Genomic DNA, 288358 nt, shown 5'->3' with positions numbered 1-288358 from the left:
ATATCAAATAAGGTTAGTGTGCTCTAAGGGATTTTCTTTTGCATTATTAGTCTGTTGAGGCACTGTCATTTCATTGAGTGCAGCACAGACTCTTAATCTTTTGAAGCTGATGAATTATATGTATGTGTGTGCATGTATAAAGGTATGCATGTATGCATTGTGTATATATGTGTGTATATATATTTCCTTTCTCTGTTCACCTGTGATATTCCCTTTATTATTTATTATAAATGTTTGTGTATATATACTACATATATTAATTGTATGTGTATATGTCTTTATGTCTATATTATAGTGCATATATATAAATTCTTGTGTGTCTATACCCTATATATGTATACTGTATGTGTGTATATATATTCATATAAAGTATATAGACACATTTACATATCTACATTCAATATACATATATGGGGTATAGAGATACAAACATTTATAATACAGGAAATATCACAGGTGAACAGAGAAAGGAAACAGAAATGTGTTTTTATATATAGTATGTTTATATGCAAATATGTAATAAGATGTCAGCTTCACAAGTTTGGGAGTCAGTGCTGCATTCAATGTGCGTATACATACACTCTTATGTGTGTGTTCTCTTCAGTCATTTTGGATATTTCCTTTGTTATAGATTAACATTCTGTAAATGGGTAGATGGATGGATCAAAGGTGATAGACAGATTCTGATTCACTTCTCTGAATCCTTGTGTCAGTTCCAAATAGCTTTGTGATACATTTAAATATCAGTTAAAACTAATAATAGCCAACATTTACTGAGTGCTAAGTTCTAAAAATGTTGCTAAATGCTTTAATCCATACAACAACCTTACAAAGTAGTGGCTATTACAAGCCTCATTACACACATGAGAAAGCTAAGACTTAGGGAAGTCAAGCACCTTGGCCAAGTCCCAGTTATAAATGACAGAGCCGAGGCTCAAACTCAGATTATTCTAATGACAAAGTCATATTATCATCCACTCTGCTATAATGCCACCTTCATGCTCTTAACTTCTGTGCTACTTGTCTCTCTTCTCTTTTCTAGAATTTTGTTATAAACTCCTTGGGGTGTTCTGCCATATTAACTTTGGAATTAAGTCATAATATCTCCAAGTACTCTATTTGGATTTTGATTGAGGTTGCATTTAACCTATTAAAATATTTGAGAATTGATTTTTTCATAAATATTTAACCTTCCTATGCAAGAATATGGCATTGTTTTCTATTTGCTTATCTTCTTTTTTAATCTTAATAAAATATTGCATTTTTCTTCATATACGTCAAAAGTACTTTTTCCATAAGTTACCCATACATACCATATGTTTATTGCTGCTGATAGTAAGATCTCTTTTATTATGATATTAAATGTCTACTGTAGTTATTGTCAAGAACCATGCAGTGTCTGAGGTTTTATACTCATTACAAGCTAATATGCCAACCTGTTACTGTTTCATGAATGCTGGAAGAAGACGCAAGACTTCTGGGTAAGAAAAAGAACTTTATTATACACAGCAAAATCAGTAGCTGGCATGTCTTGGGGCCTCTCCATCTCCCTACGGGGATGAAGTAAAGGACCCATTACTGAGGAAAAACACTGAGACAGTGGTACTCTCCACTCGAAGTACAAGCAGGCGGTTCTTTGCCTGGACAGAGATGTTACCTCATCCCACAAAGAAGCTTGCTGCAAACATAAATCTGAAAGACAGTCAGTAAAGAATGGTCAGGCCAGGGCCTTGTGTTTTTGGTATATCAGCAAGCATGCTACTATGTCCAATTTATGTTTCATCTCTAGAGTCTAGGGCAGGACCTCGCATAGGGTAGGTACATGTAACTATTAGCTTCCCCGCCCTTCACGACAAAAATGTTATTACCAATGAGATATTTATGAGCTTTTGACTTCAGGAGGGTAGAGAAACCTCTACTATCCCCTTTATTCCTTCCTTCTAGAATCTTCATTATCCCAAAGGACCTTTTTCCTGTAAGAATATGTAAATAATTGGCATCTTAAAGTTGATGAATGTGTTCTGTTAATGCTGTTCAGCAACTAGGAAGTCTAAAGAAAAGGCATTATACATTTTATGTGAGAACAGAGTTGCGAGGGGTGTGGGGGAGACAGGTGTCCACATCTATCACAGGAAGTAGAGCATCAGTGACTGCACAAATGCAGAGCCGGGCTTGGGCGAGTGTTGTGTGCGCTTCCAGGTGCTGAAAGCTGATGGCTTCGTTGAGATCCTCTCTGGAAAATGCCACCTTTCTGAAGGGCCATGGCAGATCCTGAGCCCCCTGTGGGATTGGCTGAGGACTTCTGCATCGCCCAAGTAAGCGCTTCCTTCACTCCTTCACAGGGAGGGATTGCTCCCACAACCACTCCCCAGTAAACGTCCTGCTTGAAACTCCCTATCTCAGGAGCTATCTCCTGAAAAGCCCCACCATAAAACAGAGGTCTTACAATGTGATAGAATTTTACATTGGTGGGCCTATGGAAAGTACCCTGTTAAAATATTTCTCCTTCTGCTTTATGTTTTGAAGGCTTTGGAACTCTTTCAATTGTTATCTAAATGCCTCCAAGCTAAAAATGACCAAATGAATGCACAAACAGACCTCATATTTTCAAATATTTCATTTCTCTTTTATTTATCAACAATGTAATTCCCAATCATAACTTTAATTCAATATGAGTGAATCAGTGTTCAAAAATGAGCTGATGCTTGTTACTCAAAAACAAAGAAACTTGTTTATTTGTTAGTTTAGGCACTTTTATTGCAAAGTAAATAAATAATATTTAATCCTGATTTCCTTTTCAGATATTGAAAATAGCATGTAGAATCCAACTGTTACCTTCATGTGCCCCAAGAATCTACTCTTATTTCTTCCTTTTATTTCAGAAATAAGGAAGCGAAGAAAGGAACAGAAGCCAAAATGATGATGTTTCATCAACAGGACTTCCATCTGTGATTATCACACCTACAGGTAAGTTGAAATAACCTGCTGATTTAAACACATGTGTGCATGTTCTTTTTAATTAATTCATTAAGTTCTCTCCTTTGTCATAAACCAGCTCTTTAGTCAAACCAATAAAATATTAAAGCCAGAGAATTAGTATCAACTTGTTGACTGATGTGAATATCTGAAATGCCAACAGGAAAACAAGGACTTATGCAATGGGTTTGTGAAATTATATTAATAAGACAGTTTTTGATGAAGGTACATTCCCCACTGGCACACTCAGAGCAAAACTGTAAGGTAGGCAAACTGTTTATGAAAACCTCCACTACCCACTTTATTTCTTCCTTCTAGAATCTCCTCCCAAAGGACCCAGTACAGTTCTGCTACTCTGTCCTTCCTTTCTTCCTACAAGAACAAATCAGACATAGAAGCATGTCTGGGAATCTGTAAGAAATTCTCAGGCTATTCAAATACTTAAGAAGCTCTTTAGAAATGCAGATGGAGGTTCACTTCATTAGAGATTCTGATTCCTCCCCAGGTCTGAAGTGAAGCTCTGGAATCTGTATGCTTAGCAAGTACCCCAGGGGCTTGGGATGATCAGCTCAATCTGGGCACCACCAATCCTAGAATTTCACTCTTCTCAAGTGCTTAAAACTTTTTGGCTAGACTTCTCAAAGGATTAGCCTTTTAAAGAGTCTTTTAGAGAAAGGCAATGCTTAACTCAAAGGAATAATCATAGATAGAGAGCAGGATGACAGCTATTGGGGCACGGGGGGGGGGGGAGTTGGGGCGTGGAGGGATTTAGCAAAAAGGAAAAAGGACTCATGGACATGGACAGCAGTGTGGTGATTGCAGTGGGGAGTGGGGTGTAAAGGGGTTAAATGGTAATGGAAAACATACAATAAAAAAAGGAAGACACTCGATGTAGTTTACAAAAATAAAAAATAAATTATAGCAAAAATTGGAGAGAATACTTTACACAATTGGATAATAAATGTCCAACTTATTAAATCACACCCCACAGAAATCGTCTATTCCATCTGCCTTATAATGTCCACTGAGGTCATTTGTGCCTGCTCACAATGTCTAACTCACAGTAGCCAAGAAAAAGGAGAAAAGAAGGAAATAGTTACTTCTCTCTCTTTCCTCCCCTCAGCTCTTTCTCCCTCTCTCTATTCTCATCCTCCCTCCCTCTCTCTCATTTATGTATTAGTCATGAGATGCTGCAATTTATAAAAGAATTCAAAGAACAAAATTAAGTTAAAGAGCTCAAAATTAAACTGTATCCATAAGGACAGCTCCCTAAAATGGCCCAGATATGAAGAGCTGCGAAGGAGGCGGCAGCCACTTCCTAGTGACTAACACCAGGCAAACAGCTCCCAGGCTCTGAAACTGCCTGTGTGCGTCCTCGCTGCCCACACTCTCATGCCGGTGGACAACACAAGGTCTTGGTACCTGCTGTTAAAAATAAACTGTGAGCTCTCCTAGGAAAGGCAGTCTCTGCATCGAGGACACACCGTGGGGGCCTTCAACCAAGAAGCTCACTGTCCTTAGCACTGAGAACAAACTCAGTGGGCACCCCTGGTCCAGCCCTCCAACCAGCCCAGAGACTGATCCTTCAGAATCTGGGAAGGGATGAGGAACAAAGAAGCAATCTGTCAGGTTCCTTGCGTGGTAATCATTTTTGCCTTGGGATTTTAAGGAGAGACAGAGCCAGCCTCTGATAGGGTTAGAAATCAAGCACCTGTCATTTTCTTGCATTTGACACATGGGTTCAATAAACATCCCTGCAATATTCTGTGGATATTTTTCTCCGCTTCTTGAGCTCATGGGTACTTTAAAGGAAGATTAATCCAAGGACTTGCTATTTATTTAATACTTACCTCGTTAAAATACTGCATTGGAAGATGTGTTTAATACCCAAGAATCCTGCTGGTCCTCTTTATTAAGCTCTTGAAAGGAACTCTTTAAGCAGTGAACAGAGCTGAATATCATAATATTCATTTAAACTCAAGATTCATTTTACCCCCAGGGTGCTTACAGTCAAGGTTAGATGATCCCTGAATAATTTACACACAGGCTCTGGGATCTACATGTTTTCCTGATCTTCTCCAAAGATAGAGAAACAGGAAGGATCTGAAGGGAGAGAAAAACAGCTGAGTTGCCCTACCCCTCTCCTCAACCACAGTGCGTTCACACAGGATTAAAAACCAAAAGAGAAGCACTTTTTATGTGGTAATCACTGCCCTAACACACAAAAACCAACGGCGCTGTGAGGTGGGTGCTATGGTGAACTCTCTATTACAGGTGAGGAAATTGAGGCAAATAACTCACCCAAGTAACTTGCCAGGACACCACCCAAGTCCAGCCTGTGGTCATTCAGGATATCACCTATTGTCAAATCTCTCCCCCACTGCACTTCCGGTCCCGAAAGCCTCTGCCCAGCCTATCTTTGGTACCCTTCTCTGGTCCTACTGAGTGTCAATATTTCCCCCCTGGGCTCCCTCTTCCACCTTAAAGCCATGCATGATCTAAAGGGGAGTTGGCACGTTAGAGCAGAAACAACTTGCCCTGGCTTCAGAAGAACCTGCTCCTTTCCTGATTTGACCCCTTTTGCCTGAGTCATCTTGGGCACACCTGAGCCTCCATATTCTCATTTTCAGTGGGAGTTGTTATGAAGCTCATAAGAGACAACATATATAAAAAACAAACTGTACACTGTTGACCAACATTAATCATGTTTATTAATAAAATGTGAGATGTATTCCATAGGAAAGAAAGAAAACACTGCCAGCTATGACACAGTCAATATATTTTGTGGAAAACTAGATTATGTTGACAGTTGAATAAGGCAGTAAAACAGACTAGGATATAAATACATTTCTAGATCCCAAAGTCATTAATATTGAAAGCAAGTAATGAATAAATCTCTGTGATAAGTTACATCTGTATAATGTTTTACAGTTTCTAGAGCTCCTTGGTGGTGCTCTAGATTCTAGTTTATTTTATTATATACAGTTACGTGAGCCCTGGCTGGTGTGGCTCCGTGGATTGAGTGCCGGCCTGCAAACCAGAGGGTCAGCAGTTTGATTTCCAGTCAAGGCGCATGCCTGGGTTGCAGGCGGGGTCTCCAGTGAGGATCGCACAAGAGACAGCCACACATTGATGTTTCTCTCCCCCTCTTTCTTCCTCCCTTCTCTTCTCTCTAAAAATAAATTTAAAAATCTTTCATTAAAAATCCATGTGAATTTAAAAATAAAAGTGATGTGATGCGGGCAGGGTACTGTCAAGCAGGGTGTGTGAGCCAGGAAGATGACTGCTGTGGGCAGACGTGTCCAGATAAACAGTCGCTGCGGCGGCCCAATCACAAATGCCAGGGGGGCCCGAGCTCTGAGGGTGCCCGGCTGCGTGAAATACTATCGTGAGAGAATGAGAGTGATGGAGAAGCCTCCGAAATAGTTCCCCGTCCTCACTCCAAACCCTCATTCTCAGATGTTTCTGTGAGAGAGGGGTCTTCCAGGAACTGGCAGTGTACAGACTCTTGTTGTCTATGTAATTGAGGAATCACCAGGCTGGAAATAAAGGCGCAGCAAGTTCGCACTTGGTTTTCCAGGATTCTGTACCTGTGGACCTCAGGATGCTTGCACAGGATAAGCGGTTTCCTTGAAGGGCCCTGGGGGGAAAAGAAAAAAACAAAAGATTCAACCCACGATGGCAAGATCACGAGGAAGCCTCTCAGGGACCCCTAAGGCTTAGGGAGAATCAGAACCAGAATTGTAAGCCTATTAGGGTGTTTCCAGCTACAAGTAACAGAACACTCAACTATAAGATATGGTTTAAACAATACAAATATTTATAATCTCACATAATAATTAACTGTGTCTCATATGTAATAGGCTCTATAGAAGTGTTAAGTGCCATTATGACTGGTAATAATAACTATTGCTATTATTACTGTCATTATAACAAGAAAGTCAAGGCCAGGAGGTTCCAGGTTTGGTGCAGAAGCTCAGGAACCTGGGTGATTTTCTTCTCTGTGCCGTGGCATTCACAATGTGACATGGACGCCTCCCCTCATGACCCCTAAATGGCTGCAGTGGTGCCAAGGTCACATGAAGACAAATTATATTCAGGAAAGAAAAAAGGAATGCTTTCTCTTTCCTAGGAAGAGAAGCCTTTCTTCAAAACTGTTAGCAGACATCTTTTGGGGTTTCACGGGCCAGTACTGAGTTACTTGCCTAGCCTCTGGTTGTAAGAGAGGCCAGGAGAAGAGTAACTGGCATTTGCAGCAGTAGGAAAAGGGCTTGTCGTGCTCCAAGAAAAGAGACAGGGCTGCTCCTGGAAGGGCAAATAACAGGGTCAGCCATGCATAATGCTAAGCTAGTTTTTCCAGCAGATACTACTCAGAAAGCATGGTGAGTCCTGTAACACCAGGCCTTCCTTTGGAGAGAGGAAATTCCTGAGAGAGAAAGATATGCTACTGGACAACTTGCGGTTGGCATAAGGAGCTTTATACTTGGGAGTCAGCCTTTTCCCTTTCGCCTATGTTAGGAAAAGGCATTAAGAGAGAGTAAGAGGTATCGCCCACTCCCCTAGCAAGAGATCAACGTATGAAGAGCAGACTTCCTTGGGAAATGGAAACTTCTGTAACAGAGGCGCCCAGAAACAGAGCAGACCTCTTAGAGCACAGCACCTTCCTGTCACACGGACAGCCATCAGCCAGATGCCAGAGAAGAGGGGTTCAGCAGGAAGTCAGAGCTACTGGAAGACAGGGAATGGTCAACATCCAGCAGCTGTAGGAGTCCCTAGTGAAGAGAGTGACTAATGCCACCATCTTCCCTTTTCCACTGCCTGGTAAGCTCTGACTTTGGAGGGAAGGAGCCGTGCCAGCCACTGAAGAAATAGAAAAAATACATCAATTTCTAGGAGGAAATGTTGTTGTGGAAATGACTGGATATTAAGGCAATCTGGTTCAGACAGGTGATTTTGAGGAAAGAGACATTGGGCTTGGATTCCTGTGGCTTCAGAGTAAAGTGTTAGTTTATTTCTCCAATACACACCTTTTTGGGATTTGTCTGCAGGCAGGCTGAGCACATTAATGGGGGACCTAGACCTCAGGGAGACCCAGGCAAACAGCTGACTGGACGATAGCCAACTATCAGAAGGCAGGAAGGAGGGTCACCAGGCCGGTGGGTATCAAAGAACACGGCTCCTGGTTAAGAGCTAAGACTCTACTGTCAGACAGACTGTACTTCAAATCTCACCTACTGGCTGTATGAGCTCTGCTTTAACCTCTCTAAGTCTCAGTGTCCTTACACACAAAAAGTGAATGATGATGATACCTTCTTAGAGAGTTAATGTAAGCATTAAATGAATCAATATAGGTACATTTCTTAGAACGGTACCTTGCATATATAAATATTAGTGACTTATTATTAGAGAGCAGGTGAAGAGAAAGCTTTATACCATTTTCATATCAAAGAATGAATAACAAACTTGATTGTGGAGAGTCAGGTTAAAAAAAGGATCCAGTGCAGCGGGTAGGTATTAACAAAGGAAATTTGGAGGGGTCAACCTTTTTTGCCCATGATGTAAGTTATTTTTAAATGCATTAATTTGGCTTTTATAAGGCTACATCCCTATGTTGGAAATGAAGGTCAAATCTCAGGAGAGGGTTAGATCATTTGCAGTGTAAATCACAACTCCTGTGAATCTGAATGGAGAAAAGACATGTGTGCTGTTTAAACCCCCTTACAGTACCTTGGACAATACCCATGGAAGGGAAGGTGTTGACCTGCAAATGAGGACAACACTAACAACTATGGAACCTGAGAATACCTGTACGATTAGTCCTCCTGGAGAAGAAATGGAGTTCATGAACTAGGAGACAGCTTGGGATCCAAGGCAATTCTAGATCCCAGTTACTTTGCCTTCCCTTCACTAGTGTAATGAGTCAGCTTTTCAGTCTATCCTGATACCTCTTTTACTTCTACAAATACCTATGTTTTCTGATTTCCTCTTATTCATCACTTTGGTTTACTCGTAACTTCTGCTGGCTCACGATTTCTGTTATTCATGATCTTTCATGGCCCTTCTGCCCTATAGCTTTGCTACCTTTATTCTCTAGATTTTGTTGTTGTTGTTGCTGTTTTTACAGAAATTGTGGTTTGTCTAATTTAATCCCCAGTGCTCTGGTTGAACAACACTCTTGCTCTATGACCTAATGGCCTATAGATCACCCTTGGTCTGTACACATCTTGTCTGATCAGCCATAGCTAAGAAGACAAGGTCCCAATGGTGCCAACAGGAATATATTTGCTTAAAGAACTGCCTGGAACCTTTCTTCAGCAAGGAAGGAAGGCAGCTTCTAGAGGAAGGTATTCTGAAGCTTGGTCTATCCTCTGCAGCAAGTATCTCAAACTGGAAACTAGAACTGAGTAGGAAGAAATCATCTAGAACCTTCAAACTTCAGAAAGGCCTAAGTTTTAATACAGAAAGGACTTTGGCACTGGACTGGGCATAAAGAACATCAGAGGCCCAGGAACACAGACAATGGCCAGACAACACCAAGCTATGTTACCTTGGACACCAGGAGGGGGAAAAACCATACTTTGGTACCAACTCTATATTACAATAAAGACCTTTCGGGGCAGGGGGGTTAATAAAGTATGTTGATATTTCTATTGGGATAGTAGATTCTAAAGCTATAATTTAGAGAATTTACTATGATTGAGTTGTTTTCATCTGATATTTTCTCTTCCCTTACCTTTTAAGGGTCATCTGTGAAAATTATAGCCTATCTTACCAATGTTAACAGACAGGCCAATGTAAGGGCAGAGTGGTGCATGCCCTATGTGAGAGCGATGCAGGGAAGGTGAATCTCAGTGTCTCTTGTCCTAGAATCTGTTCTTTGGGGTTACTATTTGTTTTAGTCTTTGTTTCACACAGCCAAGACTGGCCTAAGGAGGCATGACAACTAAATGTATTATGGTATCCTGAATGGGACCACGGAACAGAAAAAGGGTGTGGGGGGAAAAATGAAATAAACCTAAATAAACTATAGACTTTAGTTATTATTAATAGGGAAAACTTGGTGTGATGTAGTGGGGAGAGGCATAGGTGAACTTTTTCTGTAATTCCAAAACTGTTCCAAAAAATAAAGTCTATAATTAAAAAAAGAAAAGATTCACCCTAGCAATACATAATTCAGACACTTATCCAGTCCCTTGTCTGACACTGCAAATAACCTGTACTTCTTTATAAATATAAAAGATGAATTATGCAGCTAGGAGAAGATTATTAGAAAAAAATGTTACCATCATCATTTGTTGGGCCGGCATTTGAACTTGTCAACCATCAAGGATCCAAACTGTCATCTTTTTCTCTTCAAAATGCAACCTTAAGTTACTAACAGAAGAACTTAACGAGGAGACGCAGCACACTACAATTCTAATGCCATCCATGACTCTGACCTTCAAGTCTTCACATGATGGCTACTTGACTAAAAAATAAAAAAATAAACAACAGCAGAAAGCGCTGAACAAGTGGTACTTGACGGAGTGCTGGAACAGAACAGTGAGTTCCTCATAATAAGAAAACTACTAACAAGAGCCTTTTCAGACATAATCAGCTCAGGAAAGAAACGGCAGAACAGAATGAACATTCTAATTCAATTTATATTAGTATATTGATGGTGCATTTTTATAGTGCTTGTTTTTGCCAACACTGTCAAGCACATTAAGCTAAGTTCTGCACAACAGAATTCAGAATGTTGAGTAGGAGAGCTGCACTGTAAAATTCCTCACCTTCAAAAGTCTTTAAGGGAATCCACAAACACCACCTTCCTGGGTAGCTATGACCTGGGAATGACAGCAAAATCTCCCGAGAAATGTTTGTCAACGTTTCACTTCTCACTTCTTTCCACTGGTTCTTGAAAGAGGATGATTACACCAGTTTCCCAGACTTCGAGGCCAAGAATAGGAAAGTAAAAGCCCAGTTTAGTGTCAGCCGTGGTGGGGAGCCTCTCTCAGAGGCTGAAGGTGATGGGTTAGGGGGCGGTGTTGAGGAGGGCCGCCCCTGCAGAGTCCCAGCTGCTGCCCCACCTGCTGCCTGTTCCAGGGCACACCCTCCTGTCCTGATCAAGGCTATCACAGTGACACAGCTCACTCCAGCCTGCCGGGGGTAAAAGGGACTTTTATTTTAAAAACAATCTCACAGATGTTCAAAAAGCCAGAAATGAAACAGAGTCAGGCCACATGGGAACACGAACTGCGGGCTTTGATAGTGAGGCTACACCTGCCTTTCCTCTGCAGGCCCCTAAGTCTCTCAGCTCTGATTCCCATCGGCATCTCTGCACCCCTGCCCCTCTGGGCAGCCTGGCTCTCAGGGCCTATTCAGGGATCCCCAGCTCCCCCTAGTTCAGTCCTCATGGGGCTTTGGCCTGTCGCAGTGCCAACCCTGGATCCCACTCTGCGTGACCTTTTGGCTTAAGCACTCATCCTCTGGCTCTGCCTTTCAGTGTCTCAATTAAAGAACCCCCAGAGGACCCGGGAGTGATGCCCAGGACAGATGGGGTCCTGTTACATAAAATAGACCTACCGCTTTCAGGGACTGAGGGTAGGGAGGAGGTGCGGGGGAGTGAGGTCTCTAAGAATGGACTGTGAGCCGGGAGGAAGTAATGGACTTAGCAATGCCCCCATCTCCTCTTTAAAATTTAATTTATATTATTATAGTCATAACTTGGACTCCTGATTAAAAAAAACAGAAGAACAAGAATAAACACACATTTTTAAATGCCTGTAGCCCCACCACCCAAACAGAAACTACTCCAAACAATTTGCACAGCCTTTCAGAACTGTAAAAATATACAAGTATTTATAAACACACTAACATTTTTAACAAAAGCAGGATCACTTTATAAACATTACTTTAAAATCTGCATTCTCACTTAAAATTATATGTAAATATACTGGATATATTGATTATATGCATGCCAATGAAAATACTGTAAATCAATATCTTTTTAAATTGCTGTATAGTATTCATTTTAAATAAGTCAACCAGGCAATTCTTTTTGACTTTTAGGTCATCTCGATTTTTTTTGTTATTAATAAAAAAACATTTAATCAACATCCTTCTATACCTATGTCTGTACAATCTCCTGAAACTCTCATTAGTATAAATTCTTTTAATCTTATTTAGAAGGCATGAGACATATGTCCATTCTGATATACATTCCCATGGGTATTATATCTTTATTTGGTCTTAGTTCCATTTCTGGGGCAGAGTTCCTTAAAGCCCTTGGAATTTACTGTGCTGAGGGTGATAAAGGTACCTTTTGTTATGTTAATGAGGTGACTTGTGGCGTGCACCTGAGGATGGGGGCCGGTTCCCAGTGGAGCCAATCCTCTGATTAAGGAGTTGGAACTTTTAGTTCCCTCCCTGCCCCCAGCACCTCCTGAGAGAAGAGAGAGGCCAAAGATTGAGTTTAATCACCAATAGGCAATGATTTAGTCAATCATGCCTATGTAATGAATCCTCCGTAAAAACCCAGAAGGACAGGGTTCAGAGAGCTTGCAGGTTGGTGAACACGTGGAGCTTTGAGATTTAGGGAGTGGCACATTGGGAGAGAGGACATAGAAGCTCCTCACTCTTTCCCACATACGTCACCCTATACATCTCTTCTATCTGGCTGTTCCTTAGTTTATTCTTTTATAATAAACTGGTCACCTACTTAGTAAAATGTTTCTCTGAGTTCTGTGAGCTGCTGTAACAAATTAATCAGACCTAAAGGGGAGGGAGGAGGGGTTGTCAGAGCCTCTGATGTACAGCCAGAAGGTCAGAAACACAGGGAATAGCTTGCATTAGTGACCTGCATTTGAAGTGGTGACGTGTAAGGGCAGTCTTATGGGACGTCTCAGTCCCTTGGGGTCAGACACCATCTCCATGTAAATAGTATCAGAATTAAGTTAAGTTGTAGGGTACCCAGCTGGTGTCGGACAACTTCTTGGTAGTGTGGGACGAACACCATGCACATTGGAATTGGGAGCAGGAGCTTACCTGGGAATTATCATTCCCTTTAAACTTTCTCAGTTTCTTCTTAACTGGCTTATTTTCACCTACCTTGCCATTTGTGTGGCAACTTGATCTAAAATTGAATGGGTTATAGCTTCCTTTAGACCAAAGATACTGTATCTGTGACTCTCCGTGGCCAGATGCTTCATTTGAGACAGCATTATGTTCAGTCTGACCTTTTTCTTCTTCACTGCCTTTGTAACTTGCTAAAATATTTGTATTGAGCATCTGCCTTCCCTTTACCAGCTGGGTTGAATCCAGAAGTATAGCTTTCCTTCTCTGTGTGAAGCTGTCAAATATAGCACCACCAGGTTTAACCCAAAGAGTTTATTGAATATTCATCTTTGATCAAACAGTGCAGGCCTATCTGACGAAAGAAATTGACAGAGCCTGGTAATTTACCTGAGGGCCTTATGCTGGATCAGGCTTTGCCATAATGGTATCTTCTCTGTCTTATTCATTTGACTACCCATTCATGTGTTTGTTCATTTATCCATCCATATTTGCCAAGGAGAATTAAGCTATAATTCTCTGCTATAAAGATTTATAAGCTATAAATCTCTTAGGGGAGATATTTTGATAGAGTCATCCTGAGATACAACTTTTAATATTAAGTAGTTCAGCAAGGACAAAGGAGAAATGAGTAGATATTTATTTGACAAATTTAGGTGACCAAGGACAGAATATTTTAATTTTTTTAATAAAAGCAATGTATGTTTATTGTATGAATTTCCTCAGATGTAAGGAAAATCATCTGTAATTGTATAACCCAGAGATAATCAACAGGAATAACACATTTATTTCTATTTTATGAAATCTAATTTCAGCATGATCTCAAATAATGGCCACCAAAGAATCACTTCCAAAAGGGCCTTTAGGATGCAACTGAAAACACCTTTAAAATAGTTGTTTACATACTTACCTGGCAGGGGAGATCCCATGATCACGAAGGTGGTTTTCCCAGGGCGAGGCTTACACACTACACTCCAGATGCGCTGACCCCTGCACTCTCCCCAAATGTGGGAAACTCAGTTGCATGATTTGTGGTAGTGGGGGACTGTGTTCATGCTCTGCTTGAAAAATTTTTTTAAAAAATTGTTGTTTACATAAAATGAATGATAATTAACCACTAGGAAGAAATACAGTGGACATCTGGGCAGTGTTTTTTGGAAGGAAGGAAGGAAGGAAGAAAGGGAGGGAGGGAGGGAGGGAGGGAGGAAGATGGTTATATGACCAGGGAGAAGTAGAGATGAAATAAATTGAGAAAATTATACACAGGAGAATGGAAATCGCTGGTGTTTATAAAAGCCAAGGGAAGATATAGAAGAAGGAGAGATAAATGGCCAGTTCAGAATAGATCCTTTTATTAATCAGGATCTTATAAAAGTTGCAAGTGATAAAAACTCAGTGTGAAGCAGAACACACAAAAAAGGGGCTATTTTTTGCAACCATAGTGGTGTATTTCCAGTAACTGAAGGAAGATCAAATGAACAAATCGATGCAGAGTTAAGCTGTGCCTCCCAAACGATAAGAACCAGGGACTCAAACACCACTAAGACTCTTAGTGCATCTCTTACCTTGGCTTTTCTCTGGTGTCATGTGTATCATCATACCCCACTGCAGACCGTCTGACACCACATGATAGAAAACATACCTGCCCAAGGCTCACAGGCTTCCTGCTCCAAGCCTCGCACAACCAGAGAGGAACTGACCTCCTTAGTTGCAGTTAGGAAAATCCCCAGGATTACTCTGATTGGCCCACTTTGGATAATTTGTACACCCCTGAACCAATCACGTGTGAGGCTGATTTGACAAATTTAGGCGACCAAGATAGGTTATGTCAAGTAAGAACATGGACGCTCCCTCTAGAATCACATGGTTGGAGTAAAACCAAAAAAGAGTCTGAGATTTTTTTTTCTGGAAGTCTCTGGACACACAAACTAGAAATTTCCATGACTTCTCTCAAAGCAGCATGTTTCAAACCATTTGGAAGAAGTTTGAGAGGTAACAGCAGATCATTGCAGCTTCCTATTTCTTTAGAAAGCATAAAACAGGCAGGCTTCCCCATGGGTCACCCCACCAATGCCTGTCTGGTTAGGGGGGTTTCATTCAATTCCTAGAAGTAACCCCCCCATGCCCCTGACATAGTGTGTCATGAAACACTGAGTGCCCAGAAAAACAAATGCCTTCAAAGCCAATTTAAGCCTTTTTTTGCTCAAGAGTCTTTCACAAATTTCAAACTTTGAAACTGGTCCCCTAATATTATAGTCCATGAGCAAGCCAGACTAGAAGGTGGCGTGTAAGGCATGGAGTTTTGGGAACGGGTGACACCATTGTTGGTGTGAACTCCCTTGTGCTGAGCAGTTTATGTCAAAGCCTAAGGAGTTACTCCTGAGGAAATGGGGAGATGAGTGGGAAGTCGGCATGACATTCAAGAGGAAGAGAACCAGCCTGTGAGTCAGGTCTTACTTGGAACAAGCAGCCGCAGCTTTAGTGGAAAGCTCAGGAATCATTCGCTGACCCTCAGAAAACACTATACACAAACCTGTTATTTTCCTCCCTCCCTCCTTCCCTTCCTTACGTCCTTCCTTCCTTCCTCCCTCAATCTCTGATTAGGCATCTTTGTTTCCTTTCATTTATCTAGGACACTTTGGTAAGTGAAGTAAGATTTTGCTTCAAGGACATACCAACTGTCTCTATGGCCCAACTTTTTAAAAACAGACCATCATTCTAGTGCATCTGTCCTGCTGGATTACAAGCTCCATGACAACAAGGATCTGTTTTCTACCATTATCTCTCTTCCCTTTTTAGGTTCTTAGTGAATTATGGCTAGTAGGGCTCAGTATTTGTTCAATTTAATTAATATGTAATCATAAAATACTTGGACAGAGTAACAATGTCTACAATTAAAGGATGCTCAAAACACATTCTGTAAGTAAGATTTTGCTAATCCACCCTTTCGGTTACTTTTAAATCTTACTGAGGTCATACCAACCAATATTTATTAAGTGGCCTACTCTGTACAACTAATTGTGCTCAGCACTCATACAATGGAAGTTCAATAAAATTATCACTACAGCTCCGAAAAGACGGATGCTCACAAAGCAAGCTGAGACTTTTACAGAAATAAAGAGTAGGCCAGCTAAAATTTAACCACTATTTGCTGTCAAGATGTGGGGGATGAAACTGACAGATTCAGGCTGGCTACACATCTCAGCCCCCTTCAGCACCAAGAAACCCAGCAGGCTAATCCCAGTATTTTGCTGCTGCTCTCGTTACTGTTTTAAGAATAAGCAGAGTGAGTCAGAGGGCCATTATTTTTCTCCAGTGTGTTCTCCAGAGAAGAGCATGGAGAGCTACTCCATTTGAAGAGTCTACATTAATGTAGAGCCATTGCCATATATTAACTAGATTATTCAGGAACCATTTGCAGGCCACTTAAAACTCCAATGTGCGTAACTGCACATTTGGACAGTTAACAGCATCATCTAGTTTTAATTTTTCCTTATGTTACTCCTTTTTTGCATGTTTAAAGGCTCCTTTTTCATTCAACAAAAGCAAGTGTTTTCCCTTAAATTTTTTTAACTCAATATCAGATGCATTGCCAAAGAAGAAATCTTTTCCCTTCTCTCCGGATATGATGCTCCTAATGTTGTAAAAATTTTAGGGAAAATGTAGCAAAGCCAATCTAAGTGAGAAGCCTGAATTTCCCAGGTCATCCAGCTCCAGAAATGCCATGAGATTGAATTTTTGCTTCTTAGTCATCCTGGGAATAAATAGGTATGACCCAGGCTCTGACACTGAGAAGATACAATATTCTATAGAAATATCACAGGTCTTTTGTCATCCATGACAGATGTGGGACATAAAGAACAGTAAACAGAACTGTTAGTCCAACCACATCTCATTCATAAATTCTGCCACTCCCTCCCATGAAGGCCTGGATTCTCTTTGCCTCGATTAAAGGAACCAGTAATTCCTGTAGCCTTTCCTCCTTAGCCATGTTCAATGTGCAAAGAGATGATTATCACCTTCCACCATTCCATCAGGAAAATGTCAAATACCAGCTAGAAGTTGAGATTTATGTGTGTGTGCGTATATATGTAAATGTACTATATATATATGTATTGTGTACATATGTATGTATTATATATGTATATGTTTGTATATACATATGCTTATGAGTATAGGTATATGAATGTTTTCTTTAGGATTAGATTGTGGACTGCTAAAAGCCCCTGAACTTAAGCCTCTAACTATCTGGATGCTTTATTCCTTCGCACTATTCCTTTGCTTTTTTTCCTTTCATTTTCCAACTTTTTCTCTGCTCTCTAAGCTCTGTTCACATGAGCTGACTTCCAGCTCCTGAAGTCCACCAGGGTGTAGCTCTCCTCAGGGCTTTAAATGTGTGCTTTTTCAGACAGGAAGGTCCTTCTTCCCACCCCATGCATCAGCGTTTGCTTAACCGTATACTACTGTTTATCATTGCTTCATACCATTTCTTCAAAGAAGCTTCCTTGGAGTCCCTCAGACTCTGTTCTGGTCTGTGAATTTCTTTTTACCTCCTTTCCTCATATGTCTGTTGAGCCTTAGGAATGAGACACTCAAAAGCTTTAGTAAGCTTGAACACATGGTGGCACTTGTCAACTCCAGGCTTTATAGAAGAGTGATCTTGCTGAACCATTTTATTGGCCAATCCCAGATGTTAGCAACCATCTGGACAGGTCAGGTTCCTCAGAGAAGACTCTCATCCTTCTTCCCAAAGGGTGAAAGTTTGGCTGCCAGTATTCCAGAAACCATGTCAATCAAGACTAATGGGAGTCTCAACATTTAGTATGTAAATATTTACTCAGTCCTCCTGTTCTCAGTAAGTCTCTATATTAGTTTCCTATTGCTGGTCTAACAGATTACCACACCCTGAGTAGCTTAACACAATATACTTCTATTATCTTCTAATTCTATAATTAGAGTCTAAAATGATTTCACTGGAATAAAATCAAGGCATCAGCTGGGGTGGGTTTCTTTTTGCAGCTTCTTAGGAGAATCCATTTCACTGCCCTTTCCAGCTTCTAGAGGCCACCCACTCTCCTTGGTTCGTGCCCTCCCCCCCCCCCCACCATCTTCAAAGACAACAGTAGCAGTCAAGTCCTTCTCATGCCACTATCTCTCTCGCCTCCATTTTCTGCTTCCCTCTTCCATTTATAAGGACACTTGTGATTACATTGGGGCACCCAGATCATCCAGGATAGTCTCCCAAATCAAGGCCTACTAATTAACACCCCTAATTCTACATGCAACCTTAATTCCTTTTTACCATGTAACCTAATATCGTCATAGGTTCTTGGGACTAGGATACAGTCATTTTGGGGTCCATTACTTTGCTGACTGCAGCATCGCAGTCCTCAGTTGTGCCTAGTCTATCAACAAGTCCAGAGACCTTTGGTTTTATCCTCTTCATAAACTGTATCTGTTTCCTCTGTGTCAATATATAAAGGGGGTGGCAATTAATGACTAGAAAGACTGGGGAATAAGTTTTGAGGGTCTAACTACACTTCTTAAAGAGAATTTCAACAAATCCTCTTGTTTTTATCTCTACCTCCCCTGTCTTTTATAAATGTCTAGTATATATACAAAATATACCAATTCCTGAGACTTTGGAAGATTTCTGGATTATATTAGTACACTGAGTTGCTTCTTGGCTTTCTCCACAGCCAGTTTGGGGATTCAGCTTTCTCAGATGCCTTTAACTCAGTTGCCACTCATCTGTTTCCTTTCCAGCTTCCAAAATGTTGTTACTTCTCTTTAGTTCTTTACCCTTGCGGGTTTGTCCCTTTGTGATAGATTGATGCAAAAACATCTCTAATTATTCCCCTTCTCATAGTCATGTAAATTTTCAGTTCCTCTGATTAAGATATGGAGCCAATTTTTTCATCTTTTAAATCTAGATAGGCCTTATAACAGGCTTGAGCCAAGAGAATTAGGCAGAAGATACCATGTGTTAGACCTGTTAGAAGACCTTACACTTTTCCACTCACTTTCTTGAGATCCCCTCCTTTTCCATATGAACAAGCCCAGCCTGGCCTGATGGAGGATGGAGGATAGAGGAGGATGGAGTCAGCCCAGTGGTCCAAGTGGAGGCCCCAGAGATGAGGGAGCCCAGCCAAGATCAGCAAAGCTGAACTTGACCTGCAGCTGCCTGAAGATACATGAAGGAATCCCACTGAGACCAGATAAATCAGCTGTTTGAGCCCAGCTCACACTGCTGATCCATAGAATCACAAGCTAAATAAAAGGTTGCAATTTTAAGGCACAACATTTTTGTGGGTATTTTTGTTATGCAACAAAAGCTAACTTGTATAACCTTTAAAATCTATTAATTACTATTGAATAGAAATTTAGGGACTAACAGTTGATCCATACGTTCAACCCTCCATCTTTTTCTAAAACCCTTGACTGACTTCTCAATATGAGACCTGTTGAATAGAATTATGCATAGATATCGCATTAAAACTTAGTTCTTAAAACTTATCCATTTATTTTTCCTCTATTCACTTGATCTTTACAAAGCAATAACTTTATACAAGACACAGCTGACACAGCTTCTTGCTTAGGATGATCCCTGTGGTCAAAGAAGCAATCACCATGACAATACTTAATATTCCATTTGAAACACATTTTTATTACAGATTCTCGCAAATAGAAAACACTGCCTTTCCTAATCTTACCCTCCATTCATATTCTCTTGTGGTATTCTCAAATAGGAAGTCTTTCAGTATCTTTAGTCACAGGTTAGTATGGAAAATAATTTTGAAATGTGGCTAGTTAACAACAATTAAAATCAGTTCTCCTATATGTTTTTGGGGGGTTTTTTGCTGACTTTGAATAAACAGTCCATTTAAAAGTGGATAGAAATAGCCCATCTAAAATGGACTAGAGCTTTCTAGCAAGCTAGGAGTACACAGTCCACAGTTCAATGTTTCAAGTCAAAATAGTAAGTATTAAGACCTAAAAATCTTAATTTATATTTCCTAATATGTATAGAGTCTTGTTTTGTTTGCATTCATCAATTTATTTTACTTTATCAACTTTTTATCATCTTAATAGTTATTATTTTTCAAGTCTGATCATAAAATAAATTATTTGAAATATCATAGTGAGTCATTCAACAGAACAGGCCTTTCGTATATTTAAAGGAAGATTGCTATGTCTTTGGCTCTGATTGTTAAACCAAAGTGAGGTATAGCTATAATCAATATAATAATTATTGTATCCATCCTAATAATGAGTCCCAGTAATATAATCATCATTATAGAGAAACTTTTAATAATTTTCGTAAGCACTTAGCTTTTGTTAACTCAGTAACAATTAAATGTGCTTATTTTAGCCCTAAATTCAGTAATAATAGCAGATTCACAACCTTTGTAAGCAAAAATAAAGGATTTCTAAGCAATATATGGTGAACAATCAAAGTAAAAGGATACCTTCTTCTTCTGACCTTAATTTCTAATAGATTTGATGTTTCTCTTGCATCTAGCAATGATCATTGTCATTTTCTAGATAAAATAAAATGCCAATATCTTGAATGTAGCAACTTCATGGAACACATAAAAGTGTGTGTGTGTGTGTGTGTGTGTGTGTGTGTGTGTGTGTATCTCCAGTTTATAGGAACATATGAAAAATACAGAATATAGAAAGCATATGGAAGAACCAGCTGGGAGTGAAAATACATGTTTAAAAAATGGTAAAGATGGATATAATAAGAGCCTAAAGAAGAAACTGATGAATAGTAATAAAAGCTAATATTTTTGAGAGCTTACTGTTTTACAGTCTCTCAACAATCCTATGAGACAGTTGTTACATGGGGTCCAGCAGAAGTAATGCCTTCTTGAGTGTGGTTGGTGGGGTGTGTGAATGTCTTGTACGGGATGCACAGCAATTTGAACATTTCACCTAAAATGTCATATGGTGTGCTTGAGTGTGATATTGCTATGTTACAGAATTACATGCTTATGATTTTGTAATAAAAATGGGGTGTTGTTTGTGCCAGGTCCTGTATATAAGGTAGCTGAGAAACAGAAAGTTACATAACTTTTCTAATATTATATAGCTAGAAGCAGGTGGAACTGGGACTCACACCCAGGCAGCCTGCATTCAGACCTAGGCATCAACCACTGTGCTACACTGATGAATATTCCACTCCAATATAAAGCTGTATGCACATGGCTTTTCATGGAACTTGACCTTCATGGAAGCTGGGAATTATAAACCCAGCTTCCTCTGTTAACTCTACAAACTCCCCACAAGACATTTTTATTAGTGTGAGTGGATGTAGAATTATATCATCTACTTAAAAAATTTATTTGTCTTGGTGATTCTTCTCAAATGTCCTTCCTATAGCCTGCTTTTCACCTTTTGCTTTTATCTGACTTTATTTTTATAAAATATGAACATCAGTGGCCTATTTTACTAATTAGTGTAAGGGTGATATGCTTTCATGATTATTGCAGTAGTCATAATCTCTTTTATGCTGTGCAGGTGTGTAGTCAATGCACCTTTTGAATTCGATGGAGTGTGGTCCTCCTTCTAATTGCAGTAAATTGGTTTCACTAATCACCTTGAGCTGTTGGCCAACATAGTTATAGATTTCTACCAGGTGTTCTACAAGAAGATAATTGCTTAACAGTACAGAGTATTTCAACAGTGTTCATTGCAAAACAAACCCAAAGGTAACTCCAAATGCTGGCTTCATAGTTCATTCACTCATTCATTCATATACTCATTAAAAAAAAAAATACATTGTGCATGATGTGTGTGCCAGGCATTGAACTAAACACTTGGAAAATAAAAGGCATAAGATGCATTTCTGCCTTGAAGAATCTCACAGTTTAGTGGATATTATAATGAAATAAAGTATTTTATGAGCCATGAGAGAAAAAGAGATATATAAAAATTTCCAGAAGAGCCCAAAGGAATGAATCATTAACTGCTTTGGAGTTATGAGGTCAGAGTTAAAAAGGAGATAATAGCATGAGCTAAGCCTTGCAGAATGTGTAGGAATTCACCAGTTGTGGGAATGGAGCAGGTCCCAGGAATATCAGCACATTTTATGTGGTTGACATGCAGGGTTCACATGGGGGAGGGATCTAGAAATGAGGCTATGTCAGTAGAGTGGATTCAGATTGTAAAGGATATTTTATTTTAGGAGAAGAACTTAAACTTTTGTTCTTATTAACAAAAGTGAACCACACACACAGAAAAGCTTTAATCAGATGGAACACATATCACATTATCTTGCACTTTTCTGTGTACAAATCTGTCTCCCCGACTTGACTTGTTATTAGGGCCTTCACATCATAGTGCTCTATGAAGTTAAGTGAATCTAGAATGATAGGATTAATGAATCAATGTTTTTTAAGAGATAACATGGTCAGCCATGCAAATAATAGATTTGATTAGGGTCAGTTGGATGGCAAGGGGACCATTTGGAAAACTTGTATTTGTGCAGCTATGATATAATGAGAGACAAGCAAAACATGACAATGAGAACAAAAATGCAAAGCCCACCTAAGGACTATAGCAAATTGGGCCACCAGCTACTCTGCCTATTGACCTTATGAAATCCTGTGAACACGTGTGAAGAAAACCTTCAGGCCTGGAATACTATTGTGCCAGTTACCCAGCTGATAGTGAGGTGGGCACTTCCCTGTTCTGCCACCACCTTCATAAATGCTCATTATCTTGTTTGCGACTGACACTGTCAAATTTCTCATAAGTAATACAAACAGGTCAGTTTTGAACTTAAAACTGTGTCCAAACTTTTTCATCAAATACTTTAGGTATAATCACATTGCTCTGATATGAAGTCTAGCTGAACTGTCAGAAATTCAAACTATGTCTTTTCCTGGTTTAATAGTGGTGACTTCCAAATCACCAAAATCAAACATCGCAAAATTCTGTAGCAGCAATGGCAATAGTAATACTAGGCAAGAAGTCTTATAAATAACAGGCAGGCTAAGAGTTGACAACACATGGAGAATGTAGATGAGAAACTATAGTGAGGCCTCAGTGAACATTTAAGTACCATGCTTTATAGCCAGAGCAGGAAAATTTGACGGCCCAAAGAGCTAAGGAATAAATGAAACCATCACAAGGGAAGTTCTTAGAGAATGTAATAGATCAATATTAAAAACCATTACAAAAGGGAAACTACCCTCTAACTACAATACTATTAGCACTATATATTTATAAAGATGAATAGAAATTGTTTTTTACCTGATTCTTGTAAGCACCTCTTGAAACAAAAGCAGAAGAAACATTTTTTTCAAAGTATACTAGTTCACTCTCTAGAGTTCTTCCAGTAGACTCAAATTGTTCATGATTAAAACTTTTTTCTTCCTAAACTCAAACCAGGAGTATAAGCAACTATTTTTCCTCATTCCTCAACCATTCTTAGAAGCTCAGAGTGCCTTGAAGTTATACTATTACCAGATATCTTACCAGTGACAAATTTTCCCAAGTGTGAAAATTATGAGTGAAAAAAAATCAAACACTAACAAGTTAATGCCTTACCATTTGAAGCACAAACATGATTAATTCCCACGTCACACACTCATAAACAAAAGTACAATCAATATTAGGTCACTATGCTGAGACAGAGGCAAATGACATTTGAAAAATCATCAAGCTTTGAACAAAACAAGAAACCAAAAGAAAAGAGTTGGTCTTGCTTAGAGATGATGAGTCTGGCCTTGAGCAATGCTATTTCTAAAGGAAAGAAAATAACAATATATTGGTAATTGTCCTTCCTCATTCTCTATTCAATTTTAGATAAGAGTTTAACAAAACATAGCATAAAATCAAAATGCTTAAAACCTATAAAAACATGGTTTTAGTTTTCATCTTGAGAAATTAAAAAACAAGACCACTACAAAATAATTCCTTCAAAATTGCTATTTCTATAGAGAACTCTCATGAGTTTTCATTTCAATCTTTGTTCTTAAGCTGTACAGCTTGATAGCTCCCTTATCAGAACCATACTCTTGAAGATTCACAGGAAACGAGACATTTTCATATTTAAAACTCACCAACCTAAATACGTACACTGTGCTAATCATGACAGCTCCTTAAAGGGATCAGTAAAACCAGGAGTATGCATCTGTCTAATTGGCATTTCCACCCCAACTGACTGACTTGTGGGTCCTGATAAGCTGTGGTTTTCCATCAGGTTCAATGCCAGGGTGATACCATGTAACCTTCCTATCAATGGAATAAGCCACATGTTCAGGTTGACCAGAAGTCCAGAAATAGGTTCACAGATTTTCCTATGAAGACTCAGCAGAAAACTGTATTGTTTCTCATTGCTTGTTGGCACCAAACCATGAAGATGCCTTTAACTGTATTTTTGGAGAGTCACATTGATGGGCCCATAGGTTGGCTTGTTAATTTTACCAGTGAATCAGTTGATATGGAAATGCTGCTCCATTTAAGTAGCTATATGTCAACAATTAACTTTTAAAATTACCAACTATTCACACAAATCAGCTCTCTTTTTCACACATGCATGTACACACACACACTTGAATGTCTATGTGTCTGTGTATGTATGTGTGGCAGTGAAAGAGAGATTTATGTCTATAGGAGATGAGGGTGTGGCATTCAACTAAAGATGTCAAATGAATGGTGAGATATTTGGCTCTGGAATCAGGGAGAGAGTATGGAGTAGAGACATGGGAGTCATCTGTATAGAATTAACAAGGGAAGGTATGTCAATGAGTAAACTCATGAACAGAAGAGAAAGGTTACTTTGTGAGTGCCATTATTCTAAATGTTGTATTTATTTCAAATAAAAGAATTGAATTAATAATGTGGGGAGCATTAGTTTTTGTTTTTATGGTGGAGGATATTTGTTTGTTTTTGGTTTTGCCTGCCCAGCATCCATTCCCATTTGAGGATCAGATGAGATAACACCTCCCCTTTTCTGAGTAAGTATACCTGCCAACTCCAATCTGTGCCAATGAAAGTCAATCCAAAGACTTTTGCAATCAGGAAAGCTCGCCCACTTTTAATGGCAACTGCTGAACTGGAAGACTATAAGCCTGAAGCAGTTGTTCAGTCTTATCTTCTCCACCCCTTGGAGAAAGCTTTCTTCGGGATGGTGTTAACAAAGGAAGTACCAGTAGCTTACGGAGGCAGAGAGGGGACTTCCCAGTGGTATCCTCTCATCCACCAAATCAAGTTCTTCCTAAAGCTGCAATACCTCTGAACTTTTCACTTGCAACTGACAAGTTCCTGATTACTACAAATATTAATACTTGTGGAAATGAGTCAGCATCAGAATAGGAGGAAAACAAGTCATAGACTTAGAGCTGTTTAAAGACTGAAACTTTCTTTCCCAAAACACAAAGTTTCTATGATTTTACTTGTCTGTTTGCTTGGGGTATATAATTATTCATCTTTTCAGACCAGAGATATAAAAACATAAGTGTTCAGAATCATGGGAAAGGGACAGAAGATGGACTCTTCCAAGAGAAGCAAAGGAAACAAGGAACTGGTCCATCTATTGCAGTGGCCCCTCCTTGCTCCAAATGGCTGCCTCTTAGCAGCCTCTACCCAGCAAACAGTCATGGTTCGTCAACTTCTACCAAAATCTTTTCTAAGACTTATTTAAAATACACATGAGAGATTTTCCCAGTTGTCAATGTCTCAAGATATTTCTCAATTCTCAATTTATTTATCTATATAACCTCTTGGGCAAAATTCATACACTGTATTAAAAAGAAAAGAACAGTAATTTATAGAAAGTGTGAACTTATGTGGTATCCATATTATGTAGTAAATACTCAGAATAGTAACATCAGCTTAGCTTTCATGTGCCCTGATGACAATTTAGAAGCATTAGAATCCAGAGTTATAATTACTATCATATAATGAGCCCTACTGTGTGCCAGAAACCATGCTAACTGCTTTAATCCCAACAGCACTAAGGGGTTGATATCCTCATCCTATTATACACATATGAAAAATGAAACTCAGGTAAAGTGAGTGACTTGTCTAGGTCATTCTCCTCTGGTGAGAGAAATTATAAGCTACATTACCATCTGCTGAATCCAAAACTGACGTTCTTAACTATTCCATTATACTACCTCTAGCACCGCCCTAGGCTATGAGTTGACCACCTTTGGTACAGGGACTTGATTTGCAAAGTTTCCCCCAAGACTTAGGCAAACAGGGAAACATGGGAAGAGAAACTTAGAACACTTTTCAAGCCCCCAAGTAGTGGAGTTTAAGATCTTACAAAAAGAGGGTGATGAGCTCAGAATTCATTGCCCATAGCACAGCATCGTATCTTTACCTTAGCACCTATAATAGTACAATAATTAGTTACTTCCTAGTTTTCTTCCTCATTAGGCTGTGAAATCCTGGAAGAGAGACAATGCTCTATTAATCTCCGAATCCCTTGAGCCCGGCCAAATGGTTCCCATAAAGAAGGAGTTTAATACATTTTTATTGACTAAGTGAATATACCCTAAAGAGGTCCATTTCTAGACCTTGTGTGTCAGATTCTTTTCAAACAAGGGTAAGTCAGTGGAATTTTTCATCACCATGAGACCCCTAGAAAGGACCACCGGGGCAGTTAAACCTAGGATACCATGTGGTTTTGAGTAAATTTACTTATCTAATACAATACCAAAAGAATCAAATGTTTTTAATTGTAAAACTAAAACTTTTTCATTGTAGAAAAAATAAGAATAATGAAGAATTTTTTAACAACTGCTAATCTTAATGATCAGAAATAGCCACAGCTAACATTTTGGGTTTTTTTTCTTTGCAACCTTTCACAGATATGCGTACATACAGCTGTATATATGTTTATATAACATTTTCTCTTAACATTATATTATGAATATATGTTTATATTCATGTTAATATATGAACATAATTATTCCATATGTTTATAAAATTATTCAAAACCATTTTAATAACTGCAGTAAATTCTATATATGGATGCTTCACAATGCATTTAATCACTTAACAATAGTAATATTCAACAATATTTATTGAATAGCTACTCTGTGTAAGTCTTCAATGCTAGGTTCTGGAAGATATAACAATCAGTGTTGTAGATGTGATATGCATGTGTTTATAATCTCTTGTTGAACACTCTGTTTGCAATGTTTTATCAATGTTTTATTACTTTAAGAAAGAATGTAATAATTTTCTACAAAAATCTTTCTAGAAACTTTTTACTAAGTTTGCTAAGTCTCCTAAGTGACCTAAGTCATTAAGAAATACATTTTTACCACAAATATATATTTTCATATATTTGTGTGTATGTGTAAGTGTATAGGCACACAGAAACATATATAAAATAATAATATTAAAATTTTATAAAACAATGCTAATTTTTAACCACATACAATGTATTCCTTTTTTCTACTCTAGCCTTTTTACTTTTCTCTTTCAAAATGACTGGTCTTGACCCACTACATTGATTTAGGACCCAGTAATGAGCAATGGCCTGCAGTGAAAATGCCACCTTAGGGCACAGTAAAGCACCATGGTTTTCCCTAGAGGACCTCATAAGAACTCTTGCAGCTTCTAATGATCAGACTCAGTTTTCAGCTATAGAGGCAGCATGGAGCTTTCTGGAAAAGTAAAAGACTCCAGCAAATTCTTACCAAAGCTGATGTTAGGAGAATTGTTACCATCAACCAAAGAAGCCACTAGAAGCTATCTCTCAAAGCTGTCACTGATAAACAACAGGATCGACTAATGGGGGGAGTCCTTGCTAAGAAGAATGGGACCAATAAATAGCAAGTTCCAGGAGCCTTCACCATCAGGATCCTCCTCTGATGAGAGAAATCATCATGAGCAGCTGAGTCATCCCTGACAGATGATCTGAGTTTAACAGGAACCATCACTAAAGCATCAGAGTATCTGGATAGAGGGATTTAAATTCCCAGAGATCTTCATAGACTTTGCCATGTTTGAAATTAGGGCCATTGTTGAGTTTCTTAACACAATGGTCACCAAGAATGAAGAATAACTATTTTCTGTCTGGGAATCCAATAAGGTTAGAGACTCAAAAAACCACAGAGACACTGAGCTATGAGGCATTCAATTTCTGGGGGCCCAGAAAAGAGGGCAAATGATCTCACAGCAAATGTGACAGTGTGCACAATCTGCTCACTCAGCTACTAGAAGCAGGGTAGTGTGTGAATGAGGGTTACAGGGGAATATGGCAGGCTAAGTGTTTTAAGGGGAGTTAAATATTTCACAGTCTGAAGCAAAAAGATGGAAAGTATAGAGTTTCTAAAGTCAGACATTAGAGTGACCAACCATTCTGGTTGGCCTGCGACTGCCTCAGTTTTACCCCAGAAAGTCCTGCATCCCAGGAAGCCCCTCCACTCCTCTCTGAGCAAACTGCCACAGTTGGTGACCCTGAGGTTGAGTCCAGTTAGTTTGCAGCTTCCCAGTCTAGTCAACACACATGTGCTTCAGTTTTCTCATCTGTTAAATGGGAATAATAGTACTTACTCACAACCAATGAAAGGAGACCCTTACTCCTTTTTAGCAGTTCTAGTCCTGCACAGTTGCCTCAGAGCCAGCTCTAGCCACTGTATCACCTAAGCTCAGGATGCAGGCCCCTCATTGAGGAATTCAGCTTTAGGTGGAATGGAGTCAGAAGGGCTGAAGTACTGGGTTCTAGTGCCCACGGCAAGCTTTGGCACTCTACATAGTTAGGGGTGATTTGGGCTATACAACAATGGTTTGGAAGCCAATCTTTCAAAAACAAGGGGAAAATACAGTTAAAAGAAGAATAGCTTCTTACAACTTTGCAACTATGTTCTGAAATATCTGTAGCAAATATGCAAGCTATCCAACTTGTTTTGCTTTAAAAATAATAAAAATTGTGGATAATTTCATTAGATGTAGGCTGTCAAGTGTAAAGAAAGTGATCTTCCTCCAAGAGAAATGTTATAGACGATTCACATATTATTGCCTTTACATTGTCTCTCATATTCGAGGTTGCTTCTTGCCTTGTTTGGACTCATGAAGCTAGCTATTTTTATCTGAATAGTTTCACTCTCAGATTCAAATGTTCCAACAAAGTTAATGGTCCTTGTTTTCATTATTGATACAGGCCATGACTAAGTCACTTTATGTTTGTATTTTTACTTCTTACCACAAGTTTTTCTATACGATGACTATAAAAATGATTCAAAAGCAATCCAAACTTCCCAAAGTAATAAGAATATTCTCTCAAACTCTATTCCCCAACTTTTCAAAAGTATGGTTTGAGAGAAACTCTTTTAGGGTAACATCAGATGAAACTATGGCGTAGATTCACGAAAGGTTAACATTGGTGAAATGTAAGCCATTAAGTAAAGACTATGGTCCAAAATGAGGTCTGGGAAGATTCGGCGAAGGACAAATGCAAACCTTAAAAAAAGCGAAGGGCAAAAGCTTTTATGATGGTCAAGAGATTTTTCCAGGGCAATGATCTACAAATCTTAGGAAACAAATTAAGATCATAAACTCAACCTGGGGCAAGAAATAAAAAGAAGAGAAATAAAATTTTAACTTAAATACTAGGAGAACATAAAATTTAGTGAAAGAAAAGCTGCATGACCAAAAAAATTGTCAAGCATAATGCTTAAAGAAAAGGGAATCATCCTTGCCTCCATCCTATATGTGCCAGCCACTGAATTAGCTGCTCTCCTTCCAAAACTTTTGTGAGATAGGTATTAAAATTCACACTAAGCCTTAAAAGGATTTTAAAAAAACCAATGAAAGTGACAAGTATTAAATGACTGCTGGGCTTTGAATCCATGTCTGTCGATCTCCAAAGTACATATATAACTCAAATCAATTAAGATGAACTCTGTTCAAAAATTGATTTGCATAAGACTTCCATTTATCAGGATTTAAATATTATTTAACTTGACTTCTTTCTTAACTTCTAAACCAAGTTCCTGACACTGTCGCTAAGGCCTATCCTCGGACTGTGAGCACTCATTCATAGAAGATAAATGCAATTTCCTAGAGGTTTATAGGCCACATCAGAATGGGTCATCGTTGCCAATTAGATAGTAAGTATCATCTTTGGAAAGAGTTAGCCTGGGCTTGCATCCCTCTTCTTCTAGATGTGGGACCAGGGCAAGTCACTTATTTTTTTCCAAGCTTCAGTTTCCTCATCTGAAAAGTGAGGATAATAATAATATCTCTTTCTAGATGTGTTTGAAAATGACCTGAAATCGTACAAAAACAATTAGCATTAGTGCCTGGTAAATAGTAGGGTTTAATCTGGTTAAGTGTATACAGTCATTTGCAGGGATTTGGAAGTTAGGTCATTTTGAAGCGATCTATGAACCTACATTGAAAAGGAATCCCCAGGATTAGTTCAGGTGAATTTAATGTCCCAGGAATGATGAGTGCCTACCTAGGCAGCTCTGGCTTCGCACAAATGAGCAATGCCTGTAGGGACCTAGATAAAGATTGCTTCATGTTGCATCTTGGGTACTTGTTGAGACAGACCGTGAAAGCTAATTATTCCCACCTTAGTGGGCTGAGCTGGAAGAACAACACAGCAGCTGGCAAAAGGGGGTGCTGCCATGGTCACCCATCTCTCTATGACCCTGTGCCTTGCTCTTGCCAATCCCTCATTATGTAAGGCTGAGTCATGCCATTTACCTTGGTCTGCATCTGGAAGAATATACTTTCATTCATCAGGCACTGTCCTAGGGAGGAGGGGTGCCGACATGAATAAGAAAAGTAAGGACTGTTTTCCTAAGCAGCTCCTATTCTAATCAGGTATACAAACAAATAAAAAATATGATTTTGAAAAGCAATGAAAGTGAAGAAGGAAATGAAATAGGACACTGGAATAGAGAGTAATGGGAGGGTTTAGAGTCATCTTAGAAGGTATCTCTGAAGAATAACATCTGAGCTGAGACCTAAATGTTTTAGAAAGTAAGTGGCGATATAAGAAGAAAAGGGGAGAAGGGCATTAAAAGATCAAATTACCTAAATAGCACTACAGAAGCCCCTAGAGTGCCTCAGCGATATTTATAGGATTGTAAAATAAATGCATTTAAATACATTCATAATAAAACACATCTTATATCATAAATAAAATATCAACCATAAAGATGTGACCAGTTCTATTTTGTCCAGACATGTCACTCTATCTGCTTATATTTCCTCCATCTCTGTTCTTCACTGAAAAAAAAACCTTTATGTCTATAAGCCTCATATTCTCATCTATAAACTGGAAATAATGTCTCCAAGTTTTCCGTGGGCTTGTGGTAAGGACTAAAAAAGAAAATGTACACAAAATACCTGGCCCAGAGACAGTGGGCCAACAACAGCGGCCATCTATAGAGTATATGTTTCCAATCCACCTGAAAAGAAGAACAAATTTGTGTGGCCTTGAATAGGCATGGAACAAACTCATAGTGATGTTTTTAATGTAGCCATGTAAGAATTATTAAAAATAAAAGTTTAAATATCTGAAATTTTTCTAGTAACATAAGTATAAAAACCACAAGACCAAATTTAAAAAAAAAAATAGATGAGCATTAGAAGGTCAGGAATGAATGGGGAAAATAAAAAATAGTGACATCAATACTCCAGAAAAAGAAAAGCAAGTCCCCAGGGGAACTCCATGCTGCCTTGCCATCCAGGAAAAGCCCTATGTTCATAGTCTCATGGGACTTGTCCCTGAAAGATACATCAAAGGGCCTTACTAGAAAAACTAGCAGGCACAGATTCATGTTTTCCCAGGCACAACATTACTTTCCATTTCCCTCAGTTTAAATCAACTTGGATGTATTGTGGGCAGAAATATTGTGGGAGAGAATTATGATGGTTATTTCCATTGATTCCACAAACATCCCTTGAGACCCTCATGTGCCAGGTACCACACAGGCCCGTGGAGCTGGGAGAACTGGGAGCTCCCATTCACTCCCTCATACCAGTCAGGGCAATGCTCCTGGGTGTGAGTTCCTGATGGAATTAAATCAGTTCACACAGGACTTATGCACAAGTTCCTGAGTGAACTGTGAATTAGAAGAAATGGAATGTTAAGCCATTGCTGTTAAGCTAATAGTTAATTAGTATATTCCCTTTGGAGTGTGAAAAAGAGTGAAAGCCCAGTTAATTCTCAGCCTCCCAGAGGAGCTTTGAGAAAACTAGTCAGTTACCCAACAACTTAATGTTTTTCAATGCTGTTTAACATTCAAGAACTGTCGGTGGAAGCCAGCTCTGGCTACTACTTAGTGAAACTACCAGGGCGCCATCAAGAAAGATTTGTGGTTTCAGCATCTTCAAAACATGCATTTCCAACAAAAATAAAAATCAAATGGGAAGAAAGAAATGCTATTTGGGGCTTAGCAAATACTTGAATATCATCTATAATTCACACTACAAAACCTTTAAAAACATGGAGCATATCAAAAAGCAAAACATTCACTCAGTAGTGAAATCAATACAGCGTACAGCATTTCAACATTGTGCATTACGAATACCTCAGCTTTCTTTCCAATGGCCTTACTGTCTGCATTTTAAATGGTTGTTTTCTCAACCTGAGCCAAAGTTACACATTTTTTTCCAAATTAGTGTTTGGTAAGCCACAGCTTCCCATCATTGCCACTTATTTTGATTGAATAAATCTAAACTCAAAGCACTCAATATATACCCAGTTTGGGCAGAAAGGGAGTCTTTATGTGCCAAATATATAAAAAAAGATCCATTCTGGGTTTAAATGAGGGAGTCATTTACACAAAGGTATAACAGGTAATTTAAGAACCTTCATTTATAACTCAGTCACTTTCACAGAATTTTACAATAAAACAAGAACTAAAATTCCACACATCAATCACAACAGTAGATTAGCATATGCTATTTTACTTGGTCTTTAATAGTGAAGTAGGTATTGCTATCCCCATTTTACAAATGGCAAAACTGAAATGCTGAGGTTAAATAAATGTCCTAAGTTATTTAGCCAGAATTCAAATACATGTCTGCCTGATTCCAACATCTGTGTGTGTGCACAATGTCGTGTTACTCATATTGTCGACAGCCCCCTCTCAGTCTTCCCCATATGATGACACAGGCTCAAACTAAATCACACCTACAGTCTACATGGTTTACATACAACTAAAGACTTGGAAGGGACTCTAGAAATATCTAATTAAACATTTGGCTTCTGATGAATATATGACATTTACCTTCAGTGCTCAAAGGTGATAGTAACATTACTGAAAATTACAATCTGGTAGATTCTTTATGCTATGTAGCGTGTTATTTTTAATGCTGGAAGAAGTATCATGATGCTTTTAGTTCAGAATTCTTTTTGTCTCAGCGATGGGCAAGGACCACATTCATTCCTCAAATTTATTATTTTGTATTTATAGCAGTTTAGAAGAGGCTTCAGTTCAATAGCATTAACTTTAGCTTTGGATTTCAGAAACTTCAGAAACCCATCTAAAAGGAATCTTTTGATTGCAAGTGACAGAAATACAACAGAAATTGGCTTAAGTGAAACAGTAAATGGGATGGCTCATGTAACTAAATAGTTCACAGGCAGCGTGGCTTTAGGCTCAGCTTAGCTAAGTGAGCTCTTCCCCTATCTTGGCAAGATGACCACCAGCACATTCAGGCTTATGTCCAGCCAGCTTAATTACCACAGCAGGAGAGAGTATCTTTCCTGAGAGTACCAGTGAAAGTCTTGGGATTGAACTTGATTGGATCAGTTTACTGTTGAATTAATGCTGTAACTAGCAACTGAAATAGGCTGATTTGCTACAGTTAAATCACCTGCTTATGGCATGGACTTCCAAGGTAAAGGAAGAGGAAGGTTCCAAAGGAAAATTGAGAAAGAGTTGCCTGGAGAGTGAAAAATGGATTCTGAGCAGACAGAAATAGCAGGTGTGTGCACTGCACAGTTCTTACTGTTATAGTTTGTTATGCTATTGATTTTTTTGTTTGCTGCTAACATAGTGAATCATAGAAATTCATAAAATACTTTCCTGTGAAGTACCTTCTTGTTCTCAAAACATAAGAATCAATTCAGTCTAACCAGTTCAAGAAGTACTTGGCATACAAATTCTTATAAGAATAAACTCAAAATTCATTATGCATTAAGGACTTAAACATAAGACTAGTTGACCATAAAATTCCCAGAAGAAAACATACAAAATAGTCTTGAACATTTCTCTTAGCAATATTTTTTGCTATATCTCCCCATCAAACAAGGGAAACAAAAGAAAAGTAAACAAATAGTACTACATCAAACTAAAAAGATTTTGCATAACAATGGAAACTGTCCACAAATGAAAAAACAACCTACTGGATGGAAGAAGATGTTTGCCAATTATACATTCAATAAGGGGTTAGTATCTAAAATTTATAAAATATTCATACAACCCAACACCAAAAAAACAATCTAATTAACAAATGGGCAGAGGATCTGAAGAGACACTTCTCCAAAGAGGACATACAATGGCCAATAGGCCAATAGACATATGAAAAGATACTTAATGTCCCTAATCATCAGGGAAATGCAAATTAAAATCACAATGACATTTTACCTCACAGCAGTCAGAGTGGCTATCATCAATAAATCAACAAACAAGTACTGGCAAGGATGTAAAGGGAAACCTCATGCACTGTTGGTGAGATTGCAAATTAATGCAACCACTATGGAAAATAGTTTGGAGGTTATTCAATAGATTAAAACTAGAACTGCCTTATGACCCAGCAATTCCACTTCTGGGTATATAGCCAAAGAAACCCAAAATGCTAATTCAAAAAGATACATGTGCCCCTATGTTCATTGTAGCATTATTTACAGTAACCAAGATATGAAAGCAACCCATATGTCCATCAATAGATGATTGGATAAAGAAGTAATACACACACACACACACACACACACACACAGAGGAATATTACTCAAACAGAAAAAAAAAAGATTTCACTTGTATATGGAATCAGAAAAACAAAATGAATGAACAAACAGAACAGAAAGAGACTCACAGGTACAGAGAAAAAAACTGAGGGTTGCCAGATGGGAGGAGAATGAGGAGATGGGTAAAAAAGATGGAGGGATTAAAAAGTGCAAATAGGTAGTTACAAAAAGTCATGGGATATAAAGTACAGCATAGGGAATATAGTCAATAATATTGTAATAATCATGTATGGTGTGAAGTAGTATTATCAGGGGGATCACTTTGTAAATTATATACTTGTCTAACCACTATTCTGTATACCTGAAACTAATATAAAATAATATTAAGTGTCAACTTTAATCAAAAAATAAATAAATAAACATTTAATCTTTAAATTAACAACAGCATCAAAAAAGAAATACTTGGTATATAACCTATACCTCATTCAATGAATGACCAGTTATAAACATCTATATTGCCAGGCTCTGAATTGTTCTTAATGTCTGTGGCCCCATAAGTACAGGCTCAGTCCCATCCTACCTGATGATTAAACAGGACCATTAGGCAAAAGGGTTTCCAGGAGGAGGGATTCTACACTGAGATTCAGCATCTGAGTTTGGTTTTGGTCTTGCCTCTTTTCTGCCTTGTGTCATAACTCAGATATGCTTGATTGGGGAGCGTTTTTGAGGCTTTATGAAAATAGGTGAACAGGCAAGAGACAGATCAGAACTAAGGAAGAGGGCAACTTGATATAGATATTCAAAAAGGGATAATCCAAGAAGTGACCCCCATGTCAGGGCATTACAGGCACGGGTATTGACGTCAGGCAAATGACATCTTTTTCTAACCAACTACCCAGCAGAGGACACTGGTAGGAGGTTCCAGGAAAAGGGACTAAGATTTTGATAGAGTTCCCATTCCAATGGCGCAATTGGAGTGCTGCTCAGGAAGACAAAGTCAACATGGCATACTAGATGGAGACTAGATTTACAACTATTAACTCATTTCACATACCACCTGCTAATAAACCCTGTGATGAACTTTCATCACAGGAAAAATTCAGCAGTCTTAGAAATGCCAACAAACATTGTATGTATGTATTATATGGGCTAAGCCCTTCACATGCAATAAAGATAAAGACATTGAGACCCATGAAGATGAAATAGTTTATTCCAGGTCAAAGAATTAGGCGGCAGCAGGACCAGAATTTGAAAGCAGGTACCATGCTTCTTTCCAACAAATGTTCCTTATGCCAACCACCTGCCTACTGCCTCCCTAGGCTCCTGAATTCCCCTATAGGGCTCAGCCTTCGGCCCCTGCAGGGCCATCCTCTCTTGACCAAAACTGTTCTAGTGAATGAGCCTCCTCATTCTATGACTTGTCACCTGAGCCAAATGTTCTACAGTTTTTAGCTGGGTTTGTTCTCTTGCTCACTCCCACCTGTGTAGGCTTTCCAGATTCTATTATCTTCCAGTTTTTCCTATTTTTCTGAAGTTAATTGAGTTAACCTGTACCAAGTTCCAGGGTGATCACTATAATCCTCTGTTAGCTTCATGGATGATTTAGTCAGCATAAAAACAGGTTGTCGTGCTTTCTTTCTAGTAAAAAGCTTCAACTTTAGGCTTTTGATCCACAAATGCAAAGTGTGAGCACGAGTGTAAAAAGATAAGATTGTGAACTATGTAATTTAAAAGTAGATTCTGACAGGAGCCCCTTTCCTCACCCTTATCCATGATTTCAGTTACCCACTGCCAATCCAATCCAAAAATATTAAATGGAAAACTCCAGAAATAAAGACATTTCATAGTTTAAAAAAAATAAAATAAAATAAATAAAAGTAGATTCTGTAATTGATCAAACATCCGAGGGTTGAGAATTGCAGCAGCTACTCTGGAGAGAAGCCCGGCAATAGAAAGAAATTTGATATACATACGGCCTTGAACCTCTCAGTTCTGCTTCTGGGACTCTACAGAGACAAAGGCTGCAGAGCCTAAGGATATATTGCAAGAATATTTGTCAGAGCTGAGAGAGTTGGCAAAAATTTACAACACCCTACATAGGGGAAGAGTGGAATAAACCATGGTGCATTCAAGCTAAGGATGAAGCCCTTCAAAAGAATAACCTAGATCAATAATTCACAGGAAAATCTGGCCCCTTAGACCAACCTGACATTCCAATCACTGTATACATACCCATTGACCCACAGACCCGAGCCATGGACCAACCCTATATGTTCCTCATGTGATCTCACCGCTACTGAGCTCCACCACCCAACTCTAAATTCCTGGCTCATAGTCTCACTTTGAACCTATCCCTGGTTCTTGCTCCTTGGTACTTGTTTCATCCTAATATATAACTCCCAATGCTCCCCAATGACTCTAAATGAAGCCTTTAATAGAAAGAGTTGTATCTATAAATATTGAGCTACAGAAAAGTCTGGGGTATTGTAGAGAAGTTATATTATAGGATATCATTTTTGGACATACAATGTCCAAAGAAATAGATATAGATATAGACATTTGCATTTAGATATTTGTATGAGTTTGAAAAAAAGTTGTTTAAAAAAAAAGGTTTTTTGCACCAGGTTGTTTTAATTGACCACCTCAGATGGTGCAAATGGGATTGGAAACATGATGAGGGTATATTACTATATTTTCTAAAATTAGAAGTCTTTTAATTAGTTCAAAAGTTAAGTGATCATGTATAATTAATAAGGTAATTTTGAAAGAGGACCCTAATAACAAAGTTTTAAGGGAACAAAAGTCCAATAAACATACCTGTTAGTAAAAGGAACCATAACCAAAAACTACCCCTTGTTCAACCTCAAGGACCGCGTTCACCCTCGTGGATGCTATCCACTCCCACTTCCCAGAGGACATTGCAGGAAAACAGCAGGAATAGAGTGCTCTGGGATTAGGCAATACAGTAGCCCAGGATTAACCATTCCAGGTGAAAGGAAGAACCATTGAAACACATGGAGAAGTGCATCTGTAAGAGGAGGGCTGAGTCTGACCCACCTGCAAAGGGGAGGGAAAGATGAAGCTACACAGGACGGCACAAACAACCAAATTTGGATGTGGCTGGCAGATCTCGACATGTTTTTCTCCAAAGGAGAGATGGCAGATAACATTCTCATTCATACCACATGCCTATGGCCACACTGCAGTTCGATGAAGCCCAGCATTATAATAATTCAAAACTACCTTTTGGTAATAACTCTCAGCACATTAGGAAAAGTAGTAGTTAGCAAATTTTCAGCATGCCTAACATGGACCTTGGGTTACATGCAATTCCCCAAGTCCCACATGTAACACTGTACCTTTCTAAGAAAAAACCTCGGATGCAAGAGAGGCTGACAAAATGTGAATTGGAGAATCAATCTGCTGTAATTCATATTGAAAAAAATGTTTCACAAACTCCAGCACTTCATTACAAGTGATCGATTACATGAGACACACCTAAATGTGCCGGCAAACACCTAGCTGACTGCAACACACCGGGATGTCACAGTTCCACATCAGAGAGCATTAATTAGGCAAGTAGCAGGGTTCTGAGCAGAATCCTAAACAGGTGCGACAGAAAAGGAGTTACATGATGCAATTCGTGTTTTAGAAAGTTCCTTTAACAATGGTGAAGAAAACAATTATATATCCTGTCCCCGACCCAGCCTAACACTTCAACCACCCTGTATATACCTATTGACCAACAGACATGACCATGGACCATACTTCTAAGTTTCCTACCTAATCTCACCCTGACCTAACCACCCAACTTCACGTCCTTCACTCATCCCCCAACTTAGAACTTATCTTTGGTCCTTTGGCCTTGGTATTTGGACCCTCTAATGTTGAACTCTCCACATTCCACAATGGACTCATATTTCAACCTGTCTATTTACTTCCCCCACTTCTAGACCACTTTTAGCAGGAGAGCCTGTGCTGGCTTTGTCCCTTGATGGAAATCCCGACTGGGCCAGGCCCAGGCTCTTGCTAAGGAAGTGGCTGGAAATAATGAGGAGAAATGGAAACTGGAGGCAAAACAAACAAAAAACTGGTGAGAGTTTTAAAATCACAAGAATTCATACCAGAGACAATGGGGAATAAACTGAATTTAGAAATATAACACCACACAAAAAAGAGCTGAATTGACAATGACTAATTCTCAGCTAAGGAATGAATTGTGAAGAGTTTACTGAAGTGCTAACTTATGTAAATATATACCACATACACACATAGAATAAATAACATAAAATGAACTTCTGGTATTAACTCTAATTCTTCCTCACTTTGGAGTTTATTGAAAATAAAACCCCATAGCACGCATGCTTTTAAAATACGATTCTGAAATATCCTTCTTTTATCTTTCTTGCTTCCAGTAAAAAGAACAATTTCTGGTTTCAGGGCTTTTACAGTCATTGTAGAAAATTCTCTCACTTCATGCAATTGCTCAAGTTCACACTGTAAACACAGTAGCTTAGGGGTCACAAATCAACCTCAGTGTTTTTTATAGGGTCATTTTTCTTTTAGCTCAAATTGTATCTTAAAAGGCACCATAAGGCATTGATAAGTGCTGTGCTTGGTGGCAATAAAGACAGGAATATCTTACCTGCAGCCTGTTTCACACATTTATAGGACCCTCCTGGCCCCTATTTTCATTGATGTTACTTGCTTGACTCCTGTATGCATTTCGGTTTATTAGCTCTGATATTATTTTTATAGTTTTATCTATATCTCTTTCTATCTGCTGCTACTCAGATCTAGACAATATGGAATTTAAACTGACATCACTCTCTTCCAGCATTCAGTCTGCAAAGTCTGCTGCGGCTGCTGCTCTTGCTGCTGCCGCCTGTTACCTAGGACTTCTCTCCCCTGCCTCCTCTTTCCTTCCTCTCTCTGCATTTCTCCCTCCCTGTTCCTTCCCACGCCTTACCCAAGGATTATTCAGACTGAGTTCTACCTAAGACATACCCCCACAGTACCAGCGCCATGCTACCACCTCGGTCACTGGGTTACACTCTTCGGCACCAGCCTGGGTCATGGCCAACCAACTGTACAGGGACAGTATTTAGTAGCTTTCTGGCCTCCCATCTATGAAGCCTGAATGGAACTAGTTTTCAAAGAGACCGATTCACTATAGCATTTGAAAAATCTTTCACCCAGCTCACTTTATTTATAGATCACATGACTGTGCAAGATTAGACACATTTCTAATCAAGTATCTAATCTCATTGCATCATATACAAACCATTGGCATCACAAACTGTTTATATTGCTTATCTTCAGGCATAACCTATTTTTTTTTTAATTCCCAACGTTTTATGTCTCTTTACTTGAGGAAAAGAAAATGTAGCAGCACTAAATAACGTTTTAGTTTGGGTGAGAACAGAATGGACACTGTTTGCTATGGCAATTACCCTATTCCCCTGGTAATATATGTACTAACCATAAAATCAAAATTAATAAACTGTAGTTGCAAACCTAAAGACTAGTCATCAGCACATTAATTTTCCTACATGCCAAACTAGCGATGTTGATTATTTGCTGTTGACATGGAATAAAACAGGCTGCATTAAGACAACCATCTGCTGTGTTTGATTTGATAAGTGGAATTAAGACAAGAAGCAGCCAGTTTGTAGTCAGTATGACTTAAACTTGTGTAACAAGAGGCAAATGATCTTTCGGGCAGGGGGACTGAACAGAATATTCTCCAAGGATATAACTTAAATTAATGCCTTTATCCATAGTAATTCAAGTTGGATTTTTGACTCGGATAGTTTTGTCCCCAACTGACATGATGAAAGCTGAATATTCACACTTTGGTGACTTGAACGTTGAATTGTTGCATATTATCCCTTGTCCATGCTTCAGCTGTGATAAGAAGCAAGCTTTCAAGGCCAATTAGGTTATTCAATAATTATTTTTACTTTTCATCCCATGTAGACTCTTGATGGTCTCTCATTTATAGTGCTTCCCATTGATGATGGTATTAGAGGATTCTTTGATTCTTTCATGGCAGGAACGAGGCCATCCTCCTGCAAGCTCTTTAAATAGATTGTCAGCAGTCATTCTGTCAGAAGTAGAACTTAAAAGCACTGGTAGCCAGCTAGAAGCAGCTGCTTTGCTGAACCAAACAACACAGTGCTCTCAGAATCAAAACAGCCCTGTACAAGCTGTGCTCATCCTGACAATGCTCCCTTCCCTGAGACCTGAAAAATTCTTATACATTTCATATATGTATATATACAGATTTTTAGGATTAGCATGGTTTTATTTCTTAAGTAGTTGTAATTTTCCCAAAGCTTTAAAAATATGTCTTTTCTCCCTTTTATAGGTAGTTCCCTACTACCGCCTGCAAGAGTAATCAAATTATTTTTATCACTTCTTCTAGGTCGTTAAAAAAGACATTCAGCATGAGTGGCCTCGTAATAATAAAGCCACTAGCACTCTCCTAGACAACCTCTCGCTCTCCCAATTCACAACAGGACCATCTTTCATTATGCTTTATGTGCCTTGCCCCCACTCCAATCCATTCTCCACACAGCGGTTCACAGCAATCTTTTAAAACATTTCACTGCTCAGCTTAACACCCTTTATGGGCTTTCCATTATATGTAGGAGAAAGTCTAAAAATCTTTAACCCCTTTTGAAAGGCCCTCCATGAGCTTGTCCCTGCCTAACTCTGCAGCCCCATATTGTGCCAGTTGCCTCTCGTTAAACAGTCTAGGCACCGTGCCCCCCTTTTAGTCTTTAAAACATGGCCGAGTCTACTTTACCTGAGGGTCTTTAGAGGTAAATGGGGAATGGAGACTATATCCTGAAGCTTAAGCTTTATTAGCGTCATACTTCCTTCCTCCCCTTCCCTTTGAATTTCTTCACAACACATAATGCAGTTAATATTTGCCCACTGTTTCCTCAGTCCGACTGTGAGCTCTATGAGGAGGGACCTGTGCTTGTCATATTTACCGCTATAGCCTCTCGATGACTATTTATGGAATAAGTGAATATATTTTTTAATAATAGGCTTTCATTTGAATCCTTTAGTATTTTCTTATAGATTTTTTTAAAAGACAAAGAACATTGTTTTGATTGTGGTAGTGAAAGAAGTTTCACTTCAGAAAAACATAGTTCTTTCTCCTTTTCAGTCATCTCAGTAGAACATACCCTCTTTCCCCCAAATTGAAAATATATAGGAAATACATTTCACTGTACAGGAAAACATTTCAAGTTTTAGACATATCCTAAGGAAACTGCCTAGTTCTTCCATCAACTGCCTACATATCTGACAGGTTCCATTAGGTCACCCTTCATTTCTCACGGGGTTACAAAGGACATAGTGTGTGCAGTCTTTGAGCATAAAACTACTGCTGAGTAAAACAGGACTGTACCCAGTGATGAGCTAGTAAATAAGTGTTTAACAACCAGCTGGGGACAAGGGAAGCAGAGCTATGACCTACAGCACATGCTGGTTTCTGTGATGTCAATACTCCCACCCTGGCCAATTTCAAGCTACCTTTGTTTATTAAATGATTTGCAAAACTCCTGAAAATCTAACAGTGGGCTCTGACAAACCCATATGAGCTTTTCTAGCATACCACTGGCTGTATCATTCCACAAAATTATCCACTTTTTTTTTTTTTACATATACCTACATATCCACACACCCCCTACCCACCAACTCAAAATTGTATAGGATACAGAATAACTTAGTTAAATTCACTTTCAAAAAATATGTTCTGTGCACGATAACATGGAAGATGAAAAAAGAAAAATAACTTGTAGAGCCAAAGAATGTACTTGTCAGTTTACTGTGATAAAGTTTTTTTTGCAATTATTTGATTTCCTCACTCTATTTCCATCTACAGTGCACTCCAAAGCAATTTCACAGCTTAGGCCCCATGTATTTCACTTTATCCAAAACTTTTAGTAGTAGGACAAAGTGTTAAATTTATCACAATAACACTTTCCTCCTAGTTGTTAAGATTGACAAAGTTTACCATTCTAAACCCCCACACACGTGTGTGCACTCACACACACACACAGTAATTCATTCATTCTGGAGTATACATGAGTGTTCATCCTGAGCTGCTTACTGGACTGGTGGGCCCTGAAGATTCAGACAGACATAAGCCCTGGCTTCAGGGAGTTCACAGCCAGGTGAGAAGATGGACAAGGACAATTCTGGGCGGAAAGTCCAAGGGCGGAGGTAATCACAAGGGCCTAGGGAACACACAGAATGTGTATGTAGTACCACCAACATTGAAGAAGCCAGCACTGAAGATGTTGGCTTAAAGAATGGATAGGAATTGACTGGGGGACAAGAAGGAGGGTGGGTGGGGAACACTCCAAGGAGAAGGAAGTGAAAGTACAGATTATGTGCAGGGAAGGTGCAGCCTTGATGGACGTAATTGAAACAGTGTAGGAGGAGAGTAGGCAGCATCCCGAGGCTACAGAGACAGGCAGTGGTACAGGCCAGTTCACAGAGATCCTTGGGTACCACCAAAGCATCTTGGCTTTTGTACTGAAGACAATGCACCAGGGAGTACTTCAAGCTTTTCAGTAGGTGAGGGATGAGGGGATTGCCTTAGAAAGATTATCCCAGCTGCCCTGACGAGTGTGGCTCAGTTAGTTGGACATCATCCATCAGAGTGAAAGGTCCCCAGTTTGATTGCAGGTCAAGACACATGCCTGGCTTACAAGTTTGGTCCTGGTTTCAGGTGTGTGCGAGAGGCAACTGATCGATGTTTCTCCTTCAAATCGATGTTTCTCTCTCTCTCTCTTTCTTCCTCCTTTCCTTAAAAAATAAATAAATAAAATATTTTTAAAAAATAAAATAAATAAGACCTTAAAAATAAATTATCCAGGCTACAGTGAGGACACAGGATTGGAGTGATTAAAGAAGGTGGAAGACTACCTACTGGGGCCATGCCCTCCGCCCAAGAATCAACTCCCTTCCATCACCCTGAGTTTTCTGCAGCTCCCAAGTCACTTCTTTGTATATTGAAGGAAAATGGTGCCAGTCTGTGGTCTCCTTTGGTCCCTAATCCTCTTTCAGACCCACTCTCTAAAGCCATTACTCATGATGAGTCAGAATTTGACATCATGAACTTTAGAGAGGAAAAAAGGCACAGGCTGAAACAAGTTAAAGGCTCAGATACCTGGCACAAGCTTTAGTTTTACCAAGAGACTTTCATGGCTGTTCTGGTTACCTATTACTGAATCACAGACCCCCTCACAAACTGCAGCAATCATTGATATCTCCGGATTCTGAAGGTGGACTAGACTGAGCCAGGCGCCTGCAGTTCCAGTCCAACATGCAGCTGCAGTCAAATGGGGCGGGGGGTGGGAGCACTCAAAGGCCTTCTCACACATATGTTTGGTGGCTGCTGCTAGCCATTGGTGGGGACCTCAGAAGGAGCTGTCGCCTAGGCCTATGTGGCCTAGGCTTCCTGAGAACATGATGCTGGATTCCAAAGTATGAGGAAAGAAAGGGCAGGCTTTTTCTAACCTAGCCTCATTAGTCACAGAGTGTCGCTTCTGCCACATTCTATTCTTCAGAAGTGAGTCACTGTGGTCACTCCATACACAAGGAGAGGAAAATTGGAGTTCCCCTTTTGATGAGAGAAGTGTCAAAGAATTTGCAGAAGTATTTTAAAACCATCACAACCACGTTCATGGTTTTGACCAATGCAGGGGGTATTCATTTTCATTCTGGTGCACCAAGCAGGAAGTGGCAAGATATAGCCATAACCAACAATTTCTAGAATACATTCAAAGAGAGCAAAATTTTCCATATATGCCCTCTGAGAGAGGTTCAGATCTCAGAAGATTTGACTAGAAGCTAAATACATAAAAGCAGAAGCTGAGAAGAGGCCCTAAGGGACCCTCTCAAGAAGCAAGCAGCTAAAGGGTAATAAGAAAAGAACCCAAGTAGTTTCCTTAGCACTATGGGAGATGGGCTAATTCAATTTCCAAAGTGAGAAGAATCTGAAGACCAACATCAGGCCCTTTTTGCCTTGAGATATGTGCATATGTATAGCAAGTTGTGAATAGTTGTCACTATAGATTATGGGTTGAATAATCCTCCAAAAATTCCTTTTATCACCTTCACAAAGGTGAAAAAGAACGCCGCTGGCTACTATGTATATATAGATACTTGGACCCCAGAGTGAGCAAAACTAGGTAAGAAGCTTCCCTAACAGAATTTTCTCTTAACAAGATTTATTTCTGTCCAGGTGTGATATAATTTACACATCTACTTTATAAGCTGAGGAATATTTGAAATTCAGACAGCTTACAAGTAGGTTACACTCATGTAATTTTTAATATCTGACCACCCAACAGTAGTTTTATTTTTTTTTAATTCTGAATAGAAGAGGGGAAAAGTGAACACACTAGTTGTAAGAGAAAGGCTGAAAGGAACTATTCCTTCTACCTGGTTTTCACAATGCTAATGGGAGGTAAAAAGAAAGCACTTCTACTTTTAAGCCTTTATTGATGGCCTAACTTCTTAGTCTGCTCTTTAAAGAAAACAATTTGGGCAAAAATAAATAAATAAATAAAATCTTGGTAACCCTATATTTATTAATTTGGTAATGATTAATTTGATAAATGGTTCTCAAATTTTAAAGCTCCTAAGAATCATCCCTAGAAATTACTAACAGTGCAGACACCTGGTATCATCATAGAGATTCTGAGTCAGCAGAGGCAATATCTGCTGTGCCATTCAGCGTTTTAGGCTAGAAGAATACAACCATGAACATGACCAAGTCTTTGCCTTCATGGAGCCAACATTCTTGACAGGGAGATACACAAACAAACATATGATATAATTTCAGGCAATGATGTGCTACAAAAGAAAAGTAAGCATTCTAAGTTGGTAGAGAGTACTGAGTGATACTGTCTAATTTATTTTAAATGGAACTGTCTTTATTGTTTAATGAATGTAATAGATCTAAAGAAAAAAGTAAAATACTGTATGTATAAAATAGAAAGCAAAAGTCCCTTGAAAGATAAAAATCATTAAATTTTGCCCATTTCTCTATGCTGCTTCTTGAGAAGAAAAAGATAGGAAACACTTCAGGGTAATTGAGTAGAGATCCTCAGATTCATATGTTTATTTAGCAATTATTTATTGAACACCTATTATGTGCCAACCACTGTTCTAGGAAGCGGAGACAAAGCAGTGAGAGAGGCAAAGACCCTACGTGCCTGAGGTTTACAGTCATTCTAGTGCAACAAAAATACAAGTATTAAATAAATAATATAATTTCAGGTTATGATAAATGTTATAAGGAAAAAAATCAATAACGGATGGAATAATGTTCAAGGTTAGATTAAGGGATGATGGGGAATAAATAGAACCAAGAGTGAAAAAAAATTCTTATCAAATAAAAGCAAAAAAAATTTATACCAGAAACAGGATAAAAACAACAAAGACAGAATAGGGAGCGAGGAATCTTTGAGTGAAGAAATGAACTGCGTGAGCTCTTGTCAGCTGACCTTGAATTTCCTGCTCCAGTGGAAGATCTTGTCCTAGAGTGTTGATAGCAACCTAGGAAGAGGTCTGGGGAGTGTTGGGTGAAAGAAACGCTATAAAATGACTAGCAGAAAATCTGATGGAGACGCAACAAGATAGAAATCAAGAGATCATTAAACAGCAGAAAAGCTCTAGAAAGCACTTCCAGCCTGAAACACTTGGTGCCAGCTCCAGCTGTCTCTCTCTGAACCACTCCTGCCCCATCCCCAACATCCCTCCAAACCTCCAGTCTCATCTCCCCCAGTCACTCCATTCTCGTCTCCGTGCTACAGCTTGAACAATGTGTTAAATGTGGGTCTGTTTTCACCCATTAGGCTGAATTCTCACTGGGCTCTTCCAATCTGGAAACTCACAGCCTTCAGTTGGGGAAAATCTTTACGATTATTTCTCCCCTCTATTTTAAAATTTTTTTTTACTGTGAAATATAACATATTAGAAACCATAAATTTATAATGTAACATATTTATAAGTAACAAATTCTGTCCTGTGTCCACTACGCAGGTTGAGACTAGAACCCCACCAGCCTTGCTAGGAGCCTAGGGAGACTAATTGAGAAAGGACAGTCAGAGAAGGTCTCTCAGAGAGATAGCGTTTGTTGAGAAACCTGAATGAAACTGGAAGATCTGGGGGGAATGTCATTCCAGATAGAAGGAACAATAACAGTAGAGTCTCTAAAACATAAAAAATCTTGACATGTTCCAAGAAGAGCAAGAATGCCCAAGAGTGAATGAGAAGTGTGGTTGAAGACAAGGTCAGACACAGGCACAAAGCAGATCCTAGAGTATCACAGGCCAACAATAAGGACTTTGAATTTCATGTTGAGTATGATGCAGACCACTGGGCAATTCTGAGTAGTGGATTATGTGATCTGATAGACCTTCTGAAATTATCATTCTGGTTTGTATGTGGGAAATTGACAGAAGGTACAGTGAGGCATCTGGGAGACCAATAGTCTAGACAAGACGTGGTGGTGGCTAAGGAGGGAGTGTTTGAGATTAAAGTGTTTGCATTCTGGATATTTTATAAAATAAGCCAATAGGATTTGCTGATGGTTTGGCTACAGGGTATATAAAAAAAGAAAAGGTCAAGATGACTCTGAGATTTTGAACCTGAGCAATTAAATTGTGAAATGGTTCCATTTACTGAATTTGGATACCCTGGGGAAGGAGCAGATTTAAAGACATAGACATAAGAGTTAAGTTTGAAATACATATTAGATATTCAAGTGGAGATGTTGAGGAGACAATCAAATATTAAAGACCAGCATCAGGGGAAAGAGCAAAGAAACTCAATAGTGAAAATGTTCACCTGGGAAGTGAGAATAGATTAAGAGAGTAGAGGATCACACCCTTTGGTTCTCCACAATTTATAGATGAGGAAGGGGAAAGAGGAAGTAATTAAGAAAAAAATAAGCTCTGCAGTTGGAGAAAAACCAGTTCACCATGCTGTCTCTGAAGACAATGAATGAAAAATGTTTTTGAAGAATAAGGAAGTGGCCAACTGGGTAAAAGGCTGCTCGGAGGTAAGAATTAACTGTTGGGTTTGACAAAACTGAGTTTGTTAGTAACTTTAGTAACCTTAAAAAAATCAGTTACTTGGAGTGGTGGGAACAAAAGCCTGATTGAAGTTGACTGGGGGAAGAATGAGAAGAGAAAGTATAGTTTTCAAAAGGTTTTGCTAAAAGAGAAACAATTATGGAGCAGTAGCTACGTGGGACTCAGACATCTAGAGAACTCTTTTAAGGCTAGAGATACTATGGCATGTTTGTGTGCTGAAGAGAATGATCCAATAGACAAGGAGAATTTGATGCAGGAGATTTAGCGGAGTAATCGTAATGAAGTGTCCTTCAGTGGGTTAGAAGGGATAACACCCAGTACACAAGTGGAAGAATTGCCTTACATAGAAATAAGGACAATTGATCCATCATCACAGGAAGAAAGGTAGAGCGATATAGACTTTTTTCATGACCCTACATTATTTTGATGGTGGTGGACCCCTTGCCACATTTTAAGAAATATTGATTTAGAATAATACTTCTTATATGATGAAGGAAAACAGATTCATTCTTATGTCAATGTGAGATGAGGGTTGGGGAGTGGGATGTGAAGAGATTAAAACGACTTTGCAAAGGACCATCTCTACTTCAGTGCAAACTGTGCTGTCAGCATCAGTCCTAAAATGGAGCAAGTCCTAAACAGAAGCAAGAGGGAGCAGAGTGAGGTTTTGCTCCCACCACTGAAATACTGCAGAGAGCATACCCTAGCCCTGTGCCCATCTTCACCTCCTGAATGATGTCAAATCCCATCCAGTTGCTCCAGACCAGCAATGTCTAATATTCTTGGGGGCACTGCCTGGAATGAAGATCTAATTAAAATGTTGAACCTTGTCCTCAAAAATAGTTACACAGTGACTAGAGCTCTTTGGTTGCAAACCACAGTACCACTTTTGATTACACAAACAACAATAATATCTGGAAGCATATGGGAGAGGTCGCAGATACAAAGGGGAGGCTGACAAATTGACTTTAAAAATAGGAATCAAGCAATTCTAAAGGGTCCCAGTTTTTTATAGGAATTTCTCATGGCAGATCTGCTAGAATAAACAAACTTCAAATGATTTTTTTTCAGTCTTAGATTGCTTGGATTGTGATTCCAATTCCAAAATGTGACTGTCTAATTAACGTGGATCGTAGGCCTAGACCTGGACTAGAGAAGTGTAAGGCACCTTCAAATAGCCTTCCAGAGTATATCAGTGAGGAAGGAGTTTGACTCCAAAAGGTAATCAGGGTGAGCCTATCACTACAAGAATGTGGAACATACCATGCTAGAGTACCCCAAAATATCTAATGTTTCCACTGCATATAAATACAACATTTTACATATAATTTAACCCTATAAAATCCATATGTGTATCTTCTGGGATTTTCACCCCAACCAAGTGAAGAATCCCTAGTATGAACATAACTACTGCATATTCTTGGTTATCACTTCAGTGAATATGTGGAGCACTGGATTATTCTGGAAAAGCGAAAGAAAGTGGTGGCTTTTCTTCCCCAGCTCCTCCCACCCCTTCCAGTCTCAACCACTTGGGTTGTTCACATCCATATGACAAAGAAAGATGGCACTTAACTGTTGATAAGACTTCACTGTAATGCCACATGACACAGGGAAAGAACTCAAGCTCTGACACAGGAGGATGTGGGTTTGCATCTGTTTCTACTGACTGTCAACGAAGAGAACCTCAGCTGGACACCCTCTCTGAGATTCAGGCCTTTGACCCAGAATTTCCCTACTTGCCTCAACAGACATTGTGAGGTTCATGTAATTACTCAGAATGTATTTTTTAAACTATAAAATTATGAACTAGCTTTATATATAATCTGTGTATCTATGCAAATATAGAGTAATATAGATGACAGATAGATAGAGAGAAAGTAGGTAGGTATAGTACCTCAATGGTTATCAATTCTGGTTAATAAAAGAAACACCTGGGAAATTTTTAAATTCAAATTCTCAGGTTCCTTCCTAGACCTACTAAGTTAAAATCTCCAAGAGTGGAATATGTACAATTTGTACAATTACACATGCACAGAAGAAAGGTTCTCATATTATTTTGAAGTTAGTTAGATTTGGGACCCATCACATTTCATATCTTAATTATTCAAAGTGATCTGCTGTGTGTTGATGATTCAGGAAAAAAAGTCAATATTACCACTTTGAGACTATCTAGATTTTGACTTGACAAAAAAAATATACTATTAACTTATTCCACACCATAAATATAGCCAATCATATATAGTCAGGGAATCCAACTACCCCCACTGAGGAAATGCCAGCACAGTAATAACATGCTTAGAACAAATTCTGCTCTCATTTATATGCTGAAAACCATTAAGGATTTTACAGCTCATGATCATTATAAGCACCATCGATTTATGAGTATGGCTGTTTCCACAGTATCAAAAACTGCAGAGAAGTCTGTGTATGCCTGCAGTCCTTTAACATAGAAATGAAGTAATGTATTCTTCAGCTGGGAGAAAATGAGAGAAATTAATGAGAATGTAAAATACGATTTTTTTTAAAGATGCTGGGCTTAGCCATAGCAGCATTTTCTTTAGCTTCAGATGTGGCTTTATAATTAAAGTATGAGAATATTTTTTTTCCATCATCCTTAGAGGAGAAAGAAATCGCAAGGCAGAGGAGACTTTCCCTAAGTACATGATTTCCTCCACCTTCTCCAGTCTCAGCTCTGTACTGGTCTATACTTGATCTTAATAATGCCCTCATGGTGTTTCACATTTTTTAAATTGTTAAGTCTTATAATATGAGCCATAGATAAACATGACAGAGGTCCTGTGATCTTTCTTGTGGTGAGGACTACATTTTTTTCCTGAGGGCGATGTTGACTTTAGTTCTCTTTCCTGAGAGAATAAAGCCAGAATGTGTCTGCCTATCACTTTGTCATAACATTCCAGGTAGCAGCTTCCAGACAGGAGCGCCAGCTCCTCCCTGGCTAACATCTCCTAGACAGAGGCCACCTTAAAGATGCCAGTGTAGAGTCAGCAATGCCACTACATAGATCAAATGCTGACCCTTGACTGAAAATGTAAATTCATAAACAAAAATCCTCCTTGAATAACCAGGCCATCCCCCGCTAATAGGTTTAGGTGTAAAAGATGACCCTAAGAGCTATGCCATGCAATCACAGATTAGACACTGTTCAGTGGCTCCTCCTCCTGCACCCTCCTTGGAGTGTTCAACGCCCCCCCCCACCCCCAGACTGCTTTCTGGAGTCCAAAGTTCCAGCTGACCCACTGTTAAATCACACTGGGGCCCGAATTTATAGGCGCTCCCTTGAGGTTGGTAGAAACCCAGCAGGAAAGAAGGTTGGGTTTCTCCAGAGTTAACAAAGGCTGCTTGTGCCACCGTCATCTAGACAGTGCATCGACCCCTGCCGTTGTCAGTAATTGCTGATACTCACTCATACTAGAGTCCATGGTCAACACCTGGAGTGACGTAAAGAGCTACTCCTGGTGGGTTTCACCCTGTTAGAATCTTGAAGCTGGAGGCTCTGGGTGTGGGGTTGCTCTGGGAGTGTGGGTCTCAGCCTTTATTCTGTATTAGAGTGACTTGAACGACTTGTTAAATTACAAAACGCTGGCCGTCACTCTCAGGAGCTTGGATTCGATAGGTCCAGAGTAGGACCTACGAACAGGCGTTTCCAACAGGTTTCCAGGTGCTGTTCGTGCTGCTGTTCCAGTGGCCACATTTCCTCGGAACAGCAACCATGCAGAGGGCCTTTCCCAGGACTGTCTGAAGAAATTCTCCATTTGTTTCTGCTGCCACTTCTCTAAGGACATAAACCCTTGCTGGTCCACCCCAAAGAAATAGAGCAGGGCTGAGCCACTCTGCGGTAGGGACTCCTGGCTGAACTGTGCTAGTTCTTCTTGGAGAGAGGAAGACTCTCTCTGGCCTGGCTTCCTTGCATTGCAGTTCTTGGAACCGGCCACTCCGCCACCACGTCTGGCGTCTGTACCTAGGTAGTGATAGGTTCTGGCATCCAGTGCCTCACAGAGTCTGGAAAAGTCACTGCTCTTTACCCACCTATCTTGTTACCCAAGCAAATCCTGTGGTTTTAAGTCTTTCTACCACCTGTAGCAATTTTATCTCAAAACCTTTTCACTGAAGTTTTTATGCCTAGTCTGCCACTGGGCCTTGCACAGGGACCAATAAGGCTGCCTCTCTAAGTTTTTATAACACTGACTTTTGTTCGTCTCAATCTCTTCTGCCCTAGAGAGTCCCTGGCTGGGTTTGTAACGCTATTTAGTTCACCCTTGTATTAGCAACCTTTCAAGCTCCGTGTTAAAGATGCCTGAAAGAAATGAAGTGTGACTAAAGACTCTTAATAGACTTTTATCGCTTTGGATGATAAACTGTAGTTAATAGAAACAATATATTTTTTAATAAAGATGTGTGCAAGCGCATGCACACGCAAACAGAGAAAAATATAAGTTACAGGAAGAAAAAACGTGCTAGGTTTTCCTTTACGATAAGACTGTTGTGCACCCTGGCAGTTCCGTGAGGAATGGCAGATTGAGCACCAAATTATCCAATAATCAACAGTTGTCTGCAACATTATATAACAGCACAACTCTTAACACTTGGTAGTAGTAAGCAACACAATACTAAGCACAAGTGGGAGCCTCTACAAAGTACATAAGTAGACAGGTAAATCTTTTTTTATGATTGTTGACCTTTATTATTTCAATATGGTGTTTTATCATATATGCGCCCATAGTAGGCTCGGAAATAAATATTAACAACTACAAAAGCCTCGCATTCTGGCCAACATTTTCTTATTTGATGTGTATAGAGTTTTAAATGCATAACAATGACAAAATTTGCTCAAGGTTATTCATTACTAATGTTTACTCTGTAAAATGCCTTCCGGCATTCTCAGCATAAAGGGTATTATATAAAATATATTTTTTCCATTCCTGTTGCTAATCTAATAATTAGAATACTTTCTGGTATGGTTTAAGGTAAGAATAGGTTACTTATCAGCATCTTTCACACATAAACAGCAATAAGGTAGCAAATAAAAATTAATAAAATGTTTTTATTGCTGTGGGGTCAGTGGACATGGCCCTTCCCCCTCTCAGGACTGAGGGTAGGTCAGACGGCCAGAAGGAATGTGCATTGTTTCGGGAATGGATTGTACTCCCTTCTTATCTCCCTTTGGGAGCGGCTTCTTGTCCCGTGACTGCTTCTTTCTGCACGCGCACACTGAGATAATGTAGTTTGGAGTCACACATAGGCCACCTGCCTCCTTTGCCTGGGACCCCTTCTCACCAGCCTCACGGTGACCTGCCACCATCCGTGTGCTCCCCTGCTATGTGGGTGATAAACGACACGTCCACATCTGCACGTGGTTTTTTCAGAATATCACGAACACAAGCAGCTGCCCAGCTTGGGGCTCCTGTGCTACAACTGCAGATAAAAATCATATTTTATTTAATAATTTAAGCATTATAACTGCAACAAAATATCGTTAATAACTTTTAAATTTGTATCTTCATGCATGTTTTTCTTTATTCTTTACATTTTTAAAAAGTAAACTTTGATTTTGTTTCCATTCTGTGATACAAGTAGTACTCAGATTATGCATGGGTTGTGCTTTTATGAATTTTTTTCTTCTGTGAAATGTAACAGATAGTTTTATGCACAAAATAATAATGTAGAGTGCAATGAAGTATCACAAAAGGAAGCTCCATCTACATGTAATCTGCAAGTAAATAGACACTGTCAGTTTCCCCAAAAGCCTCCCACCTGTCTACCTGGGGAGACTAACCACCCCCAGCTACAGAGGTGGCTACTCTCCTCACCTATAGAGGAATCCCCTCCTTGTCTGCTTTCAGACTGACCACCTAGTTTTCCATTCCCAAAACCCTAGAGTTTAGCGTTGCCTCCTTTTTGAACTTTACATAAATGAAATTACACACCACGTATGGTGGCTGGCCTCTTTCCCTTAATATTGTGTTTGGGAGATTCATTCATAATGAGTTTGTAGATGTAATTCATTTTCATTGCTGAAAAGCATTCCATTGTATGAAGCAACACTCTTTAATCATTCTATTGTGTGTGGACATTTGGACTGTTTTTAGTTTGAAACTATGAAATTGTGAAACACTGTAGGTGTTTGGAGCAATAAATTTTTTAGTAAATCAATAGCAGTCAGACATATTGTACAAACCATCCCAACCCCACACCCTCAGGGGCAGGCACGTGAGGCTGGCACAGATGTGAGCATCATTACTAAGTAGATAAGCAGACAAGTCATCTTTCTACATAGCTCTTGGCCCAGTCATGCTGGCAGTTCTGTTGAGTATGTACCCGGGCAAGAAACTCCTGCGTCATAGAATATGTGTGTCTTCAACTTCCCATAGATTATATCAAAGTGTTGTTAATATATACTTTTACCAGCATTAAATAGGTGCTTCTGCTGTTCATCCAGATTGCAGTTCAAATTTTATCTCCTTTGAGCATCATTTCCTGGCTATTCTAGTAAAAGTAACTTACTGCTATGCATCCCCTCACTCTTTAGCCTTTACTCTTATTTATTTGCTTCGAGCCACTTCCCACTATCTGAAATCAGCTTATTTGATTCTGCTGTCCTCTACTGGGAAGTAAGCTCCCTGAGAGAGGGACTTTCTCTTGTCCATGACCGGCACATAATGTCTGGAACATAATAGACTCTCAGCAAACATTTGAGTGGAGAGTTGGGAACTTCTTATATATCATAAATATTCACAATAATATCAGTACAAAAGACTTCACAGAATATAAACTTTGAATTGCAAAAGAGCAATACCTATTGGTTCCATGCTCTATGTAATATGTTTACTAGCTGGAAAATAATTATCAATTTAGATTACCCTGTAATATGGCCATCATCACATGTGTTGGATAAATTTTCTATCTTATAAGCACGGTGGGCACCAGCATCTCATAGCTATGGCGAGAAAACAGATGCCTACAAATCGAGGCTTCTTAGGTTTTTTAAATACAGTCCATAATAATCAATTGATATGCCTGCTATAAATAATAATGCATGGCTTCTCAAGGAACGTGGCATGTAATTGATTCTCTGGTCTGAAGAGGCTATAGGCCTGTGATTTGTTGATATCTATGGAATCCCTCTACCAACTTTATTGTCTTGTTTTTAGCTGGCACTGGAAATAAAGGTTCATGAATCTTTATTGTTCATCCAATCTCTCTGGAATAAAGTAGCTGTATGACTCTTGGATATGCTTATCCTTATCTTGGCATTTCTACTGTAAGTCCACGGTGACAAATACCCACTGAGGTAGGTGACTCTGAGCAACTCGTGTGTTCAGAGCCATGCCCAGGTAAATCCAAATACTCAAGGCAGATAATGATGTATTAGACTGGTGGTTCCCAACCTTTTTGGCACCAGGAACTGGTTTTGTGGAAGATAATTTTTCCATGGACCAGGGTGGGGAGTGCTGGTTTGGGGATAATTCAAAAGCATTACATCCAAGCTCGCCTCCTGCTGTGCGGCCCGGTTCCTGGCAGGCACAGACTAGTACCAGTCCTTGGCCCACAAGTTGGGAACCTCTGGATTAGACTACGTTTTCACAGTAACCTGAAAAAAAAAAAAAAAAAACCAACACAATAGTCTATCCCAAAAGCGCTAAATAACCAAATACTAATGTGGCCACATATTCAAGAGATATGTTTATATTTTAAGTTCTTGACTGGTCTACAGTTTATTTTTTTAAGAAGAACTGACCATGTGACCTTACTACTCTAGCCACAGTTAATTGGACCAAGGATGGGTGCCTGACTCGAGGCTGGCCAGGGACATGTGAAATGGCGTGAGACCTCTGCCAGCTGGGCCACTCTACTTAGGAAAGTAAGACACTAAATAATTCAGGTTATCTCTCTTGGAAAGTTTACATGCAGGGCATGTGTGGTATTGCAGGAAGATGGGGGAACATGATAGAATATGTGATTTTAATTATATAACTTAGGAAATATAAACCATGGTTTTATTTCTTCTCTAATCCTGCAGATATCAAATTATTCATGAGGATAGAAAATAAAAACTATAAGCATTATCTTGCTGAGAGATCTATTAATCTCTGATTTAAGAGCTCGTGCACCAAATTCTGCTTGGACAATGACAAAGTCATCATCAACTGGGACAGAAGACAGAGCAGACAAAAATACAGAGAGAAAGCAGGAGGTATGAGCCATGAGGTGGTAGAAGCCATGAGGTCGTAGGAAGCATAAGTCAGCAAAAATCAGAAGGTAGCAGGTAGGAGAGAATGCTAGTTTCAGAGCTAAAGAAATTGTGACTGAGAATAAAAAAAACAGGGTTATAATGGTGAGATAGTAAGATAAGTAACTGTTAGGGAGACAAAAACTATCACTAGAATCACACTAAATCACAAAAACTCTTACAGTTTTCTCTGAAGTCTGACTGCATGGTTATAGCGTTTATTGGTCTTCCTTTCATTAAAAATGTGGTGTGCACAACAATCACCTGGAGTGTGAATTAAAAATCTAACATCAAAGCCTGAGAGTTTCTGATCCAGTAGATTCAGGGCATCGCCTAGAAATTCTCATTTTATATATCTGAACTTGATGAATCACCCCTTGAGAAACATTAATTTTAAGGCATCTTGAAGTTGCATATCTTCTTTGAAACTGGAAAGAAAAATCTACCTATTATACATCCCATGTGTGACTTTAATTTTGCAAACATAGCCCAGAATTGGAGTGTCTAAAACACATTGCTATATTGGTTTTATAATTACGTTCACATGAAATCTGATTGTTAGAGATGGTACATTTCAAGTATTTCAAGATAAAAGGCGCTCCCCATCTTGATCTCAACAGATTGCAACAGGCTTGCTTTCTGCTGTTCCCTTGAAGAACTCTGTTCTAGCCAAACTAACTGATTCCCAATCATGGATCAAATACTTTTTATGTCTGAACCTACTTGCATCCCAACCATCCTATCCCCACTTAGGGGAACAGTGAAGAATGAGACCGAGGGCTGGCCTATGTGGAGTACTGGGTGGGGACAGTGTTGGGTCCCACAAGACTGAGTTTGGGGGTTGGAATGGAAACTAGAACTTCCTGCTAGAGACATCCGCCAGGCCAAAAATCAAGACAATAGCCAAGTCAGACTCCACTGGTAAATACAAAGCATTAAGACTAATACAGAAGCTGGAGGCAGGAATCAGGGCAGAGGTCTCAGAGCTAGAAGGATATGAAAAGCAGAAACAGAATCCAAGTAAGAAAGCATTAAGCAACCCTATGTTGAATGACACAAATGTCACTAAGCAGCTGTGACTTAAATGTATAGGCTGGTAGGTACATGACAAATGGATGGCTCAGGCCAGTTTAAAGACCCTTGTGTAATAACCCATCTTCCAACAACTTGCCTAAGTCTCAGATACTTGTAGGTCTGGAAGTTTCCCAAGATAGCCTCTGCCCAGATATTATTTGTGGGCAGGATTCCCTTACGTCATTTGACTGGGAAGTATTGTCTATTTTGTGGACTGAGGACTCAACATCCTCATGTGTAAAATGGGAATTATAATAGCTCCCAGTCTACAAGTTAGTGAGAATTAGAAAAATTAATACATGAAACAAGATAATGTATATGTACCTGGCACTCCACAAGCACCAGAAAATTGCTAATCACTGCTGTTGCCCCTGTTGTTCTTTAATTGTCATTGTTACTATAATGAACTATTGTCTATGTACAATCAATTATCTTAACATCTTTCCCCTTTAGGATGGATCTTTTTATACTGACTTCTTGCCAAGACAGCAGTTTCCCTCTAGGTGCTGTATTACAGACTGAATTCCCTCTCCACAATTCCCCTGTCTGACCCTGGTGCTTGGCCCATACTATGGTCTGAATGTTTGCATCTCCTTAAATGTCATACATTGAAATCCTAATGTTCAAGGTAATGATATTTTGAGACGGAGTCTTATAGGTGATTAGATCATGATGGCAGAGCCTTCATAATGGAGATGAAAGCCCTTACAAAAGAGACCTACGAGCGCTCTTTCGCCCCGTCCACGTTTTGAGAATACCATGAGAAATCTGCAGCCCAGAAGGGGTCATCACCGGACCATGCTGGCACCCCAATCCCAGAATTGCCAGCCTCCAGAACTGTGAGAAATAAACTTCTGTGTTCATACGCTTCTTACTCCGTGGTACTTTGTAGAGCAGCCAAAATGGACTAAACAACCCAGTGCCTACTACTTCCTGATAGACAGTATTACCTGTCCCCCCAGGTAACAGATTGTTCGCCCTCATGTCTCCAGACAGTACAAATGCCTTCTCCCTTCCCAGACACTTTCGAAGGACTGACTGAAATACTTCCTTCTTTATGAGCCTTACACAACCCCCACTCCCTGGAATGCCTACTACATGTAGTCTGAATAATTAATCTGCCAATTAATCACTTACTGCCTCATGAAATCTTTTCAATGTCTTTGGAATTGTTGTTTAAATTATGTATTATTATTTAATTTATCACACATCTGTCTTGTATACCCAATATGATATTACTCTCCTAAACGATAACAACTATATCTTATGCATCTTTGTATGCCCCAGAGCTAAGCATCATGCTTTCCACAGGCCTCAGTAACCATATGTGATTTGATTTGAAATGCTTAAGTTTGAATACCATAAAAAACTACACTATTCCATACCCCGAGGAAGTCTTTAAGATTTAAAGGGGCCATTGGGGATGAATCTTATAACTCAGAGAAGAATGAATTGCTTACTTTTAGTCGTATGTACTAAATTTCCAGGCCACTAAGCTTCTTTTTAATCAACTTATAAATAAATTACTAACAGGATCCAGATAGCTCAAAAAGGTTAATTCCTGTTACTTCCCCCTGAGATCAAAACCAGGCCTCCCTTCCTTGCTCTGAACAACCTCAGCCAAGTCCATCTATTGCATATAAGATATTGAAAATTATATTTACACAAAGTAACCACTTGGACTGTACTGACATAGCTGGACAAAGCAGTCCTGTAAACTGTAAAACTGCAGTGCACTGCTGGTACCCTATTGTTATTGATATACCATGATATTAATATCACTCTTCCCTTCTTCTTACCCCATTTTCTAAGGTGCTCATGTGTAACTTGGAAGAAGAAGAAAAAGAATTCATTCAATTGCATTCGATATTAATTGATGCTGGAACTGCACTCAAGAGTAGGTATACAGAGAGATTTAAAACATTATAATATCATACCTGCTTCATGGAACTGCCATCCTTGTTGAGGGCAAAGTGGTGAGGAAGGGAGTAGAGTAAGAAACACATGAGCAATTATGTACAATATGGTATCCAGAAGGTATCCAGCCATGTAATCTGAAAAATGGAGACATTTATTGAAGAAGATACAAGATACAAGAAACATTGTACACAGGACAATGACGCCTCAGTCCTTTCAAAGTAGGCACCTTCGGACCTCATACAGTTCTCCCAATTGCCATGAGCTGCCCCAACATATTTTCCTGAATCTCATCTATGGCCTGAAATGTCTTCCCATTCAAAGGTGATTTTAGTTTTGGGAAAAGCCAGAAGTTGCAGGGCACCAAAACTGGGCTATAAGAGGGCTGAGTCACCGAGGTGATTTGATGTCTTGCCAAAAAAAACCCCACACAAGATGTGATGCCTGAGCTGGATCATTGGTGTGATGAAGCTGCCAATCACCAGTTGCCCATAGTTGCAGCCATCTGAATCACCTGAATAGTTTCTGTGGAGGAATGTTCTAGCTTAACACAAAATTTGACGCAGATTTGTTGCTCTACTCACTCAGTCATTTTGAATGCAGGGGTCACATAGTACACATGCTCACTCAACCGCATCCAAACCCCCACTGACTAGTACAGTGAAGTTGTCATTGTTCACACATGCACATTCCAGTCCACTCTCCTTGGCTGCCAGGTTACATCAATGTTGCACAAACTGTTCTCATTATATTAACAACAGCTGGACTTTTTCCAGAGAGACCTCTTATACTATAATAGTGATGTTTGCCAAGTGTTCTGGGAAGGAACTCAAGAGTCCTGCAAGCTTTAGAAGCCCAAGCAGCAGATATCTGATATGCCTTAAGGGGTTATTAGGAATTCTCAAGGGAGACAAGAGGAGAAAAGGCATTCCAAACAGAGAGAGATACAGAAACAAAACGAATGGTTTGACTGGGAAATGGCAAGGAAATGCAAGACACAATGAGACCTTAGATGTGGTACTTCATTCCAAGCTCTGAATTTTATACACTAAAAAATAAACACAAAGTCAAGGGATGTTAGGCCATACAATTAAAAATGGAAAAACAAATCTTGAACCTGCACCTTCTGACCTATGTGAAATCTAGTGCTTAGTCCACCTTAATAAATTGCATATTTAATAGAAATTCAATGCGAAAAGGAGGATTGGTAAGGGAATGCTGCTCAACTGGAAGTTCCCCACCACATCTCCCCCTACCACTGCCACTTGACACACTAAGCAGTATCTTTGAAATATATGATTAAGAGAATGGTTACTCTCAGAGTAAGATGAACAGACACCCAGTCTTTTACATGACTCTTCTTTAGTTTCCAATGAGTAACCACTTGCTTCTACATATCATTAAACACCTTGCTATAACTTTCAAAATATAACTATACAATATTGCTTATTAGAGTTAGCCCATCTATTTGACTCCTCCTTTTTATCTCTTACCATGCATGAACAAAGCTAGTCCTTAGGGTTCTCCTATTTATGCAGTTAAATGTCGTTTATTTTATATCTATTTGTTTCTTCTGTGAGCTAAGAGCAAGGAACACAAAAATTAACAAGACACTGACCCCACCATTAAAATGCTGAGACATATAGCCAGGGAAGCAGACAAGTAAACAACTACAAGGAACATCAAGATAATGACTTACTTCCTGCAAATGGAGTCAGCAAAGGTTTTTATCTTGAGAATACGGCAGGATGAAAATCACAGGAATCCCTTCTACCTCTATTTCATTTTCTTTGAAATAACAACTGGCACCTTCTATAACAACAACACAATAGGATGAAAATTACAATAGACTATGGGAACACAAAGAAGATGATATTTAAACTGGACCCTAAAGAATAAGAAGGAGTTTTGTTTTTGTTTTTTTAATGTAGAAAAAAGATGAGAGGCATTTCAGGAAAATGGAACATGAGGATGTGTTGCATTTGAGACAGACTTGCTTCTTCCCCATCCCCATCCCCTAAAACTGTTCTTTTCCCAGTATTCCCAGTCATAGTGAGGGACCCTCAGTTACACAGCCAGGAATGTATGGGTCAACCTTGATCCCTTCCTTACCCGCATCCGCATGCCTTCTGCATTCGGTCCACGGGTCAGTTCTACCTCCAGTGTATACTTCTCTCTACCTCCAATGCTGCCCCCTGACCTAGGTCATGACCATCTCTTTCCTAGGCTCATCCCTCAACATCTGAATGATCTCCCTGCTCCTGATATGTCTCTCTCCAGTCTAGTCTTCTTCCATACTTTTAAAACATATTTGTATATGCGTATATTCATGCAATGCCTTGTTTAAAAACAAATCCTCTACCTCCCAGAGCATTTAGAATATAACCCAAACTCTGCAATACCTCACATAATCTCACTCCAACCTCTTCTCTCAACCCATCTAGCCCCTCCCTCCCTGGACTGCTTTGACCTTTCTGTGATTCCTGGATCCTGCCAGACTCTCTGTTCACTCTCCTAGGAATATTCGTTCCTTAGTTCTTCATGTGGTTGCTGCCACATCTTCTCTTTGGATAGTAAATGTTACTTCCTTAAAGAGGCATTCCCCAGCCACCATATCTGATGAAGCCTCCCCCTTGACACATCTCCTTCTCTGTCACAGAACCACCTTTATTTCCTCTATTGCACTTTATAACACAAATAACTGTTTCGTTCATGTTTTTGTTTCTTATTTATTCTGCATGTCTTCCATTCGACTTTAAGCTCCACGGGACAGAAGCCATGCCTGACTGTCCATCACTGTGTCCCAGTACCAAGCACAGCACCTGGCACTTGGTGGCCCTCGACAAAAGACAAGGGGAGGAGGGCATGGAGAGTGGGGAAGGAAGGGGAGACAGGCTATAGGTGACCAGAAACTAGTGGTTTGATTTTCAGGAAAACTTCAGAGCAAATCACATAAGGAGAGTAGCTTCAGATTTTGAAGTTCTTAAAGACAAAACAGAAGAACTTCTGTGAGCAGACACTTGGGATTTGCTTGTACGCCAGCACTCACACAACTGAGAGCTAAAGCTGGCAATTAAGGCCAGCGGTCAGGGTTTTTCAGCTCTTGTGGATTCAATAACCTTTAATTTGCAAATACTTGTGCCAGGAAAACTGCATCTTAAAAAAATAGAAAACATGCAAACAACTAATAAACAGCACCAGTGTTTGACTAAATATCAGCAGACTAAAAATCCTAAAGAAAACCTCTCAGTGATCCAATATATCCCAATGAAACGGTAAGGGAAATAATGGGCTAGAATGTTTTGCAGGACACTGGGGTGTTTGACCCACAGCCCGCAAGCCACACGTGGCCCAGGACAGTGATGAATGCAGCCCAAGGCAAAATCGTAAATTTACTTAGAACCTTTTTTTTTGCTCACCAGTTTTTGTTAGTGTTCATGTATTTAATGGGTGGCCCAAGACAACTCTTCTTCTGCTAGTGTGGCCCAGAGATGCCAAAAGTTTGGACACCCCTGCTTTCGAGGATTTATTAGATTTGGTTGTGCCAAATCTCACCTCCTTCCCCTAAGTCCCAAAGGAAGGAGAAGCATGCTTCTTGTTCTGGGCTACCCCCTCCGCCTGGGTCCTTAGTCCATTTCCTCCCGTATCCTCTGGTAACTTGCTGCAGAGGTTACTTCCCCTTTCTCCTGTACTTCAACATCGTGCTCTCTCCATAGGCTCCTTTCAGAAGTCCAAACAAGCTCAAGTTCTCCTAGTTTAAAATATTCACTTTTGGCTTTTAATTCCCCACTAGCAACCCTTTCCCTTCTCAACAAGCTCTTCCAAAGAATAACCTTTCTTCCCATGTGACTCTGCGGTGAACTGTAGTCAAGATTCTGCTCTTACGACTCCCTTGTCACACTGCTCTGGCAAAGGTCATGTTTGACATGCTAAGCCACTGGCCTATTTTTATTCCATATCTCGACCTCTCTGCATCACCTGACTGTACTGACATCTCCCTGCATGCAACAGCTCTTCCTTTGGTTAACAGGGAAGAGTTCTCTTGAGTCCCATGCTATTCATGTTGCCACTTCTTGGTTTGTATTGCAAGTTCCCTTCCTCCACAGTCCTCTAATATTGGTAATAGCCATAGATGACTTTCCTATTGCTTTCCAATATTAACATTCTTCTATGTGATCTTATCAATTCCTGCAGCTTCGATAGTTTGACACATACATGCAAATAATACCCAATCCATCCCTCTGCCTGCCTCTGCATGGACCTCCCTTGTGTGGTCCAGAAGTATTTATTTTACTGCTTAGATTACTCACAGTCATCTCAAAAGCAGCTCTAACCTGTGCTCACTCTATATTTGTGCCTCTTTGGAACTTTCCCCATCTTAATGAATGACCCGTCATCTAGCCAATCGTGCAAACAACCCTAAGGTTCTCTCTGCCTCCAGTCAACATCCCTGTTATCCACCCACCGTGGCAGAGTTAGAAATTGTTTTCTAAAACTGCAGTTTCTTTGATATGACCACTTCTGGATATATTTGTGTCCACTCACCCACATTCTATGGCCTGAAGTGGCTTAGTCCTTGTTTATTCACAGATAAATTTCTTCATGGAGATTTCTTAACATGCCAAACCGGTAAAATTGAAGACACATCATTACACTCCCATGGCATTCTATGCTGACACTTGTCATATCACCCCAAACATTTCAGGGCACCTAAAAATAAGTCTACTATATTCTGAGTTTTCCTAACTCTATTTTAGATTCCTTGATGTCAGAGCTGGAACTTAGTCATTTATCTACTCCCAGCACAAACACAGCATGCAGCGTATAATTGACAACAACATAAGTATGCTGAATGAGTGACTAGTCCTTACATTGTCCAAAGAATAAAAACACTATCACAAAAGGTAGTCCCTTGTGTCTAAAAATGGTAATAACACAGCACTTTAAAAATTCACTCCATCAACACTCACCTCTACCTCAAAATTCAGTTCTCTCTTTAAAATATAATCCTAATAAATAAAATAAAATCTTCACCATAATATTAATGAAATTTTAAATGCCTGTTGAGCAACATTTTCCAAAGCCAATGGAAAGCATGGGTTTTCATGACTGCCTGCAGATTTGCTGCACAATTTAGTAAGGTGAGACCCTGTCATTGGCCGACCGCAGCCCCTCTGTCCCTGCCCCATGCAAAAACAGTGTGTCGCTGCTTTGGGTGTTCTCTCAGGCTACAGTGAGACACGTGTGGGCCCTGAGCCAACCATGTGCTGCTGGTGCATCAGAGTGCAGAGAGCAAAGAGCAGAAGCAGCATTATTTTACATTGACATTCTGTGCTTTTGAAGGCAGCCTTGGTCTGGAGCCAAGCTCACACTGGGGTTCTTCCGAAGACATTATCCAACACTTAAAATCTTTCCTTACTTAACTTTCTCCTTCTTCCTAAAACTAGTTTAACTACCTGAATCTGACCCGTTTCCTGCCCTGGCCTTTGGATATTTTATCAGTTAATTCCAAGAGAACGTGCACTGTATCCTACAAGCTAAGGGAGACTGCAGCTAATTAAGGGGGAATTCACTGGAATTTGGCAGGAATAACAAGAACAGAGCCAGCAATGAGATCCCCAGTGGCAGAGATCAGAGACCAAGATTTACAAGGAACTACCTATAGCTATAGTCAAATCTCAGCGCTGGTTCCTTAAGATCAAAGATTACCTGATCCAAGGGGGAATTCACTGGATAGGTATCAGAAGCAGAGATAGGAAGAAGAGACCTGTCAGAATCAGAAGAAGAGGGGCATTTCAGGAATTGAGTCATTCCCAGTAATGTGTGGGAATAGAGTCATAACAGCAACACCACTGTCGGATTCTGAAACGCATGCTCATTGGGCAAATACCCTGAATCTCCAGAGGTGTGGGTGAATATCAAAGCTCAGGTATGTACATAAACACTTTGCTCAAGCCCTGCCGTGTAGGATGTCCTTACTGTTCATTCTATTATCATTATCTCATTTGACCCCACAAGGTCATTGGCCACGTTTTCCCCCTGAGGTTTATCTTAATTGGTTCAACATTTCCCTATCGAAGAAGCTTTGCAAACTCTTCAAACCCTGCAACTTCATCATGCTCATCTTCCTTGTGAATTTTTTAAAGATGCTGATGGATTGTTGTCACTTTTTTCTAAGGAATTTCACTGTGAACCTTTCTCTATGCAGAGAATTTTCTGGTAGACTCAGCCTTTCTCCAGTATACTGAAATAATACCACTGTGATTTTAAAATATGGTCCTCATTGTACGGTGACTCTGCTTGGCTTTGTTTTGATGATAAGTTCCTGTACCCTCCCTAGATACACCTTCTAGATGACCTCAACGGGCCTCTCCTCCTCCACTTAACTTTAACTCTTGGAATTCCAGCACTGAGTCTCCTCACACTCTGAACAGACTTGGAATATGGTATCTTGTCAGAAGCTTAATGATCTTCTCAAATATTATTTCTTAAATTGCTAAATATTCAGAATGAATCAGTTCCAACATTTTTGTACTAACATGCTGATGCAATGGTAGTTAGGCATTGTTTTCTCCAAACATACACCAAAAATCGCACACAAAATATCTTATTAACATATCCATTAAAACAAAAAGATATGTTTATAGTATGTATAATCTTACTAAAAATAAATGGCCTATCATAAGGAACACATAAAGGAATGAAACACCCTTTAAAATTTTGTCATCCTTGCACAAAAGATACATACATACATGCATTTCAGAGAAGCTTTGAAGAGATCCACAAGAGAAATTTTGTTCATTTTTGTCGTGCCTGTATTTTGAATTTCAAATAATTGATTTTGCATACAAATGCAGGATCAACAAGTTTAAAATACACTCCATGCCACATATATTGTCACTCAATAATATTCAACATAAATTTAGCAACACTGAAGGCTTCCGATGCATAACTGCATTAATACTTTACCAGACTGATAGCCCTTTTAAAAAAAATAGTTATAATATTTGGAGAGTTGTAAAATTGAAATCTGAATTCCCATAAGAGTATGAATTTCTTTGTTACTTTTCCTTTATCTGTCTCAAATTTTTGCTGTTATTGTTCTGCACGACACGTACAGGAAGGAGCACAGGGTGTCTGCCAGCGTGGACAGCCCACGGCTACTGGAAACAGCAGCAGAGTATCCGGATAATCAGGACTGAGATCTAGTCCTGCTAAGTGATCGTTCTTTTATCGCTAAAACTTATTCTTAGTAGTAAACAGTTATACTCACTCCTTAAAAGAAAAAAGCTAGGGAGAATTTGGAGTTCAGAGATGGACTCTTTAAGGTTCTTAAATTTAGGGTTACAAATTTCATAGCATTATATGGATGAAGTCATAATTGCTTGCAATTCAAATGTTGAAAAAAGCTGACGAAAATGAATTGGCTATTAAACATGGAAAAAAGAGAATAAGGAAGATGCAGGCGCAAAAGGTTATACTTACTTCATGAATTTAAAAAATCTTTGCAGTTGCTAGTGACATTTGTTTCCAAAGAGCAATCCAATATCTGATTTCTGCATGTGTGGTTGGACTGTCTTTTATTGCTGTTTCTCAACGGCCCATAGTTACCCTTCCTGGTATTGAATGGTTCTGCAGTGTTTTCAGTGTATTTCCTCTACATCCCTTATTTGCATTCACTTCACTTAATTTTACATATACAGTAAATGCTTAGAGCTCTCATTACACTGCTCTCGTAAGAGCCGTTAAGAACTCTACTCTTTTTAAGATAATTTTTATACTAATCTTGTTAAAGCTATGAAATTTGAGCCTGTAAGTCCCAATTTGGTCACTTACCAGCTTTGTAAACATGAACAAACCATTGATCTCTTTGAATCTCAGTTTCTTCATCTATAAAATGGGAATCATAAAATGGCATCTCCTTTACTTATCCAACTTTCCCAGTAACTAGCTAGTGATTTGGGCACATGACTTAACCTCTCTGTGCCTCCATGTCAAATAAGAATAATAATACTACCCACCTCATGAGGCTGTTTACGGAGTAAATGAGATAATACCTGCTAAATATATAAAACAGATACATGGTGGTCAGTCAAAAAATAGCAACTCTTGTTATTGCTGAAAAGATAAAATGAACTAGTGTGTGCAGAATGACAGACTGGGAAGAGGTAGGGCTTCAGAGCTCAACAAACTTGGGTTCAGTCATGTCCAGCCACTTATTGGCTGTGACATCTTACATAAAATACTTCACTTCTCTAAGCCTTAGTTACCTCAGTTGTAAAATGCAAAATTATGAATATTAACAACAGCATGCATGAGCATCCAAAAAACAGTGACTATTGAGTATTAAATGAAAGTAGCTTACAAAACCAAATCATTACATGAATAGTACTTATTAGAGGTTAACAGTCAGAGATATGTGAAGTTCCTAACTAAAGCCTTACCAGGAAGAGCAAGAAACAAGCATATGCAAAAGAAACAGGAAGACCAGCAACAATAGTAAAATCACACAAACCTATGACCATAACAGAATAATGAGTATGTCAGCAAAATTCACAAAATGGCGAGGTCATCAGACTCACAGACTCAATAGCTACTTGGTAGGCTGGCCAAATAGCTATTGGTAAGTTATACATAGATCTGTCACTTAGAAAATCAGACTTAGTCAGTGGGTGGCCCTCACCATGTTCATAACATATATTCTCTATCCAGAACTAAAAAGGGACAGATCGTGTACGTATAGCATAATGTAATTCCCAAGTCAGGGTGGTAACTTCTTGTTGGCCAGGTCTGACATGCTAGGCTAGATTGAGGATTATGTGGGAAGATATCCAGTCCTATTTGCTCAAGTAAAGTTGGTAGAAGTAGAATCTTATTTTAGTAATGACACATCCGTCAGTCCATGACAGAATTCATGGTGACCAGAAAACTACTCATAATCATTACCACTGTCGTTATTATTAAAATCCAATGTCTAGTATTTATTATCACATGACATTTTTCTAAAACTGTTCTTATATTTTAAAAACAGGGAGTAGGAAAAATACAAAAATACAAATTTTATTCAATTTGTTGAATAAAAATAAACATAGAAGGCCCTTTTGTTCTATTACATGTGGTATATAACTTATTTAATGTTTTAAGGTAGTGTGGGGAGAAATGAAGCAAAGTATTATAACTATTAGGCAAGTATATTCATCATATATAGCTAGAATGTCAATGACTATAGCTGTCATGTCCTAAGTTGCTCTATTTTTATTTGATGGGTTACCTTGGTTTCTGATTCTGAGACAAACCCTATTCCTGTATATCAGGACAATAAAACTTTCTAGGTAAGTAGGTAATTGACTCAACATTAAGTTTAGTTAAGTATCTAATTAACTCAACATTAATTTGGGGTGGGTGAACTCCTTGCTCCCCATTGCTGTTTCTATACCATTTCCCCCCCTCCTTTATTTCATTTCCCCCCAACTTTGATTCTTATTTCTTCAGACTGTTCCACTGTGATGGTTAACTTGGTAAATATGGTTGACCGATAATGATTAATTTGGATAATTTAGACTATACCATTATGATGTGTCAACTTGGCTAGGCCATAGTATCCAGATATTTGGTCGAACACCAGTCTAGATGTTGCTGTGAAGGTATTTTTTAGATGAGGTTAACATTTAAATCAGTAGACTTTTAGTGAAGCAGATTACCCTCTCTAATATGGATGGGCCTTATTCAATCAGTTGAAGGCCTAAGAAATATGATGAGGTTGCTCCTGGAAGAGGGAATTCTGCCTTTGGATTCAAACCGCAATATCGACTCTCCCTGGGTCTCCAGTTGGCCAGCCTGCCCTGCAGAGATTAGACATTTGCACACACCACCCCCGACAATCAGACTTAGTCAACTTCTTATTGGTAAAATTTCATATATTTGTTCTGTTTCTTTAGAGATCTGTAACCGATGTGCCCAGCTTGAGGTAACATAATTAGGGCACATTTAGTTTTGTTTAAAACCAACAAATTCAGATTTACATTTTGATGTATCTCGATAATGCATTTCCTTCCTCAAAAGAAGTTCTCTCCCCCATATTTCTCAATTGGAGTTTCGTCAAAAACTCCAATTGGCTGAAATATTGAGTCCTCCCTCAGCCTCATCTGATGGTTTTTCTTCCCATTTTACTGAGAAAATAGAAGCAACCTGTCTACTGTTGGTCCATATCCTCTGCCTTCATCCCAGTGTACCCCTGCCTGAAATCAACCCCTTTGCTTATCCACCAATCCCATCCCTTCTCACCGGCTCCAGACACTCTCGCCCTCTCTCTTGCCTCAAGTCCCCCTCTCTTTTGACTCAATGGGAACAGCATACAAATATACTGTCATTTCTTCCGTCTTAATAAACAAGTTTTCAAGAAACTGTTTAATTACACATCCCCTTTCAGTTAACATCTAAATTCTCGGTTCCCCTTCATAACAAAGTGCCTGGAAAGAGTTGCCTGAACTTGCTGTCTTCAATTCCTTTCCTTCTCTTCTTTTTTGATCCACTCCCTTCTGGCTTTTACTCCCTCCACTCTGTTGAATCTAATCTTTTCCAGGTCACTGAAGACCTCCATGTTGTAAATCTAATGCTCAGTTTTCATTTTACTTGACTTTGTAGCAGCCTACATCACAGTTAATTGTTCTCTCCAACTTGAAACACTTTCTCCTGGTTTTCAGGATACCAACATCACCCTAGTCTTCTCCCGTTAGCTGCTCCTTCTCAATTTCCTCTTGTTGACTCATCCTGTTCTCCAAAATGAGATGGACTCCAAGGTTAAGAGCCCCTCTTTTCCTCATCTGTCTTCCCCACAAATCTATCACCCCAGCCCTCTTCACTCTTCTCCAGGTATCTATTGATATACGGCTCACTCTTTCACCTCTCCTCAGCATTGGCTTAAGTGTTACTTATTTGTTTTGTTGCGTGTCCTCTTCCAATAAAAGCTATAGTCCATAAGAACAGGGATTGGGGTTCTCTTTGTCTAATGCTTTATGCCCAGAGCCTAAAGCATTTAACACATTGTAGCTATTCAGTATGCTTGCTGAATGAATGGTCTGGCTTAGCTTTGAGATGCAGGAACATAAATTCCTTGCTCAATCTTCCTACAAATTGAGATCTTCAAAGCCTGTTGATAGACTTCCCTGATTCTGAACATGCTCCTGCCACTTTGACAACTGAATTGCCTACCACCTGGACCACACCAATTGTGTACCCCTTTTCTGCATAAACAGGTCCTTCTGAACATTTTACTAACAGCCTATCTCTGTCCTGAGGTCAGTGAACTATTGGTCGGTTCAAAGAACATCAAGGAGGTCGGTGCAGCTGCAGCAGATGGAGCCAGGAAGGGGTCAAAATGGTAACTGAGGGGCACAGAAGGAAGATGCACATAAAGTAGCAGCTTGTAAACTTGAAAAGACTTAAGCTTTTTCTCAGAATAAGTTGGGAAGTCCTTGAACATTTTTAAGCAGATGTAACATGATCTGACGTGTTTTTAAAAATTCGCTCTGCCTCCTAAGTTGAAAATAAATCACTATTCAAAATCATTTAACTTTTCCGTACCTCATTTGCAAAACCAGTAAGCTAGATTAGAGATTCTTTTAGGTTGCATCAAAGCTTAAGAAATCATAAAAATATGAGTGGAAAAAGTTTTGTTGTTTTTTTAAATCCCTGGTTTAATTAAGCATTTTGTGATGGACAACAAGCAACAGATCAATTGCTTAACCTGACACTATTTTTAAATATATTCATGATGCATTAGGCTGCTCATCAAAGTCCCTTCAAATTCTGAGATTCTCCCATTTGCCATGGTCTCAGAGGTGTTTTCACATGTCCCCACTAAAACTTGATTCGAAGAACTCCTGATAGGAAAAATGGCAGAAATTCAGCAGAGGCAAGATTTATTGTGATTCAAATTTGGACAAAACTAATCAAGCCTTGGCATGAGAAACTGAAGTGCTTGATGTATTGACATGTTTTGTTTTCCTGATAACATTTTAAAAATGCAAATGCTACTGGCCTAACCAGACCAAGCAACCTCAGATACTGAAGGTTTTCCTGCATTCCATTTATTCTCAGTATGAGAAGAGACCGTGTTTCAGTCAGGATTCTCCAGAGAAACAGAACCAGTAAGATAGATAGGTGAGAGAGAGAGATAATTTAAGAATATAAGAATCCCAAAATAATCTCATGGGATTGTGGCAGTTGGCAAGTACAAAATTTGTAGAGCAGGACTGCAGGCTGCAGACTCAGGCACGAGGTGATGTTGCAGTCCAAATTCCACAGGGTAGCAAGAGGAAAACTCAGGCAGGGTTCCTGTGTTGCAGTCTTAAGGAGAATTCCTTCTTCAGGAAACCTGTCTTTGATGGTAAGGCCTTCAACTGATTGAGCAAGGCCCACCTGCATATGAATGGTAATCTGCTTTACTCAAAGTCTACTGCTTCCGTGTTAATTACATACAAAACCCTCCCAGCAGTACCTAAGCTCGCACCTAAGCAAACATTCTAACGTCATAACCTAGCCAAGTTAACATATAATGGTAATCATCACACCATGTTAACGTTTGAGTTCAAAGCTCCTCCACATGGTGAGGTCTGAGTAAACGCTGAACTGAATAATTTTAATTCTCAACCAGCACAGATTATCCCATTCATCTGAAATTGTGCATGATATTTCAATTACATTGTTCTTCACTTTCTCTTTTTGCTGGAACAAAGACCCACAATTCAAAGTTCTATTATTAAATCCATGCATGAGAACAATCAGTATCATTAATGAGGAGGGAAAGGACAAATTTTCTTCTACTTCTCTATCCCTGTGATGCTAATATATTTGAGAATTGCTAGGGCAAAATTCCTAGATTAGGTTCATCTGTTAAATGTGAAAAGTAGCCTGATAATGCACAAAAGTGTTCTAAATGAACCTGGGTCTGCAATGTTGGAAGACACTAAAGGCATTTTCATGGGACTTAAAGCCATCTTCTCCTCAAAGCTGGATTTCCACATGGTAGAATTTCTGAGAAAAATCCCTTCCTTAAGAGGAACTAAGATGGATTGACTGTGGGAGTGGGGCTGGGGGCGGGGAGGGCTGGGCAGAGGAGGGTAAAGGGGGAACAACTGGGACAACTATCATAGAATAATGGTAGTTTTTTAAAAAGAGGAATTTAGGAAGTTGTATCCTAGCATCTTGGAACACACTGTTCGTCTACCTTGTGTCCATTAGTCCTCACCCAGTGTCCGGATTAAAGCTGAATAACACAGGGGAAAGTGACCTGCTCAGGGTCACTTGAATTCCCCAGTCCCCACTGCTGGCCTCCTCCATGCAGCCATGTGCTATCTGTCAAGCAGGCTACCCCTGCCGCCTCTGCCTTTCCGGCCGAGGTTACTTATTTTTTGTCCAGGATACGACCTTTTCTCTGCTGCTATACCCTTCATATACCATGCTCTTTCCACGAGATTAGGAGTCCATCCTGGAAGCCAATCCCTCTGCACTCCCCCACGTCCACCCAAGTGTATAGGTCTAGTTCAAGGTCTCCGTTTCTCCCAGAATGCCTACCTTATAGCAGAATTCACAGAGCATGATTGCCCTTGTGTAAATGGGACTGGGTTTTCTCACCTGTAAAATTAGAAGACTGGGCTAGAGATGATCCTTTCAACTCTGACAGTCTTATGATTCTATAAAAGCCTCTTCTATTTAATGGTCCTTGACAGCACCTCAGGGCAAACAAAATCACACCGGGTCCTGAGCAGATTATTCCTATACCTACAGTTCTATGCCTAGCTCCCTTTTCTGATGATCAATTTCTCACCATCCTTTCAGAGTAATGCTTTCATTTTTTTTTAGAGTACTTTTTTCTAAATGCTCTGGTTCTTATCAGTTCACCCAATGATTCTAATCAGCTCATTAAGGGATGTGCTAAAGATTTTCCTTCTGCATTTCTTACACAACACAAATTGAGCTGAAACAGCAAGCATTGATAACCTACCACGTCCTGCCCCTCGGAAGGGGGGCACTTGTCACTGAGCTTTCCGGGCAAGACCCACACACACCCCTGGTACTGAGTTTTTGCTGGCAAGGAGATGTTAGGGTGTCTCCACTTCCTCCCCTCTTTTGTTAGAATATTTTCACACCACAGAGTTTATTAGAAACCTTATTCCCAGAGGCTTGAAAATAGAGGATTAAGAGCAAAACTAATTTACATAAGATACAATCCTATCCTGAAAGCGTAACGCATTTGAAATGATATACTGAGGAAAAGTGAATACAGTTTTTCATCGTATGTCACTCTTTACAGGAGGGTGGCCAACAGTAGTTCATTGTGTCAGAATAGGCAAATCCTCCTGCCGTTTACTTTTAGAAACAAAGTTCATAACAATACAATTTTTCACTCACTGACCTACTCCTTTTTTTTGCCAAAGAACTTCAGCGAAGACTTGTTTCAGGAAATACAGTATCTATATATACTGCATGCATAAACTGAATCTTAAAAAATGATTAATGATATTGTTTCCCTTTCCTAAACAAGTGAATTAAATTAAAGGCACAATCAAGCTCCTTGGCTGTACAGAAGTCAGTCATTAATATTGCTTTTAAACCATTCAGTAGGAAACAGCTGATTCAGTGGACATGGATATATGGCCTCTGTAGAGTTGAACTTGTCTGTCCCAGACCACATTTGAAGTTATTCCAATAGCTCCGAGCAAAATAGTGACAGGGTAACTGGCATTAAACAAGATAAAGGATATGTGTTCCTTGGCTATTATGTTGGCAACTAAGTACACTGAAATACTGTCAGCCAAAAATATAATTTCCAAAAAGAACATAACTGATATAATAAATGTTTATGACCTTTAAGTCTTCTAAAGGTTTAGTATGGTTCTAGGAGGAAAAAATTAAGCCTTCTTGCTCTGCCATACCTGCTACCTAAGGCAAGGACTGCCTTGGGGTAAGAGGTCACCTTAAGAAAGAACTGGGAAAAACTTCCTGGTGCAAATCTCTCTTGCATCCCCTGACATTCCACCCCGAAACCTCCACTGAGGATGTTTGACATTTTCTCCCCTGTACCTGGGACAGAAACCATATTAGGCTTCAAAATAAATTCACTTACAACATTCTTTCCTGAGAAGCATTTCTGATGGAGGAAAGGTGGGGTGAGAAAGCTGGAACATGTCAGGAGTCTGAAGTCAAAGGAAGAGAATGTAAACAAGGCTGGGGAGGAGAAATATTGGGTGACGAAGACAAACTTTTTTATGTACCTCAATGTCATGTCCGGGGTCCATGCTGAATTTAGAAATTCTTAAGTTTAAATTCAGAATGCATAATGTTGAGGGGGGAAAAAGGTCAATTCTTGATGAAATAAGAAAATATACAGAGTACCAGACTGCAGACCTTTGAACTAAATTAAAGGTCAACCAGATATCTGTAGAAGCCTTCAGATAAGCATATTGGACTTCCTTTGTACCCAATTCTATTAGTTCCTCTTCCCATCTTGACCTTGAATTGCTCGAGCTCTTTGGCACTGACACTCCTTAGCTCTCCTTTCTTCTTAAAATTCTCTTCTTCTGGTTCCTGTGATACCAGGCTTCCCTGCATCTCCTCCTACCCTCTGTCCATTTCTTTTCATTGGTTCCTCATCATGTGCCCCTTCTACTCCCTGAAATACCAATGCTTTTCTTATTCTCTAGGGGAAAATTCATCCTCTCCAAAGGTAATCTTTTTAAAAAATATATTTTATGTATTTACTTTCAGAGAGAGAGGAAGGAAGGGAGAAAGAGCAGGAGAGGAACATCAGTGTGTTAGAGATACATTGATCAGTCACCTCTCACATGCCCCCAGCTGGGGACCTGGCTAACTGCCCAGGAATGTGCTCTGACTGGGAATCGAACCGGCAACCTTTCAGTTCATAGGCTGGTGCTCAGTCTACTGAGCCACACCTGCCAGGGCATCCAAAGGTAATCTTATCAGTGCCATTAGTTTTCTATCTTGAGCCCATTTTTCTCCTCTGGGATACATGGTATATCCAACTGCCTACTGGGCTTCTCTACCTGAATGTGTAGCTCAAAGTTATGCTTATCATTTTCTCAGTCTGCAGTAGTCCCACCCTTATCTTCGGGGGATTTCCAAGTCCTCCAGTGGATCCCTGAAACCTCGGATGGTACCCAATCCTATATATAATACTCTGTTGTTTTCCTCTACATACAGAGTTATCATAAAGTTTAATTTATAAATTAGGCATACTAAGAGATTAACAACAATAACTATTGATAAAAACAAAATAGAACAGTTATACTATATTATAGTAAAAGTTATGTGACTATGGTCTCCCTCCCTTTCTCTCAAAATATCATACTGTACTGTACTCACCCTTCTTGCGGTGATATAATAAAATGCCTACATGATGAGAAGTGTTTGCTTCTTGAGATGCAACAACAAAATTAGCATGAAATTCTTTTCCCTTCTTCACAATTTCACTGATAGAAGATTCATTCTTACCATAGAGCGTAGCAAACTCAGCATACAATTTTTTTTCTTTATAGTCAAGAACCTTCACCTTTCACTTAAAGAAAGCACTTTACAGCTTCTCCTTAGCACATCCAAATTGCCAGAATCACTATTCTTGCACTTTGGAACCATTATTAAGTAAATAAGGGTTACCTGAACTCAAGCATACTTGTACTGCCATAGCCGATGTGGTAACCGAGACGGTCACTAAGTGACGGGCAGGGAACGTCTATCATGTAAAGATGCTGGACAAAGGGATGATTCTTGTCCTAAGAGAAACAAAATGTGACTTGGGAGATTTCCCTCATGTCCACCTCAGAATGGCATGTAATTTAAACTTACAAGTTGTTTATTTCTAGAATGTTCCATTTAGCATTTTTGGACTGCAGTTGGGTAACTGAAACTGTGGAAAACAAAACCACGGATAAGGGGAGGGGTGGGCTACTGTTCTGTGATATCCTCCAGACTGATCTCCCAAGTCCCTTACCTCCCATTCCAGGCCCCTTCATAGAGGTAACAGGTTCATGGGCTTACATGGTTCCCACCTCCTGCATCTTACAGAATTAAATCTACATGCATTTGCTTGTTATTTAAGACCCTTTATTATGTAATTTATTATTGTATTTCCTTTCCACCCCAATACACACTCACACATAACTTATAAATCTGCAATACCAAACTATTTTCCATTTCCAAAACACATCCTATTATTCTCTTCTTCTATTTCCACTTGATGTTCTTTTGCCTGGAACACTTCCATTATTCCTTGCCTACCTCCATTTTTATTGTCAATCTCCTACTCAATCTCAATACTCATACTTTTTTTTTTAACCTTACCTTAATTTTTTATTGTATTTTCCATTACCATTTATCCCCCACTGCCCACCCCACCATCACCACACTGTTGTCTGTGTCCATGAGTTCTTTCTCGTTTTTGCTCGATCCCTCCACCACACCCTCCACAGCTGTCAGCTTGCTTTCTATGAGTCTGTCTCTATTTTCATTGTTAGTTTGGTTTTTCATCATGTCACATATGAGTGAAATTATGGTATTTGTCTTTCTCTGACTGGCTTATTTCACTTAGCACAATAGTTCTCCAGGTCCTTCTATGCTGTCGCAAAGGGTAAAATTTTCTTCTTTTTTATGGCTGAGTAGTTCATTGTGTAAATGTCCCAGAGTTGTTTTATACACTCATTTACTGATGGACACTTGGGCTCCTTCCATATCTTGGTGATTGTAAATAATGAAGCAATGAACATAGGGGTGCTTATGCTCTTTCAAATTAGTGTTTTGGGTTCCTTCATTTACCCTAATATTTAGCTCAATATTGTGTATAGCAATTTAAAAAATTCATGATGAACAATTTTTAAAATGTTCTTAAAATTAGCAAATGTAGTAAAGAAAAAAATATGATTTTGCATAGACAAGGAAGTAAAATGTGGCAAAAAACAGCTTTTGTTGTTTTTCATATTATGACAGTTTATCCAAATACATATGAAAATTTATGTGGACAAAACTCTGATTTTTTTAAATTTTATTTTATTTTTTTTAATTAATTTATTTTTTCAAGTACATTTGTCTCTGCCTACCCTCCACCACTTTCCCTTGCCCCCTCCCTCCCTCCCTCCCTCAACTCTTCCCCTTTGGTTTTGTCCATGAGTCCTTGCTATATGTTCCTTGACTTTCCCCTTCCCTTCCTTTTCCCCCACGCCCCCGCTTCCCTCTTGTCTCTGTTAGTTTCTTTTCCTTTCAGTGTTGCTGGTCTTATTTTCCTTGCATCTTTGTATTGTTGGTTAGGTTCCACTTATAGGTGAGATCATATGGTATTTGTCTTTCGCCCCCTGGCTTATTTTGGTTAGCATAATGCTCTCGAGTTCCATCCATGCTGTCACAAAGTTTAGTAGTTCTTTTTTTCTTCCTGTGTGCAGTATTCCATTGTGTAAATGTACCATAACTTTTTGATCCAATCCTCTACTGATGGGCATTTAGGTTGCTTCCAACACTTGGCTATTGTAAATTGTGCTGCTATGAACATTGGGATGCATCGGTTCTTCTGAATTGGCGTTTTGGGATTCTTAGGGTATAGTCCCAGCAGGGGAATCACTGGACCAAAAGGCAGTTCCATTTTCAGCTTTTTGAGGAAATTCCACACTGCTTTCCATAGTGGCTGCACCAGTCTGTATTCCCACCAACAGTGGACTAGGGTTCCCTTTTCTCCACAGCCTCGCCAGCACCTGTTGTTTGTTGATCTGTTTATGATGGCCATTCTGACCGGTGTGAGGTGGTACCTCATGGTGGTTTTGATCTGCATTTCTCTGATGGCTAGTGATGCTGAGCATCCTTTCAAATGCCTCTGGGCCCTCTGTGTCTCCTCCTTGGAAAAGCATCTGCCCAGGGCCTTTGCCCATTTTTTGATTGGATCTTTTGTCTTCTTGGAGTGGAGTCGAGTGAGTTCTTTATATATCTTGGAGATCAAACCTCTATCTGATGTATCATTAGCGAATATATTTTCCCATAGAGTTGGCTCCCTTTTCATTTTGCTGATGTTTTTCTTTAGCCGTGCAGAAGCTTCTTATTTTGATGAGGTCCCACTTGTTTATTCTTTTCTTTATGTCCCTTGCTTTAGGAGACATATCAGTGAAAAAATTGCTGCATGGGATATCTGAGAGTTTCCTGCCACCGTTCTCCTCTAGGACTTTGATGGTGTTGCGACTTATATGTAAGTCTTTTATCCATCTTGAGTTTATTTTTGTGTATGGTGTCAGCTGATGATCCAATTTCAATTTTTTGCATGTAGCCATCCAGCTCTCCCAACACCATTTGCTGAAGAGGCTATTATTGCTCCATTTTATGCTTCTGCCCCCTTTGTCGAATATTAGATGCCCATATAGACCTGGGCTTATTTCTGGGCTTTCTATTCTGTTCCACTGGTCTATGGGCCTGTTCTTGTGCCAGTACCAGATTGTTTTGAGTATAGTGGCTTTGTAGTACAGTTTGATGTCCGGTATTGTGATCCCTCCTACTTTGTTTTTCTTTCTCAAAATTGCTGTGGCTCAATACTCATACTTTTTTCCACAAATCAAGTATTTTGTCTTTGTGAGACCTTCTCGAATTCTCCCCTGAGGTGCATCTTATGTGCATATACCTCTGCCATGGAATTGCCATGTTCATTCACTGAGCAGTCCCAGTATCTGTAAAAATGATTGGTGCATAGTAGGTGCTCAAAAAATATTTGTTGAATGAGAGTGATATTTATATTTATTGGTGTATCTATTTCCCCACTAGACTGTAAGCTCCTTTGTATCAGCAATGACCAGCCTAACCGTGTAGAACCTCCACCATGAAGTGATTGAGCCAGGTAATGTAAAGTTCTATACTTTATGATCTTCAATATATTTCAAGTATTCAAAAATATAAAGTGAATTATTGTTAACATCTCAACAGTACGATAGTTAATTTATAGAAAATTGACTTTATTGTGCTAACAATCAACTTTAGCAAAGACATATTAATGGAGAAAAGACAATATTGTTAATAAAAATTGATAAATAAATATAATTTACTTCAGAATTCGAAGTTGGAAGATGCTCTTTGCATTTACATTTTCATGTGGAAGTAACTGGTGACCCAGAAATCCATAATGCATTGAACAAATCTTGGATTCATACTGCAAACGTCTGGTCATCTGGTTACCTTCTCTGCCTTCCGATCCTGGTTTCACCCTGGGCATTGCTTTCATTACCTCTTAGACTGATGTTAAGGAACAACTTCTCTCCATAGAATATAGAATTTGGATATCTCTGCACATCTGAAGCAAGGTGTTGGTTCACAGCTTTCTGAAGGACATTTCAAAGCTTTCTTCGCTAAGAGTTTCTGCTGGGTTAGAGAACAAAGGGGCTGTTTATTTTAATAGTCAATAAAATAAGTAGTGCCCAACTTATAGATCATATAAGGCCAGCTGAGGCCATAAAAAGCCCATTTAATTTATAGTACACTGAAAATATTAAACACTGGCAATAAAACTGTAGAAAGCTATGGTTTCAGCACTAGAGTAGTTTTTTTAAAAACCTCATTAAACAATATCTTGCCTATCAGCACATAAGGTTATATGGGCTTTGTCCACAGTGGGTTTTACTGGCTCTTCCTAAAAAGGTCCTTTTGTGCCTGGACTCCAAAGTAAGCAACCTTATCTGAAGGCAGCCTCGGTACCAATGACAGGACAAGCATGGATCATCTCTGCCCTCGATGTGACCCTGACAAAGAGTTGTGCTTCTTCTTTCCCTTCAGGGACCTATTTTATGCCTGAACTCCCTTATTTACTCAATGGATATTTACTGAAAATTTACTAGGAGACAAGCACTCTTCTAGATGCCGAAGATACAGTAGTAAATAAGACACACTAAAGTCCCTGTCTCACTGAAGATTTCTCTCCTCCCTTTCTTTACCCCCTTCTCTCAATGGAGAATGGAGAATCTGAACACGCTGGTTCTATCCTTCAGAGTAGCAAACAGTCCAGAGGCCACAAACGGGATCGGCAAATTCGGAGCTCTCCCATCTTCAGCGACTGGCCCATGTCTCAGATCTTACCATGCTTGTTCTGAGTTCACAGGGAATGCCCATGAAGCAGCTTATCAGGACAGGTCTGAAACCTCATGTAGAAGGAGTCTCCTGGGGAAACAGGTCCACTGTTCTAGTGAGGGTGACCAACACTGAAAACAAACTTTTTGGATAACATCATTCCCTGAAGAAAGAGGGAGTGGGGAAGAATAAATATGTGGCAGGCAGCTGACTCTCTGCTCTGCCCAAGTAGACAATAAAAAAAAAAAAAAAGAAAGAAAGAAAGAAAAAGAAAAAAAATAGGGTAAACCGTCCCGAGGAACCTCATTCCCACATGCCTTGGTCCCTGGAGGACTGAAGGTCAGAGCTGCTGGGAATCAAATCAAGAGAGAGCGGAGTCAGCCCAGCTGCTGAGACTGCGCCCTCTTGCTCACTGGCGGACCAGCTGCAGCAGCCTTCATAGAGCTGGGTCTCTACCTGCTACTTGCTGCTAATTGTCCTTATGTCCTGCATTTAAAGGAGTAGAAGTATTTTATAAAATTTTGTATATTTGAGTATTTATATATTGGGGTTTCCTTCTCAGGAGTGTCTGTACTTGTGCAGAGCTAGTAATAACATGAAAAAGGTTGTGGTGACTAGAGTTAAGTGCCCTGGTGGCTGGAACCAATGGACATACTGCTTTTGAAGCGCTCAACTTTTTCAGTTACTTCATTTTTTTTTTTGAGTATGAGTATAAAATTTTTATATTGAAATGCTTTCCACACCATTTCTTTCTTTTCCCCTGCTGTGCAAGTGAAGCAGTGTACTACAGGAACCAAAAGGATTAGACTGTTCTTTTCCATCACAGCTGGTACATATTCAAAATGCAAACCCGCCTGGGTATTTCCAAGGAGAATATTCTTTTCATGATGAAGCTAGAGTAATCTATTCTTCAGTAGAAATGACCTCTGTTTTCATGACCTGATCACTGAGCAGTTTCATATTATTTGATGTATTCTCTAGGATCAGAAATATCTGTCATAGATCTTTGCTGAAGATTAGGGCAATAAGCAACCTAAGGTTCTCTGATCTTCAAAGGAAACTATAAATAATGACTACAAGGTCACTAGTATAAGCAGTATAAAGCCAGACTTACGCCTCATCTTAATGATACTTGATGTTTCCCAAAACTCCGGAAAATAAAACTTTAAAAAATTACTTATTTATCTATTTATTTATTTATTTTTAGAGAGGGGGGAGGGAGGGAGAAAGAGAAGGAGAGAAACATCAATGTGAGAGAGAAACACCAATCAGTTTCCTCTTGCACACTCCCCAACCACAAACTGAACCCACAACCCAGGCACATGCCCTGACCAGGAATCAAAGCAGCGACCTTTCACTTTGTGGAACAACGTCCAACCAACTGAGCCACACTGGTCAGGGCAAAAATGTCTTTTACTTTAACGAAGAAATTTAAAAGAGCTTATGTCTAACTTAAACAAAACTCAAGGTAGTATCAGTTACTTCCAGGAAAAAAAAAGGAAGACAAAATAATTATATATTTTTTACTTTAAAATGTGTATTAGAGAATAAGGACTGTTTTTGCTTATGTCATTTATGTTTAATAATAGCAGCTGCCATTTACTGAGTACCTACCAAGTGCCTGGCATTGTATTAAGCACTTTACATACAACATGGTAGAATGATTAAGAGTACACGCTCGGGAGTCAGGCTAAGTTTAAATGCTGACTATTTACTATCTGTGTGATCCCAAGAAAATTACTGAACTTCTCTGCCCCTGTTTGTTCATTTGAAAAAATGGGTTAATAAGAGTATTGACATCATAAAATGTTTGAGGATTAAATGTGTAGTAGACTATAAGCTTTCAATATATATTACCATTTATCATCTCATTTAAGGCATGTAGATAATTTAATGAGGCTCCCATTTTGTAGGAGGGAATATGAGGTCCAAAATGTTAGGTTATTTGACCAAGGTTAATTATCTAGGTCAAACTCAGTTACGTTAAAATCTTAAGACCTGTACTTTTAACAACTACTGTGTACTATATCGCCAAATATACCAGAGAATCTCAAATCCATTTTGGACGTGCACAGAGTATAAACAAATTTAGCAGTATTTCCCTATAAAGAGCCATTGAGTTGCCATCACAGTTGCCAAATCCACTTCTAATGGGCTCATATAAAATTCCATCCTATAAGCATTTCCAGTTCATATGCTCATCAATCATAGGAAGAAATTAAAAAACAGTTACATGCACTTCGAAACCTAGCAATTAAACAACAACAAAGACACTCAGAGTATCTCTTTATAAATACCAACATCTGTAGTTAATTTCTCCTTTCTCCTTCTTTCTTGGTAGGTGCAAATGTTTCATGTCTTAAGGGATAGATGTTTTTAGTACTATAAACTTATGCACCCTCTACAGTTGGGTTTTGCGATTAAAAAAAATTGAGTTTATGAGGGCAAAATTAATTCTATGTGAACTGGGGCTATTAATATAGAGCCAGGATTATGTCTTTGACTACTTGGTACAATGCTGGGTATGCTGTAAGAGCACAGAACATAATAACCACAATAAACGTGCTAAGGATCTGGTATTGAAGTTTCCTAGATTGAAGAATATCATTTGCTACACAGTATTATTCAACTTCAATGGAAATTACAGCTTGTTTCTAAAGATATTTAACTTTAACCTTTTTTAAAAAAATTTACTCATTTACCTATTTCTATGTGTTTATCAAGTTTATTTTCCTTTTTTAAACATAATATTCCTTTGAGGGGAAGTTAAAAGATTTAGCTTTGCTTGGCAGCTTGCCAAGTAGAAAAGCCACTATCATCAACTTTCTTTCCAAGGAAAAAATGATAGACTTAAATTCCCAGTCTAACCTCACAATTTTGATGAAATTCTCACATGATGCTAAATAAAGCAGGTTCTACACCAGGAAGGAATTTTTGTTGGTGACAAGGTAAAAATTAAACCATTACATGTGGTGATAACCAAATGAGAAAAGCAAAGTTTAAAATCAAAACAAAAGGATTATTTAAGGGAATGTCTCCATATATGTATCTTTTTTGCCTTGATAAAATATATCAAGGAAAAAGAAACCATCCATTTCCTTTTCCATTCGCAAGTGCATGTATTTGAGGAGTTTGAGACCTATTTAGGAGAAAGATTAAGAAGCAACTCAAATAGTTGCCTCATTTGATTTTTCTTAAACTTTCTTTTTTAATGTCTGACACACCCTTTCAGGAATATGCTGAAAATAATGAACCTTCTGCCTATAAAAATACATGAGCACAAAATTATCATGTAATTTCTGGAGGCTTAAGAGACCCTTGAAGACCACCTATGGATCCAGGGACGCAGGTTGAGAACCACGAGTCTCTGTAGCATTCTTTACGCTTTATAGGGTGCAGGTCAGAGCGCTGGCCAAGTTAAATCAGCAGGCTAACTGTTTGCCTGCTGTTTGCAACACTAACGACTTTATATAGTTTTTATAGATTTCTAAGTGCTTTCTCATATGAGCTATTTTATGATACACCAGTCCAGAAAGTAGACATCTAGGTACTCAGCTAGACAAATTAGGTAAGAAAAAGGATAATATCGAATACCTAATCTATACCATGTTGCTTACCAATGTCTGATATTCCATTAGAATCAGATTTTGTATAAATAAAAATGCTCCCTCATGAAACATAAATTTCCTTGGCTGGTGAACATTGAATTGCTCAGCAGCTAATACATTAGAATGGATATATATTAGATTCTTTCCAATGAGGAACAAAATACTCAGGTTTTGAAGGCATTAAGATAGCTACCTTGAATACATTCATAAACAAAATCAACAGTACGGTGATTGCAGAGGGAAAGAGGGCTGGGTGAGGTAGAAGAGGGTATAGGGGAGATAAATGGTGATGGAAGGAGTCTTGACTTTGGATGGTGAACACACAATGCAATATACAGATGATGTGTTATAGAATTGTATGCTTGAAACCTATATAATTTTATTAACCAATGTCAGCCAACAAATTCAATTAAAAATGTTTTTTAAAAGACACGTTGATCAACAGTTCTCAAAGTTTTATCTGAGGACACTGATGAAGTACAGGATGTCTTCCCTTTCCCAATTATTTATCTGTACAAGTCTAGATTCTTTCCACATACTTCAACCAAACCAACATATTTCAACATATTGGATGCAGAACAGACATGAGAATCCAGCTGTCTTCTATTAAGCCAAACATCAAGGATATTTACAAAGATGGAAACAATGCCACACCTCACAAATTGTTTTGGAAAGCAGAGTTAACTTGCAATGCATTTTTTATTTTAAATAAATTTACAAATATTTTAAAACTCTATTTTAATTTCTAACTATTAAACATTAATAGATATGGTCCATACAAAAAAGGCTCTTTTGAGACCTTCTAAATTGTGTTTTTAAGGAGACAAAAAAGTTTGACAACTGGGTAAGTCCCAGAAGACAGGTCTGGATGGGATGAGCAAGTGTAGGGTTGGGAGGAGCATGAATCCATCAGTCAAGGCGCTGTGTATCTCGTCTTGAGGATAGGGTTCTTTGGATGGTACTCAGAGAAAAGGGAAAGATGTAGTACAGTCTTCCTTCATTTTGCTTGTGGCATGTCCTAAACACAGCCTTTATGCTAGTGCCACTTCTAGAAAAGATCCCAATAAAGAAGCAGGTAGAGCCCAGAATCCTAAAACTAGGGCAGACAGCTGCAGGTTGTTGAAGAACACTGAAGCTACTCCTGACAGTGGAAAACATTTTTTGGAGTTCGAGGTTTTTAGGTGGTTTTTTTTTTGGGGGGGGGGGTTGTTTCCACGACGACACAATATTTGTTAATTACTGGATTTTGTACTATTTGTTGATACATTTTTTAATTTTTTGGAATGCCATTTCCTGGAGGAAAAAAGCCTAAAGAGGACAAGTAGGTAGCGAATAGAGATAAGGCCTAAACCAACCTTCAAAAAGTGTCTTAAAATTTAGCATTTACCTACTATGCACTAAATATTGTACTATAGAATATGTTGTGTATTGGGGAAGCAATCTTAAATTCAGAATCAGAAAAACTGTTTCAAGTTTACTTGCTACATTGTTTTGAGTGATTTAATCTCCGAAGACTCATTTTCTTATCTATAAAATGTGGATAATAGTATTTATCTCAAAAGGGCGTTAGGGATTAGAGATAACCCGTGTCAATAGGCAGCACAGTGCAGCGTATGTAGGTCTTCAATGAATAATGGGAGAGCATGAGTAAAGCCAACGTTAAATCCAGTAAGGGAGATAAGACTGCTAGACAAATACTTTAAAAATACAAGGCGGAAGGTCTGAAGTGTCAGTGTCACTACAAACGTATTTATAAAGTGTAACGGAAATCTAAGGGAAGGAGTGGGTCACAGTTTTGGGGATCCAGGGTATGTGTTTAGGGAAATTAGACAATGCTACTTGAACCCCCGCACTGCTACCACTACTGCACCTCCAAGGTCGCCTCCAGCATAGCATCACCGCCCAGCTCCAACTGACGACCCCTCCCCGCCACCCCCCCCACCCCGCAACCTGCCCCGCCCGGTGTCAAACTGCTCCCCGCGGTTTCCATGCCAGAAAGCTCTGCACTTCAGCCTTGCCCGACCCTCCCCTGGCACCTTGAGCGTGGGTGTGCAGCCCGAGGTCCCCAGCAGGCATCCACACCGACCCGCGGCCCTGTGGGCCGTGCTACCTCGCGTCCACCCGGCCCGAGCTCCGTGCCGATACAGAGCAGAGGCATGTAAGGGTAGGAAAGACCTCCCAAGTCCCAACCCTCCCACCACCCACTCTCCCCTCAGACGCTAACACTCCTCAGCCTCCCAGCTCGCCCTCACACCACCCGCAGGGGCAACGCCGAGGCCCGGGACTGCGGCGGAGCTGCGCAGCGGGCCCTCACTCAGGATCCCGGGGGAACCTAGCGGCCGGGGTTCGCGCGCTCGTTCATCGATTGGCACTGCCTTGCTCCTCCAGCTCCAGTCGCGGAGAAACCGACTCCAGACTTGGAAAGTCTAGCTGAGCGCTTGGGGGAAAGGGAACCAGGGAAGGCGGGCCAGGGGATTGCCGATCGCATGGATGAGCGCGGCTGCCGGCTCGCGTTCTGTCTGGCGGGTGGCGGCGCCAGCCAGCCTGTGCCGCGCCAGGCCAGAGTCGCGCGGCCGCTGCTCCCTCGCCTCGCGCCCGCGCGCGCGTTGTCGGCCCCGGGGAGGGCAGCCCAGCGTAGGGTTCTCACGCTGCCGGGGGTGGGAGCCGAGAGTGGCGGAGGGAGGGAGGGAGCGCGCGCGGGCGGCGGCCCCTCCCCTCCTCCTCCCGCCGCCGCGGAGAGCGCAGGGAGCAGCCGGGGGCTCGGCGGCGGCGGCGGCGGCGGCGGCGGCGGCGTCTGGCCCCAGCTCCTCCTCCTCTTTTTCCTCCTCCTCCATCTCCTCGCTCCCTCCATCTGCCGTGGTTATGGCCCGACTCTGGAGCACAAAAGAGTCTCCGCGGTGGAGGTCTGCGTTGGTCTTGCTTTTCCTCGCTGGGGTGTACGGTAAGTGTCCGCGTCCCCGCGCCCTGCTGACCGAACAAAGCTGGGGCGACCCTGGGCCCCGAGGCCTCCAGGACAGGGGTTTCCCGGGAGAACCGGGGAGAGACCCTGGGTGTCGGCGGGACAAAGACCCGGAGAGGGGTTAGATGCAGCGGAGGAGGTGGCCCCGCGCGGAGATGCTTTCGGGTTCTCATCCACCTCCAGACCCTCGGGGTGTTGAAGAAGGGCTTGGGTGTCCCGGCCGGGGGGGAGCCCTGATGGAGCAGGGGGGTGGCCGGCGGACTTCCCGACCTGGGCTGGAGGGCCCCTTGTACGACCAACCCACACACCGATGTATGACTGTGAGAAAGAAGGGGAAGTCGCCCCCGTCGCTGCCGGGACGGTCCTGCCAACCCTCGACCTTTCCTCGGGGTTAGGAAGTTCTCTCCCAGTGAAATTCCCACTGCAGCAGCCCCCCATCTTTCCCTCTCCCTGAAAAAGCAGCCCGCTGCTTTCTTCGCATCTCTGCGCTCGGGGGCCGAGACTCTGCCGATCCCGGGCGTGCAGGATCCTGTTCCTGCCCCCGGAGCACCACGCGGGAGAAGGCCAGAAAATAGTTTCCAGCCCCACCTCAGTTTCTCTCTCTCAGGGCAAATGTGTCTGCGCCGACTCCCTAGTTCATTTCTCATTTCATCCATCATTGCCCGCTAACTTGTCACTGTTGCTTTATTCCAATCTATGAATTGGGTTGTTTACCGTATATTCCCTTGAGGTTAAGAGAACCCCCGAAGACGCTATGTAAGAACTAAACTGTATATTTCATTGGGTTCCGAACAAGAGCTAAGGAATTAATTAGAAAGGACATTCATTGTTTGAGAAACTTGAGTTCCACTACTGATTTAACCATTCTTAGTTTATCAAACATATTGGTCGGCGTTTCAGAAGACACAGTTAACCTTGAGTTTTTGGAGTGGTGCTTTGATTTCTTCAGAAGGAATAATTGGAAGTTACCCATCCATGGTTAAATTTTACTTGGAAAAAGTCTAGGTCCTTTGCCAGAAACACTACCACCACCCGTGGTAGTGGCGATGGAGTTTGGTCAACATGTAATCCATGAGCAAGTATTAACTCCTTTGAAAGCATTTTATCTGTGGGATTAAATGGGATGGTAACTTTTAAAACCCGGGAAATTACACATAAAGAATTTAATGAACTATGAAATTAACTGACAGCCAAGAAATAGCTTTTGGATGTGATTCAGAATGTATTGCTGCCTAACCTGATTAATATATTATTTTTGTTTGTTTGGTGAGGGGCAAGGTTTAGTCCACATTTGATGTGATAATTGCCAATGGTGTGCCTGTGTGTGACCAGAAAACACAGTGCATGACTTCTGATTGTCAGTTGCATCTAGTGGCTGCGATCCCTACTTGCCTGATGACTTGTGGGTTTGGGTCTACACCAGAGAGATCAATAAGCTGTTACGTTGTTTTTCTAGCCTGAAGGTGAGTATAGTTCTGCTCTGCGTATAGTAATGGCCCAGGAGAGAGGAGAAAGTGAGAGGGCTCTTTAATCTAAGGTGATTAGGACTGTCCAGCTTTATCCTCTACTATAATCAGACTTGAATTTTAGTGATGTCTGATTAGACTGGATAAATAAATGGGTTCTTTTGCTCTTCTCTCATTAAAACCTGTGTCATTAGTGTTTGAACTAAAACTCTTCTTGCCTCTAGGCATGAGAGGCTGTGAACCCCGTAATTTGTCTTGGTACATTCTTTTGTACTTGTAAACAAAACGACTTTCTGGTAGGTGCTTATCAGAGATTTATGGTTTTGGAATTTGTGTTTAGTGAGGAGTTGTTAGGAGGCAAAGATAGAAACTTCTTTTTCCAACAGTGTGCAACCAAATTATAAAACTAGCAAGTGATTTTTGCCAAGGGTTGATGTCTCAAGCCACAACAAGTTTCAAAGTATAAGAAAAAAAGGAGGTAGTGAGCCAGGCACAACATTCAACTGTGTGAGCAGAGATTAAAGGAACCCTTTACCCTGCAACTGGGGAAATTCTCTTTATAGCTGTGGTTTATGTCCTCTTCTGCCTCTCTTACCATATGTGGGTTTATAGAGAATAATAGGATGGGGGAGGGGTGCTTCCATAACTGTAGTGAGGTTTAACTTGAATATGCACTAGCTGTAATGAATAGTGGATTCATACTAAGAAATACCCATCACCTTAAAATAGCTGTAATTTATGAAACTGTCCCTTATACATCAAAAAGTGGGGGTTTTTTAAGTGGCTTAAAAAATAGTTAGAAAGCTCTGTTAAAACAACCAAGTGTTGAGAGTAAATCTTAACGTAGATCCAGCGAAGAAAAGCAGGTTGATTGGTCAATATTTAGGCAGTTCAAGTTAACTAGCTCTTTAGAATGACTCTTATCTATTAACTACAATATTAAATGGCTCCAAATTGTACCTTGAACCTTTGAAACATTTCATATATCCTCTTTTTAAAATCTTTATTTTGGTGTTTAGTCTCTTCACATGGCCATTTTAATGGACTATGTGACTATTATATTTGACCATTTTAGTGGAATAATGTGACTATTATACTCCAAGTTACTTTTCTGAATACCAAAGCCTTATTTGAAACTCTAAATTGTGATATGGAACAGTGTTAATGTTCTCTAGAAGTAGTTCAAGGACCAATAATTATCTTTCAGGAGCTGCTACTTTGAATGTTCCTGAAAGTTAGTAGAAAGTAAAGGTTGATTTGGAAGTTTTGGGGGAGAGTAGCATTAGTAGGGGCAACCCTGAGCTTTACTGGGCATTGTTTTAGGCCTGCTGGGCAAGGAGAAGCTGCTGCTTCACAGTTCACATAGGGATGTCTGGCTTTTATGAATGCAAGGAGCTTTCTAACACTGTGTCCTCCTTAGTGGAAGCTGTTATTTGGTAGAGCAATGATTTGGTAATTGTTAACAGTTTCATTGCTTTATCCTTCTCCACCTCTGTTTGTCTCCCACATCAGTGTATTCTAATTTTTTTTTTCACTCAACCCCCCCCCACACACACACAATATATTACTCCCAGGATACAAACCAGAGTTCATGAAATAATACTTAACCTTACTACCTGTGGTGCACCCTTACGTTTCATATTCTATTTAACCTTCTTTCATTCTTTCCTGGCTTTGGCCGATTAAATTATTTTTGGACCCACTAGTAGATTACAACCTGTAATTGTAATTTGAAAAACACTGCCCTAGATGAAGCCATAAAATGTAATTTAAAATGTTGGCTGTATTTGTGTTATCGTTTACAATAACCTTAGAGATGGTTAATTTTGGTTACTTGCTGCCAGAGCATTTGGTAGCGGTTAGAACTCTTCCTGGCATATGCTGACTAACCTGTGACCAAGTCTTCTTTAAACTGGATTTCAGCTTACTATAGCCAAAGGTCTCTCCTGTATACAGTGCTCTTTTACAATACGTGCTGTGTAGTGTAAAATATTCTTAACTCTTACATTTTATATCTAATGAGTGAATCTTTTCCCAAGAATTTTAAGGACCATTCAGTAGCATTTTATAAATTTTCAGTGTAAGGATAGACTAAAAGTTCCCGTTTTAAAAAGACTGTAGAAATAATTAGAGCATGAGAAAAAAAATCTAAACCAGATTCCAGTTTCTTCTAAACAACTCAAGCTCGATCACATAAAATATGTTGAAGAAAACTGAATTAATTGTTCAACGTAAACTCTTTCTGGGCTTATAATCGAAGTTATAGCCAAAGCCTAGGGAGAATATGAAAGTATGCAGCACATTTCACAAAATTCTAGGTGGATGTCAGGCAGGAAGTAGTAAATGACCACTTTCAGAGGGAGAATTCTGTTCCAGGAAGAGCATGGAAGGGATGTGAATGAGGTATGGTAAATGATTTAAGATTCCTAGAAAGTAAAATCTCTGAAGAAAGCATAAAAGTGATGTCAGACTGAAAAGTGAACATCAGTTACAGAAGATGTTTAGAAAGAAAAGACTGACTTTTGTGATTAGAAAATTTAAAGCTTATCAAGAAAATAAAGGAACAATGAGAACTTTTTGTGTTTTCAATCTGAGATGTTTTTGTAGTTGAGGTTTATTGTTTTTTCTGACATCAGTATTACAATTTAATGAATAAAAGATTAAAAAAGGAGGTAAACATTCAGTATAGATGAAACTTATGTAAATTTCAACAATTAGAAAATGTATTTCATAATTTTATTTTTATTTTTAAAATTTTTATTTATATTTTATTATACTATTACAATTGTCCTGATTTTTCACTTTTTGCCCACCCCCCTCCGCCCAGCACCCCCACTCCCTCAGGCAGTCCCCACACCATTGTTCATGTCCACGGGTCAGCTGTATAAGTTCTTTGGCTTCTCTGTTCCCTATACTGTACTTTACATCCCTGTGGCTATTCTGTAACTACCTATTTGTACTTCTTAATCCCCTCACCTCTTTACCAATTCTCCCCCACCCCCATCCCATCTGGCGACCATCAAAACACTCTGTATCCGTGATTCTCTGTTTTTAATTTGCCAGAGTTGTTTTTCAGATTCAATTGTTGATAGGTTTGTATTTTTTGCCATTTTATTGTTCATAGTTTTGATTTTCTTTTTACTTAAAAAGATCTTTTTAACATTTCGTATAATAATAGTTTGGTGACAATGAACTACTTTAGTTTTTTTCTTGTCTGGGAAGCTCTTTATCTGCCTTTCGATTCTAAATGACTGTCTTTGCTGGGTAGAGGGATCTTGGCTATAGGGCCAAGTTTTCACAACTTTGAATGTTTCTCCTAATCCCTTCTAGCCTGCAAAGTTTCTTTTGAGGAATCAGCTGACAGTCTTATGGGAACTCCTCTGTAAGTCACTAACTACATTTCTCTAGTTGCTTTTAAGATTTTCTCTTTATCTTTAACCCTTGGCCTTCTAATTATGATGTGTCTTGGAGTGGGCCTCTTTGCATCCATCTTGTTTGAGACTCTGTGCTTCCTGGACTTGCATGTATATTTCCTTCATCAAATTAGGGAAGTTTTCTTTCACTATTTTTTTCAAGTAGATTTCCAATTTCTTGCTCTTTCTGTTCTCTTTCTGGCACCCCTATGAGATGAACATTGAACCTCTTGAAGTTGTCCCAGAGGCTGTTTATACTATCCTCATTTTTTTTGGATTCTTTTTCCTTCTTGTTGCTCTGATTGTTGTTCTTTGCTTCCCTATGTTCCAAATCATTGATTTCATTCTTGACTTCATCCACCCTACTGTTGTTTCCCTGTAAATTGTTCTTTATTTTGATTAGCGTATCCTTTGTTTCTGACTGGGTCTTTTTTATGCTGCTGAGGTCCTCAGTAAGTTCCTTGAGCATTCTTAGAACTAGCGTTTTGAATTCTTCATCTGGTAGATTGCTTATCTCCATTTCGTTTCATTCTTTTTCTGGAGTTTTGATCTCTTTTTTCATTTGAGCCATGTTTCTTTGTGTCCTCATTTTGGCAGCCTCCCTGTGTTTCTTTCTATGTAATAGGTAGAGCTTCTGTGACTCCGTGTCTTGGTAGTGTGGCCTAATGTAGTAGGGGTCCTGGAGGGTCCAGTGTCACAGCCTCTCCTGTTGCCCAAGTTGAGTACTCGAGGTGCTCTCTTTGTGTGGGCTGAGTACACCGTCCTCTCATAGTTGAGCCTTGGTTGCTATGGGCAGATCAATGGGAGGGATTTACCCAGGCCAGTCAGCTGCAAGGATTGGCTGTGACCACTGACCACCAACCTCTGCCTTCCGTGGAGGATCAGCTGTGCAGGGGCAGGGTGGTGGTGCTCCGACGTGGTCTGTAAGCCGTCCACTGGGTGCACTGGCCCTGGGGTTTCCCCGGTAGTACAGGCCCAAGTCAACCCCCACCTGTGTTTTGTCTGGGGCCGCCCTGCCTGAGCTCTCAAGCAATCTGAGATGGCTGCCCCTTGTGCTGGGCTTGGATTCCCAGGCGAAGCCAAGCTGTGAATTCAGTATGGCAGCCGCTGGGGCCCACTGAAGCCAGCTAGTGCTTGTTTGATAGGGTTGAGGAGCCAAGACCAGCCATTCTTATGGAAAAGAAGCTTGGGAGGGCCCATGAGTTGGGTGGGGCAGAGCCTCTGGGGATCTCCAAGGTTGGTCAAAGAGTGTTAGCCAGTTTGATGGAGTCTCAGATAGGACATCAGCTTGCTGGCTCTTTGGAGGGGGGAGGTTAGAAAAGGGACAATAGCCTCTGCTTGCCCTGTTGCCAGACAGGTTTCTCCCTGTATACCACTGGTGCCTTTTCAGCTGCTACCCCAGTGCTGGAGCTGAGAGGGAGTGAGCCTGAGTAGGTGAGTCTGTGTGTGGGTTCTTTAAGGGGGAATGCTTGGGGCTCCAGAAGTTTCTTCCACTGACTCAATCCCTGCTGGTATTTGCAGCCAGAAGCTATGGGGACTTATATTCCTGGCACTGGAACCCTGGGCTTGGGGGCCTGGTGTGGGGCTGGGACTCCTCACTCCCAAGACATCCCTCCTGAATTTTTATCCATCGCACATGGGTGAAGGACCAGCCCGTATCATGTCTACACCCCTCCTACCAGTCAGGATGGATGTGGTTTCTTTAAATCTGTAGTTGTCAGACATCCATTCAACTTGATTTCTGCTGGTTCTTGAGTGGCGGTGGTTCTGTGTTTTAGGTGTAATTTTGATGTGGTTGTGTAAAGAGGCGAGCGATGTCTGCCTGTGCCGCCTTCTTAACCAGAAGTCCCAGAAGTTTAGAATGAGTTATTACTCATGTCCTTACTGCAAGTCTTTATAGGTAAATGAAGGTTGTTCTAAACTTAGAAATTAAAGTTGATTTAATGATCTCCAGTTTTTCAGGTCACCTTTATCTCCTGTTTCTCCTCACCACCCTGCCCCACTACTGTTTTTGGGAGGGATGATTAATAAGATGTATGTGCACTACTTACACCCATCTTCTAAAGTGTAGGATTAGATCTTGCAAATACAAATCACCAAGCTAGCTGTTCAGATGCATGTCATCTGCCTTTTTAAGTATATGCCAAATACACACGCGTGCGCGTATCTCCATCTATATAGATATTTAGTTTCAATACTAAATTAGCCTAGGGAGTTCTTACTGTTTAAGCTACAGAAAGAAGGGAAGGAAACTAACATATTAAATTAAATTTATAACATCAGATTAAGTTCAGATACTCTGCTTGGTCTTTATTCATTGCCATTTCATCTTCATTAGGTCTCACTTAGCAATCCTATATAAAGTATTTATTTCTTTTTTATAGAAGGGAAGATTGAAGCTCAGAAAAGTCGTGACCTAAGATCAAACCACTAGGGAATAGTAGAGCCAAACTTGCAACCTAATCCTGTCTGTCTTTTCACTCATTCATTCAGTTAACAAATACTCATTGAGCTCTTATGTCTGGCATTTTATAAGGCACAAGAACCTGATGGCCGTAGTTTCTGCCCTCATAAGGTTTACAGTCTAGTGAATAAGTTGTAATAAGCTCTCTAAAAGAAACAAGGGTCAGAGATCGTGAACAGACACAGAATAATTAGGCAAAGGCTTACTTGTCGAGACATGTATAAGAACTAAAGGATAGCTACCCATGTTACGACTGGGATAAGAGAGCCTTGCACATGGCAACAACATGTGAAACATCCAGAATCACGGAAGAGTTAATGTATAAGAGCTGGTGTATTGCAGGTAAATGAATGAAATTGTTGTAGGTAGAGCACAGTGGTTATAGGGAGAGTGACAGGTAAATTTGGAATCTGAGGCAGGAACTCGGATCCTGGAAAACCATGGTAAAGAGTTTGCATTTATTATAAGTATAATTATTAAAGAGGTGTAAGTGACATAATTTGACTTATGTTTTGAAAATGGTTACTTTTTCCACTGTGTGGAGAAGTAAGAAGAGTAGAGGTGGGATGATTAGGTTTCGACTATATTCCAGGAGAAAGACACAGAGGCTTGGACAAATGTGACCGTGGAAATTGACACATATGGATTGCCCTTTTGGTAGGGAAGGAATGGATACTTTCTTGTCACAAGAAGGAAGAAAATACTGGTGCTAGTGTACTTAGGTCTGTGGTCTGGGGGTGGGAAGATGGAGATGACTCTAAGTAATATGGCTTTGAGATCATCAGGTAAGAACAAAGAGAAGGGAAGGAATGAGAGAGCAAAGATTTCTGCTTCCACGTTTCAGTAGAGTAGCTCAGACCCCTAAGAAGTTAAGTTTCTATTATCTAATCTAGCAAGAAGCAGCCTAAGGACAATCAGTGCAAGAGGGGATACTCTGCTATGGTGAGTAGTTGTACAACACATGACAAGAAGGGTGAGGATTTAAGTTACAAGGGGAGAGACTTAAGCTTTCTATGGAGAACTAAGTTCTAAGGACTATCATTTTTGTCAGTGAAATAAGTACAGAAACCTAACTCTACAGTATTTTAAGAGTATTTCAGGCAGGCAACAAAAGGTGGGATAAAAGATAGATTTTAAAGACTTTTTGGCCAAGTTAAATGACTTATACTGATTGAGTAAAGATTGCTTTATGTCTTAGAAGAGTCAAGAATGCATTGATAGTTTAGAGACTTTCAGAAATTTTAGAAAAATAAAGTTACCTTTTACCTTTTCCTCTGGGATTGTATGGCTTATTTATAGATGATATAACTTTACGAGGTTCTGAAACTTTAGAAGAAATGAAGCTGACAGCAGTTTTCCAGTTTTCTCTTAAGTATTTGATAACTCACTCCCCTGCAGTTAATTTAGTAAAGAAGTTACATTGTTTTATACTCATTTTCTCACCATTGAATGAGATTAACTTGATACCTATCTTTAATTCACTTACATTTCAGTTTTTAGAGAAATGGGAAATGGTGCCAATCTTTTAATATTGAGATTAATTGGTAAACAGATGTTTAGTGGTTGGAATTTACCTTTCAAATAAGGAAAAGAGTAAGTAACCCTTTCTTATTTGACTTTATTGATTGTTAAAGCATCTTTTAGGTTTTAAGTTGGTAAATTAAAGAAAAGATGAATCTTTGGCCCTGGCTGATGTGGCTCGGTGGATTGAGTGCTGGCCTGTAAACCAAAGGCTTGCTGGTTCAATTCCCAGCCAGGGCACATGCCTGGGTTGTAGGCAGATCCGGCAGATCCCGAGATGGGAGTGTGCAAGAGACAGACAAACTGTTTCTCTCAGACATCGATGTTTCTCTCTCTTTCTCCCTTCCTTCCCCTCTCTCTAAAAATAAATAAATCTAAAAATAAAGAAAATATTTTTTCAAAAGATGAATCTTTGGTATATTCTGAAATAGAATTCAGCTTCTTGAAATTATAATTGCCTGTTCTAGTGACACTGAAACCTTTTTTCCAAGAGTTAGAATACAGAACTCCTTTACAAAAAATTGCCTTGCTAAAATTCTCAAAGTAACTGTGGACTCTGAGAAAGAAGATAGCTACTAAAAAGGGCACTTGGTGGTTAACTGGGCTCAACTTTAAACAAACAAAAACAGCCTAGCAACCATTTCTACACAGGGGCCTCTCATGCAAACTGTACTTCAGGGAGAACCCTGCGCTGAATTGCCTGCCTGAACTGTGTTTCTGCCATCTGAGCCATCCCTTACAGAGGTTTCCTGGAACCCAGTTTCAACAGATAGGACCCAGGCTTTCCCATCCAGTCGGAGCTGCACAGCAGCATGCCCCATCAGTTTCTTCACGGACCAGTCAGAGCGGCTCCATTCTGACCAATCAGAACGACAGGGCCTTTTGGCCCAATCAGACTGTGAGGATCTGGAGTCCTCATTTGTGTGAGGACAGAGCAATCAGGGACCAGGGGACTTCTGTCTACATAAGTCAGCTCCTCTCTGGGTCTGAGAGCAGACTTTCCCTTTCCACCCAAGACTGTGTTTCCCCACCTGGAGCGGAAACAACTGAAATGTTTCCCGGAGCAGAGCGAAGCAGACCAGCCTGGAAAAGAACAAGAGCCATCTACCCAGCGTGGAGCCTGGGCCCTCTCACAGCCATGCTGTATCACAGTTGAGCTGTTTGCACTGGTAAAAGTGCCTTACTCACCACGTCCCAAATTGAGTTGACAGAACTCTGTGACGTAGGAATTATTAGAAACTGAAACTTTGAAGGTAGTGATTTTGCCTAAGGTTCACATCTCTGCTCTTTATTTCTCATAGAGGTCCGTTATTTTTTGCCTCCTTTATTGTTACAGCCCCTCCCTACCCTTGATTCTGTCTGGTCTTGTCCTGATTCAATCATATCACACATAGCAGCCTCCAGAGTGACTTTTCTAAAGTACGGATATGGTTATGTAACTTTCTTGCTTAAAACCCAACAGTAGTTTGCTATTATTAAAATACAAGCATAACTCAGTAGGCCCTTCCTGATCTGCCTAGTTTTTACCTTTTTTGTCTCTTGTCACTCTCTTTGCCCACCACTCACATCCCTTTTACTGTGTCCCTGCCATACTGACCACGTTTCTCTTGTCTCCTGGCCTTTACCCACACATGTTCTCTGCCTGGCTTTAGCTTCCTTCCTCCACCACTTTCTTAACTAGGTTAACTCTTGCCTATTCTTTGGCCTTTCCCTAGATGTTACCTCCTTTGGGGAGTCGTTCCTGGTTCCTCAAAACTAGGCGCCCTTCTCATAAGCATCTCAGGCTGTTCTTCAGTGCAGTATTGGCATTGGCCTGCTTTACTTCTGTTTCCCCCCAGAGCAGTGCTGTCCAGTAGATACATACAGTATCCCCCGCCCCTTTTCCGCAGTTTCCCTTCTGCAGTTTCAGTTACACGTGGTCAACCATGGTTTGAAACGATTAAGTAAAATACTCCAGAAATAAACACCTCATAAGTATTAAATCGTTGGCCAGTTAAGTAGCATAACGAAATCTCGTGCTCTCCTGTTCCATCCTGCCCGGGACGTGAATCATCCCTGAGTCCAGCGTATCTACACTGTATATGCTACCCGCCCATTAGTCATTTAGTCGCCACCTCGGTTTTCAGAGTCACTGTTGCTGTATCATTGTGCTTATATTCAGGTAACTCTTGTTTTCCTTAGTAATGACCCCAAGCACAAGAGTAGTGATGCTGGCAGTTCAGAAATGTGAAAGAGAATCTGTGAAGTTCTTCCTCTGAGAAAGTATGCATGTATAGGAAAACACGTAGTATGTGTAGGGTTTGGTAATTACACAGGTTCAGGCATCCACAGGGGGTCTCGGAAAGCATACTATAATATTAGTCTCAAATGTAAGTTACGTATATGAATTTTCTAGTAACCACATTAAGAGGAAAAAGAAATAGGTGACATTAATGTTAATATATTTAACCTAGTATATCTAAAATACCATTTTTGACATGTAATCAATAGAAAATAATTCTTCATACCAAGTCTTCAAAATCCAGTGTAAATTTTATACTTATAGCCCATCTTAATTAGAATAACCACATTTCAAATGCTTAATAGCCACTTTGGAAAATAGAGTTTATTAAAGCTGAATTAAACATGCCCTGTAATCTAGCAGTTCTAGGTATAAGCTCAACAGAAGTGGGAACATAATGTGCACCAAAGACATGTACAAAAATATTCATAGCATCCTTATTTGTCATAGTTCCAGGCTAGAAACAGCCCACGTGTCTATCAGTGGTAGAATAGATGAATTAATCTTGGTGTATTAGCTTAAGGTAAAACTATACAGTGGTAGTTCTCAAACATTTGGGCCTTGGGACTCCACAATTATTGAGGAATCCAAAGAATGTTTTTTTAATATGTGAGATGTATATGTTTTTAATAATAGATATTAAAATTGAAGAATTGTAAAATATTTAAAATGACCTAATAAGCCCATTGCTTGTGAGCATAAATAGCATACATTAAATAAAATTATGTAAAATGACAAGTGACTATATTTTTCAAAACAAAAATTTAATGAGAAGAGTGGTATTGCTATTGCAAGTTGCTGTAATGGCCGGCTTAATAGAAGACAGCGGATTACTTATCCCTGCTTCTGCGGTCGGTCTCTTGTGACGTGTTTTGGTTGAAGTATAGGAAAAAAGTCTGGCTTCATATAGATTCGTAATTGTAAAGGTGAAAGTATTTCAATAGCCTTTTCAGATAAGTAAGTATTCCTTGATGCTATACCAGAACTTGACAAGTAGTACATTTTAAACATTTAGTTGTAACATGGAATGTGAAACTGTATCAGTGAACTTTCCGTATTCTGTTAAACTGTGAAAGGATCTTGGGGATTTCCTCGGGTCCACTTACCACACTTTGAGAATAACTTGCTGCCCAGTAATGGAAAAACAAACAAACATCAAACTACTGGTATAGATAGCACAGGTGAACTTCACATGTTGATCAAATGAAGTCAGACACTAAATTATAGGTGCTGTGTGATTATAATCTAAGAAGTCAGAGTATAGGAGACTACTAATCTATTGGGGGGGGAAGGAGTAGTGATTGAGAGGGGTACCCAGGATAGCTTTTGGACTGATGGTTAAATTCTGTTTCTTGACCTAAGTGATAGCTTACACAGATAGAGTATGTGTGGTTTGTTTGTTTGTTTGTTTGTTTGTTTGGTGATACCTTGTAGCACTGTAAGCTTTCCATTTGTACATTTTTGTATGTATATTTCAATTAGAAGTTAAGTAATAAAACTTTTTTTTAAAAAGAGCAGTGTTCAAAAATAGTACCCTTAGAAGGTTTTCTGATAATTTAGATTGTCTCTAGTGTTTTGCTTTTTGTTTTTGTCTTTGATATTTTTCTTTGTATTTGATAATTAAAAACATTTAAAATGTTGTACTTTGGAAAATTTCAAACATTCATAAAAAAGGAAACTAGTGTAATCTGATACACCCAACATCCAGCTTCAAAAATGAATTATTAAATGGCCAGCCTTGTTTTGTCTAGACTTCCCCTCCCTAATGACAAATGATTTTGAAGCAAATCCCAGACATCTAATATTTATATTTCATTGTGTATCCCTAAAATGTGAGAGCTTTTAAAAAAAAACAACACCTAAGCCCAAAGCCATTATCACATTTAAAAAAACTAATACTTCCTGGTTATCTTCAGCTATCCAGCCATGTACATATTGGCCCGGTTGTCATAAAAACATGAATTTTTCAAAACTGTTTGGATTAGGATCCAAATAAGGTCCATACTCTGCAATTGTTGATATTTATTAAGTCTTAATTTAATGGTATCCTATCCCCTTTCTCTTTCTTTTCTTTTCAAAAAATTCTAAGTGATATTTGATACAGCTTTATGGTATTATCAGTCAAATTGTACTATTCCTTAAATTCCTTTATTAATAGGTTTTTGAGAATGGGTATTTAAACTTGACACGTAAGTTTGTTTTTTCATTTCCAAGACAATCATCAGGTGTTTACGAGGGTCACAGTTATATAAATGAAACATACCTAACATAGTGCCAGGCAGTACCAATTGAATAAATAAATTCATTTATCCATGACTGGAATAAATTATAGTCATGCGATTTCTAATGTTGAATTGTTTTTGCATTTGTGGAATAGGCTATAACAAGTTGATAATGATCTATTATCTTTTAGTCTGCTGAAATACATTTACTAATTACTTTTTTTCTTAAAATTATTTTTTTATTGTTCAAGTACAGTTTAGGCTTTGTGTTCATTTTTGCAAGATCAGTCAGCCTCGTCAGTCCTGGCTGGCTTCCTCCCTCCTCCTCTTGTCTTTCTCTCCCACTCTTCTAAACTAATCCCTCTCCTCCTGCCTGATTTTCTTATGTGTTAATCCATTCTTTTAGAGTCACTTGTACCCTTTTTGTAGTTTTTGTCGACATTAATGGTCAGAACAGTGTAAAAGATTTTGGTGTTCTGATTGTGGCCATTGCTTTTTAACATTAGGAAAGCAGAATGAGTGCTTATGAGCTGTGTAGTTGCTATGATAGGAAAGCAAAAATTAACGACTTTGTTCTGCGGACAGGAGAAATGTTTTCATTTCTAGTGTGGTTAAACTTTCGTTCACTAAGGAAAATAATAGAGATGAGCCTATAAGAAAAAGATCCCTTCTTACGAATGGGCCTTAGGACCAAACAAACCAGTAAGATAACTTAGTGGAGATGGATTGGTCCCAGAAGTAGAAGCTGAAGGAAGGATCTGGGATGTAGGTAGAGGGGGCAGGGAGTAAAATGGAGATGCTAAATGAGCATGGAGCTCAAGACAAAGGGCAGAACTGTTGTATTCTATCAACTGGGTATTTCTAGCCTGCTGGGGATTACACTTTAACACCAGACTTACTTGCTGAAAAGGCAGTAACACAGAGTTGGTGTCACTAACATGATTATTTACACCTAAGAGTATTTTTACTCTGATACAAAGGTTGGGAGATTAAGGGGAAACCCACTATTGGCACTACCAGAGTGAAATAACTATCCAGGGTTTAGGTTCTCCTGTTCAGCTTTTGATTGGAATTGTGTTAAATTTATAGATCGCCGTGTTGAGTTTTCTAATCCACGAATGCAAGATTTCTCTGTCCATTTTGGCGTTTATTTCTCTCATTAGTGTTTTGTAGTTTTCAGCAAACAGATATTGCGTATGTTTTGTTAGATTTATAAACTAATTTTTTTAACAATAGTAAACACAGTAGTAGCTGTATCCTAGGCAGTGTTCTACCACTTTGTGTTTGTGTATGTATATGTGCATATATGCATTATAGGTACACATATACTGGTTTTCTTCTCATAACAACCATGTCAGCCTCGATACTGTTATGTTTATTACAGATAAGGAACCTGGGGCACAGAGAAGTTAAGTTATCTTAGCCAAGACCACATTATCAGTAAGCAGAAGAGTTAGGATTTGAACCTAGAGAGGGCAGCTCTGGACTCTCTTAACCATAACAGTATTATTGTTTTTGTAGTTTTATTTAGAGACCTCCCTAAATTCAATGTAGTTTATATGCAGACTGATCAATTCCTGGTACATTTGCTGTTTTAAATTCATAACTAGAACTTACTTGCTTGTGGTGCTGATAGATGAGCCACAAATGCCAGATCATTAATGTTTCCTGAATTAATTTTGGTTTCCTATTAATTGAGATTTCTAAATAGCAAGATGCTATTGGGTTTTATGCCACCTACCCTCAAGGCGCTTTTTTTGTGTGTGTGTGTGTGTGTGAGACTACTAAATAACTTATGCAGATACTTTCTGTATAAAATGTTTTCTTCCTCAGTAGATGGACAAAAGATAATTATAGGAACAGTAATTGGATGGCTGATAAAATTAGAAACCAAAAATTAACTTGAAGAAATGCAGATAAATACCACATCCTAATTTAGTAAATATGTAAAAATCAAACTGTTCTATTAAGTGTTCAAAATTGTTCATAAAGACATAAAATTAAAAAGTGTCTAGAAGGTAATGAAACGAGCATATTAACCCTTGACTAGTGGAAATGGTAACTTTTGGCTGATACACTTACTGATATTAGGTGACATATATCTTGGGCATTTTTTCCTGTCACTTTTTCTTCATAAACTATTTCTTTAATATTGAGTGTTATATTGTTTACAATTATGCTCACATTTATAAATACTGTAATTAACATGTTTTTATTTCTATATTAATTTTGTTATTTTCCTTATGATGAAGCAATAAAAGTAGAATTATTGGGTCAAATGTTAGAGTATTTTCAGAACTCTTAATAAAAATTCCTAATTTTTATTTAGTGCTTACTACATGCTAGTCATTGCTTTAAGTGTTATATATACTTATGTATATATAATCTTTATGTTAAAACTATTAGATGAGTCCTATTTTAACTCTATTTTGCAAAAATCAAAGCCATAGAGACATTAAATACTTCCCTAAGGTCATCCAGTTAATGGCAGATTTTGTTTTCCAAAAAGAGTATACTACTTTAAGCTTCTGATCATGGTATCTCAGATTATACCCCTATCAGTGAATTGTTACCATTCCTCGTTAAAAGGATCCAAGAGTCATAGATGAATGGCTAATTCCAGTCTGGGGCAGAAAATATAAAAAGATAAACCTCAGACATTCTGTTGTATCCAGAAGTAAGGAGACTCTTAAAGACTAGTGGTTTAAGCCAGAAAGACACAGGCCAAATTAAAGGGGATCCCACTGGCCAAAGATGAGAGAGCCTGAGTATCAAAAAGAGTAATGAAGACAGTTGGTTGAAATTTCCTGAATATAGAAAAACTTCTTGGTTCATAACAACAAACTTGTAATAAGAAACACACCCCCACGACAACAGGCTACTGGATACCAGTGGTAAAAATAGAGCACTAACTTCATACTCTGAAAATGAGCAATTATAATGAAAGAATTAAGCATTTATCCTCCCTTTTTCTGTGTGAACTGTGTAAGGGTAAGCAAGTAACATTTGCTAAGGGAAAGTTCTTTGCAGAATTTCAGTTAATGAAAATATAAAAAACAGCAGGATTAGAAAATAATGTTGCCGTAATGAAATAATTTTATTCAGGACATAATAATCAGTTTCATCTAATGAAACTATAGTACAAATGGTCTTGTGGAAACTTTACCTGGGAGGGATCAAACTGCCCTACTTAGACCTATTGATTGACTGCAGTCTTAGGAAGAGTAGAACAAGCAGAAAGCATGTGCCTCCTGTAATACGTATGAAACCTACAGCGTCAGCTCTAAGTATTCCAGCAAAAATGTTGGACCTGTGTGGAGTCAAGCTTCCACTGCTTGGGACTGGCAAACTCTGGCCTTTCAGCCAAACCCAGCCTGCTGCCTACTTTTTGTTTGGTTTTTCATAATATTTTATTGAAACACAGCTACTCTGATGCACGTAAGTATTTTCTATGACTGCTTTTGTGGAACAGTGGCAGAGTTGAGTAGTTGCAGCCGAGACCATATGGGCCACAAAGCCTAAAATATTTGCTACCTGGCCTTTTTACAGAAAAAGATTGATGACTCTAGAGCTGCATGAGAAAAGTTAAGTGACACAAAAAGGAGGTGACACCACTGAACAAGGGCCTGTTAGAGACAACCGATCTGGTTTCTGTAGCAAGTCGGCAGTATAGAAAATAAGGGAATATTACCATAGGTTAAGAGAAACTTAAACATGAAATGAAGGATTGAGACTTCCTTTGGATCCTGGTTTCTAATAAGCCAACTGTGTAAAGACATTTATGACGTACACAGGGAAGTCTCGCTATGGCCTGGCTATATGAAATGATACCAAAAATTATCATTAATTTCATTGAAGTAACAGCAGTACAGTCAAGCAGGAGAGTGTCTATGTTTCTCCTCATTCAGTTAGGGAAACACACCTATATAGTAGGGAAGGTATATTTACATTAGGTAATTTGTAAAAGACATGTGAAAGAGGATAATCCTCAATTTCATATATAATATTTTAATAGGAAAATGTCAGGGTGACAGGATTTTAAGATTCTGTGAAAGAGCAGGAAAGTTACGAGATGAACTTCAATAGAGGTAAGTGAAAAGCTAACTATTTGCTCAGAGGAAAAAAAAAGAACTCTTTTAATGTATTTGTTAAATTGCTCAAGAACTTTGAATAGTCATTTACCAAACATTTTACATTTTAGTGGACAGTGAAAAGAAACAGCTCTCTATACCAGTAATCTAAATGAATAATTGGATGTGAGATCACTTTTCCCTGTGGTTTTCTAAACTTAATTCACTAATGAAAGAATGCCTATCACCTTTTTTTTTTTTTTTTTTTTTTTTGTATTTCTATATCCTTTTCCTTTCTTTTATCCTCAAAGCAAATGGTAACCTGAAACCAAATTGTTAATTATAAAGGATTTTTCATGCTTAATTTCAAGATCTGGTCATTTTGACTCAAATAAATGTTTACTGAGATCTCACTCTGTGTAAGGAATTGGAAAATAGGAAGGCAGAGAGAGTGAAAAAGAGAGAAGAAACAAAAGGGGAGAGAGACTTTTTTTTTGCCCTGAAGACACTCAAAATTTGTTGTAGACGATGGGTAGTCAAATTAATAACCTAAAACAGGATGATAAGGGCCGTGGTGATAATAAAGTCATAACTCAGTACTGATTTGATGTACCTTGGGAACATTAAGGAGGACTCCTGAGTCACCCCGAGATGGATGGAGATCTATTTCCTGAGCTGAGTTGAAGGAGTTAGGTTGGGTAGCTAGTGGCGGTGCACTGGACTGTTCCTTGTAGAGAGAACAGCATGTTCAAAACCAGAGGCAGATGGCAGGAGTACATGATATATGAGGAAGCTCCATTAGTGAGTGTAGATTCTTTCAAAAAGTTTAGCTAAGAAAGGAAAGACCACAATAAGAAAGCAGAAACAAGGTGGTGCACTGGCAAGAAAGAAATTTTCTTTTATGGAAGAGAGACCTGACTATATCATCAGAAGGATACTAAGGAACCAGAAGAAAGTTAAGGTCTGAAGGGGAAGGAGAGAAACTCTAATGAGTGACGTCAGGATCCGGAGTGATTTTAGATTTACTGTGTCCTTGCCTCCCGTGATAAAACCTCTAAGAAAGTTGAGAACAATTTTCCCTATCAGTGGAACACTTATCCTTCATAATTTCCTGTTCTCTGACCATAGGTATTACTAGAAGTAGAAGCAAACTACTCACTGTCTCATCTTTTATAAATAATAAAGGTAGGAAAAAGACAACAGTATAGATATCTAATGCAAAAAAAGAAATGGATAATGTCAAGAAAAACTTATATCTACAAATGTTACTGACCAAGATTTTAACAATTTAGTAATTTCTCTTAAATGTTAAAAGTAATAGACTTTAAAATTTTTAATTGTTACTGAATTTTAATTCTTCTTTCTTTATAATTCTACCACTAAAAGGTTATTTTCCACCTCTAATGCATTAAGAATCATTTGTTATTACAGAAGCCAACACCTTCTGTTTGTTCATAAACAACATAGTGTATTAGTGATGTCGGCAAGAATAAGAAAGTTGTAGCCACACGTTAGTCTTCTTATTATTGACTCTCATGTATAAAAACACTTTTTAAAGTGATCTGTTGCTAGAGAAGAGGGTAACAAATATGCTTTAGTATTTATATTAAACGATAGTTCCTGTACCATTGTGTCAATAATATTAAGAAAAAACATCACCTGTGATCATTTTTAAGTATAATGTTATAAAGAAAAATTTCCAATTATTTAGCTATAGAATTTTGTGTTGGTTTAATTTTTAGAGGGTAGCATTCCAGACATAATATCCAATCCACATAAATTAATCTACAAAAGTAATACATACTTATAGTAAGTCAGACATTATAGAAATGTCAAGAACAGACACTGATCATTTGTCTCCCCCTTTCCTATCTTAGGGGTGGCGGGGAGGGTTGGCTAAACAGCGTTAGCAGCCTATTGTGTATCCTTCTGTACACTTTTCTACACGTGTAACTTGGACTCACAGAATATACCCGAGGTCCCAAATTCGAATGCTGACAAAGACCGGGAAGGCACCACAGATGATCACCTGGTGTCAGAGCCTGAATGACAGTAGGAGGCACTGCAGCTGTCGGACACTTAAAAAACGACGCAGCCTCTCCTAGAGGAGATCAGCTCAGTATAGGTGCATACAGGAATACATACAGACATGCAGAAATTTTCTTGGGGGAGCCAAGAAATTCAATACTTTTAAGTGAAAACTCAATTTTTAATGTTGGAATCACATAGGTACGGATTTGCCTGCCACTTACTAGCTGAAGAGTCTCGGGTGATTTACCTGACCTGAGTCAGTGTCCTCACCCGTAACACGGGGGTAATAGTGTCTGTTCTTAGGACTTTAGGAGGAAGATTAAGTACGACGTCACAAGTTCAGTACAATGCGAAATGCTTACAAGTGTTGACTGTGCAGCCGTTCCTTGTCGAGCTCTAGGAGTGTGGGAAGGGGATTGACGGCAAAGGGGCCCAGGGAGACGTTCGGGTTTGGGAAGTGTTCTGTGACGTGAGCGTAATGGTGGTTGCACAGCTGTATATATTTGTGAGAACTCATCAGACTGTATACTTGGAATTAATGAATTTTTTGCTTGTAAATTATACCTCAAAGAGCTGAGTTTTGAAAAAGGTGATTGCCTTTCCTTTCTCTCTGTACATCAGTTTAATAAACTATTCAAAGTAGAGTCGACATCAGCGTTTCCAACATTTTTTTTTCACCATCCCTTCCCAGTCCCGATCACAGGCCCTATGTTGTGGACGATTTTGCCTTTTGGGAAACAAGAAAATAAGAACTACTTTTATTTGTCTGTTATACTTTTCTCATGTGCTAAGCTGACCATGTACTGACTGCATCTGTTTGGGTACTGTGCCTGACAACATTTGAGTAAAGTAGGCCACCAGCCACTTTCTAGAAATGTTATAATGTAATCAACAACTTAATTACCTGCTGTTCGGTAATAAGCTATGACGTTTAATTTACACCAAGAAGAAAAAATAGAAACAAAAGCAATATACTTGGTGTCTCCTTAAGTGGGAATAAAATATATAAGTAACACCCAGTGTGTATGTGTACTTGTGTATGTTTGTGTATATGGATGTGTGTGGATACTTTATTTCAAACATAAAATCTTACTAACATAGGAAGCCAAAATGTATAAAAACGTTGAACTTCCAAATGTCTATTAAGATTTGATTTGAAAATTAGAATGTATATTTCCAAAAGCCTAATGTTATAACTGATTGTGACCATTATTTTAAATGACAAGTAGGTTCAGACCAGTTCATAAATGTCTATTAAATCCATGATAAATAGCTGCAATTAAAAAGCTATAGAATAATACTTGTAGAATACCAGTAATTAAATAAATTAGAAAATTCACTCTATTTCTGAGGGATTCTTAACCTTTTTTTACACAAAACAGTTTACTAATAAGTATTTCTTAGACACTGTGGAGACTCTCTTCAGAAGAATGGGCTCCCATAACAAAATATTACAGACTGTGTGGCTTACCTGGCACAAGCTTATTTTCTCACAGTTCTGGAAGTTAGAAGTCCTAAATCAAGGTGCTGTCGGGATTGGTTTCTGATGAGGGCTCATTCTGGCTTGCAGTGCCCTTCTGGCTGTGTCCTTACCTGGCCTCTTCTCTGTGCACAGATGGAGTGAGAAACCTCTGATCTCTCTTCCTAAGGAAACCAGTCTTACCAGATTAAGTCCCCAACTTTATTACTTCCTTTCATTTTAATATCTCCCTTAATGGCTCTCTCTCCGGATATAGTCAAACTGGGTGTTACGGCCTTAAACATACGAATTTTGAGCGACACAGTTCAAGTTATGACAGTGTGCTACTCTATACCTTATTTTGACCAGGCAGAAAGAAGTAACTATGTTACAATAGCTTTGAGAGAAATAGAGAGTGGGAGAGGGAGATACTGGCACAATTAGAGTTTAAGACCAATAGATCAAGACTGGTCTTTCTCAATTGGGAAAAAAATATTAATATGGCTTTACAACATAAAACTCTAGAAAGATAATCCAGGAGGTTAACAGCTCAAAAAATAATTTCTAGTTATTAAAATCACAAACAAACCTAAATTAAGAATGACTTGTAGGGAAGTCTAAAGAAATTAAGTGGTTGTTCACTGACTTCAGACTAATTAAGAATATATTCCCAAGATAGGAAGGATATTTAACCAAAGATAAATTATATTGTCAACATAGAGGAAATCTGAGATTGAATTGAGCAAAATGCCAAGGACAATAACATAGTCTTGGAAACATTCGTAGGATAAAGAATAGCAGAACATCATATAGGGCTGCTGCTTGTGTAGGCAATGCAATACTAAGATGTTTATGTCCCTTCTGTTGTATATGCTCTTCAAACTGAAAGGATAAGAGTAAACATTTCTGAAAACTTTCTTAAAGGACATAGGTGCAGTGATAATAGAAGTTCATTCAGGTATTTTAAACAACTAAGTTCTCATTTAGCTACTAAAATACAAGGAATGAATAAATGAAGGAGAGATAGATGACTAGAAACAGGAAATGCAATTTTGATTTGGTTGGTATGGTTGAGAATTCCACAAATCAGCAATTAGGGAAGATTATAGAGAAGGAAAGAAGTGGTTTATGAATACCTCAGAAAGGAAATAAATCTATAAGCCATATGGATTTGATAAGAACTAATGTTAGAGAAACCTTATTCCCTTTATAGATTGATAATCAGACTAATAGAAATGTTGGAGACAAATGCATCTTAACTTCCACAAGGGTTTGACAAATTATCTTACACCTTTTGAACACTTCAGGAAAATTTTGTCTGGATACTAGGATAATGTCTAGTACAGCATACAACCTCACCAAAAATTACAAATACTTTTTTTTAATAGAAAATATTTTATCTAGAACAGGAGGCCTTCTAGAATCCATAAAATCACTTTCATGAATCTGAGATCAGTCTTCCAAGTCAGAAAACCCACAGGTACCCTCGTGAGTGGCATTGTGTTATTTTTCCTTCCACAGATTTCTCTTCATGCTGTAAATCAGGTGGCCTAGGGCAGCACCCTCTCCTGCTTTTTGCCTGAAGTAAGAATCCGGATGTCTGATTTTAAGCCATGTCCCTGTATGTATGAGCTGTGTGACACTAGGCATATCACTTAACATTTCCAGGCTACACAGTAGGAATTCTGACTCCAGAATGCCTTCAAACTTGTGACTGCATCATCAACTCCTCCTGGAGCTGCCCTGCCCTGCAGATTTCAAAATTGCAGTGTCTACAATCAACTTCTGGTCAAGATGGAGGCATAGGTAAACATGGTTGGCCTCCTCACACAACAACAGCAAAAACTACAGCTAAACTACAAAACAGCTATCACCCAGAATCATCAGAATGTCGAACTGTATGGAAGTCCGACAACCAAGGAATTAAAGAAGTCACTTTATCCAGATGGGTAGGAGGGGTGGAGATGCAGAATGAGTAGTCCCTCAGCCATGTGTGGTGGATTAAAATCAGGAGGGATACCTCGGGAGTGAGGAATCCCAGTCCCAAACCAGACCATGCAGCCTAGGGTTCCAGTGTCAAGAAGATAAGTCCACATAACTTCTGGCTGTAAAAACCAGTGGGGGTTAGGGCAGTGGAAGAAACTTCGGGATTTTCAAGCATCTCCTCTTAAAGGGCCTGGAATGAACTTAAGACTTACACAGATTTGCTCCCTCTATGCTTCAACACTGAGGCAGCAGCTCAAAGGGCACCAGCGGCATACAGGGAGAAACTGAAGTATCTGGCATCAGGTGGAGTGCCGGAGGACAGCTTCCTCCAATGAAACTCCAAAGGCCAGGCAGTGGCATTGTCCCCTTTCTGAGGCCTGCTCCACACACAGCCACAGAGCGGTGACACCATATTGGAGGTTCCATCAACCGGGTTCACACAGGTTGCCCCGCCCTGGCGATTACCTAAGGCTCCACCCCATCCAACCTACAGGTGCACTTTTCTGCAGTAGGCCACACTACCAGGACAGAATCAAAGCAACTCTACCTGATACACAGAAACAAACATAGGAAGGCTGCCAAAATGAGGAGGCAAAGAAATACAGCCCAAATGAAAGAACAGAACAAAACTCCAGAAAAAGAACTAAAAATGGAGATAAGCAATCTATCAGATGCAAGAGTTCAAGACACTGGTTATTAGGAGGCTCAAGGAATTCACTGGATACAAATGAGGGGGAAGGGAGAGAATGGAGGAAAAGATGCAGGGATTAAGAAGTACAAATTGGTAGGTACAGAATGGATATGGGGATGTTAAGAACAGTGTAGGAAATGGAGTAGCCGCAGAACTTTTATGCATGACTCATGCCCATGAGCAAAGGTGGAGAGGATTGCCAAAGGGAGTACTGGGTGGAGAGAGGGCAAAGGCGAAAAAATTGGGACAACTGTAATAGCATAATCGATAAAATATATTAAGTAAGGCAGTAGAGTGGGGAATATCTGGATGAAGAGAGGATACTGGAAAGGAACGCAGTTGTAGGTTGGGAAGCAGTTTAGTCATCCTGAAATGCAATGCAAAAGTTTCACCAGAACAATGACAAGAGACAATTAAACAGGTTCAAGGGGAAAAAAGTTAATGTGTTGATTGGTCAATAAATTAACTGGTGAGAGATAACAAAAAGAAAAACTTCCAGGCCACAGTTTCATCATCTCTAAGGTAGAAATCACATGTGTGGGATTTGAGGCTTATTGTGAGTATCATATGTGACAAAATCATAAAAATGTTTTGAAAACTGCGAAGAACCATAAAATATATTTTTTTAATTAGCATTTAAAAAATTCCCCTCACTTTGAATCTTGGTCAGCTGTGGCTTTGGTACTATCACTTGCCTTCACTGAATATGTACAACAGGCACTCTGGCAACAGTACCTTGTAGTTTGATGATTGCCTCTAGGAGGTTCTCTTAAACATCTTGGTCAACATTTTGCATTTTTAAATATCTCTCTCTCTCTCACACACACACACAATCTAAATGAAGAGAAAAGATGTATTAAGAGACTTATGGGACAAAATCAAGCAGACTAGTATATACATTATAATTAAATTGTTAAAAATTAAAGACAGGCCCAGTGTCTGCTGTGGCTCAGTGGATGGAGCGCTGGCCTGTGAATCAAAGGGTCGCTGGTTTGATTCCCAGTAAGGGCACATGGCTACATTGCAGACCAGGTCCCCTGTAGGGGTCGCGTGAGTGGCAACCACACGTTAATGTTCTCTCCTTCACTTTCCCTCCCCCTCTCTAAAAATAAAATCTTTTTTTAAAAAAAGTTAAAGACAAGAAGAGAATCTTAAAAGCAGCAAGAAAAAAATCACTTGTCTTATGCAAGGGAACCTGCAAAAGTCATTTAGGAGATACTTCAGCAGAAAATTCATAGGCCAAAAGGCAGCAGTGTGATATACTCAAAGTGCTGAAAGAAAAACGAATGTGGAAATAAAAAGATGCCAACCAAGAATAGTCTACCTAGCAAAGTTGTCCTTCAAAACTGAAGGAGAGAGAAAGTTTTTCAGACAAGCAAAAGATGAAGGAGGTCATCACCACTAAATCATCCTTAAAAGAACCTTTTCAAGCTAAAAAAGAAAGGGCTCTAATTATTAATAACAGAAAAACATATGAAAGTATAAATCTCACTGGTAAAGGTAAACGAATAAATTCAGAATAAGGTGGTGATGGTTATGGCTAAATCATTTATAAATCTAATATAAAGTTAAATGACACTTTAGTATTTAAAATAACTATTTTATGAGATAACTATTTAACTATAATAATTTAGTATTAAAACTATATTTGTTATGAATACACAAGGAAAATATATGTTGTGACATAAACAAAATGAAGAAGAGTAAAAGTATAAGACTTAGTATCCATTCAAAATTATCAGCTTAAAAGAGATTGTTATAAATGTTTTATGTAAGCCTCATGATAACCACAAAGCAAAAACCTATAGTAAAAACCTGTAGTAGATACCTAAAAGATAAGTCAATCATAGCACTACAGAAAATCATCAAACACAAACAAAGGGAGCGAGAGAAAAAGAAAAGAATTATCAAAATGGCTATTGTAGGTCCACTTTGGATTCTTTCTGTTCTTGCTAGTGAGAACTTCAGCATCTCGCACCTCTGGGATGGAAGTTTTTAAGCTTCCAGCTTCCAGTAGTTGTTCTTTGCCAATCATTGTGAAGTCTCACTTTATACATGAGCAGCTCATCACTCAGGCTGAGACTAGGACCCTGGTGCAGATTTTTGGAGTCCTTTTTGTTTTTTACAAGTTTCCCCCTTTCCTGATATTCTGAATATGTCAGCTGACTCAGCCTCTCTCAACTCCAATCTCTGTCTCCTCAGCTTGTCAAGAACTTAAGTTCTCCCTTGATGTTCCAGGGTCCAGAAAGTCTCCAGGTATAAAGCCAGTGAAATAATGGGCACATCTTAATTTCTTTCCCTTTTCTTAAAGATCTAAGTTTTACACACCGTGTTGTTTAGTGTCTGAATTTTTTTTCACATGTTATTCCAACTTTTTTAGTTGTTCCTAGCGGAATTGATGATCCATTATCAATAATTCTGTCATGACCCAGGGTAAAAGTTTTCTGTCTTGAGTTTTCAAAAAAAAGTTTTTTGTTACTAAAAATATGGTTTTCTGCTGTATATCTTCTTACAGGCTATAGTTTGTATTACAGAAGCTTTTGGTTTTTGTATATTTATTTTATATTGTTTTTCTGGTGTCTTGGGTTTTCCAAATAGATATACAGTCATATCATCTATAGACAGATTTACTTCTTTCTCTGCTTTTGCAATTCTTATGCCTATAATTGTTTTTCTTGTCTAATTGCATTGGCTGATTTTAATAACTATAGTGGGAACTTCTATTTATCCATTCTCATTTTTAATAGAAAAGCCTCTAGGACTTCCCACTTGAGTAAGAAACTTGCTGATTTTATTTTATATTTTTGTATTGTTTCCTTCTGTTTTATGTATCTTTATTATTTCCTTAATAGATTGTCTATTCTTCAGGGGCAGAGTCTGTACCACTTACTTACCTATCAGCCTACCATCCATTCATTTATTTGAGCATATATGGACAGAGTATTTCCTCTATCATGTGTTACGTTCTGTGCCAGTCACTGGATTGCAAGACAAAACAAACACAGTTATGTCCATCACTACATCACATTCTCCATCTCCAAGATTAAGGTCTGGTGGGAAATAGACATTACACAGATAACACAAGTATAATAAATTTTCAGAAAGTGACCGTATTATATGCTATAGGAGCCTATAACAGGATGGCTTAACCTAGTGTGGGGGAATCAGGAGATAATTCCCTAAAGAAATATTAAAGTCCAAATCAAGAAAGTCAGCTGACACTTTTCTGAAAAAAATCCAATATTTCTGGAGAAAAGAGTGGAAAAGTGGATCACAAAAGATGAAGCTTTTGAAGTAGTTAGGAAGAACCAGACTATGGAGACTTTAGTAAGTCCTATTAGGATTTTGGACTTTTTCCTTACATATAATAACATAGAAGTGATGTTTGCTTTAGGGGTGTATATGAGGTCTGTCCAGAAAGTATCCAGCCATGTACTATGACAAATAGAGGCATTTATTGAAGAAGATACAAGAAACATTGTGCACAGGACAATGATGCCTCAGTCCCCTTCAGAGTAGGCACCTTGGGACCTCGCACAGTTCTCCCAGCATCTCTTCTGAGATTCAAAACACTCTGTAAAATCCTTTTTTGGAATCGCCATCAGCTGTCATATTTTCCTGAATCTCATTGATGGTCTGAAATGTCTGCCCATTCAAAGGTGATTTCAGTTTAAGGAAAAGCCAGAAGTTGCAGGGCACCAAATCTGGGCTGTATGGGATCTGAGTTACCTGGGTGATTTGATGTTTCACCAAAAACATTTGCATGAGACATGGTACATGAGCGGGCAAGTTGTTGTGATGAAGCTGCCAATCACCAGTTGCCCATAACTGCAGCCATTTTCATTGTATTTCATCTCTCAACCGATGAAGAACATTGAGGTAGTACTCCTTATAATTGTTTGGCCTGGAAGGGCATACTTATGATGGACAACACCTTCCCAATCAAAACAGTTAACATGGTCTTGATATTGCTGCAACTTTGCTGTGCCTTCTTCAGGTGTGGAGAACCAGACGACTTCCATTGAGACAACTAAGCTTTTGTTTCTGGATCATAACCATAGACCCTCTGTTCATTTCCAGTTATGATCTTCTTGACATCTGGTTCATTGGTAGCATTTTGAATCAAGTCATTAGCAACTACAGCATGATGATGTTCCTTCTGCTCTGGTAGCAGAAGCCATGGAATGAATTTTGCTACGACACATTTCATGCCAAGATCCTGCGTCAAAATCTCAGACACAATGGTATTTGGAATCCCCAGGTCAGCTTCTAGTTCTCTCACTGTCAGTTGCTGATCTTTTTGATCGCAGCCCATATATGTTCAGTATTCTCAGGTGTTCTGCTTGTTGTAGGCCTTCCAGAATGTGGATCACTTTCAGCAGATTCTCAACCATCTTTGGAGCACTTGTGCCACACTTTTATTTGCACTGCACTCATTGCATCGCCCCGAATGCCTTCTGAATCATCCAGATAGTTTCCGCAGAGCAATGTGTATGCTTAAAGCAAAATTTGGTGCAGATTTGTTGGTTCTACTTGCTCAGTCATTTTGGTTTTTTTATTATTATTATTTTTAATTTTTTTTAATTGTTCGAGGACACTTGTTTCCATTTTCCCGCCACCTCTTTCCTCTGCCCCACTCACCCCCACTTCCCACCCTCAGTCCTTCCCCCCCTTTGGCTTTGTCCGTGGGTCCTTTATACGTGGTCCTTCCTTGACTTGACCCTTCCCCTTCTTTTCCCCAATGCCCTCCTGCCTCGTCCCCTCTGATTATTGTTGGTTTGTTTTTTCTTTCAATGTTGCTGGTTATATTTTTCTTGCTTGATTGTTTTGTTGATTAAGTTCCCCTTATAGATGATATCATACGGTATCTGTCTTTCACCCCCTGGCTTATTTCACTTAGCATAGTGCTCTCCAGTTCCATCCATGCTGTTGAGAAGGGTAGCAGCTCGCTTTCCTTCCTTCTTCCCTTCCTTCCTTCCTTCCTTCTTTCCTTCCTTCCTTCCTTCCTTCCTTCCTTCCTTCCTTCCCTTCCTTCCTTCCTTTCTGCTGTGTAGTATTCCATTGTGTAAATGTACCATAGTTTTTTGATCCACTCATTTATTAATGGGCACTTTGGTTGCTTCCAGCACTTGGCTGTTATAAATTGTGCTGCCATGAACATGGGGGTGCATAGGTTCTTTTGAATTGGTGTTTCGGGATTCTTAGGGTATAGGCCCAACAATGGAATCACTGGGTCAAAAGGCAGCTCCATTTTTCATTTTTTGAGGAAATTCTAAACTGTTTCCTACACTGGCTGCACCAGTCTGCATTCCCACCAACAGTGTACTAGGGTTCTCTTTTCTCCGCTGCCTCTCCAGCACTTGTTTGTTGATTTGTTTATGATGGCCATTTGACTGATGTGAAGTGGTATCTCATTGTGGTTTTAATTTGCATTTCTCTGATGGCTAGTGATGCTGAGCATCCTTTCATGGGTCTCTGGGCCCTGTGTATGTCCTCCTTGGAGAGGTGTCTGTTCAGGTCCTTTGCCCATTTTTTAATTGAATTGTTTGTCTTCCTGGAGTGGAGTTGTGTGAGTTATTTATATATTTTGGAGATCAAAGCCTTGTCTGAGGTATCATTGCCAAATATATTTTCCCTTATGGTTGGTTCCGTTTTCATCTTGCTGATGGTTTCTTTAACCATGCAGAAGCTTCTTATTTTGAGGAAGGCCCATTTGTTTATTCTTTCCTTTATGTCCCCTTGCTATAGGGGACATATCAGTGAAAATATTGCTCTGTGGAGTATCTGACAGTTTCCTGCCTGTGTTCTTCTCTAGGACTTGAACGGTGTCACAACTTAGGTTTAAGTCCCTTATCCATCTTGAGTTTATTTTTGTGTATGGTGTAAGTTGGTGGTCGTATTTCATTGTTTTGCATGTAGCTGTCCAGATCTCCCAACACCATTTGTTGAACAGCTATTTTCACTCCATTTTATGCTTTTGCCCCCTTTGTTGAATATTAATTGGCCATAGAGACAAGGGTTTATTTCTGGGCTCTCTGTTCTTATGCCAGTACCAGACTGTTTTGATTACAGTGGCCTTGTAATATAGTTTGATATGAGGTATTGCGATCCCTCCTACTTTGTTCTTCTTTCTCAAAATTGCTGCAGCTTAATCAAGGTCTTTTATGGTTCCATATAAATTTTTGAAATATTTGTTCTATATCTGTGAAATACGTCATTGATTTTTAATAGGGATCGTGTTAAATCTGTAAATTGCTTTGGGTAATATGGGCATTTTGATGATGTTAACCCTTCCAATCCATGAACACAGTATATGCTTCCATTTATTTGTGTCTTCCTTAAGTTCTTTTTCACTGTTGTGTAGTTTTCTGAGTACAGGTCTTTTACCTCCTTGGTTAAGTTTATTCCTACGTACTTTATTTTTCTTGTTGCTATAGCAAATGGGATTTTTTTTCCCTGATTTCTGATTCTGATATTCATTGTTGTAAAAAAATGCCATCAATTTCTGAATATTGACTTTGTATCCTGCTGTTTTACCAAATTCACTTATTAGGTCGAGTGTTTTGGTAGAGTCCATAGGGTTTTCTATGTACACTATCATGTCATCTGCAAACAATGACAGTTTTACTCCCTCCTTTCCAATTTGAATGCCTTTTTTTTTTTTCTTGTCTGATTGCTGTGACTAGGACTTCAAAAACTGTTGAATAGAAGTGGTGAAAGTGGACATCTTTGTCTTCTTCCCGGTCTTAGTGGGAAAGCTTTCAGTTTTTGCCCGTTGAGTATTGATGTTGGTTGTAGGTTTTTCATGTATGGCCTTTATTATGTTGAGGTATGCCCCCTTTACTCCCACTTTACTGAGGGTTTTTATCATAAATGGATGCCGTACCTTATTAAATGCTTTTTCCACATCTGTTGATATGATCATGTGATTTTTGTCTTTTGTTTATGTGATGTATTATGTTTACTGACTTATAAATATTGAACAATCTTTGCACCCCTGGGATGAATCCCGCTTGATCATGGTGGATGATCTTTTTAATGTATTGCTGGATGTGCTTTGGCAATATTTTGTTGAGAATTTCAGTGTCTGTTCATCAGCGATATTGGCCTGTAGTTTTCTTTCTTTGTAGGGTCTTGCGATTAATCTGGTTTTGTGATTAGGGTGATGCTGGCCTCATAAAAAGAGTTTGGGAGTCTTCCCTCTTCTTGGGATTTTTTTTTAATAGTCTGGGCACAGGGGTTAGCTCTTCCTTAAATGTTTTGTAAAATTCTCCTGTGAAACCATCCGGTCCAGGGCCTTTGTGTGTCTGGAGTTTTTTTTATTACTGCTTCAGTGTTACCAGCTGTTATCAGTCTCTTCAGGCTTTCTACTTCTTCATTCAGTGTTGGAGGGTTGTATTTTTCTAGAAATTTGTCCATTTCATCGAGGTTTTCAAATTTCTTGGCATATAATTATTCATTGTAATTTCTTACAATCCTTTGTATTTCTGTGGTATCAGTTGTTATCTCCCCTCTTTCATTTCTGATATTATTTATTTGGGCCCTCTCCCTGTTTTTCTTGATGAGTCTGCTTAAAGGCTTGTTGATTTTGTTTATCTTTTCAGAGAACCAGCTCCTGGATTTGTTGATCCTTTGAATTGTTCTTTTAGTCTCTGTGTCATTCAGTTCTGCTCTGATCTTGATTATTTCCTTCCTTCTACTCGCTTGGGCTTTGCTTGTTGTTGTTTTTCCAGTTCTTGAAGATGTAGGGTTAGGCTGTTTATTTGAAATGTTCCTATCTTTTTTAGGTAGGCCGGTATTGCTATGAACTTCCCTCTCAGGATTGGCTTTGCTGTGTCCCATAGGTTTTGTACTGTTATGTGTTCATTTTCATTTGTTTCCAGAAACGTCTTGATTTTTTCCTTTGATCTCATTATTGACTCATTCATTGTTTAATAGCATGCTATTCGGTCTCCATGAGTTTGAATGTTTTTGAGTTTTTCCCTTGAGGTTGGTTTCTAGTTTCAAGTCCTTTTGGTGTGAGAAAATGCTTGCTATAATTTCAGTTTTCTTGAATTTGCTGAGACTTGTTTTGTGTCCTGTCATGTGGTCTATCTTTGAAAATGTTCCAAGTGCATTTGAAAAGAATGCGTGTTTTGCTTCTTTAGGATGAAAGGTTCTATGTATATGTATTAGTTGAGCGCATTTGATCTAATGCATTGTTCAGTTCCACAGTATCCTCGTTGATATTTTGTTTGGAAGATCTAACCATTGTTGACAGTAGGGTATTAAAATCCCCTACTATTAGTGTGTTACTGTCTATATCTTTCTTGAAGTCCTTCAAGATTTTTTTTATATTTTTGGGTGCTCCTACGTTAGGTGCATGTATGTTTACAATGCTTATGTCTTCTTGATGAATTCTTCCTTTGAGTATTATGAAGTGTCCTTTTATGTCTCTTTTTATGGACTTTGTTTTGAAATCTATTTTGTCTGATATAAGCATTGCTACCCTAGCTTTTTTTTCCTGTCCATTTGCTTGGAATATTTTTTTCCATACTTTTACTTTCAGTCTGTATATGTCCTTTGTTCTAAGGGGGTCACTTGTAGGCAGCATATGTGCAGGTCAAGTTTTCTTATCCATTCAGCTCCCCTGTGTCTTTTGCTTGGAGCATTTAATCCATTTACATTTAAAGTTATTATTGATAGGCACCTATTCATTTGTTTCCCTTTGTTCCTGTGTTCTTCTCTCACTCTTTTTCTTCATCTTAAAGCAGTCCCTTTAGCATATCTTGCAGTGCTAGTTTGGTGGAGACGTATTCTTTTAGCCTTCATTTGTCTGGGAAACTCCTTATTTCGCCTTCCATTTTAATTGAGAGCCTTGCTGGATAGAACAGTCTTGGTTGCAGGCCTTTGTTTTTCATTACTTGGAATATTTCTTGCCATTCCTTCTGGCTGGTAGTGTTTCTTTTGAGAAGTCAGCTGCTGGCTGTATCAGAGCTCCCTTGGATATTACTTCCTGTTTCTCCCTTACTGCCTTTAAGATTCTCTCTGTCTTTGATATTTGCCCAGTCATCTTGAATATGGCAGCCACACAGTACACATGCTCACTTAACAGTGTCTATCACCTCCACTGACTGGTATAGTGAATTAGTCATTGTTCATGCATGTGCATTCCAGTCCACTCTCCTTGGTTGCTAGGTTACATTGATGTTGCCCAAACTCTTCTTTTTTATTAACAATGACTGGACTTTTTCTGGACAGACCTCACATATGTGTATATATGTATTTATGTTTGATTACTATTCTCACTGCACAGTGGAAATGAGATTGTAGGATGCTGAGCATATGTTACTTGCAGCTGCCACTCATTAATTTTTAAACCAGTGATGTTCCTTGATACAGATAGGAATAACTGTGACTATAGGTTTTAACTCTGAAAGTTAAGTACATTTTTTTAATAAGCAAAAAATACATTCATGTCTGAATTCTTTTTAAGAAGCTAAGGAACACAAACTTCTAAATGCCATGGAAATTGGTATAGATCCTGAATTCTTTTTTTAAAGTAAGGAACACAAACTTCTCAATGATTGGGGATATGAATTTTCAAATCATCCAATTACTAGCTCTTTGAAAAAGTTACTAAGTTGCTAGAAGCTTTAGTTTTCTTGGCTGTAAAATGAACTGTTTTAAAGATGAGCTGAAGGAAAGTTTGTAAGGCACTTAGGATTTGGCTGGCACATATCTATTAAGTTCTCAAATTAAAAAAAAAATAAACAGAAAGATACAAAGCAACAGGGATACAGAGACCATAAGTTTACATATTCTCTTATTGATGACATTCTAATTACTCAGGTGAGTAAACCAAATGTTAGGAGATGTAGTTTAATTAAGGTTCATGGCTAATAAATAGTAGAGCTGGGATTTAATTCCAGGGAGCCTGGTTCCAGAGCTCAAACTCAATGCCGTTTGGCCACTTTTCCTAAAATGGTATCTCTTTTGGAAGCTTCTGTCTCTTGAATTGCAGTCAAAAACTAGAAAACCATGTTTCATCTTGGCAAGAAAAATGTGGAAAAGTGGTCACCTTTGTTAATTGATTAGTAGGACTGAAAAAAATTGTCATAAAAATTATTTCTTGACTTAGGTGATAATAAAACTTTTTCTTACTTGAAAACTGTGTTTTAGGCATTCTAATTAATCAGTTCATTCACTAGTCAGCTGATAATGTATAGTTATAGAAGTAATGATTTATCAGACTGTATTTTTCCAGGATAACATCTCTGAGAATATCTAACATGGCAGCACTGTACTTGTAGTAAGGAGGTGTTGGGGTGTGTACACCTTTATATGTATGGGGTTTTCATCTCTGGGGGGTTGGAGAAAGGACTTTAGGGAGAATGTCATTAGTTTTGTATCAAGGAAGCAAGTTGAGGGGGGCTATCTGCTTATAACATGGGAATAATTGTTATGTAAGTGACATCTTTTTAGAATGGCATTATACCTAAATTCAGTAGTCACTTCAAGTGATAATCAGAAAAGGAAATATTTAACATAACCCAAAAAGGGAATGGTTATTTGATGTTAACAAATTATTATTGACTTTTTAAATTTCTAAATAGTATTGTTTCTGAGTTAAAGTAAATGTGTGGGAAATTAGCAATATCATGTTTTATGTTTTAAAGTATTGTTTATCAGTTTTAAAAATCATTAATAATGCTTTTATGAAATTAAAATATTTTATAATATTTTATACAATATCAAACTTCCCATTTATTTAGATCAGTGGGAATTGAACTGTATTTTCTTCACCTATTCTTTTTTGGGGGGTTATATGAATAAAAATGTTTATAGAAATTTCTGCCTATTGTAACATACTCTATCAATGCTAAAGTATGCAAGAGGTCTTTTTATTCCCAGCTTCAAAGGTTTTCTTCCACAATTTGTATATACCTTGAAACTCTTGTATATACATATATGCTTATGTAAACATGTGTATTAACTATATACATTCATTTTAAAGTTAAAATTAGATTATATTCTAATTCATTCTGAAACATAAACTTAACATGCATATCTTTCCAAGTTAGTACATACAAAATTAATGTGTTGAATATTTTATAAGGCTATATTAGCTTATTCATTTGCATGCTGATGGCAATTTAGATTAATTCTGTTCTTTTATTATAAAGAATTCCACTAAGCCCTGTAAGATAGGGCTTAGTAAAATTCTCCATTTTAAAGGTGAAATAAAGACAAAGACGTTGGGTAACTTGCCCTATAGTACTCATCAAATAAGTAGTGGAGCCGGTATTAGCATAGTTGCAATCTAGTCCAGAATCCACAGTCTTAAATAGTACTTGATGCAACTGTTTTCCTTCTGCCTCTGTATTCTGTTTACAGAATTGGGGGGGGGGGGGTGTATAAAATAGATCTAATTTTAAGACTCCTGAGAATAATTTAATTTGCTACCTTAAGAATATCAGAAACCTTAGGGACACAGATTACAGAGCTATAATTGTAGTTGTTTCTAATATAGAAGTAGAAGGTTTAAACCAGCACTTCTGAAATGTTAATGTAGGTACATATGATTGGGGTGGGGGAAGATCTTGTTAAAATGTAGTTCTGATTCAATAATCTGAGGTGGGTTCTGAGACTCTGCATTTCTAATAAGCTCCTGATGTTGCCAGTAATACTGGTCTCCTTTTGAGGAGCAAAGATTTAGGCAATTTATGCTGACTTTTGGCAAATCTTGCTGTTTTATTGAATCAGTTTCTTACATCATTTTGTTTGTGCTATCAATTCTTACAAGTTGTGCACATTAAAGAAATAGGTGGAGGCTTCCTAGTAGTTTGAATTCTGTCAGTAGCTTTAACATTGCTGGAAAAAAAATCATGGTTTATATGGTATTAATATGCAGAACTTAAATAAATATCAGATTATTGATATACTGAATATGGTTTATATACCTATGTCACAATTTCCACCATTTTTTTAGTATAGGGAAAAACAATTTCTTTTCATTTTGAAGGGTGTAACTGTAGTTGAACTAAAAATTTTTTATCACTTTATTTTTCAGTATTTTACACATAGTGTTGACTGTGTGCCAGGCATTGTATCAAGTGCTTATTAATTGGCATGATTTCATTTAATCATCATGACCTCCCTCATGTATTCATCCATCAGCTCTTTGAGCACCTGCTCTGTTCCAGGAACTGCGCATGCAGTGTCGAACCAGATAAACACAGGTTCTTCTTTCTTAGATTCTATACTGTACATTAATCAAGGAATCATAGAAGTGTGATGGTTGTAAAAGTAAAGTTAATTAACATAATTGCTACTTTCTACAGAGATAACGTGATGGTTAAGAAATACCCGTCAAAGACAGTTCAGCTTTTAGCCCTCTAGGTTTCTCTTACTCCACTCCAAAGAAGTTCTTTCTCTGTCTGCTGGGTTTCTGAGCTGTTGTGAAGCTAAACCAACCAAAGGGCTGGAGAAAGACAAAACTTTGAAAGTAAAGATAAACAATTCGTACAAGAAAAGAAAGAACAGAGGTAGATAGAATTAATTTATAATAAAATCAAATTAAAATTTACAAAAAGAATACCTGAAGGGACACTATTCACATTAATTTGAAGGAGTAAGCATCCTTAGTCCTTTAAATGGGAGTCTTTTTAAAAACACTTATTTATTAGGTGATAGTTCAGTAAGTTATTTGAATGGTTTATGTCCCCCAACTTTATGGTAGGAGATACAGAAAATCAAGGGATAGCAAAATAGGATATAATTTTTTCCCTAATGGTATTAGAGTCGTTGATAAAAGGTTGAAAGAGACAATGCAAGGCATTTTTTTAAATGTACCAACATGTGTGACCCTAGCAGGAGACACATTGTTGACGAATTGAGCGTGTTCTTAGAGGAATGCCATTTTTAAAGGTACATGATTCTCTCTTTTCTAGTAGCTGTATGGAGTTCTCTTTTGACTCTTAACTAGATAGGGAATTTTTTCTGGTTTTACTCAGATCTGTATATTTGACCTTTATATATTATTACATTACATTTTTGTAATTTCCAACATGTTTTGTTTTCCCTACTATTAAAATGTTGGGCTTCATCATATTATTTTGAAGAATATTATAGACTTTAATATAGTTTCTAAATATTACAAGTAGCTCTATGTAGTTATTTTTTAAGGGAGAATCTGAAAAATTTTAATAAATTTTATCTTGGAAATTAGTTTATTCATTATGTTTAATTTTAGGAAATGGTGCTCTTGCAGAACATTCTGAAAATGTGCATATTTCAGGAGTGTCAACTGGTAAGTCATTTTTTGTAATGTTTAAATTTCATGCATGACTTATAGTAAATATTGAAAGCCACCTGGTATCTTACAAAGTGATATTTGGCTATAAAAATTATTACTGCTTTTTGCAGCATGTAATAAGGAATGAAGTAACTGGAACATGGAGAAATTCTCATAAGATAAAATTGGCACTTGCATGCCCATAGATTGATTTATACTTTTCCAAAAGGATTGCATAATTACTTTTCATACAAACATCGAACCAAGAGAAGTTAACTCAAGTTGAATTAGTATTTTCTTTACATACAAAGTTATATGAAATGAAATTTATTAAAATGTAATTTTCAGTGTAGCTTTAGAGCCTTAGAAATTAAGCATTTTGCATGATTTTTAGATTGCACTACTACTGTACATAAAACTGTCGTACTTGAGTGCACAATTTACATGCTATTAAAAAGCAACCCCAAAACAAATTTGTGTCCATGAAATTTAGATTCTTGTTGAGGTAAATACATTTTTTCCCACTTATCTAATAAGCATTTATAATTTACTAACTACTTAAAGTCCCTTAGCTATTGAAATTATCATTCTTGGTTACTTCTACAGCTTTGCTACCATTTTTGCTATATCAACAGCAGTTACTAGGAGAGCAGAATCTTTTATTTTTGCATATATTGAAATAGTTTTTTACTGTTATTTTATTATTTCCCTGTATATTTTTATAAGTTTTATGGTTAAAAAAATTGCACTTACTGTATTTATCAGTCTGATTTCTTCTGATTTATTCAGTTATTTTTTTCCATATGTAGCAAAACTGAAAGTTTCTTCTTTTATTTATGTCTGACATTATATTCAGAAAATTAACAGATTGAACAAATACTCTAAGAGCTAGAATGCACTAGCCAAACATCAAGCTTGGTTATCTGATGATGAAAAGCAAAGCAAATGCCTTAGTAGTCTGTGTTAATTCTTTCCCACTTTGTTTCACCATTTTCATAGGCTTTCAGATGGTATATAATTATATACATCAAGTAAAAATAAGGCTATTTTAAAGATGACTTTAATTTTCTCCCTTTCTTTCCATTTCAAATAGCTAATGAGAGTTATGATTACTCTTCCAAGTGGTAAATGTGAAGTAAGAAGTTTGTTTACCAACATTTTAATTCATACAAGCAAATGGTTATTGTCTAATTCAGTGATTTTCAAAATTTTTTTCAAAAATTTTAAGCTTTTAATCTTTTAAAAATATTAGTCTGCATGGGCTTCTATATCAAAATACCATAGATTGAGTGGCTTAAATAATAGACACTTATTTTTTCACAGTCCTGGAGGATAGAAGTCCAGATCAAGGAGCTAGGCAGGGTTGGTTGCTGCTGAGACCTCTCTTCCTGACCTATAGGTGGCCACCTTACCAAGTCCTCACATGACCTCTGTGTACACCTAGAAAGAGGTCTTTGGTGTCTTTCCCCCTCTTTTGAGAATCTCTGTCCTAAAGGATTAGGGCTGGCCCTATTCTTACAACCTCATTTAACCTGAGTTACCTCCTTAAAGGCCCTAACTTTCAAATATAGTCACATGGGTTTTAGGGCCCCAGCAAATGAATTTGGAGGGAGACACAATTTGGTCTCTAACTAGGACTTCAAAGAAATTTTTGTTTATGTAAGTTGTATTCACTGTATTAGAAATTGAAATGATTGTTTAAAAACTTATTTGCAACTACCAGTCAGGATGGCGGCATAGGCAGACATAGCTCCTCTCTTCCCACAACCACATCAAAATTACAACTAAATATAAACAGCCATCACTCAGGAATGTCAGAAATTGAGCTCAATGGAAGTGTGACAACCACAAAATTGAGTTAAATGGAAGTCTTACAACTACAAAATTAAAGAAACTACATTCATCAAGACTGGTAGGAGGGGTACAGATGTGGAATGGGCTGGTCTTACACCCATGTGGATAAAAATTTGGGAGAGGTATCTTGGGAGCAAGGAGTCGCAAGCTCACACCAGGACCCCAGCCAAGAACTCTCAGCTCCAAGAAGATAAGACCCCCACAGCTTCCAGCTGCAAAAACCATCGGGGATTGAGTCAGTAGAAGAAACTTCTGGAGCCCCAAGCATTCCCCCTTAAAGAACCCACACACAGACTCACCTACTCAGGCTCACTCCCTCTCAGCTCCAGCACTGGGGTAGCAGCTGAAAAGGCACCAGTGGTATACAGGGAGAAACCTGTCTGGCAACAAGGCAAGCAGAGGCCATTGTCCCTTTTCTAACCTCCCCCCTCCAAAGAGCCAGCAAGCTGATGTCCTATCTGAGACTCCATCAAACTGGCTAACACTGTTTGACCAACCTTGGAGATCCCCAGAGGCTCTGCCCCACCCAACTCATGGGCCCTCCCAAGCTTCTTTTCCATAAGAATGGCTGGTCTTGGCTCCTCAATCCTATCAAACAAGCACTAGCTGGCTTCAGTGGGCCCCAGCGGCTGCCATACTGAATTCACAGCTTGGCTTCGCCTGGGAATCCAAGCCCAGCACAAGGGGCAGCCATCTCAGATTGCTTGAGAGCTCAGGCAGGGCGGCCCCGGGCAAAACACAGGTGGGGGTTGACTTGGGCCTGTACTACCGGGGAAACCCCAGGGCCAGTGCACCCAGTGGACGGCTTACAGACCACTTCGGAGCACCACCACCCTGCCCCTGCACAGCTGATCCTCCACGGAAGGCAGAGGTTGGTGGTCAGTGGTCACAGTCAATCCTTGCAGCTGACTGGCCTGGGTAAATCCCTCCCGTTGATCTGCCAAGAGCAACCAAAGCTCAACTATGAGAGGACGGTGTACTCAGCCCACACAAAGGGAGCACCTCGAGTACTCAACTTGGGTGACAGGAGAGGCTGTGACACTGGACCCTCCAGGACACTGACTATATTAGGCCACACTACCAAGACATGGAGTCACAGAAGCTCTACCTATTACATAGAAAGAAACACAGGGAGGCTGCCAAAATGAGGACACAAAGAAACATGGCTCAAATGAAAAAAGAGATCCAAACTCCAGAAAAAGAACGAAACGAAATGGAGATAAGCAGTCTACCAGATGAAGAATTCAAAACGCTGGTTCTAAGAATGCTCAAGGAACTTACTGAGGACCTCAGCAGCATAAAAAAGACCCAGTCAGAAACAGGATACGCTAATCAAAATAAAGAACAATTTACAGGGAAACAACAGTAGGGTGGATGAAGTCAAGAATGAAATCAATGATTTGGAACATAGGGAAGCAAAGAACAACAATCAGAAGAACAAGAAGGAAAAAGACTCCAAAAAAAACAAGCATCCTCTGGGACAGCAGTAGGTTCAATGTTCGTCTCATAGGGGTGCCCGAAAGAGAACAGAAGAAGCAAGAAATTGGAAATCTACTTGAAAAAAATAGTGAAAGAAAACTTCCCTAATTTGATGAAGGAAATATACATGCAAGTCCAGGAAGCACAGAGGGTCCCAAACAAGGTGGATGCAGAGGCGCACTCCAAGACACAGCATAATGAAAAGGCAAAGGTTAAAGATAAAGAGATACTCTTAAAAGCAGCAGGAGAAAAGCAGTTAGTTACCAGATGGTTGACAGGGTGGTAGAAGGGAAGGGGAGATGGGTGAAGAGGTGTGGGGACTAAGAAATACAAATAGGTAGCTATAGAATAGCCATGGGGATGTGAAGTACAGTATAGGAAATGGAGTAGCCAAAGAACGTATACACATGACACATGGACATGAACATTGGTGGGGGGCGGGGTGCAGAGGGAGTAGGGGGAGCTGAGTGGAGGGGAGCAAAGGAGGGAAAATCGGGACAACTGTAATAGTATAATCAAAATATAATTTAAAAAAGAAAAAAACTAACTGATTTGCAAATAACAGTAATGACTATTTCATGTTTAGATCAATATCATAATTTTATAAAAATGTATTTTTTAAAACAAAAACATCAGTAAGAATGTAATTTATATAAGTTTGCAGAGTTTTGAAATTTATCTTAAAAGAAGGTAGCTGAATTTTCACCTCTGTTTCTGCATTATCTTTTTGTAACTTTTTTTAATATATATAAAGAACCCAACTTCACACTGATATGTAATTAGGAAAGAAAGGAGTATTTTAATGGCCTTTTCAGATAATAGTGAATTTTCTTCTTTGATACCATCCCAAAATTCATCAAGTGATTTCTTAAAGGTTAGTTGCAAGCAAAATCTGAAACCATATCAATGAACATTTTGTTTTCTGTTACATAAAAATCCAATGGACTTTCTTGCCCTTTAAATGAATATTTTTTTAACCATACATCATTTTATAAGATGCATCAGTTATTTGCAAAATACTGGTTTGCTGAATTATGAATGTTTTATGGAGTTTGAGGAATTAAATTTAGACAGATCCTGTATTTACTTAAATTCTGAATTAGCTTCAACTTATTAAGATTAGATTCTACTTATTTTTCTGTTTGCTCGAAATTAGACAACTAGGCACTTGTTGAGCATTGAGATTACGATTAAATAAATTTGTATTTGAACAAAATTTTAGCAGTTTAAAAAAGTCAGCATTTAGAATATGTAAAACCTGTGTTGCATATTATAATCTTGTGTATTTTCTTCAATCTTTTTTCTTTTGTACTCCTATATTTCAGAAATATATTTAGAAACATGTATCAGTTTGCTAGGGCTGCCATAACGAAGCAACATAGACCATATGACTTAAACAACATAGTTTTATTTTCTCAAAATTCCAGAGGCTACAAGTCCAAGATCAAGGTTTTGGCAGGGTTGGTTTTTTCTGAGGTTTCTCTACTTAGCTTGTAGATGGTGGTCCTCCCTGCACCTTCACACGGTCTTCCCTCTGCGCGTACCTGGTCCTAACCTCCTCACCGGGCATATTGGATAAGGGCCCACACTTAACGACCTATTTTAACTTACCTCCTTAAAGACCCTATCTCCAAATCCAGTCACTTTCTGAGGTACTGGGGGTTAGGACTTTAACATAAAAACTTTAGGAGTGATACATTTCAGCCTGTAACAAATTTTGTTTTAATTAAATGTATTTTATGCACCAATAAAAATATTTAATTTCAGAGGTCAGTAAAACTGTATTAATGGCTTATTATTTTTCCAGAAGATGAGTCTTATAAAATCTGTGGAAAGAAAAGAATAATAATGAAATCTATTCCAGTTATTCCATGAAAAAACAATTGGATTGTTTCAAAAGGTGCTTTTATTTTTTTTTGTATATTTTTTTTTGTTCAAATACATTTGTCTCCACCTTCCCACCACCACTTTCCCCTGCCCCGTCCGCTCCCTCCCTCCCTCAAACCTTTTCCACTTTGGCTTTGTCCATGGGTCCTTTATACATGTTCTTTGACTTGACCCTTCCCTTCCCTTCCCTTTCCCTGCCCCCCTTCCTTCCCTCTTGATTCTGTTGGTTTCTTTTTTCTTTCAGTGTTGCTGGTTATATTTTTCTCACTTGTTTGTTTTTGTTGATTAGGTTCGACTTACAGGTGAGATCATATGGTATTTGTTTTTCAACCCCTGGCTTATTTCGTTTAGCAAAATGCCCTCCAGTTCCATCCATGCTGTCGCAAAGAGTAGGAGTTCCTTCTTTCTGCTGTGTAGTATTCTATTGTGTAAATGTACCATAGTTTTTTGATCCACGAATTTATCGATGGGCATTTAGGTTACTTCCAGCACTTGGCTATTGTAAATTGTGCTGCTATGAACAATGGGGTACATAGGTTCTTTTGAATTGGTGTTTCAGGATTCTTAGGATATAATCTCAGCAGTGAAATCGCTGAGTCAGAAGGTGCTTTTAAATACACAGTCCTGATAGTGTTTCTTTGGTAATGTGGAGCTATAGCAAATGTAATGCTTGATATAGTATAAGTTCTGAATTTCTTTTATCCCCACTTGAAATGAGAGCCCCTTCAGTGCTGGTCTAAATGGAGAACTAGCCTTTGGAAGAATCTCCAAATGCAGGACTTGCTTTCTTTTGAGACCAGCAAGCAACAGAAATAGTGAGGTAGCTCACTGTTCTGTGCGTCAGTTTCTGTTCCTCGCGTACTCTTTTCACCTTGTTACTCCTCCATATGACAGTGCTCAGTGCCCTAATTCATTCATTCTTTGCCTTTTGGAAATATTGCTGACAATTTTAGAAAGAATTTTAGCTTGTCTGTAATTACTGTTTCCAGGTAATTTATTGTTCAAATCAGAACACTTTGAATTAATTAGGCTGGCACCCACAGATAAAACCAGAATTGTCCCAGACAGTTGGGGATGTATAGTTACCATTCTGTGATGAATTAAATTCATTTAGCGTGTAGTAAGTAGCTGGTACGGATTTTGTGCCAAGAATGGTGGGAGTATTCAAGGAGTAAAAACATTCTCGTCTCAAGGAATTTACCACTTACTAGAGGAAATACTCATGTACAAAATGTACCTATAATGTCTCAATGTAGTAAATCCAGTGGTGAGGTATGAACATAGTTAGATAAGGAATTTGTAAAAGGCCTAGTTACAACATCTGATGAGTAGTTAATGACTTAATATTAATTTTCTTATTTTTTTGAGTACTGTCTTTTTTAAAAGATTTTATTTATTTATTTTTAGAGAAAGGGGAGGGATGGGAGAAAGACTGGGAGAGAAACATCGGTGTGAGAAACACCAACCAGTTGCCTCTCGCACGTTTTACAACCAGGGATGGAACCGGCAACCTTAGGCTTTGTGAGACAGTGCCCCACCAACTGAGCCACACTGGTCAGGGCAAATAGTACTAAGTCTTAGTTTTGTTTATTCATAGGAATTTGTATGCAATTATTAATTTTTGATTGATAACATATTTTTGGTTCTGATGGTTGGGATAATTTGCTTCTATTTCTAATATTCTACAGTGTTCACCTTTCTCATCCCTAAATCTTTGCCAAGAGACATGTGTTTGTCCTTTTTCTGGTGCTTATGTTACAGGTATTGGCCTAAGAAAATGTAAATTATCAAAAATATATATATCTGGTGATAATATAATAAAAGAGTTATTGGAGAAAATGTTATTTTTTGTACTTTTTTGTTAGTTTGGAACTTTTAATGCTTCAGAATTTTAAATCTTCTTTCATTTATTAAATACAGAAAAAAGAAAAGACAAATGGTAGTTTTATAAGTATAATAATATGTGAAATTATGATGAAATTGTATCATAGAAATGGCCAAGTATTTTAGTTGTACATATCAGAAAGTAAGAAAGGTATTTAATGTTCTTTTTAAAAAAAAAGTCTGAATTAAATATCTCATGTTTTCTTTTAAATGTCTAAATTTTAAAATACCTAAATTACTGCTTATCTGAAACATTTTTAGGTCAGATTGATTTATAACAAGAGCTTTGCACACATTAAAAAAATATTTTTGATTTTTTAAATCCTACTCTATACTGAATTTTACTCTGATCTATGATATTATTTGAATCAAAATAATTCTAGAAATAACTTATGTTTTTGTTCTTTCAGTTACTTTCAAATCAAGTTTTTTACTTGTTTCCACAAATTCTGTTTATTATACAGGTTTCAGCAAACATTTAGAAAAACTGTAAAAAAGTAAAAAAGATTAAGAAAATCACTTATTAATTCTGCATTGTTAGTATAATTAAAAATAGTATTTTAATTCCTTTCATTTCTTTTTCTGTGCATACCTTAGAAATAATTGTATAGGCATTTGAATTTTAACTGATGTTTATCCCCTGCCCCTTCTATTTAACATAGAATACTTTTTTATAACCATTATTTTCATACTTGTATAAAATTTTCATCCAGTGTCTGTACTGTAATATTTTTAAGCATATCAATGGATTGTTTCCTTTGGTGGGTTCTCCCTAGTTTGGACGGTGTTGCTAGGCACATACTAATATACATCAAGCCCTCTTTTATTTTTAAGACTATTTCTTTAGCATAGATTTCTAGAAGTGGAATTACTGTATAAAAGGTTATAAATAATTTACTGGCTGTAGAAACCTTTTGACAGATTGCTTTCAAAAAGGATTGTATCAATTTACACAGCTGTCTGCGGTGTATGGGAACACTTACATTGGGTATGACCATGAGTTTCCTGCTTAACCTTTTTCTTACCATGTTTAATAGTCTCAAACTTTTATTTTCCTCAACCTGTTGAGAAATGTGACTTTTTTGATTCATCGCCTGGAGTTTGCAAAGAATAAGCAAATGAGATTGGCTTTCCCTTCTAGTTAGGCAAAAACTACCCTGAAATTCAAAAAAGATTTTCTGGTTGTTCATAGAAACAGGTGTTGGGGCTTGCTGATTTCTCAGGTATAAAGTTTTTACATATGAGAATTAACACATATTCTTAGTCCACCAATGATAACACCTTCTACATGATTCTGCCTTGTAACATCTATAGCCAAAAGCTCTGTCTGAGGTTAGTAAGGTTGGTCTTATTTGTTGTTATTGTTTTTTAAATCCTCACCTGAGAATGTTTATTGATTTTTAGAGAGAAGGCAGGAGGGGCGGGGCAGGTGGAGACATCGATGTGAGATGCAAATATCCATCGGTTGCCTCCGGTATGTGCCCTAAACTGGAATCAAACCCACAACCTTTTGGTGTGTGGGACAGATGCTCCCGTCCGCCGAGCCACCTGGCCAGGGCAGTCAGCTTGATCCTGAGTTGTCTTCACACTTGACGTGGAATCTTTGCCAGGCAAAGCCAACATTTCTGAGAGCCGAAAAAGAGAATGTCTACATTAGAATTTTCTCTCTTAAGCCTTGTTCATGTAGACTGATGAGGAGAGTATATAAAATAGACTTCAAGTAGCTTTTAAGCATTGTCCTTTATTCCTTCAGAATTTTTATTTCAACAGAATTATCACTCTTTCTTGCTTTTGTGTATTTGCACTTTAGAGTTCCTATTCTAGTCCTCAAAGGCCTGGGACACAGCTGATCCTGTCAGCCTTTAAAACTTAAGTGGTACCTTTTTTAATTAGGATATATTATTTTGTAAGTTGCAAATAATTTGCTTACAAACTAGCAATATTTTATAATAGTATAGAGCACTGTAGTAAAGTGGCTTTTGTTTTTAACTGCAGTTTGAGGCTTAGGTTTTATAACATGGTGCAGTATTTTGAAGTTTCCCTGGAAGAACATCAAGTCTGATAACTTACTGTCCTAGAATTTTCAGATCTTTCAAATAAAGAATCTGAAAGGAAATAAAGTTTAAACTATAGTTATTTGATAGCAGTTCATAATTATTTTTTAAATATAGCAGTTACATGAACAAAGTGGCAGTTATAAGTGTTCCTTTGTACCTTTCCTAAGTGATTTTAATGGTATTATCAATTATTCAATCAAATACCTGTACCTCTTCCTAAACTTACTAAAAAGAAAATCACCAGTTCTTTTGACTGATATTATAGAGTGTCTTTTGTCCCTGTTTCAAATGCAGAGAGGAAAGGAAGCTTATTATACTTAGGGTGATGATGAATCCATTAAGGTTTTCAGGATTTCAGAATATAAAAGTAGATCATAGTGTAAACCCAAGAAACTATCCTTCAAATGAAGAAGTGAGTAGAGAATATAAGACAGTACATTTTTTTTTTTAGAGAAGATCACATACATTAATTAGTTTAGGATATTATTAATTTTTAAAGGCATTGTCTGCCTTCAGAAAGTTTATCTATGAGACACAAGTTTTTGGAGTAGAGTACTCCTTGTAAGTGTCAGAAAAGTAATGGTTATATTATTATTATTATATATTATACTTTTACATACAATGTTATATACTATGGTATTAATTCTTATTTATATTGTTTTCTTATACAATAATATGTTTTATGTGGAGCAAATTTATTATATAGTCATAACATTTCATGTATTATCAAATATTTCTTGAACAATTATATATTTATAGCAAGATTATTATGTATTATAATTTTATATTATCATAATAAATAACAAATAAACTCAGCATTAGAACAATAAATGTGAGTACACAGAACAGGTCCTAATGTGACAGAAATGTGCAGTGTTTAGCTGGTAGAAGTGAAATTCATTCACTGGAGCTAGATCCAGCAAAGGTATAAAAACAAGTTGCATATAAACATTTAACACTTTCTTTTCCTCTCTGTGGAACTCTGAGGATAATCCTTTCTCACTTTGAGGGTAATTTTTTAGTATGCTAGGATGTTAATTACAGGTAATTTTGCTCAGGCATAAATTCTAATTGGAGGTACTGTGCAACTGTTGTTCAAAAGCCAGTCACTTAGCAGGTGAGCAAACTGGACTTTGGATTTCAGTTGCCTGATAACCCAGTAGGAGTGAGGGGTGATTTGATCTTGAACTGCAGTTATAGAAATAACAATATTCAGAACAAAGAAGATGATAGTTTTCCTTTACTCCTCCCTTAAACACATTCTGAGTATTATGTTTATTTCTGGGTATTACCCTTGACAGAAGCTAAGAGTGGGGCACTTTTTTTCAGAAGAAGATGTTAATATACTAAAAATTATGTCAAAGCTGATAAAGGTGGCTTAGAAAACTGTGATCCCTGAGGCGAATTTATCTTTGCCCATGTGCTGATTTCTGCCTTACCTTTTCTATTTTTCCAGTAAGAATCACAGTAAACTTCAAAAATTAGTAATTTTTACCATTCAGGAAATAGAAATACTAGCTTGCTTAGCATTTTAGTCTTTTGTAATGCTTAGTCTTTTGTAGTGTTTGAAGTTGGAAAATGTAGGTACCATAGCAATAGTTTTTGTGCCCTTTCAAGAAAAAAAAATTGCCTTTTTATGCCCTTAAAAAGAAGTATAAAAGATTGAACAATTTGTATTCATCTTATCTTATGCTTTGCTAGCAAAATTCAAAATTATTCTTACTCCTTAGAAATTTTAGGGTAAAGCTGGTTAGATAGTTCCATTAAGAATGCTGTCCTATCTTATTCATATTATGCTGTGCCCCTATTGGAACTAGAAAAACTATGTTGTTGTTTTTTTATTTTTCCTCTTACATTTTACCATACTTTTGCCTCTTTTGACTTTCTAAAAATAGTTTACTGCCACGGAGCCCTCTCTGCCCAATACTGACCATCTTTCAGAACACTGCTGCCTTGCATCAGCCACTCAGCCTTCCTGGCTTTCCCGTTTCTCTTCATTTCCTTCGAAATGTCTCCCTCAGCCTTTAATGGGTCCCCTCATTACTCCTGTTCTACCCAGTGCCCTAACGATCTCACCTATAATTAATATATATATGGGCATTTTTTATTAAGGGTAGGTTCTAGAATGATGTTTATAAAGGTTTCTTTTTTGTTTTTTAATTCCATGGAGACTAAGAAGCATTTTGGTCCTGCCTGCAATTCCTACATAAATTTGTAGCAATAGACTCAGTCTTTAGAAGCTTTCAATCTAAGTATACCCTCTTTCTCTGTGTTATTACAGATTTCTGTGTCTTTTCTCTCCATGTTAATATAGGACCAATACGTCTTTTTTCCAAAATAGACCACTTTTATCCTTCTTGAATTTCTGTTGAGATAGCTCTCCCACCCACCCCCACCCTCCCACCCGCTGTAATTATCCCAGGTGTCGTGGGGAGCCCCCTGGTAGGCGGCAGTGTGCCCTAGTGGTAAAGAGTGCAGCTCTGGAAGCCAGTTGGCCTGCGTGCCAGTCCCAACTGTGACACTATCATTTTTGTGACCTTAGGAAAATTACTTAATTTTCCAGTGCCTCCATTTTTCCCTCATGTATTAAGTAAGGGTAATAATACTAAGAATTAAGTGATAAAAGACATGAGAAAAAGGAAGTGCCTAATACCTAGTAACAGCAGCAGCTATGGGATCCACAGACCCGAGCACACATGCTTCACTTTAATTCACAGGCCTTGAACCTATGAACCATAAACTTCAGACCTACAACAGAAATCTCATTTTTAATACTGTACACCACTCTTGCCTTTAAGTTTCCATACTGCTACCCTCCTAAATTAACAGTGAGAAAGTAGGTATCTGGTTGTCGTACTGCTCATCTAACTACACATTCTAATTTTTCTGTGTCAAAGTGCCTTTTATTGCTTGCATAGGCACAGTACAGACATGAGCAAAAGTAGGTTTATAGTTGTGAGTATGCAAAAGAGTGCATTCTTGTATTGTTCATTATTGTATTACAGTTTTTGTTTTATGTAAACCTACTTTTGCCCACCCAGTATTTCAATGTCTCACATGATTCACTTGTCAGCCTTCAGAATCACTCTTGTTCTCATCCCACATGGCTATTCAACAGTTATCATTTACTTACTCATTTTTTATTTTGGAATTCTTTAGGTACTTTTTTCCCATTGGGATCAAACCCTTCTTACTAGTATTTTCAACATTTGGAATTGTTTTTGTATTTTTCAGTCGTAATGGAGTAAATATAAAACAGTCTATGCTCTGAAAAATAAGATAGCCAAACGATAGTTACCCCCACTGACTATAAATGCTGTCCTCTGCTTATGAACAGGGTGAGTGTTGTTCCATAGTGAAACTTTCATAACATTTTACAGATAAATGAGCTTCTGTATTTGCTTTTTAGCTGATCTCCTTACCTCATCAGTTTCTATTCCCATGGGCTATAGCACTGCAAAGAAATCTTTACAAAATATTTGGATCATATTACTCCCTTTTGTAGTAGCCTACCTTGGCTTGACTAGTGTCTGTGGAATTTTGTCATTAAATTCTTCTAATTTGGAATGTGCTCGTTACTCTGGCTCTATCTGTTCTAGTCTATGAAAGAAATCCTGTGTTAATAGTCAAGTAAACCCTCCCTCTTCTGTACTTATGTAGTACAGTGTGTTTTTTGTTGTTGGGCCTGTTTTTCTGTTTAATAATACCACATGCCTATATGATACATTGCTTAAAATTGCTTTATGCACTCTATCATTTAGGACCACATAGTTTTATATGCTATAATAACTGTTTATATGTCTTGGATTCAGTAAACAACCATATATTATTATTACAACACTACAGTTTCCATGAGAGCTTCAGTTCTCTTCGTGGTCTTTCGTGGCTTTTCATATGTATCTTATATACATAGGTGGTTAGTAAGCAGAGCTAATTTTTACTTACATTTCAGTTTTGTTACTTATTAAAACCAAAGGCATAAAGATTTCATGTCACTTTTAGTCATGAAGTTAAGTGCTTGTCAGTTTTGAAAATAACCCAGTTTTTAATTTGTGGAACCGGAAATTGTACTTTTTCTTTTACAAGTAGTTCAGTTCTAATCATAATTTTTTTTTCTCTGCCTGTTTTTTTAGGCTTTAAAACCATGAAATCTCAAATCTAAGGGACATTTGACATTGTTTTGAAGTCATCCTCTCTTCTATATGTTCTCTAAAATAGAGGTTGTTTGAACACTTTCTATTTTTAGATAATAGCTTTAAAGATTAATAGGCAAGGGTGATTAATCTAGTTTTAAAATTATAGTTCTTTGCTTTATTATGAGATTATTGAAATAGTATCAGGATAAACATGGAGGAATCTTGGGTATTTCTCAATCAATTTTGTCCTGGTCTCTAAACTATGCAGTGAAACCTTTGAATTTTAAACCCTTCAACTGACATCAAAATTTTATTAAGAACTTCTTCAGAGAAGCTGTACCTAATTTATTCAGTTAATTCTCCCTTCCTTAACTGACAACATACATGACAAATTAAAAATGTGTGTGTACTTCAGTCTTTTAGTGTAGCTGAACCACTAACATTGTGATAACTCCATTTTCTTTTCTTTTTTTTTAAATACTTATTTATTTTAGAGAGAGGGGAAGGGAGGGGGAAAGAGGAACAGAAACATCAATGTGTGGTTGCCTCTCATGCGCCCCCCACTGGGAATCTGACCGGCAACCCATGCATGTGCCCTGACTGGGAACCAAACTGGCAACCCTTTGCTTTGCAGTCTAGCTCTCAGTCCACTGGGCCACACCAGCCAGGGCTTCTTTTTTATTTCAGGTGTTCTATATACTAGATTCACCAGGAATTAAATAGGCTTAGGGGGGCTATTCAGAACAACCTAATAACTGCATACTCTTATGAAGAAGATGCTGTCCCAGTTGAAAATTGCTATCTTTTGAATGTACATTTAGAACCCCTTTAATTTAGGGGTTTCTCTTTCTAGACTTAGGGTAAATTTGTGAAAAGTAGAAGCATGAATCATCATCATCCAAATTGCTTAAATGTTTGTTTATATCTAAAGATATGACCAAAGTAAATGTTTTTTGTAGATGTTTGTGTTCCAAGAACAAAAAATTAATACTGGCTATTAAGAGATATATTAAGAAACATAAATAAATAAATACAAAAACATAATCATTCCTGCCATAATGCCATGTATGTGTTCCTGAAAATCTCACATTCTGCAAAATGAAACACTAACAGGGCATATGGGAAAAGTAGTGTTGGTACAGATCACTTGCAAATAGGAAACCGTGTAAATACAGACCTACCAATATCGATCTAAATACTAGCACGGTCCAGCACCCGCTGACACACACCTGTTGCAGGCTTTTACTTCGCAGCCGTAAACTTGGGGGCTCACACTGCCTCCTTGAAGACATTTGCTCCTAATGGAGACCAGTTTAATTAAGACTAAAAATATAACTGATTTTTCATCAATTAAGGTGTTTTTGTTTGTTTTGTTTTTATAATGAAGAAATGTTTTCACATCCCCATCTGTACATGCAGCCTCCCAAGATAGCTTCATGTAGAGGAAAGTCAAACAGTTCTTTAAGCCAGTAAAATAACCACTTCTTGCAATAAAAGAAGGTCCTTCTGTAGGGTTTTTACATTCTTTCTTAAACTGAGAACTCTTGCTTGTGATTACTTCAAATCAGTAATATGCTTGGAATAAAATCTTTCACAGCTTACGTTATACTGACAAGATTCCTCTATTTGTCAATTACATATAAACTAACTCGTTGAAGAACTAACCAGAAGGTAGCTGAAGTAATTATGTAAGCAATAGAGAAGGTACAGGTAGAATAAATATAAGTAAGAGAAGGTCAGGTTTGTCATATCCTAAATTGGGAGTATGGTCAAAATCTAAAAAGATGAGGTTCAAACTAGCAGAACCATATAAACATTTGGGTTTTAAAGCGAAAAGATTCATTTTCTAAAGCAAGGTTTTATGTGCGTCTCCACTCCCTTCTTACCCTGGCTTCTGCTCCTGTCAGATAACCAGTCAATCACGGCATCACTTCTCATCCTTTCCAGAGCAGAGTGGCGCCCTGTTACATATTAAACGAACAGCCAGGGCCTGCCTTCCCACTCGGCCTCCTTTTCCCACACAGCCTGAGTAACCCTCTTAGTACAACATTCCTGGTGTTGCTGCCAAACACCCAATCTGATTTGGCACATCAGATGATATTATTTATTGACAGTTTACTGTAACTCAAGCAGTGTGCTAAGTTCTTTACCAAAATAATCTTCTTTAATCCTTGTAACACTCTCTGTGGTAGGTGGTGTTTTAATCCCCATTTACAAGTGAGGCAATGGAGGGTTAAGTATTATCAAAATGATTGCAAATATAAGTCACCAAAAAATCTTTTATATAAAAGGTATAATATAAAATTAATGACATTAAATAAAATAAATTAAGAAAAAGGAAATTACGGTTGATGCTAGGTGCTTGAGCTGAAGTGTTAACGATGAGCTGGGAATGGGAAATTGGTTAAAAGAAACTGAAATAATGCAAAAATAAAGGGCTCAAGAGGAAGGCAGTTGAAAGACTGGGGCAAATGTGTAGAAGATAAAACAGGCCTTGACTCCCGAAGAGCTGGTAAAGGCAGCCTCAATTTCCGACCTTGAAATTTCTCGTTTTAGTCTTTGTGGAATCTGGCTTGACTTTATTTCCTGTGCTTGAAAATCTTTAAGATTGCCTGTGGTATTCTGAAAGCAGATTTCCATTTTATTTGAATTAGGTGAAGTGACTATTCCTTTAACTGAATGATGCCTAAGGCAGTTAAGATTCAGAATACAGTAGGTAGGCCCCCCTTATTTGTGGACGGTTTATTGTAAGACCTCCAGTGAATACCTGAACCCACGGATGGTGCTGATCCCTGTATATACCGGGTTTTTTCTATACTTACGTGCCTGTGATAAAGTTTAATTTATAAATTAGGCATGTAAGAGACTAACAACAGCAACTAATAAAATAGAAAAATTATAATAGTACACTGTCATAAAGTTACGTGACTAGTGTGCGTGTGTCTCTCTCCTTGATCTGGTAACAGATACACTATTGAACGACTAACAGGAGGGTAGCGTAAACAGTGGCTACATTGGACAAAGGAATGATTCACATCCCAGGTGGGATGGAAAAGGGCGGCATGAGATGAACGCTGCTCATAATGGGCCACCGTTTAAAACTTATAAATTGTTTATTTCTAGAATTTCCCACTTGGTAATTTCAGACCCTGGTTGACCATGGATAGCTGAAACCACAGAAATGAAACCCTTGGATGGGAGGGAACTACTGTAAAGAATCAAGAGAAGGAGTAGGGAAACACCCAGTTCTTATCATGTTGAATTGAGGTTGGAATATCCAGTGTGCAAAATCTCTAGGTTAAAGATTATAAACCCATGAACTATAAGGCATAGTCTTAAGTGTAGGAGTGAATGAGATTATCCACAGAGAAAGAGAAGAGCAGAAGTCTTGGGAATGAACCGTGAACACCATTATATCAGGAGCTGACTGAGGAAGGCACATCTAGTGCTCGGTAACTAACAGTCAAGAGTTAAGAGGAGAACCAGAAGAGGTGATGTCAGCAAAGTCAAGGTAGTACAGTATCGAAGAAAACATTACCACTTTCATGTGCTCTAAAGAGATCAAGCACTGTGAGGACAGAGGGCCCAGATGATTTGCGGTGAGGTTAGCAGTGGCCTTTTCCTGCTTGTAAGATATTTATGGGATTAAGAATCGGAGTTTCAATTTTGGGTCAAAGAGAAAATGCAAAGTGAGAAAACAGAAAAATTTATCAATGCATCCTGATGAGTTATCAGAAATAAGTAGAAATATATCATAATGATTGGGGAGGGGGACATGATTTAGGATTGAAATAGACCTTAGAGATATTCAAATAGCAACTTCTTAGTTTGATAGATGAGGAATCCAAGACCCAAAAAGGTTTAGTAGTTTACACTATAGCAAAGCTGCTAAGTCTAAGTCTTCTGATTCCAAATCTACCAGTATATAGGAGCAAACTCTTCATCCAAAAGGGAGGGAGAATTCTTTCTACTGGTTTCTAACATTAATCTTACTCTTTTTACATTTGAATTTATTCTTTTTCAGGTAGAGAAGGGAGTAAGTTATGATTGTACTAGAGAATATCTGCATGTTCCCCGTGTGTTGTACATGCAGAAATGTGTGATAAAATGCCACTGGCTGGATCTGAAACAAAATGCTAAATTCTGTCATGTTGCAAATGTGCAAAATTAATACATCAGCATAGGTATTTATAGCCAGTTAAGGGAGAAACATTATATTATAGTTTTGTTTTTAAAGTACTTATTGAATTAGAAATGTATAATACTCAATTTTAAGATAACCATTCTTATTTATATAGGGAGATGGGTCTTATCCTTAGGCAGTTGTGTGAAAATATTCATAACAGTATTTTTCAGCACTCCTACCAGAACATAAATTCTTTAGTTTTTGGTATAAGAGCACCACCTATGGGTTTCTCAGGTATTTGGGGGGCATTTTTTAAAAACAAAACCCAGTATTATAAAATTCTTTCTACTTTTCTCCTAATACTAGTCTATTCATGTATTTAAAAATTAACAGTTGTCTGCTTTTTTCATATACTATTCCCACCTAGTTTTCAGATATATGTCATTGCTGTTAAATCAGCTAATAAGTATTTGAATACTGGTATCTCAGTGCAGTATTACGATTCTAAGTTAAATATAGTTGAACTCAAAATTTATTATTCTTTTTAATGTAGATGAATCTTTTAATGAAAATGAGTGACCTTCTGCATTCTGGGGAGGAGTGATGATTATTTTTGCCTGTTTATTTGTATCTTCAAGAACTTAAGAATTTCTTCAGTATACAACTCCAGAAAGCTTTGACAAGAGATAAAAAGAAAGAAAAGTCTTATGAATGACTTAGGATATCTTTTCATTAATTATTGTGAAGAACTCATTAGAGCAGCTATTTTCAACTGGTGTGCTGCAAGAATTTTTAAAACATGCAGTACCTGACTATTTAGTCAGGGACACTGGCCGCTTTTCCCTTAGACTGTCAAGTTAAAAAACGGCAGCAGCCAGCACAACAATAGCCGTCTAGTATGAATAAACCAAAAGCATACCTATTTTTTTTGTCAGATAGGCAAAAAATGGGTTTTTTTGGTATGCCACAGAATTTTAGTAATTACTGTATGTGTGCCATGCAATGAAAAAGGCTGAAAATCACCGCATTTGAGCATAGTTAATAAGCTCTTAAAATAGGGTGACATTTGTTTAAAATTAGTCTTTTTCTAAAGGTTCATTCATTATAGTTAAAAGTTTTTGTAAGAGAAACTGTACTCTTAACAAAATTTAACAACAACAAAAAAACATTGGGAGCTTTGTCTATGGGTTGACAATCAGATGTATGCTAGCTTCTTGATATATTATATCCTTTTGTTCTAAAAGTGACTGAAAACAATACCCCTTTGGCAATGTACCCTAACCCAGAAGACCTATTTTAGGCATAAATACTTTTTTTTGCAGTAAAATGTACTTTTAAAACCTTAATTTCATGGTTTTTTTTTTTATTTTATTTTTCACAGACTGGGTTTTTCTATAGAAATAAGGATTGACTAAGTAATATTGCTTGCTTTATTTTGGTCATTGTAGATAAAAATTACTTTTTAAAATTACATAGAGAGTACACTTCTTAGCATTCTAATTTAAATTGAACAGAGTATAACCTCTGTTACCAAAAAAAAATTCATTATTCCACATTATAATTGTAATAGGGACAACTTGCCTTTCTACAAATGGGGTTACCTAATTCTTTAACTAACAGCAAAACTCAGAATGCATGAAATTTCAGACCACATATTTTATCAGGCACTTTGCTTGCAATGATTCATTGATTCACTCAACTCCTTTAGCAAGGTATGCCGAATTGTGATAGAATGAGACCGTTCTCTTACTGTTAGGAAGGCAGATGATACTGAGCAGGCTCTAAGTTGTTGTGGTTTCTGAGTTGGGTAAATACTTTTTATTTTTCTGAAAATTGCCCCATCACTTCTGATGACTATATGTGTACCCTTGGCAGCTAGTCTTCTACTTCTAATTGGACGCCTCTAATCTGTTTCTTTAAAAATCATATAATTGAATTTGTCAAAATTATATCAAACTAAATTTTTAATTTTACTGAGGGCTTAAACATTTATTATATATATGTCTCTGTAGCCCAGTGACTGTTTATTAAATTGAAAGAAAATAAATTGTCAGGTTATGAGCTGAATTGTGGATAGGTAAAATGTTAACTATATTACTGTGGGAGCTCAAGGTAGTCAGAATCCAGGAAAGTGGTGGTAGTAGTTTGAACTTACTCTCTATTTTTCTATGATACTCAGATAGCTAATCACATAATGATGTTTTAATCATGACTGCGAGGTCTGTCTAGAAGGTATCCAGCCATGTAATATAAAAAATAGAGACATTTATTGAAAAAAATACAAGAAACATTGTACATAGGACAATGATGCCTCAGTCCCCTTCAAAGTGGGCACCTTGGGTCCTCACACAGCTCTCCCCGTCACCATCAGCTGCCCCGTCATATTTCATCAAAGGGCTGAAATCTCTTCCCTTTCAAAGGTGATTTTAGTTTTGGGAAAAGCCACAAGTCACATGGCCCCAGATCTGGGCTGTAGCGGGGCTGAGTCACCTGGGTGATTTGATGTTTTGCCAAAAACCTCTGCATGAGACGTGATGTATGAACGGGTGCGTTGTGATGAGTCTGCCAGTGACCAGTGGCCCACAGCCGCAGCCTTCTGAGTCATCGGAACAGCTTCCCAGAGGAACATTCGAGCTTAACACAAAATTTGATGCAGATCCATTGCTGTGCTCGCTAAGTCATTTTGACTGTGAGAGCCACACACTACACATGCGCACTCAATGGCGTCTGCCGCCCCCGCTGACCAGTAAAATGTCGCACAGACCGTTCTCATTATATTAGCAGTGGCTGGAATTTTCCTGGACAGACCGCATATTTCAAGCTTTTATTTTTAAAATAATGTAGGAATTATTCATGACCCTGTAATATAGTTTGGAAGTATTAAAAATGAGTTACACAGCTACTTACAGTAATTTTGAAATAATATTTGGCTATCTTTATCAATCATCCACTAACTTTAATAATCCAGCTTTTTGCTATTATGTTTATATGTGCTTTCCCTAAATTATTTTGTTCAGAAGACTATTTATATACAGTCTTTTATTTAAAGTGTCCAAAAAGTAAAATAGTACTCCGGATATAAACTCAGTAGTTCAGTAAATAGTGAACTCTTAAGTGGTTTATAATAAAATAAATGTAAAAGGTGAGTTTTAAGAAAAGATGGATGGATGGGTGGAGCAACTGATTGATCTCCGTGGCTAAAGCTAGCAATTCTGACTCTTAAACTATTATTCAAAGATCCCATTTGAAAACCTTTGTGCCTCCCCGAAATGTGTACTTAATTAGGGTATGATAGTTTAACTAAAAGGAAGGAAAATAAAATATCTCATTTGAGTAATGGAAGCTTTTTAAAGTTGATAATACCATATTTTATTGTATAAGATTTGATGTCTGAAGTGTTGGGTTTGGCTGGGTTTTTTTTAAACAAACACTGATTTACTTAATGCTTTGTTTTAAAATATAATAATTAGCTAAGATTTCTTTGGCTCTCTTCCAGCCTGTGGAGAGACTCCAGAGCAAATTCGAGCACCAAGTGGTATAATCACAAGCCCAGGCTGGCCTTCTGAATATCCTGCCAAGATCAACTGTAGCTGGCTCATAAGGGCAAACCCAGGGGAAATTATTACTATAAGGTAATTCTGGATTGTTTCTCTATTATTATATACTATTTTATTACAAAATAATTCCATTTCCAATTATCATCACTTAACATGAAAAGATGATTTTCAGAAAATATAAATTATAGTTATCAATATCATCTTAAGGGTAAGACTAGTGGCCCATTATTTCTCTAATATCAGGGCATGTGTTTTAAATATTTCCTACTGGTGGCAGTGGATTGGTACTGAGTCATTCATATTTTTCTAGGCCACTTTTAAACAAAAAGCACACATTAGCAAAATAGCTTATTAGGTTCAAGAATGTAATCTTTGGCTGTGGGAGGTCTAACCCGTAATGTTGGTCTCATTAGTAGAGTCCTCTACTTTAATGAGTTAAAACAATAACAGGGTATGTCTGTGTACATATATATGTATGTACAAAACCTGAATCTAGCTGATAGTGGATAAATACTGTGTCTAGAAAAATCCACCTTCATAACTTTGAAACAAAAGAACATTTGTTAAGAATACAAAGTTGCAGATATTTCCCAGGGAAAATAGCCATAAGTTTAAGATTCTAAGAATAAATATGATATAAATAAGAAAGATTAAGACTTAGCTTAAAAACACTTAAAATTGCAGAGAAAAAGTATGGGATAAGATATTAAGGAGAAAATATTTAGCAGAATTAGATATTGCTTGCTTATGGAAATCATATCAAGGCTGTCAGAAAAAAGGAAAAAAAAAATCCTGAAGGGGAGGAAAAAATAGTGCAGTTAAACCGAGAACTAAAGTTGGAACTGAAACACCAATAAGAATGCCATTTCTCTCACAGAGACAGCGGTCTGCAATGGCACAAAGGCACCTTCGACATTCTTTCATTAATAACATTTTTATAGGTAAGAATCACAGAATTTTAGAATTAGATTGAGATTATAAATTTAGCCTACTTTTGTGTCTTTTTCGTGTCAACACATTAATGAGAGAACAATTCTCTCTTGAGAAACACAACTGTGGTCTATCCCCTTTTTTCTGTGGAAGCCATAAAGCAGGGACCACATGGTTTGTTTTCCCTTGGTCCCCTCCGCCCTGACCACATCTTCTAGAATGTAGGAGCTGAGCTTGTAGAGGCTGTTCTGCTCCTATAAGGAGTGCCATTCTCTTGCATGATTGATCGATTGGTAGGATAAGCCTTTGTGGTTATCCTTCTGCAAACATACCGGTGTTTGAATCTGAGCGATATGCCTATTTTTCTATTGCACCATGGCTAAGTATAAACGTGTACGCAAAATAGCATTTTTCCCATAAGGATTCCAAATGTTGGATCTTTTTCCAACATAAAACTGGAATTTTTGGAGATACTTAATCTTTTAAACTAAAGGTCCAGCCTCAAAAATAAATTTGCAGCTTACCCGCTCAGTTACGTAAAACTTGGAAATCCTTGCCCGCGCAGAGGAGGCTCCGTGGAGTGCTGTCACCTGGTTCTGACCATGTGCCGGACCCTTGAGATTTCACAAGGAAGCTGCACTGAAAACCACGCACAGTGCTGAGATGCAGAATGAAATGGAGGTGACCCCACGTCTAAAGGGAGATTTCCTAAGTTCTGGAAGGAGTTAATGAATTTGGATTCACACAACCTAATAAGATCCTAAAATTAAAAGTCCATTAAGGACAAATCTGAACAAACTCACTAACAAACTGTAAAACCAAACCTCCACAAGTTCAGGGTGATCAGACAGTAATTTAATTGCATGATAGAACAAAAATAGTATGAGTCTCAGCCTATCCCTGAGAAGAAATAATAATTAATTCAAGATAAATCCTATGTGTGAAAGTAAAAACTAACACTCTAAAATATTACAAGAAACCATTGTTAAATATCTTTGGGATCTTGAGGTAGGCAAAGGTATCTTAGAAAGGACAATAAAAGCACTAACATAAAGGAAAAGATAATAAATTAGGCTCGTTTAAAACTGAAATTAAAAACTTCTGCTCATTAACAGATACCATTAAGAAAGTGAAAAGACAGTCCATATAGGCTAGAAGAAAATATTAGCAATACGCATTATCTATCAGAGGACTTGATTCCAGAACATGAAAAGGAATTTTTGTAACTCAAAAACCCAATTTTATTAAGTGGGTGAAAGACTTGAGCACTTTGCAGGAGAATTAGAATGGCCAATAAGCACATGAAAAGATGTTCAATATCATTTAGTCTTCAGGGAAGTGCATATAAAACTACAGTGAGAGAAGCCATTTTATTCCACTCTAATGACAGAGAGAGAGAGAGAGAGAGTGTGTGTGTGTGTGTGTTTTCTATAACAGACATGCCCTAAATAGGTACGTGTTTATACTATATAAAGAGCTCTTTTAAGAATAAAAAAATTTAATGGATGAAGGATATAAAAAGTCAATTCACAGGAAAGAAATAGCTGATGAACATATGAAAAAGTGTTTCAATCTCTGTAAATAAGGAAATGCAAAATAGAGCAATGATAATCTCTTGTCCACTTAATGGGCAGCAAATTTTTTTAAAAACAGAATATCTCATTTTGCCAGAGTTGTGGGGAATAAGGTACTTTCTTACAAATGCAGTGGAATTGTGAGTTGATATAAACATTTCTCTCAGTGTCTAAAACATTTATGGTAGAACTGTGTCTTTTGACCTAACAATTCTACTTTTAGAAAATATGTACCAGAGAAATATTCGCCCATGGTATAGAGAGAGTGCATGTTTAAGGATTCTCTAAACCATTTTTCATAATAGTGAAAGGTGGAAACAATAAAATTGTCTATCAGCCTTTGTTACAGCTATTCAGAATATTTAGAGAGGAAATATCCTGGTATTGTAATCCTTGGATAATTAATTTTATTATCACTTAGTTTAAGGCAGAAGCAAGGAGATAAAGTCAGATATTCACTTCTTTGTGAGACATGTTATGGGAAAATGATATTTTAGTTCCTTTCTTTCCATAACAGTGGCTAATCGTGTATGTGCTCTTATTTACTTGGCTTTTTCCTGTTTACTCATGCCTATATTTTGTGAACTATAGAATAATGTTTAACTATAAAGTAACTTATGTGACAAAGGGTATGTTCAAACCCTGGAACTTTTCACTGGAAAATTTTTTTGTTCGTTTACTTTTATTCTTTGGTCAGATTTGTGCTATTTGCTCTCAAGAAAATGTAAGTTGTAAACGTTTCACTAAGCAAGCATTCTAATCCAAGAGACTGATGGCTTTCTCGGTGCGTACTTCAGCTCATTAGATTATAGAGTGGTGTTTTGGGTTCAAACACAGAACAATTTAGGATGTTCTGAATTAGAAGTATTTTTCCTAAACACACACACAGAGAAAAAATCAAAAAGGTGCCAGCTATCACCTGTTTTTTAGCATTATTTTGGAGTCTGACATTACCTATTATGAAACATTACTCTGGAATTGGGGAAAGAGATACAAATATAGGAACAGTGGCCAGTATTACCTGATTATAATATGGTTATATGTTTGGAAACCCAGGAGAATATATAGAGGCTTATAATAAAGTCCTCAGTTACATTGTATTATGATGGGTTTTTTTTTGGTTTTTTGGGGGGGTGGTTTGCCAAAATTACCCTTTCTCATAGCCTTTTCTGACTTTTTGTTTGTAGTTTTCAGGATTTTGATATTCAGGGGTCCAGAAGATGCAGTTTGGACTGGTTGACAATAGAAACATACAAGAATATCGAAAGTTACCGAGCTTGTGGTTCCACAATTCCACCACCATATATTTCTTCGCAAGACCACGTCTGGATCAGGTTCCACTCCGATGACAGTATCTCTAGAAAGGGTTTCAGACTGGCATATTTTTCAGGTGTGTTTTTTAATAAGAACAAAGATACTGAACAGAATTCTGTAGTATTAACTGCTCTGTCTCGTGGGGGCTTGTCTTCTAAACACTGTTCATTTGGGACTAAGTTCCTAAGTTCACAACTTCTGTGATTGAGAAGTTAGGAGCTCAAGGTTTGGGTGCCCTAGAGCTGGGTCTTAAAAAGGTGTTTTGTATAATCCTAATAAAATGATTAGTTTAAAAACAAAGGTCAATTTTCTTTTTTAAAATTTTAAGAACACTAAGTGTAAAAGAGCTTTTTCTCTCTCTGGTGCTTATCGACACCCTGGAAGTTACTTCAGAATATATTTTTGTTTGTGAATTACCACTGTCTTTACAAAAAGACATACTCAGTTTCACCTTCATAATTTTTAGTATCAGAAGTCTTTGTTTGCCATTTTTTTAACTGTATCCAAAAAGAGTGACTAGATCATAACAACTGGGAATATCTCAGAGCATTAGAGTTACGTATTTGTTTTGATGAAAATAATGTCACATCTTCTGAAATCCCATGGTCTTCTTGAGCAAACATATGCTCCCTTTTCTCTTTTTTCCTAAAAACAGTCTTAGTAATATTTAGGTTCTGAAGCACCTTTTCTGTCACTTATTCACCAATAAACAAGTTCTTAATGGAAGATTTAGCATTGGCCTAATGGGGACTGGAGGAATGTAATGTCTGGTTTTCTTTCTTTACCTCATTGTTTTATATTTACAATGGTACAGTAAGATATTTGAATCTTACGTGCATTCCAATTTTTTTCTGTCTCCTTTCCCCTAGTATTGTAATTAAATTTATACCTTTAGTTCAGATTCATGCAATATTTTGCAATTGTTAAAACAATAGAAATTATAAAGTGAAGGTGCTGTGTTATGAGTACATGAAACATTATAAACATTATAAAGTTGACCTTTTAATCGTAGCAAAGATTTAAGTAAACAATGGACTCACAAAATATGCCGTGATATACATAACAAAATATTGTATCATATATATAAACAACTAGAAAAGAATATGAAAAAATGGCTTTGAAAAGGTGACTTCCATGAATGAATTTTTCTTTATTTCAAAATGTATCATTTTGATGTTTATGCAATAAAAATTTGTAGGCAGTATATCCTATTGGCTCATGTGTCTTACATCATTTTACTGGAGATTCATAGTAAAATAGCTTTCTGTAAAAACAGAATTGGTTTCTTCTCTTTAGATCAAACTGCAAAGATTTTTATGGGACAAATCATAAGTTTTTAATAAATTGAATTGAGTGATTTGTGAGCCAATATCAATTTGCCATGAGAACTCAACCTATTTTTAAAACAAGATTTTTGAAACCCTATTCCTTGGGCTTAATCAACATTTATTATAATGTATTTGAAAAAAAATAAATTTTTAAAAAGTTAAAAAAAATGTATTATAAAAATATCATTGGCTATTCATATCTTTTAAAGAGTATGTTTTTGTGCCCTTCCTCCCCACCCGCCTCCTTCCTTCCCATGTCTTCCCAGGGAAATCTGAGGAACCAAACTGCGCTTGTGATCAGTTTCGTTGTGGAAATGGAAAGTGTATTCCAGAAGCGTGGAAGTGCAATAACATGGATGAATGTGGAGACAGTTCCGATGAAGAGATCTGTGCTAAGGAAGCGAATCCTCCGACATCTGCCTCTTTCCAGCCCTGTGCTTACAACCAGTTCCAGTGTCTGTCCCGGTTTACCAAGGTGTACACTTGCCTCCCCGAATCTTTAAAGTGTGACGGGAACATTGACTGCCTTGACCTAGGAGATGAGATAGATTGTGATGTGCCAACTTGTGGGCAGTGGTTAAAATATTTTTATGGTACTTTTAATTCTCCCAATTACCCAGACTTTTATCCCCCTGGAAGCAATTGCACCTGGTTAATAGACACTGGTGACCATCGTAAAGTCATTTTACGCTTCACTGACTTTAAACTTGATGGTACTGGTTATGGTGATTATGTGAAAATATACGATGGGTTAGAGGAGAACCCACACAAGCTCTTGCGTGTGTTAACTGCCTTTGACTCTCATGCACCTCTTACTGTTGTGTCTTCCTCTGGACAAATAAGGGTGCATTTTTGTGCTGATAAAGTGAACGCTGCCAGGGGGTTTAATGCCACTTACCAAGTAGATGGCTTCTGTTTGCCGTGGGAAATACCCTGTGGAGGTAACTGGGGGTGTTACACTGAGCAGCAGCGCTGTGACGGGTACTGGCACTGCCCAAATGGAAGGGATGAAGTCAACTGTACCATGTGCCAAAAGGAAGAATTTCCATGTTCCCGAAACGGCGTCTGTTACCCCCGTTCTGATCGCTGCAACTACCAGAATCATTGCCCGAATGGCTCGGATGAAAAAAACTGCTTCTTTTGCCAGCCTGGAAATTTTCATTGTAAAAACAATCGTTGTGTGTTTGAAAGCTGGGTGTGTGACTCCCAGGACGACTGCGGTGATGGCAGCGATGAGGAGAATTGCCCTGTCATCGTGCCTACCAGAGTCATAACTGCAGCCGTCATAGGGAGCCTCATCTGTGGCCTGTTACTCGTCATTGCGTTGGGATGCACCTGTAAGCTTTACTCGCTGAGAATGTTCGAACGAAGGTCAGTATCCAGAGAAAACCGTAGCGGTGATGCTCTATACAATAAAAATAAGGCCCAAATATTTGCCACAAGTACTTGAGTGTGATTTGCAATATATTTTTGTTTCCTATCATTTTAGAAATAAATATTGTTAATGACTTAGAAAAATTAGTGCAAAATGCTGAAGACTCAAAAGGCTAAACATTTTTTAAATGTATAAATGCTTAGAATTATGAGGTGAGACTTGACCATCTATATTTACCAGTTCCTATTTTCAGATTAATCTGTTTTGTAGGAATTTTTCAAGCTGCAACTCTTGGTTGTAGTGTTTAAACCTATATTTTTATAAATATTCAATAATTTTAGATATTTGAGGACCTCCTATGTTCAAAGGGCTATACAGGTAAATAGAAAAGCACATAAGACAATCTCACAGACAGTTTATAGTTAGGAGAAAAGAATTGGTGGGTGGAATACAATTACAAAAATTTAAGTGTTGTAAGAGCTATAAAACAAAGTGGTATAAAAGTCCAGAAATACCTGCTCTGATAAGAGGGATGGGCAAGGCCCTCATTGAACAGGTACCTTTTGCAATCTATGAGTAGGATGCAGACAGGGAACAGGTGCTGTAGTTGAACGAGTAGCCTGGGGAAGCACGTGGAAGGAGGACTGCCAGCGATGCTCGCAGAGAAGGCCCGGAGTTCAGTCCCTCCGGACCTACGACACAGATAAAGAGCTAATAGGAGATAAGAGCGGAACACAGGGCTAATGTCGTGGGGTGGAGCTCAGTGAGAGCCGCCTGTCAGCACTCTGAAGTAAGAAGGAAAAGCTTAAACGTTAAAGGGTGCCCTTCAGGGGAAGAGCCTCCCGTGCAGTGGCGGTCAGACTGAACCTGAGAGAGGCCCCTGGGAAGCTCCTGTGGAGGCAATAGCCCTCAGTCCCAGGAGAGTGACAAACAGCAAGTTCAACGAAGAACTGCATGTACCAGACAGGCAGGATTATAGACGCACACAGATACCCAGTGTCACAATAACCACACTGCATCTTTCTTTGGGCAAGTATAAATGGCCAGAAAATTTTTTACTACATTGCCCCGTAAGACCACAGTGAAGAGCCAGAGGTCTTGGGTTCAAGAACCAGTTATTCCAGAAAGTGTATTAGTGACTGACTTCTCTCTTCCTTATCTGAAAAATAAATTCGTTGGACTTGATGAGTAAAGTGTCTTCTAATAGTTTTCAAATACTTCCACCTAAAGCCTCAAGCCCCCTATTTTCTTAAGAGTTTAAAGACCTAGTACCTTTACCTTTTTTGGAGTTTTCTAATTTACTAAAACTTAACGATCCAGCCCTGGCTTGTGTCGCTCAGTGGATTGAGTGCTGGCCTGTGAACCAAAAGGTCGCCTATTCGATTTCCAGTCAGGGCACATGCCTGGGATGCGGGCCAGGTCCCCAGTAGGGTCACATGAGAGACAACCACACATTGATGTTTCTGTCCCTTTCTTTTGTCCCTCCTCTGTCTAAAAGTAAATAATAAAATCTTCAAAAAAAAAAAAAAGTTTTAAAATCTAACGATCCAGGCTCCTAATGTAAAGCCCCATGAGGACGCATTGCTTCATCTCTTTATTCTCAGCGTAGGGGTGGTATAAACACCAATAAATGCTGGTTGACTAAGCTTTTAAAATTATCAAGTATATTAAGATTCACATTGTTTTAATTAGTGATGATATTTTTAAAACCGGCTTGCCTTTTTTGAAACCCTTTTTAAACCCCCCCCCCCCCTTTGTTCTCAAAGATCATTTGAAACACAGTTGTCAAGAGTGGAAGCAGAACTGTTAAGAAGAGAAGCCCCTCCCTCTTACGGACAATTGATTGCTCAGGGTTTAATTCCACCAGTTGAAGATTTTCCTGTTTGTTCACCTAATCAGGTATATTGCTATTCATGATTTGTTTTATACCTCTTAAGTTGAAATCTGCACTTGCATGTATGATAAAGGACCCTTGACTCAAAATTTTTGCAATGAAGTAAACGATTAAATACGTGGGGAATTTGAAATCATAATTGTTTCATTGTATTTTAACAAATAGCACAACATACAAAAGTATACTTTTCATTCTTCTGATGTGGTTATGTGATTCTTAAGCATTTTACTGTTTAGGTTAATTTAGTACATTAAAACCAAAGTAAAGTTTCCTAAATTGTTTTCTACTTCAACTGAACATTTAGAAGATTGAAGAATGAATGCTAAAATTAATATGCTAGTAATATATTAGTAGCAAGCTAGAATAATCTGTTGTAATTAACAGTAATTGAAATGGAGTTAACATTTCCACCTGGCTTGGCGGAAAGCTGTTTTACAGCTGGATTTTACAGTGTTTAAGAATTCATACCTTTTTCTTTAAATAGGAACATTCCTTATTAATGTTTCTGAATTCTTTAAATTTCTGTTAAGGTTTTATAAAATTTCTTTTTCATTGCTTAAAATTATGCCAGGGTTCATAAAGGTTTATACATTAAAAATGTAAATTCATCCAGAATCATTAATAAAAATTGTTCCCAGTATTAGAATTAAGAAAAGTTAATAAACAGTATTTTCCAGTGACTTAATTTTGTGCAAAATGGAATGGAAAATTGTTTTTGGTAAATGAGATCTTTGATTACCTTATTTGCATCTTTTAGGAAGTCTTTGGTGAGAATTTGTAGCTTTAAAAGATTTCTCTGGATGTAATTTGCTAAGTTCCACTACCTGGAATTTTGTGTGCAAAATGGGAAAAACGTAAATTGTGGCTTCTGCATATTGTCTTTGCCTTGGGGAAGGTTTCCTTTTAGCTAGGAATTCAGACAGTGGTCAGTTCCATCCACTGTCTCTGCACCACTGACCACCCAACACCGCTGTACCTTCAAGAGTGTAGCCACCTGTGAAGTTAGAGGGAGTATAGTTTACATTAGACAGTCCTTAATTCTAACGCCACATGCAAGTTCCAGGTTTCCTAAAACCATCCTCAGGTTTGATAAGTCACTAGAAAGACTCAGAACCCATTGAAAGCTATTGTACTCGGTGGTTATAGTTTACTACAGGGAAAGGACCCCATTAAATCAGTGAAAGGAAGAGACACATAGGACAGGGTTCAGGAGGTTTCCAAACACAGACCTTCCAATTGTCCTCTTCTGGAAAAGGCAGGACAATATTACTGTTGGCACAGAGGCGTGATAGTATGCAAGGCATATTGCCAGCCAGGGAAGCTCCCCCGAGACCCAGCATGCAGAGTTGTTACTGGGGCCGCATCCATCACATATTCATGGTTAATGGACACATGGCTGGCTGACACTGCCGACCCAAAGCTCCCCCAGTGTCTGGTTGTTGGTGGGAAACAGAGCCTTCACCTAAGGTCCAGTTTAACTGTCTGGCTGGTGCATGGCTCCAGGCAGTGGCATTCCTATCATGGATGACATTCCAACGGCTAAGATTACATCCTGGAAGCAGAGAGTAAAAGACCTCTCTTTGGGTAAGATTTAATTCTTCACTACATACTCTACTATCTAGGGTTATAATTCACCCCTTGGGAGGGAACTGTATTTCAACAGTATTTTAAAATGTTTATGAAAAGTAAGCTAGATTATGCAGCTAATGCGATTAAACTCCCAAGTTTGAAACTTTGGGTAACAAATTATCAAAGTTTCATAGCAGTTTTTTTTTTTAAAATCTAAATTACTATTTCATTCAAAAAATGCTTTCTGAAGAATGCTTTCTTCTGCTTCATAAACTAAAGTATATAAAATTATTCCTAGAACATTTATGAGATCCTCTTGTAGAACCTAATGTTAAATTGGTGATTTTAAATTAAACAGACAAGTAAATAGTGAGCTTCGCCGCGCTATGAAAGACAGTAATGTTTAAGTCAACAGTACAGCGAGCTGAAGGCACAGCTGACCTCACGGGAGGAGCTGCGGAAAGGGCAGGGCATCTGAGGCGCCTGTCGTCCGTCCGCTTGACAACGCAGAGTGCTCACACGGAGCCTCAGAACTTGCGGGCTGGGTGGTGCGGACCAAACCTGCAAAGTTTGTTGGGGAAGTGAACCACTTTTTCTTTACTTTCTTTTTTAAATAGGTACTACTTATAAGTGAAAATTCTTACTCATTTGTATAGCAAGTCTACGTGCACTGATACCCAAATTTCTTACTGGCAGTCTGGCTTTTTACTTTTGGTTAATTATATTCCTGGAATTACGTTCTAAAGGCCTGTCTGGAAATCACAGATAAATTCAATACCCGTCAAAAAGGGTGACGAACACGTGCTGTCACATCTTCCTTATTTTCATCTGTGAGGGGAAAGGCAGAGGAAAACTGGATTATCATCTGAAAGGGAGTATATCAGCTCACCATTGCTTCCTGGAAATACTGGATTTTCAATAGTAAATGCCAGATTTAAATACTTTTCTTTAGCCACTAGATGGAGCTAAAAGACTGCTTTATATAATTCTGTATGTTTGCTTTTAAATAATCTGTAAACTCATTCATCTAGAAAAAGGCAGATACTTTTTTCAATTGGGCAATATATACTAACTAAATCACTCCCATATGTACTAATTAAAAATCACCAATTGCAAAGAATAAGGATATAATTTATGCTTAATACTGAACTGTGGAAAATAAAATTTAATCTTTCAAGATTAAAAAGGAATTCAGATGTCTTAGGTACCATTGTGTAGTCCTATAAACATTAATTTCTTCACCTTTTTTTTGTTTCCTGTGCTATATTACAAATAATTTATTTACTCATTTATTCCTGTGCTGCGTAACAAATATATTGATTCCTTCAGTTATAAATCTTCAGAATCCACTCATTCTACAAATCCTTGAGAACTGACTGTGAAATAAAATTTTCACATGTTTTGGAAAATCTCAACCCTGTAAATCAAGTCTCACTTGCTCTGTGTTAAAAACAACAGCAGCAAAAAAAAAAAAAAAACAAACAAAAAAAAAAATACGAACAGCTACAGACCCAGTTTCCACACTGCTTTAGGTCATTTAGTGAATTTAATGGTAGATATTCTTCAACCTTCCCAGCTAACAAGAGTATCGAGTAATTTTATTTTCTGACTTTGGTACACTTTTAGAATTGGATTACTATGTGAAGTTTTGAAATAAAATAGCTGTTATAATTGATATGAAACATCACTTGCAAGTTGCATGTAAAAAATGAAATGTTAAGAAAATCTTAAACACAGTGAGCAGTGGCTCAAGTTATAGATTAGATTCTGTAGTGGGTTGAACTGGTGTAGACAAGAAAACTTCATTCATCCTCCATAGGCCCCAACAGTACGCAACAGGATTTTTAGCTGCAACACATTTTTCTTAGAAGGGTGTTTTCGATCTTAGTACTTCATTGTTAGCTATTTTAAAGATCTCTTCTTCTTTTTGTAGGCTTCTGTTCTGGAAAACCTGAGGCTAGCTGTGCGATCTCAGCTTGGATTTACTTCCATCAGACTTCCTATGTCAGGCAGATCCAGCAGCATTTGGAATCGTATTTTTAATTTTGCAAGATCACGTCATTCAGGGTCATTGGCTTTGGTCTCAGCAGATGGTGACGAGGTTGTCCCTAGTCAGAGTACCAGCAGAGAACCGGAAAGAAATCATACTCACAGAAGTTTGTTTTCCGTGGAGTCAGATGACACAGACACAGAAACTGAGAGAAGAGATACAGCAGGAGCATCTGGTGGGGTTGCAGCTCCTTTGCCCCAAAAAGTCCCTCCCACAACAGCAGTCGAAGCAACAGTGGGAGCAAGTGGAAGTTCCTCGACTCAGAGCACCCGAGGCGGTCACACAGATAATGGAAGGGATGTGACCAGTGCGGAGCCCCCAAGTGTGAGCCCAGCCCGTCACCAGCTCACAAGTGCACTAAGTCGTATGACTCAGGGGCTACGTTGGGTACGTTTTACATTAGGGCGATCAAGCTCCGTAAACCAGAACCAGAGTCCTTTGAGACAGCTTGATAATGGGGTCAGTGGAAGAGAAGAAGATGATGATGTTGAAATGCTAATTCCAGTTTCGGAGGGAGCTTCAGACTTTGATGTGAATGACTGCTCTAGACCTCTTCTTGATCTTGCCTCAGATCAAGGACAAGGCTTTAGGCAACCATATACTGCAACAAACCCCGGAGGGAGGCCAGCCAGTCGAGATGGCCCCTGTGAGCGCTGTGGTATTGTCCACACTGCGCAGATACCGGACACTTGCTTAGAAGCAACACTGAAAAATGAAACAAGCGATGATGAGGCTTTGTTACTTTGTTAGGTACGAATCACATAAGGGAGATTGTATACAAGTTGGAGCAATATCCATTCATTGTTTTGTAACTTTACAATTAAACTAGTATTAATTTAAAAAGACAAAAATGCAGGGTGATTTCTTATTATTATATGTTAGCCTGCATGGTTAAATTAAACAATTTGTAACTCTATGAACTTTAGAGTTTGCTATTTTAGCAGCTTAAAATGCGTTATGTATTCATATTGTTCAGTAATGTTCTTCCATTTGTTTCTAATTGTTTTTATCCTGGTACTGTAGTTCATGTTAGAAATATGGCTGCTGAAACTCATTTGATGTCAGTTTATCCTATGTTATAACGATTATTTGTACAAAATATCTTCTTTTAATTGAACCCTTTCTGCTTTTGCCGGTACATCTTGTAACTTAATATATTGGATGTTAAGGTTGTTAATGTACTCCGAAGGGGGGAAAGAACCATATACTCACCTGTATTTTTATTTGTATGACATTTGTCTAAATATTATTGGGTTTCATCATCATAAGAGCTTGTCAAAGGGAAAAAAAAACTTTGTCTAAAATTTTTTTTCTCATGTTGAACATGCAGTGATGTGAAATTTAGATAGAATTAGAGTAAATTAAATGGCAAAAAGAGAACTCTTTTATAGATTTTTCTAATATTGACTTTAATATGGTACAAACCAAATGGTAAAATCCCAAGTCATTTCTTTTTTCATCTCTATTTACGCACAGGATTAAGTGGATGAAGATATTCTACTATGCATTAAATCTTAAACTTTATAAAATACGTACAAAAATTGTACAAGATAAGTTCCAGCTGGTAATGTCTTTCCCTGATACAGGGTTATGCTTGCATTGGACCCTAGGGATTTGCACTAAAATCATTCAAGGTCTCAGATGAGTTTAGTGCATAAGCACTATCACTTTAAATACTATTATTTGCTACCACAGTGACTATATATTTCCATAGCTTTTTGGGGATGAGGAGGGGCATTTTTATTACAACTTGAAATTGCTTTGCTGGTTTTATATTTATTTGTTGTATTTAAAGACTGCATTATTATAAGAAAGTGACTTTTTCAATATATTTTATTCATGAGGGGGATCATACTACATGTTGAAAAACAAATTAAGAAGTCATTTAAATCAGCCCCCTATTTTAAGTAGACTGATTTGCAAACCCCACATATTATTTTTATTGTCAATTCTTGTTTATTTATTCTTTAGATGTCTGTTTTAGTAGCTTAATGATTGAGTATGAAAAATGTATTTGTGTGTGATTATTGCTATTTATTAAATTTTAAATACTTTGCTGAATGTCATTTTTAAGCATGTTTGAGGTCTTGTGTATTTGTCGTGTTATGCTGTCAGGAAGAACTGACTGAAATGTTTTAATATGTATCAAAAATTAAAAGGACTTTTTTTTGTATTGTTTTGGGGTACTCTTTAAGTCAAAGTTGCTCTTTATGTTTGTTTCATTTTGGTGCATATACAAATTCAGGCCATAAAATATGTAGCACATCTAGAAGAAAAATGGGGGGGGGGGGCGGTACTCTTCCTTAACTACTTTATGTAAAGTAGTAGTACCAGAGGGTTAGAATCCCTAAGGACCCGAATATTATTTTGCCTTTGGGGAAAAAAAAAACTGCCTCTGATTGATATATCTTCCGAGTTGCAGTAACTCAATCAGTTCTCTTGTTATGTTTGAATGCATTTCAGACCCCACAGAATATATATACTACTGTGCATAGGTTTTTGGCGGTTTGTTTCCTGGCATATGTTTTAATTGTTTTTTTTTAATTAATAAGTCTTCCTGGGTCAAACAGTAAAAAGTACATCTCTCTCCTGCCCTTGACACCTATCTTTTAGTTCCCTTTCGAAGAGACATACCAACACCAGATTCTTCTAGGCCCCTCCAGAAATACAGTATAGATACATACAGCCATATATATGTATATGCAAATTGTTTCATACTATGCATACTTTTTCTGTACCTTTTTCAAAGAAAAAGCATCAGAGTTATACTAAAAGTAAGGTTAGGTATTTCTGTTATTTGATTCTTCATGTTAAATCATTAATCTAGCCTGAATTTGTCTCTACTGTTTTTCTTCAGGTTATCGTAGTTACCCCAAAGCTGTGTATCAAATATAATCCATCCTTTCTTTACTATCTGAAATGACCCTTTTATCATATAGTAAATTTCCATATTATTTGACTATGCTTTTCGACTCAAGTTCCATTTCTTTTCATTGATCTGCCTTTTTTGTGCCGGTCCTAGACTCTTTTAGTAACTGTAATTTTATATGTTTCAAATATTCTTGCTTATTTTTCCATTTGAGCTTTACAATCAACTTGTAGAGTTCTGCAAAGCAAATCCATTCGTACTTGTATTTTTTTAGGTAGATATACTTTTACAGAAGTAGTAGAATTTGACATAATTATCATGTTAAATCTTCTAAACCTTGGTGCCCTGTGTTAAAATGGTGCCTGTTTGGTCTTTTCAAGAAGCCATCTAGTGGTTTATTTCAGCATTACAGTTACTTATTTTTTCAACACAATTAGTTCACTACTTGGTTTTTGTAACATTCAAATGAACTTCTTTGAAGGCAAAACTGTAAATTAAATTGTCAATGAGGCTGAGTTGGGAACTCCAAAGCAATCTACAATAAACTGTGTTCTTACTAATATGGATCAAACGTTTAAAAGTTCCTCTGTGGAGTCCTGTACTGTAATGTTGATAAGGTGAAAATGAAGTTAGCCCTTATGTGCCACTGTGCTCTGTGACAGTCATCAAAGATAAATAGTATGTAGTTTCTGTTTTCCAGAAGTTCACAGATTAGTGTCCTGAAGTACACAGAAGGGTGATTAGGTTGTATTGTAACTGCATATAAACTTCATTTCTTTAATAGGAACTTTTTTCCTTGTTTTCCTTTTGATGCACACTGGCCTCATCCAGCCTCCTGACTCACCTGCCTCCTCTCTTGCCCATTCCTTTGATCATTAAAGGCAGCCACAGTATTTATTTATTTTAGAAACAAAGCCTCGGAGTCAGAGCTTCAGTCAAACTAGAGATAATATCAAGGCCTCAGTTGTATTTTGGCTCCACGCCCAGCAAAGTGACAAAACCAGACAAAGGGTCACAGTGGCTGGCATCAGGACCAGATGCGCAATCAGCTACCTCGCCCCCTAGCGCTGAACAGTTGGTAGAGACCACGGCCCTGGTCTCCCTTAGTCGCCATGGGTCATGATTTTTCCCCTATATAATCCATCCCCTGGAGGCCAGGTCTTTGAGCATTAGCTCACCTGTGACCTTGGGTGTGGGCGACTTGCTAGAAATAAACCCTTTCTTTGCTGCAAGCTCCGGTTCTTGTTTTACTGGATTTTGATGCTCGCAGGCAAACAGATCCCATTGGTCCAGTATCAGTAACCACCTACAATGTTTTCACTGTGTTTACCATGTGTGGGACTAAATACCTTTTACGTCAGAAAAGTAATTTTCTCCCAGGAAGTATTTATTTAAGATGAACAACATTTTTAATGGAGGAATATATATAACTCCATTGCTATCCTGTTGTATTAGAGAAACAATAGCATAAAATTAGAAAGTGCAGAGCTAAATAGGTTCTAAGTCAGAGGAGGGGAGCCCAGATGGGACCAATACATGTTAAGAGGGACCACACCCTGACAGCTGTCTCTCTGTGCCTTATGCTTTGGCTTTTACACTGATTTCCTCACACACGGGCATCAGCATCTCAACATTGTCATGTCTACGTAACCACATAATTTTAAATAGTGTTGTCAGGGCTCCAGAATAGCACCTGCTGCTCTTGCTTCAGCCCCCACCGTGGTCTGACCCAGCATCTCCCAAGATTCTTTTAAAAAGTTGGAGTAAACCCCTGCAAGGTCTGCCTTGAATCCCTTTTGCTTTAGACATTGACTGCCTTGAGGATTTTCAGTTGAGGGGAGGGGAAGACTTTAGAAACAAAGTAGGTAAACTCTTTACCAGACACCCTGCAGGTTAGTAATTTGTATCCAAGTCTAAAGTCAACAAAATGCAGAGGGTGAAAAGGAGATCAATTATTGCGGGGGCGGGGGTGGGGGGGCGGGGTTGAGGGGGTTGGGGGAGGGGATTAACTGCAAAGGGACACAAGGAAGATTTTGGGGTGATGGAAATATTCTCTGTCTTGATTGTAGTGGTTGCATTACAGCACGTCTTTGTCAAAATTTATAGTACCGTACACCTAAAAAAAAGATAAATTTTACTGTGTATTTTATTTAAATGTCTAAAAATACATAAAATGCAAAATCCCAACCCTGTTTCTGTCTGTATAGCAAAAATCCAAGCAGTGTGTATTTATTTACTGTTGAGGCAAGCTATTAAGAAGCTAGGAAAATTCCTTGGCAAGTGGACTGGGGAAACAGAAACAGATAGTTAAGTGGTTGAGCAGTTTACAGCCAGTTAGTAAACCACAGTTTTTGTCTTCCCTAACCAAGGACACTTAGGAGCAAATGGTTTACACATTCCAGACCATTCTAGGGCAGACCCATCTCTGACCTAGTCTCGTTACGTTATTTGAAGGTGAAACTAACCACAGAATGACCCTGATTCCTCTATACATTCATTTTGATTTGTCAGCATGTTAAAGAGCACACCTGGAAAGCTGATGAATATTCTATTGAGATTCTTGAGATCCTCCCCTGAAGCCTCCCCTAAAATTCCCACCTGTAAAAAAAAATAATAAAAGCCCTTAAGACGAAGGACCTAGAGTGTGCTCTACCTGGAGCACACCCTCACCTTCTCCCCATGGCACCCCCTACAGCTCTCTCTCTCTCTCTCTCTCTCCCCTCTCTCTCTCCCCCCTTGCCTCAGGCCTGTATCTTCGCTTTCTCTTTTCCTAATCTCTAACGGTTTTCAGGAGACTTGCAACCGGGGAGCAGTGGGCAGCAGCAGCTCATCCCAGCTGCCTGTCTCCAAGGGCCTTCGTTTGCCTCTGTAACTTGTTACCTAAGTCCACGCAGCCCAGCTGGCTCATTTCTTCTGCCTCTGAGACTTTCTCTCTAAAGGGCCAAGGCAGCTTTGGTGACACTCTTGCCTCTTAAGAAAACTTTTCTCAAGACCAGTAGAAGCATTTCATAGGCTGTGGATCTCATGCTTAAAGCTAAAACTATTAAGAAGAAAATTGCTAGAATGGAAAAATAAAGCAATTGGTTTTGCTAATAACATCTAACAAGCACTATGCTATGGCCTTTACCCATGTTATCTCATTGAAAGTGTACGGTCCGCCTCCTGGGTCATTACTGCCATTAGGGAAAAACACGAGGCTTAGAGCAGTTAAGATACTTAGCTAAGAACCCACAAATGATAAGCAATAAATCCAGAACTGAACTCAAATATAGATCAGTCTGGCTCCAAAGTGCAAGTGTACTTATTTTATTTTACTTCATTACTTCTTTCTAGTCAAGGAATCACTTCTATTATTTCCTTAAGTGTTATCATAACCCTGGAAAATATTTTTCTAAGAAGGCTCCAAAATGACTTGGAAGCCATGGCTCAATACAAGTTAGAGGAGCAGGAGGGCTTCTGGAAGCACAAGTCGGTGCTGCTGGCAACATGGACAGAAGAAATGTTCCAGCCGAGCCGTGTCCCTATGAGCCATGTCACTTGAGAAGGCAGTGTCATGGAGAACAATGAGAGGCCCCAAAGTTACCTGGATATCTTTCTAGTCCCTGGGTGCTGCGCATGTTGCTTCATATGGCAAAAGAGACTTTGCAGATGTGATGAAGTTAAGGATTTTGAAATGGGAAAATTGTTATTGGACCTCCCAGGGTTCATTTGCCTGCGAGCATTAATGCCCAAGAAGACATGAACAGGACTTCGCAGCAAAGAAAGTAACGGCTTCTTTGTAGGAAGTGGAGCACTCCCAGAGTCAGGGGTGACCGAATGCTCAAAGTCCTTGCTCCCTGGTGGCTTCCAGGAGATGGATTACAGCGGGGGAAACCATTAATCATGGCGACTAAGGTGGCCCGTGGTCACGGTCTGGGTCGTAGTGTCTACCGATTGGTCGGCACTAGGGGAGGAGTAGCTGAGCCATGTGTCTGGTCCCGATGGCAGCCTTGGCATCATCTTGTTGGGTTTTGCCACTTTTCTGGGCCTGGAGCTGAAACACAGCTGAGGCCTAGATGTTATCGTAAGTTTGACACCGAAGTGGAGGCAAGGTGACTGTGGAGGCTGTGATTGGAGTGACAGGGCCTCAATCAGTGCCTGCCACAGCCTCCAAAGCAGGAAGAGGTGTGAACGCAAGCTCTGCTCAGAGCCCCCAGAAGGAGTCAGCCCTGCCAACATCTTGACTTTAGCCTGGCGAGACTGGTCTTGAACTTCTGTCCTCCCTACCTGTGAAAGGATGAATTTGTTTTTTTGCGAGCTGCCGAGTTTGTGGTTGTCAGAGCTGCCAAAGGAAACTAATATACTCTCCCAGAGCCAAGTTTTCCAGGATGTGCTTGAAACTGCCAGCTTAGTGTCAGGGCATCTTTAAGAAACAAGTCCTGACCAGTGTGGCTCAGTTGTTGGGATGTTGTCTTGCAAGTGAGGGGTTGCTGGTTCGATTGCTGGTCAGGGCGCATGCCTGGGTTGCAGGTTTGGTCCCCAGTCAGGGCACATACAAGAGATAACTAATCAATGTTTATATCTCACACCAATGTTTTTCTCCCTTTCTCCCTCCGTACCCCTCTCTAAAACTAAAATCTTAAAAACAAAACAAAACAAAAACACACACACACACACACACACACAGAGAAACCACGTAGTATGACTGTCTAAGGGATAAGAACTTTAAAAAAATTATTGCCTTGAGTTTCTTGGAGTTGCACTATAGCACAGCCTAAAGGTCCCCACACCCCTACCAAGCCCCCCAGTCAGGTTATGTTGGTGTGTGGCATCTGTTCCCACCAAATTTGTTAATTTGGTACAGGAAAAAACATGTTACAATTTTTTTAAACACTCATGACATTCGTTACCTGAGCAGAAACACAGGCTGGCTCCCCAATATTTAGATGGCCGCGGAGCAGCTTTGAAGCAGTGAGTCGGAAGTGCCCGAGGCCTGTAGTCCATGTCCCTGCTGTAGGATTTCATCCCTGTGTTACCATTCATCCATTTACACAATCTGAAGCCCACGCACAGCCAGGATTTGAATCTGGCTTCAGAGTTCGGAGTCGCACGATGGGTAAATGACAGGTTTCCGCATGGCTTATCCCCAACATTTACTGCAGTGTGACCTCGGGCAAATGGTTGGCCTCAAAAGACTCACCTGTTAAAGGGGAAAATAGTGCTTGGCTCAAAGCGTAGTGAGAATGAAGTACAGTCACGCAAAGGAAGAATTTGACTCGGTGTGAGTGCTCAGTAAATCTCAGCTACTGCTGCTGGTGGGGTTCCAGGCAACCATTTCCTGCTTCTGCCCATGAGAGGTGCTTCAGGCCGGCGTGCTCCCTGGCGCCGTGCGCCGGCCCTGCACTCAGGGGGCCGCTCCTGCCAGCCATGCCTGCAACTGCTGACCCGTGAGAAATTGTTGGCCCTGCTTTTCAGCACGAGGACATCCAGACCAGTCTGCTAAGAGCATGCCCAGTGGTTACAGGTTTCACACACTGCCCGTGGCCGCCTTGCCAAACAGACCTCAGTGCAGAAAGCACAAATAGAGTAGTCCAAAGTCTAGACGGCGAGCCCAGTTCACTCACCTTGACCAGAGGAGAGTTTAACTCTGAGACCGTGCTAGGCACTCTCTGGGTGGGCTTCTCCCCCTGTTCACGGAATCACAGATCTGTAAAAGCACGAAAGGCGGGTCGTATCAGCTCTTGTCGACCCAGCTCCTCACTCTTCAGTTGACGAGACAGAGGCCCTGAGGGTAAGTGACTTGCCCACACTCACACCAGAAGCTGGCGTCAGAGCCAGGATTAGATTTGTAATTCTGCAATTTCGTGTCTTTTCAACCCTTCCAGGCTGCTGACCACCCACCGCCCCTCGTATTGTAGATTCAGGTATAAGATCATTACCCTGCCAGAGACGTCAGTCCCAGTGTGGGCCTGGGGACTTGGGCTTCCTCCAGGCCCCAGCACCAGCATGCATCTGGAGACGCCCTGCCCTGTGCCGGTCTCGCCTTGCTCAGTCTTGCTCACACACCACCACCATCCCTTCAGCTCTTCCATCAGGCGGAAGCAACGGTCTGAAATCCTCTCCCAGCCACTGGGGCCTGGAGGCCGAGTAGGGATGGGTTAGGAGAACAGCAAAAGCAAACTCAACGACTCCAGGGTGCCTGAGGACTTAAATACAAAAGGGCCTGGTGGGTTTGTTTCCCCAAAATCACTCAGCAAAGAAAGTCGCTGTTTGCTCCTCCACCTTGCTATCCCTTCCAAGGGTGTCCAACTTGCAGCCCACAGGCCGCATGCGGTCCAGGATGGCTATGAATGCGGCCCAGCACAAAGTCATAAATGTACTTAAAAGCTTTTTTTTTTTTTGCTCACCAGTTTTTGTTAGTTTTATGTATTTAATGTGTGGCCCAACACAACTCTTCTTCTGCCACTGTGGCGCAGAGACGCCAAAAGGTTGGACACCCCTGCATCAGTCAGCGCTGGGAAGGCTTCCGGCCAAGTTGCTCTCACCTGTACTTCACAGCAGACGTGTTCCTGTGGTTTAAGTAAGCATTAACGGTCATGGTAACCCTCCCTTAAAACTAGCCCTCTGGGGAGTACAGTAGTCCTAGTCACGGTCAACTGTGGTCTGAAACTTTAATCGGGAAGCTTTAGAAATAAACAACTCACACGTTTTATATTGCATGCCCTTCTGAGTAGAGTGACGAAATCTCATTGTCTTGCTCTGTCCTGGGTTTGGTACTACCTGCATTTTCAGGTATCCACTGAGGGTCTTGGAACATATCCCCCTTGGATTCAGTGGGGGCTCATATAATGTGTTCTCAGACAGACTTCAGTCAATCAACCAAACTGATTGTTTCACCAAAAAAAGAATGCAAAACAGCAGGAGTCTTGCTTCCCGCATCCTCCCAGCACCAAACCTGAGTCTCCCTGACACCTGTTTCCTGCCCATTGAGGGCCCTAAGTGCCTGGGCAGAGGGGTGGCTGAGTAGGGCAAAGAAAAGGGAGCTGAGGGTGCTCTGAGGACACACCTCTCTCGGGCACATTGGCCCAGGCCCGTCCTCCCCCCTGGGGTGGGCCAGTAATGCCCAGAAAGGGCAACGGCCCCTTCTGCCAGCCCGCATTTCCCCCTAAACTGACCCACCCCTCTCTTCTGATGCTGTGAGTGAATTTCAATGAGCCATTTCCTTGTTTCAATGAAATTCCACAAACCTGCTTTTCTAATAACAGTTTGCATTAATTCAATGTGGGAAGTTTGTTTTGTGCTGTGTCGCAGGGCATTTCATGACATAGTGTCTAAGATAAGGACACCTTTGAAATCACTCACCCAAACAGTTTCAGAAAGGATGTCACATTCACCCTGACATTTTATTTTATTTTCCTCTGGTGGGGCTTACTTGTGGATCTTGTAAGTTTCATTGTATTTATAATTACTCCTTTTACCTTCACACAATGGTCTTTTGACAATAATTGCATAACCTTCTTGGGTTTCTTTTCCTTGGCGAGAGCCAGATCTATGGAACTTGAAATTATTGGTGCCTTCTAATGTTTAATCATTTTGCACAACCTGAAGCTTGAGGAAATATGGCAGTAATAACACCTTGCATTTCACTATTGAAAATGCCATCTCAAGGTCATGTGTGATCACCTGGTTTCCAAACTCAAAGGCATCATCCCAGGCCGTCAGCTGAAAATGACAAAGACCCAAAGTAAACCAGCTTCAGCAAACAGGGGGAAACCTGGGGGAGGGGGCTTCAGACACGGGTGTTTTCAGGAGCTCCAACGAGATCATACGAACCTGTCTCTTTCCATCTCGCCACCCGTTCTCTGTGTTGGCGGTTCACAGAAGGACTGTCTCACTGTGTTGCCCAGCCAGCTGCCAGAGCCTCTTGTTTACACCCTCCCGGATTCAGGTCCTGAACACATCAGTGTGGCCGCGAGGGTTCCCTGCTGTGATTGGACAGCTTAGCTGAGCAGGTCATTCCCAGAGCCAGAGGTCCCACCGGTTCCCTCAAGGCAAATGTCCTGAATATGCAGGCGGAGGATTTCCCACAAAGACACTTCCATGACTGTTGGCAGGATGAGGACAAGAAGAGATGCTAGAACAGCAGATGTCCACCCCACTCCAACCTTCCTGGGGCGTTTGACCTTGGTGCCCTTGAAAATCCCCATCGCTGCCTTCCCTGTATAGCGCTGTCTGGTCTCCCCGAGTGTTGGAAAGGGGTGGTCCATAGCTGTCCAGCCCTGTCTCCCCAGCTTAGCCTCATGGAATGCAGGCTCAACTTGCTATCATCCCCCCTGTCCCCTCAACCTACAACACCATTCCTCTCTCCATCCCTCGTTTCTTCATGTTCATGTCCCTGATATCCTGGTTCAGAACCTCTTTGTGAAGCTTCATATTTAATTTTCTTCAAGGCAAAAATAAACTCTCCCTTTCCTCCTAACTCTTATTATGCTCTCTCAAAGACAGAAGTATTCTGCTACATATTGACACAGGTATGTGTGTCACATTGTCACAGGTGGGTACAGGTAACCAGGTTCTTGGTGATCAGGGACAAAAAATTGAAATGAACACCGAGTTTAGAGCAGAAAGCGAGAGAAAGCAGATTTATTAAGCCACACAGAACATGGGAGCAGGCCAACTCTGCACAGAGCAGAGCCTAACAGCCCCAACCTCAGGGGTTAGAGGGCTTTTTATTCCTTTAGGGTGGGTCTTCCATGATTTCCTTGATTGGCTACCGGGAAGGGGTCCCACAATGCTAATTTATAATAATACTATTATAATGAAGCAGAGGTCAGGTAGCATCTTCTGCACAGGTGCATTCCTGATTCACTAGGATTCAGTGCTTTTCCAGATGCAGAAACTACCAGTCTTAGAACAGGGTCTCCGCCCTTTATCCTTGTTCTTTATCTTAGCCCTGGGGCGCGTCTGGAGTTTCCTCCTTCTTGACTATCTCTTGCCTCAACATTGGCTCTTAGCTCCTTGAGCTCAAGAATGTGATTTATCTTTATCACTTACCTCTCTATGCAATCCCCCTTTGGGATCAGTCCTTATAAAGGTAGTATTTGTTAAATAAATGTGTCTGGGGCTTCCCATTTTATTAAGGTGCATTTTCATTCATCAGCACAAGCATATCTGGAAGGGAAGAAATAACAGTTTTATTTGTGATATATACCAGCGTTATACCAAGAGGATAAAAGATTTAATTGAAGGCTTCTAAACTAGTTTTATAGAAAGCTGGGAGGAAAAAGAAAAAAAAAACAAACAAACCAAGGTCTTTGTAGTCACATTACCTGTTACTGTCCAAGAAAAACATGCTAGTTATGTATTGTATCATTAAAACCTGGAGAATAGTTGATACCAAGTCGTTTTCATTTCAGAGATTAAATATTTCACCCTGAACTTTCAGTCTGCCAATTACTGGGGTTGTGTGATCATTTGCTCCTCATGTAAAGAATATTTAAAAGGAAATTCAGATCAAGTGTGCTTTCTGGCTGGGGTGGGTTTTTCATTGTCGCTGCTAATGGTGGTGGTCGCACCACCGCGCGCGCGCGCGCGCGCGCGCGCCTGTGTCTTGGTACAGACACACTGCCAATGAGGTGGGTTTCATTCCCCAGTGTGTCCTTCACTTTAAAACCCCAAGATCCTTTCCTTGCAATGGCTCAGACCTCGATGTACACCATAAAGCGACGTACAAGGCGACAAAAAAAGCGTTTGGGGTCAGAACTAGGCTGAACTGCTCTGTCCGAGCCTTTGGGCACCAGCCCAGCAGTTCTGGGGGTGGAGCCGGCATCGGGAGGCCAGGTGATAACCCGGCCCGGCTACGGACTCCGGACTTGCCCGTGGTTTGCAGCCGGAGCCAGAGCCTGGAGACGGTCCTTGGGTATCTTGAAGGAGGTCGACCCCCGCTCGCCCGGACCCGTCCGCGCGCCCCGTGCCATGGCAACGCCCTCGCGACTCCTGATCCGTGGGGGTCGCGTGGTCAACGACGACCTCTCGCAGGTGGCCGACGTGCTAGTGGAGGATGGCGTGGTGCGGGCGCTCGGTCTGGATCTGCTGCCGCCCGGGGTGGCGCCCTCCGGGCTGCGGGTCCTCGATGCTAGGGACAAGCTCGTCCTGCCCGGCGGCATCGACACGCACACTCACATGCAGCTCCCCTTCATGGGCTCAAGGTCCGTGGACGACTTCTACCAAGGCACCAAGGTACCCACCCTGCCGCTCCCTCACCCCGATGCTCCGTGGAGTCCTCTGGCCACCTGTCCAGCCGCCCCGGGCAGAGCAGAGCCACCCCGCGCCTGTGTAGCGCGGAGGGGCCGAGTGGGCAAGAGCCAGGGGCAGCCACCGAGCTCGTGTGAAGCTGGGGTTCAGGTTCTCCACGGTGAGCTCTCTCTTTAGGGTCCCCTTCTCAGTGGTATCAGCCCACGTTGGCTACACAAGTTCGAGGCAATCTACTCCCCTGCTCTCATTTCTCTACACCGTTACCACCCTGACCCCCGCTTTCCTCGGCGTTCCACGGCAAACCCGCAGGCCTTGTGTAACGCACTCCCAGGTACTCACTCCTCCCACCCTCGGTTTCCAGCCAGAACCAAACGAAACATACTTTCACCTTGTGGCTTCTGCCGGAGTAGCAGTGTGTGGTGCGGGATGAACGGTCTGGGTGGGCTGGAGCCAGCGTGCCCCCCATCTTCGCCTCCACCCTCTGGTAGAAAAATTACAGCCCTGGCAAGCGTTTCCAAGAGAAATTGTCCAGCTGGGCTCCCCGAGGCACCCACACCCGCATCCGGGTGGCCTGGTCCCATCTCTTCTCTGTCCTGCTTACCGCGGGGAAGTTAAATAGGGCCTCAGATTCCTGCTGCTTGAGCACCTGCAGCTCTGCTGATGATGTAGGAAGAGCAGATCGCTGATCTCCAGGCGAGAGAGCGTGGGTTTCTCTATAGACGGAAAGGCCGAGACTCTCAGGCGTGTCCAACCTGCCGCCTGTGGGCTGTGTGCGGCCCGGGATGGCGATGGACGCTGCCAGACACAAAACCGTATGTTTACTGAAAACATTATGAGACTTTTTGTGATTACGTGTTGCAATGTATTTAATGTGTAGCCCTAGACAACTCTTCTTCTGGTGTGGCCCAGAGACGGCAAAAGGTTGGACACCCCTGGGAGGCTCAGGTCCGTGAAGTGAATCTTTAAGGTTTCTCCAAGGTTCCTGTAGCGAGATCGGGAGATGAGTTAGGGCCGCCTTGCTGGAACGCCAGTTTTAAAACCCCACTCAGCATTTCCCCCTAAAGCCAAACCCTCGCCCTCCCTGAGGTTTGTGTTCTGGGCTGTGGTGAGGGAACTCACCCCTTCCAGAGCAAGGGTATTGGCGCCCTGAAAGCCTCAGCTCTTCACTCAAGGAGATGTTTTAAGGTTTTCCCAAGCCTTGTGTGCGAACCGGACATAGCTACTTATTCCACGTTTGGGCACTTCAGACTTTCAAGGCGGTTTTGACCATAATTTGTTTACCCTAGTGGTTTCTAATAATTCCACTCTCCTTACACCTCCCCCTTCCATGTTCCCTGATCATCTGTGATTGACCAGAATATTTAACAGAAAAAAAGAGAAGCACTTGACCTGAGAAAGGGGTCTAGGGCAGCCCGCTCACACTGCTGTTTGGAAGACCCCCTCCTAGTTACTAATTGCCAGGCTTCGCCCTCAGGGCAATGGTCAAAGCCTTTTCTGAGATAGATCGTTATTCATTCTGAAAATGGAGCATTCATTTTTCCCTTTTGCCAAAAACTGAAATTTGCTAAATTTTAATGACCTTATTTTTAAATTTGATGTGAAATTTTTAGACATCAAAGCAATACAAATTATTAGAATTTGGAAAAATAACAGGAAAGTAGAAAGAAGAATAATGTTACCTAGAGTCTCCCACAGGACAACCAACGTATTTGGTGCATTGCCTTTATGCTTTTTAATACACTTTATTTTACATAACAGATTGTATTTTTAATATATATTTTATTGATTATGCTATTACAGTTGTCCCATTTGTTTCTCCCTTTTATTCCCCTCCACCCTGCACCCCCCTCCCAACAGCCCCCCCTTATTTCACATCCATGGCTTGTTATAAGTTCTTTGGCTTCTCCATTTCCTATACTATTCTTAACCTCCCCCTGCCTATTCTGTACCTACTATTTATGCTTCTTATTCCCTCTACTTTTTCCCTCATTCTTCCTTCTCCCCTTCCTTTCTGACCTCCATTTTTATGATTCTGTTCCTGTTCTAGTTGTTTGCTTAGTTTGTTTTGTTTTGTTTTGTTTTTAGGTTCAGTTGTTGACAGTTGTGAGTTTGTTGTCATTTTACTGTTCATAGTTTTTGATCTTCTTTTTCTTAATAAGTCCCTTTAGCATTTCACTTAATAAGGGCTTGGTGTTGAGGAACTCCTTTAATTCGACCTTATCTGGGAAGCACTTTATCTGCCCTTCCATTCTCAATGATAGCTTTGCTGGATAGAGTAATCTTGTCTGTAGGTCCTTTTCTTTCATGACTTTGAATACTCCTTGCCAGCTCCTTCTTGCCTGCAAGGTTTCTTTGGAAAAATCAGCTGATAGTCCTATGGAAACTCTTTTGTAGGTAACTCTCCTTTTCTCTTGCTGCTTTTAAGATTCTTTCCTTATCTTTAATCTTGGGTAATGTAATTATGATGTGCCTTGATGTGAACTTCCTCGGGTCCAACTTCTTTGGGACTCTGAGCTTCCTGGATCTCCTGGAAGTCTATTTCTTTGGGGAAGTTCTCCTTCATTATTTTTTAAAATAAGTTTTAAATTTCTTGCTCTTCCTCTTCTTCTGGCACACCAATGATTCGGATGTTGGAATGTTTACAGTTGTCCCAGAGGTTCCTAAGTCTCTCATTTTTTTGAGTTCTTGTTTTTTCATTCTGTTCTGGTTGAATGTTTATCTCTTCCTTCTGCTCCCAGTTGTTGATTTGAGTCTAGTTTCCTTCCCTTCACTGTTGGTTCCTTGTATATTTTTCTTTATTTCACTTTGCATAACCCTCACTTTTTCCTCCATTTTGCGACCATACTCAACCAATTCAGTGAGCACCCAGATTACCAGCATTCTGAACTGTTCATCTGATAGGCTGGCTATCTGTTCATCGCTTAGTTTCGGAGCTTTGATCTGTTCTTTCCTTTGGGCCATATTTCTTTGTCTCAGCATGCCTGTTATATTGGAAGGGGCAGAGCCTTAGGTATTCACCAGGGCAAGGCAACCCAGGTCGCTGTGTTATGATGCTGTGTGGGGGGGGGGGAGCGGGGGGGTCTGAGAGGGAACAATGCTGCTTGCTTGGCTCTTGCCGGCTTTCAGTGACATCGCCCACTACCCACAAGCAATTGGGCCCCTCTGATGCTGATTCCCATGTGAGTGGGTTTGTATATATTCTAGGACCCTGTGGGTCTCTCCAACGGACTCTCCTGTGGGGTTGGGAGTTTCTCCTGCCACTGCAACCCCCACAGGTTTTTACCTCCAGAGGTTTTGAGACTTTCTTTTCCCACACTGGAACCCTGGGTTACGTGGTCTGTCTCGTTCCCCAGCTGTTCCTCTGGTTTACCACATGCAAATGTGGGAACTTCTGGTGTTCCAGCCTTTGCCTCACCTGCCCAGTCCTCCAGCTGCCACCTGGCCGTGCGTCCTCTCTACCCCCGCTGCCTATCTCCACCCCTCCTACCAATCAGGATGAATTTTTCTTCTTCAGTTCCTTGGTTGTTGGACTTCCATACAGTTCGATTTTCTGGCAGTTCTATTTTTTGTCTTTATATTTGTTGTTGTCCTTCTTTTGGTTGTGTGAGGAGGCAAAGTGTATCTACCACTACGCCTCCATCTTGGCCGGAAGTCTTTATTTTTACATAACTGAGATTGTATTATGTGTGAGTATGTGTGTGTACACCTGTATATAAAATTTTGTAAGTAGTTTTCAGTTATAGCACAGCATTTTCTGTTATCATAGACTCAGCATAGACAAAGCAAAGTGCTTTGTTGATGGCAGGGTATTCCATTGACACCCCCACTTGCCAGGTGGAAATCCCATGGGTTTGCCAGGCCCACTAGCATCACCTCCCCTCATCATTTCCCTTTTTCTCATCAGGATTCTAGAAAAAGCAGCCAAGAAGAGGGCTTGGAATGCTGTGGGGGAGGGGTGTTCCTTCCCTTTCTTAAGATTATCTATATGTGCCCCAAGGTCCTAGGAGGTGATTCTTAGTTTCCATCTGTTCCTTGGCCACTCTAGGATTCCCAGCATGGACAGGTTTACAGTTCCATAGTGAGAAGGCAGGTCATTGTAACATACTGTATAGTCTGTTGCCAACATCTGAAAGAACTTAGGGGCCAGCTGATTCTCCAGGCATTTGTATACGTAAAGGTCGTCAAAACAGTAAACAAAAACATGTTCTTCACACATTTAGAATTTTAAGAAGAAAACAGTGTTGTTAAGGTCAAAGATTTAGCAAATACTGAATTCATGTTCAATTTTAAGCTGTACCCACAAAGCGGCTAAGCTACAGAAGTCTACTTCAAAAGTGGTTGGCTGGATCCCAGGAGATAATGACTCCCACCCCAGGAACAGCTGAGGCTCCAACAAAGGGAACCAGATGGGTAAATATAGGTAAACAGGAACATTCAATATTAGCCTATGCTCTGAAGGGAAGGCATTATAGAGTTATTTCATCCTCTTTTCTAGAGTCTTCATGGTAATTCCCAAGGCAGTGTTGGTGGGGTTTCTGATTTGGGGAAATAGAGACAAATAAGTCTTTTGTAAATGCTGGCTTTGTTATATGTATTAAACTTGAAAACATTAATACTGTTAAGTAACATTTATTTTATCAAGCACTTACTATGTACCAGGCACCATGGCAAGCTGTGCATTTTCTTCCAACAATCCCAGGGGCCATTACCTATTTTTCACAATTGAGGAAACTGAAACTTAAATCACTTTACTCTTCAAATTCAGGACTGCCTGCCGTCACTAGAAATCTTACCTACTAGCCTCTCTTTCTTCCTGATGTGCCCATTGAAATAATACTTAATGTTTTGATTTATCAGAGTGGAAAATGATGGATGAAAACCCTATAGAAGTGGTGTGCTAATGTAAGATGGCTTTTCTCAAAAATAGAACAAAGTCATTTTTCAATAATACAGTAGTACTTCACCTTCCCATTGTAGAGGCAGTTAAGGATATCAACCTGCACCTTGCAGGGATTAGGTTTGTGAGGCATTTCTATGTGCATTTATAGCCACATCATCTCTAAGGCACAGAGATGGGTACATAAAATACAGAAAGCGAGAAAATAAAAATGATATTTCATGCTGTTGATATAAGGAATATCCAAATATATAGAATATTTTTATAAGAGTTTATTTGAGCCAAATTCATGACAATTGCCAGGAAGCAAGATCTCAAATGCTTCAGAAGATGACAGTTTTGCAGTTTCTTTTATGCATTTGAGATTAAAGAAAGAACATAAAGAAGATGATATGAAGGTGAGAGAAAGCAAGGCAGGGGTTGGATTGCAGAATAGTTAACAATTTCACATGCTCTCTTGGGGGTGGTTATGCTTATTTCAAAAGTGTGTTAGCCTGGATGCCCAAAAACAATGGACAGGACTTGCTTAAGGCAAAGATAAACCTTTTACTAAGAAAGTTATGTGCCTGGAACATGACTACTCACCGTGACCTGCCCATTTAGGAATTTATGATGAGATCACCTTGTGAGGTTGCTTCCCATAGAACCCCTTTTTTTGTTCACAATTCCCCCTTTAGTAATAAACCTATCTTGAGGATGCATTGAAAACCAACCTCTTGGTTGGATAGTGAGGTCTCACAGCATTAGGAAGGCTTACACCTAGGAAGTCTCAACTGAGTTGTCTTGTTAAAAAAGTGAACCATTGGGGATGAGGTAATACCATAAACATGGGATGTGAGTGGAGGCCAAATTTTCCAAAAAGGAGAATTGACAGGTAAATGGAGGGTAGTCATATCTTATGGCCTTCATTGCAAAAGAACACTCTGGATTGCTTCTACCCTGTGAACTCTCATGATTTAAGTTTTGCCTCCTGTCTCATTTTTCCAAAGTTCACATCCAGTATAACATTTACATAAGCCATAAAAAGAGTATTAACAGTATGTGTTCAGTAGTCACAAAGTAAGGTTATATAGAAAAACCCAGTGAACAAGTGTAGCTATTATGATGACTAATATCATTAATAGAAAGCTAAAAACAAACAATTGGTTTCTGAATTTAAATATCAATCCAAAGGTATACAACTTTTGTCCAAGCCTTGGGACAGCTGTCTATCTCTGATGTCCGTAGCTTCTCATCCTAATAAAGCCTTTGATGTCAAGTGTAGGTGGCAGTGAGTATCAGAAAGAGAGGTAGGTATCCATTCATGGCTCGGCACCTGATGAGGATCCTTCCATCCAGGTTGGAGAGTGTCTTTTAAATGAACAAAATCTCCAGGTGACAGTCAGTGATCTTTAAAGTCTTTGTCTCCTGGGAGTCAGCTGTGAAAGGAAGCAGTTACCAATCTGACATTTCCTTGAAGTGACTTTATCAAACCTTGGCAATAGTGAGATGTCTCCGTCCTGTAATGTCATCTCATCTGTCCTTCATTTAATGTAAGTCCAGCTTAAATGCATTACAATGCATGAAGGGATGCAAAAACCAAAAAAAATGGGGGTTGCCAGGGAGCAGGGAAAAACCAAGCTGCCCTCTTGGGTTTCTCAAAGCCCTGACTATTAATTTAATTCACAACCATGAAATTTGACCTCACTTGTTTTACAATGCTCCCCATGCAATTTAACATAAAAGACAAATCTTTTGAGGTATTCCAGGGCCCTTCTGGAATACTGTAAAGTTATTCCTACATATTTTAACATTTTAACCCTTAAATCCTCAATAGCTAATGAAAACTAAAAAGTATGCAATTAATATCCTTTAGGCTGGCAGATTTATGAAGATATTTTATAACCTCCAGAAACATACGCTCTTTTACTCACAAATACATTAGATAAGCCCAAATGTTTTGCAATTAATGATTATTTTTGTAAGCCCAAGTAAAATAAAAACATGTGTGTTATATAAACCAACAAACTTACATTAACTTTTATTTACTAAGGCTTAATCTTAGATCATGTGAACATGGAAAGCATTTGAGTTAGTTTCCATGTTTCTGAGAATTTTAGAATAGCCAATTCTTGCCTTTAAATGAATTTTAACAGTACCATTGGGAGGTAGAAAATCGTCTTACATTTGCAACATAATGTATGACAGGCACAAATGGAGACCTTTTACCCATGAGAAAAACTCACCAGTTTACAAAAGAACAGTTGGATTCAAATTTTGTTTTGAAGGCACTTAAAATCTACATCTTTCCTTGACAAGTCAAGTTTCAAATGACCTTTCCTCTTTTAAAATAAGGACAGCCATTTTTGGATTTTTTTAAAATTTATTTTTAGAGAATGGGGAAGGAGGGAGAAAAGAGAAAAAGAGAAACATCAATATGAGAGAGGCACATTGCATGCACACCAACTGAGGACTGAACCCAAAACCCAGGCATGTGCCCTGACGGGGGATTGAACCAGTGACCTTTAGGGTTGTGGGACATCACCCAACCAACTGAGCCACAATAGTCAGGGCAAGGACAGCCATATTTAATACTTCAAAGAATTGGGTTGACACCTAAAGGACATCATAGGTTGATCCACTTATCCAAATCCTCTTTTTGAAGCTTCAAGAGACCAATTAAAAATGTTTTCCATTCATTCTGCCTAATTTTATAGCTGGCTTTTTTCTAATTGTGCATGCAAAGGATTAATTTAGAACTATCAAAGGATCCTCATCTTGGCCATCTTAATATTAATGGGAGGCTGATTATCCCGGGGCTTGTCAGACTCAGAGGCACTATTTCCCATGTTAATTTTAGTTTTTCATTTGAGATCTGTAGAGTGAACAAATTTCTAGGGAAAACCAGCCTTTACATGCACATCTCCAGACAGGCCAAACGTGGTGGATATCCCTATAGAATTGCTCCCTGCCCTGGAGGAAATTTTTCATCAGGAAACCCCTCTGAGGTTCTTAATTACCTCTGAATACCTGAGCAAGGCCCAGACAGAGCTTCCCAGGCGCTGCCCAAGTCACAGGTCCCGTCTCTCTCTCTCCGGGTGCACCCCTTCCAGGGTGCCCTGCCCTTCTCCCTGGGGCTCCTGCTGGCTTCTCCAGGACCAGTTATCTCATTGGATGCCTCATAGCACACATCTCTGCCACTCCAGATTTGGAGAGCTGCAAAAACTATTGTCATCCCTTAGGGTATTTGGGGTATGAAAGCAAGTAAGTGTCCTTTCTCTTTTGGAGCTAAAAAGAGTTGTCTCTTATTTAACCAGTAAAGATTTTTTTAGACTCTCAGTGAGGAATCCAATTAAAAAGCAGAAATTAGAAGCAGCAACCCATTTTTTTTCCATTCCCAGGATTATCTCAACCCTTATCCATCTTGAGGGTTTTCTAAGAGCAGCTCAAATAAAGTCATGGACCTATTACTTAAAGTACAGAGGCCAGGGATTTAGAGAGAAAGCTCACACCCCAAGTTCACCCACTGTGGAAGCGGGGAGCAGGCAGGACACAACGGGCCCTTGCTTGTACCTAGCACAGGGTCTGGGTCCACACTGTCATCTTGGTGGCCTCCTTCAGAGTTCTGCTGGCTGCTCCAAGTAAATGTCAGCATAAGAAGTGTCCAAACCCTATGGAGACGATTTATGAGTTGACTTGAGTCAAAGTGGCTGATGACAGTGGCCAAGAAGCAAGACCTCAAATGCTTTAGAAGTAACAGTTTTGCAGTTTCTTTTATGCATTTGAGATTAAGAAGGGAATGTGAGAGATATTACATGAAGGTGAGAGAAAGCAAAGTAGGCACTGGATTACAGGATATTTACCAAGATTACTATGCTCTCTTCAGGGTGGTTATGCTTATTTCAAGGCATGTTTGCCTGAAGGCACAAAAACAATGGACAGGGCTTGCTTAAGGCAAAGAGAAACCTGTTACTAATGATTACCCACCAAGACCTGCCCAGTTAGGAATTTATGATCAGGTTATTTTCTGGAGAAACCCTTCCTCATCCATCATGCTTTCAGGAGATGAGCCCCAAAAGGCTAGACCGACAGACCAATGGCTGTTGGCTTTCTGCATCCACCTGGCTGGTCATTTATAATGTCTGACAAATAGAAGGGATACTATTTATGGTATTCTATTTATTGATTACTGAGTTGTAATGGGCCCAGTTTTAAAAATGAAATGTAGGTCAACCAAAGGTTATACATTTTGTAAATCTAATTCATGTCAGAGGTTGGTTTAAAGCCTGTAATTAATTTAATTAAATGTAAAAGCTTTCTATCTGATATAACTAATGAAAGTAATGTTCTGCTTTAAAGAAATCATATTTTATTTTGTTGGTCTACCCTAAGTATCTGGTGGTCTTTTAATAATTTAATACCTGTGAGGAAAGACTGGGATTTTTTAATGAAATGGATATTGTAAATTAGAAAAACTTGGAGAAATTATGACTTTGTTTCTATTATATCCTGTGGTAAGAGATTGAATTACAAGAGCTCAGCCAGTTTTCAAATATATGCATTTATATTTAGACCTGTATGAAGCCTGGAGTGGGTGCACTTGTGTTAAAAACCTGGCAGCATCAATAACTGGAGGAAGAATCTTTTTTTTTTTTTTTTTTTTAAATTGAGAATACACACAGATCACTTTTTTTGTAAAGGACAAAAAGTCCTCAAAATTATCAAGAAAGAAAATTATACTTTGCTCTGAAACTTTTTGGTAAAATGCCATCAAGATGATTACTTATAATAAGGCAGTGGAAGGTATATGATTAAGCACACACTTACGGTTGTATTTATAGAGCTTCTTCACCTTGTAGAGGAGCTGTGCTCAGAAAGCTTGGCTGCTGACCAAACCCCTTTTTCTGTTGCTGGCCCGGGCTCCAGGCCGGGCTTCAGAGACCCCCCGGGCTGGCCCTGCGGACCTGAACTAGTCACTTCCTTTCTCAGGTCTGTCAGTATTTCCTTACCTGTGCAACAAAGCATGGATAAACAACTTCAATTAAAAACATTTTTAAAACTAACTAAAACAATATACACTCATCCTCCAGCCCTTAGGAAAATTCTGGAGCATTATAGTTGCTCAATATATATTAATTGAATGAATGAACTGCTTTTTTTAAAAAAAATAAAATAAAAAAAGAGTGCAAAGAAAAATATTTAAATCACCTATAATTTTAACATTTTGCTTCCTAGCCTTTCAGATTTTTTTCTTTTTTGCGGCGGTGGGGGCGCATATAAATATTTTTTCTTCTACTCAGTCGTGCACACTCTTTGGAGTCAGCCTTGTTCATTACACATTTCCCCATGACCTTCGCTGTCATTGAAGGATGTGGTTTCCGTGGCCTCATTACCCTCTCCCGTTTGAGTGGGAACCTCAGACCTTTTGCTCTGGTCTTGTTGTCTCCCGTGAATCGGGCTCTCCTGTCCGCCTTTCTGAAGATACCACAACCTTGATGGCCCAGGAGCACCTCAAACTCAGCCTGTTTCAAACCAAATTTATCCTTTCCTCCAAGTCCCTCTCTTCTTTTTTAGCCTGTTTCCCCCACTGTTAACAGCTTCACTCTCTTCTTTTCAGTGTTGGACCTTTGGTGGTTTCCAGTTGTTTTGGTTTTTGTTTTTGCTTGTGTATAACAGTGTGATGTAAATCATGACTCAGATTCTTGATGATTGACTTAGAAATTACCCCTCAGAGTAAAATGACTGGGCCAGCGCATATTATGTACATCCTGAAGGAGTTTAACACATACATCCAGATTGCTCTTTAATTCCTGCTCCCATAAACAATACGTTATAATTCTCACTCCATTGCACCCTAGCTACATGTGAATATTGACTTGAAAAAAAAAATCAATGCCAACTTAATATAAAACAACATAGAATTTCTTAATGCTTTTAACTAAGAACTTCTTTAAATACAGGTGAGGCTGAGCTTTGAACATTCTTTATATGCTAGCCTGAATGTTCCAGCTTTGAGTTTCTAATTCTATAATTAGAAACTTACTTTGGATGGCTCTTTATTGATTACAAAGTTAATCTTTACACTATTCATTAGAGGAAGGAAAAAAGGAACATCTCAAATGTTAACTTGAAACTACTAGATGTTAAATAGGGCTTTGGCCTTATTGAGGGTGTTGCAGTTAGGAATTATTTCATTGAACTTTACAGAATCTAGGACTTGCTTTCCTTCAGCGTCCGCCCTTAAGTTCTTTATGGTTTGCAATTCCACCACAGTTTCTTCCTTCAGCTCTCTGGACTGGATGTTTTCAATGTTTAACGGAGTAGTGCAGAAATCAAGGTTTTCATGATACTGTTGTCTAGGAGGAAAAACTTTTCCTATAACCTTTTAGGTTTAGTTATTAGGGTTTGCAGATTAAACTGACAAAAGACAGATCAGCAAGAGAAAAGATAGGTTTTTAAAATTCAGATACATGCAAGTTCACCAAAAAAAAAAAATGACTCAAGGAGACAGTGAGCGTTTGGGGCTCATCTCCCAACTTTACAGGGGAAAGGGCGGAGACAAAAGCACTTACTGGGAAACCAATGACTTTTGGGAAAGTCAAACGGGCCTTAAGAAATGGATGGGGTATAGGATAGGTTTTCTTTTGCTTTTTACCTTTAAAATAGGGAACATTTCACGAATTTGCAAGTCATCCCTGCACAGGGCCACGCTAGTCCTCTCTGCGTTGTCCCAATTTTAGTATATTTAGTATGTGCTGCCGAAGCGAGCGCGAGATGGATAGTTTTGTGACAAGGGCTGTTGAGGCGGGGTGCTAGGTTCTCGTCTCCGGTGATACGCCAGTCTTCCCCAATGGCGGCACTTCTTGTAACGGGCTTTATGCAACTGACTTTTTGGGGGAGGCTCTGCTTTTAGGCAGATAAGGGGGTTCAGGAAAACAAAGCCTATTCTCAAATTCCTTCAGCTCAGGATGATTTTTATGACATAGTAACATATTCTGGACCCTGTGACTTAATACAGAATAAGCCTAAGCTAAGAATTTTCCAGGTTGATGGTTAGGTTCTATTAGTTCAGTCAACAAGGATTTCTTGGAAACCCACCAAATGGCAGGTATTCTGGTTAGGGTGATAGAGATGAAAACCATGGTCTTTCTGCTCAATGGTGACAACTAGAGGCTGTGGGGCTCCAATTTATCCTGGCATTAATGATATGTTGTGTACGACAGACTATTGGATTCGCAGCCTTAACTGTGATGAGTGTGACTTTTTCAAGAGAATACTTGAGGTCTAGCATTTTCCCTTTTGTGAAGTCACTAGTCACAATACTTGCATCACCAAACTGTGTTTTGAGCAGGTTGTTTGGCTAAGTGAGCTTCGGCAATTACCCAGCGTCGACCCCTCACCACTTGGGGCTCCTCTTTTCACAGGACAAGTGACATATTGAGGGAAGACACTTCGATATTTCAGTTATATTTATCTAAAAGAGAAATTGCATGTTCTAGTGCAGTCATGAGTTCCTGAACCCTAAGGATCTGTTCTCAGATAAAAGCAAAGACCTTAAACACTAGCTTAAAATAAAATAAAATGTAATCTCTTTTAAAAGAAGAAATTATTTGAGACATAGACATAGAAATAGACTATAGTTCTGTTGTCTTAAAAGTCTTAGTTAACACTGATTAGGTAACGGGCTTTGGACAAGACTGAGCATTCAGCTTTCAAACATGCTCGGAGTCTATATTCCATATTAACATTTTCATAGAAGGATCCAGGCCAGGGCTGGCAATATTTCTGACAAATGAAATCTCAAATTAACACGCAATTATACTGCCTTCCATTTTGCTATTGGAAAAGTGAACCATCATAGTTATCCTTCTCATATCTTCGGGGGAAATGTATTGGTCCCCCCCCTTCCTTTCTCTCTTAAACATCAAAAGTATATTTATGTACCAGGCACTGTAATGGGCATACAGAGATGAAACTACATCAGAGATTCTGGGGGACGATATAAAAGTTCCCTAGAAGACGCTTGGGTTAAGCTTCTCTGGACTGAGAGAGGAAGGGCTGGGGAGGGAAACACACGAGTGACATCGCTCAGAGAGGGGCTCGGAGCGCTCCGAAGGGACCGAGGGGCAGTGTGTCCCTGGGCTGGGTGGATGAGCCAGGACGGAGGGACTCAGTACAAAGCTGAGGAGGTATCTGACATCCGGATCATGCAGAGAACTTATGGGACGTACAATAATTGGGGTTTTTTTTTCCTTCATCCTAAGATCAAAGGGAAGTCAATGAAAGATTGGAAGTAGCAAGCATGGCTAGGGACAGGGTGACGTTGCAGAGGTTACTGGTCCAGTCAGAAGGTGGAGGTGGCACTGGACAGGGAGGCGGCGAGGCGGGCGGCGGCCTGGGGGTGGGAGGGTTGCTGATGGATTGGGTTCGGGAATGTAAGGAAAGAAGAGAGGTAAAGTTCAAGAATGACCCTTAAGTCTGCTTTGCACAGTTGGATGGATGATGGTATGTTTAACTTTCAAACTTGGGGACACCAAGAGATGAGCACGGAGGGGCAATGTCCTTACAAAGCTGCGCAGGCTTCTGGAGTTGAAATGTAAGTTGGGGTCATGAAGATTGTCTTCGTGAGTCTTAGTGCCTATGAGAAAGCTGAAAATTCAGCCAGTGTTTTTCTCCCTGGAGCTCCAATGTGCTGTTGGACTCCTTTTTGTCTTACTTGGGTTGAACAAGTTCTGTGATTGATTTCAGTGAAATAAAGTCACTTGTTTCAGGATGAGCTTAGAAATGAAAATTCAATGACACCATAAAAAGGAAGAAAATGCTTGGGATGCTCTAAATAATGATGTAGAATCTAATACATTCTTAAATAAAATCTTGTGTTATGTAAAATGATGACCCCACTGTCGGTTAATGTTTATCTCATTTACATTCCATCACATTTGCACCTGAGACAGCACATGCTTTCTTCTTAGCAAAAGAAGCTTTCAGATAAACTGGAAGGTTTTCAAGGGAGAACAGCCAAGGTAATTAAGAGCTGAAAGAATTGATTTATGAGCCCAGATTAGAAAAGGTAAATGCATTTTGCTTAGCTAACTACAAATAAAAGGGGAGTAAGTCAATCAGCAGTAAGGACAAAGGAAACAATTAGGTTTTATGTAGAAATATGAAAGAAATTGTCATCTTTTACTGCTTCTCTCTCCTCCAAGCTTTCTTCATTCTTCATATATTAGGTAAAGCCAGAGGAATATTTTGTTAAGAGAAACAAGAAGCATCCGATATTGAAAGAAATGGAAGAATGCTGGAAATTTCTAAGGTGGGCTGGGACTTTGGTGTTCTAATCAGTCGGTTTGCTGGATAAAGCAGATTATCCCCTTGGTAATAGTTGTGTGAAGGCAAAGAAACACTAGTATGGGCCCTTCCTTATAGAGCTTTAAGGGGAAATGTTACTTCATTAGCAATTGTCACAACAATGAACATCACAGGAGCTTAATAAAATTGCATTTCAAAGTTTGATGATGGGATTTGTTTTGCTTTGTATGGCTTTTGGTTTCCTAAATGCTTTATTGATTTTTCCAACCTCTGCCTCTCTCCAGATAATGATTCACTTAATGGCCCGGAGCCCCGGGCTGGAAAGGGGACCCCACCAAGTGGGAGACTGGAGAAAGGGGACTGTCTGCTCGGGGCCGAGGCCCAGAGCAGCCTGAATGTAAGACTTTCAGCTCAAAGTCTCACCTTCTTCCTTGTCACCAATGAGAATGTACCAGCTGTGTGACCTTGGAGAGTCATTTGACATCTCTGAGTCACAGCACACTCCACTATACAGTAGGAAAGCAATTCCTGCTTCTCCGGGCTGTAGCAAGGCTGAATTCAATGAGCTGATGAGTACAAGATGCTTAGCCCAGAATTGGGTATTTAAACAAGCACCTCTTTTCAGAGGCAAGTAACTCTTGAGAGGAGTAGGTCTCCTTGCCGCCTCAGGTTGTAGGGGGTCCACTTGGGATTGCAGCTCTGTAGCCCCGGCCCCTGGCTCCTTGGGCCCAGTCAAAAGAAGGGAACATTTCAGACAGTAAAGTAATATTCGGGGATTGGAGGTAACTTTGGGCAACCAAAGGACCGTGGGTCACCAGAAAGGCCAGAAGAAGAAGAGAGGGGTTCAAGAGGAGGCTGGGACCAGACAGTGCCTGGCCCCTGTTTGCCAAGACCCAGGGAGCAGCCGAGATCCCTGCGGCAAGCGGCTGATGTCCCAGTGGTGTGGGGAAAGGCAGGCTCTGATTTTCATCCGTGCGCCCACGCCGGCCCAGGCTCTCCTCTGCCACGCACTGCAGTTTCCCTTCCTTCGCTCCCATTGTGAGGGGGAGGAGAGGAAGGAAGAGTGGGCAGGAGAAATAGAGAAAGTAGGGACAAAGACCAGGCAACTGGCCGCTCTCACCCCTCCCTCCCCTGCTCCCAGTTAATTCGGGAGGTGGAGCATTTGGGATAAATCTTACTCAGGAGCTTTCAGACTGGAGCCCCAGGAATTTCAGTCTGCTGTAGTTTGAGAAAAATGAGTCTTTGGCCATCACATGTTCAGTCTAGTAAGAAGACCGTCAACAGTCTGTGTGGTTAATTCATGGGGCATGTACACGTGTATATCTGTAAAATGTTTTTTTCTCCTTATAGAAGTTATGCTTTGTTATAGTAGATCTAGCAAATATTGAAAATGAAATGTAACTGGAGGAAAATTAAAACAACGTGAAATCATACCACCCAGAAACAGCCTCTGTAAATGTTTCTCAGGGCTCAGTGCGGCCTTGTTTTCACGCCAAGTGTGTGTTCCAGAGCATGTCCTGTGGCTCCTATTGTCCTGTCTCGCTTCTCCTTCCCTGGTCATTTCCGCCAACCTCAGGACTCCTGGCATCCTCTCCAAAGTGGCTGCCACACCTTTCTCCTGCCCTTGATTGCTCCTCGGCGTCAGGTCTGCTTGTCGCTCTGTCTGCATGCCAGACATGTGCCCAACGCCTCACACCAGGATGTTCCACACTGAACTCATGCTCCCCTCCGCTGAACGCTCATCTGCCCCCTCTCAGTCATCCCGGTCAGAATCGGCCCCCCATCTTGCTCAGCCACAATCCTTGCTAGTTTTTACAGCCAGAAGCTATGGCAACTTCTCTTCCTGGCACTGGAACCCTGGGCAAGGGGTGACTGTTTTGGGGCGGGGACCCCTTGCTCCTCAGAGGGGACCTCCACAGCTGAGGTATTCCCATTTTTATCTGCCACGCCACACGTGGGTGTGGAACCAGCCCATTCCATGTCTCTGCCCCTCTTAAGTCTCCATGTGACTTCTAATCCTTAATTGTAGGACTTCAAACTGTAATTTATGGAAAGGCTACTTATATCCCTCTATATCTTTTAAAGGCATTTTCCCAGACCTATCAAGTTTGCCCAAGTGCTTGCAAATGCATTGTTTAAGGAGATGAGTGACTTACAAGGAAACTGATGACTCACTTGTTGAAACCCTCTTGCGACTCCAGGCTGCCCTGGCGGGAGGCACCACCATGATCATCGATTTCGCCATCCCTGAGAAAGGCAGCTCCCTCATCGAGGCCTTCGAGACCTGGCGAAGCTGGGCTGACCCCAAGGTCTGCTGCGACTACAGCCTTCACGTGGCAGTGACATGGTGGAGTGACCAGGTGAACCGCCCGGGGGGGCCAGTTTCTTCCATTTAGTTCCCAAGTCCTTGCTCTGTGCACAATCAAGAAACTCGGTCATGTCAAAACACAAGAAACCAGTGGATGGCCGGAGGTCAGGACTGGAGGGACGACTCTCCATTGCATGTTCTTTTTGAATTTTGACCCCTGTGAAGTGTTGTCAATTTTTAAAACAAAAATTTTAAAAAATCATATATAGATGATAGCAAAGATGCTTCATAATAATTCCCAATAGACTTCCCTAACATTCAACTCATGACATGTAATTTTTTAAAAGTTCTGATCTCCCTTTTCCTCAACCTCAACACTTCTAAACTCTTGTAAATGGTATTTTTCCACAGACCAGAACTTTCATTAGACATGTGTAATTTTTGGAGAAAAACCAAGGAAATTCCCATTTAGATGCCCCCATTCCCACTCCTGGCCCTTGCCCCCCACCTCCTGTGCACTGGAAAGAGAAAGGGAAAGACAGGGAACGTTTTCAAGGCGCTCCCCCCACCCCCCATCCCCCGCTGTCTCCTACTCTGGTGCCTCTCCTTCACAGCTCTGCTGATCTCAACATCTGCTCAAATAGTTTCACGATGGAGCTTAAACCAACTTTCCATGTCCGCTAATTACTTAGGCCATGGCAGAAATGATGGCATGGTTGAAGTAAGGAAGACAATTTTGAGAGATGTTAAAATGTGTCCATTTCTCCTCTTATAAATATAGTTGTATGTGTATGTTAGAATAAATTTTTACTTGTGATTTAAATCAACATGTTTTTACCACATTGGATGCAATTCAGAAGTCTTCTTACCAGAAAGAGTTCGCAAGGGTGACTTTACTCGATGTTACCATGTAACTTATGCCTCCACCTCCCCCGCAAAATTGGGAGGCTTTAGGCACCAAGTTAATATAAAACAAGTAGCTGATTTTAACAGAGAGTTCAGCAAATATAATAGCAAGGTTCATAGTCCACAGCTAAAGTTAATTTTTCTCCAAAAATGCCATTCTAAGTGATGCATCTGATCTCTTTTGTGTTTTTAGGGTCTTCCTGTCTTCCTTGTTTCCTCCCTTCTCACCACCGCCTCCTTTTTGAAGCAAAAGTGAGGATGTGAGCCCTTACCTGTGCTTCTTACACTTTCATATGCAAATAGTTACCTGGCAAATATTGTTAAGATACAGATTTTGTTCAGTAAGCGTATTAGTGTTCTGTGGTTGCTGTAACAAAGCACTACAAAAGCGGGGTTTGAACAACGGGAATTTGTTCTCTCATAGTTCTGGAGGCTGGAAGTCCGAGAGCAAGGACTTGGCAGGGTTGGTTCTTCCGGGGGCTGTGAGGGAGAATCTGTTCCATGCCTCTCACCAGCCTCTGGTGTTTTGCTGGCGATCTTTGGCCTTCCTCAATTCCGACCGGTCCAGAATCTGTCACCTTGTAGGAGCCACCGATAAGTAGATCTACACCCTCCACTTCCTCTCTAAGAACTAATCCTGTGGGTTTCAGGTTTGAGTCCAAACTCCTTGTCTCCCATTAGTTTTGATTCCTTCTAGAGACGCTTTTGTTTCTGTTGCTGCCACATGGCTCTGTCTTCACTTTATAAAATAATTTCTTCATATGGAGAGATAAATGCTGAGAATTTATATCCAAGTATAGACATGAAGTACTTTGGGGAAACTATTAACCCTTCCATGCTTTCAAAGTATCATAGCAGCAGATGAAATGGAGTTTAACATGGGGGAAAGATCAAGGCCTTAATTGCTTTTTATCTGCAATTAAGCTGTCCTTATTTTACTTAATTCTCCTCCAAATGAAACGTTTTGAAAAATATTGAAATTATCTTTAAATGAAATGGTGACATTTTCTTGTTGTCATTTCCTTTCAGGTTAAAGAAGAAATGAAAATCCTTACCCAAGACAAAGGCGTGAACTCCTTCAAGATGTTTATGGCCTATAAAGACGTGTACATGGTGAGAGATGCCGAGCTGCTCGCGGCCTTCTCTCAGTGCAAGGAAATTGGAGCAATCGCTCAGGTCCACGCCGAAAACGGAGACCTGATCGCAGAGGTAATTTCAATTGCATTTGAAAGCTTCTACGGGAATGAAAATGACCATAATTTTTTAAGGTGAAGATGATTTGCCCTAGGTAGGTATATTCATGTAATGCGTTGAAAGAAACTGATTTTCTGAGGTTGGGAAACAATTTCATTTACTGAGTCTGTGCTCTGAGTTTTATTCGAGTGGCATGTGCATTTGAATAAGGATTTTCCTTTTTCAAACCAGCTATTATAGTAGATATCAAACGTGTTTTATTATAAAATACAAATATCTTTCTTTGTGTAGCTCAGTACTTTTTTTTTTTGGTAGCTCAGGCTGCTGGTTCAGAATGCTGAAATACAGACCGCAGCTTAATCTGAGGATTTACACATTGTGTTGGGTAGTTTAAAGTTGTACTCTTTCCAGAGACAGGGTATTAAAAGGTGCTCTGGAGGAATCTAGATGATATTTGTTTCTCATGTGAGTTCCATCATTAATGCCGGAAGGGCGCACCATCAGCAAGATTTAAAGAGCTGTCTCGTACCCTTTATATAAGCTGATTTTTTCTCTCCCTGGGCTCAGTTCCCATTAAAGTCAGTGAGGCGGAGCCTCTGTGGCCAGCGGGCGGTGGAGGGTAATGGGAGGAGAGCGTGAGCTGCGAACTCAGGCAGGCCAGGGTTGACGCCTGGCTCTCCCACTTCCCAGCTGTGTGACAGAGGGCAAGCCATTTCCCACTCACAGCCTCGACTTCCTGCCTTTTTTGTAAGGAAGACGGAATTGGCTGGAGAGTGAAAATACCTGGCCCGATATCATTCAGTGGGTGGGAGAAGAAGACGGCGAAGACTGATTCAGTAACAAGTAGAATTAACTACTTGTAACTACTTGTAATTAACTACATAATATAATACCATGAATTATTTCACCAACGATCTAATATTGGGGGTTAGTATATTTTTGTTTTGTTTTGTTTGTTTTGAACCACAATAAGTCTTAAATATAAACACTGCTTTTCAAAGAATGATTAGAACTAACCTATTTTTTTCACCTTTTCAATCAAAATAATTTAATTGTGGGATATGTATATGTATATGAAAAATTCACATATGCTATCAGAGAATTAAGTTTACTTTTACCAAATACACACTCGTATACCTAGTAGATCTAAAAGTTGGTCCATGTATTCATCTTACAATACAATAATGGCATTTGTCATTAGTAAGCCTTCCTTGCACATGTGTATGTTCCTGCTGCCTTTTTAGGAAGCAAAGAAGATGTTGGCTTTGGGGATAACGGGCCCGGAGGGCCATGAGCTGTGTCGCCCGGAGGCAGTGGAGGCTGAGGCCACGCTGAGAGCCATCACCATCGCCAGCGCTGTCAACTGCCCTCTGTACATCGTCCACGTGATGAGCAAGTCTGCGGCGAAGGTGATAGCGGATGCGAGGAGAGATGGTAATTCCTGAACCACAATCTCACTTATCCCTCTGCCTTAGCAAAAGAGTAAGGTAAAGCACCTGCAGCCTCTCCTTTGTTTATGAAAAAGCTGCTCATGAATTTCCACAACTGCCTTCCTCCCTTACCATCCTTCCTGCTCTCTTTCATCCTCATGCATGTCTATTTCTGTTCTCCCTGTGCTCACCTTCATGCCTGCTGCTCTTCCTTCAGGCTATTATTTCATCATCCTTGGAACCTCAAGACATTTCCTTTAGCCACAAATCCCACCCTTCACATCACTAGTCGCCCATCTTCTAATCTGATGGCCAAATGCAAACTCCAGTTCCCTTTAAGGAGCTTTCTCTGTTTCTTAGGCATCTCCACTATCCCTCCCAGGACCCAAATCAGAGTAGCGCAGGGCATGTAGTAGGTCTCAACGAATTGTTTTTTTAAATGCATTGATTTCTTCTCATAACAACTTGGGTGTTGGTGCAGTTGAAGCAATTATCCAAATGGTATTTTTATGACAGTTATGTTATAATTTTAAAACCCAAGTTATTTTTACCCCCAATTGCCTAATTACCTCGGTTCTTTAGTTCAGTTTAATGTGTTAAATAGTCATGATAAAAGAAAGAGAAAATCTATTTTTGATAAGAATTGGGTAAAGAAATCATTTCATTCATTTGCTGGTACTGGTTAAGGAAGGATGAAAACCAGTTAAGGTACATTTTGTTCAGTGGTTTTAGTCCATCCTGGGATGTGCTAGCAGTTTCTATCATCTCACTTTTAGAAACCTGAATAATCAGATACCGGTCTTATAAACCATCCTGGCTGTTTGTTTAAACTTAAATGGGCTGCATTTTTATAATATGGATATAAAAACTATGAAAATATACTTAGCATGTCTATAATTGACACTAAAATACAGTTTTCAAGACTGGCTCTTGTTGCACGAAGCTCAGTAAGGAATTTGTTCCAGCCGAATGGATTCTTTTTTTTAAATTTTTACCAAATTATGAGAGGAAATTTATTTAGAGAGTTGCAGAGGTAATACGAGCTAGCCAGCTAGGCTTCTTCGCAGGCTCAGGAAACAAGTTACAGGAGCAAAAAATAAAAAAAGGGCCCGTGGAGTTTAAGAGAAAGAGAAGTAAAGGTAACATCCCTGGCGGAGAATGAGGGGGAAGGGCAGGGCGCGGGGGCGTCCTTCCAAGAGGCAAAGCTGCGGAATGCGTTGCAATCCAACGATATCTCGTGTTAAGACTAAGCTCGGTTTCACACAAGAGTTAATAAGGTCTTGCTACTAACAACCATTTCTGGCTGCAACCACCGCCCCACAATTCCACATGTAATGTAATTTCAGTTAAAAGAGCGCAACACTTCAAAAAGAAAATACTGCAGTTTTAAAGTTATAGCATTTGGTTTTCGCCACCAGATGGCGCTGTTGCCAACCCTATGAAATGGGCTGCCGTATAACTTGTTAAGTCGCGTACCATTGCAGCTTGTCAGACAAGTCCATAATGTCAGAATATGATTTAAGAAACAGTACATTCAGCAGAAATGGTCAATCATAACCCACCAGCAAGTTACAATTTTGACAGTTCTGTCAGGAAACAGTTTCTTGATCTTGGGTATTTAATTTGCTGTGGGATAGAATTCTATTAGGAACAAAGTAAAAGTCTAAGGGAGGTTCCAGAATGTAAATCACAGACAGAAAACTCAAGTAGGAGCATTTTAGTCTTATTTTAAACTACTTTAAAATTTGATTTTATTTTTGAATATGTAAAATGTTTACATGGTCCAAAAATCATAATTATATACTAAAAATGTATTCTCAGAGAATTATTTTGATTAATTTATTTCTAGCCTATCTTTATAGTGTTTCTCTTGATAAAAAATATGTATAATATTTTTACTTTTCTATCTTTTCTACATGAAAGGTAACATACTATACAAGTGTTCTGTATCTTTTTTTTTCCCCCTAATCAAAATATATCCTAAAGGTCAGCTAGCATTAGGTATAGAAACTTTCCTCTTTACAGGTACAGAATGTGCCACTGTATTTGTTCAGCTAATCCTTAATGATGGATATTTGGATTATTTCCAGCCTTCAAGCTGTTACACATAGAACTACGGTGGTGGCCTTATGCATATGCTAGTTCACATTTGTGGATGGTGAGTTAGATTTCTGTGGCTGTTCTAACAAATTACCACTACCGTAGTGGCTTAAAGCACCAGTTTTATTATCTGATAGTTCTAAAGGTCAGGAGTCTGTTCTCACTGGGCTAAAACCAAGGTGTCAGCAGGGCTGGGTTCCTTCTGGAGGCTCTAGGAGGGATCCCTTCCCTTGCTTTTTCTAGCTTCTAGAGAAGACACAAATTCCTCGGTTCATGTCGCCTTCCTTTATCTTAAAAGCCAGCAATGGCGGGTGGAGAACACTGCATTATCCTGACCTCCCCTTCTGCCTCTCTCCTCTTCTTTACGGACCTTTGTCTACCTGGGACCCACTTGATGAATCCAGGATAATTTCTTGGTCTCCAGGTCCATAATTTAATCACTGCTGTGAAAGTCCTTTTTGCATGGAAGGTAACTCCGTCCCAAGTTATGGAGATTAGGACAGGGACATCTTCGGGGTGCCACTATTCTGCCTACCACAAAATTCTGTCCTCAAGGTCGAGTCCTAGAAGTGGCATAGCAGGCTCAAAGGCTGAATACGATGTACCTTTTGGATGTTGCTAAGTTCCTTTCCAAAGGGACTATAAACATGGAATATTGAAAGTGTCACCCCAAATGTTCCAGTTGAGTCAGGCTTATTTTAATAGTACTTGTGAGAATGTTCTAATGCACAATTGTCAAAGAGGTAGCAGATCTCTTGGAGTAAAGTAGCATGAGAGATTTCACAGACTGGCACGTGATCCCTGGCATGTGGTCAAGGCATATGATCAAACAGGAACCGGAAGGGAACAGGGGAAGGTTGGACATGAAGAGCCCCAGACCATCCGCGTGGTGACTACCCCAGCCAACCCAAGGGCAGATCCCTGGGGAGTATGGAGCGAGCGACAAGGGCTCATGGACCACATCTGTTACAGGAGATCCATTTACCCTGTCTGCGCTCATTTATTGTCTAACATCATTTCTGAGCATACAAAAGCAATACAAATTTATTAATTGTTATCTTGTTCAAACATGAACACATTTATAATGAGTATTTCCTATCTGTAAATACCTTTGCCAGGCCATTCTATCATCTAGGGCCCTGCCACTCAAAGGGTGGTCCCCAGAATGCAGCACCGACATCCCCTGAGAGCTCATTGGAGACGCACAGCCTTGGACCCATCTCAGAGCCACTGAATCAGAATATGCTAGAACCTGAGGTGATTCATATGCATATTAAAGCATCAGAATCACTGTCCCAGCAGACATAAAAGATATCCAATTATTAATTGTCTGTATTGTAGTTGTCTGGAAATACAATGCTATTAAGTTTGATTTTATTGTTGAAATGCCAGCTATACACCCAAAAGGTAGTAACATGAGGGTTAATGATTGTAACAACCAACATTGTTTGCTGAGTGCCTAATATATGCCTGGCACATACTTTAACAGCTTATCTCATTTCAGGTTTTATTATATATTATCTCAGCAATGTATTTTAACAAATTATCATTTTTAATTGTCATAACAATGCTTCAAACTAAATTTTATCACTGTTTATGACTTATGAAATTGAGACCTTGGAAAGTTTGGTAAATTAAGCCCAAGATCACTTTACTAGTAAGTGCTAAACCTGGAATTCAAGCTCGAATTCTTGTGACCCCAAAGCCCAAATTTTTGGATACCCTGCACTTTATTAGAGAAGAAATCAGTTTATGAAGTTGGGAAACATGAATATCAAGTTTATATTTAATCAATTTTGGGTTTGTGCTTCATATTTGCAATCTTTATTTAAAGCACTATCATCATTTTGTTATTTTTAAAACCATTAAAAAGAAAACACATGCTACGGATGGAGATGGTCAAGAACGGATTAAATGGAAAGTGAACATCCACCGTCTCCTTTAACTCAGTCCTGAAACTAGTGATTTTTAACCACATCTATCTTTAGTTTTTCTCATGGCTACCTCCAAAATTCCTAACCGTAAGTTTGTGAGCAGTGACTTATAATTTCTGGCAGTATCAATTTGCTGGGACTGCTATAACCACGAGCTGGGTGGTTTCAACAGCAAAAAATGTGTTTTCTCACAATTCTGGGCTCTAGAAGTCCCAGATCAAAGTGTTGGCGGGGTCGGTTCTCTCTGAGGACAGTGAAAAAAGGGTGTATCCCAGACCTCTGACCTCGGTTTCTCAATGACTGCCTTCTCCCTGTGTCACCCCTCCGCGTGTGTCTGTGTCCAGGCCCCCTCTGTGCATGAGGACCCCAGTCACATTGGGTTAAGATTCACACTAACGACCTCATCGTAACATAATTACTCTGGAAAAGACTGTCTCCAAATAGAGTCACATTCGAGATACTGGGGATTAGAGCTTTCACATTTGAATGTTGGCAAGGGACACAATTCAGTCCAAATTGTGAAGTGACTCCAGGATCCCAGGAAGATGCTAGATACCTGCATATACATTAATTTATCTGATCTTCACCAAATTGCCAACCTAGAGGGACATTGTGATCCCATTTCAGAGATGAGAAAACTGATGCTAAGAGTGAGGACTCATATTGCACAAGGTCACCAACTAAAAAGTAGCAGAATCAGGATTTGAACCTAAACTTGTGTGATCTACTCTATTATGTTGTTTCTGTGTTTTTCTTCTCAATTATTGTCCTCCTTTGTAAATGTACTATTTTAAATCAAAACAAACCCTTCTAAGTAGAATAAATTATTTTTATAAGTGTGTTTGGCTTTCTGTGTGGTAGCCAGCGCTTCCGCTCCTGGCGCCTCCGCTGGCTTCTCTGCATCTCTGACCTTCTCCGGCAGATCCCAGGACTTGATTAAGTGCTGCTCTCAAATCCAGGCAAGGTGCTAACATCCACTCTATCGCTTTCATCTAATTAGTGGGCTGTCTGGTCAGGAGGGAGTTTAGATTGTTTTGACATGTTCCATTATTTGAAAATCTTTAGAATCTCCCACAGAGCAAAATTCCTGTAAGTGGGAGATTGCATCGTAAGTGTAGAGTTTTTTTTGGTTTTGAGCCAAAGGATGGAGGAAGAAGGAGAGAGAACATGTATGGGGTAGACAGCACACACCATAATGTGAAACTGGCTGAGACAGTGGGAGATTAATGGTGAAGACGTACTATCTCCCAAGAGCTGTGAAACCATCTGGTCTGGAATGTAATCAAGAGGTACTAGATGAGGACAGATACAGCACTTTTCATTACCAACCTGCTACGAGTAGTAAATGAAACCAGTAAGTGAAATTGGAAAATTGCTCAACCACATCGACAAATAGCTTGCAGTTGACTTAAACATTTAAAGATATATGCTCTTAGCATTATTTACAATAGCCAAGATTTGAAAGCAGCCCAAGTGCCCAACAGTAGAGGAGTGGATAAAAATGCTGCAGCGCATTTATGCAATGGAATATTACTCAGCCATAAAAAAGAAGGAGATCTTACCTTTTGTGACAGAATGGATGGACCCGGAGAGTATTATACTAAGTGAAACAAGCCAGTCAGAGAAAGACAAGTGCCACATGGCTTCACTTATATATGGCATCTAATAAACAAAATAAAATGCAAAACAAAATAGAAACGGACTCACAGATACATAGAACAGACTGGCAGCTGTCGGTGGGGGTGGCGGGGCGGGTTGGGGACTGGGTGAAAGAGGCGAAGAGATTAAGTGAAAAAAAAACAGACACAGACAGCAACAGTATGGTGGAGGAGGGGCGAGGGGGGAGGTGGAAGAGGTCACAGCGGGGATAATAGTGGTGGAAAGAGACTTGGGTTTGGGTGGTGAGGGCGCCATGCAGTGTGCAGATGTTCTACAAAGTTGTACACTTGACACATGTACGGTTTTATTAACCGGTGTCACCCCAGTAAACTCAATTTAAAAAAAAAAAAGAAAGAAAAAAGAAATAAATGCTCTTTACCAAGAAATGAAAAATGACATTTTTCCTAGTAACATAGAGCATACACATGATATGCTAGCAGAATACTAGGCTTCTAATTCTGGCGTACCACTTACTACCCCAGTGTCTTGGGCAATTTAGTTAGTCTCATTGAGCATCAGTTTGTTTATTGTCAAACCAGCAAGAGGATGTCATGAAGGTCAAGTGAGATATATGACCTTCACACTAAATTTGCAAACTGCAGAGTACTATACGTATATTAGCTATCTTAATATGATATTGTTTTTAGCCCAAATCTGAAAGAACCCACAGTTAGGCAGAATTTTCTAGTTTGATTCTCCAGTTCATAGGTTACGCAGGCCCCTCTTTGTCTTCCCCTTTTTTACTTCTTGCCTGCTGTTTAGTCCTTTGAAAATGTCTAGAACCATTGTTAAAAAGGGGAAGAGCCATTAAGAATTTTTACTCTTTCATTATTCAATTTTTTGATATTTACAGATGCTTAATGGAGAGACAGTTAAAAATAGCCCAGCTAACAAAGAGCTTGTGGTGTATACCAAAAAGCAGCTGTCACATTTTAAAGAAGCTAAGCCCTTCTCAGGAAATTACCTGTTATCTGGTTTTTAAAAAGTCCTGGCAGGGTCCTGGTAGATGCTGACACTTTTAATTTTTCCTGAGAGCTATTAAAATGGTAGAACTTTTGGAACAGTATTCCCAGATCACCTTGATGGGCCAAATGATTGAATAGAACGTGTGACAAGGACCTTTCCTCTATGATGAAGCACCACAGAAACTCCTGAGCTGGCAACTTGTAAAGTGACTGCTGATCAAGTCTCCGAGTTTCTCATCGTCCGAGCATCTGTAAGAAGTTCTCTTGGAAGAGAAAGGCCTCTTCATACCTGCAAATAAAATAGTGTCCATCCTGTTATCGCTCCGATAATTAATGCATTACCTCTTAGTTTATATTAAGGATGATTTCTTGTTCCACACACCAGAAGGAGAAACTAGTGGTATTTCCCCTTTTCTGGGACCAGGACAGTAACAAACAGGAGGGGCAAGGCGTTTGCCTAGCGTGTGCCTATCATGGAAACAAAGGATCTCAGCAGGCGCTAAGTCCCAGGGGAGTAACTGTTATTGACCACTGGTCTGATACTTGGCTTCATAAGATGCAAAGTCTGTTAGGGTTCAATAGGCCCTGCTTTCCTGGTTTTTCAAATTCCTAGGCTAGTGTGAGAGAGAAATGATCTGTGAGATAAAAGGGCGCTACATTCCAATTTAATATGACTCAGGCAGCTGGTGGCCATCCACTGTCAGTACTCCCTGAGGAAATCAGCTAATTACAGTTATATATCAGGATTTTAACTAAAATCTGGCATCTGATTAACTAGAGTGAGCTAATTTGGTACGCCAACGTCTTTTACTGTGCGCTCCCCTTTATGGCTGCTTGGATAGGACCAGTGAATGCCAGGGAATCTGTTACTCTGACAAATGCTAATCAGAGATAGGATTCTGATTTTAAATTCAAATTCACTTGCACTATTAACTTTTCTAACATTGTATGTGTTTGATGGCCTCATTTGCATGATTTTTTTAAAATATGCATTTCTGGCTACAGTTTTATCTGAGTGTTCTTTTACTTGCATGTTTTTAGAGAAAGGTTTTTCTTTCTCTTGAAGGTGGGAAAAGATTCTCTATTTGCAACAGAGATACTGAGGTTGAACTCCATATGGCCCTGTGATGGTTGTCGTCAGGATAGGATAGCATAGAAGTTAGGGCCACCAGAGTTAAAATGCCTAGACTCGATCCTACCTCCTCCTCTCCATCTATATCAAGGGCATGCAATGTAACTGTAGAGAAGTTATTTAACCCCATAAGCTCTATCTGCATCTTTTCATGGAGATAGTAAAAGCATTTCCCAGGTAGGATTTTAAGACATTTCCATCAGAATGGCACGTGTATCAGCCAGCTTTTACGGGGTTACACTGCAGTAACAAATGAATCTAAAGTAGCATTGGCTTACAACTACAGGGATTCATTTCTCATTCACGCTCCTGCCCACCCGGGGCTGGCTCTGCCTCTGCTTCACATTCCCTTCAATCTGAGACACAACTAAAGGGGCAGCCTCGGCTGGTCTCATAACAGAGGGAAGATGGAGAGGCCAAAACCTACTGTGGTTCTACCAGCCCCTGCTTGGAAGCAGCACATGTCCCTGCCATTCATATTTAATTGGCCAAAGTAAACCACGTGGCCAAGTCTGGTATCAGTGAGCGGGTACAATCATCTACCCTCACATGCAAAGCACATTGAGTAGGACATAGTAAAAAGTTAGTTTTCATTTTTAAATCCTGCTCACTAAAGGTTTAGGATTCATATTATCTTCTCCTAAAACAGAAAAGACTAATATTTACATGTGTGTCAGATGGTTCTACATTTTAAGAGCAAATTAGGTTGCTGAATACGTCCTTTGAACATTCCAGGGAAGGTGGTCTATGGAGAACCCATAGCGGCAAGTCTGGGTACCGACGGCACGCACTACTGGAATAAAGAATGGCACCACGCGGCCCACCATGTTATGGGACCACCCTTGAGACCGGACCCTTCCACTCCTGGCTACCTCATGAATCTGCTGGCTAAGTAATCATTTAACAGATGATTGTGAAGTGTTTTGCCAAAATAAGGTGCTTTCTGAGCCTCAGGTTTGAGTATAGGAGATCTTGTCTTACCATCCGGACCTTCCGTTGACTTTGCAGTATTCTGCTCTCCTAGGCCTGACAGGATCTGGGGGCGGTTCCTCAGGGGAGACCTAAAAGAGCATTGGCTTAATTATGTTATGATATCGTGTCAAATCTCTCCTGGAGATAAAGAAATCAGATTCTTTTTACTGAAATTATACTCGCTTCTGATTTTTTTTCCTAGTCTTTTCTATCTCTTGTTGCCTAGTCAGGTCTCTTCATTGTGCTTTATTTTTATCATTCAGTGCACAGGCCAGCACTCAGTCCGCTGAGCCATGCTAGCCAGGGCATTGTTTTTATCATTCAGAATATTCTTGATTTTTTTTCTATGCTGATATAACCTGGGAAACATAGGTACTTGTTGTGCAGGTATAATAGGTTATCATAGAAGGCAGAATCACTGCAGGGGTAGAAATACAAAACCCTACCCTCGAGTAGATTATCCCCATGAAAAGCCATCCAAACTGTTTTCAGACACATTACTGTCGGAGATATTAAGTTGGTTTTTTTTTTGTTGGTTTTGTTTTTTGTTTTTTGTTTTTTGAGAATTACACCATTTGTAGACATCCTGACACTCCCCATTCCCAGATTCCCAGATCCAAGTTAACAACGAGTTTTTCACAACAGGCTATACGAGAGTTCACGTGCCCTTTCCTTTCAGCCCCCTTCCTCCGCCACACTTCCACAGCCCCAAGATCATCCAGAAGTCACAGCAGGATTCCTGTCACTGGTGACATCAACATCCTCAGCCAGTGTCACGTCTCTGCTCATCGCAGTGCTCCCATTGGTCAGGGGCGGCCCCAGAGGCCCTGCCTCTGTCCGTGCGGATCACCATGGTGCGCCTGTGTGTAGCACTCTACTCAGAAGGAATTCTTACCTGCACTCTTGCCAGTGATCCTGAAATAATTATCAAGTACATATAATTATCAATTTATAGATGCGAAATTGAGCATCGGACAAGCTTGTGATCACAGGACCTGTAAGTGATGAAACTGAGCCTAGAGCATGCCATCACGCTTCTTGTAAGAGTATTCTCCAGAAGTGCGTCCTAGACTAGGGGTGGGGGTGGGCGAAATGTGACCTTGAAAAAGCTACTCCTTTTCCATTGCAGTTTTTCTACCCTCAGTTGAGAAGGGAGTCAGGAGATTAGGGAAAGTTATGGTTGTTTCCTCCTGACCTAGTCTGTCTCCTCACCCCCTCACTCTGGTGTGTTTTCCTTTTACAGTGATGATCTAACCACCACAGGGACTGACAACTGCACCTTCAACACCTGTCAGAAAGCTCTTGGGAAAGATGATTTTACTAAGATACCTAATGGGGTGAATGGTGTCGAAGACCGGATGTCAGTAATATGGGAAAAAGGCGTGGTAAGTTTCTCAAGGTCCAGCCTGTTTTGCCTAATTCTTTGGCCCAGACCCAGTCTGTTTGAGGACGAGTGCACCGTAGACCTTCATGGAGAAGCTTTTAGGTGGTTTTTACTGTGGCGGAGACAGGGACTCCACACCATCATCACCACCCCACGCCCCAGGATAATGACAAGATGTCATTTTCTTTTCTGCATAGCTTAGTTTAGACGATGCACTGCACCACTTTGCACACATTAGGAGATAACTTCAGATTGGATGTCAGTGTAGATTCTTGAAGCCTTTGAAATGTTATAGCCCTTCTACTCGATTTTGCACGTTCTTGAATCCCAGCTCCTTGTTTGACATCAATATAAATTCTTGGAATGATTGAAAATACATGAAAGGTTTTAATTATGTTTGTACCCCCTTTTCATGAAAACCTTTGTAGATGTCCCTTTTTAAGAACCCTTGGATGTCATATTTTTAAAACAGCTGTATGAGGGCATATACATCACAACTTAAAGTCTAGAAAAAGATTTTTTAAATTCCCATGATTTGAAAATTGCTCCCTGAGGATGGAGAAGAATCAAATGGCTAAACGTTCATATGTTAACCTGTCTGGCCAGTTGACCTGTGCAGCTGTAAAGGTTAGCGGGAGATGTCTGCCCCGTGAGGACTGAGGTCCCCGTTTCCATGCCATGCTCACTCGTCTCCTAGCAACTGTCCCTTACATGGCACATTAATCAGGTCTCATTCCTCAGAATCCCCTACACATACCACTTACTTCTAACTAATTACTTACCAGATCTTGTCAATTTTATTTCCAAAATGCCTTCTCATTTGCATCTTCACGTCTACCACTCTCGCTGGAGGCCCTGCTGCTGTGTGGACCACTGCAGTAGCCTCCACAGCTGGTGTCCTGGCCTCTTGTCTTTCCTGCTACAATCTAGTCTATACCCCAGTACCAGAGTCGTCCTTCAGAGATGAAGGTCTGCTCACGCTGCTTTCCTCTCTGAAACCCTTTAATTTTCTCCAATACTTATAGAGCGATATTTGAACAATTAATATACATATAAGGAGCTTTAAAACATCTCTATAACCCTGTCTCCTTAGTAACCATCCTCTTCACCCCCCTTGCTCCGTTCCCTAACTCTAACCATCCCAGATGACTTCTCTTTCTTTTTTCTTAGATTTTCTTCACAACAGTTCATCCTTTCTCTTCAAACTCGTGTTATTACAATGAGTATCTTCATTACAACAGATTTTCGTAATCTCTTGCATTTCCTAAGTGTATCAATGGCTTTAAAGTAATTACATATTTATTAATAACATACAAGAAACAATGGTGTTGTTTATTTTGTTTTTAATATATTTTTTAAGATTTTATTTATTTTTAGAGAGAGGGGAAGGGAGAAAGACAGAGAGGGAGAGAAACATTGATGTGTGAGAGAAACATCTATTGGTTGCCTTTCGCATGCTCCCAACTAGGGAGCTGGCCCGCAACCCAGGCAAAAAATGCTGTCACCTGATTTAAAGGTCTGTCTTACCTTAGCTCTGTAATAGTCCATCTTATGTCTGCATGATAACTCATATCTCTTGGGTCTGCAATAAATAAGCCAGGTTATAAGTGTAGTAGGTGGTGGTAGTAAACTTTAAGTGAGAATTGGAAATACTGTTGCTAACATTTAGCTGTTGTCTATGTGATGTGGGAAGGATGAAAAAAACAGTGGACATATTTTAGTTGAAAAGAGGCAACTGATCAATTTTTCTCTCTTACACTGATGTTTCTCTCCCTCTCTCTCTCCTTCACTTTCCCCATCTCTAGAATCAATGAGCATATCCTTGGGTGAGGGTAAGAGAATTTTTTTTTTTTCAGGGAATTAGATGCAATTCTATTTGGTTCTAAGAGATACATGTTTTGTACTTTGATTGATAGGTTTTAAAATATTGATCATTAGAACAAATGTATTTTGTTCCTTGAATGGTTCTACAGCACAATGGTAAAATGGATGAAAACCGATTTGTGGCAGTTACCAGCACAAATGCAGCTAAAATCTTTAATCTCTATCCAAGAAAAGGAAGAATAGCTGTAGGATCAGATGCTGACATTGTGATTTGGGACCCAAAAGCTACAAGGTAAGTCTAAGTTCTTGCATTTCTTGGATTCACAATGCAGAAAAAAGTACTAACTTGCCAAGAAATTATGCATTGGCCTTAATCAGCCATTTCTCATTAGGTGATTTATTGGCCAGGCTCAGGTATTTTGAGACTGTGCACAATATAAAGGTTTTGATGTACAAATATTCCTTTGTTTTTCTTGGCATGGAAGATGCAAAATTTGTGTTGCTTACCATTCCTTGAAAATGGATGTATCTATAAAACCAATTTGAATTTACCACTCAGTGCTTGGCAAGCACCCGAATTCACACTGAGGAAAGGTACAGAGACATGAAGAAAATAAAAGGCTTAGTTTGAAAAGACTGAATTGGAAACTCAAAATAATTACAGCTTCTTTCAAGCTTTCAGATATAAAAATTCGAGCACAAAGGATGTCACTTTCAGTTAGCCAAATTTTCCAGTTGGGTTCATCTTGAGCCTATCATTCCCAGTAGACTCCAGCTTTTTGCTTCCAATTTCCATAATTCTATATTAATATTGCAGGTCTGGCAAATTCCAACTCAGGAAAGCATTTAGTAGAAGCTGAAGTTCTGCTAATTTCTCCTCATAGCATGTTAGCCCAGACAATACCTGCATCCTGATTTGTGTTTTTAAAATAAAATTTGCAGTTGTAATGGAGAAAATTCCAAATACTTTAACAATGTGTGTGTGTGTGCGCGCGTGCATGTGTAGCTATTGTTTCAAAGTCTGTTGGATTCTTCATCGCAGTAAGAAGCAAAAGCCTGTCATTTCTTGGGGGTGATATAGTAACACAAAGACCCAGTTTCAATGGAAATGCTCCTGGGCTACCCTCTAGGGAAAAGAAGGACATTCGTGAAGCACTAGACTGCCATTGCTGTGAGCTTAAAAACAAACCCCAAAGATTCCCTTAGAAAATATGTGTATTTTTGAGCTTGACACTCTCCATTCTCCACTCTCCTTTGAGCACTCCCTGTCCCCACTCAAGGACCCGTTCAAAGCTGGCAGCGCTTGGTCATTGCAAGTAGCCTTTAGTGAACATGTATCACTTTGTTCCTGGTTTAAGATCTAAGCAACGCAGTACATGGTGCTTTGAACATCTTATTTACATAAGATACCCAAAAGGCACAACTCTGAATCTTTATTATGTTAACAAAGAAAGGTTGCCCAGTTAAGGGCAAAATATCTGGTGTCAAATGACCTAGTCTTCTCTCCCTGCACAAGAAATGAAAACAAGTGTGGCTCAGTTGATTGGAGTGTTGTCCCATGACCAACGGGATCATGGGTTTGATTCCTGGTCAGGGCACATACATGGGTTCCAGGTTTTATCTCTGGTCTTGGTGCATATGACCCCTGGTCCAAGAGCATACAGGAGAAAACCAATTGCTATTTCTCTCACACTGATGCTTCTCTCTCTCTCTAAAAGCAATGGGGGAAAAAATGGTCTCAAACAAAATGCAGGTAGGTTCTCCACAGGGCTAGAAAAATCGTCCTTGGAAAGACAATAGAAAAAAAATTGCTGGGAATTTGATTGGTCTGTGGATGAACCAAGTATGCTGTGTTTAGAAAGCTCCTGGTATTTTAAATGACGCTCTTCCAGGGCTATTTTACACTGCAGGGATCTGCCCAGGGTCATTTCTTCTGCAATTCAAACAATGTAGGCTGCCGCACATGCTGGGACCAGAGAAGTCTTTTGAAATACCTGGTGGTTTAAAGAGCTTGTGAGATTGAATTAGAAAATCCAGAAAATTTTAAATGGGAGAAAACCATCTTGTGGAACAAAAATGTGTGGAAAATGGTGTTTTTGAAGCATAGCATCTGAGTTATAATAATGATTAAAATTAGTAAATAATTTGCATGTGAGAAGCTCTCAGTGGTTTTAAAAATGCTTTGGTGTCTAGAATGTGATTTATAAGATGAGACAATCGCAATCACCTTATGGCCATGAGGAAACGGCAGCACATTGGGGTCTGCGACAACTTTGAGATGAGAACCCTGATCCAGGTTCTTTGACGCGGTGAATTTGTGTGCTTTTCATGAGGTTCGGTGCCATGCTATCTCCTGACAGCAAAGCAGGACACTTTGTTGTGTACTCGTCTTGATTGTTCATGGTCTGTTTTTTCTTTCAATCAAGCGGTCCAGTAACCAGAAGCTTTTTTGGCTCTATTCTTTATCACTCCCCTTCAAAGGTAAGGGAGAAATATAAATACTCTAGTGAGTGATGTGACTGTATCACCATCCCATGCTCAATGTGGAGCCCGTGGAAGGCCCTTCCCTGGGGTTCTTCTCTTACCCCTGCGCTGGGGTATGTCCAGCCACCTCCAGCCGTAAGGTCCCCTTGGCCGTCTTCATTTCTGGGGACGACACCAGCTCAGGTGTAAAGTCTTACCTTCCTGAGACAACGGGGCAAGAGAAATGACCTGGACTTAAGGTTATGCATAATTCACTTACTTTATTCACCATGTATGTTGTTGCTTGGAGGATATTTATAGGCTGTGATTATGTCTCCTTGAGTCATGTTTGTTGATGATATAAATTTAGACCACTTTTTCACAAGTGTTAGCTACCGGTTTCTATAATATTGTTTGTCTTTCCTTTCCTGTTCAGTTGTTTCTGAATAGCACATAATGAAGCCAGATGTTTAGTTTAATTTTTAAAGATCTATGTATGACCTGCTTTATTCCCCTCACTTCTAGGCTAAGAATAACCAACTTAAGGTCAAACTACAAAACCTTGTGCTTTTAAGTTTCTTTCTGTCATTTTCATCAATTCTTTAATGTTTCTCACATAGTACCTGTCCTTATAACAGTAATGATAACATAAAACTAAACCCTTACACGTTCCTATATGTGTCTTTTGGGGCCAAGACCCACACTGGCATTTAGTTGTTAGCGCTGAGCCTTCTCCCTCTCCGTCTGCTTGTCGTGTCCACTTAGGTGCACAGCGGAGACTGGCACAGCCGCAGGGCCCCATGAGTGCCAGGGAGGGGCAGAACCACACGGGTCACTTAAGGTCTCTGAATACCCCCTCTCTCCTAGGTAAAACGAGACTATTAATAGCTGGTATGCCTACTTTGTGTTTTTCTTAGAATCTCATGAGATAATATATGTGAAAATGCTGTGTAAACTGAGACAGGGTTATACAACAACAAGATGGGTGTTTTCATGGTTTTTCCTCTTTATCCAGTTGGACTGGTGTCCTCGTGTGCCGCACATTGTCATGTCTAGGTTTCCTCAGCTTGTTCTGCCTGCGCTGACCAGGGAGGCATGTGAAACATGGTGCTGCACTGCTCTGGCTCTCAGATCCTTTTAAAAGACTGGAAACCTTTGTGTTTTTCTTTTCTTTTCTTTTCTTTTCTTTTTTTTTTAGCATTTTCATTTTTGAAAAATGAAGATGATTGTTTTTCCTTGGCAGAACATATTAAAATAATGTAGCCCCCTTTGGGTTTCTTTGAATTCCTCCATTTCTTCCTTCTTTAACCCTACAATGTAAGAATTTTTCCCTAAGCCACCACCAGAATTTTTTTCACTATCGTTACCCATCTTTTTCAGTGTGAAATTGCAGAATGTGGGAAACAGGAGAGAAGGCGCAGTTGAAGAGGAGCCTTCATAGAATAATGAATCTGAAAGAATATTTAAACAAGGAGAAAGAGGGTTTATCATGGTTCATATTAAAAGAGAGAATTTTGTGGAAACTGTATGCTGGTTCCTTATCAAGGTTGATCAGAGCACCAGCTTCCTCTATTCTTGGTTGTTATGAGAAAGTTGCTCATCTGGACAGGCTGTTCCTGACCAATATTTATGCTCCTGACCTCAACAGGGACCTTTCTGATGTGCAACAGTATTTTTAGCCTTCTCTAACTGTGCACACATAGCCCATAGCTCCCCACGGCCCCACTACGTCACAGCCACCTCTCACCTCGCAGCCTGAGTTCTGTTGACTGCCGCACGCCCACTTACCAAACAGGACCACAGTTTTTTCTTTCCTTTTTTTATTGAATTTACGGGGGCGACACTGGTTAACAAACTCATCCAGGTTTCAGGAGCACAATTCTACAACACTTCACCTGTACACTGTTCTGTGTGTTCACCACCCCAAGCCAAGTCTCCATCCATCACCATATATCCCCCCCGCAACCCTCCTTCCCTCCCCCCCAACCCCCTGCAGTCACCACATTGTTGTCCATGTCCATGAGTTCTTTCTTTTTTCTCCTTTTTTGCTCAAGTGCTCCACCTCCACCTCCACCCAGCTCCTCCCCCAGCTGCCAGCCTGCTCTCTATCTATGAGTCTGTCTCTATTTTGCTTGTTAGTTCATTTTGTCATTGGATTCCACATGAGCAAAATCATAGGCCTGTACCATAGTCTTTACTCAGTGTTTTTCTCTCTTGTCAACATTCTTGAAGTCTAATCTCATTTAAAAAATATAAGTGTTTTATTTTAGAACAGATTTAGATTTACAGAAAAGTTGCAAAGACAGTATAGAGTTCTCATATGCCCACATTCAGTTTCCATTATTATCTTACATTACTAGGGTGCATTACAAGTGATGAACCAATGTAGATATGTTATTATTAACTAAAGTACATGCTTTACTGAAATTTCTTTAGTTTTCTTTTTAACCCTCAGACAAGGATATGTTTATTGATTTGAGAGAGAAAGGGGGGGGGGAATATGAGAGAGAAACAAGAGAAACACCAATTGGTTGTCTCCTGTATGCCCTGCAATAGGATATTATACCAGCAATCTGGGTATGTGCCCAGACTGAGAATCGAACCCATGACCTTTTAGTATATGAGACAACGCTTCAACCAGATGAGCAACTTGGCCAAGGTGAAATTTCTTTAGTTTTCCATTTCAGGATCCATCCAGGATGCCACATTGCATGAGTCGCCATGTTATTCCTTAGCCTCCTATCTATGGTCTGTGACAGTTTCTCAGACTTCTTTTGTTTTTTGATGGTCTAGATAGTTTTGAGGAGGACTAGTCAGGTATTTTGAAGAATGCTCCTCTGTCTCTTCTGATGATTTGTCTGATGTCTTAGCCTTGGGTTATGGGTTTGAGGAGGAGGACCAGAGAGGTAAATACCGTTTCATCACAGCCTTTCAATGGTACACGCTCTCACTGTGACTTACTGCTGTTGATGTTGGCCTGGGTCAGCTGGCCGGGGTAGAGTTGGTCAGGTCTCTGCCCTGTACAGTTGCTCATTTCTTCCCCCTTCTATGAGGCTGTACTTTTTAGAATGAAGTCACTATGCACAGCCCACCATTAAGGAGTGGGGAATCCTGCTCTAGTTTTATGTTTTCATTAATTCGATATCCCCAAGGTCTGGCCCATTTCAGCCCAGAAATAAAAAAAAATTAAAAGCGCAATAAATATTGAATGGGTGGGTGAGAAGGATCCAGCCTTCCACGCTACGAAGAATGATTTGATAAGGAAATGACATAAACTCTGTTATACACTTGAAATTTGCTAAGAGAGTAGGTCTTAAATGTTCTCACAAAAAAGAAATGGTAAGGATGTGACGTGACCAAAGTGTTAGCTAGCTATGATGGTAATTATTTTGCTACATATAAGTGCATCAAATCAACACCTACACCTTAAACTCACACAATGTTATATGCCAATTATATCTCAGTAAAATGGGAAAAATAAAGAAATGGCATAAAGGAAAATTGGAAAGATTTTATTCAACAACAGTTATGATGAGAGGAAAGTAAGAAACGCATTTTCTCATCTTGTGCTTTTAAGTTATTACAAGTTATCAATGCATGATGTTGAAAGAAAGAAAGAAAGAATGAATACAGGGGACTGTGATTTGAATGGATTTTCCAAGGAGAAGAGGAAGAACTGCCACATTGGACTTATTTTCTTTGTGTGCCCTTCATTTTTGAGGTTGGGGAGCAATGAGATTGTTAAGCAGTTCTAATTAGGAAGAAAGTGAAGTTAAAAGAGTGTTGGCTTCCTGTGTTCCTCTATTCACACCCTGGCTCCGCGCTGGGGCACCCCTGTGAGCCAGGCATGAGGGTCAAGGCTGTGTAAGAGCCAGGCCCTGCATCAGGAAGCAACATTCACTCAGTCTAGAGAGAGGAGATGAGATATCAGGTCAAAGTCTCTGAGCCTAAGGAATGTGTTAAGACTATCACCTGAGCCCCGGCTGGTGTGGCTCAGTGGACTGAGTGCCGGCCTGCGAACCGAAGGGTTGCTCTTTCGATCCCCAGTCAGGGCACGTGGCTGCACCGCCCGCCAAGTCCCCAGTAGGGGACGTGCGAAAAACAACCACACGTTGATGTTTCTCTCCTCTCTTTCTCCCTTCCTCGCTCTCTAAAAATAAATAAACAATCTTAAAAAAGACTAGCACACGAGAGGCAGAACCAAGATGCCATTAATGTTCAAAGAAGAAAGATCAGTCTTTCATCAGCGCAGTGCTCCGCATAGGGGCACATCATAGAGAAGAATAAATGAGAGGCCTGGCCCTGAGATTCAAGACTAAACACGCAGGAGAGAGAAACTGGGGCGGGGCTAGAAGGGTCTGGGAGCGAGCAGTTAAGCCTAGGGGGGAAATGACAGAGGACAGGCTCAGGCTATGGGAGGAAGTGGGAGGGTGAAGAGGTCCTGGGCTGCCCGTCTCCAGTTTTAATTTTGTTTGTTAAGATTTTAAACAGACCTCATCTAGTAAAGAAACATTATGTAATCAAATTACTAAATGGATATATCAATAAGGATTTCTTTCTCACAAGATATTACCTCTTATTTTACCGAACTGATTTTAATATTAGCTTAAGGCTGGTTATGTGAAGGTTTTTCTGTCTTGCCACGCCACGAGAGGCTGGCCAAAATTTCCCGTTGAAATTTCCTGCAAGATTTTAGCAAAAGCAATCGCCCAGCTGACTAGCTAGTATCACAAATGAGAGCAGCACGCATTTCATGCAATAGCCTGAAGGGGGAGCCCACAGCCCACACTGAGCTCAGGCTCCAACCAGGCCCTTGGAGCTGCTGGTTATGCAAGAGAACCAACCAGCCTCTGAGGAATGGTTGCATTTGCTAATGATTTTAGGCTTTGTGATACATAGATGTTTTCATTTTTTTAAATTCTTATTACTTATTAATGGCATGTAGAAATAAGTATGCTTGCACCGTGATCTGTAGCCTTAAAAACGGACTGCACTGGGGTTACTGACGGAGATCAGGGGAAAGCAAAGCAGTGCAGCGCTGTTCCTTTTCTTTTAAACCTGTAAAAAGATGGATGATCCCAGGGCGGGAAATCGGACATGTGGTGATGGATGGTGAGAGAGAATTGGGAGTGGGAGTCTGTGGAGAAGGTTTGCACATCGGGATGAAAGATTACCTACGACGTTACTAGCCCGTAAAAAGTTCTTGCGAAAATCAACTGCAGTAGCTCTTCTGTGTCAGCGCCCAATAAAAACAAACTGCATTCAGTGCATATGGAGCATTCACCTTTTTCAGAAGTACAGAGTCCGTTGTATTCAGCGTGACGGCTCAGTGAGCCAGTGTCTGTCTATTGCCTGTGACAGAGGTTATGTGCCCTAGCACTTCACCATTTGGGTCAAAGCTTCAAATTTAAGGACACATTCCTTATCCAAACATTTGGTCCATTTCTGTCGAATACCTTGGTTCTTAAGAGTCAAGGGTAAGAAATTAAGAGTGTGATTTTCATGCAGCGTTAAGGCAGAACCCCGCGGTCAAGGCAGGGGCTGGTCGAATTGGCCAGCTTGTTAAATATCTTATTAGAGAGGATGGCGTTTGAGTCACTTGCAAGCCCATCGCAACAGCAGTAACTCATGTTCTGGCAATTGAAGTCTATCCTATGAGCTTCAGTTCTTCCGTATTCATTAAATAGCACTTAGTTACTATGGCAACTGTCCCTTTTCAGTATTTATGAGCTCCAGGATATCTCACAGAATCTCAAGCACACAAACACACAGCTAACACATTGTGTGCACTGGAACATTTAATGAAGACTTTTAGCTACAGTGTATTCTGCAGAGCAGGCATATTTTACTCAGAATTATTTTCATTTATTTTGTTAGACTCACTTATAGCTGGCTTTGACTTTGAATGTACCATTCTCAAGGCACTATGCTGTCTTTCCTGCTTAATTTCTTTCCTTTTCTCATTGAAGATAGAGATAAATGAATTCTACTTTACATTCAGCAAAGAGTAAGGGCTGGTAGCTTATGAAAGCTGGATTCTAGAAGGGGCCTTGTATGCGAAAGAAAACAGGGGAAGAATGACAGTTTCACCTTTGGGGTGTGGGGATGGTGGGGTGCAGGCAAACAGATACAAGGACAAAGGTGCCCTTTGGTAAATAGTGATGATTGTGGCTTATCATTATAGGTATATTAGCCGTGACTATTTCACAGACACTACTAGGCATTTTCCCTTGAAGTTGCACATTGTGCCTCACCTGCCTAATTGATGCACTATAACCTTCCTCCTCCTCAAAAGAAGCATATGCACACACACACATGCTGCCACGCTCTCACACGCATGCACACAAATGCTTATAAAAGTTACTGAGCCTGAGATTTTGCTTTTAATGTCTGTTTCCAAGAGTGTTTGTAAGTAACCCCTCCCCAGACCCCAAACCCACATACTCACAGTGCACGCTGATTGGGGGGAGGGTGGCCCACCCAGGCCTTGTTCCAGATGCACAGTGGGACAAAGAGAACCCACGCGGTGATTGTGCACTGTGTCATGTTGCACGCATTCATGGCGGCAACCGTGGTGCCAGGTTAAGGTTTCCAGGTTGTGCTTTTGCACAGCCGCGGGGGCACCCATCGCATGGCGGCCACCATAGATTTACACAGTAATTATGACAATTTTCTGGCAGATGATAGCCAAGTATCCTGCGGAATATGTGCTTTTTGCAAATCCACCCAAAATCCAGCCAGCCACCCTGGCTACACGGGGCAGGAGAAGAACCATGGTGTAAAGAGAAAGGCTTTGGGGTTAAATTCCTACTCTGCCACTTGCTCAGTGGATGTGACCTTGGGAAGGTTATTTCATTTTTCTGATTTCAGTTTCTTTATTTGTAGAATAGGGATGGTGATGTTATTGATTTCATAGCATGGGTGTGAATGTTTAAGATAGCATACATAACATGCTTGGTGCAATAACAAATGGAAACAAAATAACTAAAATGCTTGGCACATAATTAATGTTCAACAGTGCTTGGCATATAGTAGGTGGTCAGTTAGTAGTAGGTGGTCAATTAGGAGTAGTAGGTGGTCAGTGGTAGTAGGTGGTCAATTTATCAATAAGTGGGAGCTGGTATTAGCTACAGTTGTGACTCGAAAGTCCCGAAGGTGGTCATGCCGTAATTCAGACATGACCAAAGTTTACTAGAATTGAATTTCATATGAAAGTTCCATCTCTTGTGTTTCTTGCACCCTCCAATTTTCACCAAGAATGACTAATGTGGAGAAGTTTGGATGGACTCTTTTGGCTAGGATTATCTGATGTAATCAGCACTCTTACGTGGCCCAAGAGCTGGCTCCTTTGAAAAAAGCATTTGCAGTGAAACTGTTAACAACAAACCACCGACCACTCATTCTGTGGCCTTCAGAAGACATTTGCTTTTAAAAAGTTTTGGACCATGCATGAAAAGAGCTGGCTTTGCTAATGATATGGGTAAAATTTTAACCGCTCTTTATTCCAGGTTGTTTATTTAAACATGTTCTTTCTTAGGCAACCGAACCTTTTCAGTGTACTAGAAATGATTTCCAGGGACGTCACTACTAATGGCTGCAATTTTCTTTCAAATTATGAAGGAAAAGCTTCTTAGAAACAGATCACAGTGACCCATTCTATCATTGATCATTTGCTTCTGCCAGAGGAACAGCTTATTTTAAGCACTGGGATTTGGGCAAAAACTAAGCATCGAGGGGAGGTGGCTGTATGACAACCATGGGTTTTCTAACTAAGCGCCTGCTATATATTTTTTTCTACCTGACAGACATACTTTCCTGTTTTTGGTATTTGCCTGTCTTTTTTACAGCTGTATTCCTAGATTCCAAAACAGTGCCAGTTACATAGAAGAGCACAATAATTATTTGTTGAGTGAATAAACCAGACATTAATAGTCTTGGGCCAGTAAACAAATGTGCCGTTTAAAAAATTTGGTTGGGTTTTGTTTATCTGCTTGAAAAGAATTCTTGGCACTCTTGCCTCGCCTTCCCCAAAGCAGTGCTTGACAAAGATGCATTTCGGCCCCCGTGGCCAGAGCATCTTCAGACCTGGCCAGGAATGCGATTTAATCCAGGCTGGAATATTCTGTGGTCTAATAGCTGTTCATTAGCCTCAGACTCACTCCTAATTATCTTAAAGACATGGGCCCTTGGTTATGGTGAAAACAGAAGACAGAATGAAAATGAATCAAGGGAAATTTAATATCAGTACATGAAAAGAATCCTAGGGCCCTTATATTCTTAAAGCACAGTGAAGAGCGGTGGCTTCCCACAAGGCCTTTGGAGAAAGCCAGTGAAAACACACCCTTCACTTCAGAAGAGAATCGCAGTGGAAGTCTGTTTGGAAGCAGGGAGTGATTCAAGGAAGGACAATCTTTTGCAAAGGCCTGAACAAAACATCAAAACAAAAACAAAAAAAAAAAACCCTTAAGTTAGGCTTTTCTTGTTTTAAGAGCAGAAATTCTCAAAGTATGGTCCTTGAACCACCAACACCAGCAGCATCTGGGAGTTTATTAGAAATGCAAATTCTCAGGCACCACCCAGACTTGCTGCCCCAGAAACCCTGGGGGTGGAGCTTGCAGACGGGGGGCTTCGCACGCCCTTGGGGGGATTCTAGCGCCCACTCAAGCTTAGACTCTAAGAGTCAGATAAGATTTTGAAACTCATCAAGTCCAGTCAGGCCCCCAAACTGAGTTCTCTATGACCTTCCTTGATTGCTGCTAGCTTCAGGGAACTTACTAGCTAACCAAACTTTTCAGTCCTTTTCTGGATGGCTGCGATTGTTAGGTTGTTTTTCTCTTGTTGAATTAAAGAATTACCTTCTTTCAGCTCCTAACAGGTCTGGCCTCTGGAGCTATACAGAACATATCTATGCTCTCACATGTAAGTCCTTTCATTCATTCATTCATTCATTCATTTGTTTATTCATTCACTCACATACTCAAACGTTTGAACAAGGTTATTGGCCCCCATTAAGCTGTCCCGTCACCAGATAAGTACTCTCAGATCCCTCAACAATTCCTTAGGTCCAGGATTAACAGAATCCAAATGTCCTAACCCCTTTTCTGTTCAGCCTTCCTTTGGCATACACTTGTCCATGTTTTATGAACACTTGAGTCCCTGAACTGGACACAATTCTGCCTCTAATACCCCTGCAGCAGGAACAAGTGAGGCTGATTAGTTTAATAACTAAATGTAGAACTTTGCATTTCCTTTATTACATTTTACTGGGAAATGTAGTAAAATGTAGCATCTTATGAACTTCCCATTTGTAGGTTAAAAACTGCAAAATGTGGGCAATTGCATGAGATCCTAAAATCACATTTGTTTATTCGATAATTTAAAAACTGGCATTGGGTACTCTTTCTGTTGTTAATGTTACTATGACTAGCTCTTTAGAAAATGGTTGCATTTTAACATCACAACTTTAAAGTCCATTTGGGCATAGAATAATTTATAATGTCCATAATCTTTAAAAGAGGCAATATTTAATATAAACAAAAAGTACAAAGAAGAATGCAGTTAACCCTGTCTGTTAACATTCCCAATCCCATTTCCTTCCTGCCTCCAACAACTACCCTGGATTTGATGTTTATTATATCTATGCATTTCCACACTTCTATTTGTACTATATGTAGATGCATTCCCAAGCCATATATATATACACACATATACAATTTGTGTATTTTAGCTCTGTATTAATTGATTATACTATATGTGTATTGTACACCTTCATCAATGTATTTGTGGCACTATTCCATGTTGAAATGTGTAGGTTTGTTTCATTTATTTTCACTGCTGTATAGTATTCTATTTTATGAACATGGCATAATTGATTATATGTTCTTTTGCTGGTGGACATTTAGGTTGTTTCCAACTTTTCACTATTTTAGACACTGCATTCATCCATGTCTACATGCGTGAGAGTTTGTCTAGGAAAAGCCATCTAGTCCCAGATTTGCTTAATGTGAAATGGAGTCAAGTTTTTCCCAGCAGAACATACACAGTTGCTTGAGTGTTGTAACTAAATGCAGAACTTTCCATTTGTCTCTATTATATTTTATCTTGTCCCACGTTTGTTTATTTTGTCATTAAAAACCATATATGGGGCCCCTGCCATGTGCCAGAGACCACAGTAGACGGCTGAGGACAAGAGTGAATAAGGTATAATGTTACTCTTTACCCAGCGTGGCAAGGCCAGGGCTGGTGAAGACGTGTGGCTCTTGCTTTTTTGTGGCAGTCGCCATTTTTGGACTGTGAGTCTTCTGAAACCCCAGGGATCAGCCCTCACTGCCAGGGTGAGTTGGGGTGCGGGGCTGGGATGTGGGGAGGAAGCGCGGTCCGACAGCTTGGGCTCAGAGCCTCTTCTCATCTCCTGAAGTGACGTGGCAAATAGTCACCTTTATTTTTTTTTTAACATTTTATTTACTTACTTATTTTTAGAGAGAGAGGAAGGGGGGGGAGAGAGAGGGAGAGAAACATAGGTGCAGGAGAGAAATATCAATTGGTCGCCTCTCATATGCTCCCCAGTTGGGAACCGAACCCCCAGCATCGGTGGACGCCCTGACCAGGAATGGAACCAGCAACCCTTCACCTTGCAGGATGACCCCAACCAGCTGAGCCACACTGGTCAGGGCAAATAGTTCCCTTTAGACCTGTACCTGCTCTGTTTTCTAACTGCACACCCAGCCCTTGAAATACAGATTCTCGGTAGCCACTCAAGACATTTGCACAAACATCTGTGTTGGCCCATGATTTCCTGATTCTGTCACATATAAACTGAGATTAAAGACTATAGAGTATATAGAATATAATCATACATTTGATTAAAGAATATAGAACATATATACAGGGTGGGGCAAATGTAGGTTTTCAGTTGTTCCTATGGAAAATAATACAAGAATTCATAAATAACAATACAAGATAAACTTTGTGTTCCATATACTCACACCTATAAACCTGCTTCTGCCACACCCCGTATACCCCTGTGCAGGGATGAGCTGGAGGTGCTGACCGAGCCTCCTGCAAATCCAAGGTCAGAGCCTTCCCGCGGCGCTGCAGGGCAGCAGACTGTGTGCTCTGTCCTCGGTGACAAGTGCGCACTTGGCCTGCGTGTGCCATGGGTCCCGGCAAACCTGCCAGGGCTCCTGGAAGTTACTTCCCCCCACATCCTGCTGGTGGGGGGATTCTTTGGACACCAGAGGGCAGTTGCCATTTCCCTTTAAAAATTTTATGTGCCTGCAGAACACTTTCCAGCGCCTCCCCGAGGAGAGGCCTGTGCAGACGAGAGGGAGCTTGAAAGGAGTCAGGGTCCATTAGGTTTATTTTGCAGCTGCAGTTGGAGTCACATTAAACCTATTGCCTAATTTCCTTTGTCTAAGTTGATTTCTCTTTGGCCAGGAGGCAAATGGATCGATACTATTTTTTATGTCGACAATATGTTGCCGGAAGGAAATTTTCCACCAGTTCACGGTGCTGGCCTTCCGTCCTGTAGCTGGGGCTGCTGTGTCCGGGCAACGAGGAGCCCCCCAGACGTGCACGGGAGGGCTCTGGGGGGCCCTTCGCGAGGGGTCAGGCTCCAGGCAGGCTGCCCTCTCGGGGCAGAGCTTGGCATTCATGCTGGGGCTTTTTGCGTATGTTTTTCTGTCCATACTCTGATAGAGACAACTTTGCTTCATTTGTTTCTTTCCTGTGAAGCCTTTTGCTTTACACCTTTTTCTGTATTTGGAATGCTTTCTGCCTCTCCAAAATTTCTTATAAATGTTTTCTTTGCATTTCTGTTATAATACTTTCTTCCTGTCTTCCTCCCAACCCACAGTGCTTACACTGTGATTCTGCCCCTTATCGCAGAGGAAGGAAATGTTTATATTTTGCTCCCAGTTTGATTCTCCTACCAGGCATTTAAGGAAAGCTAAGTTTCTGGAGGCAGAGTAATGGGAAGGCAATTTACCCACAAGAAAAAAATTAGAGCATTTATCTGTGCGTAAGAGTTGCCAAATTCCTCACGTGGTGGGGCGGGGGAGACAGTATTAAGCAGTTGTCTATAGACATATTTATTGCATGTTTGCTCTGTATAAGAAATGCATTTTGAAATAGAATGCTGCAGGGCCCATAAATATAAGGTGTAATATCTGTCATCAAAGAGACTTTATTTTGGTTGGACAGATGAGATACAAACACAGCAAAGGATAGATAACTCTTGGAAGAAGAAAATAACAGTTCAACACTTCACCACAAGAGGTGACAAGGGTCTCACATGCTTGACTCTTGACAAATGAGTGGTCTAAATCATTGTCCTGAGTTGAGGTCATCAAACTTCACAGAAGACTGGGTCGGCCACGGGAAAGGGCTTTGAAGTTACTGAGTTCTTGGGGGTGCCTCAGGATTAGTATAGAGGGGACAGTAAAGCTACCCACATGGAGAAGTCAGGGGTAAATTAGGGAAAATGGGAAAGACACATTCAAGGGACAGTTGAGAGACTGGAAAGGCAGAGGGATCAGGAGACCAGGCAGTTGGGGACAAGACGAATTCTGGCCAGGAGCTCCGAGTATTAAAGTGTAGAGAATGTTCTGTTAGATGGCATGAGCTACTGAATGTCTTGGAGTGACAGTTTGAACTGATCTAAATCTGTGCTTCTCAGTGTTCGCATGGCACAAATACAAAATGATCTTATTTGCAGACTACCTGGCAGTAAAGAGGAAGGAATTTGGGAGACTGGGAGGGGAATATAGCACAAACAACTTGTTCTGGTTTGCCTGACACTTCCTCAGTTTTAGCAGTGAAAGCCCTTGTCCAGACAAATCCTTCAATCTGACAAAGCCTGCTTGTCACCTGGGAAGATGCTTTGGGTCAGTGGTGACGAGCCCATGGGCTCTGTCCACACCCGGTCCCCCTGGGGTCTGAGTGTTTGGATCTTGTATCTGGGCTCCTCAGTTGGGAAACTGGCCACCAGTATTTCCCGTGGTAAGTGTGCAGGGGTTGGAGTCGGGGAGAATGGCCAGGAGGCTTGAGGGGATAAGAACTCTGGGAAGTTGACGGCATTGAAAAAAATTGATTTAAGAGATTTCTTTTTTCTGCTGTCAAGAAAAATCTTCCTAGACAAGTTGGTGAGAGAGAGGAGTCAGACTTCACTTTGAAACAACTGCAGCTTTGTTCATCTATGAGCCAAGCATTTATTGAGTGCCAACTGGGTGCGATACATTATACTCAAAGTTGAGTGAGAAACATCTTCCCCTGTGGATCTAATTGGACAGATAAAAAACACTCCAAATAATTAAAATGACCATAATAAAAGGTGATAAAGCTGGGCGTGTGGTCCAGTGGTTAAGGGGCACGGGATTTTGAGCAGAACTGGGTCCCTGGATTTGGACCCCAATTTACCCATATGAGCTACGTGATCTGGGGCAAGCTACTCACTTTTCTGAGGCTCAGTAAAAAACATAGATATGCTAATAGTAGTACTGGCCTCTGAGGGTGTTGGAAAGAGATAATACCCTCAATATGCTGCAAGGCATGTAGTAAAAGTAACAAACGTTAAGTTCAATGTTACCATTATTTCAGATAATTTAAGACACTATAGATTTACAAACTAGAAGGTGTCAGAGGTATTGAAGGAAATAGTGTCAAAGGAAATGACTTTTATAATACGGGATCCTAGAGAAAAACGTTTAGATGGATAAATCAACAAGTCCCAGAATTCCAGTTTGCTTTGTTGATCATAATTTCTTTCATGTCTGTTTATACAGGGTAGGGCTAAAGTAGGTTTGCAGTTGTGAGTATGCAAAGTTTATCTTGTATTATTATTTATTAATTATTGTATTATTTCCCATATGTGCAACTGTAAACCTACGTCTGCCCCACCCCATACATATCCTGTTCCACACATTCAGTTTGTAATTGGCTTGTTAATGGGACACAACTAACCGCAATTTAAGTAAATATCCCTTAGGCATCACATTGAACAGGGCAGTTAAGACATTTTTGGACATCTGACAGCATGTGACAGTAGTTTCCAGGGAAGACTCTATATAATTTCTTTGTTAGGTCTTTTATCTAGGTTTCAGAGTAATAGGTAACTTCTACAGTTTTTAAATTTTTTTGCTGTTGTAAATCCAAAATTCTGACTCTTTCCATTGGATGGATACTAACCAAGGAGTTATTGTATCAAAGGGTAAGCATTTCAGGGCTCTCTGCTCCTGTGGTTACCACCTCTCATGGCTCTTTACCAGCTCTGGGAACAATCTTTTTTTTTTTTTAATTTTGCTTTTGTTACTTTTGCAGGTAAAAATTGTTACCTTTCAGCTACAAATTGCATATGTTTGAGCACTAAGGAAGTTGAATACTTTCTCGCAGGCATTAGTCACTTTTTTTCTCTCATGCAGAAATATCTGATTATACCCTTTGCTCATTTTTCTTTTGGTAACATAACATTGTTTGTCTCTTTTTTTAATCCTCACCAGAAGACATGATGCTCATTGATTTTTTTTTTATTTTATTTTTTTAGAAAGAGGGTAAGGGAGGGAGAAAGGAAGGGAGAAAGAGGGAGAGAAATATCAATGTGAGAGAGAAGCATCGATTGGCTGCTTCTTGTTTGTACCTCGACTGGGGACGGAGCCCACAACCCAAGTATATGTCCTGCCCAGGATTTGAACCCACAGCCTTTCGGTTTATGGGTTGATGCTCCAATCAACTGAGTCACACCAGTCAGAACAGTTTGTTTCTTTATTTAAAAGGTCTGTCATATTTCTTGCAAACTCCCCAAGGTTGTTTTGAGGAATTATGCTATAGTTACCTGAAACTGCTTTGCATAAACTATAAGGCATTATATATATACACATGTCACTAATGAAACATTGACTTTGTTCATTTGTTTCAATCATGTTATAACAAAGAGGTCCTTGCAAATTCAGAAACAGATATGACTGGAGTGTGGGCTTAATTTGGGCAGGGATTTTTGTCTGTTTTATTCAATGCTGCATTCTCAGTACATGAAAAAATAAGTATATAATAAGCCCATAGATAAGTAAGAATTTTCTGCAACGTTCCATCAAGATGACTTCTTCATTTCATTTTCTTGTGTGCTTCAAGCCAGAAGCGAGGGTATTTGTACGTCACTGGGGAGCCAGAGCTGTGCATGATGGTCTTAGAACTCTGGTCTTAAGAATCTTATTTCCTAGAACCTAACCTTCTTTATGGAAACACTGTAAATTTAATTAGTAATCCTACCTCATTTATTTAAGTGATAAACTGGAGACAAGAACAGTTTAATGATGCAAGCGTGGCTTTCAGCAATATGATAAAAGACCCAGGTGGTTTTGTTTTTAATATATCAGTATTTCTACCTCCTAAATATATGGCAAACCTCCTAGTCCTTCCGTGACTCATTGTTATTTTCCGGCAACTATGAGAATAAATTGTGCACAAGGTATAAAGGAAAACATGACAATGTGTCTGAAAATTGATTCATTCTTTGGCTGCCTATTTTGGGGGAAAGTTTTTGCATATAAATTTATGCTGATAAGTATAATCTCTTGTAGAGCCCTAAATTCAGCTACCAGGTACCATCTTCTCTCTTCAAGTTTTTCTGCTGTTTTTGTCCCTAATTATCCTACCTTGCATTATGTTTACTTGTTAAGGTGCCTTAGTATTTCTGAAGAAGTTGATATAAAATTTCATAGAAGAGTGCATTTTACTCCAGACTTGTGCTCTGGATGGACCACTTACAGTGCGAGGTGATATACAGCTGTTAACACTTGGTATTTGAGTCACATAGGCAGTTAATTATAATCCTAGGTGAGTTACTCGGCTTCTCTGAGCCTCAATGCCTTCATTTAAAATACCTATAAAATAGGTACGTTTAAAAACCCTGCTTCTGTTGCATAGTAAGGAGACTTAAATAAAAATAATATGAAAAGATTTTACCATAGGGCTTGACATATAAGCATGCAGTAAATACAAGCTGCAGCTGAATATTGTTTACTGTCAACGTGTTCATCGTGGATGACCTGGTCATGACTTTCAGCCACTGAGGTACTATTAGTAAAGGTAAGAAAAGCAAGTGAAAATGGCAAATTGAATATTTTTGGATAGCAAATGATGAGGAGAGATCCCTGCCAGAAACTATCCTAGAAGTAACCCATCTGGGATGTAAACAGAGAGACGTAGAACCACGTGGAGATAGATAAAGATAGTTATATAGGTATAAATATAGATATATACTTATATATACATACATGTACATACATTTGTGTACATATATTAATGTGCATACACCTGTACATATGTATACACATTATATATCCATGTGCATATGTAAATATACACACAGGTATACCTATAGACATACTCACATGTTTTGACCTTCCGTGACTGTAGGAGCTGATTAAGTAGTGTCGGTGAGGCTGGCTGTCTTTGCATCTGATGCTGGAGCTTGAGTCCAGCAGGCAGGCCTTTGAGAAGGGAAGATGGGGTACAATGGGAAGAACAAGGACAAGGTGGAACCACAAGTATGAGCCAGAGCCCCACAGGAACGGATTGGAATCCGTGCCAGCGGTCATGGGGCCAAACACACACACCTGGCCCAGGGATCTGAGCAGCTGAAGGGAGAGCAGGGGAAGGCAGGGCAAGAGCAGCCAGGGCTCCTCACACAGGAGCCGAGCCTGCGGGCCACGTGAGCTGCCAACGGCTGGTGGCTTCCCTTCCACCCTCCGAGGAATAGCTGCCGTTACGGATGTGGGGATCCATTTTAAGGATGACGACACCGAGGTTCAGAGAGGTTAGTCATTTGCCCCAAATCCCACGGCCGGAATGGGCAGAGCTGGGGTTCTGAGCAGGCCCAGTTGACTCCAGTGTCTAACCTCTCAAACCCTGCAAAGAGACAGCCTCCCAAAAGGGCAGGGGAAGATGGGAGGGGCGCCGACAGCACAGGGTTAAGGCTTGGTCTCCGGAGCCAGACCTCCTGGGTTCGTAATCTGTCCTCTCTACTTACAGACAGCGTAACCTGGGACAAGTTAATTTACCTTGGTTTGCCTCAATTTCCTCATCCGTCAAATGGGCACAACTATAATATCCATAAGCAAAGGTTGCTGTGGAAGATACGTGAATTCTTTGTAACAGTGCCCAGGGCTTTAAGCACCCAGGTGCCAGACACCTGCCACCCCTGTTTTGCTCAAGTCAGCAGGTTTCTGCTTGTCTGCTTGTCTGCGGTGGCAGGCGCCTCGTCAGGCCTCACTGGGTGTCATTCCCTTTCCCTGCCTCCCTTAGGGATGAGTCTGCCCTGAGGCGAGCTTGGTGGTGCAGCTGAGTCAGTTTCCTGGGCTGCATTTCTGCAGCTTTTCAGCACCATCGCCTTGGACCCTGAGCCCCGTGCCTGCTCCTGGCAGACAGAGGTGATGTTGCAGTGACTACGTTAGCCCTGGCATCTGTGTCTGTGACCCATTAGCACTTCTGGAAGCAGGTGCCTTTTGGGCCTGGTCAAGTTAGAGCTATACCGCCTTATTGCTGACTGGGTCTCTGGAGCTGTGCTTCCAGCTCCGACAGGGCCTCCAAAATGCTCTATTTTAGGAGGGTCGATGCAACGCTAGAGTGCACCATGGCTGAAAGAGATGATTCATTGTCACCGAGTTCTTGCCCAGATGGAAGAAAGATAATTACTATTAAAATTCCCAGTTCTGGTAACCTTTTTAATGCATGAAGAACAGCGTTCTCATCCCCTGAGCAGGGAGATGGCCACGGATGGCTGGGTGCGGTAGAGAGAGACTGGAGTGGCGGTCAGCCTGCTTGTGCTTCACTTCTGACCCTGCCACTTACTTACGGGGCATGTCAGTCTCCATTTTCTCCTCGGTTAAATGGAGATAATAATATGGGTTGCTGGAAAGTAAGTGGCTGGAGTACAGTAGCTGCTTCATGGGCAGTGACCCTACCTGGAACTGCTGGGATGGTCGCTGGTGTCTCTCTGCCTCATTGCTTTTTAGGTACCTTTCTTGTTCTGCTTAGTGCTCTTCTTATTATTTGTTTTTGTTTTTGTTTTGTTTTGTGTTTTGTTGTTTGTTTGTTTGTTTGCTCCTCCATCTTTTCCATCTTTCTCTCTGGGTTTTTAATTTTTTCTTTTTGTGGTTCTCTTCCCTTGTGACGCTTTTAGGTCTTTTAATGCTCTCAGGAGCCTTGTTTTTTCCCACTCCTAGAGCATTTAGAGCATCGGTCAATAAACTTTTATAAAGGGGCAGGTAAATGTTTCGGGCTTTATGGGCCATTGGCTCTCTGTTGCTACTATTCAACTCTGCCCCTGTGGTACCAAAGCAGCCATAGAAAATACATAAACATGGCTGTGTTCCAATAAAACTTTATTTACAAAAAACAGACTATGGACCAGATTTGACCTGCAGGCCATAGTTTTCCAACCCATGACTTAGACTTACGGCAATTACAGACTCTTCTCATCAACCATACAAAGTCCGCTCCTCTGATGAGCATCCTGGGTCCCCGTCCACTTCCCAACATGACACTGAGGGAGGCTTTGGTGTTCCACGGCTCTTGTTCCATATTTTCCCACTGCGCAGTCTTTACGCAGTGAATGAAGAAGGGAATGGAAAAGGTGACTTTGTTAATCATGATGGAATACCATTCAAGTCTAGAAGATTCTCAAGAAAGTCAATTCAGACACTTGGATCCTAAGTGGCTCCATCAATTCAAAACTGACTGATGGCGTGTGAGCAGTCAGCCTGAGGTGAAAAGCGACAGCCGTGGCAGAAATATATAAGCGTGGTGCTCGTACTGTGAGCTTTGCATTGCTATTGACAGGCTGTCTCAGCCGCCTTCTGAAAGAGCTTGTACCCTGTGCTGTGGTCAAAACGAGCTGTTTTTCATCATGAAGGGAAAAAGCCTTTTTACTTCGCAGACCTAAGTTCAAGAGCTCACTTCCCCATGGGTTAGATGTGTCCTAGGCAATTTAACCTCTTTCAGCCTCCATTTCCTTATCCATAAAATAGGAATAATAATATTGATATCATAAGCTTACTATAATAGAGATTAAATGAGATGATACTTTCAATACCTATGGCAGAGCAAGGCAGCCCACAAGCGTGTGTTATGGTTTTTATTATAAAATGTGTTTTGACGACTTCAGAGTTTAAGAAAGCCCTCTCAGTTGCGATGGGAGTAGAATCATGTGACAGGCTTGCTTCGCCATCTTCTCAGGGATGCCGGAGCCCAGCTAATGGTCTTTATTTTACCTTTTAATTGAACTTATTGGGGTGGTGCTGGTTAGTGAAATTATATAGGATGCAGGGGTACGATGTGATAATACACTCAGCCTCCATTCTCAGGATTCCAGCGTCGGCTCTTGACTGGGCCTGCAGTCCGGCCGGCCTCCTTGGTTTTCTTTCCAGGCCACAGACTTTGCTTCTCTCTTTCACTCACATGCCTCACTCCCTGCTTGTCAAGAAGTTATTTTCCAGTGTCAAACTGCATTTTGTCTGCCAGCGTTTCTGCTTACTATCTCTTTTTAATCCCCTCAGTAGGGATGGAGGGAAAATAGGTCATCTTCTTTAAAAAAAAAATAAAAGAAAAAAAAAACAGCCAAGTTGAAAGTCCACCAGATATTTTGGTTATCTAACTTTCTTTTTTTCATCCCTTTAGTTGAGAACCCTACTGGCTTCCCTTCATATTCCAGTCATTCCCTTCTTAAACTATGGCATTAGAACTGAACATAATAGTAAGTACCTGGCCTCTCTTAACTTTCAGGAAAGATGTCCTGTGCATTTTACCCAGTGTATTCCTGTGCAGAAATCTTTTTCTGCCCAAGTTGCACCCACAGATAGTCTGTCAAACAACGTCATCTTGCCGAAGACAAGGCAGCTTCCCAGGGAGGGTAACAATATAATTACAAGAACAAATCCGTGGAATGTGAATCTACCTCTTACAGTATGGCAAGCCAGCAGCTCACCTTCTGAAAGCTAACAATCCTACCTCACCTATAAGCACGTATGTATTTTATGTTCATAGGGCACACATCCGAGTATCCTGCTGGACTTTGCTGATTCACATTCAGTTCCTGTTCCTTCAAGACTCTAAACTATTTTTAGTTCCCCACTTTCTGAAAACTAGTATATAGAACATGCAATGTTTATGTTAAGTAGTGATTCAGAAATTTACTAATAACAGTTTCAGATTAAACAAATATGTCTATAAAATGCCTTCTCTTTGCTCAGTGCTAGGTGAAGCACAGGAGGTGAAGGCTGTAGTACGTACTTCCAAGGTTAATTTTCTAGTGTCTAAATCCCATTCCTGTAACCGTGAGCTACAACGCCGTGCAAGACCACTGCGACACAGCTCCAAGGACAAAGTAGTAGGGTTACCTGATCAGTTGATTTCTTTCAGTCAATGTTGGGGCAACATTTTTCTAAATCTGCATTAAATGTCTTGCCATCCCCTGAACACCGGTAGAGCTCCCAAGTTATTGTCCAATTTAGATTTAATAACATGGCTGAAGCAATTCCCATTTTCTCTTTTGTGGGAGGAAGTGGTTGTAGAAGTCTGAATAGAGGACGGGAGATTGATGGGTGCAGTGAGCGGCAACTTTGCTTAATAATGACAATGTACTTGAAGTAGCACCATTTAGCATTTCCAGAGACGTGGCTGCCTTGCTCCCCATTTATATAACTTGTCACATCCAAGAAATGACAAGAGAGATAGTTTGAAATAGACAATTGGAACACACATCAAAAACAAAAACAAAACAAAACTTCCATTGTGACCCCGTTGAGAATGACCAATTAAGGTTTAAAGGATTTTGAATAACATCCTAAATCCCTTGCTGCTAAACAGAAAACAAACTACGAAACGTTAGGGAGTATGGGAAAAGTTGCCTCTGGTGGATACAAGATGTTTTCATTGATTGAGTACCTTTTTGGTAGCTGCCTACAGAACTTTTAAGGGGCAATATTATCTGGTGGTTAAGAGACCAACCCCTGCCTCACCTGAATTATATAAACTTACCAGCTCTGAAACATGGGGTGAGTTATTAATTTTTTGGTGTCTCATCAACCTCATTTATCATGGGGTTGTTGGAAAGATTAAATGACTATAGTTCTCTTGTGTTAAATACAAGTTCCTATAACACTATGTAGAGAGAGAAGTTATAGCTTTAAAGATGCCACTAATAGTCCTGACATAATCCTATTAACTTTTATTGGTTCTCACAGCAACCTGGTACGAATCTATCTGTGCCACAGACAAATTGGCTGAGTTAGAGAAAATATAACAAAATACTGAAACACGTCATTTCCCGGGGCGAGGAGACCCCCTGCTCCAAGAAACCCCTTCCCTCTGCAGTGCTCCGTGCACGCGGGCAGTGTGGCAGCCTCCTGCAGGCTTTGCTCCCGTGATTTTTTTTCATCTGTAAGAACATGCGGCTTTTTGATAGGAAGCGATCTGCAAAGGAACAGAATGTTTTCTCTGCAGCTGTGAGGTGAGCAGTATCAAAGTTATTGACTAGGTTGGAAAACAGCTTAATGTTACCTTTGGGGCCTCTGCCTCCCTGGCGGCTTGAGCCTCAGAGATGGGTGTAACTGGGACTCAGCAAGACCACCTTGACACCCCTCTGCAGAGAGACATGTCCGTTTGGTACAGGCTCCAGGAGCGCTTGACAGAGAGTGGCCCTTCCCCTGGGCAGAGTGACCACTGAGATACCCTTCCTGTGACTTTGCTAATGAAGTGTCAACAGAACTGCAGCCTCACCCACCAAATGCGGAGGCTTTAATCATCCCCATCCCTCCTGTCAGCACTGGACAAGCCTGGCCATCCAGTCAGGGATTAGAGAGAAGCTCTTTCTCGTAAATGCTACTCTACAGAGCTCACTTGCATTTTGTTACATTCGAAAAATATTTGATAATGAATCTCACAGCACTCTGGTTTTGCTTACAAATGGAATCAGAGCATCGCCCCACATTTGCGTCTGTTCTGCAGACAGATTTGCTTGAAAATAGCTTTTAGGTTGTGTTTTTCTTTTGTTTTATTTTTTGAGTCAGACCTTTCAAACTCTGCCTCAGAGACATCCATGGGAGTTACTACTCTTCAAAGGACAAGATCACTTTCAGGGGTCTTCGGCTACAAACTTTAGGGACCAACTTGTTCCCACTTAAGCAAAAACACACTCTACAAAGGCCTTGGGGATCTCAGGGACGGAGGGAGCGGTGAGTGCCCCAGGCCCCCCAAGGGCAGCGGCCAGGAGAGCCCTGGGCAGCCCGCAGCAACGGCCGCTCCGTGTGCAGGGACACACCCTCTGATCACTTTTAGTTTTTTTAGTCACTCTGCCAAAGATTCAAATGCTCAGGAAACAGAACGCAATCTCGCATCTCTTGTTTAGGGAAGAACAGGGCACATGCGTAACAGTCTTGCCAGATGACCCCCAATGGGGGAGGGAAGTTTCGTAAAGAAAATGTGGGGTGCTGACACGAGAAGAAGGGAGAAGCGATGCCAAGGGCCAAAGCTGCAGCACCTGCTACGCTGCGCATCTCAAGATGCGGTCTTGTGCGTGGCCCATTTAAGAGCTATAATACAAGTGCAAAATCTATGACTCCTGCTCCAATTTACCTGACTGGGTTGCTGAACCTTACGACGACGACAACAGGTGCTGGTCCGTTCACCGAACCTCCCTTTCTGTCAGGGCCAGGCGTGTGTGTTCTGCTGCCTCCCGAGCCAGCCGGCCAGCGTTCAAAGCGCTGCCAGAAGCTGCCAGCCCCACAGAGGAGGTTATGTGAATCTGACTTTGCTTTCACACCGGACCTGTGCTGCAACAGAGGGAGCCCCTTTGGGCAACTTATGAAAATCTGGAGGATGTTTTGTGATTTTCCGTAAAGCTCTGTGGAGGGTGGGTCTGCTCCTGTGTGCTGTGTGACAGTGGCCCAAGTCTCAAACGGGGCTTCACGCCCACCTCTGCCCAGGGCTTGGCGTGGGAACAAGGCTTGGATGGCCATTGGGCTCAGGCTTCATGCCTGGGAAAAGCTTCAGATTTATATTTTTGAGGTTATCACAAAAGGAGGTTTTTAAAAAGGTTCCAGAGATACAGTGCAAGTATTAAAAACAAAAGATATATTAGGCAGGGCTCTTAGCTACAACCGAGTGACGTCCACACTGGGTAGTTTAATAAAAGCGGGCTGGGGTGTATTAAAGGATACCCGATAACCCAGAGAATCTCCAGGAGGTACAGGGGATCGGCTGAGAGGCTGCTCCTCCAGGAGCAAAGCCTCAGGCCTCACAGGGCCCCGCTGAGCCCCAGGCCACCCCTGGGCACAGTCACCAGGACCCCTTCACTGAGGCAGGGTCCGCACCCCACTGTCTGCTAAACCTCCATCCCAGGAGGTCCTGAAAACAGGCTTTATCCATCCCCACCCTCACCCGCGTGGATTCCCGTGGCACCTGCTTCTGGAGTCACTAGCCTGCCAAGCCATGTTTAGTGCTAGGGCACTTTGGAAGTGGCCACGTCACATGATTGGGTTCCAGTGGCAAAGGAGGCTGGGAAGGCACGTTTCTGGCTTCTGCCCTGGGACAGAAGGCCTCGCCTTGGAGGAAACGTGTTTAAGAGGAACAACCAGGGTTCTTACAAAGACAATGATGCGACTTTGAACTTGTGTTCGTTCCATGAATGGACTACATCTCCCATACTGCACTAGTAATAAATAGATTTTTAACTACATTGCATAATGATTTTATAAATCTTATGATGATATTGCATTCTATGTTTGTTTAAAACAATTAAATAGTGAAAATGTAGCACAAATTTTTTTAACCTTCCTATGGCATGGTTACAAATGCATTAGTATTCTCAAAAAATAAAAGAGAGTCTGAGCTTTTGATTGATTCCGTATCAGACCGTGTGACCCTTGAGCAGGCTGTCTCATGGGTCCCCTTCAGCATCGCCACCTGGGATATGGGGGAACAGTACTTAGCTGCATGCTTATTAGTGCTGATAATCTTAGTATTTCTAAGTGCGGCTAGGTATTGATGAACAAATGTTTCCTATAGTTTGATAAGATACAACTAAGATCAGTAGTTGTAGCACGCTTACTTACATATTATACACTAATGAACTTGCACAGCTTGTCAGAGGTGTTAGGTGCACAGCAGAACTCTGGGACTGGATGCTTGTTCCATTTAATTCAGGGCTCTGCTTCCAAAACACGGTCAGTCCCAGAGGACAGACGAGGCAAGAGATTAAGCCAACAGGAAGAAAATTGTGTGACTCTTTTTATGCTCATTTCATAAATATTTATTAAGCACCTACTGTGTGCTGGGCATAAAACAACAAGATCTCTTTTTTTTTTCTTTTTAGATAGGTGGGTTTTATGTATTCTGAAATGTAAAACAAACATCTGGTATACAGTTCTTTCATTACTGATTTTTTGAAGACTATAATATATCGAAGTAAGATTGGTTTCTTTATCATTTCTCCCCATTTGCTTTAGTTTTGCTATAGGTAGCATAGGGAGCAAATACAATCCTTCTCAAAAATAAATGTTCAACTGTTTGGAGGTAATCATTTTTTTCCAGCTTGCTGGGTTTGTCTTCGGAGGCCAGTTCCCTAAGTTCCCGCCAGGGCGCTTCCTGGGAGACACGCTCCCCTTTGTTGCAGTGCCCACGTGGTCTCTTTCTTAAAGTGCACACCGAGTAGGGGGAGAACTTAGCAAGAGATCACTGCAGCGGATTCAGGTCAGATTGATCAGCGGGGCAAAGACGCTCAGTTTTGCTCTGGGTCTTCAAGGTCAGCTCCTTGGTACCAGGCATTTTCTTTTTCCTTTTCATTTTTCCAACTTTATTGAGATACAGTTAACATGAGACGAGGATTCTTGAGTAGAGCACTAGGAAGGGGACAACGAGAAGTGCGTTCAGGGTGAAACAAAGCGTGGAAGCTGAGGAGCTGGGGAACCGCAGCAGCCGTGGCTGGCAGGGGAGGGCTGGGGGAGGGCCAGCTCCGTGTCAGACACCCTCTGGTGCAAAATAGACACACTTGTTTTAACGCCATTGGTGATAATGCCTATAATTTACATTTTGTGTTAATTTGGCCTCATTTACATAATGCCTTATTATAAAGGATCACTTAGATGTTGTCTGATTGCCTTCTCACTCTCTCTCTTTCTCTCTCTCTCTCTCTCTCTCTCTCTCTCTCTCTCTCTCTCGCTCGCTCAGAAGAGCTGAGAGTATCAAGGCAATGGGTGACCTTTGTTCCCCTGAGGCAGAGAAATCGGATGTGATACTTTGTTGTCCCAGATCATTTGCTTTGATATTTCTTTTTGTATACTTGTTTTTTCCTAGCCCGCGAAAACACGTTTCTTTATATAGTTCCTTCTGTATTTGTCCACAATGCATATGTGTTTTCCTTGTAGGTATAGTGTACATACTTTCCATAACTTTTACATTTAATATTATGTAATTCTTGCTTTCTTTGCCTCTCCAGCATATTCTTAATTCTAGTCATTCATAGATGCCCAGTATTCCACTGAATAATTATTGGAAAATCGTTAGGCTTCAGTTTCTCAGTAGTTTATGCAGTATCGTAATGACAGTTTTTGCATACAGAACTTATTTCTTCTATTAGATCATTTTTCTAAGAGTGTTCGTAACTCAGCTTCCCATTGGGAAAAATAAGGTTTTGTGATTTAGGGTTTTCACCTCTCATTCTTGTACGTCAGTAACTACTTCAGCACCAACTTCTGTGCGTTCTGCATGTATCAGTGCAGACAAGTATATGTGACATTCCACAGTGCAAGCCCAGGAGTCCCTGCCATCAGTGGACTATCATACATGGGAAAGCCACGGCCCAGACCACAGAAACACTGTTGCAGAGAGATTGTAACCTTCAGGAAAAAGGCACATTATCCCGAAGGTCTGAAGCTGCTCTCTATTGCCTCCTAGATTTTCTTTGAGCCTGCTTCTTCCATCACCAACTCATAACTCATTCTGCACTCAGCAACCTTTCATATTTTTTATTCACTTTTCCTACTTTAGTGATGTAACTTACTATTTGCGCAGACCCTTCTCTCCTTCTTAGTGTTTAAATTATTGTTGTTATATTTGTGCCTACCTCCTATTCATTACCATCTTGTAAACTTTTCTTTATATCAGTAAGTTGGTTCTTAAGGCCACAGACAGTTGTTTTTGTCTCAGTGTACACCAGCCACGTGACCCAGTGCCTTCAGTCCTGGGTACTTACACTACAGAAGTGAACACACAGAACATGGACATGAATGCTTATCACAGCTCTATTCATAACCGTCAAAAACTGGAAACAACCCACATGCCCTTCAATGGGCGAATGGATACTCTATGATGCATTATACATTGGAATACTACTCGGCAGTGGAAAAGGAATGAACTATTAATACACACAACCACTAGGGTAAACCTCAAAATAACTATGCTGAGTAAAAAAAAGTCAGTCTCAGAAGGACTCATACTGTATGAGTCCATTTATATGACATTCTTGAAAAGAAAAAGCTATAGTGATACAGAATAGATTTAAAAGTTAATGTTAATTTAAGAAATATTTTAAAAACCCAATTTTACCAAACTATGTAGTCATATGTCTTTTGACAAGTTACTTCACGTCTCGGAATCTCAATTTGTGTACCTGTAAAGTGTAGAAAGTACGCATACCTTGAAGTGGTGTTATAAAGATGAAATAAGATGTTATAAAGTATCTACCTAACATACAGGCAGCTCCTTTTTTTCTTTTCCATGGTGATATTTCTCACTGGGAGCAGATTACCTTTTGTTATTTTCATCTGCATGTGTGCATGCGTGCATGTGTGTGTGTGTGTGTGTGTGTGTGTGTTTTAACAGTTATTTGGGTCTTGAACAACAACCAATTGGAGCCATTGAGGGTTTTAAGCAGGAAGGTGACATGATAGGATTGTAATTTTAAAATGATCATTTGAGCAGCTTTATGAAGAGCAGGGAAGAGGTAGAGGGGTAGGTGTGGTATCAGTGGGGCCAGAAAGAGGGGTTGTGGCTCCTCCAGGGGTGAGATGGTGGTGGCGTGGAGCCTTGGAGAGGCGACAGGTGGGCAGGTTCAGGATTTATTTTTTTTGGAGGTAGAACCAACAGGCTTGATGATGATTTCAGGGGTGAGGAACGGTAGGTGCTGGTGTCATTTACTGAAATGAGAAACTTAAGGGAGAAGCAAACTTGAGTGGTCGGGTGGTGGGAGGCACAGAAAGATCGAGAATTCTGTTTGGACGTGTCAGGCATGGAAAGCAAGTAGGCGGCTGGGTGTGGGGTTCGGGAGCCAAAGGGCCACGTCAGCATGGCCTCCCTCATTCCTAGGCCTGCAGCACCCAGAAGCTGCACACCTCCCGGCCCACCCTCCCACGGTAGGCCCGGGGTGGGCAGGCTTTTGTCTGCCCTTCCCTTGACATAGCCTTGGGGTTTTTAGCTAAGTACTTACCTTCAATCCATGCCTGAGAGGGATTGTAGAAACTTCTACCAGAATTCAGATTATGCTCATATTATTCACTGCTGTCAGACCTCTCGCCTCTTCCCCCAGCCCCCCCACCCACAACACACTCAATTTTCCAGTAGGGAGACACCCAACATTTCCAAATATCCCCAGATATCCTTCCTGGAAGTCATCAGTTGTACTGTGTACAATCAAAAGTCCAATAGTGACCCCTTATCTGCGGAGGATACATTCCAAGACCCGCAGCGGATGCCCGGAACTGTGGATAGTACTGAATCTTATATATCCTTTGTTTCTCCTTTTCACCTAAGGGAAACACTCTCTCCTCAGCGTAGCTGAGTCATCAACATTGCTATGCTTACAATTCGTTAAGTAAAGTAAGGGTTCTTTGAACACAAGCTCAGTGGTACCGTGACAGTCAATCTGAGAACAGAGACGGTTACTAAATGACTAATGGGCAGGTCGTGTGTCCAGCATGGACACGCTGGACACAGGGAGGGTTCCCGTCCTGGGAAGGACATAGCAGGGTGGCACGAGATTTCATCTCGCTACTCAGAATGGCACAGAATTTAAGACTCAAAAATTGTTTATTCCTGGAATTTTTCATTTAACATTCTTAGACTGCAGTGGATTGTAGGTAATGGAAACGATGGATGAGGGGGAGAACTGTATTAATACACTACTGAGAATGATGATGAATACGCAAATGCATTCCATACATTACTTTAACGTATTTTGTTATCTTTATCACCCTCAAATTTCCAGTTTTGCCTCAGAAAAGGGAAAGAAATTCCAGATATAATTTCTCCTTGATAAATACCAAATTCAGTGCGATGACTAGGCTCTGTGAAGGGAGGAACAGGAAGGGTATTTGGGGAGAGGCACGGAGGAAGTCTCAGGCATCCATGAAAAGTTAAAATTCTACAGAGCTGAGTATTGGTCAGAGCTGGGTAATGGGTCATCAGACCCGTCAGTGTTGGAAATCTTTTATAATTAATATTTTGTTCTTTAAACACATAAATACTGATTTTAAAATTTAAACGTGAGAGACGATGCCTTCCCTCCACCTGCCCCATCCTCATCAATCACCATAGAGAATGAGTGACTGGGTTTTTCCCTCAGAAGATGTAATTACTGTGTAATGAAATGTTAATGCTATGTTCTATTCTGAAGGTCTCCTGTTCCCGTGATGAAGCTGTGCCCTAATAGAGTTGCTAAATTTTCTTCTAGGTCATTCTTTTAGTATTTTATATTTGTCAGATGAGCTGGCGATGAGCTGGCGATGACCTGGGGCTTCTTTGTTTTTACAAACAGGACTATCTCGGCCAAAACTCACCACCAGGCCGTTAACTTCAACATCTTCGAGGGCATGGTCTGCCATGGAGTGCCCCTCGTGACTATTTCCAGAGGCAAAGTTGTATACGAAGCTGGAGCTTTCAATGTGGCAGCGGGAGACGGGAAGTACATTCCTCGCAAGCCGTTTGCTGAATATATTTACAAAAGGATCAAGCAGCGGGACGAGGTGAGTTGTGCCTGAGCGACTGTTGCCCTGGGCTGGACTGTCGGCCACCCCTGGATGATGCTGATCGTTGTCCCAGAGACTCAATTCACTACATTCCTGGGACGTCAGAATTGACATGACTGTTTCCAAGCGAACACAAATTTTTAAAGAAAGAATCCTTATTGGATGGTTGCATTTTCCCTTATAGACTGGCACCTATTCCGGGTTTCCTGATGGGCCAGGTCAGGGTTTCCCAGGAAGATTCAAGGACTCAGGGGGCCTTTGGCAATGTGGTTAGTCAGGGTGCTCTGAGAAGCAGAGGTGCACATGAATAAAGGTGTGACGTTTTTATTCAGGATTTCTCCCCTGGAGGCTCCCCACCTGCACGTAAGGTTCAGTTACCCTCAGACTGAGAGTTACCAAAGGGACCAGCCCTGAAATGACGGAGCTTTGTCACGTTGTCCTTTAGAAGTAGCTCACAGAGTACTTTTTTATCCTCACCCGAGGATACATTATTGATTTTAAAGAGAGAGGAAGAGAGAAAGAGAGAGAAACACTGATTGGTTGTCTCCCATATGAACCCCAACTTAGGATCAAACCTGCAGCCTAGATATGTGCCCTGACTGGGAATCAAAGCCACACCATTTTTGTGTACAGAACGACGCTCCAATCAACAGAGCTCCCAGGTCAGGGCCTCACAGGGTGTTTTGAAGATTAAATAAAAACATTTGATGCGTCGTAAAGCATTAGCAAAAATGTGCATTTTCACTGTATAGATCGCCTCTATTGGACCCAGGGGTTACTCACGTCTAGCTCTTCGCCGTCCCTGCAGAGGTCCGTCCGGTGTGCTGGGTGCCTCTAGGCTCACCAGGCAGGCTTGGGTTCATTCTCAGGGAGCCACTGTCCTTTGGGCTGTTTAGTGTTGGCCAGTGTCTGCCGTTTGATATTTGGCAGTTCTATTGTCTTTACTGATATTTTAGCATCTTGGCCTCTGTGGGCAGCACGGCATCAGAGCCTTGTTCACTGCAGACCCTCTGGTGCTTCGCCCTGGTCTTTCTGTGTGTTTCATGCTGCACAAATGTCCTCCAAGCATTAGATAAACATGGAGCTGGGAGACTGGGGGTGGCGTCCCCGTGACCACTGCGGTCAGCTGGGACACCAGGGAAAGAAGCCCACTTTATTTTGGCCCCAACCACTAGGATAACCAACTGGTACTAAACACTGGTCCCACCAGATGCGGGCACGCGTGTCAAGGCCTGGCATCTCACACTTCAGATGGAGATTTGTCAACGTCACTAGAGAGAACTGGCAAGACCACTTCAGAGCGGTCGGTTAAGCCTACTTAGAAAACAAACGTGCACCTGAACTTCAGAATAATGCAGTGACGGGGAAGATTCTGCAGCACCAGTGCCACCGCCTCTCCATTTTGTCACAGTGAACACCTATGGAGGATCTAAAACATGCACAGCGTGTGACGTCGGGGGAATGGCAGCGTGGAGGTGAACAAGGCACAAGCCTAGCATTGAAGAGCTTATGCAACCCACCTCTAAGGATAGGGAAATGTTAGAAGGTTAAAAATACCGGGCAGCTTGAGACCAGAACTTAAATGGTCTTTGATTCCTGTCAGCTTTTCTATCAAAGGGGAAGATTGTGACATGTGGAACAGCAAGACTCCTCAAAGAGGGTTGGTTTGTTTTTGAGGTGGCGGTGCCAGCAGCAGTGAATGTCCCCTGGCCGTTCTGGCAGGAAACCAGGCCCTGCCCTCCTAGAGCCTCAGGCTGATTAGGAGGAAATTGTGTGCAGATGAGACCTGGCCAGGCGGGTCAGAGACATTGGCTGGTCGCATGACCAGAGCCACCAGCCAGCCTAAGAGGTGCCCAGCGGTTTTGCTAGTTCAGAGACTGGGCGGTCAGAAGGAGGCCCGGGTGGCTGAGGCCTGCCCAGAGCGGGCAGCCAGCCCAAGGGAGAGGGAGGCCTGGAGAACAGCTAAATGGGGAAGTACAACTAAGAAGTGCGGGGAAACCGAGTCAGCGCCAGCCAGGACAACCCACCCAACGGGGAGAGAAAGCTCAGAGGGGGATCGCCTCCCTGCCGACAGGTTGGTAGGAATCGACCAACTGTTTACTGCGTACTTGTTTTGGAGAAACAGAGCAGCACACTGGCCCTGAGCCTCCTGCGGAGACGGACACGGAGGCAGATGGTTGCAGGAACTGCGCTGAGCGGGATGGTGGCTCTGGCGGGGGGGTAGGGGGGGTGTGCTAAAGCTCCCAGGGCCGACAGCCGCCTGGGCTGAGTTACAGAAGATAAATCGGAGAGACGCAGGCGAAAGGAAGGGTGGGCAGAAAGACCCAGGGAGGACGCCGATCTGCCTGGTTAGAGTCAGTACCACCCTGGGCCTGCAGCGGGGTTCAGGGAAGGAGCTTGCGTGGGACTGGCCAGCTTCTGGAGCAAGCTCACCCTTGAATGAGGAGGATGGGGCCCCGGACTTGATGGTCCTGCCTAAATCATTGGTGTCAGCCGTCTGTTCCTAAAGACACCCAGAGCAAGACAAAAAAGTGGCAGCTGAGAACCACACAGTAAAGTTTCAAAGGACCCTTGGGCCAAAGGGAGAGGAAGTGGGAGCTGAGGAGGGACACGTAGCAGGAAGGCAGGTGACACAGAGTCCTGCCCACTTACATTGCTCCCTCCAGGGAGAAAGTGGCTGCAGAAACCGCTGTCGATTGAACTGAAATATGCCATGGGATTTTGCTGAGTACAAATAACAAAAAGAAAAGAGAGAAAGGCAAGACCCTGAGATTGTGAGCAAGATGAGGGGTTGAGGGAAGGTGAAACTAAATCCTGGTTTGTTTGGTCAGTCCTGGATCACTCCTGTTAATTACATTCGGTATCCTTTATACTCTTCCAAGTGTTCCAATTTAGATGATAAATTACATAGTCCCCCTAGGTTTAATGACACATCATCCAGTCTGGCTTGAAAAGTAAACCAGGAGAGGAAAAAACACAGGGACTGAAGACCTAAAAGGGAGGATGTGGTCAAAGAGACGGGTAGTAAATGAACCGAAAGTTTCGGGGGTGGACCGGCTCCGGGTACCACAACGCCCAGGGGCCGGGGAAGAGGAATGGAAGGCTGGCCCTTCATTTCCCCTTGTCAATACTCTTCAAGGTGATGGCAGGATCTAGGGTGAAGAAAGGACTGAGTCGATAGTGAGCCAAAACGGAAGACCCGCAAAGCATCCGACCAGACACAGGAAGGGGCGGCGGCTCACCTGCTGGCTGGAAGGCAGGGGATCTCCCCTCAGTTGAGTGCTCGCGGGTCTTTTTCTTTGCTTTGTCCTCTGTGCCTGCAGCTGTATATGCTCCATAAATATCTTTTGAATGAGTGAAGGAAGTGCTTTGTACCTGAGAAATCTCATGCATCTGCGAGAGCAGTTTTTGTCCCTCCATTTCAGAGATGGGTGAACAGGCTCAGAGGGGTGTTTTAGCTCATCAGTTTCCTATACCTAGTAAATGGCAAGGCTAGAATTCAAACTTAGGTCTGTCTTGGTCCAAAGCTCACATGTTGATCACTACCATATATTAGTTTGGGTGGTCAAAATAAGACCTATGGTAAGTTGTTACAATTTGTCTGTGTGTGTATGTGTTACACACACGTACATATGTGCATTTCCTCATAAAGAAACTATTATGTGGTAGGCATTATTCTAACTGCCTTATTTACATTTAATTCTCTCAACATTTATTCTTCACAACCACCCTATGAAGCAGGTGCTGTTATTATCCCCCGTTGACAGTTAGGAGAACTGAAACCCAGCATTGAGTAATGTGCCCAGGCAATCTGGTTCCAGAGCCCACACCCTTGACCACAGTGATTTGCTACTTTTTGACTTGTCAATGAATTTGTGTGCATGTTTACAGTTTGGTTTAGTTGCTGCTCACGAATCCCTTTGTTTGTAAAGTCCAGATTTCAACTCTCCTCATGCAGTAAGTTAATTCTAGCTGAGACCCGCCCAGGGTTCTGCGGCTCCGCTGGTCAATGAAGATGTGAGCTTCTGTGGCAGGCCTGTTATGCACAAGAACAATCAAGAAAATGAGGGGAAAACCCCCACAAAAATTGCTAGAATCTGAACCAGAATGACATGAATCTTTGCAGAGGTCTGACAAAGCACTTCAGGAATACAGATGTCTAGAATGTTCAAAAGGAAAAGATTTTAATAGGACTTAGGGAGAATGAGGATAAGGCACAGGCCCCCGTAAAAGCTGCAATGGAAGATGATCATTAGAAAGTGTTCCCTGGCAACACAGGTCCCTGAGGTTGCCGGGAACTTCTGTAAAAAAGGCAGGGGTTGGGAGGCACATTGTAAGTTCACGAGATTCTCTTTTGCTCTAACAATTTATTAAGGGAGCTGCACTTAGCTTTGAATTCAGTGAGTCAATAAACAAATGACAAGAGAAACATGAAATGTTCTTTTTCAGACTTGCACACCTACCCCTGTGAAGCGTGAACCGTATAAGGGAGAAGTTGTCATACTGCAATAGAGGGGAAACAAAAGGCTCCACAGCTGGGACCAGGAAACAGACCTACCCCTGGCCTGGGTGCTGTTGGTAAGAGACGGTGGACTGGATGGAGAAAGTATTCCTGCGTGACAATATATAAAGTTAGCATCTCTCTTCATAATCATTTGAAGAGTCCATGGTGAAGGTTAAAGGCTTCAAAGTGATATACGACTCAAGGACAATTTTGCCAAGGGAAGACTGATAAAATACTTCTTGATGCATAACACTTAGATGAGTCTCCAGATTGAAGGAGGCCTTGGGCTAGAGATTTATTCTCTGAGATGTTAGGAAACAGTCAACAGAGCTGTGGAGAATCAAATGCAAGCAAGAAACAGTAGACTGGTAACACAGTAGACCTGTTACTGAGGAAAATTGCACTATTTAAAACAGGGAGTACAATCTCATGGTCAAAATTTATCAATTAATTAAGACTTTATCTGGAAAAGTCAATCTTTGTATTATAAAGGCAGTTATATTCTAGAACTTAGAGTGAATGAAAACAATGAGTCATGTGCCTTTTGGGGATATAATTTTTTTTAGGAAAATTGTTTGATGGTGTTTGATGTACTTTATTTCACACTTAAGTTTTGGAATAACATTATAGATACGGCCATTTTTGAATAAATATTTTTGGGCTTCATCAGGTTTCTCTTAGTGTTTTGACACTCAGAACTTCCTTTTTTGATGTACCTATTACCATCATCCTAGCGAAGTTTCTTCTTTTGTTTTTAGTTGTTTTCTGGTCCTACTACACCAGATACCTATTTGACAGTGGCTTTGCTGTGATTTAAGCGTCTCTGTAACATGATTTCCACTGACTTCATGAAACCTACATGTTTTCTGTTTTACAATCTCACCAGACTCTAAATTTCTAAAACCTGTGACACATTTTTAGATGTTTCAGAACAGCACAATCTGCAAAGCTCTTACACAAAAAGCTAACATGATGGATAAGTGTTTGGGTTAATTAGGAACACTGTTTGTCAGAGGACCGGTGCTAACATACCCACGTTTTTACATGATTTTGCATGATGATGATCTGTGTTTTCCTCTGTAAACTCCATGACTTGAACAACGTGGCTTTGTGCACCATTATTGAAGGTTATGAGTCTTTATCACCGCTACAGAGCCAAACATTTCAGCTTTTTTGTCATTTCCTGATTATTGAAATTATTCTTGTAATCCAGGAAGATTGTGCGAAAAATGTAAAGCAAGATTAGTAAGAGGAAGAAATTCGACTGAATGCTGTAACATGCTTTTCACAGCATTTACAGGAGCAGGGTAAGTGTTTACTTTGATGATAACATTTCTTGAGAGTTAGGCTTGAGCCTTGCATCTGTTTGTGAAAGGGACTATTACACCGAGTTCCCTTCATTCTGTTCAAAAACAGAGTCAGAAGAAAGGATGCCGCTGTTGCCGTTGCATTGTCTGCCATGGAGAGGCCAGCCATATTTCAACTCCCCAAGATCCTTTTGAAAGAATAATCACTCTGAGCCTCTTTGGTTTCCTTTCAGAAGCAATCTCTGTCCTTCTCGCTTTGCTGCTGTGTAAGATTGAAGATATAAATGAGTGTTATTGTGATGGAAAGTCAGTGTGAAAATTCATTGATGATACTTCAAAATGTTATCTTTGCTTGTACTAGATTCTTTACTTTGAATTTTTAAAAATCACTTTTTTGCTTACAGGTTTTCTAAAATGGTGATATTTGTTTACAATTAGCAAACTGTGATTTTACATTCTATTGTAATTAATAAAACCTTTAGATCTTCATTGTAATTAATAAACATTTAGACATTCATTTTATATCCCGTTATCTCAGTTTTTTAACTAGTAGAATTGGGATGCTGGGAGGTTGGTTTTGATTCAAAAGCATAATTTCCTGCATGACATTTGCTCCAGCAACTCGTGGATATCAGGTCCCTCAGCAAATACCATGTAACCAAATTGGATGCTCAACCCTAGGGCAACTCCAAGGTAAATCACCCAATCACGCTGATGAACGCGGGATCTAAGAGAATTCAGTGGAACCAGAATGGCTGAAAGATGCCCCCTCCCCCGTGCTTCCTGGTCTGGACCAGGATCCTTCTGGGTATGCACAGAAGCTGAGCTTCCATTTCTTCTCCCTGGTAAACAGGTCAAGAAGGAGTTTATAAATTGTGGATCGGGTAAAACTCAGGGCAGTTGTGCTTTCATTGCAGGTATATCGGCCCCTGACTTCTCATTTAGATCAGGGTGTATTTGATAAAATGTAGTAGGAATCCATTCACTCAGTTGTAATTTGTATTGAACACACAGGAAAAAGGACAGCGAACTACACCTAATGAAGAACCACGGGTCTCTTTTTCCTCAAGTAAGAAATACCTTAAAATATTTTATTACCTTTCTCTTCTTCTTTGGTTGACAACAGAAACTCCACAATTAGATGACAGAATCCTTGAGGAAAAAACAGTAATTAAATTGCTTTCTAATTTAGAAGTCAATTCTCACCCATTCGTACTATTCAGCTGAACTATCATGCCCTCTCAGAGGCTTTCCCAGGTCCAAAAGGTTGGAGGTCGATCACACTTCTGTGTTTCTCCATAGCAGGGCCCAGCACACACCCAATCATAGAACCGTGTCTCATTGCATATTATTTACCTGCTTTCCTCTCTGCCTCCTCCCGGAAACTGGAAGCTCTGGCAGGGCAGGGCCTGTCCAGCTCACTTCTATCCCCCCAGCGTGTAACTGAGCACCTGGCAATTGATGGGCATTCAATGGACATTTCATTTTAAATAAAGGAGGGGTGAAGAAGTTCCTGCTAAATTCCTAAATGGATACAGATGGAGTTAGTGAGCATTCTCAACAAAAACAGAAACAAATTTTGTGGAGCATTTGGGTGTAAGAGAGCTTTCAATGAAGAATACAGATTCATTATCAATTGATAGATCGATTTAGTAGGATGAAATGCTATAGGATTCTGCAACAACAAAGTCATTCTAAATAGTAAGAGGACCCCTTTATTGCTTTTATTAGTTCTGTCGCAAGTATTTTGCAGAAACATAGTTCTAAATAATAACATAAGGTAATAGGAAAACAATTACTATTTTATAGCATGTTTTTCAGGATTGCCTCTGGTATACAGATTAAAGGACAGGTGGACTGAGTAGCATTCCTTCTCTGAATTCACCTACATTGCCTCCTCCCTCTGATGGGCTGTGAGATGCATTGGGAAGGAAAAAAAAAGTGTAAAAAGTATGGGCTCTAAATTTCTATTTACTAGTTGTGAGGTCTTGAGTAATTTTTAAAATTAAAATATATTGTGAATTTATTAAAACATATAAAAAGTAAAAATTTAACATAATCATACTTATGCAGCTATTATCCCATTTAAGAAATAAATCTTTACCAATACAGTTGAAGTGCCCTGTGTTCCTCTCCCTTTCCTTCCCTCTTCCTCCCTCAAGGGACCAGTGTCCTGAAACTGGGGTTTTAGCCCCATGTACATCTCTTGTACCTTTGCTACACAGGCACATATCTGTGAGCATTGTGCTATCTGTGGTTAAATCATATAAAAATGTTATAGAGTATGTATTGTTTTTTAATTTGTTTTTTTTTTAGTATGTATTGTTTTGACTTATGCTTTTTTTGTAGTCAATGTGTTTGGGAGCTATTTGTTTTGATAGGTCTAACTGTCATTATCCATTTTATTGCTATATGATATTTCATCATGTAACCATATACAATCAATTTACCCACTTTCCTGTTGATAGGCACGTAGGTCGTTCCTATCACCTTGTTGTCACGAGCAACACTGCTGTCAGCATTTGTGCGCAGCGCAGGACTCCTGTGTGCACCATGCGAGCTTCTCCAGGCACACGCCCTCAGCAGACAGGAGTGGGGCTGGTGGGTCCTCAGGTGTGCGCCGTCTCCTCTCACTTTGCTACTGACAAATTGTTCTCCTAAGTAGAAAGCTATGCCCTTGGTAACAGAGTGGAAGCGTTTCCATTGGTCCACATTCTCCCCAACATTGGGGATTGCCTCAGACTTGTGGAGAGAGAGATTTTCTCTCTGTTAAACCTCAGCAGAAAGGGGCTCAGGCAGGTCTCTCATTCAAGTAGGGAAAATGAGGAAGAGAGAATGGGGAAGAGATCAAGGCCACACCAGACAGTGACAGGAAGGGCCGACTGGAACACCAACCAGCCCCTGGGCTTGTGGGCCACAGCTCTGTTCTGCAACTTGAGCTACAGAGCAGGAGACAATGCACTCAGTCCTCTCACTGCAGGAAGCTTTGGTGTCTCTGGTGATGTGTGCCAGGCATCGAGCTAGGTCTCAGGATTATGCCAATGGAGAGCCAGCTCAACATCTCTAGGACTGGACAGATGAGGAAATTAGGGATCCCAGTGCTTTGTGGTAAGGATGGTGGCAGAGAAAAGGTGCTTTGGAACAGAGAGAGAGAGGGTGCCTATCAAAGGTCCCCCTGTATCTCTAACCTGTCCTCCATCTTCTGCACCCACCTCTCTTCCTCTGCGCTCCCTTCTGAAGTTCTCTCCAGCTCCTGCAACTCCTGCGTCACATTGCAGTTGTAGTCAGCCCCACAGCCAGGAAGACGACGTCCATTTGTCACAGTGATTACTTTGCACATGCTGGGGTTGTCTTCTCTATAGCGCCTCCTCATTGCCAAGACCCAGATCATTTGCTTTCTTTTTATCCCTCATTGCAACCTTGATGGGTAAATAAATGTATCACCATAAGAGTCTAACACGGTACTTGGCACATAGTAGAAGTCAGAAAAAGTTTGTTGACTAAACACGTGTCAATGATGAGTCATAAAGAAAAAATTGGTATAATTAACCTCTTGAGAATAGAATCAGCCCTTCCCTTTTGAGATTGGGCATCCTTTTTTACTTTTGTTGTGCTTTTGGCATAAAAAGATGGTATGGAGGGGGGTCACATGGCAATAAATAAATGGTAAGAAATATAGTTCTCCTGGCCTCATGTTTATCCCAAGCTCCAAAGCAATCCTTGACTTTGACAACTTGCCCTCCGAGTTTCTAAGGCACACAGTACATAGTTCTGACTAATTTTCAGTCATGCACATTCTGGGAAAGTTTGGAGTTCTAATATCCCATAAAACTGTCCCCGTTACAGCCCTTGACAAATCCTCTGAAAGGGTTGAGTTTGAACAAATAAAGCCACCGTTAAAACACTCCTGTTAGGGCCCCACCACGTGCCAGTCTCCCTAACTGGGCTGTGAATCCCTCTGCACGGAGGCCGTGTCTTCTCCATCTCCGCGTCTCCAGTGCCCGGCATGAGGCCAGGCCAAGAACAGGCACAGCGGGGAGGACAGTTTGGCAGGTTCTCAGTGAGTTAACAGAATTATCAAGTGACCCACCAATTTCATTCCTACGTATATACCCCAACTAACAGACAATAGATGTTCAAACAAAAATGTGTACACAAATTGTTTTTTTCATTGAATTTGTTGGGGTGACATTGGTTTATAATAGCAAAAATGTGGAAACAACCCAAATGTCCATCAGCTATTAAATGCATAAACCACATGTACTGTATCTATACAATGGAACATTATTCGATTGTAAAAAATATTGAAGTGACACATGAAAAATCATGATACATGCTACAGCATAGATGGACCTTGAAAAACATGCTAAGTAAAGGAAGCCAGACACAAAAACTACACATTGGGTGATTTCCTTTATAGGAAATAGGCAGAAGAGCTGAATCCGTAGAGATGACAGGCCGATCAGCGGCTGCGAGGGCGAGGCGGGGGAGGCTTGGGGAGTGACCGTTCGGTGGGTAAGGGGCTTCTTTGGGGCGCCGTGCCCCGCGGAGTGGAGGTCCCTGAGCGGGAGCGACAGGGGATTGAGAAAGGACAACACAACACAAAGACACAGCACACGACAGTTTAGAGAAAAGCGGGGCCAGGTGGGACATCGTCCTCTGATGGAGAGACAATGACAGTGACCACAGTCTCCGCGTTTATTTTATAGGGGTTGGTTAGATAAAGCTCAAGGGAGTTTTGCAGACTTAGGGGAACGCTGTGGGCAGGGATTGTTCCGTTCCCAGGCCATCTGCATGATACAACTTTCTTCTGCAAAGGTTGCAGTCCTCATCAGCGGAAGCTGCGGGCATCTCCTCCCTTCTCAACGACACCGCCCCCCGCCCCCCGCCCCCCAGGCTCGGGCTGCCGGCAGCTGCCAGCTTGCTCTGCCTTGCAGATAAAAGCGGTCGAACGTGGCCTTGCCAAGCACTTAACCTGGCTTTTCACGTCAGCCTTCACCGCCCTCCACATTAGGGGGTGATAAGGATGTTCAGAAATTAGTGTGTTGACAACTGCACACTTTGAATGTATGAAAATCTCCTTTAAAATGGTTACACCGGTAAATTTTATGTTGTCTTGGTTTTACCACAATACAAAACTTTTTTTAAAAAAAAGAAGAGGCACACATAACCATTTTCAAATAAGCTGGCTAATGTAAGGGAGGGGTTTGGGAGGCCAGGTCGTTGGAAAATTTGAAGGCAAGGAGAGGGGAGTTGAAAAGCAAATGTCCCCAAATGACAGTAACACACTTTAAGAGTCTCCACCGCAGCACCTCTCAGCTCTTTTCTGGGAGTTTAAAAGCCAAGCCCTTCAGAGACGGACTGTGAAACGGTCAGAGATGATGACTTAGCAATAGCCACGGGGAAAACCGCCCTTAGAACCAGAGCTGGTTATGGAAACAGTTTTGCTATTCTGAGTTGTTACAGTAGCACTTTTCCCGGGTCAAATTCATTTGTCAATTTAACAGAAACCTCTGGATCACCGCCAGCACCGCTGTCGACCCAAACACTGCCCCACCCACCCCACGCCCCGGCCACGCCCCATCGTCACTTGTACACTCCGCTCCCCCACCCACACCCACCCCCACCCCCCGCCACCCACGCACACTGAAACCCTGGAGGATGGGAGCCTTGCGGAGGTGACTTGGCTCATGGTCATGGGATATGACTAGAGTTAGATTTGCATTGAATAGGCTCCTAAAACCTGTCCAAGGGCCTGTGTTCTCCTCTGTCCTTTGTCCCCTTCTAGCTGTGTGACCTTGGGCCATTCACTCAACCTCTTTTAGCTTCATGTCTTCAACTGGCAGCGGTAACGTTCACCCAGTAGGCGCAGGGTTATCATGAGGCGCACGTGAGATAAAGTCAGAGAATTTGGCAGATACAGGTAAGAGGTAGCACATTTTCACACTGGGTTACAGGCACAGGTGTTAGATTCTCCAGCCAGGAGGCCGTGGACTAGAGACTTAACCACTCTGAGCCTCAGGCTCCTCCTCGGTCAACGGGGACGGCAGCGCTGTGGTCGGAAGTTCGTTGTTTAGTTCAGAGGCGCCGGTGCACACAAAGCAGCCAGTGCAGAGCTTGGTGGGAGTGAGCAATAGGCAAATGACAAGTTTTGTAGGCAGCACCATTTCCCTGAGTCACCGCGGGCCCCTGGAAAGAACGCCAGTCAGCGCAGCCGCCCACGCACACCGTGTTTGTCCCTGTCCTGTTCTGTTCAGCAAGATTCCAGCTACGCCTGTCACCAACTCGGGCACGGTGGCTGCGGGCCCCGCAGAGCCGTGCTGCCCTGGCGGCTCAATGCCTGAGCGGTGGGCGGTGGGCCAGGGGTCAGGTCCCAGGCGACCTCAGGCCTGGGGCTTTGAGGGCGGCCCGGCTCGCTGCAGTCGCAGAGTTCTGCGCTCTCCACTCCCACCTCCCCAGGGTCTGTGCTCTGTTCTTAGGGGGTTTACAATGCCCTGAGTTTCTTTACATTCTACGGCCAACTCACCGTAAATAATTCTCTAGTCTTGGGAATTCTAGTAATAAGACTTCCTGCTTTCTCCACTCTAAACAGGCCACAGTTCTGCCAATCAATATTCACTGGCTCTGCCCTAGTCTGCTGAGAGAGAGAGGTTTGCAGCCCATTAAGATGTAGACTCGGCTCTTTCAGGGAGAGGAGTCCACAAGTACTAGGCTCCTTGGGACTGTTCCCATGGATACTATGCAGGACATGTGGGCATTTCAGAAGTTCCTGAATAAAAGATTTTCTGGTTGTGGTTTTTTGTTTGTTTGCTTTTACTTTCTTTCATTTCATTTCATTTCTTTTTCTTTTTTTGGCAGGTAATGAAGGAAAAATGGAGCCTCCTAAATCTTAATTGTAGGATCCTAGGCTCTACCACTATGCCTTTTGATCGAATGGGAAATGGCGGAATGAAAGCAGTCGTCGCTGTTTCTGTTTATTGATTCTTTGGCTTTCCACTAAAAAAGAAGCGTCTTAGAATAAGAGTGAGGCGTGGTGCGGGCAAAGACTCAAAGCCCCAAAGGCAGCGCCGCACGCGCCACAGGACCCCTGGACTGGGCAGGGAGCCCAGAGCTTGGCAGGAAATGAGGGCTCTCATCACTTCTCAGCGTGTGGCCTGGGGAAAGGCACATAACCTCTCTGAACCTCAATTTCTTGATCTCTGTTTTTACTGCATGGTCCAAAGAACCAAATGAAGTTTATGAACATTAAAACTATATGCTTGTGATGGGTAGAATATGACTGTATTCATGTCATGCCCCAAAACTTGGTTGTTCTGGAAAATTAGTTTGTACTTAAAAAAAAGATTCAGAATGAAAGAAATTATAAAGGCCATGGGAGATTTAAAAATAGATTGGTGAGATCACAGTCATAACAGAAGGACACTTTTGAGGGGAGGGTGCCAAGAGACGGAGAGGATAACTGGGACCTCGACAGGAAGCTCAGCAGAGGTGACAGAGGAGGAGGAGGAGTTGTCAGGACCCACTGGAGGGAGCTGGCAGCTCTGTTTGCGGATGTGCTGGGGAAAGGGGCTGGGGAACAGTCAGAGATATGAGTGTTTTTCCTGAGTCATTGTGCCATCCATAGGGAAGGTAACCTGCAAAAGCCAGAGTGAGGAACAGTCATGCCAGCCGAAGCTAGGACTGTGCCCAAGAACCCGTGGAGAAGACACGCTGGCCCCGGACGATGGTGAAATGAGTTAGATGCTCCAGGCAAGCTCAGAGAAAGCCCAGCGAGAGGCTGTGGGAGGAGGTCAGAACGAGCACTCAGGCGTCTGGGCGCTGGAGGCTGCTAGCGAGTGGAAGGACCCGCCATGCCACCAACACAGGGCTGCAGCCAAAAAGACTAAGAAGTTTGGAAGGAGCTGGCATCTGAGGCAGGGTGGTAAGGATGCTATTCATCCATCCAGGAAGGGAGGCTGGCAGGTCCCCTAGAATAGGATCAGAGCTGGAGGGCAAAGGGAGGTTGCTTCCCAGGAGTCAGACGCCAGGACTGTGTCTTAGCTAGGTCTTGCTCCTCCAGAGAGCAGTTAGAGACAGCCAGCTCCTTGTGATCTAGAACGATGTCTCTTTCCTCTCTGCAGCCTTTCTGCCCAGCGCAGTGCCCGGTGTTCAGAAGGTGCTCAGCCAGTGTGTCTTGGAATGAACCAACAAGTGATGACAAATGAATGAGGCCAAACTCACAATACCCAACATGCTTTGAATTTTATTCTTTTTGGTGGCTTTTGACAGCCTTCAGCTTTCTTTTCAGTGCCAGATAGCTAATGTAGACAGCATCCTCCTGTCCTTCCTGAGAACTCCTGGCCAATGAGCCTGTCTCAGGTCCTTCCCTCCTCTTTATACTGTGCATGTTCTCAAGATGGCGGGGTTCCATTTAGTGGCTTGTTTCCATGGCAACCTGTTCCTTCATTATATCATACCCAACCTGCTTCTAGTTACCAGACATTCTCATCCTGTACCTTAGTCAGTTCCCAGCCATGTTTACATCCTGTCCTGATACAGAATGTCTTCCATTAAGGGAACATCATCTTAGAAATTAACCTTAAAAATGCATTTAAACACATTATGGCATGGTGTTTTTTTTCAAGTAGAAATATAAAATTTCTCTATGACTTCCTTGCCAAGGAAGAAGTTTCCTTGTCAGCTGTTTGCATCGACACTTTTCAAAACTTTTTTCTTCACGCATATGATAAACCAGCCTTCAGGAGAAGCATTTGGCTCCCAAAATAACTTGGCTCCCAAACTATGACCTAGTATTGTGGACTCTACCCCCTGCTGGCCACTTCCATGGTCAGACTGCCAGCAGTCTCAGCTTCAAGAGTGACGATCTGAGCCATCTCAAGAAAATGTATGCGCCAGAGTCATGATTCACATTCAATTTTTACTGTAATTTTTGTGAGACTAGCCAATTTGTGTTTTTCAAGACTTCCAACATGGTTTTCATCACTTCAGTGAAGAAGAGTCTATTTGACCCAGTCTTCAAATTCATTTCGCTCCACTCCTAGAGTGTGTCTTAACCATGGTTTCTTCCTCAGCTGTAAACTTGTGAGACTTTTAGGAAACACCCAGATGGGACCGACTAAAGCCTGCTGAAGCTCATCTTGTCTTTTCTTTTCAAGGTGGACATGTCAGCTGACAGAACTCTCTGCTGTGCAATTGCCCCCTGTAGCCAAGGGTGAATAGGCTCGCCCTTGGTCCAGAAAATGGTCCTGTTCATCACTTGGGGTTCTTCACACCATCCTTGTCTTCCAATAAAGCACCACGTTGATTCAGGCATTTGTTATCTTTCACTTACAAGGCGTCTTATGGCTCATCTCAGTGTATTGCTGAGATGCTCCTTCTAGATCCTTTCCTCAGTGCTGAGTGAGCCTCTACATAGTGATCAGGTCCTGTGGCTAAAGTATAACTCCCAGTTCCTTAGAACAGCTTTGTCCGACTGGGCATCAAAAACCCAGTTTTGATTTCTCCCGCCCCTCTCATGCCTGCGCTTAGAGCTAACGTGCGCTGGAACACATGTAAAGTTCATCCCATCTGTGCAGCTACACTATGACCAGCTTGTAAAAAATATATTCAAAAGAGTTGAGCCTGCACACTGTGCATGGGGGAATTCATGTGGGAGAAAGTCTTTGCTGGTCATTCACTGTACTAAGTTGAATTGTCTTCCCCACAAAAATATGTTTAAGTCCTAATCCTCAGTACCAGTGAATGCGACCTTATTCAGAAATGGGGTCTTTGCAAATGTAGTTAAGATGAAGCCATACTGGATTGGGTGGGCTTGATCTAACCCTGCTGTTCTCACAGGGAGAGAGGATATTGGCACAGAAGGAGCGAAGCCTGGCATGGGAGTGAAGGCAGGAATTGGAGTGGTGCAGCCATAAGCCGCGAAAGCAAAGGCTGGCCAGCAACTGCCAGAAGGTAGAAAAGGCAAGGGAGGATTCTTCCCTAGAGACTGTGGGAGGAGCATGGCCCTTTCAACACCCAGAACTCAGCCTCTAAAGTCCACAACCGAGGGAGCATAAATTTCTGTTTTAAGGCACTCAGTTTGTAGTAATTTGCTATAGCAGTCCTAGGAAACCAATGAATTCGTCAGCTGGAAAACTAAATAAAGGTGAGAGGTTTGCATCTCTGGAATTTTGTCCTGCCTCCAACGTTCAAGCTCCCAAGAATAAATGGAGATGTTCTCATTTTGTTTCTTGGATGATAACATTTTTTTGTACTTCTGGGTGGGAGAAAAAATAGAGTTCTTCCTCTCCTGACATTGGTAACATTACTATCCATAATGCACTAAGCACTTATTTTTGAGATATTGCTTTAATATTTACAGCTCCTCCTGGAGTACAAGTGCCTGCTCTCCTGGTGGGAGTTTACGAGAGAGTCGCCTGACCATGCCACACACCAGGGGACCCTCCCCTCATGCCCAGCCAGGGAATTAAACATGACCATCTGAGTTAACTCATTAACCTGAAGGGCAGCAGGCAACTGGGGTTAGAGGTGATACATCAAGGGAATTAAATGGCCATTGTAAAATCTCTTCCAAGGAAAAGCTCTGACCAGAGTGCTTAAAAAAATTATTTTTGTTTCGTTTTGTTTTAGAGAAAGGGTTCTAGACCTGGGAGGGGATGGGATGCTGCAGTAGGGATGGGAGCAAGTGCAGTGGTTTGGTAAGATGATGGTGGCAGTCACTACTGGAAAAAAAGGAGAGTTAAAGGGTACTGCCACAATAGAGTGGGTTGTGTTGGCTAGAAGCTGGCTTATAAAAAAAGCTGATTTCCAAGCTGAGAAACTCCGGAAATATTTGGGTCACTGAATGTGTTAGGGACTTGGTTTTTGAGATCAAGAAGGGCAAGAAAGAGGCGAATGAGCATGAGGAGCTATAGAGCTTGGTAGAGGCCTCCAAGTTACTGACCCTAAGTGCCACATTTTGCAGAAGAGGAACTCAGACCCTTAGAGGTGAAGCTATTCAACCACAGTTCCATGACTAACAAAGGGCAGAACCAAAATCAAATCCTGTCCTCTTTCCACATTAGGAATCAAGAACTGGACAAAGTGGGAGGGTTAGGATATAGGTTGTGTAGAACCCCACTCTATAGCTGGTAACACACATGTTTCCCAAAGGAGAATGTTTGGGGCAGAGGTCACACACCATAAGGTCATGGTTTGACCTCTACTCTACTTTTCAAAATTAATATCTGAATTCATCTTTAACATTTAATGATCAGACAAGTTCCCATAAAAATCTAGGTGTCTGGTTGCTCTGGGGAAGGTCAGACAACCTGTGAGAAAGTGAGCAAGAGCCGCCCCCCTGTCAGATGGGGCATGCCCCGGCTGGTGGCGCCATCGACCTGGCCGGATGCACGGCTTGTACAATCTACACGGCCCCCGGAGGCCCTGGAGTTTGCACACCCCTGGGAGGGTGGAAGAAAGGCAGACACCGAGTCTGAGGCTGAGAGTTGGGACTGTAAATGTCAGGGGGTGAAGAAGCCAACCAAGGTGCCTGGAGACAAGCGGGACCAGGGAGCCCTGGTCACAGAAACAAATGTCTTGACCAAATATTCAGCGACAGAGTTTTCATCTGTTTTTAGGTAAAGTAACAAAGATATGGAAAGCAAAAAAAAAAAAAAAAAAAAAAAGGAGGTCAATTCTCCAGTATTGCACAACAGTGATGACTTATGCAAAACATCCTGCTTCCTATTTTTAACTGGATCACAGAAGCTGCGTCACAGGACTTGCTGCTGACTAATCCAGATGAGGCACCTTTTTCTGAATTGCATAAATGTTATCTACACAGGCCGAAGAACATTTGAGAAGGAAAAAATAGCCTGTAAAGACTACCGCATACGGGGCAATTTTATAAATAGTGTTCTGAGAGGGATCGGGGTGTTCTGGGCCACAGCTCTCTAGAAGTTGTCTAGGATTTCATGGTCGAAAGATGCGGATGCTTAAAGAGAAATCATTTATTCATTCAAGCTGAATTAATGATCCCATGATATTTTTGTCCTTTAAAGTTTAGTGAGGACTGGTTTCCAGTGTAGATGACGTGGAGAAGTAAGACAATTTTTCAGCAAAACTATTTCTAGTTGTATAGATGCTCCTGCACCAGGAGTAGACATTCTGTTGGGGAAAAGGAATCAGGACCGAGAACAAAGGATTCTGAACGCTCCATGGGCAAGAACCCCGTCATGACAACGGCGGGACGTGAGTGTCCGCAGAGACCACGGTGGTCAAACATGCAGCCCTCGCCCCTGTTGCTGGGGGAAGGAGAGCTGTTGGCTGCGGTGCCGGTGGCCCTGCTCCAAGCCCCCGGGCCTCGGCGCTGCAGTGCACGGGCACGGGCTGCTGGCTGCCAGACCCTGCCTGCATCTCTTTGCCTGGGGACTTTTCTCAGAATCAGGGAAGCCAGATGTGCCAGGGAATGAACACCACCCAGAAGCAGCAGCAGCCCATCATCAGCAACTGGCAGGAGCTGGCGTGTAAATACACCAGTCCCTCACCCTCGGTTGGGGGGTGGGGGGCGGGCCCTATGTGTGGGTTCCGCAGTGGTTTGCATAGAGTAAGCTGCTGGCTTCGGCAGGTGCACTCTCACTGGAAGTTAATAACGTAGTAACACTGTTTTGTTTTCAATGTGTGTATGTGTGCTATATAGTTTATATATGTATCTATAAAATGTATATGCTTTGTGCATAACATGTATAATAGGTGCATGTAATAAGTAATATAAATATGATATGTATGTATATATGTGTATGTTACTTTCTATTTATGGAAAGTGATACTAGTTTCTTTTTTGTTTGCAATGATGTTAAAAAGTTTCCTTTCAGAATAAACTCATGTAAGTAAAAATGCTGAGTTGACTATAAGAACATTCCAGTAAACGGTAGAGCATGACCTATGCCAATATTACAGAAAACAAACTGTGGAGGCTGTGCAGGAGCGGCTGGAGTTATCCCGCGTCTTCCGGCTTTGCGTTGCAGGTGCCCCAGGCGCCTCGGGAACTGCCCCGCTGGACCGGGCAAGGGCGGCAGCCTGAGGGCACGCGGTCTGTGTCGGGAGGGCAGCAGTGTCCTTGCTGGGTTGGGCACTGGGGATCCAAAGTGTGAACTGGAGGAAGAGGTTTCCTGCCACAAAGAGTAATTGTTAATAAGTCTGAACAATTCAAATGGAGTCCAACATTCAGCTGATCAAGAAATTGAGGCCCAGAGAGTTTAAATGACATCTCCCGGTTCCCACATGGAGGTTGTGACAGGGCCAGGATGTGGTCCTGTTTCCAGAACTCCCGCCCATGCCCTTCCCACTGGGTCACTTTCTGAGGAAGCAGGGCTTGGGCAAGGCCTTGAAGGACGGAAAGGACAGCAAGGACAGGAGGAAGTGAAGGGGGAGAGGAGGGGGGGGGCGTGCTTTACAAATGAGCCCTTCTGGGAGAGGGGACAAGTGAAGGGGAATGCAGGTGACTCTCCCAGGGATCAGGTGGAAACAGGTTTTCAACTAAGGGGAGGGTTCAGGCAGAGAAAAAGTGAGGAATAAGGTGGGGAAATGGGCTGCGGTCAGATTGGAGGGGAGCTCGACTGCCTGCTGGTGGGGAATGTTAATTCGTTGGGATGTGTGGGTCCAGATCTCTGAGCGGGGAAATGACACATTAAAGCCATGTTCTGGGAGGCCGCATAGTAGAGAGTAACTATGTTCAGATATTGCTTCCAGAACACGCTGTGCACAAGTTACTCAGCCTGTCAGTACCTCGATTTCTTCATTTATACAACAGCAATAGCACTAGAAGTACCCTCATGAGATTTTGGTAAAGATTAATGGAAATAATACACCAAAAACAGTGTTGGGTTCCTAGTAAAGGCTCAATAAATACGTAATAGCTATTACGATATTTTCTACGAAGGACTGAATTGTGTCGAGAGAAGGAAGTGCCTCGGTTTGGCTAAGCTAGTTAGTAGCAAAGCCAGAATTAGAAGTCAATTCTTATTTCCAATTCAACACTTCTCTTTCATTGCATCATGTTTGAAACACTGTATTGTTTATTTTCTTGTATGTATTAGCATTTCCATTTGCAAGATATAACATCCTCCTCTCAGTACAGACATCCTTCCACAACGGTTTCTTTCTGGAAAAACAGTTTTGATCTATTTCTTTCACTCCCTAATTAATGTATCACATTTAGAGTGAGCGCATGGCTCACTTTGAAAAGGCAAGACTTTTCAATTTTCAGGTCCTCAGCCACTGACATTGCAGTCTGACTTTAAACAGTATGGAATTACCTATGACATTTAGAATTTAATAAGTATTCTGATTGTTTTTGTGTCTGTAGAAAAAAATAATATTTATTTTGACCAAATGTTATTTTTTCCTTTTATCATCAAATAAATCATACTTATGATCCAAGAGCTTCTGTTGTTCTTTATGATTCATTGATCAACCATGAAAGAACAAACAAATCAAATGCTGAAACGTGGGTGACAGCCTATTGGGGATTCTCTGTAGGAGACTGCAGCCTCCCAGAGAATCACAGACGTCAGGAGAGCACCATCCTCAGAGAACCCGTAGCCCAGCTCCTTCATCTTTACAGACGAGGACATTAAGCTCAGGAAGGTGAAGTGCCTTTTTTTTGCAAAGTCATCCCCCTGGTTGGTGGTAAAGAAGGATTTTGGACCCATTTCTTTTCTGATTTTGAGTGGATCTCTAAAAAGTCTTCCTGTGTCATTAAGCAGGCCAGTCCAGTTTGCCATTTGTTTTCCCACATAAAGTTTTATTGACTCACAGTCATGCTCATTCATTTCTTCATAGCTTCTGGTTGTGTTCTCAGTACAGTGGCCAAGGTGAGTATGTACAATGGAGACCACATGGCTGCAAAGCCTAAAATATTTATTATCTGTCCTTCACAAAAAAGTTTGCCAGTCTCTGTTGTGTAGCAAGACTGGTTGAAACACTGTTTTTTGTTTGTTTGTTTTTACTTTTTTTGTATCAGACCCTAGTGTTAAAAGTTAAAGAAATTGGGGTTGGACAGGAAACAATAAGAGAAGAAAAAGAGCTAACATTTATTTATCTAATTTGGGGAGACTTTGTATATGTCATCTCAGTTAATTCTGAGAGAGATGCTATCATATTGCTATTTTAAGCCCCATTTTATAAGAACTGAGGCTCAGAGAGATAAGAGCTGAATTGCCTAAGCTGATGCCATGAATAATAAGCAGAAGTAAGGTTTGAATCCAGCCTTCCCCACTCCAAAAATTTGTTCTTTGTATTCTATCATGTAATTTCCATACCAAGGTTAACTTTCATTTTTTAAAAATGTGATAGCCCATTCCCTAAATTGAAATAATTTAATGAAAAAATAATATTGGGTACCAACTCATGTTTGATAAATAGTTAACCACTGGTTACACGTGTCTAATTCATGACGCCGTCGTGGGTTGCGTTTTGCTCCGGTGCTCATTTACACGAGTGTGGGAGTTGGGCCGCAGGACGTGAGAACAATCCAGTTTTGATGATCAGCGTTTTGCATTATTGAAGAAACTTGATGGAATAATAGTTCCTTCAGCATCAACTAAAGTGGGAGTCCTGTGTAAATATCCACAAAACTAATTAAGTAGATACTGCATAGACGTGGGCTGCTTCTTTTTTTTTTTTTTTTTTTTTTTTTTACAATAAACCAACAATCTCTCCTCTCCAAGTCTTGCTCTAAAGCAGTGGTTACCAAATCTGCTGAATCATCTCAAGTAACCATGAAGTCCCTCACAATACAGATTTCCAGGACCCTCCCTCACTCTTCAGTCGGTGTAACTGGGTTTAGGTTTGGGAATCTGTAATTTTATTTTATCTTTTAACCTTCAAAAGGCAATTCTGATGATCAGCCAACTTTGGGCAATGAGTGGGTGGACATCTGCGTCTGTATGTCCGCCCTTCCTGCCCCTCTGTGTGTCCCCTAAGCCTGTCCTCTTCCTCGGCGGCGTAGGCACAGCATTCCTTGTCTTTGCTGAGTGAGGTGGGGGTGGGGACACCTCGCAGGCCACACTGTATTTCCTCGGCATCCAGTCAAGGAATGCAAACTTGTGCTGCCTTCATTGTAGTTACTGTGGCTGATTACGCTTTAATTTCTGTTACTGCTTTTTTGCCTTTCTGTTTGCATTTACACAAAGACCTCATACGGCAATTTCACTCTGATTTCTTCTACTTTCTAACAACAAAAGTGAGGTTTATTGACACCCAGAATTTAGATGATAAAAGGCTCTTATCCTCTATATCTTGTTATTCACCTCCTTTTCCTGTTTTTAAAAAAAGTCACTGTAACCATTAGTGATTAAAACCAAAAGAGACTTTGAGCCTGAAAGTGTGGTGGTCTCAGCCACCTATTAATCTAAATCTTTCTTTCCCACTGGGTAGGTGTTATGTTGGCCTAATGTAACAGGCTTTTAAATATAGATATATCACTACAGTCAACCTGCACTCACCTTTTTTTTAGCCAGTTCCTCCCTCTCCTATAGTATAAGTTAAACAAAACAATTGACTTCAATTGTCTTTGTAACTATTACTGACTTTGGGTGGGAAAACCGGTTCTTGCTCTCTTAGGGTATGTCCCCCAGCCTCAGGTGGATGAAGGCAAAAATACATAATATATAAAAACATCAACATATCCCATAATATAATCAGGATTGATTAGATTCTAGCAGAGAAAACAGCAGATGTAAAATATTATAAAAAAGAAAGACAATGTTTAACATCCCAGGTAGAACCATAAAAGAGATCTATGCCTATGAAGGTGTTTGCAATGACTGTATCTTACTGTCACAGAGAAACACAGCTGACACCAAATATGGAGTCAATGAGGACACCAGAATAACAGCTGAAAGACTCTGACAGAATACAGCTACAATGTTGGGATTCAAGAGATGAGAAATAGTGGCTTTGACTATAATGCAATATAATTTTATAAGCCATTAAAATTAGAGGTGAAAAAGAAAGCTCTATTAAATTACTGTGGGCCGTATCTTTCTGCCTCTACAAGATTAACAAAGCACATTTCTCAATAGATGTCTCAAAAAATTTAACTGACCATTCATTGAACTCTAAAGTGGATACGCTGCAATTTCATAAGCATTTTATCTCCCAAGTTAGACTGGTCCTAATGAGCAAGCCTACATCTTATTTTCAAGATCAAAGTTGCCTTTGTGACAGCACCTCCTTGCCATTCTGTCCTTCCAAGGGGCCAAGCCTGTCGGCGTAAGGCTAAGCTGGCCCAACAGATAGAAACGGCCAGAGGCTCCCCAGAAGCCTCGTGACCTGGTCAAAGTCGGTCTGTTGGAAACAGAAGAGGTTAGGCTACTTCAGAAAAGTAGTTTTAATTTAAAGAAAATTAAACCCCCTTTACCAACCCCTCTAGTGCCCTCCTCATAGAAAAGAGCACACTGGGCACTTGCAGCAGGCGAGGGCAGGGAGTCTGGCCATGGTCCCACAAAGGTGTGGCCTAAAGCTGCTGTGTATCGTTCTTCACGGCCTGAGCGTCTGTCTCCCTTCCTGACTACGCTGGAAGCGTGCCAAGGGCAGGGACCATGGGGAGCTGTGCGGGTGTCACCAACACCTTCTCTGTGCCCTGTTCGCGTGTTTGCTGGAGACGTTGATGTTGTTAGGTAGATAAGTAAGTTAGTTATTTAGCTGAATTTTGAAAGGCATCCCATTTCCTTTAAAAATTGAGCAGTTGATTCTTGGTCTTAGTTAATGTGGGAAAGATCCCTTATCTGTAGGAGGAATAAACACACAATGAGTACAAAAATTCACACATTGCATTAGTTTATTATTATATACATTCATTTGTTTAGAAAACACAAATAAAGCATAAAATCATCAGAATATTTAAACAAGCCAAAACTATAAATGCATATTCACTTCTCTGATTCTTTTTTTGGCTCAAAGTTGTACCAGTTGTGTCAGCATTTTATCAGAGTATGGGTGTAGAACTGGTCCTATGTGATAATAATAGTTATAACTGATAAAATTATTCCATGATTTAGTAATTTGGGGGAATTCTGCATGAAATGAGGTTAAAATAAACTTCTCAAAGTTTTTGCATTATGCCAGCATACTTTATATTCAAGGTTAGAAGGCAGGGAGATGGTATGGGCTTACTAATATCACATAACTCATTTTATGGAACAACTAAGGGACTGGTGGTCTTAGGAACACACTTTGGGAAATGCTGAATTAGACACATTTCCAATGTAGGCTCCTCTTGTTAGAGAAATTTCACCATTGAAGACCTACATCAAAAGACCTACAGCTCTGTAAACATGCTGGGATGGTGGTTCTCCATCCTGGCTACCCCGTTAGAACCACCCAGCAGCTTTGAACATATTGGTGCCTGGGCCCCACCCCAGGCAGCTAAGTCAGGGCCTGAGGGGGCGAGATGCCTGATTTACAACATGGAAGTAGTTACAGCCCCCTCACAGGGTTGTCGTGAAACAGAAATGAGATTGTATGTGTGAAATGCATACACAGGTGCCTGAAACAAAGTTTAGTTTTCAAAAAAGTGTTTCATTCTGGGGATAGTGTAGAATTCCAATTCAGAAATGTTGGAGATACAAAAACAGAAAACCACTATTTGGCGGCCATGGTTTCGCATCCATGGATGTTAAAATCAAAGCAGAAGGGGAGAGTGACAAACAAGATATTTGCATGGTCTCAAAGTGTTTTCCCTTTGAGACCATACTTAGTAATTACAAAGGGGAAAATAGTGATTTAACACCAGGAGAACCTGGCAGACCACACCTGAACGAATGATGAAAGGTAACCTCCCCAGTAACGAGACACATCCGCATCGTACACCTCCTCATATCACTGAGAAGAGCGCACCATTGCTTCTGTAGTGTTCTTGCCAAAGCTGCATCATCTGGGTTTACTTACATGGAACATCAGACAAACCCAAATCAAAGGACATTTTACAAATAACCGGTCAGTACTCTCCAGAAGTATCAAGGTAATGAAATGAAAAAGAAAGAGTGAGGAACTATTACTAATTGGAAGAGACCAAGAAACCATGACAAAGGACTGCAAGGTGTGAGCCTGGATTCAGTCAAGGATCAGAAAAAGGGTATTAGTGGGACAATTGGTGAAAAATTCAAGAAACTCTGCAAATTATACATTTTTCAACATTATTTCCTTGGTTTTGATAATTATGCTAAGGTTATGTAAGATTTTTAACATTTGGGGTTGATGGGTGAAGGGTAAATGGAACTCTGTACTGTTTTAAAACCTTTGTATAAGTTTGAAAATTTTTCAAAATAAAAGTTGAAAAGAAAAAAAATAATGTTTCTTTATTTCTTATCGATTCTTGGACTTTCAAGATAGGAAAATCAGTATTCGAGGTGGCTTTTCTCCTGCTAGGGTGTCTAGAGTAGAGGGGAGGGAGGCCCCTGAACCGCAGAGTATGTGTTCATACAGTGAAAAGGAGGCCTAAGGTGTGCGCTTTAACAAACGTTTCATATGATTTTGATAAACGTGGTCCCTAAATCAGCGTGGCTGGAGGGTTTGGTAGAAGAGGAAAACAAAGAGATGCAGAAAAGGAGGGGCAGGAGGAGGGGGGCTGGTGAGAAGGAACCAGAAGCTGCTGGAGACGGGCGTCGGAAACAGCCCTTGAATAAGGGGGCAGGGGAGAGAGAGAGACAGTTGTCAGAGCCGGGAATAGCTATGAAAGACGCTGAGAAAGGCAGGGAAGGGACAGAAAGATTAGAGATATTTTACTGGCATTATGCATGTATATTCTCCTCGGTATTTGCTCGCGCAGCAGAGGTGTTGATTTCTTTTCCATTTTTTCCTTTGGGTGTTACTCCATGCTGAGACATCCTCAAACGCCTTGGTAATGGCACTATTACATTGTGACACAGGCTAGATCATGTCCCTCACTTGGAAGACAGATGACATAACCATTTACCTGGTAGCCCTTTGGCCCTCATGAAGAAAAGTGGTTTGGCCACGGACTCGGAGCCCTGAAGGAGCGCGCAGCACGGTTAGCTGGCCAGCGCTGGGCGTGAATGGTGAGCACCGCCTGCAGCCTCGGGAGAACTGCTGGTGGAGTGTGGCCGAGCCATTACGGGGGGTCTCTCGCAGACGGTCTTCCCTGCGGGGCCCACTTGCTTCTTTCTAATCTCTTTCAGGACCGGAAGCCAGAAATGAATCTGAAGAGACAGAAGGGTGGATGAATGAGCATCAGAGTCATTTCAAATGCCCCTGACATAAACTTCTCATCGTGGGGCTACTGGTGTAGGGAAAAACTGAGGAAGACTTTGAAATGGCCAGAAAAAAATGATTCTTGTGGGTTATCTTGGTCTTTCATTGTCTATGAGCTATTTCCCAATGGTGTACAATGGAGACAGCTGATAGCAACAATGCAAAGGATTCTTGTCCGGGGACCTGCAAATAAATTTTGCCCTATGGAGTACAATTGATCCTCCCATGTGCCCTTGTGCAAGAAGTCAGTTTTGCATCTATGAAGCAAATTCATTTTGGTATTCCTGATGGCCTATACATCTGTGCACTTTGAATTGCTCTTTGAATTTGTTAGAATTTTTTATTGTTTACTCTTTTATTAATAAGTCAAATTCTTTGACAAGCATTTATTTTATGTGTATGAAAGTCATTATGTTACCATATATGTATATAAGCATACATATATATATATATATATCATGATGTAGGTATCATATATATATTACATATGCCAGAGAAAGAGCAAATTCTTTATAGTTTACCAAGCTATAGTAGATAATTTCCCTCTCTGTTATTTATTTATTCTTGACCCAGTAAAGTAATTCCTTACTGGACATTGTCCTTTAATAGCCATTGTAAAGGGCCTTCCCAGTAGTCTCTATAATATGACTAAACATCCTCATTTGCAATCATTGTTGGGAGGATGGCTTATAGAACCCTCTAGACCAGCACTTAAAATCACGACGCTGCAAGCCTTTGCCATGTTTACCTCTTAATCCCTCCATCTATGTCAGTGGCCCATCTGTTGCTAAGGATATAACCATAATGGGAAGTAGAAGAATGCTTTGAAATTCCATTTTTCCCACAAACTCAAAATTTCCTTAATTACAGCTTATACCCTCATCTCAGCCTTACCTTTGTAAAGTACAGGCTCAGCTGCTTTTTTCCTTCTCTGACTGGCTGTTTTGACCTTTTTTTCAGTAGCTTCGCATGCAAGTGTTGGATGCGCTCCCTCTGCACGCTCGGGTAGAAAGATGCTGACACCAGGATTTTAAGCTGCATCAGGAAGGAGGACAGCAGTCCTAGCACCACTAGTATCACAAGAATAATACTGAGAGGAATCCAGGTCTTAGACAGAAGGAGCTTTGGTTTAGGGATGCAGTTGGGTTCAAACAGAGATATGTTAAAAGAAGAATCATGGATGATGTTTTCAGTTCCTTGCTCCTAAAACAGAAGAATAAAATCATCAAGACCCATGGCATTTCATACTCATTCCTGGTCTTTCTCACTACTGCCCCGTGACATATATCATTTGTCTTAAAGTGGGGAGGGAGCCTTGGCAGAAGGAGCTGCCATGTTTCCTTTTGTGACTGGAGTAAAGGCCAAGCAGTGAGCCTTATCTGTAATGACTGCAGTGTTTTCCAAAGTGGGTTTGTGGAGATATAGGTTTCCTTGAAAAAGGGAGTCAAACAAGTTTGTCTACTTGTCCCTTCTTTGGAGAGTCACGGTGCCCATAAAACTTCTGAAGGCTCTGAGAAGAAGGCAGAGAAATCTGTTTAACTTCAGCCAGCTGTTATCCTAAAAATTTGACCACATAAGCCATTTTTATGGAGCACCTGTTTCTATACATTAGGGCATATGGGGCTAATGAAAGATGGTTTTTAACTCAAATGGAGGCGACGTTTTTTGGAGCATAACCTCTTAAGGCCCAGCCATTTGCCTCCCATGAGACCACCAGGTCATAAAGATGTAAAGTCATTAAATTATGTTCTAAGTCACCATTCTAGAGCTGGTGGGGAAGGGGAATTATTCTTAGTGCAAGAATACTAAGAATAGTCTTTACTGAAGGTAGCTCTAAAATCCTATTTTTAGAGGTCTCAAAATAGGACCTTTTCTTATCTCTTGGATGCTCCAGAAGGGTGCATTCCTTCCTGCTGGTATGCAAGAGAACGAATCGGTTGCTCTCAGCAAACTGACGCAGAGGGCAGAAGATGACATTCAGCCACCCAGCCAAGCCACCAACAAGAGAGGTGTGTGCTGATTCAGCTCTTTCTTTTCTCTGACCTGAGAAAGTCATTTAATCGCTCATTGGATTTGTTTTCTAATTTGGTAAAACAGGAATTAATGGACCAGATCCTTCCCATGAATAAACTGCTCCCAGGGTAAATTACACACCTTGGAGATGGAGCATTAACCTTATAGACTGGAGTCCTCAGTAAGTTATTATCACCACTGCACCCCAGTGTCCTGGGGCCACAACTTTTGAGAAAGAGCCCTACCACACCCAGAGAACACCAGCCACCTTGGATGTACCCTAATACCTGTGTTGAACCTGGAAATCTCAAACCAGGGACCTCTATACAAAAGTGAAGGGAAATCTGTAATTTCCCCAGCTCTATGGCTAAGCAATGAAGGGCATTTGTGTTGCCTCTCCTTTTCTTTTATTAAGATAGTTTGCCTACAATTAAATAGAGAGATTTCTATCCCCAGAGCAAAGGCATGCACTCTTTTTAATAGTATCGAAGAAACAAACACATCGACTGAGTCAGTGATGAGAAATCCTGCAATAAGAAAGCAGCGGGTGTTCAGTCTGGGGAGAAGTTATTTAGTCTGGGAAACTAACCGGGGATTTTGCAGCTGGGAGTCAGGGCTTCATAAAGATTGAGTGAGTATTTTTGTACAGGGCTAGTGGAGGGTAATGTGGAAGATGAATGAACTCTCTCAAAATCCAGAGCAATATACTAAATGGTACCCTGATGTTTTAAAATGTGTTTACCTCTCTTAAGTAAACAATTTGCCAAGACAGGGCTGAGTAATGGACAGAGAACCTGCTCTGGCATCAGACAGTCCCAGAAAGCTAATCTAGACAAATGCTATGCACATAGTAGGTGCTCAGTGAGTAACAACTATGGCTCTTTGTTCTTACAATGCCAACCCCTCCAGCTAGCTCAGTTCGGGTCATTTCCCATCTTTCTTTTTCATTTAAAATTGTATGAAAGTAGGAGAGACATGTCGGCCAAACCTTGAGCAGATGTCTCTCTCCCTGCTGACTTCTCCTTCGCAAATCTGCAACGGTGGAGAGACCAGGAGCCTCCAAGGGCGTCCTGGGGTAAGGGCAGGGCACGGCTGGTCGCGGGACGCTGCTAGCAGCACTGCGTCCCAGGCCCCATTGGCGAGAGTCTGAGGGGAGCTCCCTCAGCCACCTCGGCCTCACATCTGTTCCCGCGCCCGCTCTTGTGCTGTCCCTGTGAGTGGATGTGCGGCCTCCCCCGCCAGGACTGAGCCCCTCTGTGGCAGCCATCAGGGTCCGGACATCTTTGCATCCCTGGGACCCCACGCCCAAAAATTTATTTGTGAGGACACTGTCATCGGAAATCTTCTGGGCCTTTTTTCGAAGGCGGAGCTTAACGTTTTTACCGTTTGTCTAAATGGCGAGACCTCACAAAATGGACATGGTTGTTGACTGAGAGAGAAATCAATGAGAAAGAAACAAAAAGAAGGAAGGAGAGGGGGAGAGTAAAAATAAAAACAGGAGGTAAATGGGGGCCCAGGGGAGGACAGAGGCCCTTTAACTAGCCCCCCCACCCCCCTGCCGCCCCCCGCCCAGGATCAAGCCTGTCTGAAACTCTTGTTTGACTTTCACTTGAAGCACAGCTTCCATTATCCACCCTGCTCCAGATACCTACAGCAACAGGGTTCTTGTAATTAACTAAAGTCTTCAGGGGACGCAGCGCGCTCAGTAATCAACTCGGAGAAGCAGCCCCGGGGCAGGAGGGGCAGGGGCCTGGACGGACCTGCTGAGCCAGAAGAAAAGGGGCAGATCCCAGCCCAGAAACAAAGAGAGACGTGGGAAGTGGGGCTTCAAAGGAGGATTTGCAGGCAATCCCCTCTGAGACTTCCCCCGCGCCGGGCACAAGCTGTGGTAGCTCAGTAAAGAGAAGGGAAATCAGATGTGAAGAAGCAGCTGCTTGGGCAAGCGTACACCCCAGCATGAATAACTCTCCCCGCCCCCGTCTTGCACGCACACACTATACAAGCACGTAAACACACACACAACACATTCAACACATACATGCAGAAGTGCACTTCCCACCTAGCTCAGTTTCACAATTTCTGGGTGACCAAAAATATAAAACAAGCCTCTGACAATATCCAGATCCTCTAAAATGACCCCATAATCACAAATTCCCACACGGACAAATGGAAACGAGAAGAGATGGGGCACACAAGACCACGGCATTTGCTGTTAGAACTCAGTTGCCTAGAGAAGTGAGAATGGAGGGAACAAAGGCAGATGCCCCAAGACTCAGGAGGCACAAGCTCAGGGAGACACAGTGTCTTGGCTAATGAAGATTTGTGTGGCTCTATCCGATGGTGCCATTCTTTGGACGGTGGGTTTAGAATAGCGATTCTCGATCTTGGCTTGAAATTACTCGGGAGTTCTTATGAATGCCTCACCCAGGCCTCACCTCAGTCTGGTCAGATCCAGGGGCCAGGTGGGAGCATCGGATTGGCTTGTTCAGCTCCCAGGGAAGGCTGCCCCAGGGCCACTGGTTTATAAGATGTTTGCTTTCCAGCACCTGAAGAACCTGAGTTTCTTGAAGGGTGATCTATGGACCACCTGCTTTGAAATCAATGAAGTGCTTATTAAAAGTGCTCCCTTGATTAAAACAGAATCTCTGTAAATTGAGGCCTAAGGTTCTGCATTCACCCCAGGATATTCTTAACAAACTTAAGGTTGAAAGCACTGACCTAAGTTGTCTAAAAAACAAAAGTGTAGCTGGTTTCATTTCTTCATGGCACTAGCAGCAGCCGTATTGTTTGGTTACTTAGGAGCTCTTTTTCAAAGGCCATCCTCTTAAACACTACACCGATGCCTTAGGATGCCTCCTGTTTGAGAAGGACTTGGGACTCAAAAAAAAAAGACATTCTCCTTCAGAGAAGGCGCTCGCAGTCTACTTGCATAACAGGTCTGAGGAGAGGGAAAGTCAGGCCCCTAATCTGGCCTTGGGGTTCACACCAGGTACCCTTGCTTGAGGATCAACTTTGTGTTCCCCATCAGAGACCCCTATTCTCATATTTCAGTGTCCGTTGATTGTAGGAGACTGAAAAATGGGCTCCCAACAGTATAAAATTCTAACCCCCAAATCTGTAAGTGTGGTTTTATTTAGGGGGAAAAATGGACTTTGCAGATGTGATTCAATTAAGGACCTTGAGATGGAGAAATTATTATCGTGGTGAGCCCCACTGCAATCACACGCATCCTTTAAGAGGGAGACAGAGATTTTACATTCACTGGTGAGAAGGCCATGTGAAGACAGAAACAAAGATGGGGTGGTGCAGCCACAAGCCAAGGAATGCCGACAGCCACCAGGAGCCAGGGGAAGCAAAGGGTGGATTCTCCCGTAGAGCCTGAAAGGATTATGTCTCTGCCAGCACCACCTCGAAGTCCTCCTAGCAGCACTGATTCCAGACTTCTCAACCCCAGAACTATTAGAGAATAAGTTTCTGTTGTTTTAAGCCACACACTTTGTGGTAATTTGTTACCGCAGCCACAGGAAACTAACACAGTGACAACTTCCAGAATGATATCCTCTAAAACAGGGACTTCAATTTAACCAACCTCTGATGGGCTCCTGTGCATGTGAGGCACCGTGCCAGGCACCAGAGGCCCGAGGTGGTAAGACACTGACCTACCTTGGGGGGTTCGTCATCTTTTGCAAACAGACCAGCAGACAGCCAGGATACACCCCGACCAGTACCCGTGAATGCCTACCTCCCTGTGCAGTTTCAAGTGAACCTCCAGCGCTGGCAAGCTTTGAAAATGTCTGCTCACTGAGAAAATGAGCCAATACAGCAGAAAATCGATGGCTGCAAAGAGCACCCAGATGTAGAGATGGGTAAGTATGGGGAGGAAAAACAGCCCCAGGTTCTTCCTTTCTTTAGGAGTCAGCCGGAAAGACGGGATGACCACATACTTCTTCCTTTCCTTCTTATTCAATGGCAGGACACAGGGTCTCTGTTGATGCCTCTCCCTTTCATCAAACTGAACAAACTGCCTGGTGATGTAGATGTTTTCAAACTTCCAACCATGAGGGTCCAGAAATCGCTTCATGAAGAGGCCAGTGCCTAGCAGCACCAGCAAAAGCCCTGCAAGGGCAAGTAGCTGGCGTCCCAGGGAGGACAGCATCTCTGTTGTGGTCACCATCTGGTACAAGACCCCCAAGACTTCACCTTTAGTGTCATTTAGCTGTGCCTCCAGGGCTTGGCTGGGACTGAAAAGAGAGACTGCCAGGGTCTGATTCCAAGAAACAAGATCATCAAATAGATCTAGGTGAGTAGTAAGGCCATAAATCCACTGAATTGCTTCAATATACCTTTTCAAAAGTGGCAAATGTATGGAAAAGCTCTTTGCCCTTAGGTTGCAAGTCATACAGTCCAGAAGACCCTTAAAGTTGTGGAAGATATTTTCCACGTGTCCAAAGATGACTGTCCCTGTGCCAGCTGCGATCAAAGCGTTCCTGCCTTCACGCAGGCCACAGGAGAGGAAGAAGAGGAGAATGAAACATCTCACGTGCTTGGAGCAGCACAGCAGAACACACAGGATCACCCAGGAGGTGGTGAAGACTACAGATGAGGACAGAAACCAGGAGAAGGCAACTGAGAGGAGGCCGGCCGAAATGAAAGCAACAAAACAACAAACTCCCAAATGTTTGATAAAGTCCATCCATCCAGGGCTTCTTGGAGACACGTATGTTCCCCAAAGACTTAGGAAGATACCGCTGCCCGAGTTCCAGACCCCCATGCTCCCTGTGGCCCTGGAAATGAGAAAGAGACCGGGTTGAGATGTTGCTTTTGAATGTCCTCTGCCACTCTGTAAAGGGCATGGTGGTAGATTCATTGCAATTACCCTGCTTGGTCCCCACACCCCTTTACAATGTGACTTTCCAGTTTCTCCCATCAGGAAGTGAGAGAAATAGAATCCATCAAGAAGTGGGGTCCATTTCTCCAACCCTTGAGGTTGGAATGAACTTGTGATATCTTTGGCCCATAGACTGTGACAGAAGTGACAGTGTGCCAGTCCCAAATCTATGATTCACTCTTGTCTTTCTCTTGGAAACTGCTAGTAACTTTTTAACAAGTCCAGGTGTATTAGTCTTCTGTTGTTCTGGCAAGTGACCACCTACTTAGTGGCTTACAGGAACATGTATTTATTTTCTTATAGTTCTGGAGGACAGAAGTCTAAACTGGGTCCAGATTTCCAGTCAAGATGGCAGCAGAGGTAAACATGGCTCATCTCCTTGCACAACCACATCAAAATTACAACTAAAATGTAGAATAAGCATCATGTAGAACCATCAGAAATCAAGTTGAGTGGAAGTCTGACAGCTGTGGAATTAAAGAAACCACGTCCATCCAGACTGGTAGGAGGGGCCAAGATGCAGAACTGGCTGGTTCCATACCCATGTGTGATGGGTAACAATTTGGGGGGCATATCTCAGGAGTGAGGAGTCCCAGCCCTACACCAAGTGCCCCAGCCCAGGGTTCCAGTGCCAGGAAGATAACCCACCATAACTTCTGGCTGCAAAAACCAGCAGGGATTGAGAAGGTAGAAGAAACTTCTAGAGTCCCAAGCAGTTCCTCTTAAAGAACCTACAAATGGGAGCAGGGAGCTACTTCTGACTGAACCACATGTGTGCGAGTTGCCATGATGGAAGTCAAACCAAAAAAAATTCATAGGAAAAGGTACAAAGACATCCCAAGAGACAAACATATTTTATAAAAATAATGATTCTGGTTCTTCAAAGACATTCCCAAGAAAAGTTGTTAAGGAAGGTGGGCCTAAAACCACATCAAAGAACTTTCAGAAAAGTGCCACAAAACCAGGGAAAAAATGTGTGAAGCAGTTCAAGAATAAGCAGCAAGGAGATAAAATACAAAAGAACAAATTCCAGCAGGCAAATAAATTCAACAAGAAGAGAAAATTCCAGCCAGATGGAAAAAGTGATGAATCAACAGCCAAGAAACCCAAATGAGATGATTTCAAAAAGAAGAAAGAACTGAAGCAAAGCAGATAACTCAGTGACAGAACCAACTATGACATTGTTGTTTGGGCAAAGCAGATTTGGGAGATCATACGAAGAAAAGATTGTGACAAAGAAAAAAGAATGAAGTTGATAAGTGATTTGCAGAAGTTGATTCAAGGAAAAATTTAAACTATTGCATTTGCACATGATTCAACCCGTGTGATCCAGTCTTACATTCAGTATGGCAATGAAGAACAGAGAAAGCAGGCTTTTGAAGAACTACGAGATGATTTGGTTGAACTAAGTAAAGCAAAATATTCCAGAAATGTTGTTAAAAAATTTCTCATGTATGGGAGTAAACCACAGATTGCAGAGATAATACGAAGTTTTAAAGGCCACATGAGGAAGATGCTCCGACATGCGGAAGCATTGGTCATCGTGGAGTACGCATACAATGACAAAGCTGTTTTGGAGCTGAGGAACATGTTGACAGAGGGGCTCTATGGGAACACGTTTTAGCTTTACAAGTCAGCAGATCACCCAACTCTGAACAAAGTATTAGAAGTACAGCCAGAAAAACTAGAGCTTATCATGGATGAAATGAAACAGATTCTAACTCCAATGGCTCAAAAGGAAGCTGTGATTAAGCACTCATTGGTACATAAAGTATTCTTGGACTTTTTTACCTAAGCACCACCAAAGCAAAGATCAGAAATGATCAAAGCCATCTGGGAAGCGCTGATATACCTAGCACCCACACATGGTGGTGCCAGAGTGGCCGTGCACTGCCTGTGGCATGGCACGTCCAAGGACAGGAAAGTGATTGTGAAAACAATGAAGACTTACGTTGAAAAAGTGGCTAATGGCCAGTACTCCCATTTGGTTTTATTGGCAGCATTTGATTGTATTGATGATACTAAGCTTGTGAAGCAAATAATCATATCAGAAATTATTAGTTCCTTGCCTAACATAATAAATGACAAGTATGGAAGGAAGGTCCTGTTGTACCTACTAAGCCCCAGAGATCCTACACATACAGTATGAGAAATCATTGAAGTTCTGCAGAAGGGAAATGGAAATGCACGCAGTAAGAAAGATCCAGAGATCCGACGCCGAGAGCTCCTAGAATCCATCTCTCCAGCTTTGTTAAATTACCTGCAAGATCATGCCCAGGAAGTGGTGCTAGATAAGTCTGCATGTGTGTTGGTGTCTGACATTCTGAGAGCTGCCATTGGAGATGTTCAGCCTGCCATGAATGCCATTGCCAGCTTGGCAGCATCAGAACTGCATCCTGGTGGCAAAAATGGAGAGCTTCACATTGCAGAACATCCTGTGGGACATCTTGTTCTGAAGTGGTTAATAGAGCAATATAAAAAGATGAAAGAAAATGGAAGAGAAGGTTGTTTTGCAAAAACACTTGTAGAGCATGTTGGTATGAAGAACCTAAAGTCCTGGGCTAGTGTGAACTGAGGTGCCATTATTCTTTCTAGCTCTTCAGAGTTCTAATCAAGAAGTTGCAGACAAAGTCAAAGCTGTACTGAAAAGCCTGATTCCCACATTGGAAAAGAACAAGAACACCAGCAAAGGAATAGAAACGCTACTTGAAAAACTATCACTACAGATGGAAAGAATTAACAAGACAGAATCATTTTTTCTCTTCTGATCTGTTTTCCCACTGTGGAAAAGAAGGGCTGGGGGGTCCACCTCACTAATAATTTGTGTACTTACTGTAATTTGTGTTTCTTTTTTGTGTAAAAATTTATTTATAAAATGCTTTCTAAAAAAAAAAAGAACCGACAAATGGACTTACTCAGACTCATTCCCTCTGAGCTCCAGCACCAGGGTAGCAGCTTGAAAGGCAACAGTGCACACAGGGAGGTTGAAGTGTCTGTCATCAAGGCGGGAGCTGGGGGATACATTTCTCCCAGAAAGAAAGGGAGGCAGAAGCCATTGTCCCTTTTCTGAACCCTCACCTGCAGATCCACAGAGCTGACAGGCGGATGCCATATCTGAGACTCCAACAACCTGGTTCACACTGTTTGTCCTGCCCTGAGGGTCTCCCGAGGCTCTGTCCCACCTAATTTATGGGCCCACCCCAAGCTGTTTAATAGGGACTTTTCTATGTGAATGGCTGGTCTTGTCTCAAGGTTCTCAACCTCCTAAATCCTCTCAGACAAGTAACAGCTGGCCTCAGTGAGTCCCCAGCCACTTTACCTCTTGCTAAGTGGCCCCAGGCCTGGCACTAGCAGCAGTCAGCCTAGATTCATCACCTGGGAAACTGCAAGCTCAGCACAAGTAAAGCCATATCAGATTGCTTTATAGGTCAGGCAGGGTGACCCTAGGGCATAACACAGGTGGGGGCTAACCTTGGCCTGAATCACCTGGAAAACTCCAGGGCCAGCACACCCAGTGAACAGCTATAAACCACATCTGAGCACTACTACTCAGCCCCTGCACAGCTGATCCCCAACAGAGGTTAGAGGGTGGTGGTCAGTGGTCACAGCCAGTCCTTGACGCTGACTGGCTGGCGTAAATTCCTCCTACTGACCTGCCAACACCAATTGAGTCTCAACTACAAGAGGAGGGTGTACTTAGCCTACACAAAGGTTCATCTAGAATACCCAGCTTGGGTGATAGGGGAGGCCATGCCACTGGACCCTACAGGACACCTACTTAGTAGGCCATGCAACTAAGAGAGTCATAGTAGCTCTATCTAATACATAGAAACACACATAGGGAGGCCTCCAAAATGAGGAGACAAAGAAACATGACCCAAATGAAAGAAGAGATCAATACCCCAGAAAAAGAACTAGACAAAATGGAGATCAGATGCAGAGTTCAAAATGCCAGTTATAAGGTTGCTCAGGGAACTCAGTGAGGATATTAACAGCATAAGAATGATCCCGTGAAAAGTGAAGGATACACTAACTGAAATAAAGAACAATTTCCAGGGAAATAACAGTAGAGTGTATGAAACTGATAGCCAAATCAATGATTTGGGACATAAGAAAGCAAAGAACAATTGATCAGAAAAATAAGAAGAAAAAAGAATCCAGAAAAAAAGAAAAAAAATAGTGTAAGCAGCCTCTGAGACAACTTCAAGCATTCCAACATTTGCATCATAGCGGTGCCAGAAAAAAAAAAGAGAGAGAAAGAGCAAGAAATCAGAAATCTATTTGAAAAAATAATGAAAGAAAACTTCTCTAATTTAGGGAAGGAAATAGACATGCAAATCCAAGAAGCACAGAGTCTCAAACAAGGTAGACTCAAAGAGACCCACTTTAAGACATATCATAATTAAAATGCCAAAGGTTAAAAATAAAGAGAAAATATTAAAAGCTGCAAGAGAAAAGCAGTTAGTTACCTACAAGGGAGTTCCCATAAGACTGTTAGCTTATTTCTCAAAAGAAACTTTGAGAGCTAAAGTGATTGACAAGAAATATTCAAAGTCATGAAAAGCAGGACCCTGTAGCCAAGGTCATTCTACCCATCCAAGTTATCATTTAGAATCAAAGGGCAGATAAAGAGCTTCTTAGATAAGAAAAAACTAAAGAAGTCCATCATCACCAAACCATTATTATATGAAATGTTAAAGGGACCTTTTTAAGGAAAGGAAGAAGATCAGAACTATGAACAATGAAATGGCAAAAAATACATATCTATTAAAAATTAAATCTAACTAACAAAGCAAACAAGAAGAACGGAGACAGAATCATGGATACGGAGAGCATTTTGGTGGTTGCCAAATGGGAGGGGCATGTGGGAGAATGGGTGAACAGGTGAGGGAATTAACTACAAGTAGGTAGTTACAGAATAGCAATGGGGACGTAAAGTACAGTATAGGAAATGGAGTAGCCAAAGGACTTGCATGACCCACGGACATGAACAATGGTGTGGGGTTTGCTTAAGGAGGTGGGGGGTGTTGGGTAGAGGGGGGCAAAGGGGAAAAATTTAGGGATAACTGTAATAGCATAAGCAATAAAATATTTTTTAAAATTTTAACTTACAAAAAACAAATAAATAAAAAGGGTCCAGAAGACTGTGTTCCTTCTGGAAGCTGTAGAGGAAAACCCATTTCCTTGCCTTTTTCACCTCCCAGAGCCTGCCCGTACTCCTCGCCTCATGGACTTTCCTCCATCTTGAAGCTAGCAATGTTATATCTTCTTTTTTTCTTCTGACCTCTGCTTCCATCCCTGTATTTTTCCTCTATGACTGTAATCTTCCTGTCTCCCTCTCATAAAGACCCCTGTGATTATATGTGCCCACACAGATAATCCAAGAAAATCTCCCATCTCAAGATCCTTAACTTAAGCACGTATGTAGAGTCCCTTTTACCATAAAAGGTAATGTCTTCACGGGTTCTGGACATTCAGACATGGGTCTCCTTGGTGTGGGGGCCATTATTCAATGTCATATACAGATTGGGCTGCTGGATTACAAGGGGTACGTGACCAGTCTATTGCATCAACTCAACCAATAGCCAGCTAACTGCCAAATTGTAAAAGACCATCCTAGACCAGCCAGTCCTTAGCCAGCCCAACAGCTGATCACAGATACTTGTTCAATAATAAATGCTTATTTATTTTAAGCCTTGGAATTCTGTGCTGCTTTGTTAGCCAGCGGTTGTTACTTGATAAGAGCATCAAAACTGCATCATGGGTCTTAAAGGTTGAAACCAACCCTAGGCCAACAGATAGGCTGAAATTTCAATTAACTGCTTTATGTAAGATCACTTTTTGATAGCTGTCTATTTTTTTGTGCTCTAATTTTACAGACCAGGAGGCATATCAAGGGCATCCGAACTTAAATGTGGCATTGGCTTGGGGCCACTGTATCTCTGCTCTGTAACAGCCGGGCCTTTCCTGCTCCTACCTTCCGAGTGCAGTTCTCTCCTGAGACTCGTACAAGGGAAACAAGAATTTTTTTTTACTGAGTTAATTATCTCTTCTTTTTCTCCAAACCTGGTATAATTAATATAAGGGTGCTAAGGGGCTACTTCCACTCTGTCAGTCTCACAGGTTTAGGTCTGTGATGAACTTGGGTTTATTTGGAACAATATAATATCGATTTGAGATGTTTCTTGATTGACATGAAAATATCTAATGAGCATTATGCCATATGTATGGGATTTCAGAGAAGACATTGATCAGTTTTAAAACTCTCAAATAAATGTCTTCTCACATTAGATACGATGGGGCTGGATTTGTGGACTATCTCAACGCTGCCTGAGCCAGCGACTCTCTCCCAGAGTGTGAGGGGTCCAGGCATTGGCTAGAGGGCGTGAACTGAGCAACCTGGGGTGACGAAACGATTCTCCGCCTGTGATCAGGCAGAATGTGGTTGATGTAGGGCGGAAATGAAATGGGGAAATAAGCAGGTTAGGAGCAAACCTGTGGAAATTTCTCCAGCCATAATATAGAGGGCTTGCTGCTCCTGTCATGTAATCTGAATGGAAATGCTCAGCACAGAAAAGAGATATGGGAAGAAATTAAATGTTGAAGAAAGGTCATTACCTTGCTGGCCTGGCCTTATCAGGGATTCAAGATGCTCCAAGGGAATGTTCTTACTTTATCAGGAGGAAAGGGAATTGGAACAGGCATCAGAACGGGCAGCAGCAAAAGCACACAGTTCTTTTCCCTCGCAGGCTTGCTTCCTTTCAGAATTGCAGGTTGGTGTGAAGGCTGGCACTGCTCCCATGCACCCACCGCATTCCCAGGCAGCTCTGACTCCTGAACGCCCTGATGGGCCCCTGTGCTCTGGACCCTTCCCCAGCTTTGCCAGCCCACTTGAGACCCGCTTCTCTGCACGTGCAAGAGGACTTGAGCCCTCAGCGGGGGGCAGAGGGCAGGACAGCCAGCACCAGAGCGGGTCAGGAGGGGCTGCCTCCCCTCCTACGTATGTCCCCCTTCTCTTTCTTTTTCATGGCTTTGGATTTGACCTCAAACCATTATTTGATTAATTGACACACTAATAGGTTTCAGTTGCCTATTGTGTCCTAAAGCATCTCCCTGCAGCCTCTGGAGACGGTGCTCTTCAGATTTCACACAGGGGACAGCAAGGCTCCGAGCGCTCACTGTACTGCGTCAATGATCACACGCAGCGTAGGTGGCACAGTGGGGTTCAGACCAGATCGCTCCGACTCCTGGCCAGCTCCCTGTCCCCTGCATTGTGCCCAGATTCCACACCTCCGTTACGTGACAGGATGCTCAGCTCACTGTGTATCTGCCAGAAACATGTCCCACTGTCTGCCAGTGACTGTTCAAGAACTGACCTGCATATCACAAACCCAACTCTATCTGCTCACTTGTTCTCCTGCATCAAAATACTTGACTCTGTAAGGAGATGTCTCAAATCACCAGATTTTTCTCTAAAGCAAATCAGAAATCTCAGCTTTTTAATTTTTTTCTATTATCTTTTATGAGGCGCCATTTCGCTTGCTTCCTAAAAAAATTAATAATGCATCTTAGATTCATTTTTTCCTTTGCTTGTACAGCGTGTTCTTAATACAGATATTTCTCTGAAAGGAAGAAACAGATTTATGGACGCATTAAAATTTTAACATTCAGCAATAAAATCTAATATCAATTAAAAAAGATCTATGGCTGCAATTTTGTCCTGTAAGAGGCGCATGTTTTCTTAACAAGCAACAGTTCTAATATCATCCCCTTTGTTTTTTATCCTGAAAACAGCATGTCACCAAAAGCCACCCAAACTTTCTGGAGCAAGAGGACTGAGTGCATTCTCTCTTGTTTTATGGTTCAGGCCACAGAGGAGAGCCTTGGACCCAGGTGCTGGTGTTCCAGTAGGCCCTTCCTGTCGCTGTTGAATGTGGCCTTGACTTCTTCAATCTCTGTTTCTCAGTTTTCCTCCTTGAATAGAAGACTTGCCTGAGCCCCTTCCTGCTGAGGTTTAATCAGCGGAGCTTTAGTGAGCCCCTTAAGACGCCCGAGACAGAAGGTGCCCAGTAAAAGCAATTCATTTGCTGCCGCAGAAAATTGAGAACCTTTCCCCCGTGAAGGCCTTTAGGCGAGGGTTGAACGCCCCCAGCTGCTGAGAGGCTTGGGGGCAGGAGCTGGCTTGCTCCGCCCGTCCAACGCTGACACTTTGCCCGTGGCCTGCAGGTGTCTGCTGTTGCTTTCCTTGGGCCCCTGCGGATCTTCAGCGTTCTCCATCTTCCTTTAGCCTCTTCCTTTCCTCTTCGGCACATCAGAGAATCAGGATTTGGGCAAGACGGTTGTGTATTTCTATCTCAAAGGCTTTTTCAGGCAGATTTCCAGATTCCTAACTTTTTTTTTAGAGCTAGAAGAAGTCTTAGAGATCAGAGCTTTTTCAGCTTGAGTACGCGATCACTGGGGGAATCCTGTTGAAATGCCAATTTTGATTCTGAAGCTCTAGGGTGGCATCTGAGATTTTGCGTTCCTAACGAGTTGCCAGGTGGCGCTAACGCCGCCGCCGAGGACCAAACATGGGCGGCGAGGTCTGGGGGTCGGCAGGGCCGGAGAGCACTTCCCGCGGAGATGGAAATGCTCTGCCTCCGGGGGACCCACAGGGTTGGCGCTAACCGCGCGTGACGACTGAGCACTTGCACTGGAGGTAGGGCTGGTGCAACGGAGTTGGATTTTGAACTTTCTTTAGTTTTAATTAATTTAAATTTAAGCGGCCCCCTGTGGCTGGTGTCCACGTCACAGCTCCAGATGACTAGGCCAGCCAGCTGGTGTCCGCGGAAGAGGAAGTGAAAATCCACAGAGGCTAAGAAACTTCCCGAGCCGCCGGGCGTTGGAGGCGGAGCTGGGAGGGAACCCCCTGTTCACCACTCAGTGACCGTTTCCCAACATGTCAACACCTCGTCTCTGACTTTCATGAACCCCGTTTAAAAATCCTTAATAGAGTCCCTGAGCTAAATGGAGCTACATTTCCTACATACCACACTTGCCTTCAGGTACCACAGTTCTGTAATCAGAGAAGTGAACAACCTATAGCCTAAGCCTCTGTCCAACAATTAGCTAAATAATAATAATAATGGTTATCAAGTTGTTAGCCAAGTGTCTGGCCACTGATTTAGCATCGGGTATACATGATTCTTAGTCTTCATAGCAGCTCTGTATTACATCTAAACATTGTAGATAAGGAAAGTAAGTCTCAGAGAGGTTAAGTAACTTGCCTAAGGTCACACAGACCAAGTGGAAGAGCCAGGATTCTAACCCATGTTTAAGTGACACTGAGGGTTCAAGATGGGCAGCTTCGCAGACCGTCTTTAATGTGATCTTCAAGGAAGCTTCTAAGTTTTGCCGAAATACATTCCCAGAATCCTAATCATGTGAGTGTCCTGAAGTGCGGATTCAACAGGGCCCATGTAAGTTCTCTCTTCACCACCGTGCGCCTCTGGCATCCTCTCCCTGCTCGGCCAGCACCCTCACTGAACCCTCAGGGCCGACTGCGGGCCTCGGTCCTGGCGTCAGGCCCACCCCGGTCCCAGGCCCAGGCTGCAGTGCCCTCCTTCTTAGCTGAGCCGTCTGTCCCAGGGCCCGGGGACTAGAGGTGCATTCAGTGCTGGCCCCAAGTCTGCTGAGCTGGGGGTCGGGGTCGGGGCTCTTCCTGCGCTGCAAAGTCAGAGCGGTGCGGGCAGCACGCGGCGTTTCCGATGCCCCTTGGGGCCACGCAGACACCTTACGGACGGGAGGAAATCAGGGGATACTTTGGGGGGTGAGTAGCACGAGGCGACGGGCAATGGGGAGCCTGTGCCTGATTTAAGCTCCAGGAATGGCAGCTGCCAGCCAGCAAACTTTTTTCTAGGCTGAACAGAGACAAGGGTGTATGGTTGCCAGGTTTTCTGATTTTTTTTTTTTTCCAAGAGAAGCCAGAAATCTAGATTTCTTTGGGTGACATCTGTTTTGTTTTTGTTTTTGTTTTTTTAAGCTCAAATTATTTTTAAATGCTGTGGCTGATTTTGTCCACTGGTTGCCATTTTGCAACCCTTGGTCTTTGGGGAATCCTCACATTACTTCCTCCTCTTCTCTCGGCTCTGCCTCCCTCCCCGCCTTATCCTTTCTCTTCTCTGCTTATCTGAATTACCCTCCCCTCTTTTGACCCCCTGGGACATTTTTAAAATCTTGCTGGAGGCCAGTTTTCAGTCGCATGCATAAAGGTTTTTCGCTATGCCTTGGGAATATTTTTGCCCCAAGAGTTCTAACTCTATTTTATTCCCTTCCCCTGTGCTACTGGGTCGAACCCCTCCCTCCCTCTCCATTGCTTGTTCCAGTAGCTTCTAAAAGGTTAACCTGACCCCTTTAACCTGCAATTTCTCTTTATTTTGCCTCCATTACCAATCATGTTTACTGCCTGACTCAACATCCTTGTCTCCCATGGATCAGGTACCTGCTTTTTTGCCTCTACCAAAAGCATATCCCAAGAGTAATTGCCACTTTCCTGCCTTGATTCTTAATATAAACTTTGTGCCATACCTCAGTCGAGGGAACCACAGCTGGAGCCCACAGGGCAGTGTTACAGGCTGAGCCCCATCTCTCCTTCCCGGGGTGAAAGCACTGTGTGGCTGAGTGGGAGGGAACAAGGAAAGGAACAGGGCCGGCAATGAGGAGCCCTGGTCCAAGCCAGGGGCCACACAGACCCTCCAAGTCTGTGTATCCAGCCTGAGCCCACACTTACCTGCTTTCACGTAGAGTTAAGCTGTTGCCATGAGAAACAGTGGCCAAGCTTCTCCGTCAAGCCTGCGCGTGCTAGCAGACACCAGCACAGTGGCTTCAGGTGTGTTGGGGGTGGGGCAAGGGGCGGGGCAGGGGGGCGGTGTTAAATGTCAGTGGCAGCAACAAACGCCCTGGCATGGAGTGCAGGGGCCCCCAGCCATCACGTCCACACCCAGAGCCCCTTGTCCAGTCACTTTGTTAGGGAGTCAAGGAGACCACTATTCCTGAGCACTGTGCTTTGAGCACAGGTCAACTCTAAGGGTGCAAGGAACACATCCTTGCTTCACATGCAAGGTCCTGCTGGCAGCCATCACAGACGGGGCCATGAAATACTACCTCCGAACCTCCGAACAGGTGGCCCACCCTGGGAGCCTTCTGGCTAGGAGATACTGAGGATGCACATCACCAGTGCCACTCCAGCTCCGGCCAAAGGACACCCAGGGGCTCACTGCTTTTGCAAATGCAGGAGAAGTCAATGTGGCCTTCTTCTGGGAAGGACCTGGAGATGAGGACCCTGGGAGCTGGCCTAATGCATCCTCTGCCCCCACCTGCGGAGAACTTGTCTTGTCTCACGTCCCCGAATTTCCGTTAAGCAAGACCAACTCATTCTGACCATGCTCCCACGCAGGAGTCAATGGCTTATGCTCCACATGCACAGACAGGTACAGTCTGTAAACGTCCAGGGGAAAAACATACCCAGACGATGCTCCTGCGACCTGCTTTGCGGATCCCCTGCAGAAGCCCCTTCTCTGCACCCAGCAGCCTCCCTCACTGTTTTCAGGGCTTGATGGGAGCTTCATTTTAAAGGAACTAGACAAAGGGCAGAGTGAGATAGAAAAAGAGCTTGGGCAGGGAGACCGGCGGTCCAGCCCACCTTCACCCAGGGAGGCCGTGTGACCCTGGATAGGTCATGTCGCCTCTCCAGATGACATGCAGCTCCCTTGGGCTAGCCCAGCTCTAAGGTCTCTGCTACCCAATAGTCCATGAAATGAAGGCAAAGAAGAGCCCAGAGCTGCCTCTGGGTGTTGGCGTTTTACAGGAGCCCCACGCCTGGAAGTGGAGCAAAAGGGGAATTAAGTGTCTCTTATCCTTCTCTCTTCTTTTTCTTTTTAAAAACTCTTGCAAACTTATCATTGGGTTCTGAACATACTGTTCTCTCAGCTTGCCAAAATAGCTTGAGCAGACGAGGAGGCCTCCGTCTGAGGTGGAATGAATCCCTCATAACTTTGTTTTAATCATTCTTGCCTTGGGAAAGCCAGCAAATGCCTTCCTCAGTGAAAGCAACCTTCACACAAGAGAGGAAAGATTAATGAAAGCTACCACGTAAACAGAAGAGCGTTCATGGAACAATTCAGTCTGTCGTCCTGCGTCCCGCTCTCTGCAGCAGCACCCGGCCAGCCCCACTCCTCACTACCCGCCACTACAGGCTTGGCCAACAGCCACTAATTCTTCAAAGGCTGGAGAGAAGCGTAAGTCTACACTAGCTGCTCGGTGAAGAGGATATTCATGCCAAGGTCTTCCCTGAAATGAGCGTATGCATATCCTTCAGGCCAGCATTAACAAAGCCATTCTGATAGTTCTGCATGTAGGTAAACTGCCAGGGGCACAGTAGGAGGATCAAAGCATCCTCCTGGCCTCAAATGTTTATCCCAATTTACTAACATTTAACTTTTTCTTGTAAGTAAAGGATTTCAAAAACAAGATTATTCTGGAAGTTTACTTACAGGTTCCTCTCAGGTTCTTCTTTGCATGCAAAGCTGCCCTTCCCAAGAACCAGGAGTCTTGATATAGGATAGGAAAAAAGGAACCGGAGTGACAAAAAGGTCACATCACCATGAATCAGCCTCTTTATTTCCCACACGAAGTGACTAAGTTATTTAATATTGTCAGAAGGGATAACCGATGCAAAGGAACTGCATACTTCTTTCTAGCATTTTCCTCCGAATAGATGTTCTAGAAAATAATGAATGGGATATTTTCGAACACTAGGAGTAAACCATCAAAACTTGGATGGTCTCTTTTTCTCTTCTCCCTTCCCTCTTGTGCTCCCCACGTCCAGTGATGGGGCAGTGACAGACATTCACAGTCCTCACCCCTGTCCACAGTAGGAGAGGCAGATTGCAGGAAGGAATCCTGTCTGCAAGGACGACCCAAGACAAGTAAGATCTGTCATGCCGCCCAGTCTTGCATGGGACTCTCCATCTTGGAAACTGAACTTCCAAGTCAAGAGGACCGGCTTGTGTGGTTTCCAGGAATTAGGAAAAACCTCAAACCCATCCACAAAATTGTTCTTCAGCTTTTGTTGGAGACCCAAAATAGTAACTGCAAGAGCTTTTATCTTAAAATTCATGGATTCCTGACACAATGCAAATATCCCTGAGAAGAGTTGATATAAAGAAAAATACCAAATAAATAATTGTATAGATGGGACCCTAAAAACTCGTGTCAAACATCATAGTGAAGACACACAGACACCTGATGTTTGGGAGACACAGCTACCAGTCAATAAACAATAGGGAGCCAGTGAATGTTGTGAGCAAATTAACATTACAAAAAATCAGTGAGCATCACTGGATTGGGTGGGAGGGGAGTGTGCACAGGGGCAGGAAGCTGGGTCAGGAGGCAGGATCCAGGTGCATTGATCAGGGTTCTCCAGAGAAACAGAAACAGAGCCGTGTGTGTGTGTGTGTGTGTGTGTGTGTGTGTGTGTGTGTGTGTAGACAGAGAGAGAGGGAGAGAGAGAGAGAGAGAGAGAGGTTAGTCTTGAGGCAGGAGATAGTCAGGAGTGGGGAAACTCTAGAGGTGCCCTGGGACACCTAAGACAAAGGACATCAATACAGGACAGAGACCCTGTTCTAAGACCAGCTGTCCCTGCTTTCTGGAAAAGCGCTGAATCATGATGAATCATGACTGCACCAGCGCAGAAGATGCTACGTGACCCCTGCTGCATGATAATAGAGTTATGATAAGTTAGCATTGTGAGACCCCGCCTCCCCCAGCGGGCAATCAAGGAAAATCATGGGAGACCTCATGTGCAGTAGCTTTAAAGTAATATAACTACTTGTATATGCACAATAAAACCCTGCCAAAACAGCCAGGAAATATTCACCCTATAAGAACAGAATCCCTCCATTCCCTGAGGTCAATCTCTGCTTGGAGTTGGCCCGCTCCATGTTCTGTGGAGAGCACTATCACTTAATAAATCTGCTCCCTCTCTTTCTGCTATAAACTCTCAGTGTGTTCGGTTCCATTCTTTGTCCGTGATCACCAAGAACCTGGTTACCTGTGCCCACCTGTGACAGTTTTAAGGAATTGACTTAGCTCATTTGAGGGGCTGGCAACTCCAAAATCTGCAGGGTGGGCCATCGGGTGGAGGACCCACAGAAGAGCTGATACTGCAACTTGAGTTCAAAGGTCGAGAGCAGGAAGAATCTCCTTTTCCTGGAAGGACATCAGTCTTTTTTCTTTTAAGGAGTTTGGTCCACCCACATTATAAAGGATAATCTGCTTAACTCAAAGTTTACTGACTTAAATGAAGAGCATTGAGTTTCCTAGGGAATGTGGCTGGAGAAATAAGGTCCCAGATAGACGTCTGGATGGAAATATTCATCCTGTGGATGGCCAGGAACATGGGCCTGGGCTTAGGAGGAGACGTGAGTTGTAATGATGGCTGGCAATTAGCCAGACAAAAGCCTGCAGCATAGTATCCAGGCATTTCTGTTGAACTGAGCTGCAAATTGAAGCTGAAACCACATGGATTTTTCAGAGGGAGTCAGTGAAGATAGAGAAGAATGAGGACATCATGGTTTATCGTGTTCCGGGCTACTGGGTCCCCTCCTGGCACTCAAAGGGTCAGGATGGCTGCTGAGTCATCGAGCTCACAGAACACTGTCAGGGAAAGCTCAGGAGCACAGCCACCTTTGCGAGATGGAGATGAGCCTCTAGTCTGGGGGGCAGGGGCAGCGCAGAGGTGAAGCAGGGAGGCATTTCAGAAGGAGGAAATAGCACTTGCAAATGTATGGAGACCAATGAGACAGTTGCAAAAGTCTGGATGTGATTGAAATGTAAGGTGCTAGGGACCAGTGGTCACAAATGGTGCTGGCAAGCCTGCTGGGCCACATCCCTAACAGCCCTGCACGCCAAGAGGCCGGTTCAGTCCTGAAAGTGAAGGAAGCCGTTGAAACGGCGTTTTCATTCAAACAAGGTGGTCCGGACTGCATGCAGCATGGATGCCTGACCAGTAATCCAGATGCAATGCTGGGGCTCCCAAGAAAGGGGACAGACAGGGAATGGAAAATAAGAGGCAGGCTGGACATCATGAGGGTGGGAAGAAGAACAAGACCCAGGAAATGGCCTTAAATGTTGGTGATTAGGAGGTCACCAGGAGGGGGCTTGGAATAAACCAGAAGCGAGAAGGGCAAGCCAGCAGTTACCCTGTGTTAGTGTTGGGAGTGGAAATGGAGGGAAAGGAGGCAATGGTAGAGATGCAATGGCTTTGGTTTTTGGAAGAACAGAACATTGAGCCTATGGACCTCACAAAAGAGAAGGGACATAGAAGGAGATGAGGTGAGGAGCAAAGGAGCAAAGCTGCTGCGGACGGTCTCTGCCCTCCGGGGGAGGAGAGGGAGGCCTCCACTCAGAAAGAAGGAGGGGGAGACAGAGGTCGTGGCCCGTGGAGAGCAGATCTGGGAGTAGCTGCTAGGAGAAGCCCTGGGAAGAGGGGGCCCCCGGCACCCAGGGACCATCAAGTCTGGGCAGTGAGCATGGTTTTCTAGAAGCCCCAAGCTTTGGAGTGGGAGAAAGTGGCCACTTGGATTTAGACCTTGGCGACTCCTGAAAGCAGACGCAGGCTAATGTTAAGGGCCTGGGAGTCCAATGGGGCAGGTAAGATTCAGTTGTTGCTGCAAGATTTCTTTCCTGGGCTTCCGGTGAGTGAACTTGGAGAATGGAAAAGCTATCCTCAGCCGATAATTTTAACCTGATTCAGCTCAAACGTTCCTTAATGGCTTTGAAAGTCTGCAATTAGTGGCTGGACTCTTTGAGAGTGTCTGTACTCCTCAGATAAATAGCTCTAGAACAGCAGTGGTGGAGAGGGTCTGATAAGCAGGAAGAGCACTGATCCTAGCGCCAGGGCCTGGCGGCCACCAGCCAGCAAAGCTGGGGTCTGAACGGCTAGGGTGTCTCTAGGCTTCTGCCTGAGGCGGTCAGTCATGCTGAAATTTTCCCTTATGATCCTTGGGTCAGGAGCACCGCCCCTCCTCTCTCCTGCCATCAGCAGCCTCTGTCCCATGGAAGGGATTTTTGGTGATTTATGAGGCTCACTGCAGACCCGTGATTCATCCAGCCCAGGGACCCCTCTGGAGAACTGAGATGGGGTGAGGGTGTTTGTGAGGCTGTAAGGCCTGGCCTGGACAAGTGTGGTCAATTTTCCCATTGAGTAGCTTTTAACCCATTAAAAAGTATTGGAATATTTTATAAATAACCTATTAGAGGTAATGAGTTTCATTCATAGGTGGAAGGAATAGTGCGAGAATCCTGTCCCATGAGTTCATTTGCGTCATCTCTGTTCTGAAAGTCTCTCCTTTTAATTTCAGAGTGACAGTCCCAGCTGTTTTTCTGAGATCATCCAAGTTAGAGCCTTCACAATGAGAGATCTTGACCATTTCTGCTATTTTCATAGTGAAGTCTTTGAGTGTTTCGCACTCCCTTCCGTACTGAAGCTGCTTCTCTCCCCCACCCCGCAACCCTTTGCCTTTTCGTCCTTTCTGGGACCTCGGCTAGCTCCATCAGCTTTTACTCCTGTTCAGGCCTACTTTTCAAGCCTAACTGTGCACCAGGCCTGCGCAAAGCCCCAGGGCTCCCTGATGACAGGCGTGATTCCCGAAGCCCATGTCTGGCTGTTAAGGTAGATGCACATATAAGGGAGTCAAGACCCAGGAACAAAGAAGTTTTACAGAAAGGTGTGTGCAAACACTGAACCTTCTCAGGGGTAGAGGGTAGAGGAAGGGAGAACCAGAGAGGAGAGAGAGGATGAGGCCAAAGTCACAGGCTGGAGAAAGTGGGAGGGAAATGAGCAAAGGTACAGGACCTTAGAAGTGCCAGGGTCTGGCCCAGGTAGATGCTCTCCCCTCCTTCCCCCAGCCTTCCTTGCAACCAGACCATGGGTGTGTGACTCAGCCCTGGCCAATGGGAAATGGAGGCAAGTCTTTGAGGAAGTTTCCTGTCTTCTTACAAAGACATGCATAGGAAGAAATAAGTTCATGGCTACTAGACACGGTTGTGCCTGTGACTTCCAGAAGAGCAGCAATCATTTTTTGTAACATGAGCAAAGACAGAGGCAAAAATATGGGAAACATCTGGGTCCTCAGCAGCATCTGTAGCCACTGAACGACTCCTCGATCCCTTCTGCCCCCAGACACCTGGAATCAGAGGCAATAAATATACCAATAAGTCAAGACACTTTATAAAAGTGAACCTTAGTTTTTATCAGAGCCGTTATAGGTTCACAGCAGAGGGTACAGAGATTTCGCATGTAGGTGCTGTCCTGCACAACGTCCCGCACCGTCAACATTCCCCACCAGAGTGAAAAGTTGCTGCAATTGATGAATGTACATTGACACATCACAATCACCCAAAGTCCATAGTTTATATTGCAAATCACTGTTGGTGTTGTATGTTCAGTGGGTTTGGCCTTATGTATAATGACTTGTGTTCAACACTATTGTGGATGCTCAGTCATACAGAGTAGTTCCACTGTCCTCAAAATGCTCTGTGCTCTGCCTATTGAGCCCTCCCTCCCCCGTACCCCTGGCAACCCTAATATTTTTACTGTTTCCATAGTTTTGCCTTTTCCAGAATGTCATATAGTATGTAGCCTTTTCAGATGAGCCTTTTCCACTTAGAAATATGCACTTAAGTTCCTTCCATTTTTTTCAAGATCAAGTCACTTTTAAATGCAACTTTAAAACGTTTAACTTGACATAGGTGTACACTCATGAAAACATAACCACAATCAAGATTGTGACCATATCCTGCACCCCCAAAGCTGCCTTGTGCATCATTGTGACCTCTGCCTCCTTCCCCCCTCCCTACCCCATCCTACGCCACCGTTCTTCTCCTTTCTGCCACTACAGATTAGTTGTATTTTCTAGAATTTCATAGATGGTGCCATAGTGTTATATACTCTTTCTCTCCTTTTTGTCTGGCTTTTCTCATGCAGTGTAATTATTTTGAGAGTAGTCCATTCACATATCAATAGTTCATTCCTTTTTATTGCTAAGTAGTATTTCATTGTTTGACCTACTACAAATTGTGTATCCATAGACCCGTTGATGAACATTTGGGTTATTTCCATTTTGAGGATATTAAAAATACAACTTCTATAAACATCTGAATATAATCCTTCATATGGGCACATGCTTTTATTTCTTTTGGGAAGATACCTAGGAGTGGCATGCCTGGATCATAAGGTAGGTGGATGTTTATCTTTTAAGAAATGGTCAAAGTTTCCTAATGTGGCTGTATGATTTTACATCATCTTCAGAAGAGTGTGAGTTTCAGTTGCCTCATGTCCTCACCAACACTGGGTATGGTCAATCTTTTAAATTTAACCTGCTATAAAAATAGATGTGCAGTGGCGCATCATTGTAGTTTTAATTTGCATTTGTCTAGTGAGTATTGTTGTGGAGCATCATTTCATATAGATATTTGCCATCCCTGTATCTCCTCTGGTGAAGTCCCCTCACCTGTCTCTAATTCATTTTTATACACCTGCCATAGTAACTGCCATAGGACTTCTTTCTATTAAAATACGTGTCTTCTTTACAAAACAATAATGCCCATTCACTGTGGAAAATCACCCTTAACTTTACCATTCAAAGATAATTCTCTGACCATCTAATACACTTTAAATATTTTTCCAGTTTGTTATTTTCATGTTAGTTTGCTATATGTGGCTATGTTGTATATATAGGTTTTTTAAAAAATGCTCTCCTTCACTCTTTGTCTTTGAAGCCATGCTTATGAAATTCTGCTCTCCCACAAGTTTTCTTTATTTTTTGTTTTATTCTTGTGTGTGTGGTATTCCAATTTAAATATTTAATCTATCTAATATTTAGTCAATAAATTTTAAACTAGGAATCCATATTAGTTTCCTATAGATGCTGTAGCAAATTGTCACAAACTTAGTGGCTTCAAACAACACAAATATATTCTTCCTGGAGGTCAGAAGTCAGAAATGGGTCCTACAGGCTTAAAATCAAGGTACCAGCAGGGTCGTTTTTCTTTCTGGAGGCTCCAGAGAAGAAATCTGCGTCCTTGCTTTCTGCAGGATAATCTCCCAATCTCAAAATTCTTAATTCAAGCACATCTGTTTGCCATTGTAAAGTAGTACCTTTACAAATTCCAAGGATAGGATGTGGGCCTCTTGGGGTAGGGGTAGAGAGTGAGATTATTCTTTCATGGGATCAATAGCTTTTTATACAAATGGTTCACCAGTTGGCTCAATATTATTTATTAAATAATTAACCCATAATTTCTCTGATTGGTATTGTCACCTTCACCATATAAGAAAATCATGAGATGTACAAGGGGGGATCCCCCAAAACAGAATTTATTTACTAAAAATTGTCTATTTAGTCTTACATGTTAAACTTCAGTCACCTTCAAAGTACTCTCCATTTGATGCAATACACCTATGGAGATGTCTTCTTCCCCTGCTCAAAACAGTTTTTGAACTTGTTGATTCTGACACCTTTTAGTGCTTCTGCTGTTTTTGGTTTCACATCTTCCACATCAGCAAAACGTTTCCCACCGAGGACTTTTTTCACCCAGGGAAACAAAAAAAGAGTCGCTTAAGGCCAGATCAGGTGAACAGGGAGGGTGGGGCACAGGGGTCAGGCCGTTTTTGGTCAAAACTGCTGAACACTCAGTGTGTTGCGGGCAGGTGCACTCATAAATCACCAATCATGAAATGGGCAAATGCTTTGGAAGAGTCTTCCAAAAAAAAATTCACTGAAGCTGAACAGCCTCTCACAACAATGCCAGCTGGTGCACTGATACAGATACGCTCCTAGAACACTCCTAGCAGAGGAACACTGTACTACAAGGGGCCTGCCCATCAGAAGAGAATTTTTTTTTTTTGGTGGTCCCTCCTCATATATTTATTTCAGAACTTTCTATTCTGTTCCTCAATAGAACACACTTCCTAACATGCATACCTGGTCCCCATGGCTACAGGCCACAGTTGAAACTCCTTCCCATGACTCTCAAGATCTGCATGATCCTCTCTTGTTTCTCTTTCCAGTCTCATTGCCCACCGTGTCCGGCTCCAGACAATACCAGAGGAGTCTAGTGACCTTGTGACCTCTCTAACCTGTGGGTGACACAATTGTGTAAGAGCCCCGCCTTCTAAAGGGACACTGAAATGGACAGACAGGATCTATGGAATGTGCAACGAGAGGATGTCCCCTGACACTCTGTGAAGAACAATAAGCTATAATTTAATATTTCCCAGTTTCAGCTCAACAAATACTCCTGAGAACAAATGGGGCACCGAATGCCATGCTAATCCCGGTGCTGGAGAAGGAATGAGATGCCATCTTTGAGTCTGAGGCACTCTCAACCAGGCGGCGGGCTCGAATGTGCAGGATGGGAATTTTAGCACGGAGAAATAGCTGTTGTGATAGAGGCATGTTTTAGCTCATGCAGTAGAGTTGCACACTTGTTTATCTTTCTTGATGTTTCCATTAAGTTAGCATTTATTAAGAACCACCACATCCCTCATTTTATCAAAGAGCAGAATCTGTTAAAATTATGGAGTGTCCTTACCAGCATTTGACTATAATGATAATATCTTACAGTGGCCATTGGTGAAATTACTCTAAATGCCCTGAGCTCACATTGAGGGGCTGTCTGGTATTTGCTTCCTCAGCCGCCTCAGCGGCCTGGTGGCTTAATGCCTAACAGACAGGGTAGGAAATACTATAGTCATTTTTCTAGTCATCAGACACCTCTGCCACTAACTGCCAAGCTGTGTGTTCTAAAGCAAGATACTTAACTTCTCTGTGCTTCTGTTTTTCACTTGCAATATGGCAGGGAAAAATCAGATGACCTCTAGGGTCGCTTCTAAACTTAAAATTTTATTATACCAAGTCTCATTCATTGCTGGTGGGAATGCAGAATGGTACAGCTCCATTGGAAAACACTTGGGCAGTTTCTTACGAAACTAAACATACCCTTATAATATGATCCAGCGATCACACTTCTTGCTGTTTATTCAAAGGAATGGAAAAATCTATGTCCACACAATCACCGGCATACAGGTATTTATAGCAGCCTTATTCATAATTACCAAAACCTGAAAGCAACCAAGATGTCCCTCAATTGGTGTATGGCTAGATAAACCATAGTATATCCGGACAATGGAATATTATTCATGCTAAAAAGAAATGAGCCGGCAAGCCATAAAAAGACATGGAGGCACTTTAAATGCATATTACTAAGTGGAAGAAGCCAATCTGAAAATGGTACATATTGTATGATTCCAACTATATGACATTCTGGAAAAGGCAAAACTGTGGAAGCAGTAAAAGATCAGTGGCAGCCAGGGATGAGGGGGCAGAGATGGACGAGCAGGCGGCGCACAGAGGATTTTTAGGGCAGTGAAACTGCTCTATGTGACACTATGATGGTGGATACATGTCATTACACATTTGTCCAAACCCACTGAACATACAACAGCAAAAGCAATTTATAACAGAAACCATGGACTTTGAGTGATTATGATGTGTGTATGGAGGTTCATTGATTATAATAAATTTTCCTCTCTGGCGGGGGATGGTATAGTGGGAGGGGCTGTGCATGTGTGGGGGCAGGGGGTATGTGGGAACTCTCTGTACTTTGCATTCAGGTTTGCTGTGAACCTAAAGCTGATCTAAAAAATAAAATCTACTTTTAAAAATCCTATTATGCTATAGTCCCTAGTACTGAAAAATCATCTAATGTATCGCTCTGAGGGACATCAAAACTCATAATACTTCCTAATATCTTCTCCCAAATCTCCCAAGACTTGAGGTCTTAGAACTCATTGACTCCTGAAAACATGGGCTCTCCTTGGCAAGATAGGCCCGGAAATGATTTTTAATCACAGACAGAG

General features: G+C 40.9%; 3 protein-coding genes, 2 non-coding genes and 1 pseudogene across 6 annotated transcripts; 4 read left to right on the top strand and 2 right to left on the bottom strand.

Annotated features, from left to right (window-relative positions):
- Positions 1 to 13931: 13931 nt before the first annotated feature.
- On the top strand, positions 13932 to 14095 carry LOC129084465 (U1 spliceosomal RNA). The gene has a single exon (XR_008530594.1). It is a non-coding gene; the product is annotated as a U1 spliceosomal RNA (small nuclear RNA).
- Positions 14096 to 86806: 72711 nt separating this feature from the next.
- On the top strand, positions 86807 to 157642 carry LRP12 (LDL receptor related protein 12). Of its 2 annotated transcripts, XM_054590380.1 has the most exons (7): positions 86807 to 86947; positions 123804 to 123860; positions 144765 to 144900; positions 148517 to 148719; positions 150238 to 151342; positions 153113 to 153245; positions 156743 to 157642. In XM_054590380.1, the coding sequence occupies exons 1-7, from the start codon at positions 86869 to 86871 to the stop codon at positions 157607 to 157609; spliced, it is 2580 nt and encodes an 859-aa protein (XP_054446355.1). In that variant the 5' UTR covers positions 86807 to 86868; the 3' UTR covers positions 157610 to 157642. The 2 variants fall into 2 exon arrangements, with proteins under 2 accessions (XP_054446355.1, XP_054446356.1); XM_054590381.1 differs by lacking the exon at positions 123804 to 123860.
- An 11962-nt stretch (positions 157643 to 169604) lies between these two features.
- Positions 169605 to 238070, top strand: DPYS (dihydropyrimidinase). The gene is made up of 9 exons (XM_054590378.1): positions 169605 to 169946; positions 186348 to 186506; positions 188390 to 188569; positions 189799 to 189988; positions 198510 to 198666; positions 199990 to 200131; positions 202104 to 202246; positions 233219 to 233426; positions 237879 to 238070. Exons 1-9 carry the CDS (start codon positions 169683 to 169685, stop codon positions 237939 to 237941), a joined length of 1506 nt encoding a protein of 501 aa, XP_054446353.1. The 5' UTR covers positions 169605 to 169682; the 3' UTR covers positions 237942 to 238070.
- On the bottom strand, positions 181496 to 181600 carry LOC129084486 (U6 spliceosomal RNA). Its single transcript, XR_008530610.1, has one exon. It is a non-coding gene; the product is annotated as a U6 spliceosomal RNA (small nuclear RNA).
- Positions 238071 to 259419: 21349 nt separating the features above from the next.
- On the bottom strand, positions 259420 to 266280 carry DCSTAMP (dendrocyte expressed seven transmembrane protein). The gene is made up of 2 exons (XM_054590069.1): positions 265454 to 266280; positions 259420 to 259444 (listed from the first exon to the last, which is right to left on the bottom strand). The coding sequence occupies exons 1-2, from the start codon at positions 266278 to 266280 to the stop codon at positions 259420 to 259422; spliced, it is 852 nt and encodes a 283-aa protein (XP_054446044.1).
- Positions 266281 to 267183: 903 nt separating this feature from the next.
- LOC129084424 (pumilio homolog 3-like) lies at positions 267184 to 269165 on the top strand (annotated as a pseudogene).
- Positions 269166 to 288358: the final 19193 nt, after the last annotated feature.

The sequence above is a fragment of the Pteronotus mesoamericanus genome, unplaced genomic scaffold, assembly GCF_021234165.1.
Source record: "Pteronotus mesoamericanus isolate MK-2021 breed Mesoamerican mustached bat unplaced genomic scaffold, CSHL_Meso_final scaffold_174, whole genome shotgun sequence".
In the NCBI taxonomy this organism is placed as follows: Eukaryota; Metazoa; Chordata; class Mammalia; order Chiroptera; family Mormoopidae; genus Pteronotus; species Pteronotus mesoamericanus.
The sequence above is the reverse complement of the archived record's forward strand: the minus strand, read 5'-3'. Positions and strand labels throughout refer to the sequence as shown.

Bases quoted from the DNA above. Each gene is read 5' to 3' on its own strand.
- DPYS (XM_054590378.1), top strand. From the start codon at position 169,683: ATGGCAACGCCCTCGCGACTCCTGATCCGTGGGGGTCGCGTGGTCAAC. The intron at 186,507-188,389 runs GTGAACCGCCCG...ATTTCCTTTCAG, and splicing joins TGACATGGTGGAGTGACCAG to GTTAAAGAAGAAATGAAAAT. The intron at 189,989-198,509 runs GTAATTCCTGAA...TGAACATTCCAG, and splicing joins AGCGGATGCGAGGAGAGATG to GGAAGGTGGTCTATGGAGAA.
- DCSTAMP (XM_054590069.1), bottom strand. From the start codon at position 266,280: ATGGGGGTCTGGAACTCGGGCAGCGGTATCTTCCTAAGTCTTTGGGGA. The intron at 259,445-265,453 runs GTATGTGGTCAT...CTGTCTCTTCAG, and splicing joins AATAAGAAGGAAAGGAAGAA to ATTCATTTCTGGCTTCCGGT.
- LRP12 (XM_054590380.1), top strand. From the start codon at position 86,869: ATGGCCCGACTCTGGAGCACAAAAGAGTCTCCGCGGTGGAGGTCTGCG. The intron at 148,720-150,237 runs GTGTGTTTTTTA...ATGTCTTCCCAG, and splicing joins CAGACTGGCATATTTTTCAG to GGAAATCTGAGGAACCAAAC. The intron at 151,343-153,112 runs GTCAGTATCCAG...TTGTTCTCAAAG, and splicing joins CTGAGAATGTTCGAACGAAG to ATCATTTGAAACACAGTTGT.